Raw genomic sequence first — 288,358 nt, 5'->3', positions numbered from 1 at the left:
AAGAGAGAGAGAGAGAGAGAGAGAATCCCAAGCAGGTTTCACTTTGCCAGCACAGAGCCCAACGTGAGGCTCGATGCCATGAACCATGAGATAATTACCTGAGCCAAAATCAAGAGTTGGGTGCTTAACCGCCTGAGCCACCAAGGCACCCCAAAGTTTGGAGTTTTAAAAGTTTTAAAAGTCAAAAGACTTGCCTGAGATAAGGGTCAAAGTGCACCACACTGCCCCAGACAGGAAAGCAACCTGGAGAGACAGCATGAAAATAACAATCTGAAAAATGCCTGGGACACACAAAGGGAAATTATTCACTTTTTTGGGAGTACTTCCCTGAGAAAGCAGCAAGCACAGAGACCCCTCTCCAGGAACAAAGGAGCTGGCTGGTGCCATTTCTCTCCCCTGCCCCTTAGCATAAACCAACTTCAGGAAACAACACAGCACCAACAGTAACGACCAACCCCCCCCCCCCATACTCTGCTAGTACTGCTTTTGTTGAGAAAGTGTGTCTAAAGCCCAGTGAAACAGGCCCTTTCTCCAGAAGGCCAGCAGAAATCCACACACAAACCACATCTACCCACCAGATAGTTCCACAAGGCTTCAGTTCTAGTGGAAGTAGCATCTGTTCTTAACAAGCAGACCAGAGCACACCTATTTAAAACTCACCACACTTTGTCCAAGGACCAAACACTGCCCACCACAAGCAAAGAAAGCCTCTGCAGGTGACTTGCCTGAAAGGATAGAGCAGCCAAAACACAACAGCAGAGTGCACGCAGCACACATCAGAGACCTTCCCTGAAGTGCTAGGCCCTGGACAATACGACCTCTTCTTCATAAACCATTACTCTAAAGAGCAGGAAACATAACAGACATTTCTTTTTTTTTCCTTTTTTTAAAAAAATTGATTTATTTTGAAAGAGAGAACATGATCAGGAGGGGGCAGAGAGAGAGGGAGACAGAGAATCCCAAGCAGATTCCACATTGTCAGTGCAGGGCCCAACATGGGGCTTGAATCCACGAACTGTGAGATCATGACCTGAGCTGAAATCAAGAGTCAGACGCTAGGGGCGCCTGGGTGGCTCAGTCGGTTAAGCGTCCGACTTTGGCTCAGGTCATGATCTCGCAGTCCGTGAATTTGAGCCCTGCGCTGGGCTCTGTGCTGACAGCTCAGAGCCTGGAGCCTGTTTCAGATTATGTGTGTCTCTCTCTCTGCTCCTCCCCTATTCATGCTCTGTCTCTCTGTCTCAAAAATAAATAAACATTAAAAAAAAATTTTTTTTAAAAAGAGACGCTTAACCAATTGAACCACCCAGGTGTCCCAACAGACTTTTCTAACACAGAGAAAAAGACATGGAAGAAAAAGAAAAGCTCATGGCCAGAGCCAAATAAAAGTATAGGTAATATGACTAATGGAGAATTCAAAGCAACAATTATAAAAAAATTCTCACTGGGCTTGAGAAAAGCATGGAAGACATCAGGGACACCCTTACAGCACAGAAAAAAGGTTTAAAAAATCAGTAAGAATTCAAAAATGCAATAATTGAGATTTGAGACAGACTGGATATATTAATGACCACAAGGATGGAAGGTGCAGAGGAGTGAATGAGTGATATAGAAGATAGAATAATGGAAAATATGAAGCTGCAGAAAAGAAAGAAGAATTATAGATCACAAGAATAGATTTAAGGAACTCAGTGGCTACATCAAACATGACATTCATATCATAGGAGTCCCAGAAGAAGAAGAGAGGGAAAGGGGGGCAGAAGGTTTATTTGAGCAAATTATAGCTGAAAACTTCCCTAATCTGGGGAAGGAAACAGATGTCCAAATCCAGGAACCCTAGAGAATTTCCATCAAAATCTACAAAAGCAGACCAACAACAAGACATATTGTGGTTAAATTTGCAAAATATAGAGATAAAGAAAAAAAATCCTATAAGCAGCAAGATAAAAGAAGTCCCTAACTTACAAGAGAAGACAAATAAGGTTAGCAGCAGATCTCTCCACAGAAATGTGGCAAGCCAGAAGGGAGAGGCATGATAGATTCAACGTGTTGAATGGAAAAAATATGCAGCCAAGAATACTCTAGCCTGCAAGGCTATCATTCAGAATAGAAGGAGAGATAAACAAAAAGTAAAGGAGTTCATGATAACTGAACAAGTCTTGCAAGAAATATTTAAGGGGACTCTTTGAGTGGGAAAGAAAGATCAAAAGTGACACAAACTAGAAAGGAACAGAGGAAATCTCCAGAATCAATGACAAAACAAGTAATAAAATGGCACTAAATACATATCTATCAATAATTACTCTGAATGTAAACGGACTAAATGTTCCAATCAAAAGGCATAGGTATCAGAATGGATTTAAAAAAAGACCCAGCTATACGCTACCTACAAAACACTCATTTTTGACCTAAAGACACTTGCATATTGAAAACAAGGGGAAGGAGAACAATATCATGAAAACGGACGTAAAAAAAAAAAAAGCTGGAGCAGTGATACTTCTATCAGACAACCTAGATTTTATTTCTTTTATTTTTTTGCCAATTACAGAAAGTACTTTATTTATTTTATTTTATTTTTTTATTTTTAAAATTTTACATCCAAATTAGTTAGCATATAGTGCAACAATGATTTCAGGAGTAGATTCCTTAGTGCCCCTTACCCATTTAGCCCATCCCCCTCCCACAACCCCTCAAATAACTCTCAGTTTGTTCTCCAGGAGGTCAAACTTTCACTCTTCACAGACAACCTAGATTTTAAACCAAAGACTGTAACAAAATATGAAGAAGGGCATTATATCATAATAAAGGGACCTATCCAACAAGAAGATCTATCTATCTATGGGAGAACCCACACATATAAAACAATTAATAAGAACCATAAAGGAACTCATGGATAATAAAGAGGGGACTTAATACCACATTTACATCAACGTACAAATCATTTAAGCAGAAAATCAACAAGGAAACACTGTTTTTGAATGACACACTGGACCAGATAGACTTGACAGATATATTCAGAACATTTCATCCTAAAAGACAAGAATACACATTTTTTCAAGGGCACATGGGACATTCTCCAGAAAAGATCACATAGTTGGTCACAAATCAGTCCTCAACAAGTTCAAAAAGACTGAGATCATACCATGCATATATTCAGACCTCAGTGCTATGAAACTTGAAGTCAACCTCAAGAAAAAAAATTGGAAAGACCAGACATACATAGAGGTTAAAGAACATCCTAATAAAGAATAAATGGGTCAATTGGGAAATTAAAGAAGAAATTTTTAAAAATACATGGAAACAAATGATAATGAAAACATAATGCTCCAAAATCTTTGAGATGCAGCAAAAGCAGTCATAAGAGGGAAATATATAGCAATAAAGGCCTAACTCAAAAATCAAGAAAAATCTCAAATATGCAACCTAAACTTACACCTGAAGGAGTTAGAAAAATGAAAACAAATTAAGGTTAAAGCCATCAGAAAAGGGACATAAAAAAATTAGAACATGGGGCACCTGAATGGCTCAGTCGGTTCAGTGTCTCAACTCTTGATTTCGACTGAGGTCATGATCCCAGGGTCAGAGGATTGAGCCTTGCATTGGGCTCCACACTGAGTGTGGACCTGCTTAAAGATTCTCTCTCACTCACCCTCTGCCCCTCTCCCCTGCTTGCACTCTTTCTCTCTCTTTAAAAAAAAAATTTTAATAAAGATAAGAGCAGAAATAAATGATATAGAAAAACCACAGTAGAATAAATCAATAAAACCAGGAGGTGTCTTTTTGAAAACATAAATAAAATTGATAACCCCCTAGCCAGACTTAACAAAAAGAGAAAGGACTCAAATAAATAAAATCACGAGTGAGAGAGAAGACATCACAACCAACACCAGAGAAATAAAAACAATTATAAGAGAATATTATGAAAAAGTATATGCCAAAAATTGGGCAATCTTAAAAAAATTTATAAATTCCTAGAAACATATGAACTACCCAAACCGAAACAGGAAGAATAATAAAACTTGTGCAGAACAAAAACCAGCAAAATATTTGAATGAGTAATCAAACATCTCCTGACAAACAAAAGTCCAGAGCCAGATGGCTTCCCAGGGGCATTCTACCAAACATTTAAAGAAAACTAAATTCTTCCCACACTGTTCCAAAAAATGGAGGAAAATTTCCAAATACATTCTACAAGACCAGCATTACCTTGATTCTTAAACCAGAGAAAGACCCAACTAAAAAAGAGAATTACAGGCCAATATCCTTGATAAACATGGATGCAAAAATTCTCAACAAGATACTAGCAAATTGAATCTAATGGCACATTAAAAGAATCATTCACTACAATCAACTGGGATTTAATCCTGGGCTACAAGTGTGGTTCAAATGTTCACAAATCAATCAATGTGATACACCACATTAATAAAAGAAAGGAAAATAACCATATGATCCTCTCAATAGGTTCAGAAAAAACATTTGACAAAGCACAGTATCCATTCTTTTTTTTTTTTTTCAACGTTTATTTATTTTTGGGACAGAGAGAGACAGAGCATGAACGGGCGAGGGGCAGAGAGAGAGGGAGACACAGAATCAGAAACAGGCTCCAGGCTCTGAGCCATCAGCCCAGAGCCTGACGCGGGGCTCGAACTCACGGAACGCGAGATCGTGACCTGGCTGAAGTCGGACGCTTAACCGACTGCGCCACCCAGGCGCCCCAGTATCCATTCTTAATAACAACCCTCAACAAAGTAGGGATAAAGGGAACATACCTCAACATCATAAGGCCATATATGAAAGATCCACAGGTAATATCCTCAATGGGGAAAAACTTACAGCTTTTCCTCTATGGTCAAGAACAAGACAGCGATGTCCACTTTCACCACAGTTATTTAACACACTTGGAAGTCCTAGCCTCAGTAATCAGACAACGAAAAGAAATAAAAGGCATCCAAATCCGCAAGGAAGAAGTCAAACTTTCACTATTTGCAGATGACATCATACTTTTGTAGAAAACCTGAAAGCAAAAAATTGCTAGAACAGATACACAAATTCAGCAAAGTTGCAGGATAAAAAATCAAAATACAGAGATCTGTTGCATTTCTATACACTAATAAAGAAACAGCAGAAAGAGAAATCAAGGAATTGATCCCATTTACAATTGTACCAAAAACCATAAGATACCTGGGAATAAACCTAGCCAATGCGGCCAAAGATCTATACTCCAAAAACTAAAAATACTGATGAAAAAAATTGAAGATGACACAAAGAAATGGAAAAACATTCTATGCCCATGAACTGGAAGAACAAATATTGTTAAAATGTCTATATTACCCAAAGCAATCTACACATTTAATGCAAGCCCTATCAAAATACCACCAGCAGTTTTCACAGAGCTAGAACAAACAATCCTAAAATTTGTATGGAAAAACAAAAGACCCCAAATAGCCAAATAAATCTTGAAAGAAAAAAAAAAGCAAAGCTGGAGGCATTACAATTCTGGACTTCAAGTTATATTACAAAGCTGTAGTCATCAAGTCAGTATGGAACTGGCACAAAAAATACATGTAGATCAATGTAACAGAATAGAAAATGCAGAAATGTACCCACAACTACATGGTCAACTTATCTTTGACAAAGCTGGAAAGAATATCCAATGGAAAAAAAGATAGTCTCTTCAACAAATGGTGTTGGGAAAACTGGACAGCAAAATGCAAAAGAATGAAACTCATAAGAGACTCTTAAATACTGAGAACAAACTGAGGGTTGATGAGGAGTGGGGGAGAGGGGAAAGTGGGTGATGGGCATTGAGGAGGGCACTTGTTGGGATGAGCACTGTGTGTTGTATGGAAACCAATTTGACAATAAATTATATTTTAAAAAACTCAACCATTTATACCATACACAATAATAAATTCAAAATCGATGAAAGACCTACATGTGAGACATAAAACTATCAAAATCCTAGAGGAGAACACAGGCAGTAACCTCTTTGACAACAGCCACAGCAACTTCTTACTTGATGTATTTCCTGGGGCAAGGGAAATAAAAGCAAAAATAAACTATTCGGATTTCATCAAGATAAAAACTTCTGTAAAGTGAAGGTGACAATCAACAAAACTAAAAGGCATCCTACAGAATGGGAGATGATATTTCCAAATGACATATCTGATAGAGGGTTCATATCCAAAATCTATATAGAACTTAACAAACTCAATACCCAGAAAACAAATAATCCATTTAAAAAACGGAAAGAAGGCATGAACAGGCATTTTTCCACAGAAGACATCCAGGTGACTAACAGACACATAAAATGATGCCCAACATCAGTGGTCATCTGGGAAATGTAAATCAAAACTACAATGAGATATTGCCTCACCTGTCAGAATGGCTAAAATCATCAACACAAGAAACAACAGGTTTTGGTGAGGATGGGGAGAAAGGAGGACTCTCTGACACTGCTAGTGGGAATGCTAGCTGATGTAACCACTCTGGATAATAGTATGGAGGTTCCTCAAAAAAATAAAATTAGAACTATCTTACAATTCAGCAATTGCCCTCGGGGCATTTACCTAAAGGATACAAAAACACTGATTCAAAGGGATACATGTGCTCAGATGTATAGCAGTATTATCAACAATAGCCAATTTATGGAAAGAGCCCAAATGTCCATCAAATTATGAACTGATGAAGAAGTTGTGGTGTGTGTGTGTGTGTGTGTGTGTGTGTGTATACCCTCCCCACGTTAATTGGAGACCAAAAATATGCACTGTCAGAATAAGAGCAAACCAAAACTAAACTTCTTTCCTCAACCCCAGGGGGTGTAGAGAAAGCCATATAAGTTTCTCAACCTATAATTAGATGCTGAACTCCCTCTCATTCAAGAACAAAGGCAAACAAGAGTCAAACACCGGGAAATCAGGAAGATGGCGGCGTAGGAGGATCCTGGGCTCACTGCGTCCTGCTGATCGCTTAGATTCCACCCACATCTGCCTAATTTACCCTGATAACAAGCAGAAGACTAGCAAAATGGACTCTCCGGAGCCAAGCAAAGACAAGAGGCCCTTGGAGGAGGGTAGGAAGGGTGGAGAGGCGGTGTGCGCTACACGGACTGGTGGAAGGAAGCCAGGGCAGTAGAGGGGCAGCCCGTCTGGCAAGGCAGAGCCCCCGAGTATGGCTTGCAAAAGCAGAGGGGCCAGACAGAGTGTGTTCTGACAGCCAGTGGGACTTAACATCTGGAATGTTATAAGTCAACAGTTCTGCTCAGAGAGCGGGAGGGAGAGTTGTTGACCCCAGAGGACAGAGCTCAGCTTGGCGGGGAACAAAGGCACTGGGAAGCACCTTCTCCCTCTCCCATTCCCCGGCCAAAATCCCAAAGGGAGCCAGTTCCCCTCACAGAAATTGCTTGCACTGCGCAAACACACAACGCTGTGCTTCTGTGGATCCATCCCTCCAACGGGTCTGCCTCCCTCCCAGTGCCACAGGGCCCCTTCCAAAGTGGACTACCAAAGGCAAAGCCAGCTGAGCCTGCCCCATGCACCTTGCGGATCCACCCCAGCTAATATGCCAGATCCCATCGAAGCAGTACCACAAGACTGGCAGTGTGCAACTAGCCCAAAGGCCACACCACTCCACAGTGAGTCCTGACCCTGGGAGAGGGGAAGACAAGGTACACACGAGTTTGACTGTGGCCCCAGCGGTGGGCTGGGGGCAGACATCAGGTCTCACTGCGGCCCCACCCACCAATGCAAGTTACTCCAGACAGCACAGAGGAAGAGCCCTGCAGTTCCGCGCCACTCTAGGCACTATCCAAAATGACGAAATGGATGAATTCTCCTCAAAAGAAACTCCAGGAAGTAGCGACAGCTAACGATCTAATCAAAAACGATTTAAGCAATATAGCAGAAAATGAATTTAAAATAATAATCATAAAATTAATCACTGGGCTTGAAAAAAGTATAGAGAACAGCAGAGAATCTATTACTACAGAGATCAAGGGACTAAGAAACAGTCAGGAGGAACTAAAACAAATGCTATAAATGAGCTGCAAAATAAAAAGGAGGCGACTACAGCTCGGATTGAAAAGGCAGAGGAGAGAATAGGTGAATTAGAAGGTAAAATTATGGAAAAAGAAGAAGCTGAGAAAAAGAGAGGTAAAAAAATCCAGGAGTATGAGGGGAGACTTAGAGAACTAAGTGACATAAGTAAACGAAATAATGTACGCATAATTCGGATTCCAGAGGAGGAAGAGAGAGGGAAACGTGCTGAAAGTGTACTGGAAGAAATCATAGCTGAGAACTTCCCTGAACTGGGGAAGGAAAAAGGCATTGAAATCCAAGAGGCACAGAGAACTCCCTTCAGACGTAACTTGAATCCATCTTCTACATGACATATCATAGTGAAATGGCAAAATATAGGGATAAAGAGATAATTCTGAAAGCAGCTAGGGATAAACACGCTCTAACTTATAAGGGGAGACCCATAAGACTGGTGGCAGATCTATCTACTGAAACTTGGCAGGCCAGAAAGGAACCGCAGGAAATCTTCAATGTGACAAACAGAAAAAATGTGCAGCCAAGAATACTTTATCCAGCAAGTCTGTCATTTAGAATAGAAGGAGAGATAAAGGTCTTCCCAAACAAACACAAACTGAAGGAATTTGTCACCACTAAACCAGCCCTACAAGAGATCCTAAGGGGGATCCTGTGAGACAAAGTACCAGAGACATCGCTACAAGCATGAAACCTACGGACATCACAATGACTCTAAACCCATATCTTTCTGTAATAACACTGAATGTAAATGGCCTAAATGCGCCAACCAAAAGACATAGGGTATCAGAATGGATAAAAAAAAAAAACAAGACCCATCTATTTGCTGTCTACAAGAGACTAATTTTAGACCTGAGGACACCTTCAGATTGAGAGTGAGGGGATGGAGAACTATTTTTCATGCTACTGGAAGTCAAAAGATAACTGGAGTAGCCACACTTATATCAGACAAACTAGACTTTAAATTAAAGGCTGTAACAAGAGATGAAGAGGGCATTATATAATAATTACAGGGTCTATCCATCAGGAAGACTAACAATTATAAATGTCTATGCACCGAATACAGGAGCCCCCAAATATATAAAAGAATTACAAACATAAGCAACCTTATTGATAAGAATGTGGTATTGCAGGGGACTTTAATACTCCACTTACAACATGGGATAGATCATCTAGACACGGGATCAATAAAGATACAAAGGCCCTGAATGATACACTGCCTCAGATGGACTTGACAGATCTATTTAGAACTCTGCATCCCAAAGAAAGAGAACATACTTTCCTCTCGAGTACACATGGAACCTACTCCAAGATAGATCACATACTGGGTCACAAGACAGCCCTTCATAAGTATACAAGAATTGAGATCATGCCATGCATACTTTCAGACCACAATGTGATGAAGCTTGAAATCAACCACAAGTAAAACTCTGGAAAACTGAAAACAAAAGCATGGAGGTTTAAGAACACCCTACTAAAGAATGACTGGGTCAACCAGGCAATTTGAGAAGAAATTAAAAAATATATGGAAACAAATGAAGATGAAAATACAACAATCCAAACGCTTTGGGATGCAGTGAAGGCAGTCCTGAGAGGAAAATACATTGCAATCCAGGCCTATCTCAAGAAACAAGAAAAATCCCAAATACAAAATCTAACAGCACACCTAAAGGAACTAGAAGCAGAACAGCAAAGACACCCCAAATCCAGTAGAAGAAGAGAAATAATAAAGAACAGAGCAGAAATAAACAATATAGAATCTAAAAAAACTGTAGAGCAAATCAATGAAACCAACAGTTGGTTTTTTGAAAAAATAAACAAAATTGATAAACCTCTAGCCAGGCTTCTCAAAAAGAAAAGGGAGATGACCCAAATAGATAAAATCTTGAATGAAAATGGAATTATAACAACCAATCCCTCAGAAATACAAGCCATTATCAGGGAATACAATGAAAAATTATATGCCAACAAACTGGACAACCTGGAAGAAATGGACAAATTCCTAAACTCCCACACACTTCCAAAATTCAAACAGGAAGAAAGAATTATTCACCATGATCAAGTGGGATTCATTCCTGGGCTGCAGGGCTGGTTCCACATTCACAAATCAATCAGTGTGATACATCACATTAATAAAAGAAAAGATAAGAATCATATGATCCTGTCAATCGATGCAGAAAAAAGCATTTGACAAAATTCAGCATCGTTTCTCAATAAAAACCCTAGAGAAAGTCGGGATAGAAAGAACATATTTAAACATGATAAAAGCCATTTATGAAAAGCCCACAGCTAATATCATCCTCAATGGGGAGAAACTGAGAGCTTTCTCCCTGATCAGGAACATGACAGGGATGTCCACCCTCACCGCTGTTGTTTAACATAGTGTTGGAAGTGCTAGCATCAGCAATCAGACAACAAAAGGAAATCAAAGGCATCAAAATTGGCAAAGATGAAGTCAAGCTTTTGCTTTTTGCAGATGACATGATATTATACATGGAAAATCCGATAGACTCCACCAGAAGTCTGCTAGAACTGATACATGAATTCAGCAAAGTTGCAGGATACAAAATCAATGTACAGAAATCAGTTGCATTCTTATACACTAATAATGAAGCAACAGAAAGACAAATAAAGAAACTGATCCCATTCACAATTGCACCAAGAAGCATAAAATACCTAGGAATAAATCTAACCAAAGATGTAAAAGATCTGTATGCTGAAAACTATAGAAAGCTTAGGAAGGATATTGCAGAAGATATAAAGAAATGGAAAAACATTCCGTGCTCATGGATTGGAAGAATAAATATTGTCAAAATGTCAATACTACCCAAAGCTATCTACACATTCAATGCAATCCCAATCAAAATTGTACCAGCATTCTTCTCGAAACTAGAACAAGGAATCCTAAAATTCATATGGAACCACAAAAGGCCCCGAATAGCCAAAGGAATTTTGAAGAAGACCAAAGCAGGAGGCATCACAATCCCAGACTTTAGCCTCCACTACAAAGCTGTAATCATCAAGACAGCATGGTATTGGCACAAAAACAGACATATAGACCAATGGAATAGAATAGAAACCCCAGAACTAGACCCACAAAAGTATGGCCAGCTAACCTTTGACAAAGCAGGAAAGAATATCCAATGGAAAAAAGACAGTCTCTTTAACAAATGGTGCTGGGAGAACTGGACAGCAACAAGTAGAAGGATGAAATTAGACCACTTTCTTACACCATTCACAAAAACAAACTCAAAATGGATAAAGAACCTGAATGTGAGACAAGAAACCATCAAAACCCTAGAGGAGAAAGCAGGGGAAAACCTCTCTGACCTCAGCCACAGCAATTTCTTCCTTGACACATCCCGAAAGGCAAGGGAATTAAAAGCACAAATGAACTATTGGGACCTCATCAAGATAAAAAGCTTCTGCACAGCAAAGGAAACAACCAACAAAACTAAAAGGCAACCAACGGAATGGGAAAAGATATTTGCAAATGACATATCAGACAAAGGGCTAGTATCCAAAATCTATAAAGAGCTCACCAAACTCCACACCAAAAAAAAAAAAAATCCAGTGAAGAAATGGGCAGAAAACATGAATAGACACTTCTCTAAAGAAGACATGCAGATGGCCAACAGGCACATGAAAAGATGCTCAACGTCGCTCCTCATCAGGGAAATACAAATCAAAACCACACTCAGATACCACCTCATGCCAGTCAGAGTGGCTAAAATGAATAAAACAGGAGACTATAGATGCTGGAGAGGATGTGGAGAAACGGGAACCCTCTTGCACTGTTGGTGGGAATGCAAACTGGTGCAGCTGCTCTGGAAAACAGTGTGGAGGTTCCTCAAAAAATTAACAATAGACCTACCCTATGACCCAGCAGTAGCACTGCTAGGAATTTACCCAAGGGATATAGGAGTACTGATGCATAGGGGAACATGTACCCCAATGTTTATAGCAGCACTTTCAATAATAGCCAAATTATGAAAGGAGCCTAAATTCCATCAACTGACGAATGGATAAAGAAATTGTGGTTTATATACACAATGGAATACTACGTGGCAATGAGAAAGAATGAAATATGGCCTTTTGTAGCAACCTGGATGGAACTGGAGAGTGTGATGCTAAGTGAAATAAGTCATACAGAGAAGGGCAGATTCCATATGTTTTCGCTCCTTTGTGGATCCTGAGAAACTTAGCAGAAGACCATGGGGGAAGTGGAGAAAAAAAGTGGTTAGCGAGGGAGGGAGCCAAAACATAAGAGACTTTTAAAATCTGAGAACAAACTGAGGGTTTATGGGGGTTGGGAAGGAGGGGTGGGTGGGTGATGGGTATTGAGGAGGGCACCTGTTGGGATGAACACTGGGTGTTGTATGGAAACCAGTGTGACAATAAATTTCATAATAAAAAAAAGAACAAAGGCAAACAAAGACATGTTCTTAGAAACAATAAACTTTGAAAGTTTATCACCATCATACTCTGACTAAGGAAGATCCTATAGGATGTACTTCTGGAAGAAAGAAAGTGATCCCAAATGGAAGGTCTGAAATGCAAGAAGGAATAAAAAACAAAGAAAGTGGTAAATATGTGGGCAAATGTAAGTAAACATTGGCCACATTAGGCAGTAATAATAATGTCTAGAAGGATTAAATAAAGTCCACGACAATACATTTGCTCCTCTTCATCCCCAGTTTTGCCTTCAATTGAGCTAGAATCTGCTTCTAGATAACATTTACCTCTTGCAAAGCACACCCCATACAATAGGCCTTAAAGATCTGCAATTCTGGAATCTTCAGGAAGCACCTGGGACCTCAATTCCATAGAAGTGTGCTTCAGTTTGCCTGAATACCTTCCAATTCCATCAGCTTTCCTTCATCTTTTCTGAAAAGCTCTTGGAAGGAAGTTTCCTTTGCCATTGTCCCTCTCATAATCTGACCACAATAATAAATAAACAAACAAATAAATAAATAAATACATACATACATACATACATACCAGACAATAGCATCTAGTTTGGGAGGGAACAAAGCAAGTTATCTAGGATGAGGGTAAAGTTTTAATGAACTTTAGACTTTGATCAGAGGCAGGGTAACCAGTAAAATAATAGAAATCAAGGATGTAACTTCCAAACCAGTAGAGAGGAAATAAATGGCATGATAAAAATATTCAATCAAAATTGATTAAAAAGCAAGATGTGAGAGAAAAGGAAATAGAATCTGTATCTGAAGAGAATGGACAAAATAAGATATAAGATTTAAACCATAATATATCAGTAACCATTTTAAAGGAAACTAGATTTAAATGCTCCAGTTAGGAGATAAAGATTATCACAGTGGATAAAAAAAAAAAAAAGCAAAACACAAAACAAAAAAGTCTTTAACTTGATGAATAATGTCTATAAAAAAACATATGGTAAACATCAAATTAGTGGAGAATTAATAGAACCATTCCATTAAAGTCAATAACAAGATAAGATTTCTTATATCTTCTGTCACGATATTGTACTAAAGGTCTTGACCTATGCAAAAATGGAGAATAAGACTATAGGAGTATAAGACTTTAAGAGTATAAAGAATATGAGTATAAGACTCAGAAAATGAAAGACAAAATTGTCATTATTAAATATGGTTGTCCACATAGAAAATCCAAGAAAATCTACACATCATTAGATCTAATAAGAAATTTCATTAGGATTTCTGGATAAAGATCAACATATAAAAATAGCACCCCTTGGGGCGCCTGGGCGGCTCAGTCGGTCAAGCGTACGACTTCGGCTCAAGTCACGATCTCGTGGTTTGTGGGTTCAAGCCCCACGTGGGGCTCTGTGCTGACAGCTTGGAGCCTGGAGCCTGGAGCCTGTGTCTCCGCTCTCTGCCCATCCCCCGCTTGTGCTCTTTCTCTGTCTCTCAAAAATAAATAAACAAATGTAAAAAAAAAATAGCACCCCTTGCCTAAGTGGTTCAGTCAGTTAAGCATAAGACTCTTAATCTCAGCTCAAATCTTGATCTCAGGGTCATGAGTTCAAGCCCCATGTTGGGCTCTGCACTGGATGTGAAGCCTACTTAAAAAAAAATAGCACCCCTATAACCAGTAATAACTATTCTAAAATGAAATTTTAAAAAGAACTCATTCACAGTGACAAGGAAACAAACCCATTCACAGTAATAAGGGGGGATAAAATGATATACCTGATGTATATGCTTTTTAATCCTGCATAATAAGTTAAAATAAATTTAGAGGCTTAAAACAGCACACACTTATTTTCTCACAGTTTCTGTGGATCAGGAGTCTGGGCACAGCTGAGATGGATCCTATGTTCAGGGTCTCACCAGAATGGAGTCAAGGTGTTGGCAGAGTCTATGGTCTCATCGCGGGCTCAGGGTCCTTTTCTAAGCTTACATGGTTATTAGCAGAATTCAATTCCTTGCTATTGTAGAGCTGAGGGCTCTAATTTCTTGCTATCACCTGAGGCCTTGCTCTCATTTCCTAAAAGCCATCCTCAGGTACTAGCTCTGATGCCTCCTTTTTATAGCATAGCAGCTTGCTTCTTTCTTCAAAGCCAGCAGGAGAATCTCATTTCAGTCTGCTATAATGGAGTCTTACATAATGTAATGTAATCATAGGAGTGACTATTCCATCACTTTTGTCACATAATGTCATCTAATCAAGGGAGCAACTATCCTATCATACTCATATCCACGTGCAAGGGAAGGTGATTATACAGGATATGCATACCAGGAGGTGGAAATCTTGGGGGCCATCTTAGAATCGTACCTACTCACTTAAGAATAAATATAACAAAAATTGTGGTAAATATATTTGAGAAATATATGAAACATAGGCCATCAAAAAGAACCTACTTGAATAAGTGGAGAACTATCACAAATTTTGTGTGGTAACTCTGTATCATAAAGCTATGAACTTTCCCTAATTAATCTCTAAATTAAGTTAAATTCTAATCCAACAGGATTTTTATGGAATTTTTCAAACTGATTCTAAAATTCATAAGGAGAATTCGGAAGAAGATGGTGGCGTAGGAGGACGCTGGGCTCACCTCGCGTCCTGCTGATCACTTAGATTCCACCTACACCTGCCTAAATAACCCAGAAAACCGCCAGAGGATTAGCAGAACGGAGTCTCCAGAGCCAAGCGCAGACCAGAGGCCCACGGAAGAGGGTAGGAAGGGCGGCGAGGTGGTACGCGCTCCACGGACTGGCGGGAGGGAGCCGGGGCGGAGGGGCGGCTCGCCAGCCAGGCAGAGCCCCCAAGTCTGGCTTGCAAAAGCTGAGGGGCCTGACTGACAGAGTGTGTTCCCACAGCAAGCGCGACTTAGCCTCTGGGAGGTCATAAGTTAACAGCTCTGCTCAGAAAGCGGGAAGGCTGGAGGACAAAGGGAGGGAGAGCTGCTGAGCCCCCGGACGACAGAGCTCAGTTTGGTGGGGAACAAAGGAGCTTGCAAACGCCATCTCCCCCGCCCACCCCACAGCCAAAATCCCAAAGGGAACCAGTTCCTGCCAGGGAACTTGCTCGCTCCACGCAAACACCCAACACTGTGCTTCTGCAGAGCCAAACTTCCGGCAGCGGATCTGACTCCCTCACGCTGCCACAGGGCCCGTCCTGAAGTGGATCACCTAAGGAGAAGAGAGCTAAGCCTGCCCCTCCTGCCCCCGTGCACCTTGCCTACCCACCCCAGCTAATACGCCAGATCCCCAGCACCACAAGCCTGGCAGTGTGCAAGTAGCCCAGACGGGCCACGCAACCCCACAGTGAATCCTGCCCCTAGGAGAGGGGAAGAGAAGGCACACACCAGTCTAACTGTGGCCCCAGCGGTGGGCTGGGGGCAGACATCAGGACTGACTGCGGCCCCGCCCACCAACTCCAGTTATACACCACAGCACAGGGGAAGTGCCCTGCAGGTCCTCACCACTTCAGGGACTATCCAAAATGACCAAGCGGAAGAATTCCCCTCAGAAGAATCTCCAGGAAATAACAACAGCTAATGAACTGATCAAAAAGGATTTAAATGATATAACAGAAAGTGAATTTAGAATAATAGTCATAAAATTAATCGCTGGGCTGGAAAACAGTATAGAGGACAGCAGAGAATCTCTTGCTACAGAGATCAAGGGACTAAGGAACAGTCACGAGGAGCTGAAAAGCGCTTTAAACGAAACGCAAAACAAAATGGAAACGACGAAAGCTCGGATTGAAGAGGCAGAGGAGAGAATAGGTGAACTAGAAGATAAAGTTATGGAAAAAGAGGAAGCTGAGAGAAAGAGAGATAAAAAAATCCAGGAGTATGAGGGGAAAATTAGAGAACTAAGTGATACACTAAAAAGAAATAATATACGCATAATTGGTATCCCAGAGGAGGAAGAGAGAGGGAAAGGTGCTGAAGGGGTACTTGAAGAAATTATAGCTGAGAACGTCCCTGAACTGGGGAAGGAAAAAGGCATTGAAATCCAAGAGGCACAGAGAACTCCCTTCAGACGTAACTTGAATCGATCTTCTGCATGACATATCATAGTGAAACTGACAAACTACAAGGATAAAGAGAAAATTCTGAAAGCAGCAAGGGATAAACATGCCCTCACATATAAAGGGAGACCTATAAGACTCGTGACTGATCTCTCTTTTGAAACTTGGCAGGCCAGAAAGGATTGGCACGAGATCTTCAGTGTGCTAAACAGGAAAAATATGCAGCCGAGAATCCTTTATCCAGCAAGTCTGTCATTTAGAATAGAAGGAGAGATAAAGGTCTTCCCAAACAAACACAAACTGGAGGAATTTGTCACCACTGAACCAGCCCTACAAGAGATCCTAAGGGGGATCCTGTGAGACAAAGTATAAGAGACATCACTACAAGCATAAAACATACAGACATCACAATGACTCTAAACCCGTATCTTTCAATAATAACACTGAATGTAAATGGACTAAATGCGCCAACCAAAAGACATAGGGTATCAGAATGGATAAAAAAACAAGACCCATCTATTTGCTGTCTACAGGAGACTCATTTCAGATCTGAGGACACCTTTAGATTGAGAGTGAGGGGATGGAGAACTATTTATCATGCTACTGGAAGCCAAAAGAAAGCTGGAGTAGCCATACTTCTATCAGACAAAGTAGACTTTAAATTAAAGGCTGTAACAAGAGATGAAGAAGGACATTATATAATAGTTACAGGGTCTATCCATCAGGAAGAGCTAACAATTATAAATGTCTATGCGCCGAATACCGGAGCCCCCAAATATACAAAACAATTACTCATAAACATAAGCAACCTTATTGATAAGAATGTGGTAATTTCACGGGATTTTAACACTTCACTTACAGAAATGGAAAGATCATCTAGACACACGGTCAATAAAGAAACAAGGGCCCTGAATGATACATTGGATCAGATGGACTTGACAGATCTATTTAGAACTCTGCATCCCAAAGCAACAGAATATACTTTCTTCTCGAGTGCACATGGAACGTTCTCCAAGATAGATCATATACTGGGTCACAAAACAGCCCTTCATAAGTTTACAAGAATTGAAATTATACCATGCATACTTTCAGACAACAATGCTATGAAGCTTGAAATCAACCACAGGAAAGAGTCTCGAAAACCTCCAAAAGCATGGAGGTTAAAGAACACCCTACTAACGAATGAGTGGGTCAACCAGGCAATTAGAGAAGAAATTAAAAAATATATGGAAACAAACGAAAATGAAAAGACAACAATCCAAACGCTTTGGGACGCAGCGAAGGCAGTCCTGAGAGGAAAATACATTGCAATCCAGGCCTATCTCAAGAAACAAGAAAAATCCCAAATACAAAATCTAACAACACACCTAAAGGAAATAGAAGCAGAACAGCAAAGGCAGCCTAAACCCAGCAGAAGAAGAGAAATGATAAAGATCAGAGCAGAAATAAACAATATAGAATCTAAAAAAACCGTAGAGCAGATCAACGAAACCAAGAGTTGGTTTTTTGAGAAAATAAACAAAATTGACAAACCTCTAGCCAGGCTTCTCAAAAAGAAAAGGGAGATGACCCAAATAGATAAAATCATGAATGAAAATGGAATGATTACAACCAATCCCTCAGAGATACAAACAATTATCAGGGAATACTATGAAAAACTATATGCCAACAAATTGGACAACCTGGAAGAAATGGACAAATATCTAAACACCCACACTCTTCCAAAACTCAATCAGGAGGAAAGAGAAAGCTTGAACAGACCCATAACCAGTGAAGAAATTGAATCGGTTATCAAAAATCTCCCAACAAATAAGAGTCCAGGACCAGATGGCTTCCCAGGGGAGTTCTACCAGACGTTTAAAGCAGAGATAATACCTATCCTTCTCAAGCTATTCCAAGATAGAAAGGGAAGGAAAACTTCCAGACTCATTCTATGAAGCCAGTATTACTTTGATTCCTAAACCAGACAGAGACCCAGTAAGAAAAGAGAACTACAGGCCAATATCCCTGATGAACATGGATGCAAAAATTCTCAATAAGATACTAGCAAATAGAATTCAATGGCATATAAAAAGAATTATTCACCATGATCAAGTGGGATTCATTCCTGGGATGCAGGGCTGGTTCAACATTCGCAAATCAATCAACGTGATACATCACATTAACAAAAAAAAAGAAGAACCATATGATCCTGTCAATCGATGCAGAAAAGGCCTTTGACAAAATCCAGCACCCTTTCTTAATAAAAACCCTTGAGAAAGTCGGGATAGAAGGAACATACTTAAACATCATAAAAGCCATTTATGAAAAGCCCACAGCTAACATCATCCTCAACGGGGAAAAACTGAGAGCTTTTTCCCTGAGATCAGGAACACGACAGGGATGCCCACTCTCACCGCTGTTGTTTAACATAGTGCTGGAAGTTCTAGCATCAGCAATCAGACAACAAAAGGAAATCAAAGGCATCAAAATTGGCAAAGATGAAGTCAAGCTTTCGCTTTTTGCAGATGACATGATATTATACATGGAAAATCCGATAGACTCCACCCAAAGTCTGCTAGAACTGATACATGAATTCAGCAAAGTTGCAGGATACAAAATCAATGTACAGAAATCAGTTGCATTCTTATACACTAACAATGAAGCAACAGAAAGACAAATAAAGAAACTGATCCCATTCACAATTGCACCAAGAAGCATAAAATACCTAGGAATAAATCTAACCAAAGATGTAAAGGATCTGTATGCTGAAAACTATAGAAAGCTTATGAAGGTAATTGAAGAAGATACAAAGAAATGGAAAGACATTCCCTGCTCATGGATTGGAAGAATAAATATTGTCAAAATGTCAATACTACCCAAAGCTATCTACACATTCAATGCAATCCCAATCAAAATTGCACCAGCATTCTTCTCGAAACTAGAACAAGCAATCCTAAAATTCATATGGAACCACAAAAGGCCCTGAATAGCCAAAGGAATTTTGAAGAAGAAGACCAAAGCAGGAGGCATCACAATCCCAGACTTTAGCCTCTACTACAAAGCTGTCATCATCAAGACAGCATGGTATTGGCACAAGAACAGACACGTAGACCAATGGAATAGAATAGAAACCCCAGAACTAGACCCACAAACGTATGGCCAACTCATCTTTGACAAACCAGGAAAGAACATCCAATGGAAAAAACACAGTCTCTTTAACAAATGGTGCTGGGAGAACTGGACAGCAACATGCAGAAGGTTGAAACTAGACCACTTTCTCACACCATTTACAAAAATAAACTCAAAATGGATAAAGGACCTAAATGTGAGACAGGAAACCATCAAAACCTTAGAGGAGAAAGCAGGAAAAGATCTCTCTGACCTCAGCCGTAGCAATCTCTTACTCGACACATCCCCAAAGGCAAGGGAATTAAAAGCAAAAGTGAATTACTGGGACCTTATGAAGATAAAAAGCTTCTGCACAGCAAAGGAAACAACCAACAAAACTAAAAGGCAACCAACGGAATGGGAAAAGATATTTGCAAATGACATATCAGACAAAGGGCTAGTATCTAAAATCTATAAAGAGCTCACCAAACTCCACACCCGAAAAACAAATAACCCAGTGAAGAAATGGGCAGAAAACATGAATAGACACTTCTCTAAAGAAGACATCCAGATGGCCAACAGGCACATGAAAAGATGTTCAGCGTCGCTCCTTATCAGGGAAATACAAATCAAAACCACACTCAGGTATCACCTCACGCCAGTCAGAGTGGCCAAAATGAACACATCAGGAGACTATAGATGCTGGAGAGGATGTGGAGAAACGGGAACCCTCTTGCACTGTTGGTGGGAATGCAAATTGGTGCAGCCGCTCTGGAAAGCCGTGTGGAGGTTCCTCAGAAAATTAACAATAGACCTACCCTATGACCCAGCAATAGCACTGTTAGGAATTTATCCAAGGGATACAGGAGTACTGATGCATAGGGGCACTTGTACCCCAATGTTCATAGCAGCACTCTCAACAATAGCCAAATTATGGAAAGAGCCTAAATGTCCATCAACTGATGAATGGATAAAGAAATTGTGGTATATATACACAATGGAGTACCATGTGGCAATGAAAAAAAATGAAATATGGCCCTTTGTAGCAACGTGGATGGAACTGGAGAGTGTAATGCTAAGTGAAATAAGCCATACAAAGAAAGACAGATACCATATGGTTTCACTCTCATGTGGATCCTGAGAAACTTAACAGGAACCCATGGGGGAGGGGAAGGAAAAAAAAAAAGAGGTTAGAGTGGGAGAGAGCCAAAGCATAAGAGACTGTTAAAAACTGAGAACAAACTGAGGGTTGATGGGGGGTGGGAGGGAGGGGCGGGTGGGTGATGGGTATTGAGGAGGGCACCTTTTGGGATGAGCACTGGGTGTTGTATGGAAACCAATTTGTCAATAAATTTCATAAAAAAAAATAAAAAAAAAATAAAAAGCCAGTACAAATAAAGAAAAAAAAATGGATAAAGGACCTGAATGTGAGACAGGAAACCATCAAAACCCTAGAGGAGAAAGCAGGAAAAGACCTCAGCCGTAGCAATCTCTTACTCGACACATCCCCAAAGGCAAGGGAGTTAAAAGCAAAAGTGAATTACTGGGACCTTATGAAGATAAAAGCTTCTGCACAGCAAAGGAAACAACCAACAAAACTAAAAGGCAACCAACGGAATGGGAAAAGATATTTGCAAATGACATATCAGACAAAGGGCTAGTATTCAAAATCTATAAAGAGCTCACCAAACTCCACACCTGAAAAACAAACAACCCAGTGAAGAAATGGGCAGAAGACATGAAAAGACACTTCTCTAAAGAAGACATCCGGATGGCCAACAGGCACATGAAAAGATGTTCAGCGTCGCTCCTTATCAGGGAAATACAAATCAAAACCACACTCAGGTATCACCTCACGCCAGTCAGAGTGGCCAAAATGAACACATCAGGAGACTATAGATGCTGGAGAGGATGTGGAGAAACGGGAACCCTCTTGCACTGTTGGTGGGAATGCAAATTGGTGCAGCCGCTCTGGAAAGCCGTGTGGAGGTTCCTCAGAAAATTAACAATAGACCTACCCTATGACCCAGCAATAGCACTGTTAGGAATTTATCCAAGGGATACAGGAGTACTGATGCATAGGGGCACTTGTACCCCAATGTTCATAGCAGCACTCTCAACAATAGCCAAATTATGGAAAGAGCCTAAATGTCCATCAACTGATGAATGGATAAAGAAATTGTGGTATATATACACAATGGAGTACCATGTGGCAATGAAAAAAAATGAAATATGGCCCTTTGTAGCAACGTGGATGGAACTGGAGAGTGTAATGCTAAGTGAAATAAGCCATACAAAGAAAGACAGATACCATATGGTTTCACTCTCATGTGGATCCTGAGAAACTTAACAGGAACCCATGGGGGAGGGGAAGGAAAAAAAAAAAAGAGGTTAGAGTGGGAGAGAGCCAAAGCATAAGAGACTGTTAAAAACTGAGAACAAACTGAGGGTTGATGGGGGGTGGGAGGGAGGGGAGGGTGGGTGATGGGTATTGAGGAGGGCACCTTTTGGGATGAGCACTGGGTGTTGTATGGAAACCAATTTGTCAATAAATTTCATAAAAAAAAAATAAAAAAAAAATAAAAAGCCAGTACAAATAAAGAAAAAAAAATGGATAAAGGACCTGAATGTGAGACAGGAAACCATCAAAACCCTAGAGGAGAAAGCAGGAAAAGACCTCAGCCGTAGCAATCTCTTACTCGACACATCCCCAAAGGCAAGGGAGTTAAAAGCAAAAGTGAATTACTGGGACCTTATGAAGATAAAAGCTTCTGCACAGCAAAGGAAACAACCAACAAAACTAAAAGGCAACCAACGGAATGGGAAAAGATATTTGCAAATGACATATCAGACAAAGGGCTAGTATTCAAAATCTATAAAGAGCTCACCAAACTCCACACCTGAAAAACAAACAACCCAGTGAAGAAATGGGCAGAAGACATGAAAAGACACTTCTCTAAAGAAGACATCCGGATGGCCAACAGGCACATGAAAAGATGTTCAGCGTCGCTCCTTATCAGGGAAATACAAATCAGAACCACACTCAGGTATCACCTCACGCCAGTCAGAGTGGCCAAAATGAACAAATCAGGAGACTATAGATGCTGGCGAGGATGTGGAGAAACGGGAACCCTCTTGCACTGTTGGTGGGAATGCAAATTGGTGCAGCCGCTCTGGAAAGCAGTGTGGAGGTTCCTCAGAAAATTAAAAATAGACCTACCCTATGACCCAGCAATAGCGCTGCTAGGAATTTATCCAAGGGATACAGGAGTACTGATGCATAGGGGCACTTGTACCCCAATGTTCATAGCAGCACTCTCAACAATAGCCAAATTATGGAAAGAACCTAAATGTCCATCAACTGATGAATGGATAAAGAAATTGTGGTTTATATACACAATGGAATACTACGTGGCAATGAGAAAAAAATGAAATATGGCCTTTTGTAGCAACGTGGATGGAACTGAAGAGTGTGATGCTAAGTGAAATAAGCCGTACTGAGAAAGACAGATATCATATGGTTTCACTCTTATGTGGATCCTGAGAAACTTAACAGAAACCCATGGGGGAAGGGAAGGAAAAAAAAAAAAGAGGTTAGAGTGGGAGAGAGCCAAAACATAAGAGACTGTTAAAAACTGAGAACAAATTGAGGGTTGATGGGGGGTGGGAGGGAGGGGAGGGTGGGTGATGGGTATTGAGGAGGGCACCTTTTGGGATGAGCACTGGGTGTTGTATGGAAACCAATTTGACAATAAATTTCATATATTGAAAAAAAAATAAAATAAAATAAAAATAAAAATATTAAGAGTTGATTATATAAAAAAATAAAAAAATAATATGAAAAGCAAACTTTTAAACCTATTAGAAGAAAATATCTGAAAATATAATATGACCTTGGAGTAGGAAAGTTTTCCTTAACCAAGTTATAAAAAGCCCAAACTATAGACAAAAAGAATTATTTTTACTTTATTAAAATTAAACCTTCTATAAAATAAAAGCATATAAATAAAATATTAAGATGGGTGCCAGTTTGTGGCGCCTGGGTGGCTCAGTTGGTTAAGCGTCCAACTTCGGCTCAGGTCATGATCTCGAAGTTCGTGGGTTTGAGCCCCACGTCGGGCTCTGGGCTGACAGCTCAGAGCCTGGAGCCTGCTTCGGATTCTACGTCTCCTTCTCTCTCTGCCCCTCCCCCACTTGTGCTCTGTCACTGTCTCTCAAAAATAGATAAATGTAAAAAAAATTTTTTTTAAAGATGGGTGCCAGTTTGGGAAAAGATATTTGCAACACACATAACAGACAAAAATTAAAAACTGGTATAAAGAATTCCCACAGCACAATAAGAAAAAGATGAACAAAACTCAACAGATAAAGAAACACTATATTAAAAGTCTATTACAGAAAAGGAAAATAAAATGAAAAGATACTCAACCTCACTAAATATCAAGAAAATATTAAATAAAACAATGAAAAACTATTTCATATCCACCACACTGGCAAAAAGTTTATCTTCTGATACAGAATAGGTGAAACAGCAGAAATCCTCATGTTCTGCTATTGGAAGTGTAAATGGAGACAACTACTTTGGAAAGAATTTTGACACTATTTAATGATACACAAGGTATGTTTACCATACTACCCAGTAACTTCACTTCTAGCTAATTTCCCTAGAGAAATTCCCCAACATGTGGACAAGGAGAATGTACTAAGATGCCCATCACAGCATTGTAATAGTGTAAAACTGGATAATGTGTAAATGTCCTTCAATAAATAAATGGGTAAATAAAATGTGATACAATCTTACAGTCAAATGCTACACAACAGCCAAAAGAAATTAACTGGATCTATGTATTATCAACACTTGACTGAAAAGAAGCAAGTTGCAATGTAATACACATCATTAACATATTATGCAATAATATATATTAAATATGTATGTATAGTCTGAAGCTTTTTTTGTAAAGTTAAAAATGCACAATACCATACTTTACTGCCTATAGAGATATACATTTATGTAAATATTATTAAATTTAATGTTTATTTATTAAATAATATTAAATTTGATACTATGAACACCAAATTCACAATAGCATTTTTATCTGGGTAGGAATAGAGGAAGAGGATTGAGGATGGGTGGACAAAGCACACTTCAACTTAATTGCTTAATTGCTTTTTTTTTTGTTTGTTTAAGTTTTATTTTTATTTTTTTTTATTTTTTTTTTAATTTTATATATGAAATTTATTGTCAAATTGGTTTCCATACAACACCCAGTGCTCATCCCAAAAGGTGCCCTCCTCAATACCCATATACCACCCTCCCCTCCCTCCCACCCCCCATCAACCCTCAGTTTGTTCTCAGTTTTTAACAGTCTCTTATGCTTTGGCTCTCTCCCATTCTAACCTCTTTTTTTTTGTTCCTTCCCCTCCCCCATGGGTTCCTGTTAAGTTTCTCAGGATCCACATAAGAGTGAAACCATATGGTATCTCTCTTTCTCTGTATGGCTTATTTCACTTAGCATCACACTCTCCAGTTCCATCCACGTTGCTACAAAAGGCCATATTTCATTTTTTCTCATTGCCACGTAGTATTCCATTGTGTATATAAACCACAATTTCTTTATCCATTCATCAGTTGATGGACATTTAGGCTCTTTCCATAATTTAGCTATTGTTGAGAGTGCTGCTATGAACATTGGGGTACAAGTGCCCCTATGCATCAGTACTCCTGTATCCCTTGGGTAAATTCCTAGCAGTGCTATTGCTGGGTCATAGGGTAGGTCTATTTTTAATTTTTTGAGGAACCTCCACACTGCTTTCCAGAGTGGCTGCACCAATTTGCATTCCCACCAACAGTGCAAGAGGGTTCCCGTTTCTCCACATCCTCTCCAGCATCTATAGTCTCCTGATTTGTTCATTTTGGCCACTCTGACTGGCGTGAGGTGATACCTGAGTGTGGTTTTGATTTGTATTTCCCTGATAAGGAGCGACGCTGAACATCTTTTCATGTGCCTGTTGGCCATCCGGATGTCTTCTTTAGAGAAGTGTCTATTCATGTCTTCTGCCCATTTCTTCACTGGGTTATTTGTTTTTCGGGTGTGGAGTTTGGTGAGCTCTTTATAGATTTTGGATACTAGCCCTTTGTCCGATATGTCATTTGCAAATATCTTTTCCCATTCCGTTGGTTGCCTTTTAGTTTTGTTGGTTGTTTCCTTTGCTGTGCAGAAGCTTTTTATCTTCATAAGGTCCCTCCCAGTAATTCACTTTTGCTTTTAATTCCCTTGCCTTTGGGGATGTGTCGAGTAAGAGATTGCTACGGCTGAGGTCAGAGAGGTCTTTTCCTGCTTTCTCCTCTAAGGTTTTGATGGTTTCCTGTCTCACATACAGGTCCTTTATCCATTTTGAGTTTATTTTTGTGAATGGTGTGAGAAAGTGGTCTAGTTTCAACCTTCTGCATGTTGCTGTCCAGTTCTCCCAGCACCATTTGTTAAAGAGACTGTCTTTTTTCCATTGGATGTTCTTTCCTGCTTTGTCAAAGATGAGTTGGCCATACGTTTGTGGGTCTAGTTCTGGGGTTTCTATTCTATTCCATTGGTCTATGTGTCTGTTTTTGTGCCAATACCATGCTGTCTTGATGATGACAGCTTTGTAGTAGAGGCTAAAGTCTGGGATTGTGATGCCTCCTGCTTTGGTCTTCTTCTTCAAAATTCCTTTGGCTATTCGGGGCCTTTTGTGGTTCCAGATGAATTTTAGGATTGCTTGTTCTAGTTTCGAGAAGAATGCTGGTGCAATTTTGCTTAATTGCTTTTATCACTTTTAAAAGCATAGATTTGAAGTAGATGTGATAAAATGTTAACAATGAAGAATCCTGGGTGTATGGTTGTTTGTTATATTATTCTTTGTACTTTTCTGAATTTTTAAATTATAAAATAAAATATACCATTGAAGGAAAAATTGGAAATTCTTCCCAAATTATGCTGGCAGACAGGATCACATTTAGGAGCCAATTCCGGGATGTCTGTGCTAAGCAGCAACCAAAAAGGTAAAGGGAATGAAAGGAAAAGGAGCTGGTATGCCCATCACCATACAGTTCCCATGCTATTCAAGTGTTCTTGTCTATTTGTAAATCTTATTAGTCCTCCCAAAGCTCAAAAAATATATAAGATGACTAATACATCATTAATATTCCTATGTGTTCTATGAAAACAAAACTGTAAGGCTCTGGGCAGCAACTTCATAAAATGTCAAATTTTATAGGAAAATAAAGTATATATGTACCGAATTATTGAAAACTTGTTGGGTTGAGCACTGGTTGTTGTATGTAAGTGATAAATCAATGGGTTCTACTCCTGAAACCAATAATACACTGTATGTTAACTAACTTGAGTTTAAATAAATAAATCATGTACTCTAAGAAAACCTTGCATATTAAAACAAGATTCTCAAAGAAGGATCTGGTAGAATAGAAGCTCTTTTATCTGATGCAATTATAACTGTAGTCAATCAGCAAATGGGAAAAGTCAGTAAAGCAGAGAATCACATACATGATATATTCATATATTAAAATTTTACTTTAAGTTAAAACATATAAATGTACATTCATTCACCAATCTTTATTTAAGATCAAGGACTTTTCTTTGTGTATGTTCCCACTAATTGGCCTTCTTCTTCATTTTTCCTACAGAAACCATAGTTGGTGCATTATCAGTGAGTGACAGTTTTGGTTTCTTCAAAGTGGAGCAAGAACTTGAAGAGGATTCTAATGCAATGCTTTCAGAATTTTAAGAGGGGCTAATAATGTTGAATGTGCTTTCATATCCTCATTTGCCATCCCTTTTCTTGCAAAAAGAAATCTCTTCATGTGTGTTTCCATTTAACACCCCGTTTAATACATATTGTTGGTTCATTATCATTGAACTCACAGCCAACAGCACTATAACTCACGCCCAAATGAAGCTTACCTAACATGTGTAATTCCTTTATATAAGATATATCACAGCCTTCTTTTGCTGAGAAACACTAGACAGCATTTAAGCATTAAGCTTGGAGGCCATTTTAAACAGTAAGCCACCAACAAAAGTCACAAAAATGTGAAAAACATGGCACTAAATATACCAGAAAGAGGACACTAGTTTACAGTATGAGAATCCAAACAAAAAGTCAGAACATCATCTTGTTTGACCTCAACTAGTCACATGTACATTAGGCAACCCAAATTTTTTGCCACTGTGCTCATCCACATGTCTGCAAATAACTATGAGAGTATTGCAAGTATTGATTTCAGGGCTACATATTAATTTTAGAGAGTAAGTGAATTCACAAATATATGATTCATGAATAATGAGAATTGACTGAATATCCAAGATCACTCCATAGGAAGTCTAATAAGGATGCCACTCCTGGCATGCCACCACTGTCAAAGGTCACTTCATGCTACTGTCAGTTCTGAGAATAATTTTTCAACATTGTCTGTGCATCTGTTTCTCTTAAGTTTCAATGATGTAACGGAAGCATATTGTGAGAAAAACCCAGGGCCCTGTCTCTTATCAAGACTCATAATAGGGGGTTGCCTGGATGGCTCAGTCAGTTAAGCATCTGACTTCAGCCCAGGTCATGATTTCATGGTTCGTGAGTTTGAACCCTGCATCGGGCTGTATGCTGACAGCTCAGAGCCTGGAGCCTGCTTCAGATTCTGCGTCTCCCTCTTTCCCTGCCCTTCCGTCACTTGCACTCTCTCTCGCCCTCTCTCTCTCTCCCTCAAAAATAAATAGACATTAAAAAATATATATATTTAAATTTAAAAAAATTTTAAAGACTCATAATGGGAAATGATTTTTGCATACAAAGGGTGTTCTGATGTTAGATAGTACCCACAATGATAAATACTCAGTAAAGTTTATTACTTTGCTCAAAGTCTGCATACACCATACTTTCCATGTTTACAGTTTGTGTTTCAAATTGTTCCCACCTAAAATAATGCAGCTAAAGTTCCAACAACTGAAAATAGGCTCGTTCTCTCCCTAAAATGAGGGGCATCTCAAAGTCTTATCACTTATTATATCCGGCTCCAGTTCCAGAATATCTGTGTAATGTTCATCCCTCCTCCAGCTCTGATGCAATACTATCACAATATTCTGAGACTATGCTGTGAAAGCTGAAGTTCACTCTCACTACCAGCATTCCCCACATGAAGTAATGGTCAAAAAGAAGAAGAAGAAGATGGCGGCGTAGGAGGACGCTGGGCTCACCGCGCGTCCTGCTGATCACTTAGATTCCACCTACACCTGCCTAAATAACCCAGAAAACCGCCAGAGGATTAGCAGAACGGAGTCACCGGACCCAAGTGCAGACGAGAGGCCCACGGAAGAGGGTAGGAAGGGCGGCGAGGCGGTGCGCGCTCCACGGACTGGCGGGAGGGAGCCGGGGCGGAGGGGCGGCTCGCCAGCCAAGCAGAGCCCCCGAGTCAGGCTTGCAAAAGCTGAGGGGCCTGACGGACTGTGTTCCGACAGCAAGCGCGACTTAGCGTCTGGGAGGTCATAAGTTAACAGCTCTGCTCCGAAAGCGGGAAGGCTGGAGGACAAAGGGAGGGTGAGCTGCGGAGCCCCCGGACGACAGAGCTCAGTTTGGCGGGGAACAAAGGCGCTAGCCAGCGCCATCTCCCCCGCCCATCCCCCAGCCAAAATCCCAAAGGGAACCGGTTCCGGCCAGGGAAATTGCTCGCTCCGCGCAAACACCCAACTCTGTGCTTCTGCGGAGCCAAACCTCCGGCAGCGGATCTGACTCCCTCCGGCTGCCACAGGGCCCCTCCTGAAGTGGATCACCTAAGGAGAAGCGAGCTAAGCCTGCCCCCCCTCCCGCCGTGCACCTTGCCTTCCCACCCCAGCTAATACGCCAGATCCCCAGCATCACAAGCCTGGCAGTGTGCAAGTAGCCCAGACGGGCCACGCCACCCCACAGTGAATCCCACCCCTAGGAGAGGGGAAGAGAAGGCACACACCAGTCTGACTGTGGCCCCAGCGGTGGGCTGGGGGCAGACATCAGGACTGACTGCGGCCCCGCCCACCAACTCCAGTTATACACCACAGCACAGGGGAAGTGCCCTGCAGGTCCTCACCACACCAGGGACTATCCAAAATGACCAAGCGGAAGAATTCCCCTCAGAAGAATCTCCAGGAAATAACAACAGCTAATGAGCTGATCAAAAAGGATTTAAATAATATAACAGAAAGTGAATTTAGAATAATAGTCATAAAATTAATCGCTGGGCTGGAAAACAGTATACAGGACAGCAGAGAATCTCTTGCTACAGAGATCAAGGGACTCAGGAACAGTCACGAGGAGCTGAAAAACGCTTTAAATGAAATGCAAAACAAAATGCAAACCACCACAACTCGGATGGAAGAGGCAGAGGAGAGAATAGGTGAACTAGAAGATAAAGTTATGGAAAAAGAGGAAGCTGAGAAAAAGAGAGATAAAAAAATCCAGGAGTATGAGGGGAAAATTAGAGAACTAAGTGATACACTAAAAAGAAATAATATACGCATAATTGGTATTCCAGAGGAGGAAGAGAGAGGGAAAGGTGCTGAAGGGGTACTTGAAGAAATAATAGCTGAGAACTTCCCTGAACTGGGGAAGGAAAAAGGCATTGAAATCCAAGAGGCACAGAGAACTCCCTTCAGACGTAACTTGAATCGATCTTCTACACGACATATCATAGTGAAACTGGCAAAATACAAGGATAAAGAGAAAATTCTGAAAGCAGCAAGGGGTAAACGTGCCCTCACATATAAAGGGAGACCTATAAGATTCGTGACTGATCTCTCTTTTGAAACTTGGCAGGCCAGAAAGAATTGGCACGAGATTTTCAGGGTGCTAGACAGCAAAAATATGCAGCCGAGAATCCTTTATCCAGCAAGTCTGTCATTTAGAATAGAAGGAGAGATAAAGGTCTTCCCAAACAAACAAAAACTGAAGGAATTTGTCACCACTAAACCAGCCCTACAAGAGATCCTAAGGGGGATCCTGTGAGACAAAGTACCAGAGACATCACTACAAGCATAAAACATACAGACAGCACAATGACTCTAAACCCGTATCTTTCAATAATAACACTGAATGTAAACGGATTAAATGCGCCAACCAAAAGACATAGGGTATCAGAATGGATAAAAAAACAAGACCCATCTATTTGCTGTCTACAAGAGACTCATTTTAGACCTGAGGACACCTTTAGATTCAGAGTGAGGGGATGGAGAACTATTTATCATGCTACTGGAAGCCAAAAGAAAGCTGGAGTAGCCATACTTATATCAGACAAACTAGACTTTAAATTAAAGGCTGTAACAAGAGATGAAGTAGGACATTATATAATAGTTACAGGGTCTATCCATCAGGAAGAGCTAACAATTATAAATGTCTATGCGCCGAATACCGGAGCCCCCAAGTATATAAAACAATTACTCATAAACAGAAGCAACCTTATTGATAAGAATGTGGTAATTGCAGGGGACTTTAACACCCCACTTACAGAAATGGATAGATCATCTAGACACACAGTCAATAAAGAAACAAGGGCCCTGAATGAGACATTGGATCAGATGGACTTGACAGATATATTTAGAACTCTGCATCCCAAAGCAACAGAATATACTTTCTTCTCGAGTGCACATGGAACATTCTCCAAGATAGATCATATACTGGGTCACAAAACAGCCCTTCATAAGTTTACAAGAATTGAAATTATACCATGCATACTTTCAGACCACAATGCTATGAAGCTTGAAATCAACCACAGGAAAAAGTCTGGAAAACCTCCAAAAGCGTGGAGGTTAAAGAACACCCTACTAACGAATGAGTGGGTCAACCAGGCAATTAGAGAAGAAATCAAAAAATATATGGAAACAAACGAAAATGAAAAGACAACAATCCAAACGCTTTGGGACGCAGCGAAGGCAGTCCTGAGAGGAAAATACATTGCAATCCAGGCCTATCTCAAGAAACAAGAAAAATCCCAAATACAAAATCTAACAACACACCTAAAGGAAATAGAAGCAGAACAGCAAAGGCAGCCTAAACCCAGCAGCAGAAGAGAAATAATAAAGATCAGAGCAGAAATAAACAATATAGAATCTAAAAAAACTGTAGAGCAGATCAACAAAACCAAGAGTTGGTTTTTTGAAAAAATAAACAAAATTGACAAACCTCTAGCCAGGCTTCTCAAAAAGAAAAGGGAGATGACCCAAATAGATAAAATCATGAATGAAAATGGAATTATTACAACCAATCCCTCAGAGATACAAACAATTATCAGGGAATACTATGAAAAATTATATGCCAACAAATTGGACAACCTGGAAGAAATGGACACATTCCTGAACACCCACACTCTTCCAAAACTCAATCAGGAGGAAATAGAAAGCTTGAACAGACCCATAACCAGCGAAGAAATGGAATCGGTTATCAAAAATCTCCCAACAAATAAGAGTCCAGGACCAGATGGCTTCCCAGGGGAGTTCTACCAGACGTTTAAAGCAGAGATAATACCTATCCTTCTCAAGCTATTCCAAGAAATAGAAAGGGAAGGAAACCTTCCAGACTCATTCTGTGAAGCCACTATTACTTTGATTCCTAAACCAGACAGAGACCCAGTAAAAAAAGAGAACTACAGGCCAATATCCCTGATGAATATGGATGCAAAAATTCTCAATAAGATACTAGCAAATCGAATTCAACTGCATATAAAAAGAATTATTCACCATGATCAAGTGGGATTCATTCCTGGGCTGCAGGGCTGGTTCAACATTCGCAAATCAATCAACGTGATACATCACATTAACAAAAAAAAAGAGAAGAACCATATGATCCTGTCAATCGATGCAGAAAAGGCCTTTGACAAAATCCAGCACCCTTTCTTAATAAATACCCTTGAGAAAGTCGGGATTGAGGGAGCATACTTAAAGATCATAAAAGCCATTTATGAAAAGCCCACAGCTAACATCATCCTCAACGGGGAAAAACTGAGAGCTTTTTCCCTGAGATCAGGAACACGACAGAGATGCCCACTCTCACCGCTGTTGTTTAACATAGTGCTGGAAGTTCTAGCATCAGCAATCAGACAACAAAAGGAAATCAAAGGCATCAAAATTGGCAAAGATGAAGTCAACCTTTCGCTTTTTGCAGACGACATGATATTATACATGGAAAATCCGATAGACTCCACCAAAAGTCTGCTAGAACTGATACATGAATTCAGCAAAGTTGCAGGATACAAAATCAATGTCCAGAAATCAGTTGCATTCTTATACACTAACAATGAAGCAACAGAAAGACAAATCAAGAAAATGATCCCATTCACAATTGCACCAAGAAGCATAAAATACCTAGGAATAAATCTAACCAAAGATGTAAAGGATCTGTATGCTGAAAACTATAGAAAGCTTATGAAGGTAATTGAAGAAGATTTAAAGAAATGGAAAGACATTCCCTGCTCATGGATTGGAAAAATAAATATTGTCAAAATGTCAATACTACCCAAAGCTATCTACACATTCAATGCAATCCCAATCAAAATTGCACCAGCATTCTTCTCGAAACTAGAACAAGCAATCCTAAAATTCATATGGAACCACAAAAGGCCCCGAATAGCCAAAGGAATTTTGAAGAAGAAGACCAAAGCAGGAGGCATCACAATCCCAGACTTTAGCCTCTACTACAAAGCTGTCATCATCAAGACAGCATGGTATTGGCACAAAAACAGACACACAGACCAATGTAATAGAATAGAAACCCCAGAACTAGACCCACAAACGTATGGCCAACTCATCTTTGACAAAGCAGGAAAGAACATCCAATGGAAAAAAGACAGCCTCTTTAACAAATGGTGCTGGGAGAACTGGACAGCAACATGCAGAAGGTTGAAACTAGACCACTTTCTCACACCATTTACAAAAATAAACTCAAAATGGATAAAGGACCTAAATGTGAGACAGGAAACCATCAGAACCTTAGAGGAGAAAGCAGGAAAAGATCTCTCTGACCTCAGCCGTAGCAATCTCTTACTCGACACATCCCCAAAGGCAAGGGAATTAAAAGCAAAAGTGAATTACTGGGACCTTATGAAGATAAAAAGCTTCTGCACAGCAAAGGAAACAACCAACAAAACTAAAAGGCAACCAACGGAATGGGAAAAGATATTTGCAAATGACATATCGGACAAAGGGCTAGTATCTAAAATCTATAAAGAGCTCACCAAACTCCACACCCGAAAAACAAATAACCCAGTGAAGAAATGGGCAGAAAACATGAATAGACACTTCTCTAAAGAAGACATCCAGATGGCCAACAGGCACATGAAAAGATGTTCAGCGTCGCTCCTTATCAGGGAAATACAAATCAAAACCACACTCAGGTATCACCTCACGCCAGTCAGAGTGGCCAAAATGAACAAATCAGGAGACTATAGATGCTGGAGAGGATGTGGAGAAACGGGAACCCTCTTGCACTGTTGGTGGGAATGCAAATTGGTGCAGCCGCTCTGGAAAGCAGTGTGGAGGTTCCTCAGAAAATTAAAAATAGACCTACCCTATGACCCAGCAATAGCACTGCTAGGAATTTATCCAAGGGATACAGGAGTACTGATGCATAGGGGCACTTGTACCCCAATGTTCATAGCAGCACTCTCAACAATAGCCAAATTATGGAAAGAGCCTAAATGTCCATCAACTGATGAATGGATAAAGAAATTGTGGTTTATATACACAATGGAATACTATGTGGCAATGAGAAAAAATGAAATATGGCCCTTTGTAGCAACGTGGATGGAACTGGAGAGTGTAATGCTAAGTGAAATAAGCCATACAGAGAAAGACAGATACCATATGGTTTCACTCTTATGTGGATCCTGAGAAACTTAACAGGAACCCATGGGGGAGGGGAAGGAAAAAAAAAAAAGAGGTTAGAATGGGAGAGAGCCAAAGCATAAGAGACTGTTAAAAACTGAGAACAAACTGAGGGTTGATGGGGGGTGGGAGGGAGGGGAGGGTGGGTGATGGGTATTGAGGAGGGCACCTTTTGGGATGAGCACTGGGTGTTGTATGGAAACCAATTTGTCAATAAATTTCATAAAAAAAAAATTTAAAAAAAATTAAAAAAATAAAAAAAAAAAAAAAGAAAAGAAGAAGAAGAAGAAGAAGAAGAAGAAGAAGAAGAAGAAAAGAAAGAAAAGGGAGATTTGTTAAAATAGATTAAAACATACGTGGCATAATAAAAAATAAGTTCAGGTGGAGTCTATAATTCTTGGTTTTATACTTGGTAAAGATGTAATTTGTACAAAAATAATGATACAAAGGAGAAGGGGAAACAGGAGTATATTAGTGCACAGCCTAGTTGAAATTAGGCTGGAATCAATGCAAAGTCTATTGTTTAAAATACAGGTGTTAATTGTAACTCCCAGAACAATTACTTAGAAAATACCTCAAAAATGTAGTAAAGATGGCTCTGGTCCAAGATTGTGATTTAGGAAGACCCTAAATTCTCCTCCTCCATGGAACACACCAAATTACACCTATTTATAGAATAACGCCTCCTGAAGAACAACAGAGGGGCAACTGAACAGCTTCTGCACAACATAAGATAGAGAGAATGGCAAAAGAGAACAGCAAGGGAGATACAGACAGGGGTGCCCACTGTATGGAATGTCCCAGGACCCCTAGATCACACTAGCCACAGATCCAGCCAGGGAACAAAAGTCATCAATCACACACAGTCTACATAGGGGAGAATCATACACAAGATCATTCCTTCAAGTTAAGGAGAAGCAGCTGTTTCATCTAATCCATAGAAAGAAACACAGAAAGTCAAGCAAAATGAGGAGACAAAGGAATATGCCTCAAAGAAAACAACACAAAACCTCAGAAAAAGAACTAAATGGAACAGAAATAAGCAATATACCTGATAAAGAATTAGGGGTGCCTGAGTGGTCAGTTGCTTGAACATCCAACTCTTGATTTTGGCTCAGGTCATGATCCCAGAATCCCTGCATTGGGCTCCACACTGAGCATGGAGCCTACTTAAGGTTATCTCTCTCCCTCTGCCTCTCTCCTCCACTCATGCTCTCTGTCTCTCTAAAATAAAAAAAAATTAAATAATGCTCATAAAGATACTCACTGAACTGTAGAGAAGAGTGGAAGAACTCAGTGAGACCTTCAATAAAGAGATAGAAATATTTAAAAAGAATCAATTAGAGTTGATAAATGCACTAGAAATAAAAAAACAAAACAAAACAAAACACTAGAGGGAATCAGCAGTAGATTCATGGATGCAGAAGAACATATCAGCAATCTGGAAGATAGGGTAATGGAAAGCACCCAAGTTGAACAGCAAAAAGAGAAAAGAAATTTTTTTTTTTTATTTTGGGGACAGAGAGAGACAGAGCATGAACGGGGGAGGGGCAGAGAGAGAGGGAGACACAGAATCGGAAACAGGCTCCAGGCTCTGAGCCATCAGCCCAGAGCCTGACGCGGGGCTCGAACTCCCGGACCGCGAGATCGTGACCTGGCTGAAGTCGGACGCTTAACCGACTGCGCCACCCAGGCGCCCCAGAAAAGAAATTTTTTTAATGAGGATAGGTTAACAGATTTTTTAGACAAAATCAAGCAAACAAACATTTGCGTTATAGAGATCCCAGAAGGAGAAGAGAGAGAGAAAGTGATAGAAAACTTATTTGAAGAGATAATAGCTGAAAACTCCACTAACCTAAGGAAAGAAATAGATATCCAGACTGAGGAAGCACTGAAGTCCAAACAAGGTGAACCCAAAAAGATCCACACCATCACACATAATTATTAAAATGCCAAACGTTCAACATAGAGACTTTTAAAAGCAGCAAGGGAGAAGCAAAAAGTTACCTACAAGGAAAAACCTATAAGGTTATCAGCTGACTTTTCAGCAGGAATTTTGCAAGCCAGAGGGAATGGCATAATATATTCAAAGTGTTGAAAGGAAAAATCGCATCAACAAGAATATTCTAGTTGATAAAATTATCACTCAGATTCGAAGAATGTATAGTTTCCCAAACAAAAGATAAAGTTTATCACCATCAAACTAGCCTTGCACAAAATACTAAAGGTAATTTATTAAGTGCAAAAGAAATGGCCATAAATAGATCTAAGAAATTCATGAATAAAAATGTGTAAAATATGATAGCATATACACAAAACATGGTGGAGGGAGTAAAAAAATAGAAAGAAGTGTTTTTTAGAACACTTACGTTTTTGAACGTAAATAACCATCATATTAATATAGACTGCTATATACTTAAGGTGCTACGTAATAACCTCATGGTAACCACAAATCCCAAACCTATAATGGATACATAAAAAAATAAAGAGGAAGAAAGCCAAACATAACACTATAGAAACTCATCAATCACAAAGAAAAAGAATGTGAGAAAAATAAAAGGAACAGAGAACTACAAAAGCAATGAAAAAAACAAATAACAAAATATCAATACATTACTTATTGATTTAAATGAAATGGCCTACATTCTTCAATTGAAAGGAATAGGGTGGAAGAATGGATAAATAAACAAGACCATCTATATGTTGCCTACAAGAGACTCACCTTAGACCTAAAGGCACATGCAGACTGAAAGTGAAGAGATGGAAAAATATTTACCATGAAAATGGAAGCAAAAAAAGAGCCATCATAGCAATATTTATATCAGACAAAATAAAACTTGAAGAATGTAATAAGACAAAGAAGGGCATTGAATAATGATAAAAAAAACAATCCAACAAGAGGATGTAATCATTGTAAATATCTACACACCCAACACTGGAGAATCTAAGTACATAAGGCAAATATTAACAGATATAAAAAGAAAAAATGATAGTAATAGAATAATAGTAGGGGACTTTAACACCTCACTTACATCAGTGAATAGATCATCCAGAAAGAAAATCAACAAGGAAAGAGTGTTTTAGAAATATGCATTAGACCAAATGGCCATAACATATACAGAACAGTCCATTCAAAAACAGCAGAATGTACATTATTTTCAAGTGCACATGGTACATTCTCTATAATAGATCACACGTTAGGCCACAAAACAAGCCTCAATAAATTTAAGAAAATTGAAATCATACCATGCATCTTTTCTGACTACAACAGTATGAACCTAGAAAGAAATCACAAGAAAAAAAAAAACTAGAAGAAACACAGTCATGTGGAGGCTAAACAAAATGATATTAAACCACCAATGGTGTCAAGAGAGGAATTAAGATGGTGGGGTAGTAGGGGGGGCCTACACTTGCCTCTTCATCCCTCAAACACAGCTAGATAAATATTAAATCATTCTGAACACATGAGAAATTGATCGGAGGACTAAAGAACAAACTGCACAACCAGAGGGAAAAAAGAGGCCACATTGTGGAAGGTAGGAAGTGCATAGACGTAATTTGGTAGAAAAAATAGACACAAGTGCTACAGAGGGGAGGGAGCACTCTCATGAAGGGAGGGGAGAGAGAGAGAGAGAGGGCGCTGTGTGCAGGAGATTGCACAAGAAAAACACTTCCCCCAAACCATTGACTGGTAAAAGGAGAGGGGCTGATTATCACAAGTTTTTATAAGCATCAGAGCTCAAAGTCTGAAGTTTTAGAAGCCTGTGCCATCACCAGGGTGGAGCCTGGCAGGCATAGTGGTACTCCTGTCGAGAAGGAGGGCAGAGGTCTGGGAGCAGACAGTGTGGTCTCAGGATCCCCTGGGTCACACTGGGATATACAGTTCCCCTTCTTGGAGTGCATTTCAGAGAGGTGGTGTTGTCTCTAAGGGGACAAAAAATGCTGGTGGTCACTACTGAGCTGCCCCATATATTAGCATAGCATCAGAGGCACCTACTGAGGGCGGCTAACCTGGACACCAACTTTTTGCTGCACTTTACCACAAACTCCAAGCCCCTGAGCATTCATGCAACTGCCCTCCAGGGACAAAACAGCACCAGCTGCAGCTCAGTGAGACCCTCCTACAGAGGATCAGTGAGGGTCCATGCTGCACCCGGTCCCTAAAATTTGGCATTTAAAAACACAGCCAGTGTGTCTGAGATTAAAAAAAAAAAAAAGGAGTAATGCACCGCTGTTGTGTGGGCAGACAGCTCCAACACAGACAAGGTGAAGGCAGGGATCTGAGGGATCCTTGGGAAACATGAGGGGAGATTGTTCACTTTTCTGTGAGGGCTTCCTGAACAATGGCAGGTGCAAATTCCCCTCTCCTGGGATGAATGAGTGGGTTGATGCCATTTTTACCCCCCATCCATTATCTGGGACAGACTTCAGTGAGTAGAACTGCACCTACAGTGGAGGTTTGAGCTGCTTACACTTATTCCCACCCCCTGCCTTCTGCAGGCAGTTTTTTACAGGGCAAGTGTGCATGAAAGCAAGAGAAGCAGCAAGCCCTTCTCCCAGAAGACCAGCAGAAACCCCCACACACACACACACACACATGCACCAAGTCTACTGGCCATAGAATGTTACAAAACTTCAGCTCTAGTGGAAATAGGATCTAGCCTCTTTTAACAAGCAGACCAAAACACACCTAGTTAAAACTTGCCACACACTTTACAAGGTCCAAATACTCCTCAATGCGGGCAAGGAGAAATTCTGGAAAGGACAGACCTGAGGGAAAGAGCAGCCAAAACACAACAGCAGAGTGCACACAGCATATAAACCAGACACACTTCCTGAAGCATCAGGCCCTGGTCAGTATATGACATCTTTTTAATATAGTCATTACTCTCATGAGCAGGAAACATAACAGGCTTTCTTAACATGCAGAAGACAGAGTTGTAGGCAAAATACCAAGATGGAAGATTTCATCCTAAAAGAAAGAACAAGAAAAAGTCATGGCCAGCGATCTAATTGAAACAGATATAATTAATTTGCCTGATCAAGAATTTAAAGGAGCAATCATAAGGATACTATCTGGGCTTGAGAAAAGCATAGAAGACACCAGGGAGTCCCTTACCATACAGATAAAAAACCTAAAAACTAGTCAGACCACAATAAAAAATGCTATAAATGAGATGCAAAACCAACTGGATGTAATGACCACAGAATGGAAGAAGCAGATGAAGGAATACGTGATATAGAAGATCAAATTATGGAAAATAATGAAGCTGAAAAGAGGAAGGAAAGAAAAATATTGGATAACAAATGCAGACTAGGGAACTCAGAGACTCCATAAAGCATAATAAAATCTGTATCATAGGAGTACCAGAAGAAGAAGAGATGGAAAAAGAAGCAGAAGGTTTATTTGAGCAAATTATAGCTGAAAATTTCCCTGATCTTGGAAAGAAAGCACACATCCAAATCCAAGAGGCACAGAGAGATCCCATCAAAAGCAACAAAAGTAGTCCAACACCAAGATATATCATACAAAAATTTGCAAAATACAGAGATAAGGAAAACATCTTTAGAGCAGCAAAAGAAAAGAAAACCATAACTTACAAGGGAAGACAAATAAAGTTAGCAGCAGACTTATCAACAGAAACCTGGCAGGCCAGAAGGGAATGGCATGATATATTTAATGTACTGAATGGGAAAAATATGCAGCCAAGAATACTCTAGGCAGCAAGGCTGTCATTCAGAACAGAAGGAGAGATTCCCAGGCAAACAAAAGCTAAGAGTTTGTGACCTCTAAACCAGCCCTGAAAGAAATATTAAAGGGGACTCTTTGAGTGGGAAAGTAAGACCAAAAGCAACAAAGACTAGAAAAGAACAGAGAAAATCTCCAGAAACAATGATTTATAGGTAATACAATGGCACTGAATTCATAACTATCAATAATCACTCTGAATGTTAATAGACTAAATGCTCCAATCAAAGGACATTGGGTATTAAAATGGATTAAAAAAACAAGACCCATATATGAGTCTGCCTACAAGAGACTCACTTTAGACCTAAAGACACATAGAGACTGAAAGTAAAGTGATAGAAAACCATTTATCATGCTAATGGATGTCAAAAGAAAAATCCAGAAAAACTGGATTTTTAAACCAAAGACTATAACAAAAGATAAAGAAGGGCACTTTATCATAATAAAGGAGTCTATCTTACAAGAAGATCTAACAATTTTAAATATTTATGCCCCCAAATTGAAAACACCCTGATATATAAAACAACTAATATGAGGGGCGCCTATAAGATACACTTAGCAGATATATTCAGAACATTTCATCCTAAAGCAACAGAATGCACATTATTTTCCAGTACACATGTGTGACATTCTCCAGAATAGATCACATACTGGGTTACAAATCAGGCTTCCAGAAGTACAAAAAGATTGAGATCATACCATGCATATTTTCTGACCACAATGATATGAAACTTGAAGCCAACCACAAGAACAAATTTGGAAAGACCACAAATACATGGAGACTAAAGAACACCCTACTAAAGAATGAATAGGTTGGCCAGGAAATTAAAGAAGACATAAAGAAATACATGGAAACAAAATGAAAACACAACAGTCCAAAACTTTTGAGATACAGCAAAAGTGGTCATAACAGAGAAGTATATAGCAATACAGGTCTACCTCAAGAAGCAAGAAAAGCTTCAAAAACATAACTTAACCTTTCACCTAAAGGAGCTAGAAAAGGAACAGCAAATGAAGCATAAAACCAGCAGAAAAAGAGAAATAATAAAGATTAGAGCAGAAATAAATAATACGGAAACAAACAAATAAACAAAAAACCACAGTACAGCAGATCAGTAAAAGTAGGAGCTTGTTTTTTGAAAGATTTAATAAAATTGATAAACCCCTAGCGAGATGTATCAATAACAAAAGAGAAAGGGCCCAAATAATTACAATCATGAATTAGAAGAGATCACAAACAATACCACAGAAATACAAATAATTATAAGAGAATATTATGAAAAATTATATGCAAACAAATTGGGCAATCTGGAAGAAACGCATAAATTTTTAGAAACATATAAACCAACAAAACTGAAACAGAAAGAAATAGAAACCTTGTGCAGGCCAAAAGCCAGCAAGGAAATTGAATCAGTAATCAAAACTCTCCCAACAAACAAAACTCCTGGGCCAGATGGCTTCACAGGGGAATTCTACCAAACATTTAAGGAAAAATTAATACCTATTCTTCTCAAACTGTTCCCAAAATGGAGGAAATGGAGGAAAACTTCCAATTCATTCTATGAGGCCAGCATTATCTTGATTCCCACAAGACAAAGACCCCAATAAAAAGGACAATTAGAAGCGAATATCCCTGATGAACATAGATGCAAAAATTCTCCACGAAATACTAGTAAATCATATCCAACAGTACATTAAAATAATCATTCACCATGATCAAAAGGGATTTATTCCAGGGCTGCAAGGGTGGTTCAATATTCACAAATCAATCAACGTGATACACAACATTAATAAAGGAAAGGAAAAGAACTATATGATCCTCTCATTAGACACAGAAAAAAAATTTTTGACAAAGTACAGCATCTATTCTTGAAAAAAAAAAAACTTTAACAAAGTAGGGATAGATGGAACATACTTCAATATAATAAAGACCATACACTAAAAACCCATAGCTAATATTATCCTCAATGGGAAAAAAACTGAGAGCTTTTCCTCTAAGGTTAGGAACAAGACAGGGATGCCCGCTCACAACATTGTTATTTAATATAGCACTAGAAGTCCTAACCTCGGCAATCAGAAAACCAAAAGAAATAAAAGGCTTCCAAACCAATAAAAAAGAAGTAAAACTTTCACTATTTGCAGACAACATAATACTCTATGTGGAAAATCTGAAAGACTCCACCAAACAATTGCTAGAACTGATACACAAAACCAGCAAAGTCCCAGGATACAAAATCAATGTACAGAAATTTGGCGCGTTTCTGTACACCAATAATGAAACAGCAGAAAGAGAAATCAAGAAATTGGTCTCATTTATAATTGCACCAAAATCCAGAAGATACCTGAGAATAAACCTAACTAAAGTGGCAAAAGATCTGTACTCTGAAAACTATAGAACACTTATGAACAAAATTGAAGATGATACAAAGAATTGGAAAAACATTCCATGCTTATGAATTGGAAGAACAAATATTGTTAAAATGTCTATACATCCCAAAGCAATATACATATTTAATGTAATCCCTATCAAAATATCACTAGCATTTTTTACAGAGCTAGAACAAACAATCCTAAAATTTGTATGGAACCACAGAAGACCCCAAATAGCCAAAGCAATCTTGAGAAAGCAAAGTAAAGCAAAGCTGGAGGCATCACAATTCCAAACTTGAAGCTCTGTTACAAAGCTATAGTGATCAAGACAGTATGGTACTGGCACAAAAACAGACACATAGATCAATGGAACAGAATAGAAAACCCAGAAATATACCCATAACTATATGGTCAACTAATCTTTGACAGAGTGAGAAGGAATATCCAATAGATAAAAGACAGTCTCTTCAACAAATGGTGTGGGGAAAACTGGAAAGCAACATGCAAAACAATGAAACTGGACAACTTTCTTACACCATACAAAAAAATAACTTCAAAATCGATGAAAGACCTAAATGTGAGATATAAACCATCAAAATCCTAGAGGACAACACAGGCAGCAATTTCTTTGGCATAGACCACAGCAACTTCTTACTAGACACATCTCCAGAGGCAAGGGAAAGAAAAGCAAAAATGAACTATTGGGACTTCATCAAGATGAAAAGCCTCTGCACAACAAAGGAAACAATCAACAAAACTAAAAGGCAACCCACGGAATGGGAAAATATATTTGCAAATGATATATCTGATAAAGGGTTAGTATACAAAATCTATAAAGAACTAATCAAATTCCACACCCAAAGAACAAATAATCCAGTGAAGAAATGGGCAGAAGACATGAATAGACTTTTTTCAAAGAAGACATCCATATGGCTAACAGACACATGAAAAGATGCTCAACATCACTCATTATCATGAAAATAGAAATCAAAACAATGAGATACCACCTCACACCTGTCAGAATGGTTAAAACTAACAACACAGTAAGCAACAGGTATTGGCGAGGATATGGAGAAAGGGGAACCTTTGGTGGGAATGCAAACTGGTACAGCCACTCTAGAAAATGTATGTAGGTTTCTCAAAAAGTTAAAACTAGGACCACCTTATGACTCAGCAATTACACTACTATGTATTTACCCAAGGAATGCAAAAATACTGATTCAAAGGGACACACACATCTGATGTTTATAGCATCATTATCAACAATAGTCAAATTATTGAAAGAGTCCAAATGTCCATTAACTGATGAATGGATAAAGAAGATATTGTGTTTATATATACAATGGAATATTACTCAGCCATTAGAAAGAATGAAATCTTGTGCACCTGGGTGGCTCAGTCGGTTAAGTGTCTGACTTTGGCTCAGGTCACGATCTTGTGGTTCGTGAGTACAAGCCCCACATATGGGTTCTCTGCTGTGAGTGCAGGGCCTGCTTCATATCCTATCTCCCTCTCTCTCTGCCCCTCTGCCCACTTGCTCTCTCTCTCTCCAAAATAAATAAATAAACATTAAAAAATTAAAAAGAAAAAAAAGAAAAGATGAAATCTTGCCTTTTGGAACAACATGGAAGGAGCTAGAGAGTATTATGCTACATGGAATTAGTCAGAGAAAGACAGATACCTATGATTTCATTCATATGTAGACTATAAGAAACAAAACAGATGAACATAGGAGAAAGAAAAAAAGGAGAGGAAGGCAAACCATAAGAGACCCTTAATGACAGAGAACAAACTGAAGGTTGCTGGAGAGGAGGTGGGTGGGACACAGGCTAAATTGTGATGGATATTAAAGAGGGCACTTGTGATGAACACTGTATATTATATGTAAGTGGTGAATCACTAAATTCTACTCCTGAAACCAGTATTACACTATATGTTAACTAAGTAGAATACAAATAAAAACTTGAAACAAGCAAACAAAAATAACCAACAACCAAATGGTCAATCAAGCAATCAAATAAGAAATTAAAAAATACATGGAAACAAATGAAAATGAAAACACAATAGTCAAAAATCTTTGGGACACAGTGAAAGTGGTTCTAGAAGGATAACATATAGTGATTCAGGCCTACTTCAAGAAACAAGGCTCAAACTGTCTAACCTTACACCTAAAGAAATTAGAAAAAGAAGAACAGACAAAGTCAAAGATGAGTAGAATGAAGGTAATAATAAAAATCAGAACAGAAATAAATGACAGAGACTAAAACAATTTTTTAAACAAAATCAATGAAACCAAGAGCTGGGTCTTTGAAAAGATAAACAAAATTGACAAACCCTTAGCCAGACTCATGAAGAACAAAATGAGAAAGAATCCAAATAAATAAAATCAGAAACAAAAGAGGGGCAACAACTAACACCACAGAAATACAAATAATTACAAGAAAATACTTTGAAAAATTATATGCCAACATATTGGACAACCTAGAAGAAATGGATAAATTCCTAGAAGCAATAAATAGAAAACATGGACAGGCCAATTGCTAGTAACAAAATGGAATTGTCTATTTTTAAAAACTACCAAAAAATAGAAGTTCAGGACCATATAGATACACAGGTGAATTCTACCAAACATTTAAAGAAAAAATACTATGTATTTTCCTCAAACTACTACAAAGAAAAAAAAAGAAGATAAAGGAAAGCTTCCAAATATATTCTATGAGGCCAGCATTACCCTGATACCAAAACCAGACAAAGATAACAAAAACAAAGAAAACTAAAGGCCAATATCCCCGATGAACATAGATACGAAAATACTCAACAAAGTATTAGCAAACTGCATTCAACAATATATTAAAAAGTTCATTCACCACAACTGAGTGGAATTTGTTCTGGGGATGCAAAGATGGTTCAATATTCACAAATCAATCAACATAATATACTACATCAACTAAACAAAGAATAAAAATCATATGATCAGGGGCGCCTGGGTGGCTCAGTCGGTTAAGCGTCCGACTTCAGCTCAGGTCATGATCTTGCGGTCACGAGTTTGATCACCGCATAGGGCTCTGTGCTGACAGCTGAGAGCCTGGAGCCTGCTTTGGATTCTGTGTCTCCCTCTCTCTATATGCCCCCCTCCCTCCCCACATGTTCGCTCTCGCTCTCTCTCTCAAAAATAAACAAGCATCAAAAAATTTTTAAAAAATCATATCATTGCAATAGCTACAGAAAAAGAATTTGACAAAATTCAACATGCATTCATGATACAAACTCTCAGCAAGGAGAGAACATACCCCAATATAATAAAGGCCATACATGAAGAATCCACAAGTAATATCTTACTCAATGGAGAAAAACTGAGAACTTGTTCTGTGTATTTAAGAGTCTCTTATGGTTTGCCTCCCTCTGTTTTTATTTTTCCTTCCCTTCCCCTATGGTCATCTGTTATGTTTCTTAAATTCCACATATGAGTGAAATCATATATTTGTCTTTCTCTGATTGACTTACTTCACTTAGCATAATACACTCTAGTTTCATCCATGCTGTTGCAAATGGCAAGATTTTATTCTTTTTGATCGCTGAGTAGTATTCCATTGTATATATCTACCACATCTTCTTTATCCATTCATCAGTTGATGGATATTTGAGCTCTTTCTATAATTTGGCTATTGTTGATAGCACTGCTATAAACATTGGGGTGCATGTGCCCCTTGAAATCAGCATTTGTGTATCCTTAGATAAATGCCTACTAGTGCAATTATTGGTTTACAAGGTGGTTCTATTTTTAATTTTGGGGCGGAACCTCCATACTGTTTTCTGGAGTGACTATGCCAGTCAACATTCCCACCAACAGTGCAAAAGGGTTCCCCTTTCTCCTCATTCTTGTCAACATCTGTTGTTTCTTGAGTTGTTAATTTTGGCCATTCTTGACAGGTGTGAGGTGGTACCTCACTGTGGTTTTGATATGTATTTCCCTGGTAATGAGTGGTGGTGAGCATCTTTTCACGTGTCTGTTAGCCTTCTGGATGTCTTACTCAGAAAAGTGTCTAGCCATGTCTTCTGCCCATTTCTTAACTGGGTTATTTGTTTTTTTGGGTGTTGGATTTGATAAGTTTTTAGATTGACATAGATTTATATGTCATTTAGATTTTGTATACTAACCCTTTATCAGATATGTAATTTACAAATATTTTCTCCCATTCCATTGGTTGCCTTTTAGTTTTGTTGATTGTTTTCATCACCGTGCAGAAACTTTTTATCTTGATGTGGTCCCAATAGTTCATTTCTGGAGGTAACATTTCTTATATGAGGCCTGATGCTAAAACCAATGACATCATTAGAAAAGAAAACTATAGACCGATATCCCTTAAGAATATAGATGCAAAAATACTCAACAAAATACTAGAAAACTGAATTTAGCAGCAAATAAAAAGGATTATACACCATGACCAAGTAGGATTTAGCCCAGGAAGGTAAGGTTGGTTTAATATACAAAAATCAAGCAATAAAGAACAAAAGTCGTATGGTCATCACAGTAGACACATAAGTTCATTTGACAAAATACAACACCCTTTCATAATAAAAACATGCAGCAGACTAGGAATAAAGTGGAACTTCTTGAACCTGATAAAGGTCATTATGAAAACCCTACCTCTAATACATACATAATGGTGAAGGACTGAGTGTTTACCCCTAAGATAAAGAAAAAGACAAGGATATCTACTCTTGCCATTTCTGTTCAACATTGTACTGAAGGTGCTAGCCAGTGTAATTAGGCAACCAAAGAAACAAAAAGCATCCAGATTGAAAAGGAAGAAGTTAAACCACATGTATCATAGATGATATGATCTTGTATATAGAAAATACTGAATAATCTATAATATCATTAGAACTAATAAGCAAGTTCACCAAGGTCACAGGATACAAGATCCATATATAAAAATCAATTGTTTTTCCATATACTGGCAATAAACAATTCAAAAATAAATTAAGACAATAATTCCAGTTTTGAAAGCATCAAAAAGTATAAAATACAAAAAACTTTAACAAAGAGTGCAAGAATTACATTCTGAAAGCTATATAACATCATCGAACGAGATTTTAAGACCTATATAAATGGAGGGGTGCCTGAATGGCTCAGTTGGTTAAGCATCCGACTTTGGCTCAGGTCATGTTCTCACGGTTTGTGAGTTCGAACCCTGTGTCGGGCTCTGTGCTGACAGCTCAGAGCCTCAAGCCTGCTTCAGATTCTGTGTGTGTGTGTGTGTGTGTGTGTGTGTGTCCACCTCCCCTCCCCATCTCTCTCTCAAAAATAAATAATTGTTAAAAAATTTTTTAATAAAATACAAAAATTTAAAAAGACCTACACAAACGGTAAGAATACTGTGAAAGATTTAATGAAGATGTCGATTTTCTTAAAATTAGGGTACATATTTAGTGAAATTCTTATCAAAATCCCAACAAGATTTTTTTGTACATATAAACAATATTACCCTAAAATTTATATAAGTAAAGGCAAAGGAACCACAATAGTTAAAACAACTTGGAAAAAATAATAAAATAGGAGGACCCACTCCACCTGATTTCAAGACATATTACATAGCTACAATTAGCAAGACTATGTGTTATTGGTGGAAGGATAGAAACATAGATCAATGGAACAGATAGAAAACCCAGAAACAGACCCACAAAAGTCCTGTCAACTTATTTTTGACAAAGATAAAAAATAAATTCAATGGAGGAAAGATAGCCTCTTCAACAAAAAGTGCTGAAGCAATAGGATATCCATAAGCAGATAGATGAACTTCTACCTAAACCTCAAACTTTATACAAAAATTAACTAAAATGGTTCATAGATTTAAATATAAAATGTAAAATTATAATCATTTTAGAATAAAATATTAAAGAAAATCTTCAGAATCTAGGGGTTGTTGAAGTGTTCTTAGACTTGACACAAAAAAACATGACCCATAAAAGAAAAATATCAACAAATTGGACTTTATCAAAACTTAAAACTTTTGTTCTACAAAAGAACTTGTTAAGAGGATAAAAAGACAAACTATAAACTAGGACAAATATTTTCAAACCACATATTTGATAAAGGACTTCTATCTAAAATTCATAAAGAAATCTCAAAACTCAGCAGTAAAAAATAGATAATCCAATTAGAAAATAAGCAAAATATATGAAGAGACATTTTACTAAAAATGATATATGGATGACACATAAGCAAAGGAAAATATATTGAACAGCATCAACCATTAGACAAATGCAAATTAAAATCATAAAGCGGTACCACTACTTACCTATTAAAACAACTAAAATAAAAAATAGTGACAAACCAAATGCTGGCAAGGATGTGGAAAACTGTATCTCTTATGCAATCCTGATAGAGCCACTCTCAAAATGGCAGAGCCACTCTCAAAAATAGTTTAACAGTTTATTATAAAACTAAACATGCAATTACTATGTGACTCAGGAATTGCACTCTTGGACATTTATCCCAGAAAAATGAAAACTTTTGTTCACATAAAAACCTGTACATAAACGTTCATAAGCACTTTATTCCTAATGGCAAAAGTACTGGCAACAATCCAAGTATCTTTCCATGAGTGAATGGCTGAACAAATTCTGATACAGCCATATAATGGTATAATGCTCAACAATTAAATTGACATATGCAAAATATTGATGCATGGATAATGAAACAAAGTCAATACCTAGGAGTCACACACTGTATGATTCTTTTTATATCATATTCTTCAAATTACAAAATTACAGAGATGGAGAACAGATTAATGGCTGCAAAGGATTAGGGATGGTAGGGGTAAGAAACAGATGGATGTATCTATAAAGGCATAGCATCAGGGGATTATTGTGGTTATGGAATAGTACTGTGTGTTGATTGCAATGGTGGCTACACATATCTACATACTTTATACTAATGTCATTTGGGGAAACTGAGTGAAGGGTACACTTAACCTCTTTGTACTACCTTTTTAACTTCCTATGAATCTAAATTGGTTCAAAATAAAAAGTTTCCTTAACAAACAAAAATGTTTGTTTATAAATCAGGCTGATCTTCCCTGTAACACTAAATGCCAGAAGACAATAGATCTATGTCTACAGTTTTGAATGGAAATGGCTGTGACTCCAAAATTTTATACTTAGCCAAATTGCCTTTCATATGTAAAGGAAATAGAAAGGCATGCTCAACTTCATTCATTTATTCCACAAGATATTTTGAGTTCAGGTAAGATATTCTGTACCAGGTAATATGCTAGGTGCTGGGGATAAAAAGGTAAAAATATAAATATGTTTCCTTCCCTCATGAAGCCCTCCAAAAGTATTGTGTGGTGCTTAGAATAAATTAGCACAGAAACAAATGTAGAAATACTTTAAAACTGAAATCATTTCCATAAAGAATAGAGTGCCATTATTTAGAATAATGTGGGAGAACCTAATTTAGAATGTGTAACCAGTACTATTGGTTTCCCATCCCAAATCATTCCCAGCCCCTTTCTTCTCATCACATAAACTGAGAGAGCTAAATGTTCACTTTGGCAGCCTTCTTCACAACTAAGGAGTAGGCATGGACCTGAGAAGTCTGTTCTGAGGCTTCTTGGAAAGATTTCCTTTCCTGATAGAAATGCAAAGAAAACTTCTTCTTTCCTATTTTTTGATGACTGAAGCTATGGCAGACCCCTGAAGGGAATAGGTTGATAACAAAAGCCAAAACGTTTTCTGGTGTTAGGCCATTATTTTCCTGGTCCTTTGGCTAGGGGAACAGGCTTTTCTTGAAGTTTTTTTGTCTGGGCCTGTTGGCAATTCAGAGTTGGAGGCTTCTGCAGTATTCTATCCAATCAGGACATAGGGGAGGCACTAAGGAAACAAAGGGACTCACTGCTGTGTTGTTCCTCAAGTCCCAAGGTCCCTAGGCAGTTTATCTCCTTTCCACCATTCAGAGTCTTCATATGCTTGTTTGTTGCATACATCCAGCGTTTATTAGTTGTAAGAGCGAAGACCTGGAAAGAATAAGCTATTCCATCTGGGAAAACTGGAAGTCCAGAAACTAGTTTAAATGTTCATTCTGGCTCTGTAGAGCCTGGCTTATATAGAGGCAAGGATAGAGCATGTACATTTATTAGGAAACTGTTGCATTGTTCCCAGACAGGTGATGGCAGTAGAATCAGATAGACACCAACAAATCTGAAATATATGTTAGAAATAGAATTAAATGGACTTGCTATTGGATTAGGAATGGGGGATAAGGAAAAGAAAGGAATCAAACAGAAATCATTTAATATCTGGCATTTTCAGAGATGGAGGAGACTGGGGCAGGGATGGCTTTCAAGGGGAGGGGAAAGGAAAGCAGCATTTTCATTTTGAACATGTTAAATTTGAAATGTCTGTTCCAAAAAACTAGCAGAGATGTCATGTAGACATCTAGAGCCTGGAAGAGTGGCCTAGGCTAGAGAATTTAAATTGGGAATCTTCAGATTAAAACCTTGGTACTAAAGAAAGTCACTTAAGGAGAACATATAGAAAGAGAAGAGAGCCAGGACCAAGTCCTGAGAAGCTCCAATATGTAGAGGCAGAAAAGTCATAAAAGAATTATAAGAAGAGGCTAGTGATGTAGGCAGCAAGCCTGCAAGTCTTCTGTGACTCTGGTGTCACAGAAGTTGAGAAAGGAAAACATTTCAAAAAGAAAGGAGTAGTAAATGGTGCCAAATCATGATGGAAACAGAAATTAGAAGTCAGCAAGGTAGCCACTGGATTTGGCAACATGGAATCCACTTGTCATATTGACAAAAGCAGTTTAAGTTGGATTATGAGTTTGGAAGCCAAATTTGAATGAACTGACGAATAAAGGGGAATCAAGAGGTGGTAACCATAAAGAAGAGCATAGACAACCATTTTTGGAGGGGTGGCTGTGAAGGAGAACAGGGATTTTCATTCATTCACTCTGCAAATAGTTACTGAATGATTAATATAGTCTGGGTATTGTTCTAGGCTCTGGGAATATATCTGTGAACAAAACACAGTGGGAAAGCCCTAATGTGGAAAATTATCCGGATAAAGACTCAAAGGAGGATTTTGAGGTTAGAAAAGCTAGAATATGTCAATAATCTACTTGAAAGAAAAATACCATTCTGCAGAATAGTGGATAACACAAGAAGAAAAGTCCTTGAAAAGGCAAAACATTAATCATAGGCTCAGAAAATATATATCACCAGTACCTTGTGAAAATTACTTGAAAATGATCTCCAAACAATGAGGCCAAGTTAAGTTTAAGAATCAACTTCTAGGGATGCCTGGGTGGCTCAGTTAATCGTCTGAATTCTGCTCAGGTCATGATCTCACAGTTTGTGAGTTCAAGCCCCGTGTAGGGCTCTGGGCTGACAGCTTTGAGCCTAGAGCCTGCTTCGGATTCTGTGTCTTCCTCTCTCTCTGCCCCTCCCCTGCTTGTGCTCTCTTTCTCTCAAAAATAAATAAATAAACATTTAAAAAGGAATCAACTTCTAGTTTGAAAATAATAAATTTTCAATATTTATTGTGTTTTTTCAAGCATACAGAAAAATTATAAGAATGATACATTGAACACTCATATATTCACCATCTAGATTCTATAATTAATATTTAGCTAAATTTGTTTTGTCACTATCTATAGCAACTCATATTACTTTTTAAAAATTTTTTTAACATTTATTTACTTTTGAGAGAGAGACAGAGCATGAGTGGGATCAGGGCAGAGAGAGAGGGAGACACATAATCTGAAGCAAGTTCCAGGTTCTGAGCTGTCAGCACAGAGCCTGATGCGGGGCTCGAACTCATGAACCATGAGATCATGACCTGAGCTGAAGTCGGACGATTAACTGACTGAGTCACCCAGGTATCCCTCATATTACTTTTTGATGCATTTCAAAGTGCTAGAGACATCAATACACTCATCTCCAAGCACTTCAGAGTGCATAAAAGGTAATGATTTCAGCACATATGTTTAAGTCCCTTCTTTTCATAATCCCATTGAAACAACCTAAGAACTATAAAGATAGGAAAAGCTCTTTATAGGTGAACAACGAACAGATTAGAAACTTTTAAAAGCATCTACAAGACTGTCAGATAAAAGCAGTGAGTAACCTAAATTCAACTCAAAACAAAGTAGAGGTTCATGTAAGAAGTAAGAGGACTGTTCTCTCAGAAGAGCTTTGGAAATGTCCAAAGTTAGCAGCTGAGACTGGAAACAGAGGCAGGCTACAAAATAGATACAAGGGAGAAAACCAAACAACTGGGGTAACTGTTTCAGCATCCCACATGTGGACCAACTGGCTCAAGTCTGACTCCAGCCTTCATTTGCTTCAGATGGTGAGGAAAGTGGGAGGCATTACCATAGGAAGATTCTAAAATAGGTAGGTGAACCAGTTAGAGAAGGTGTGATGTGCCCCCAATTAGCTGCAGGCTGTCACAATTATCATTGGCACATCAGGAACTTACTTGCACTGTGGGCTCCCTATTTTCCATGGGAAACTGCACTTAGGACCCAATACAAGAGCTCTAAATCTCAGACAGCAGGAGCCTGAGGCGAGAGTGGAATAAAAGATCACTCTAGGGGAAAATTCAAATCAAGAGAGACATTGGGTACCACCCACCATGTTGCTGGCACATAGAATAGCTGGGGGGAAAAACTAGTCATTTGACAAAATACTTAACCTCCTTGATATATGACTACATTTTGGTAGTTCATTCCATACTCTTCATGTCTTAATTGAATTCCCCCAATACAATAAAATAAAACTACAGAAAATACAAGCTTTCAATTTTCTTCTTTGTCTAGGATATCATCTCAGAGGGAATCTGTCTCAAATGTCAGGAAGAGACAAACATAGGCTCCCTCTTCAGAATTACCAGTCAGAGACCAGTAATGAACTTGTGAAAAAAATTCAAAAAATTTTAGAGAGAAGACCATTCCAAGGAAATGTTTACCTTTGAAATAGACTTGATGGGATGAATAGGTGATAACTTTAGAAAATTGTAAATTAGTATTCTCAATGAGCTTTGAGAGGACATTCCATTTCTACAGAGGGAACAATCGAAGCTTAATTTCAGATGAAAAACGTAATTGCTGAATTTGAAAACATAATGGTGATAGTGAACAGTACATTGGATATTGCAGCAAAAAGTCACTTACTTAGAATAAAAGCTAAAGAAATTCTTTTATAATCTAAAAATTTTAAAAAAGATGATGTTAATGAGTCAAAAGAAAAACCACATGAAAGAATTTCATGAGTAAGGAATGAAATCCTATAAGAATCCAGAAGGAAAAGAGTAGGTTAACCACAAATGGAAAAAAATTAGGCCACCATCAGATTTCTTTTCCACATCATAAAATGTGAGAACTGAGCAGTATCTATAGAGTTTAGGGGAAGCCAAAGTTGTGATCCAAGAACTCTATATCCCACCAAGTTATCACTCATGTATGAGGGTAGAAAAAAAGACATTCCCAGATAGTCAGGGACTCAGAAGGCATATACATTTATTTCCCCCATGCCCAATCCTGCTTTGTAGAAAAAATTTTCTGTGCACAGACCATGGAAAATGTCCCCAAACACCTGGCTCTATGGACCATGCCCCAAAACTGAACATATCAGGTTATTCAGAGAACTGGAAATGGGACCCTGAGAGACTGGTCAGGGAGAGAGCTCTGGGCATTTGAAGCAAAAGGTCATTTAGAGTCAAGGTGGGAATCACCATTATTGCAAACCTGCAAGTTCAAATTATGGTGGAGCAGTGAGGCTCTGAGGGAGAGGAAGAATCTGATTTGCAGAAAGAAGCAGGAGAATGGAGTGGATCCAGAGAGAGAGAAAAAAGAAAGACAATGACTTATTTTCCTGTCTTTGGTTATGTAAAGATGCTGTTGTTTTTGTTTTATAAAACCCCTTTTTGTCATTTTTCATGTTTTATTTCTGTATTGGTTAATGTTCTTGTAGTTGAAGTAACAGAAACAAACTAGAATTAGCTTATACAAGAAAGAGGATACTTTATAAAGATGTAAGAGTAGCTTGAGAAATCCAAAGGAAAAATGAAACCAGACCTCAGGAAACAAAGTCTTAAACACCCAGGAAGTAATCTCTTTCCATCGCTAATCTCTGCTTCTCAATATATATTTGTTTCATTCTTCTCTCTCTTGTTGCCAATTGATTCTCACTGCTTCCTAGTCTACCTGTTGGGAAATGATTACCAACAGCTCTAGAGTTTCCATCTCCTCCATTGTTTAAGAGAGCTTTCAGACTGAGATGGGAATCTCTTAGACTCAATTCCAAGGGCTGCAGGGAAACGGATTATTGGTTCTGTTTGGATCAGATGCCCACTCCCAGTCTAATCACATGTATCCAGGGTGATTCCCAAAGTATTCCTAAGAAGTGTCGACTATAGACTATCTTATTTTATTTTTCTTTAAAATTTTTAAATGTTTATTTATTTTTGAGAGAGAAAGACAGAGACAGAGCACAAGCGGGAAAGGGCAGAGAGAGAGAGGGAGACATAGAATCTGAAGCAGGCTCCAGGCTCTGAACTGTCAGCACAGAGCCTGATGCAGGTCTCGAACTCATGAGCCGTTGATCATGATCTGACCTGAGCCAAAGTCGGACGCTCAACCTACTAAGCCACCCAGGTGCCCTTAGACTATTTTAATTACAAATATGAATATGTTGGATGATAACAACTGTTGGCAAGGATGTGGAGAAATCAGAACCCTCATACATTGCTGGTGGGAATGGAAATGGTGCAACTGCTTTAAAAAACAGTTCAGCAACATCTTAAATGGTACAGCACAGAGTTACCATATGACCCAGAAATTCCACTCCTAGGCATATAGTCAAAAGAATTGAAAACATATGCCCACATTAACACTTATACACAAATGTTCATAGCAGCATTATTCATAATAGCCCCAAAGTGGAAAAAAAACAAATGTCCACCAATTGACAAACAGATAAACAAAATGTGATATACCTGTGGAATTTAACATGATTTAACCAGAAAAAAGAATGAAGTATTGGTATATGATATAACATGGATAAATCTTAAAAACATGCTAAGTAACAGAAGCCAACATAAAAGGCCACATGTTGTATGATTTCATTTATATATAATGTACAGAAAAGGCAAGTCTATAGAGACAAGAAGTGATTGCCAGGGTCTAGAGGAAGGAGAAGTGGGTAGTGAATGCTAAGTGGTATGGGGTTTCCTTATGGGATGAAGAAAATATTCTAGAACATTTAATACCCTGAATTAGTTATTGGTGATGGTTGCACAACCTTGCAAATACACCAAAAAATCATTAAATTGTACACTTTAAAAGGATGAATTTTTTGATATGTGAATATGTCTCAACAAAATAATTGTATGGGAAAAAATGAAAGAAACCTTTAAAAACAATGCTTATTCTTCTTTAAAAATCTGAACAATAAGGAACCCCATAAAGGAAAAAGGCAGTAGTTTTCTGATCACCTCTAAGGAGTAACCATTGTTAACAGGTTGTTGTATATTCTCCCAGACCTTTTGTTATACATATAAAATGTACGTATACTCTCCATAAGTAAGTTTAGTGAGGTTTTTTTTCTCTTTCACAAGGGTCAAATAGATAGAATCATACTATATGCTGTTTTAAAATTTTCTCTGCACCTTGCATGAGTTCTACATTGTGTTGACCAAAGCCTGCACTCAGTGTTGGGTGGGATGGATATGGTCCACATGCTGATGGACAGAGTGCACCCCTAGGTAGTCCTCTGGGGGTAGGAAAATTCCTTGCCTTCCAGGGGACATCAGTTGCCTGGGTACTACCTTATCTCTGCATCCCAAGGGCTTCAGCTCACACAGCTGCCCTCGTTTCATCCTTCACCCTTGACTCTCTTTTGCTATGTTTCTATTATATCTAAATTTGGAACACCCCCTTCTTCAAGATGCCTCCACCTTTTGCTTTATTAATTTTTAAAAATTTTTTAAAGTTTATTTATTTTGAGAGAGACAGAGACAACGTGAGCAGTGGAGGGACAGAGAGAGAGGGACAGGGAGAATCCCCAGCAGGCTCGGCACCATCAGAATAGAGCCTGATGCAGGGCCTGAACTCACGAAACCATGAGATCATGACCTGAGCCCAAACCGAGAGTCAGATGCTTAACAGATTGAGCCATCCAGGTGCCCCAAGATGCCTCCACCTTTTGTAGCATTTGTTGCCTGATTGTGTGATTCAAGTATTTGGTTTCCTTCATCTTTCCAATCACATTTGCCTTCTCTCTTTCACAGATTCCTCATAATTCTAGATCTTCTGGGAGTATCTATTTCAGTTTTCAAGCACCACATCTATTTATTTTAGAAATATGTAATTTCTGGGGCTCCTGGTGGCTCAGCCAGTTCAGTGTCCAACTCTTGATTTCACCTCAGGTCATGATCTCACAGTTCGTGAGACTGAGCCCTGCATCAGGCTCTGTGTTGACAGCAAGGAGCCTGCTTGGGATTCTCTCTCTGTCTCCCTCAAAACAAATAAATAAACTTAAAAATATATATATATCGGGGTGCCTGGGTGGCTCAGTCGGTTAAGCGTCCGACTTCGGCTCAGGTGATGATCTTACGGTCCGTGAGTTTGAGCCCCGCGTAGGGCTCTGTGCTGACAGCTCAGAGCCTGGAGCCCGTTTCAGATTCTGTGTCTCCCTCTCCCTCTGCCCCTCCCCTGTTCATGCTCTCTCTCTGTCCCAAAAATAAGTAAACGTTAAAAAAATTAAAAAATATATATATATATATAATTTCTATAATTTCCAAATAGTTAGAGTAGGAGGAAGATGCTGGATCATGTGCTTAGTCCTCCATCTTGATCTACTCTGCTTCATACTGCTTTATGACTTATCTTTTTCATTCAGCAATATATAATGATATATAATGGGGTATTGGTTAAGATCCCTTGATTACAAGCCACCAAACCCGATTTATTTTAACAAAATAAAAAAAAAAGGAATTTACTGAAAGAAGAATGAGATAGCTCACAGAATCAAAGAAAAGCTTAACAACTGAACCTGAGAAAAGACAAGAACCAGGACAACTTGTAGGACCTCGGTAATCAGTTCTAATGAACAGGATGTCACTGTTGAGAGAGGTTTGCTCCTATAATAATTTTCCTATTTTTGTGTGATTACACCCAAGATTCAAGTTCTTGAGAGAGTTTTATTGGCCTAAACTAGATCACATGCTCAGTCCTTCAGCATGGTAAATAAGAGGATTTAATGGGTAGTTTCATCAAGAGTTGGTGGGTTCTTGCCCCCATATCCAACTTTGTGCTGAACCACAGTGCTTCAATGGTTCTGTGTTGAACCACAGTCCTGTGTTGAACTACGGTTGGTGGTTTCAAGCCCCATATCCAGCTTTGTGCTGACAGTGTGGAGCCTGCTTCAGATTCTCTGTCTCCCTCACTCTCTGCCCCTCCCCAACTTGCTCTCTCTCTCTTTCTCTCTCAAAAATAAATAAACATTAAAAAAGAGTGATGTAATTTTTGGGATGGGATAGTTTTTCACATGAAAAAGGAGGAGTTATTACTAAAGGAAGTATACTATACAGACAAGAAACAATAGCTGCCCACCAAAGGCCCATCCTCATCTGCCCAATAACCACCTTCCTATACATGCAATTTCAAAAAATTCCCCCTTATATAATGCAACTGTTCCATGTACAATTGAAAGCACACTCAGCCCTTTCCCCTAGAGTCAACTGAAGTCTCATCAGTTACTACACCCAGATCCAAGTCTAGGATCTCTGCATGATAACTTTCTTTCCCCACTTCCATGCTGATCCGTTTTTTCTGTAATCCATGGACTAAATAATAGCATTCACTATCACATCCATCACTTCTACATAGAGCAATGGAGGAGAGTTTAAAAATATATTTAAATATATGTAAATATAGACATATGTATGTGTAAAACATGAAGTATAATATTTAAGTGAAAATGTAAATATTCATTTTTACAACTGGCCAGGAGGCTGTGGTTGGTATTTATGATTTCCCTTCCCCATTACCCATTCTAAATTTTGAGCTATTGGTGAGCCTGTCTACATGGAGTTGTTTTAGTCTTCCACTAGCTTTTACTTCTGGACACAGTAGTAGCAGAAAGTGCCCCAGAAGATTTGCTGGCAGGGGAGCAACCATACTCAACCATACCCCATTGGGTAGTAGCAATCCTGTTTCACCTTGATAGAGTCAGTCATTCCAACCTAATCGGTAAGTCCCTTCCTTTTTCTGGCTTGTCTTCCCAGCAGCATGAGAAGCTTGAAATGACAACGTGGCTGCTGTCAAATATACTTCAGGAGAAGCATTCCTTTCTTCAGTATTAAAACCTCTAAACTGATAGAGTTCAGAATTGCAGAAACAGGAAGCAACATTTTTACAAGTGATGCATTAAGTATAATAGTAAGAAGGATCACTCCTATTTACATCCCCTGGTTCCTTGGTCCCTGTGTTCTAACTATGAAATAAAAGCACCATATATTTATCAGTTACTATAGAATGGCATCCTGTCTTAACAAGATGCTGCCTACCAACTGAGGCACAACTATCCTTCCCATTCTATAAAGCTAGTTTGTTTTGGTTGATGGGAAATGTGGTAACACCAGTGCACATCAGTTCCTTGCTTGACTTTTTCTTCTGTAAGGTAAGTTTCTTGGTCAGTGACATCTTTCTATGTACCTGTCATAATGGATAAGGTATTCAATAAACCCATGGATAGTGAAATTTGCAGAAGCACAGTGAGCAAGGGAGGTAGATATGTTTCCAGAATAATTAGACATTACAGAGACAACAAATCACTGCCTGCTCCATGAGGGAAGGGGTCTAGCATAATCAACATGCCACTGTAGCTGGTTTGTCCTCTTGAACCATAATCCCTCATTGAAAGCTTATGACAAGCAATCTGGGTTAACAACATGGTCACTCAGCAAAGACCAATTCAGACTTAGGAGGGGGGAGTTGGACTTTTGTTCATGAGTCCATTTAGCAAGTGCTGGGTTGGCTGAGAAGGGAGGTTGACTGACGTTCATAGGATGGTGCATCTTGTCCACCTGCTTATTGAGAGCATCCTCTGTAGTTGGGCGCATTGGTGAGTATTCTAGGAGTATACAAACAGTCCCAAAATCTGGGACCATTTTGAGAGTTCTGTGTGCATGTTTCTTCCTTAGATCTCTATTTCCCTTTCATTATGGAATATTTGTGGGAACACCAATTTTATTGCTTGTTAGATCAGAAAAAAAATAATGACAAGCAGCTTAGGTTGTATGCCTAAGGATGTTGTACACCTAAGATCAGGTATTCAGTCTCCACCAGAGCAAACCATGATGTGCTACTAAAAAGGAGATCAGTGTTTGATGAGAGGGGCACAGATTTATTCCAAACTCTTAAACATCTCAGTTGTGATTTCCCTATCAGGGCTTTCCATAGAATCCCTTCCCATTGCACATTAAGCTGTTTGTTCCATAATGGAGATAGGGGAAAGAGTCTGAATGGATTTTGGATTTTGAAATGGTTGATGTTCCCTTCCTCCAGCCAGCACCAGAGGGAGAGAGAGAGATGTGTGCACTTTCTTTGGATTCTTCTCATTCTATATATAGAACCTGTGGTGGGGGAATTCCTGGATGAAAATGCAGCAATAATGCCCCTGTCACTCCCACGAGATCCATACTCTCATGCTGGCTCACACTCCAGCAATTGCCCCCAGCAATTCATCAAAACTTCTAGTTTAATGTTCTTACTTCTTGCCAGCTTTTTTCCTTTTTTAATATTTTATTTATTTATTTTGAGAGAGAGAGAGAGAGGAGCAGGGGAGGGGCAGAGGGAGAGAGAGGGAGAGAGAGAATCCCGAGCAGCCTTCATGCTCAGCACAGAGCCTGAAGTGGACCTGACCTCAAGAACCATGAGATCATGACCTAAGCCAAAATCAAGACTTGACGCTTAACCCAAATGAGCCACTCAGGTGCCTCCAGCTTTTTCTGATAAGGGTTAAGAGTAACATCTTTCTAGCTCTCAACATCTCCAAGTTGAAACTGGACATTCATTGGAGACTGAAATTTGAATTTCATGTGATTTTCATATGTCACAAACTTTATTCTTCCTTTGATTTTTTTCATCTCTTGAAAAATTTAAAACTACTGTTAGCTCACATCCTGTACAAAAGCAGGCAACAGGCTGGATTTGGCCCACTAGTGGTAGTTTACCAATCCTGATCTGAGGGATTTATGCTACCTTATGGTCATGTGATATGGGAAAAGGTCTACCGAGTATCTTCCAAGAAAGGTTTTGGATGTGTCCTTACTCTGAGAGGCACATAAAAAAGACAGTCCAGATTCTTCCTTTTGATGTTGCATGACTGAATGTGATACACAGAACTTGAGAAGCCACATTGCAACTATGAGGGGACTAGCCTCAGGAAGCTGAGGGTGGCAGAACAGAAAGATAACAAGATTCTCGGGTCCTTGATGACATTGTTGAGCAGTTAAATTAACAAACACTGGAGCCATCCTACCTCATAACATATTATATAATACAATTTATCTTTAATTATATCTTTAATTATTTAATTTATTATAATTATATCTTTAATATCTTTAATTATAGGTATTTTAAAGTTATATTTTCTGTTAGACATTCTAACTAAAACAATAAGTCAAAAGTTCATGTTTTTTAGAGAGAGACAAACAAAAGAAAGGCTCTTAACTATAGAGAACAAACTGATGGCTGCAAGAGTGGTGGGGTATGGGTGAAATAGATAAAGAGGATCAAGAGTACACTTACCTGGGAATGCAAGCTGGTGCAGACACTCTGGAAAACAGTATATAAAGTTTTCTCACAAAACTAAAAATAGAACTACTCTACAACCCAGCAATTGCACTACTAGGCATTTATCCACGGGATACAGGTGTGCTGTTTCAAAGAGACACATGCACCCCCATGTTTATAGCAGCACTATCAACAATAGCCAAAGTATGGAAAGAGTCCAAATGTCCATCGATGGATGAATGGATAAAGAAGATGTGGTATATATATATATATATATATATATATATATATATACAATAGAGTATTACTCGGCAATCAAAAAGAATGAAATCTTGCCATTTGCAACTACATGGATGGAACTGGAGGGTATTATGCTAAGTGAAATTAGTCAGAGAAAGACAAAAATCATATGGCTTCACTCATATGAGGACTTTAAGAGACAAAACAGATGAACATAAGGGAAGGGAAACAAAAATAATGTAAAAACAGGGAGGGGGACAAAACAGAAGAAACTCATAAATATGGAGAACAAACTGAGGATTACTGGAGGGGTTGTGGGAGGGGCGATGGGCTAAATAGGTAAAAGGCATTAAGTAATCTACTCCTGAAATCATTGTTGCACTATATGCTAACTAATTTGGATGTAAATTTTTTTAATATGAAATTTATTGTCAAATTGGTTTCCATACAACACCCAGTGCTCATCCCAACAGGTGCCCTCCTCCATACCCATCACCCACCCTCCCCTCCCTCCCACCCTCCATCAACCCTCAGTTTGTTCTCAGTTTTTAAGAGTCTCTTATGCTTGGATGTAAATTTTTAAAAATAAAACAAGTTAAAAATAAAGAAAAGAAAAGAAAAGAAAAGAAAAGAAAAGAAAAGAAAAGAAAAGAAAAGGAAAGAAAAAGAAAGTGATGTAAGGTGGTGGTTGCTGTATGAGTACAGAAGTCTTATGGAAGGTGAAGGTATTAAAAATTATATGCTTTCCTAGAATATACCAATGACTTTTCATGCTTGTCACTTTTACCATATTGTGAAACTTTTTAGGATAAATAAATGGATTAAGTAATATGAATAAAAAAGAGTACACTTACCAAAAAAAAAGTTCCATTATCATGATGAGCAATGAGTAATGTACAGAATTGTTAAATCACTATATTGTACACCTAAAACTAACATAACACTGTAAATATACCCGATATAAAAATAATAAATTTAAAAAAATTCTTTTACCCATCAAAATAATTATGTTCATTTGAAGAAATTATTTTTATTTAATTTTAATTCCACTTATTTAGCATACAGTATTATATTAGTTTCAGGTATACAATATAGTAATTCAATAGTTCCATACATCACCCTGTGCCCATCCTGACAAGTGCACTCCTTAATCCTGATCACGTATTTAACCCATTCCCCAACCCTCTCCCCTTTGGTAACCATCAGATTGTTCTCTACAATTAAGAGTCTGTTTCTTGCTTTGTCTCTCTCTCTCTCTCTCTCTCTCTCTCTCTCTCTCTCTCTTATTTTTTTCCCTTTGCTTTTTTCTTCAATTCCACATATGAGTAAAATCATATAGTATTTGTTTTTCTCTGACTGACTTATTTTACTTGGCATTTATCCTCTCTAGTTCCATCCATGTCTTTGCAAATGGCAATATTTCATTCTTGTTAATGGCTGGATCCTATCCCATAATATATATATATATATATCTCACATCTTCTTTATCCATTCATCAATCAGTGAAAACTGGGGCTACTTCCATATCTTGGCTACTGTAAGTAATGCTGCTATAAATATAGGGGTGCATGTATCCCTTTGAATTAGGGTTCTTGTATTCCTTGGGTAAATACCCAGTAGTGTGCTTGCTGGATCATAAGGTAGTTCTATTTGTAACACTTTGAGGAACCTCCATACTAATTGCCACAGCGGCTGCACAAGTTTGCATTCCCACCAACTGTGCACGAGTGTTTCTTTTTCTCTACATTCTCCCCAATGACTGTTGTTTCTTGTGTTGTTGATTTTGCCCATTCTGACAGGTGTGAGGTGATGTCTCATTGTAGTTTTGATTGGCATTTCCCTGATGATTAGTGATGTTGAGCCACTTTTCATGTGTCTGTTGGCCATCTGCATGTCTTCTTTGGAAAAGTATCTGTTCATGACTTCTGTCCATTTTTTATCTGGATTATTTGGTTTGTGTGTGTCAAGTTGTGTCAGTTCTTTATACATTTTGGATACTAACCCTTTATTGGATATGTCATGTGCAAAAATCTCCCATTTCCTAGGCTGCCTTTTAGTTTGTTGATTGTTTCCTTCACTGTGCAAAAGTTTTTATTTTCATCAAGTCCCAATAGTTTATTTTTGCTTTTGTTTCCCAGGCCTCAGGAGACATATCTTGAAAGAATTTGCTACAGATGATATCAGAGATTTACTGCCTATGTTCTCCTCTAAGATTTTTATGGTTTCAGGTCTCACATTTAGGTCTTTAATCCATTTTGAATTTGTTCTTATGTATGGGTGAAAGAAAGTGGTCCAGTTTCAGTATTTTGCATGTTGCTGTCCAGTTTTTCCAATAGTATTTTTTGAAGAGACTGTCCTTTTCCCATTGGATAGTCTTTCCTGCTTTGTCAAGATTAATTGACCACATAGTTGTGAGTTCACTTTTGGGTTTTCTGTTTTGTTACATTGATCTATGTGCCTATATTTGTACCAGTATCACACAGTTTTGATTACTACAACTTTTTAAAAACATTTTAAAAGTTTATTTATTTTTGAGAAAGAGAGAGAGAGAGAGAGAGAGAGAGAGAGAGAGAGAGAGAACCCGAAGCAGGCTTCAGGCTCCAAGCTGTCAGCACAGAGACCAATGCAGGGCTCAAACCCACGAACTGTGACATCATGACTTGAGTGGAAGTCGGACGCTTAACCAACTGAGCTACCCAGGTACCCCCAATTACTACAGCCTTAAAATATAAGTTGAAGTCTGGAATTGTGATGCCTCTAGCTTTGTTTTCCTTTTTCAATATTGCTTTGGCTATTCAGAGTCTTTAGTGGCTCCATACAAATTTTAGGATTGTTTATTACAGCTCTGTGAAAAATATTATTGTTATTTTGATAGGGGTTGTATTAAATGCTTAGATTGCTTTGGACAGTATAGACATTTAAACAACATTTGTTCTACCAAGCCATGAGCATTTCCATTTCTTTGTGTCATCTTCAATTTCTTTCAACAGTGTTTTATAGTTTACAGAGTACAGGTCTTTCACCTCTTTGGTTATGTGTATTCCTAGGAATCATATTATTTTTTGGTGTAATGGTAAATGGGATTGTTGTCGTCATTTTTCTTTCTGACGGTTCATTATTGGTGTATAGAAATGCAAGAGATTTCTGTACATTGATTTTGTGTCCTGTGACTACTGAATTTGTAGATCAGTTCTAGCAGTTTTTTGGTGGAGTCTTTTGGGTTTTCTATATAGAGTATCATGTCATTGCCAAATGCTTCTTCCTTACTGACTGAATGCCTTGTATTTCTTTTCAGTGTCTGATTGCTGTGGCTAAGACTTCCAGTATTATGTTGAATAAAAGTGGTAAGAGTAGGGGTGCCTGGGTGGCTCAGTTGGTTAAGCGTTTGACTCTTGATTTTGGCTCAGGTCAGGATCTCACAGTTCATGAGTTTGTGCTGACAGTGTGGAGCCTGCTTGGGATTCTCTCTCTCCCTCTCTCTGCCCCTCCTGTGCTCTCCCTCCGTAAAAAACAAAACAAAACAAAACAAAACAAAAACTTAAAAAAAACGTGGTAATCAGAGATACAAACAATTATCAGGGAATACTATGAAAAATTATATGCCAACAAATTGGACAACCTGGAAGAAATGGACACATTCCTGAACACCCACACTCTTCCAAAACTCAATCAGGAGGAAATAGAAAGCTTGAACAGACCCATAACCAGCGAAGAAATTGAATCGGTTATCAAAAATCTCCCAACAAATAAGAGTCCAGGACCAGATGGCTTCCCAGGGGAGTTCTACCAGACGTTTAAAGCAGAGATAATACCTATCCTTCTCAAGCTATTCCAAGAAATAGAAAGGGAAGGAAAACTTCCAGACTCATTCTATGAAGCCAGTATTACTTTGATTCCTAAACCAGACAGAGACCCAGTAAAAAAAGAGAACTACAGGCCAATATCCCTGATGAATATGGATGCAAAAATTCTCAATAAGATACTAGCAAATCGAATTCAACAGCATATAAAAAGAATTATTCACCATGATCAAGTGGGATTCATTCCTGGGATGCAGGGCTGGTTCAACATTCGCAAATCAATCAACGTGATACATCACATTAACAAAAAAAAAGAGAAGAACCATATGATCCTGTCAATCGATGCAGAAAAGGCCTTTGACAAAATCCAGCACCCTTTCTTAATAAAAACCCTTGAGAAAGTCGGGATAGAAGGAACATACTTAAAGATCATAAAAGCCATTTATGAAAAGCCCACAGCTAACATCATCCTCAACGGGGAAAAACTGAGAGCTTTTTCCCTGAGATCAGGAACACGACAGGGATGCCCACTCTCACCGCTGTTGTTTAACACAGTGCTGGAAGTTCTAGCATCAGCAATCAGACAACAAAAGGAAATCAAAGGCATCAAAATTGGCAAAGATGAAGTCAAGCTTTCGCTTTTTGCAGATGACATGATATTATACATGGAAAATCCGATAGACTCCACCAAAAGTCTGCTAGAACTGATACATGAATTCAGCAAAGTTGCAGGATACAAAATCAATGTCCAGAAATCAGTTGCATTCTTATACACTAACAATGAAGCAACAGAAAGACAAATAAAGAAAATGATCCCATTCACAATTGCACCAAGAAGCATAAAATACCTAGGAATAAATCTAACCAAAGATGTAAAGGATCTGTATGCTGAAAACTATAGAAAGCTTATGAAGGTAATTGAAGAAGACTTAAAGAAATGGAAAGACATTCCCTGCTCATGGATTGGAAAAATAAATATTGTCAAAATGTCAATACTACCCAAAGCTATCTACACATTCAATGCAATCCCAATCAAAATTACACCAGCATTCTTCTCGAAACTAGAACAAGCAATCCTAAAATTCATATGGAACCACAAAAGGCCCCGAATAGCCAAAGGAATTTTGAAGAAGAAGACCAAAGCAGGAGGCATCACAATCCCAGACTTTAGCCTCTACTACAAAGCTGTCATCATCAAGACAGCATGGTATTGGCACAAAAACAGACACACAGACCAATGGAATAGAATAGAAACCCCAGAACTAGACCCACAAACGTATGGCCAACTCATCTTTGACAAAGCAGGAAAGAACATCCAATGGAAAAAAGACAGCCTCTTTAACAAATGGTGCTGGGAGAACTGGACAGCAACATGCAGAAGGTTGAAACTAGACCACTTTCTCACACCATTTACAAAAATAAACTCAAAATGGATAAAGGACCTAAATGTGAGACAGGAAACCATCAGAACCTTAGAGGAGAAAGCAGGAAAAGACCTCTCTGACCTCAGCCGTAGCAATCTCTTACTCGACACATCCCCAAAGGCAAGGGAATTAAAAGCAAAAGTGAATTACTGGGACCTTATGAAGATAAAAAGCTTCTGCACAGCAAAGGAAACAACCAACAAAACTAAAAGGCAACCAACGGAATGGGAAAAGATATTTGCAAATGACATATCAGACAAAGGGCTAGTATCTAAAATCTATAAAGAGCTCACCAAACTCCACACCCGAAAAACAAATAACCCAGTGAAGAAATGGGCAGAAAACATGAATAGACACTTCTCTAAAGAAGACATCCAGATGGCCAACAGGCACATGAAAAGATGTTCAGCGTCGCTCCTTATCAGGGAAATACAAATCAAAACCACACTCAGGTATCACCTCACGCCAGTCAGAGTGGCCCAAATGAACACATCAGGAGACTATAGATGCTGGCGAGGATGTGGAGAAACGGGAACCCTCTTGCACTGTTGGTGGGAATGCAAATTGGTGCAGCCGCTCTGGAAAGCAGTGTGGAGGTTCCTCAGAAAATTAAAAATAGACCTACCCTATGACCCAGCAATAGCACTGCTAGGAATTTATCCAAGGGATACAGGAGTACTGATGCATAGGGGCACTTGTACCCCAATGTTCATAGCAGCACTCTCAACAATAGCCAAATTATGGAAAGAGCCTAAATGTCCATCAACTGATGAATGGATAAAGAAATTGTGGTATATATACACAATGGAGTACTATGTGGCAATGAGAAAAAATGAAATATGGCCCTTTGTAGCAACGTGGATGGAACTGGAGAGTGTAATGCTAAGTGAAATAAGCCATACAGAGAAAGACAGATACCATATGGTTTCACTCTTATGTGGATCCTGAGAAACTTAACAGGAACCCATGGGGGAGGGGAAGGAAAAAAAAAAAAAGAGGTTAGAGTGGGAGAGAGCCAAAGCATAAGAGACTGTTAAAAACTGAGAACAAACTGAGGGTTGATGGGGGGTGGGAGGGAGGGGCGGGTGGGTGATGGGTATTGAGGAGGGCACCTTTTGGGATGAGCACTGGGTGTTGTATGGAAACCAATTTGTCAATAAACTTCATATAAAAAAAAAAAAAAAGTAAAAAAAAAAGAAAAAAAAAAAAGGATGATGTTAATTGTGGGGTTTTCATATATGAACTTTATTATGTTGAGGTATGATCCCTATAAACCTATTTTGTTGGGGGTTTTTATCATGAATGGATGTTGTACTTTGTCAAATGCTTTTTTTGAGTCTATTGAAATGATCCTATGGTGCCTATCCTTTCTCTTATTGAGGTGATATATGACTTTGATTGACTTGCCTATATTGAACCACTCCTGCAACCCAGGAATAAATTCTACTTGATTGTGGTGAACAATTTTTTTAATGTATTGTTGAATTTGGTTTGATAGTATTTTATTAAGAATTTTTGCATCATGGGGCGCCTGGGTGGCTCAGTTGGTGGAGATCTGACTTCAGTTCAGGTCATGATCTCGTGGTCCATGAGTTTGAGCCCTGCGTTGGGCTCTGTGCTGACAACTTGGAGCCTGGACCCTGCTTCAGATTCTGTGTCTCCCTCTCTCTCTCTCTCTGCCCCTCCCCCACTCATGCTCTGTCTCTCATTCTCAAAAATGAATAAATGTGAAAAAATATTTTTAAAAAAGAATTTTGCATCTATTTTCATCAGGGATATTGGCCTGTAGTTCTCTTTTTTTACTGGTGTCTTTATCTGGTTTTGGTATTAGGGTACTGGCTTCATAGAATAAATTTGGAAGTTTTCCCTTTTTTCTATATTTTGGAATACTTTAAGAAGAACAAATATTAACTCTTGTTTAAAAGTTTGGTAGAATTTGCCTGTGAAGCCACCTGGTCCTGGACTTTTGTTTGTTGGGAGTTTTTTGATTACTGACTCAAATTCTTTGCTGGTTATCAGTATGTTCAAATGTTCTATTTCCTCCAGTTTCAGTTTTGGTAGTTTTAAATGTTTCTAAAAATTCATCCGTTTCTTCTATGCTATCCAATTTGTTGGCATATAGTTTTTCATAATATTCTCTTAAGATTATTTGTATTTCTGGGGCGCCTGGGTGGCTCAGCCGGTTAAGTGTCTGACTTCGGCTCAGGTCATGATCTTGAGGTTTGTGAGTTTGAGACCCGCGTCGGGCTCTGTGCTGACAGTTTGGAGCCTGGAACCTGCTTCGGATTCTGTGTCTCCTTCTTTCTCTGCCCCTCCCCCACTTGTGCTCTGTCTCTTTTTATCTATCAAAAATAAATAAATGTAAAAAATTTTTTTTAAGATTATTTATATTTCTGTGGTGTTGGTTATTATTTCTTCTGTCTCATTTGTCATTTTATTTATTTGAGTCCTTTCTCTTTTTTCCTTGATAAATCTGCTTGGAGGTTTATTGCATATGAGAGAGGAGAAATGGATAAATTCCTAGAAACATATAACTACCAAAACTGAATCAGGAAGAAATAGAAAACTAGAACAGGCCAATAACCAGCAAAGAAATTGAATCAGTAATCAAAACTTACCCAAAAAACAAAAGTCTAGGGCCAGGTGGCTTTCCAGGGGAATTCTCCCAAACTTTTAAAGAAGTGTTAATACCTACTCTTCTCAAACTATTGCAAAAATTAGAAATGGAAGGAAAGCTTCCAAATTCGTTCTATGAGGCCAGCATTACTACGATTCCAAAACCAAAGACGCCACTAAGACAGAGAACTACAGGGGTGCCTGGGTGTCTCAGATGGTTAAGCATTCAACTCTTGATTTTGACTCAGGTCGTGCTCTCATGGTTTGTGGGATCAAGCCCTGCATCAGGCTCTGCACTGACAGCAAGGAGCCTGCTTGGGATTCTCTCTCTCCCTCACTCTCTCTGTCTATCTCTCTCTCTGTCAAAATAAATAACATCTAAACAAACAAAAAAGAACTACAAGCCAATATCCCTGATGAACATGTATGCAAAAATTCTCAAGAAAATACTAGCTAATCAAATCCAACAGTACATTAAAAAAAAAAATTCACCATGATTAAGTAGGATTTATTCCTGGGCTGCAGGGGTGGTTAAACATTCACAAATCAATCAACATGATGTGCCACATTAATAAAAGAAAAGATAATAAAGAAGTTATCAAACTCAACACCCAAAAAACAAATAATCCAGTGAAGAAATGGGCAAAAGACATGAATAGACACTTCTCCAAAGAAAATCCAGATAGCCAACTGATACATGAAAAAATGCTCAACATCACTCATCATCAGGGAAATACAAATCAAAACCACAATGAGATATGACCTTACACCTGTCAGAATGGCTTTGGTTCAGGTCATGATCTCATAGTCTGTGGGTTTGAGTCCCACATCAGGCTCTGTGCTGACAGAATCGAGCCTGCTTGGAATTCTCTCTCTCTCTCTCCCTCTCTGTCTTCCCCTCCATCACTTGAGCATGCTCTCTCTCTCTCTCTCTCTCTCAATAAATAAATAATCTTTTAAAAAACTCAATAATAAAAAAAGCAATTAAATAAAAAACAGGCAAATGATTTGATCAGACACTTTACCACAGAAGATATATAGATGTCAATAAGCAAATAAAAAGATACTCAAGGTATCTTGATTGGGTATCTTGATTGGGTATCTATTGATTTTGGGTCAGATTATAAAACTGTAGTTCATGGGATCAGGCCCCTTGGCAGCCTCCATGCTGACAGCATGGAGCCTGCTAGGAATTCTTTCTCTCCCTCTCTCTCTCTCTCTGCCCCCACCCCGCTAGTGTGCGCTCTCTTCCTCTCTCTCAAAATCAATAAATAAACTTTAAAAAAAGAGACTTAAGATCATTAGCCACTAGGGAAGTGCAAATTAAAATTACAGTGTGATACCACTAGTCTCTTATTAGAATGGCTAAAGTTAAAAAGACTACTAAAACCAATTGTGGAATATGTGGAGGAACTGGAACTCTCACACAATGCTAGCAGAATTTAAAGTGGTACAGCCTCTTTGGAAAACAGTTCAGTAGTCTTTTGAAATGTTAAATATACATCTGCCATATGATTCAATCATTCTTCTCCTAGGAATTTACCCTCAAAAAAAAAGTATTTTCACACACGGACATGTAGAAGAGTGCTAGCCGCTTTATTTTTAACAGTCACCAACTAGAAATAGTCCAAAGGTCCATCAACAGGTAAATGGATGAACTAATTGTGGTACAACTATACAATGGAATTCTACTCAGCAATAAAAATGAATGAACTGGGGCGCCTGGGTGGCTCAGTCGGTTAAGTGTCCGACTTCAGCTCAGGTCACGATCTCGCGGTCTGTGAGTTCGAGCCCTGCGTCGGGCTCTGGGCTGATGGCTCAGAGCCTGGAGCCTGCTTCCGATTCTGTGTCTCCCTCTCTCTCTGTCCCTCCCCCATTCATGCTCTGTCTCTTTCTGTCTCAAAAATAAATAAACGTTAAAAAAATTTTTTTTTTAAAATGAATGAACTATAGGGGCGCCTGGGTGGCGCAGTCGGTTAAGCGTCCGGCTTCAGCCAGGTCACGATCTCGCGGTCCGTGAGTTCGAGCCCCGCGTCGGGCTCTGGGCTGATGGCTCGGAGCCTGGAGCCTGTTTCCGGTTCTGTGTCTCCGTCTCTTTCTGCCCCTCCCCCGTTCATGCTCTGTCTCTCTCTGTCCCAAAAATAAATAAACGTTGAAAAAAAAAATTAAAAAAAAAATAAAATGAATGAACTACTGATACAACAGCATGGATGAATCCCAAAATAAAGTGCACTGAGTAAAAGAAGCCAGACAAAAAAGACTACATACTGCATGACTCCATTCCTATAAAGGGCTAGAATATGAAAGCTAATCAAGCCATAAAAGGACATGGAAGAATCTTAAATTCACTCTGCTGAGTTAAAGAAGCCAGGCCACAGAATGTATGATTCCAAATATATGACAACCCTGAAAAAGCGAAACTATGGAGTGAACAGTAAAAAGATCAGTGGTTGCCAAGGGTTTGGGGAGAGGAAGTGAGGGATGAATAGGTAGAAAACCAGGGATTCTTAGGGCAGAGGAACCATTCTGTATGATACTGTAATGGTGGATGACATTACACATTTGTCAAAACCAAGAGAACTACACAACACAGAGTGAACCCAAATGTAAACTACGGTTTTAGCTAATAGTAATGTTATCAATATCAGTTCAATTGTAACAAATGTACTATGCTAATGCCAAATGTTATGAATAGGGGAGAATGGGGACATAGAGGAGAGGGGGTATATGGAAACTGTATTTTCTGCACAATGTTTGTGCATACATAAAACTGCTCTAAAAAATAAAGTTTATTAATTTACTTTAAAAAAAGATAAAGTTCAAGCTAATCTATAGTGACAGAAACAGAGCAGTGGTTGCTAGGAGTAGGGGTAGAGGGAGCCAGGGTAGGTAGGGGTGATTACAAAGGGGCTAGGGAAATTTTGGTGGTGATGGATATACTCATTATATAGATTGTGTTGATGGTTTCATTGGCATACACATATGTCAAAACTTATCAAATTGTGCACTCTAAATATGTGCAGTTTATTAAATCCATTAGTTCTCAATAAAACTCTTAAAAAACTCTTGGCTTACACAAGTTAAGATGGGTTTTCTATTGCTTTTAACAATTTTTAAAATTTATTTTAAATGTTGTATTTATTTTTGATAGAGAATGCGAGCAAGTGAGGGGGGGCAGAGAGAGAGGGAGACACAGAATCCAAAGCATGATCCAGGCTCTGAGCTATCAGCACAGAGCCTGATGCGGGGCTCCAACCCACGATCTGTGAGGTCATGACCTGAGCCGAAGTAGGGCCCTCAACCGACTGAGCCACTCAGGCACCCCAACGATTTTTAAATTTTTTAATGTTTTGGAGAGACAGAGAGAGAGCACAAACAGGGGAAGGGCAGAGAGAGTAAGACACAGAATCCAAAGCAGGCTCTAGGCTCTGAGATATCAGCACAGAGCCGGAGGCAGGGCTCAAACTCATGAGCCATGAGATCATTACCTGAGCTGAAGTCAGACACTTAACCAACTGAGCCACCGAGGTGCCCTGCTTTTTAACTAAAATGTTTGCCTGATACAATCATCATAGTTAAGCAAACTATGTCTAAATGATACATTTAACCAACCTTTAATGCACCCAGTTGCACAGTGGTAGAAGAAAAACTAAGTAGCTAAAATTAAAACTCGCATTTGAAGCAGAGAAAAGGAAATAGCACACAGCAGTTACTACTTGGCCAAAGTCCAGACTCTAGTGGGGGTAACACGGATTCCATTCCCTCGGTACAGTACATTCCTTGATCCACCAATCTGTCTGTTCCTACCTCTGGGTCTGTCTTGGGAGAATTACCCTGGCTTATTATCCCCCTTTGTCCCATTTGGGATTATTGGGAAGAAATCCTCTTCTTAAGGCTGTATCACTTTAATGGCACACTTTTTGTTGGCAGATTCAGTGTTTCTGAAAGTATGATACCTTATCCACCTTCACTAGAGTCCCCTGTTTAAAATGCAGGCTCACCTGGGTCTCACCTCTGACCTACTGAATCATAATCACTGGGAGTATGGCCTAGAAATCTACATTTTATCAATCATTCTAGGTGATTCTTAGGTATACTGTAGTTTAAAAACATTGGTTCAAGCCTTGAATTATCATTCTCATTCCATACAAAGGAAAGTTTAATTTAGGTTTCAATATTATTTATTCTCATATTGATAATCCCTTCTGAGAGTGTCCTAACATGGCTTCTCAAACTAGGGTCCGTGGCCTGGACTCCCCCCTTCCCAGGGGTTCAAAAGTGTATTCTCAGTCGTTCATAAATACTTCATTTTTAAAATTTTTCTTTTGATGATAACCTAATGCAATAATTATAATTCTAGATTTGGATGATCGCCTCATAGTAAAGTCCGGCTATATAATTTTGGTAGCCATGTTACCACTGATTTTGTTATAAAGTTGGTACTCAGGCATATTATTTCAGTTGTCAGGTGTATAACAGTGTCTGTGGCCCTCTGTCCCTAGCTAGTGATGTGCTCATATGTCCCATTCCTTGTCTCAAAGTGTAGATATAGGACTTCCTCTTTGACACAGTACAGTAGATGCCCAAGGTAACCTGAAAGCACCCCTTCAAGTGCTAGAGCTAACGGTCTTCACCCATTAGCTAGATGATAGTGATATAGGGTCTTGAGGCACAGACAGGATCTTGTTTCCATTCATGTCACAAGAGGGCAGTAAGAAGATGAGGTCCTGGGGTATAGGCAGGGCAACTGTTTTGTCATGAAGATGCCTAGGAGGCAAGATCTCAAAGAACAAAGTGATGTTTCATTCATGGGATGGATACCTTTGAGACTTAGCCCCTGGCCATGGTTTGGGTTTGGTTCCCTGGTCCAAATCAGTGTTTCTCATGACAATACTCCTCACCCATTGACAGGCCCTTCTCAGGCTATGTAACTATAGCCAGTGGCTGGTTTCCATTACCTTAAAGGATGAGTAAATGTTTTCATTTTTTCAAGATCTCAACCTAGCCTCAAGAAGGACTTCTTGCCACAATGTGTGTGTCACAATTGGAGCTCTCACAATTTACTATGCTATGCTCCCAGTAAAAATCTTTGTGTCTCCACAAGGAAAATTCATTCCCCATCCCAAGAGAAAAAGGAATGTGTCATTTTCTAAAACTGATTCAAAAATTCCCATGTGGTGGTTTCAGAGATGATTGAATTAACAACCAACACCATCAAAGGCACAGGGTCTTCCATTCTTCTTTCTGTCTTCCTCTACTGACAGCAGATCTTTCTTCCTGGTTGCAAGGTGGCTGCAGCAGTTCTAGCATTGCATGCAGACACAGAAACGTCCTGTTAAGAAGAGGGGAGTTTCCTTCTATACATCTCCTTTTATTAGTGAGGAAACCCATTCCTAAAAGTCCCCCAATAGACTTCCCCTCAGATCCTAGGACATGATCCCCTCAGATCCTAGATCACATGCCCATACCTAAACCGATCATGGACCGGGAGAATGAGCCCATTAATGATTGGCATTGACTATTCAAGATTTCACCATCACCTCAAAAGAGGGCTGGGGTAAGGCCCCTTCCCTAAGCACATGACCACTTCAGGACTATGCCAGCAAGGAAGAAGAGAAAGAAATGAATTTAGGCAATTAGCGTCGTCTACTTTACCTACCTACCTTCAGATTTCCCTCATATGGATTGGTCCAAAGGGTGCTGCACAGGATCCCCCAGAGGTGTAGATGGGTGGGCATCTTGATAACTGGCTGTCTCCATCTTCCCACTTGAATTCACCACCAAGCTCCCTCACACCTGATATTTTGGGTTCTGTTTCCCTCAATTTCATACACAGCTGAATCCCTCAAAGAATTTGTTCCTACCTTCTGTTACGGATGTGGCAAGATTGTTCCCTGTCTACATTGGGGTATGTGGAGGTAGTTTTTCTAATCAGTTCCTTTATAAGCAATAAGCTATTTTGGTAGATCACTTTATCTGGACTTGACTACATTTCTGACTACACTTGGTACACAGTAATGGTACCCAAGTTACCTTAACACGTGCTAGGAAGTAGCTGTCTAGTGATGGCTCACAGAGCAGCCCCAAATTTCACAGCAACATTCAGGCCCCTTATCCTGTCATTTCCCTTGCTTTTTCCTCTTCTTGCTTATGATGAGAGACAGTAGTAACTAGCTTACCAACCACTACTAAGGGTATTAAGGGTAGATGAACACTGAATGAAGTTACCTGTAGTCTTGCCTCCCTCACCTATTCCAAATCAGAGATCAGTGAGCAGCTAAGTATGTTATCCAAATACAAAAAAGCAGTGGCAAATCCTATGGCATTAATTCATCCTGGTGTATTTCAGATGTGTGCCAAGAATGCCTCATATTGGTTCTACTGCATTTTCTCATCAGGCCTGAGCATCCCAAATATATCTAATATAAGTCATTTAAACCCCTCTGGTTATGGGTCTCCCCAGGGATGGTAGGGCTCAGTCCTGAACTTCTGTACCCTAGCTATTCAAAGTATTGTCGTTGGCAAATGTAAATTTAGAGGATAGCTCCTATACTGAGAATTTTAGAACAGAAACTCCCTAAAGTTGTTATACATAGATTTCTTATCTTTGGCACCAAATGGCTGCTACCAGAAAATATACTCTGGTGCCTGATTTTGTCCCCAGGTGTGTTTGGGTGCATCCCATTGAGGGATCAAAGGCAATGACTTGCTGAGAAAAGTACTCTAAATTCTCTCCCTCCACCCACCACCACCACCTACTTGCTCCCAGATCACCCAGGTCATCATGCCAGGGCCTCTAAACAAGGAAGTTATATTCTAAGGCCAATACTAGTTGCTTTCTCTGCCTTGTATAGGGGACTGAAACTCCTGGTCCTGCCCCTGCTCCCAACCATTAGGCAGTTCTCATTCACTCCAATCTGGCAGCAAAATATTAAGGCCCTGAGGGAAATAGAACCCTTGTTCTTTTTTTTTTTTTTTTTTTTTTTTTTTTGGATCACTTTCCTCAGCTCAGGGTCAGCCCACTCTGCCTTCCTCTACTCTACCCCCAAATGAGGTAGCGATGACTAACTTGGTGCCACGTGACACCAGGCAGCCCCCCCCCCCCAACCATCAGCCTGTACTCTGTCTCTTGCTACTCTTTTTGCGTGTACATTTGAACCCACTTCCTCTGGTTAGGGACTTCCCCATCTTATGATTCTTGGAAGGAGGCAGGCTCTGACTGCCTCCACGGACTTAAGAATGCCACATTTACTCTCCCTTGCAGCTAGGGTGTTGGCACATAACCTAGACCAATCACCCTAGACTTTGTCTTAAAAGTTAGAGACTCGGAGACTGAGTCTCTCTCTCAGGCAGCACTAGGATTCACGGCCACACAGAGCTTCCTGCAGGGAAACAGTGGTGAAAGCTACAGACTGGAGTGCTCAGAGGTGCTGCAGTGGGCTCCTCACCAGACCAGTTCTGCAACGTGGTTTGAGTGTTGTTCCTGCCTGCAAACCTACTTCTCCAGCCTGCCTGCTCGTTCTGGGAGCTGCCCAATATCCTTTTTTTCTAATATGAAATTTATTGTCAAATCGGTTTCCATACAACACCCAGTGCTCATCCCAAAAGGTGCCCTCCTCAATACCCATCACCCACCCACCACTCCCTCCCACCCCCCATCAACCCTCAGTTTATTCTCAGTCTTTAAGAGTCTCTTATGGTTTGCCTCCTTCCCTCTCTGTAACTTTTTTTTCCTCTTCCCCTCCCCCATGGTATTCTGTTAAGTTTCTCAGGATCCCCATAAGAGTGAAAACATATGGTATCTGTCTTTCTCTGTATGGCTTATTTCACTTAGCATTACACTCTCCAGTTCCATCCATGTTGCTACAAAAGGCCATATTTCATTCTTTCTCATTGCCAAGTAGTATTCCATTGTGTATATAAACCACAACTTCTTTATCCATTCATCGATTGATGGACATTTAGGCTCTTTCCATAATTTGGCTATTGTTGAAAGTGCTGCTATAAACATTGGGGTACAAGTGCCCCTATGCATCAGCACTCCTGTATCCCTTGGGTAAATTTCTAGCAGTGCTATTGCTGGGTCATAGGGTAGGCCTATTTTTAATTTTTTGAGGAACCTCCACACTGTTTTCCAGAGTGGCTGCACCAGTTTGCATTCCCACCAACAGTACAAGAGGGTTCCTGTTTCTCCACATCCTCTCCAGCATCTATAGTCAATATCTTTTTAATGAATTCTTTTTCTACCTAAATCAGCCAGAGTCCAATTCTGTTGCTTGCAATCAAGGATCTGTGCTGTTACACAGCTGCCTCTCCTTCAGGAATTTGTCCTAGTTCCAAGAAGGCCCCAAAGGCTTTCTTTGTCCCCAGGGAGAGTTGAAGGGGATTCTTCATAGATTTCCATTTTGTTATACATACTAAAATTATAAACAGTAAAGCTACCCACTATTGTCCCATGGTATCTAGTTTACTATCAGTGAACACATATGTTCTGAGCAATGCCAGAAAGCCCCTTTTAAAGAGATTTTGTCCTGGCAAAAGACCTTATAATGCTTCTTGAAATAATTACTTTCATGATGTCCTGTACATAGTAGACCTGATCTTTGTGAACACATTATCTTGAAATGGGGATTTAAAATGTACTTTGGCAGGAAATAAATATTCAAATGTAATGAGTAAAATTGATTGTGTTTCTTTTGAGATGACGCAATAGCTGCCTGGTATTGAGCCTGCTTCTCCAGTGTGTGCTGGCAGGAAGGTTTTCAAAGTTTACCTTGGTACCTTTGAAACCTAGTAAGCGACTAGTTCCCTTTCTAAGCTCTGGGGCAGAATCTAGCCCTAAATGATAAGGCACTAACAATGTCCTCAAACCTGACCAAAATAGGGCCACACCTTGCTGGAAATTGGAATTTTAGCCATGTCAGTCTGTCTGGGAAGACAGTGGGGCCAGCCCTTCTGTCATGACTGCCAGGATCCACCTTTCCCATTTATTTCCACCTGCTGTGCCCACTTTAGGAGGGTCAAATGTGGCTGCATTGGATGTTGTACCAAAGCTGTCCCTACAGGCACTAAGCACCTGGGGCTTGAGGGGATGGATGCAAGGTTTCTGCAAGTCAAGAATATATGAGCTGGTACAGGAATTTGGGGGAATGATAGAACTGTTATATATCTTGATTATGGTGGTGGTTGTATGACTGACTCTAGGCTCTGTCTAAACTTGTAGAACTATACACTAATAAGAGTAAATTTTATTGTATATAAGTTATAGAGAAATTCAGGGTTTTTTTTTCTTTAAAGAATAAGAGTGCTGGAACATCTATTTTCCATATGTAAATTGTGGCTGTGCAGTAGCACAGCAAGCAGGCACATGACCACCATAAAGGACAGTGCCTCCAGCTAATCTGAAAGCACTATGTGACTGTCAGTTCACACTTAAATAGCCATCTCAAACATGAACTTCTAACACTTGTGACTGACTGCACAATTTAGGGAAAGGAATTTAAATTTGTGAGGAGTGTATTGGGCATCTTTCTTTCAGGCTCCTGCTGGAAGCTGAAAGAATCTGTTCCCCTTTGTCTTGATATAGAACTATTTATTCCTAGACCCAAAAAGCTGACACCTATGTGCATAATGAAAGGCTTTGTAGGACCACCTAATGCTGAGAAAGCAATTTTCACTGAACAGCCCATAAGACCCAAATTCCCAGTAATAGGACCAACTTTCCCTAAAAGTTTTATGGAGTGGCTGGATTCCCACTATTCTGCTACTTAGTTGGTAAAGCCCAGGTCCCAATCACCTTCAGGTGCTGTGTCACACAACTCTTGGTTGACCTCCTATCCCAGTAGTTCTCAGCCTTGGCTGCAGTTTAGAATCACTTGATACCCAGACTACCACTCAGAGCAGTTAGGTAAGAATCTCTGGGGTGTGGGACGTAACATCAGTGCTATTTTTTAAAAATACCTCAGGTGATGTCTCTACTTTGGAAAGGGGACATGCTAGTGGTGCCTGGGTGGCTCAGTCAGTTGAGCATCTGACTCTTGATTTCGGCTCAGGTCATGATCTCACAGTTCTTGTGTTTGAGCCCGGCGTCAGGCTCAGTGCTGACGGCATGGAGCCTGCTTGGACTTCTCTCACACCGTCTCTGTCTGCCCCTCCCCTGCTTGTGCTCTCTCTCTCTCTCTCTCAAAATAAATAGATGAAAATGGAAAGGGGGCATCCTTCCATTTCATGGACTGGCAGAAACACAGGAAAAGGAATGTATTAGTCTGCTCAGGCCACCATAACAAAATATCTCAGACTGGGTGGCTTACACCACAGAAATTTATTTTCTCACAGTTCTAGAGGCTAGAAGTCCAAGATCAAGGTGCCATCAAGGTTGGTTTCCCCTGAGCTCTCTTTTTGGCTTGTACATGGACACCCTCTTGCTGCCTCTTCACGAAGTGATCTCTCTGTGTCATGCGCCCTGGCATCTCTTTGTGTGTCCTCATCTCCTCTACTTATAAGGACACCAGTCAGATTAGATTAGAGTCCACCCTAATGGCCTCATTTAAAAATTTGTTTTTATTTTTTTATTTTAATGTTTATTTTTGAGAGCAAGAGAGAGACAGAGCAGGGGAGGGGCAGAGAGGCGTCCCCCTAGTGGCCTCATTTTAACTTAATTTCCTTTTTGAGGCACTGGGTGGCTCAGTAGGTTAAGTGTCCCACTACGGCTCAGGTCATGATCTCGCACTCCGTGAGTTTGGGCCCCTCATCGGGCTCTGTGCTGACAGCTCGGAGCCTGGAGCCTGCTTCGAATTCTGGGTCTCCCTCTCTCTGCCCTTTCCTCACTCATGCTCTCTCTCTCTCTCTCTTTCTCTCTGTCAAATACAAATAAACATTAAAAAAATTAAAGGCTCTATCTCCAAATACAGTAATGTTCTGAGGTACTGAAGGTTAGGGCTTTATATGAGATGGGGCTGGGGGACATAATTCAGCCTATAACAAAGGAGATCATGGTTCCTGGTAATACTCCTTAACTTTTTTAGCTTAACCTGTTGGGTTTAATAGACAAACTCATGGTCCTTTGAGAGTGTGGTTGCCTGAATCAAGGGTAGGAGACTAGAATTCAACAGGCCAGTCCAGTTTCTATCTTCACAAGACAATTCTTTCAATACCAACCACTGTTTCTCTTAGGACCAATGTTGGGCACTTCTGCTTTGTCTCCAGAAGTCTCTGAGGTGGATAAGCATAGGACATTAATCAAATTAACTTCAAATTCCTTGCTGCACCCTAAGCTGTAAAGTCTGTCCCTGTCATATCTCCCTACCAGATTATACCCACATTGTCTAAAACAGTTCACCAGAAGTTACATGTTCAGCCCAAATGGTAGTATTAAAATGTCACAAATAATGTATCAATGTCCAAATTCTGAACAATGTGAAATTTCTCCTCTCCTGAAATTCTTAAGAGGAAAGTAAATTTCAAAATTCCGAGGAAATTTAGGTCCAAAATTATTTCCTTCCCTTTTACTATTTCTGCTCACTCTCAGCTAGAAGGGTTTCACTCTGCGGTGGGAAGAGAATGGAGGTTCCTTTGACAACTTAAACCTGGGCTGCCATCCACTGGAATAGGTGAAGTTCACTCAGGATCCCCTAAAAAGAATTAATCCAACTCCAAGATTCTCATAAATCCCATTGTGTAAGAGTTAAAAAAATTACTTAGACACATAAGATTTTCCCATCTCCGATGCCACATGTACAACTTCAGAAGAACATAATGCAAAGAAGCAACCAGACAAAAAAATTCTGCAGAACCATCAGCCTGGTATCCTCAGCAAATCAGTATTATTAAAGATGGTCTGTGATCGATTAAAAGAGACTTAAGGGACATAAGAGCAAAATGTAATGCATGGTCTGGATTGGGTACTGCTTTGGATGAAGCAACTGCAAGGGACATTTTTAGGTCATTTGGGGAAATATAAATATGATCTTGGTGTTAAGTCAGTTGAAATTTTACTGAAATAGCAAAACAGAGGTTGATAACTAAAAAAAAAACCAGGGTAATACAACAGTATATGTAGTAAGATCTCAGTTTGTTGATAAAACAAAAGCACGTATAGACACACACATGCTTATGCGCACACACACACACACACACACAGAGAGAGAGAGAAAGGAGAGATCCTGAAAGCAATGCACCAGGGTCTTAGAGTGGTGATTGCTGGGTAGTAGAAATTTTACTTACGTAATTATTTATCATATTTCTGCTTGTCTATATAGTCTCATTTCCTATAATGCATTGGGACTGACTGCTTCTGTATTAATAAAATATTATTTAAAAAATTCTTAGTCACAAGCAAATCTCAGCCACTGAAGCAGTTGTCCCAAGCAAAATTATGATGCTAGAAAGTAGTATATAATACAGTCCAGACCCACACCGCCGTCAGAAAGCAAAGCATATGTCTATCAGAGACAGCAATATCTGGAAGAAAGAAGAGTAACCACAGAAAACGTGAGAGAAAGAGGAAATTGTCTTGCTTTCAGTCTCAACAGGAGGCAACTTACATCGTGCTATTTGTCTAAGGTCCACAACCTTTCACTTTGAACTCTGCTGGGATTTATCAAGAGATTAACAGTAACACTCAGTTTACCCTATGGTAGAGGATGAAGTTCCATGCATGTTTGCTGTTACCTCTCTCAGAGAGTGGCATTTGAGACAATCCTGTCTTCTTGAAAAGTTAAAAGATATTTTGCGGTGGCACCCTAGTCCTTAGGTCATCTTTGTGGCTCCTTTCCTCAACCTCTACTCTATTTGAAACCACTTAATTCCCCATTTTGAACCCTGTGCTCCTGGCATCCCGCATTCCCCTAAGGATGGGCTTTGTGTGGTGACCCAGCCTCCACACTGTGAGTAGTTACAAGTAGTAAGCATGGCTCTGAGCATGGTTCAGAACCTTACTGCAGGAATTTTCTATTGCTGCGGAAACAAATTACCACAAACTTAGTGGCTTAAAACACACATGCATTCTCTTACAGTTCCAGTGGTCAGACATCCCACATAAGTCTCACTGGCTGAAAATCAAGTGTTACCGGCCCCATTCCCTGTCTGCAGGCTCCAGAGGAGAATCCATTTTGTGCTCATTTGAACTGTTGGCAGAATTCAGGTTTTTTAAAAAATTTTTCAATGTTTATTTTATTTTTGAGAGAGAGAGACAGAGCTGAGCAAGGGAGGGCAGAGAGAGAGTGAGACACAGAATCTGAAGCAGGCTCCAAGCTGCCAGCACAGAACCTGACACAGGGCTCAAACCCACGAACCGTGAGATCGTGATCTAAGCCAAAGTCAGACGATTAACTGACTGAGCCACCCGGGTGCCCCAGAGTTCAGGGTTTTTTTTGAAGTTGTTGAACAGAGGTTCCCATTTTCTTGCTAGCTACAAACTAAAGCTGACTACATTCCTTGGTTTGCGGCCCCTCCTCCACCTTCAAACTCAGCAACACTGAATCTCTCAGACCCACTCTTCCTCCACTTTTAAAGACTGGTGTGTTTAGACTGGGCTATCTGTTTCTGAGCCCTGGAGAGCTCCTTTTTTATAGTTTTCAAGCTCAGCCATCCATTTTTTTAACTTTAAAAATATTTTATAAAACTGTGGGACAACTGTTTCAAATTTAAAGAGACATACGATGCAATGCATGAAACTCGACTGGATACTGGTTTTTAAGAAAGCTATGAAAATTATAATAAGATATTTGTGATAAAGGATAAAGAATTTCCCAAATGGAAAGCTAAAGGACAGTTTCAAATAAGTCCCAACAGCTATATATGTCTCTGGACTACCTCATTGTCCTTGCTGACTAACAGTATAGAGATTTTATAAGATGCTGTGTGTTTTTAGGCTTGTGTATTATTTAGTGTTCATTTGGAGAGAAGCTTGCTTTCTTTTTCTCCTTCAATCAGTAAGTGACCAAGTGATACTGACACTTGGTATCATGAAGCCCTGAATATTTCAGAATGTTCTGGGTGCTTGATAAAAGAGTCAGAAAGTTCAACATTAATGGAGATTGTTAAATGGGGGGGGCGGAATATAACTTTAATTGACTGTTTTTATGACAGCATTTAGAATAGTGTATCAGGGTTAGAGAAAATAGGTTAAGTATATTAATAAGATCTCATGAAAACCAGGTAATAATTTTATGGGATTGGAACTATCTGCTTGAACACATGCCTTATTCTTATCTTCTTATGTTATTTTTTGAGATGACTCTTGTTATACGTTTAATTAGCTTCTTTCCTAATGTTATTACCCATGAATTCAGTAGTAATGAGAAGCTGTATACTCTGCTCCAACAATAATCCTGATATGATATTGAAAATGGCTTTCTAACTAAAAGGATTCGACAGTCCTTGATACTTTATATAGTACAGAAGAATTCAAGATGATCATGTGATCTCTTGCTATTATCAGAAATCAAGGACACACTGAGAGGTATCAAGATATCCTTAAAAACAACAATATGGCCATCATCTACAGAGAACTGATATAGTGACAATTTGAGCATCCAAAAGGAAATGATAATGAAAGCTAAGTGCATCTACTTTGGTGTGTGTAAAGTAATAAAGTATGATGCTTTAAAGAACACCCAAATATAAATTGTACTAGAAATAATCCTATATGCCCAATTCTCACTGTAAATATGTGGGACAAATCACTCAAATGATAAATTTGCAGTGTTTTAAGTTGTAAAACCAATACAATATCTTTCTTACATGAGGAAGTTTAAATAGACATTATGGTGAAGTGGTAATATATTTATTTTGTTTTCTTCCTACAATACACGAAGTGGTAAATTTTAGAAACATTCCCCAGTATAAATGGGTTTGTTTCATTTTATCTTTATTTATTTATTTATAAAACTATTTATTTATTTATGTAATTTATTGTCAAATTGGCTTCCATACAACACCCAGTGCTCATCCTAACAAGTGCCCTCATTTTGTCTTTATTTATATAGTCACTTAGATTTCAACTTTCTCAGTTACAATTGTTCAGCTGCTTTCCACCTTTAAAATTTTTGTTGATGTCTACTACTGACCTTATTTACTTCTCCTTTTCCTTAATTGTAATTTTTTTATTTGAGAGAGAAAGAGAATTAACAGGAGAGGGGCAGAGGGAGAAAGAGAGGGAGAGAGAGAGAGAGAGAGAGAGAGAGAGAGAGAGAGAGAGAGAATCCTAAGCAGGCTCCACGCTAAGCACAGAGCCGGATTCAGAGTTCAATCCCACCACCCTGGGATCAGGACCTGAGCCAATATCAAGAGTTGGATGCTCAGCCAATGGAACCACCCAGGCGCCCCTCCTTAATTGTATTTTTGGTAGAGTTGGAATGAGAAATAACAATGTAAGTGAATATCCATTTAATTATGTTTAGTGTGTAAGTAAGAGGGGTTTTTTAGAAATAAAGTATTTCAATTATAAATAAAAACAGAAGCTATTAAAGACATTTTGGGGACAACCAGGGAAATCTTAATATGGCCTAGATGATATTATTAGATATTAAAATATTATTGTGAGAATACTATTGTTAATTTCCTTCGCTACGACAAAGGTTTTGTGATTATATAGGAGAATATTCTTTCAAGATGCACACTGAAGTTTTTAGGAATAATGTAAGTCAACTCACTTTCAGATGTTTCAAAAAATTAGATATATGATGATAGATAAAGCAAATATGGCATAATGTTAACAACTGAAACTGAGTGGTGAGCGTAATGATATTCACTGTATTAATTTGGATTTTTCTATGCATTTGAGATTTTTCACAATTAAAAACTGGGAACATTTTACAGTAGCTTTCTAGGTATTTGAAACAGGGCTGAGGGGAGGTGTTAGCAAATGCCCAAGTCACCATCTTGATCCAGAAGCTCAGCTAAATTTTTCATATTTTAATCTGCTTCTTAGGTTGGTTACCTCTCCTTCTCTAAAGTGTACATGGCTATATTCACTAGGATATAGGTTCAGTTTCTTGTAACAGACATACAAATTGACAGAGGCATAAATAAAGCAGAAATTTATTTCCCTTGGATGTAACAGACCAGAAGAAGACAGTTCAGGACTAGTGTGGTAGCTGTTCTATAAGATTTTTCAGAGATTCAATCATCAGAATCGTGCTCCTAACCATATGATACAAAATGGCTCACATTTCAGCCAGTAGGATGAAGAAAGGAAGAGCTCTTACATTAAGGTCTCTATCCGAAAGTTGTACACATCATTTCCAGTCACATCCCATCCGCTAATATTTAGCCACACCTAGCTGCAATGGAGAATAGGAAATGCAATCTTTAGCTGGGCAGGTATGTGCATACTTAAAAAGATAATTACCTTGAAAGAAGGTGAGAACAGATATTGAAGGACAATTAGCAATGTCTGACGCATTAGTTACTACTTTTTGAATCACAGTGCATTCCTTCCTTTTTCTTTAATTTTGGATTCAGACTCAGCCACTTGGTTTTCCTAACAAACTCCTCTATCTTTTGTCTTGTGAAATTCATCATAGTGAAAGACAAGTACTTGAGAAATTGTGGTTAACTAAACCTATTGTGGCAATCATTTTACAATATATACATATATCAAATTATTATCATGTATGCCTTAAAGTAATAAGATGTTATATGTCCATTATATCTCAATAAAACTTGGAGGGGGAGAAATTCTGGAGCTGGCAAAAGTATCTACAGTTCAACAATTCTTGTCTACCTTCACCTTCCAGAATTGGATAATTCCACCAGAAGATATTCTCCCATTAAAATCAACATCTATTCCAGACTTAACTCAATCCATTATTTTCTTGCCTGATTTCCCTTTTGTATGTCATCTTCCCCATTTCTTTCTCTTGGAGTCCTAACCCTACACAGGTTCTAAGCTTGTGCCCTCAAGGACATGTCATACTTGTTCTCCCACCCATATTTGTGTTGCCTTGAAACTCATCTAAAATGCTTGAAGTATTTTACAATGATCCTTAGTCTCTCTTTCATAAATCTGTCCAAATTTTTATACTCACTTAATGTTGCGGTTTATAGTAGTTTTCTATTACCACAAACTTCCAGGCTTAACAATACAAATTTATTATCTCATTATTCTGTATATCAGCAGTCCAGATTGGCCCAACTGGTTTCTCTGCTCCAGATTTCACAAGGCCAGAATCAAGGTATCGGCCAGCTGGGCTCTTACTGAGAGGCTCTGGAAGTAATCTGCTTCCAAAGCTCATTCAGGCTGTTGTCAAAATCTAGTTTTTTGCACTGACAGACCTGAGGACCGAGTTTTCTTGTTGGCAGTCAGATGGGAGTGGCCCTTAGTTTAAAGGCCTTTTTCCAGTCCTTGCGCGTTGATCCTTACATCTTACACTTGGAATCTTTCTGATTTCTCCTTCTGCCATATCTCTCTTGCTGCCAGCAGTAGGTTCTTTGATTTTAAGGGCTATCATATTGGGTCTACCTGGAAAATCCAGGATAATCTCCCTGTCTTAAAGTCTGTACCCTTAATTATGTCTGCAAAATCCCTTTTGTCATGTAATACATCATATTCACAGTTTCTCAGGATTAGAGTGTAAACATCCTGGGGGAGGGGGCAGTGTGCCTACTAAGCTGAGGTCTCTAAGGTCAGCTTTCAGAGAACACCTTTATATGCAAATACTTGCCCATAGCATTGTAGATCTGGACTCTCACTGGTAGAGTAATTCCAGTGTGTTTTTCTTCTCTACCTCTTTTTGGTTTCTTTGGGACTCAGAAAAGCTCTCTGACCTAGTAACAATTAAAATATCTCCCTGTTGTCTAGTTACATCTTTAAAAGCTTTTAGATCTGAGTATCTCTTTTTCCCTTTCATCTCTGTTTAGCTCATTATCCAGTTTTCCTAAGATCACATTTTTCAAGACAATCCCTCTCTTTCTCCAGCTTAAATAGCATAACATTTTGTATCTTTTTCTTTCATTCTCCTACTGCTCTTGTTCTGACAGTAATGCTTATTTTTATTTTTCTAACGTTTTATTATGAGAAATTTCAAACATACACAAAATTAGAGAGATACTATAATGAACCCCTAAGAATAGTATAATGAATCACTCAGCTTCAATAATTATCGACACTTCGCCAATTTTATTTTTTTTAAGTTTTTAAAAGTTTATTTATTTATTTTGAGAGAAAGAGACAGAGCGCAAGCAGGGGAGGGGCAGAGAAAGGGAGAAACAGAATCCCAAGCAGGCTCTGTCAGCAGGACTCGAACGCACAAACTGTGAGATAATGACCGGAGTGGACATCAAGAGTCATACGCTTAACCAACTGAGCCACCCAGGCACCCTGGCACTTTGCCAATTTTAATTCATCTATTCATACTGTTTTTTAATATTTCAAAGCAAATCTCAGAAATGTCATATCACTCACACATAAATTAGAATAAAGCATTATTTTGAAGGAAATCCAGTGCCTCCTTGATTTCGCAAGCAAACCCTATTCCTAGAGATGGTGGTCTTTACATTTTTTTGGTTTAGTCTTTGGAACTTCAATAATTTTAAGACTTGTTTCTTCACCTCAATACAAGAAGATGTTATAGCATAGCATATATATACTTTATATGGTAGGGGCTCCCATTTCTCTATCTATACCTTGATAAAAATCACCTGCCTTCCTAGGTTAAAACCAGAGTCTGGGTCTTTAAAATCCAAAGTCATAATCATGTTTCATGTAATTAATAAGTCTAATGCCAACCTGACACCAGGCGGAGGTGGTGGTGGTGTTGGGGGGAAAGGGGATGAGTCTAGGAGTCTGTGGACATGCCACAAAAATTCAAGAAGGCAGCTCCTCCATATTTTTTCCTTGCCTCTGTAACAAGATGCAATTCAAATCAAGATAGAGGGATGGTACTGATAGAATGTCACCTACTAAATGCAAAATATATAATGTCACTCTTTAGTACTTTGTGGTTCACATGGAATTTAGCTACTTTTGCAGTTAAAAGCCTCAGCCTATAGTTCTGAGAAATAGGGAAAAAAAAGGAGCAAAAATGTTTCAGCCCTCTGATTGTTAAAGCTGTTTTCAACACTGTAATTAATGTAACATTGTGTGTCAATTATACTTCAAAAAACTGTTTTGAGGTGAACCTAACCAAGGCCAAAATATTCTTTTCCTGATACTCTAATCCCTTTCTCAGCCACAAAAGCATGCACAGTCTGTTCTTACTAGGGTTCACTTGGTTCCACCTGCTTTTAGACACCTGCCACAGTTGTAAGGTCAAAGACCTCTAGGGCCTGTGATTTCTAAAGCTGCTGTCTATTAAAAGCAGTGGCATGTCTGCAGACACCAATCATAATGTAAACTGCTACAAACTCCCAAAGTCAATGATGAGCATGGCCAGTGCTTTCCAAGGCTTGACCTTATGGCAAAAACAAAGAAAGAAGAAAGAAAGAAAGAAAGAAAGAAAGAAAGAAAGAAAGAAAGAAAGAAAGAAAAAGAAAACCAGCTGCAACACATGTGCACACCGGCCACCACACTCCCACAAAGAGAACTGCTTCCCTCAAATGTTATTCTAGATCTCAAATGCCAGTCATTGCATTTGTTTCTTGAGGTTTCTCAACCCAGACACCATGGGGGTACCTCTAAAGGTCCCATCTATAATCATATCACTTTCTCCCCTGAATTCCAAACTAGTTATGAAATAGACACAAGAGGGGTGCCTCGGTGGCTCAATCGGTTAAGTGTTCGACTTCGGCTCAGGTCATGATCTCGCCATTCGGAGAGTTCGGAACCCCACATTGGGCTCTGTGCTGACAGCTCGGAACCTGGAGCCTGCTTCAGATTCTATGTCTCCCTATCTCTCTGCCCCTCCCCTGCTCTCTCTCTCTCTCTCTTTCTCTCTCTCTCAAAAATAAATAGAACATTAAAAAAATAAACTGACACAAGGGTCAAAGAGGGATCTGAATATTGAGATTTATTGTTGATAAGACTGATTTGGAGAATGGATCCGTGGCCTGCAGCCTGAATCGGGTTTTCAACTTTTTTATCCCAAACCTAGATTTTTGTGCCTTCCTGAGGGAATAGATGTGTCTGTGCAGCGGAGCCTTACCCCGCTAAGCTGGCCTTAGTAAGGCTTGGCCACATGGAGGGGCAGATAGGAGGACATAGCATGCTATATAGACAAGGGAGCTCTGAAAAACATGGCAGGGAGCTCAGCAGGGGCTGAGCAATAAGCCCTCAATTAAATTTTGGAATCTCACCAATCAGTCACTGTGGGGAGGAGGTGGTGAGTGAAAGAGGTGGTGTGACACATAGTGGGGACTGGAAAGCTCTCATCCCAACACTTCTGAAAGGGCAGAAATTTCTAGTTCATGTACAGATGGAAATACTAGAAAGGGAAACATCACATAACTATTAAATATGGTCAAAGGGGAAGAAGCAAGAGAAGGGCTCCTTCCCCACAAGGCCAGGGCTTTCTCCAGTGGCCAGCCTTACATACTCACTGCATGACTGGAACAAACCAGAATGCAGTAATATGTAGAAATGGGTACTCCAGTGCCCAGTAGAAACACTGGAACATACTGGTTTCGCTCCATGAACATCTCTTAAGAGTCTTGCCTGATTACTGTGGCCATATGGGAGGGAGAGAACTTTAGAGCTAATTTAAGCCCAGTTATTGGTGGTTTGTGTTTTTTTTTTTTTTTTTTGCCCCAGATGGCAGAAGACAATCAAGTCCAAATGCAAGACAGAGAATAAAAGAGAGCTTAAAACAGAGCTTGCAAAATGGTAGCCTGCTGAACAGATCCAGCCCATAGATGTGCTTGAATTGGCCTGTAAGATTTTAAAGATCTTTTTAAGTTTATTTATTTATTTTGAGAGAGAGCGTGTGTGCACACGCGCATGAGCGGGTGAGGGGCAGAGAGAGAAGGAGAGAGGGAATCCCAAGCAGACTCCACACTGACAGTGCAGAGCCCGATGCAGGGTTCAAACTCACAAACCGTGAGATCAAGCCCTAAACTGAAATCAAGAGTCGGATGCTTAACTGACTGAGCCACCCAGGCACCCCTAAAAAGATATTTTTCAAATTAATTGTCAGCACCTAAAAATTGGTAGAGCTCATATAAAAACCCGGATTTTATGGCCTCTCTGGAAAAGTTGGAAGATTCTGGCCATGCCAATGTGCATTTCTGTATGGCAAAATCAGCTGGACAGAGTAGCCACTGCTTCTTTTAGGAAGGGGCACAGTCCCCACCTAGGCTTTTGTGTGACTTGCCTACATTTGGGTTTGTGATCTCTGATTTAAATTGACTGCATTAGCGATTGTTTGTGATCTGAAAGAAATGCAAATCACCCATCTCTGGGAGTGTTTAATCATGTCAGAGTGAGTATTTGGCAATGTAGAGAGTGCCAAGGAGGTGTGTGCCAAGAATCTGACCATCCATCAGCAAGGGGAGGGATGAGAAGACATCTGTCTATGTAACGAGGATGAAGAAATTGTTATGAGAGGCAGGAGAAAAGGGGGCCACAGCCCGCAGTGTGGAGAAGCAGGCTAGGCTGGAGCAGGTGACAGCAGGAGTCAATTACAGCCAAGTGTTGCTAGGGCAACTCAGTCTCCATGAACAGCCTGGAGGGCCTCTGGCCCTCTCACTGCTAAGGCAGCTGATTTAGGAGGCTAGAGCTCTGAGGTCAGGGAAGCTTATGGGGGAAAAGCTAAGGCTGCTGAAGCATTGTCCTGGGTTAGGGCTCCAGTCTTGGTAACAGGTACAGAGGGAGCCACAACATCCCACACAAGAGTTACTGGTGGCTACTCTAAAGGCCTCTGGAATTTAGAACCATTACGTCTCCACCCTTCAGGCCACTTCTTTCCAAACTGCAGGTTGTAACTCATTGGTGGGCTATGCAATTAATTTCGTAGGACAAGATCAGCATTTAAAATTTTTTTAATGTTTATTTATTTTTGAGAGAGAGAGAGAGAGAGTGCGAGCAGGGGAGGGGCAGAGGGAAAGAGAGAGAGAGAGAGAGAGAGAGAATCTAAAGCAGGCCCCAGGTTCGAGCTGAGCTGTCAGCACAGAGCCCGACGCGAGGCTGGAACCCATGAACCACGAGATCATGACCTGAGTCGAAGTTGACGCTTAACCGACTGAGCCACCCAGGCACCCCCGATCGGCATTTTTAAAAACAAAACAAATGAATACAATATTTTATAATTTTCTAATTTTTTTTGCTTAAAAATACTTAAATTCTATTTGTTTGTTTATTTATAATTTACATCCAAGTTAGTTAGCATATAGTGTAATAATAATTTCAGGGGTAGATTCCTTAATGCCCCTTACCTATTTAGCCCATCCTCCCTCCCACAACCCCTCCAGTAACCCTCTGTTCTCCATATAAAATGTTTATTTTTGAGAGAGAGAGAGAGAGAGAGAGAGAGAGAGAGAGAGGAAGTGGGGGAGGGGCAGAGAGTGAGGGGGACAGAGGATCTGAAGCAGGCTCTTGGCTGACAGCAGAGAGCCCAATGCGGGGCTCGAACTCAAGAATCGTGAGATCGTGATCTGAGCTGAAGTCCCACTCTTAACTGACTGAGCCACCCAGGCACCCCTAAATACAAAATTTAAACAACAGAGTGCATTACACACAGTAAATACTGTTTTGTGAAACAGTGGTTTCAGATGTCTCTGAGTGTACGTGTGCATGCATGTACTGAATTGTGATGTCAAATATGTTTCTTATTCTGTAAATTGAGCACAAAGAAGTTTGAAAGCCTCTGTCACAGGCTACAGTCAGTCACCGTGGCTAGCTGATTGGATGTGCCTCATTTGGCATGTCTAGTGGAGCTTTTTGCTCTTTTGTTTTTGTTGTTGTGAGCAAGAATGGCAGATGTAGGCCAATTATAACCTTCTAAGGAGGACTCTCTGGTATCAGAAAAAATACAGGTTATGTTGGGCCAGCTGGGAAACAGGTTTTGAGGTGTGGCTTCTCAGAAGAAGTGCAACTCCACCTGACTGCTCGAGACTCTACCCACTAGGAGTGGGAGCACTGCAGGTGATTGTGCAGGTGAAGCCAAAAGGAGAGCCTGCTCCACAGTAGTGGACCCAAATTATGCTTTTGTCGGGAATTTTCCAGGTTTTTTGCCTCAAATTTTTATTTAAATTCCAGTTAGTTAATATATAGTGTAATATTAGTTTCAGGTGTAGAATTTAGTGATTCAATACTTCCATACAACACCCGGTGCTCATCACAACAAGTCCCCTCCTTAATGTCCATCACCTATTTCACCCATCCCCCACCCACCTCCCTTCTGGTAACCATCAGTTTATTCTCTATAGTTGAGAGTCTGTTTCTTGGTTTTCCTCTCTTCCCCTCACCACGTTCGTTTGTTTTGTTTCTTAAATTCCACATATGAGTGAAACCATATATTTGTCTTTCTCTGACTGACTTATTTCACTTAGCATAATACTCTGTAGCTCCACCCACGTCATTGCAAATGGCAAGATTCCATTCTTTTTTATGGGTGAGTAAAATTCCATTGTGTGTGTGTGTGTGTGTGTGTGGGTGTGTGGGTGTGTGTGTGTGGGTGTGTGTGTGTATTTATGTGTGTGTGTGTGTGTGTATATATATATACATACCACCTCTTCTTTATCCATTCATCAGTCAATGGACATTTGGGTTCTTTCCATAATTTGGCTACTATAGATAATGCTGTAAACATCAGGGTGCACGTATCCCTTCAAATTAGTATTTTTGTGGTTTTGGGGTAACTACCTAGTAGTGCTATTGCTGGATCACAGAGTAGTTCTATTGTTAACTTTTTGAGGAACCTCCATACTGTTTTCCAGAGTAGCTGTACCAGTTTGCATTCCCACTAACTGTGTAAAAGGGTTCCCCTTTCTCCATATCCTTGCCAACACCTGTTGTTTCTTGTGTTAATTTTAGCCATTCTGACTGGTGTGAGGTGATATTTCATTGTAGTTTTCATTTGTGTTTCCTTGATGATGAGTGATGCTGAACATCTTTTCACGTGTCTGTTAGCCATCTATATGTCTTCTTTGGAAAAATGTCTATGTCTTCTGCCCATTTTTTGAATGGATTATTTGTTTTTTGGGTGTTGAGTTGTGTAAGTTCTTTATATATTTTGTATTCTAACCCTTTATCAGGTATGTCATTTGCAAATATTTTCTCCCATTCTCTGGGTTGCCTTTTAGTTTTATTGATTGTTTCCTTTGCTGTGCAGAAGCTTTTTATCTTGATGAAGTCCAAATGATTTATTTTTGCTTTTGTTTCCCTTGCCTCCAGAGACAAGAAGTAAGAAGTTGCTAGAAGTAAGAAGTTGCTACAACTGACGTAAAAGAGGTTGCTATGTTCTCTAGAATTCTGATGGTTTCCAATCTCACATTAAAGATTTTCATCCATTTTGAATTTATTTTTCTGTATGGTGTAAGAAAGTGGTCCAGTTTCATTCTTTTGCATATTGCTGTCCAGTTTTCCCAACACCATTTGTTGAAGAGACTTTCTCCCATTGCATATTCTTTTCTACTTTGTTGAAGATTAATTGACCATATAGTTGTGGGTTCATTTCTGGGTTTTTTATTCTGTTCCACTGACATATGTGTCTGTTTTTGTGCCAGTACCATATAGTCTTGATCACTACAACTTTGTAATATAACTTGAAGTCTGAAATCATGATGCCTCCAGCTTTTCTTTTCTTTTTCAAGATTGCTTCGACTATTCAGGGTCTTTCGTGGTTCCATACAAATGTTAGGACTGTTTGTTTTAGCTCTGTGAAAAATGCTGGTGATTAATAGGGATTACATTAAATGTGTAGATTGCTTTGGGTAATACAGACATTTTAACAATATTCTTTATTTCAATCCATAAGCACGGAATGTCTTTCCATTTCTTTTTGTCAACTTCAATTTCTTTCATCAGTGCTTTATAGTTTTCAGATTACAGGTCTTTCACTTCTTTGATTAGGTTTATTCCAACATATGCTTTGGTTTTTGGTGCAATTGTAAGTGGGACTGATTCCTTAATTTCTCTTTCTGCTAGTTCATTATTGGTGTATAGAAATGCAACAGATTTCTGTACCTTGATTTTGTATTATGCAACTTTACTGAATTCGTGCATCAGTTTTAGCAATTTTTTGGTGCAGTCTTTGGGGTTTTCTATATAGAGTATCATGTCATCTGTAAGCAGTAGAAGTTTGACCTCTTCCTGTCTGATTTGGATGACTTTCATCTCTTTGTGTTGTCTGCTGTGGCTAGGACTTTCCAGAACCATGTTAAATAACAATGGTGACAATGGACATCCCTGTCTTGTTCCTAACTTTAGAGGAAAAGCTCTGTTTTCCCCCCACTAAGGATGATATTAGCTGTGCATTTTTCATATATGGTCTTTATAAGGCCTTTCATATATGGCCTTTATTTCATATATGGCCATATATGGCATTATTTCATATATGGCCTTTATGCATATATGAAATATGCATATTTCATATATGGCCATTATGGCCATATTATATATGTCCATTTTCATATATGGCCATTATTATTCATATATGGCCTCCCTCTATCACTACTTTGTTGAGGTTTTCTATCATGAATGAACGTTGTAGTTTTTCTTTTTTTTTTTTTTTATGAAATTTAGAGACAAATTGGTTTCCATACAACACCCAGTGCTCATCCCAAAAGGTGCCCTCCTCAATACCCATCACCCACCCTCCCCTCCCTCCCACCCCCCATCAACCCTCAGTTTGTTCTCAGTTTTTAACAGTCTCTTATGTTTTGGCTCTCTCCCACTCTAGCATCTTTTTTTTTTTCCTTCCCTTCCCCCATGGGTTTCTGTTAACTTTCTTAGGATCCACATAAGAGTGAAACCATATGGTATCTGTCTTTCTCTGTATGGCTTATTTCACTTAGCATCACACTCTCCAGTTCCATCCACGTTGCTACAAAAGGCCATATTTCATTCTTTCTCATTGCCAAGTAGTATTCCATTGTGTATATAAACCACAATTTCTTTATCCATTCATCAGTTGACAGACATTTAGGCTCTTTCCATAATCTGGCTATTGTTGAGAGTGCTGCTATAAACATTGGGGTACAAGTGCCCCTATGCATCAGTACTCCTGTATCCCTTGGATAAATTCCTAGCAGCACTATTGCTGGCTCATAGGGTAGCTCTATTTTTAATTTTATGAGGAACCTCCACACTGCTTTCCAGAGCGGCTGCACCAATTTGCATTCCCACCGACAGTGCAAGAGGGTTCCCGTTTCTCCACATCCTCTCCAGCATCTATAGTCTCCTGATTTGTTCATTTTGGCCACTCTGACTGGCGTGAGGTGATACTGAGTGTGGTTTTGATTTGTATTTCCCTGATAAGGAGCGACGTTGAGCATCTTTTCATGTGCCTGTTGGCCATCCGGATGTCTTCTTTAGAGAAGTGTCTTTTCATGTTTTCTGCCCATTTCTTCACTGGGTTATTTGTTTTTCGGGTGTGGAGTTTGGTGAGCTCTTTATAGATTTTGGATACTAGCCCTTTGTCCGATATGTCATTTGCAAATATCTTTTCCCATTCCGTTGGTTGCCTTTTAGTTTTGTTGGTTGTTTCCTTTGCTGTGCAGAAGCTTTTTATATTCATAAGGTCCCTCCCAGTAATTCACTTTTGCTTTTAATTCCCTTGCCTTTGGGGATGTGTCGAGTAAGAGATTGCTACGGCTGAGGTCAGAGAGGTCTTTTCCTGCTTTCTCCCCTAAGGTTTTGATGGTTTCCTGTCTCACATTCAGGTCCTTTATCCATTTTGAGTTTATTTTTGTGAATGGTGTGAGAAAGTGGTCTAGTTTCAACCTTCTGCATGTTGCTGTCCAGTTCTCCCAGCACCATTTGTTAAAGAGACTGTCTTTTTTCCATTGGATGTTCTTTCCTGCTTTGTCAAAGATGAGTTGGCCATACGTTTGTGGGTCTAGTTCTGGGGTTTCTATTCTATTCCATTGGTCTATGTGTCTGTTTTTGTGCCAATACCATGCTGTCTTGATGATGACAGCTTTGTAGTAGAGGCTAAAGTCTGGGATTGTGATGCCTCCTGCTTTGGTCTTCTTCTTCAAAATTACTTTGGCTATTCGGGGCCTTTTGTGGTTCCATATGAATTTTAGGATTGCTTGTTCTAGTTTCGAGAAGAATGCTGGTGCAATTTTGATTGGGATTGCATTGAATGTGTAGATAGCTTTGGGTAGTATTGACATTTTGACAATATTTATTCTTCCAATCCATGAGCAGGGAATGTCTTTCCATTTCTTTATATCTTCTTCAACTACCTTCCTAAGCTTTCTATAGTTTTCAGCATACAGATCTTTTACATCTTTGGTTAGATTTATTTCTAGGTATTTTATGCTTCTTGGTGCAATGGTGAATGGGATCAGTTTCTTTATTTGTCTTTCCGTTGCTTCATTGTTAGTGTATAAGAATGCAACTGATTTCTGTACATTGATTTTGTATCCTGCAACTTTGCTGAATTCATGTATCAGTTCTAGCAGACTTTGGGTGGAGTCTATCGGATTTTCCATGTATAATATCATGTCATCTGCAAAAAGCAAAAGCTTGACTTCATCTTTGCCAATTCTGATGCCTTTGATTTCCTTTTGTTGTCTGATTGCTGATGCTAGAACTTCCAGCACTATGTTAAACAACAGCGGTGAGAGTGGGCATCCCTGTCGTGTTCCTGATCTCAGGGAAAAAGCTCTCAGTTTTTCCCCGTTGAGGATGATGTTAGCTGTGGGCTTTTCATAAATGGCTTTTATGATTTGTAAGTATGTTCCTTCTATCCCGACTTTCTCAAGGGTTTTTATTAAGAAAGGGTGCTGGGGGCGCCTGGGTGGCGCAGTCGGTTAAGCGTCCGACTTCAGCCAGGTCACGATCTCGCGGTCCGGGAGTTCGAGCCCCGCATCAGGCTCTGGGCTGATGGCTCAGAGCCTGGAGCCTGTTTCCGATTCTGTGTCTCCCTCTCTCTCTGCCCCTCCCCCGTTCATGCTCTGTCTCTCTCTGTCCCAAAAATAAATAAACGTTGAAAAAAAAAATTTTTTTAAATAAAAATAAAAAATGTATAAAAAAAAAAAGAAAGGGTGCTGGATTTTGTCAAAGGCCTTTTCTGCATCGATTGACAGGATCATATGGTTCTTCTCTTTTTTTTGTTAATGTGATGTATCACGTTGATTGATTTGCGAATGTTGAACCAGCCTGCATCCCAGGAATGAATCCCACTTGATCATGGTGAATAATTCTTTTTATATGCCGTTGAATTCTATTTGCTAGTATCTTATTGAGAATTTTTGCATCCATATTCATCAGGGATATTGGCCTGTCGTTCTCTTTTTTTACTGGGTCTCTGTCTGGTTTAGGAATCAAAGTAATACTGGCTTCATAGAATGAGTCTGGAAGTTTTCCTTCCCTTTCTATTTCTTGGAATAGCTTGAGAAGGATAGGTATTATCTCTGCTTTAAACGTCTGGTAGAACTCCCCTGGGAAGCCATCTGGTCCTGGACTCTTATTTGTTGGGAGATTTTTGATAACCGATTCAATTTCTTCACTGGTTATGGGTCTGTTCAAGCTTTCTCTTTCCTCCTGATTGAGTTTTGGAAGAGTGTGGGTGTTTAGGAATTTGTCCATTTCTTCCAGGTTGTCCAATTTGTTGGCATATAATTTTTCATAGTATTCCCTGATAATTGTTTGTATCTCTGAGGGATTGGTTGTAATAATTCCATTTTCATTCATGATTTTATCTATTTGGGTCATCTCCCTTTTCTTTTTGAGAAGCCTGGCTAGAGGTTTGTCAATTTTGTTAATTTTTTCAAAAAACCAACTCTTGGTTTTGTTGATCTGCTCTACAGTTTTTTTAGATTCTATATTGTTTATTTCTGCTCTGATCTTTATTATTTCTCTTCTGCTGCTGGGTTTAGGCTGCCTTTGCTGTTCTGCTTCTATTTCCTTTAGGTGTGTTGTTAGATTTTGTATTTGGGATTTTTCTTGTTTCTTGAGATAGGCCTGGATTGCAATGTATTTTCCTCTCAGGACTGCCTTCGCTGCGTCCCAAAGCGTTTGGATTGTTGTATTTTCATTTTCGTTTGTTTCCATATATTTTTTAATTTCTTCTCTAATTGCCTGGCTGACCCACTCATTCGTTAGTAGGGTGTTCTTTAACCTCCATGCTTTTGGAGGTTTTCCAGACTTTTTCCTGTGGTTGATTTCAAGCTTCATAGCATTGTGGTCTGAAAGTATGCATGGTATAATTTCAATTCTTGTAAACTTATGAAGGGCTGTTTTGTGACCCAGTATATGATCTATCTTGGAGAAGGTTCCATGTGCACTCGAGAAGAAAGTATATTCTGTTGCTTTGGGATGCAGAGTTCTAAATATATCTGTCAAGTCCATCTGATCCAATGTCTCATTCAGGGCCCTTGTTTCTTTATTGACCGTGTGTCTAGATGATCTATCCATTTCTGTAAGTGGGGTGTTAAAGTCCCCTGCAATGACCACATTCTTATCAATAAGGTTGCTTATGTTTGTGAGTAATTGTTTTATATATTTGGGGGCTCCGGTATTCGGCGCATAGACATTTATAATTGTTAGCTCTTCCTGATGGATAGACCCTGTAATTATTATATAATGCCCTTCTTCATCTCTTGTTACAGCCTTTAATTTAAGGTCTAGTTTGTCTGATATAAGTATGGCTACTCCAGCTTTCTTTTGGCTTCCAGTAGCATGATAAATAGTTCTCCATCCCCTCACTCTCAACCTGAAGGTGTCCTCAGATCTAAAATGAGTCTCTTGTAGACAGCAAGTAGATGGGTCTTGTTTTTTTATCCATTCTGATACCCTATGTCTTTTGGTTGCCGCATTTAATCCATTTACATTCAGTGTTATTATAGAAAGATACGGGTTTAGAGTCATTGTGATGTCTGTATGTTTTATGCTTGTAGTGATGTCTCTTAACTCTTCTTTAAATGTTTGGTAGAATTTCCCTGTGAAGCCATCTGGCCTTGGACTTTTGTTTTTTGGGAGATTTTTGATTACCAATTCAATTTCTTTGCTGGTTATCAGTCTGTTCAAGTTTTCTATTTCTTCCTGTTTCAGTTTTGGTAGTTTGTATGTGTCTAGGAATTTGTCCATTTCTCACAGGCTGTCTGATTTGTTGGCATATAGAATTTCATAATATTATAACTGTTTGTATTTCTGTGGTGTTAGTTCTTTTTTTTGTAGTTTTTTTTTATATATGAAATTTATTGACAAATTGGTTTCCATACAACACCCAGTGCTCATCCCAAAAGGTGCCCTCCTCAATACCCATCACCCACCCTCTCCTCCCTCCCACCCCCCATCAACCCTCAGTTTGTTCTCAGTTTTTAACAGTCTCTTATGCTTTGGCTCTCTCCCACTCTAACCTTTTTTTTTTTTTCCTTCCCCTCCCGCATGGGTTCCTGTTAAGTTTCTCAGGATCCACATAAGAGTGAAACCATATGGTATCTGTCTTTCTCTGTATGGCTTATTTCACTTAGCATAACACTCTCCAGTTCCATCCACGTTGCTACAAAAGACCATATTTCATTCTTTCTCATTGCCAAGTAGTATTCCATTGTGTATATAAATCTGTGGTGTTAGTTCTTATTTCTCCTCTTTCGTTTGTGATTTTATTTATTTGGGTCCCTTCTTTTTTGTTTTTGATAAGTCTGACTAGGGGTTTATCAATTTTATTAATTTTTTCAAAGACCAGCTCCTGGTTCCATTGATCTGTTCTAATTTTTTTTTAGTTTCGGTATCATTTATTTCTGCTCTTATCTTTATCATTTCCCTTCTTCTGCTGGCTTAGGCTTCATTTGTTGTTCTATTTCTAGCTCCTTTAGATGTAAGATTAGATTATTTATTTGAGATTGTTCTTTCTTCTTGAGGTAGGTCTGTATTGCAATATACTATGGAATTTTCCAGGGTTTTTCGGAGTCACATCATTCGCATCATTGATTTTTCATGTCCCACATTGTTGGTACCCTACCCAATGGCCATCCTTCGGTTTCTCCCTCCCTGATACACCCCCATTTCTGTTGATATTTAGGGAAATCCTAGACTTCACGGGAGCTGGGATCTCAAATGAAGACCCACAAAATGTCAGCCCCCAATTTTTATTACATTCAAAAAACATCACAATTACTTAGTCAGCTTGTTATAAAAGTTTCTACATGTGTAATCTCAATTTCTGCACTTAGTTTGTCTTGGACTAGTAACCAACCGTTTGTAGATTAGCACCAGTCCAGGGGCCGGACTATGAGTGGCACTGGTCTGAGCTAACTAATCATGGTAATTCTAATTCCCTCACCAAATGATTGGTTTGGGCATGGACAAAAAACATGGACAAGAGGTTATGTTTACTGGGGATGCCTAGGAAAATTTCTCTTGGTCTTAATAAGGGACACATGACATTTATAATCTTTCTTCCAGCCTTTTGATGTTAGTGTATGACCATGTGATGCCTGAGTAGCTACAGCTATCCTGGCATCATAAGGTGAAGGACCAACAGGCAGAGGATAGTGGAACAAGATGGCAAGGATGAAAAATGGTTGAACAAAGCTGCAATTGTGTACTGATTCACCAGACATACCAGGGGTCATTCTAAATCTAGCTTCATTTTTTTTGTATTTTAATTTTTTTTCAAGCTTCCATTCACTTTATTTTTCTTGTGAGGTGACCACAGCCAGAGCCTGGGTCCTCTGCACGGAGACTCTGGGTTGGGTCTTTACAAGACCCAGTGAATTCCTGATAGGGAGACTTGGTGAACACAGTCTCTTTCCAAAGGTCAGGCATGAGATAGCTGTAGGTCTTGGAAATGGCATCAAAAGTAGCTTTGGTGAAGTTGCCCAGGGTGGCAGTGCACCCCCTGGCTGAGGTGTAGCAGTCAATACCAGCCAGCAGCAGCAGCTTCTTGGGCACAGGGACTGAGACAATGCCAGTGCCTCTCGGGGGCAGGGATGAGGTGCACCAGCACAGAGCCACAGCAACCTGTCACTTTGCATGGGAAAGTGTGGGGCTTGCAGATCTTGTTCCCCCAGTAGCCTCGCCACACGGGAACCATGGAAAGCTTGGACAGGATGATAGCCCCACGGATGGCAGTGGCTACCTCTTTGGAGCACTTAATACCCAGACCGACGTGTCCATTGTAATCTCCGATGGCAACAAATGCCTTGAACCTGGTTCGCTGGCCAACGTGGGTCTGCTTTCGCAAAGGTATAATCTTTGAAACCTCGTCCTTGAGGGACACCCCCAGGAAAAAGTCAATGATCTCAGATTCCTTGATGGGCAGGGAGAAGAGAGAGATCTCCTCCAGGTATTTGATCTTCATGTCCTTGACCAGGTGGCCCAGCTTGGTGATGGGGATCCACTCCTCGTTCTCAGCCTTGCCTCCATGAGCTCCGCTGCCCCGGCCCCGGCCCGGGATGCCGCTGCCTGCCGAAGCCTCCGCGGAAGCCGCCAAAGCCTCCCATTCCAGGGCCTCGGGGCCCTCCTGGCCCTCCAGCAGGACCGGTGTCATCCGCCATTTGGTGTTTTCCCAGAAAAGCAACTGTATTTTAATTTTAAATTAATATACAGTAAATTTGATTTTTTGTGTGTACAGTTCCATGAATTTTAACACATACAGAGATTCATGTAACCACCAACATAATCAGGATACCGAATAGTTCCATCATCCCATAAAACTCCATCATGCTATTGCTTTGAAGTCACACCCTCTCTCCACTCCTAACCACTGATCTGTTCTCCATCGCTATATTTTTGTCCTTTCAAAAATGTCATATAAATGGAAGCAAACAGTACATAACATTTTGAAGTCATCTTTCACTCAGTACAATGCTTCTGAGATTCATTCAAGTTCTTGCATATTCATTCCTTTTTATTGATAAGTAGTATTCCATTGGATGGACATATCACAGTTTATCCATTCATCACTTAAAGGGTATTTGGGTTGTTTCCAACTTTTGGTGATTATGAATAGAACACTTCTAAAGATTTTATGTACAGGTTTTGTGTGAACACAGGTTTTTATTTCTCTAGGGCAAATAACTAGGCTTGGCATTGCTGGGTTATACAGTAAGTATATATTTAACTTTATAAGCTGCCTGTTTTCCAGGGTGTCTATAGCATTTGCATCCTCACCAGCAATATAAGAAAGTTTCAGATGTTTCCCTATATTTTCCTTTAAAAATCTTATAGTTTTATGATTTACATTCAGATCTGTGATCCATTCTGAGGTAATTTTGGTATTAAGTATGAGGTTTTAGTCAAAGTTCATTTCTTATATATGGATGTCCAATTGTTCTAATATCATTTGTTGAAAAGACTGTCATTTCCCCCATTGAATTCTTTGTACCTTTGTCACAAATCAATTGACCATATTTGTGTGGGTCTATTTCTGAATTCCCTATTCTGTTGCATTGTTCTATATGTCTGTCCCTTCACCAACACCACACTGTCTTGATTGCTGTAGCTATTTGGTAAGTCTTAAATTCAGGTGGTGTGACTCCTCCAAGTTTATTAATCTTTTCAAAATCATTTTGGTTATTCTACTTCCTTTACCATTCTATATGAATTTTAAAGTTTTTTTTTCAACGTTTTTCATTTATTTTTGGGACAGAGAGAGACAGAGCATGAACGGGGGAGGGGCAGAGAGAGAGGGAAACACAGAATCGGAAACAGGCTCCAGGCTCCGAGCCATCAGCCCAGAGCCTGACGCGGGGCTCGAACTCACGGACCGCGAGATCGTGACCTGGCTGAAGTCGGACGCTTAACCGACTGCGCCACCCAGGCACCCCTCTATATGAATTTTAGACTCAACCCAACTCTATTTTACAAAAAATCTTGAGATTTTTATAGGAACTGCATTAAATCTATAGACCAACTTAGGGAGAACTGACATCTTTAATATTTTGAGTGTTCCAGTCCATAAAAATGGTATGTTTCTCCAGTTATTTAGGTCTTTGGAAATTTCTTTCATCAGAATTTTATAGGTTTAAGCATATAGATCCTGTATATGTTTTTTTCTTTTTCAAAAATTTTTTTATTTTTGAGAGAGAGAGACAGAGCACAAGCAGGGGAGGGGCAGAGAGAGAGAGAGGGAGACACGGAATATGAAGCAGGCTACAGGCTCTGAGCTGTCAGCACAGAGCCCAATGTGGGGCTTGAACCCACGAGCCATGAGATCATGACCTGAGCCAAAGTCGGATACTTAACCGATTGAGCCACCTAGGCGCCCCAAGATCCTATACATGTTAGATTTTTCCCTAAGTATTTCATTTTCTAGAGCTACTATAAATAGTACTGTTTATTGCTAGTATACAGAAATGTGATTGATATCTGTGTGTTGATCTTGTATTCTGCAACCTTGCTAAATTTACTTATTAGTTCTAGGTGTGTGTGTGTGTGTGTGTGTGTGTGTGTATGTGTGTGTTATTTTGGGTTGTCATCTGTAAATAGGGATGGTTTTATTCATCCCCTCTCCTTTCTTCTCCTCTCCATCCCTAACTGCCTACAGTTGAGCTGCCTAATTCAGATGAAATATAAGAGTGGAGGATAAATAGAGTTGTTATAGGTCATCTGCAAATTATTCAAGTTGCTTTGAAGTCATTCTACAGCAAGGTGACAAAAATATTACATGCAAATGATGTGATCATGTACTATGAAAAATGGTAAAGCAATAATAAAAATTTTACAATAATAAATATTACAAAAATACCAGTACTTATGTGCCAGGGACTGTTCCTATTATTGTACATAAACAAACTTTTGTAATCACAACCCTATGATGTGGGTACTATTATCCCCATCTTACAGATGTGTAAACTATAAATGGCAGAGGTGGGCACAAACCCAGGTACTCTGGCTCCATTGCTTACACCCTTAATCATTACCCATTGGAACAGAAGTTTCTAGAAATGGACTCTACAATATCTGAGATATTAGTATGATTTCAAATGAGTAAAACATTGACTATTCAACAATTATATAGAAATAACTGGATAGCTATCGGGAAAAATTAAAGTTGGAAACCTACATTTATACTACACATCAAAATAAAACCTATATGGAACATGCATTTAAAGGTGAAAATTAAAACCATAAAGGTGCTAAAAGAAAACATAGAGAAAGAATTTTATAATCTTAAGGTGGGGAAAGGTTTTCAAAGTACAGCACATAAGCCATCTATTATACATGAAATAATCAGGGGTGCCTGGGTGGCTCAGTCGGTTAAGTGAACAGCTCAGAGCCTGGAGCCTGCTTCAGATTCTGTGTCTCCCTCTCTCTCTGCCCCTTCCCCACTTGCGTTCTCTCTCTCTCTTAAAAAGAAATAAACATTAAAAAAAGAAATAATCAGTAATTTGATTATATAAAATATTTTAAATTTGTATATTCTAAGAAATTTACAAGTTAAAAGACAAACTGAGGAAAGTATCTGTGACAGGAAGCCAAAGTGTTATTATCCACAATATAAACAAAACTATTCCAAATCAATAAGAAAATACTAAATTCAATAAAAACCTGGGCAAGCAACGCAAACAGGCTACATATTTGAAAAAAGAAGAATACAAATGGCTAAGAAACAAATTAAGAGGTGTTCAATTTCACCAAAACATCAAAAACATGAAAATGAAAGCAATGACATATCACCTTGTATCAGATTAGCAATGATAAAATAAGGGAAAATACACAGCTTTGGTAAGGGTATGGGGAAAAAAACATTCTCATACTCTGGTACTAGGAATATAAAGGTGTATAATATCTTTGGGAGGGAGAACTGGCAATATCTATCCAGTTGCAAAATGTGCATATCCATTGCAGCAATTTCATTTCCAGGCATTTGTCTTACAGAAGTACATACATATACAAAGCTATTTACAAGGATGTTCATTTTAGCACTCTATAATGATGAAAGCTCAGTAACAATCCAAAGAAGCATCTACCCTATGCAAATAATTAAAAACCAGTATATACCTTTAAATATTGACATATTAAGAAACTCATAACTGAGTGTTATCTATTTATTTCTGAGGATTCTCAAGGGATTTCATATAGGGTGACTAAAATGGGCATAATCATAATGCTTGCCTTATAGGGTTTTTTATTCATTCAATCTTTCAAAAAATATTTATTGAAAAGATACAATTGTCAGGCACTATGATAGGTGCTGGGGTACAAATATAAACAAAAATGACATGGACCCTGCTCTCAAGAAGATCACTGTTTAGTGTAGGGTGTATGTGGGGTGTGTGTGGGGGGGGCAGGGAGAAGGAACAGACCTTAATCACACAACTGTACAGTTGTCTTGGGTGCCTAGGAAGGCAAATAGCAGAATATTATGAAATATTACAGGGTGCCCTGATCCAGTTTTGGGGGGTCAGGGAAGGCTTCTCTGAAGTGGTATTTGAATTAAAAAGAAAGATAGTGATAGGCCAAGCACTTGTATAAATGCCAGCTCCAGAGATTAGTTTAAAATAATACACACACACGCACACACACACACACACACACACACTGACATAGAAAGAATGTCAAGAATACACCAAGTCATTCATCAGTCAATTGACATTTGGGCTCCTTCCATAATTTGGCTATTGCTGACAATGCTGCTGTAAACATTGGGGTGCATGTGTCCCTTGGAATTAGTATTTTTGTGATCTTTGGTAACTACCTGGTAGTGCAATTGCTGGACCATAGGATAGTTCTTATTTTAACTTTCTGAGGAACCTCCATACTGTTTTCTAGAGTGACTGCACCAGTTTTCATTCCCACCAACAATGTAACAGAGGGGAGGTAGGTGGGAGGATGGGTTAAATATATAATGGGACTTAAGGAGCGCACTTGTGATGAGCACCAGGTATTGTATGTTAAGTATTGAATCTCTAAATGTACACCTGAAACTAACATTACACTTTATGTTAACTAACTGGAATTTAAATTAGAACTTAAAAAATACATTAAGTCAATAAAGCAGGTTGTAAAGCATATATGGCATGATTCTCCCCCTTTTTATGGTTTAAAAAGTCCTATATTATAATACACATATGTATCAATATATAGATAGAATACAATCTGGAAGAATATAAACCATACTAACGGTTGTTAACTCTATTTGAATAGTTTATGAGTTTGACATTCTGTAATCAGAAAAACCAATAAAGATATATATGAGGAGTGATAGCATCAACACTAGAAATATTAGTATTCAAGGCAAAATGTTTTAAAAAGGGTAAAGAGAGATACGGATAAAAGAAACTATCTACCAAGAATATCTTCTATCATAAACATACATACCGAACAATATTACATAAAAATATATGAAAACAGAAAATCAGATAAGTTATACCTTATAATGTGTATTTTTTAAACAATGCCTATACAACACTTGCAAAAATTATCATATACTGAGTCACAAAAGAAAGCACAATACATTTCCAATAGTAGAAACCATAAAAGTCACATTATTGGACCACAGTGCAATACAACTAACTTATAACCACAAAAACAGAAAAAAAAAGTTGAGTCACTTCAAATATCAAATAACACTTCTAAATAACTCATGGTCAAAGAATAAATCAAAACCAAAATTATAGACTAGAAATTAATAAGAATGAAAGCACTACATATTAAGGTCAAACACAGAAAAAGGTTATAACTTTAGATGCTTTTAGAAATAAATGACTGAAAATGAATAAACCACATGTTTCATGTAAGCCATTACAAAGAAAGCAGCAAAATACACTTGAGAGAACTAGAGGAATATATTAATAAGTATAAAAGCTGAAAATAATTATTTCTCGAGTAGAGAGTGGGGAAAATGGTACAATAGGAAAATAAATCCAAGAAATGGTCCTTTGTAAATATCAACAAAGCAGAAAAACCTCTACGGTCTAGTTAAAAGAGAAAGAAAGAAATGCATCAAAAAATAAGACTGTTTAATTCATGGATAGATGATAGCTATGTGATAAAGCAAGTGTATTAAAACATTAATGGTAAAATGTATGTTTGTGGGTATGCAGGTATTTACCATAAGATTCTTTCAACTTTTCTATATGTTTGAAAACGTTCATAATAAAATATATGAAAATCTATTATCATCCAGAACATAAGTTTTGGGAACATTGCATTAGAAGTTTCATTAAAACCAGGGAAGAGACAAAGATGCCCACTGTTACCTCTATATTTAACATTTTTCTAGAAATTCAATAAAATGTAATATGTCAAGTCATTGCACATAGGAATTATAACCATGAAACGGAGGGGAAATCATTATTTGCAGATGATATCATGATCTACCTCTTAAACTAAAGAGAGTGAATATAAAAACCATTAGAACTGATAAAGAAGGTAGGTAGGGTGACCAGTTACAAAAAGATGTCCCATTATGCACAAAAAATATAAAGGCTACTTCCAAATAGAGGTTGTAGCGCGAAGAGATGTGTGAAAGGTGTCTTTCATGTTTTGCTCCATGTTCAGTACTTCTGTGATATTTGAATCTTTTATAACCAGAATGATTCACGTAGTTGTTTGAAAAAGGGAAAATAAATCTATGGTAGGCAGAATCCTAAAATGCTCCCTTCCTCAGATTTTCAGACTGTGAATATGATAATACCTGTGATTATGTTATATTACCTGCCAAAAGGGATTTTGCAGATGTAATTAAAGTTCCCCTTAAAATGGGGAAATTATTCTGGATTATCCCAATGGCCTTAATCTAATTGCATAAGCCTTTTAAAAGCAGAAAGCTTTCTCAGGTTAGTGGCAGAGGAGAAAGGCAGAGAGATCCTAAGCAAAAGAAGGATTCAGCATGCCACTGCTGGCTTGAAGATGGAAAGAGGTAAGTAAGGAAAAGAAAGTGTGGGTGACCTCTAGAAGGTGGGAGCATGGGGATCTCAGTCCTACAATGGCAAGGAACTAAATATTGACAACAGCTTGAATGAAGTTGGAAATGGATTCTTCCCCAGAGCCTCCAGATAAAAGCCAAGTCTGGAGACACCTTGATTTTGGCAATTGTTTGATCCAAAACAAAGAACTCAGACAAGCTCACCAAGACTTCTCACATACAGAACTGTGAGACAATAAGGTATTATTTTAAACTGCTAAATACGTAGTGATTTGTTATGCAAAAATAGAAAACAAATACAAAATACTTTCCATGTGCAAAACAATGAAATATGTAGCCTATCAAATTTTCAAAGGTTTAAAACCCTTTAATGACCCAGTCATGCAAGCAGGATAGGGAAATGACTCACCTACATGCCCCAAGGGAATGTAAATTGGTAAAATCTTTCCCAAAGTACACTGGGCCCCTAAAATGTGGATATGTTTTGCTTTGTTGAAATTTATTGTAGTTGAATAAACATAGTGGTGAGCAAAGATTTTTCTGAATATCCTTTACAGAACTACTTATAACAGTGGACAATTACAAACAACATGAGTGGGACACCTGGGTGGCTCACTCGGTTGAGCGTCTGACTCTTGGTTTTGGCTCAGGTTATAATTTCACGGTTCGTGGGTTCGAGCCCCATGTCAGGCTCTGTGCTGGTCATTCGGAGCCTGCTTGGGATTCCCTGTTCTCCCTCTCTCTCTGCCCCTCCCCTGCTCGCTCTCGCTCTCTCTCTCTCTCTCAAAATAAATGAATAAACGTTAAAAAAAAAGAAAAGAAACGGGCACCTGCGTGGGTGGCTCAGTTGGTTAAGTGTTCGACTTCAGCTCAGGTCATGATCTCAAAGGTTGTGGATTCTAGCCCAGCATTGGGCTCTGTGTTGACAGCTCTGAGCCTGGAGCCTGCCTCAGATTCTGTGTCTCCCTCTCTCTCTGCTCCTCCCCCACTCACACGCTATCTCTCTCTTTCTCAAAAATAAATAAACATTAAAAAAAAGAAAATAGGGGCGCCTGGGTGGCGCAGTCGGTTAAGCGTCCGACTTCAGCCAGGTCACGATCTCGCGGTCCGTGAGTTCGAGCCCCGCGTCGGGCTCTGGGCTGGTGGCTCAGAGCCTGGAGACTGTTTCCGATTCTGTGTCTCCCTCTCTCTCTGCCCCTCCCCCGTTCATGCTCTGTCTCTCTCTGTCCCAAAAATAAATAAAAAACCTTGAAAAAAAAATTTAAAAAAAAAAAAAAGAAAATATGATTATACAGCAATAGAAGACTGGTTTGTCAAATGTAATATCCTACAACCATTTGATGAAGTAAACTTATGCAAATAGAAGGCTGATAGGAATTCTTGTAGAACTCTACAAGCTAATTTTAGAATTCATCTGGGAAAGAAAATGCACAAGAAAAGTCAAGAAATTCGTGGGAAAAAAAGAGAGGGGCTTGCCCTAGCAGATATGAAATCATAATTTAAAGCTCAAGTGCTTAAAAAATGTGTGGTATTGATGCTCGTATGGATTTTAGGACTATTGAACTGATGATTTACATTAAAACCTATGTCTATACTTAGGAATTTGGTTTTTGATAAGGGGAAAAGAATGATCTGTTCAATAAATGTTTAGGGTCTAATGAAAAATACTAATAAGTAATTAGTATTACAAAGGAATAATAGTCACGTATTAAGCATAATATTGTTAGAATGTTTAATGACTTAGAAAAATGTTTACCAGAAAAATTCCAGATAATTAAAGAGCTAAACATAAAAAAATCTAAAATATTACAAGGAAATACAGAACAATGTTTCTAATCTTGGAGTAGAAAGGCCTTCTTACGCAAGATTCAAAATGCAAAAGCCATAAAAGAAATGACTGATAAATCTGAATACACCAACTTTAAAAACATCTATGCCCAAAAAGACCCCACGAGCAAAATTTAAAAATAAGCAGAGGTCTGCGAAACATTTCCCACACATGTAACAAAGATTTATATCCAGACTACATAATTCAATAACAAGAAGCCAAATAATGCAACTGGAAAACAGATAAAAGATATGAACAGGCAAGTCACAAACCAACACAAGCAAGTAGCCCACCAACATATGAAACTATCCCTTAACCTCACTAACAGTCAGCAAAATGCAAATAATAAGACATTTTTCACCCATCACATTGGCAAAATATTCAAACAATTGGTTAATATTGAGTGTGGATAAAAATTTAGGGGAATGGTTATTCTTATTCACTGCTGGTGGAGGTATAAACTGAGTCATTCTGCATGGCAATTTGTCATTAAATATTAAAATTTCAAAATGTGCTGTCTTTGAGCTATCTATTTCACTTTTCCATATTTGTCTTACAGAAATATTTTAGCATATGCACAAAAAATGTACAAGGATTTTCACTGCAGCACTGTCAATAGTAAGAAAAAATAACACTCTAATAGTAAAAAATTGAAAACAATATATATTTATCAATGGGTGACTATATCAATAGTTAACTATAGTACACTCACTCAATGGAATACTATGCAGTACATAAAATAATTGAGGTAGATTTATATACACTGACATGGAAAGATCTTCAAGCCACAGAAAGTGAATACAGCAATGAACAGAACAATACATAAAATAGGATGTCATTTATATCTTCAAAAAGGAAAAAACACAAAACAAAGCTATGTATTTCTATATGTGTATATGAATCTAAGAGGAACTTTAAATTTATCTGTGTTAAGTGTTTTGCAATAATGTATTCATTCATGTGTAATTAGGAAAACCTTTGTAAAATGAAAAAAGGACAAAAAGCTAAAGAATGTTTCATGTCATTAAAATGATGTTATAAAATAAAATAAAATAAAATAAAATAAAATAAAATAAAATAAAATGTTATAGACAAATATTTAATTGTATGGAAAATATTTACTAGGTTATTAAATAACAGCATGCCATACTTTTGTTTAAAACTATAGGGGCGCCTGGGTGGCTCAGTTGGTTAAGCATCCAACTTCAGCCCAGGTCATGATCTCGCAGTCTGTGAGTTCGAGCCCCGCGTCGGGCTCTGTGCTGACAGCTCAGAGCCTGGAGCCTGCTTCTGATTCTGTGTCTCCCTCTCTTTCTGCCCCTCCCCTACTCATGCTCTGTCTCTCTCTGTCTCAGAAGTAAACAAACATTAAAAAAAACTATAAATACATATATAATGCATAGTAAAAGGCAAGGAGGACAAAACTAAAGCATTAATAGTGGTCTTCTCTAGGTGGTGAGATTACAAGTTTTTTATCTTTTGGTATTTTCTTTATGCTTCATATATTTTCTGAATATTCTACAATAAGAAAAATAGAAGTGTGTGTGTGTGTGTGTGTGTGTGTGTGTGTGTGTGTAAGGGGATGCTGGTTGGAATTAAGACTATAAAAGGAGTGCAATTGCCAAGAGAACTAAAGGATGCTACAGATTGAAATGATAACGAGGATTGTGGAGGTAAGTGGGATTTTAGAATTAGGAGTTGGAAAACTAGACTTTATGGGGCCTAGGAATTAACAGTAGAAATGTAGGGGTTAGAATTAGGCATAGAGCCCATGGATTATTAGAATTAATGCAGTTGCTGTGAGAGATTGGAATTAGAGTCAAAAGCCTTACTAAATTAAAAGATTTTTTGAAGACTATAAGCACTATTGATGAGGATATTGGAATATCCAAATAAATTGGAATTCTCACATATTTCTGGTGGGACCGTATATTGTTAAAATTGTTCGGAAAAGCCTGTCATGTGCTTTTGGGAGGAGTGACCTTTTGACCCTATCTATTCCACTTCTACAAATTTCTCCTCGAGAAAAATCTTAGAAATATGCACATATTTAGTTATATCAAAGTTCATGTCTGTATTTCTTTTAATTAAAAAAAACCTAAAAATAGAATCCTGGTTAAATAATTAACATTACAATGGAATAACATTCACCCATTAAATATTTAATGGATCAATCTCTCTGAAAAGGGGCCTCCATAAAGCAGAGATCATACACAAAATTTTATGTATAAATATTTATTTGGCAGGCAGTGGATCCATTCATCAGATTCTCAATTCGAGGCATGAACCACTGTTCTGGAGGGCTAGAATTAGAACTGGAAGGTATAATTATAGTTTTTATTTCCTCTATGTCTCGAGTACTTTGGATATTGCCTTTTGTCTTTATGCTTTAAAATACTAAGTTAATACATGCTTTAAAAAAACTCAAACCGGGGCGCCTGGGTGGCGCAGTCGGTTAAGCGTCCGACTTCAGCCAGGTCACGATCTCGCGGTCCGTGAGTTCGAGCCCCGCGTCGGGCTCTGGGCTGACGGCTCAGAGCCTGGAGCCTGTTTCCGATTCTGTGTCTCCCTCTCTCTCTGCCCCTCCCCCGTTCATGCTCTGTCTCTCTCTGTCCTAAAAAAAAAAAAAAAAAAAAAAAAAAAAAAAAAAAAACCTCAAACCTTATCGAAGTATCTAAAGTTGCGATTCAAAATTCCCCTCTCTTTTCACTTTCTAATCTCATTCTGCAACCCAGATGAAGCGCGATTAATAGGGGTATCTCCTACCAGATCCTTTTTATTCCTATGCATTCACAGGTGCAGATCCTCTATAAATTCTGCCAATCGCACTACCACCCCAAATAATACCAAGGAGAACAATAAAGAGGATGTTTATTGAGAGCTTACTACGTGCCTGAAGTACGTGTTCTAAGGGTTTGCCGCGGGGGGGGGGGGGGATTCACTGTGGTCAGCGTCCCCGTCGTCTCCAGCCCTCCACACCGTGTCCCCGCTTGCCCTCTTGCCCCCCATTCTTCACAAGGCGGCCGGAGAGATTGTTAATTTTTAAACGTAAATCAAATCAAATCAAATCACGTCACCCTTCAGCGGCTCACATCGTGCCTCGAATCAGATCCCAATTCCTTAGCGACCCTACTATCCTCTACTGTTGGATATGCTGGACAGGGAATAAATAGCTCAGGCGCAGTCCGCTATAGGGGACTCTACTCCACCGCGGAGGGAGTGCTCTCTAGAGGGGCAGGGGCGGGGCTTCTCAAGCGGGGGGGTGGAGCCTCAGATCGGGTGTGAGGAGAGCCAGAGGGGTAGGTTTTCCGCGGAGGGCGAGCGAAGGGAGCAGGGCCGAAGCAGGGCCGCGGACCGGGCACGCTCTCGCGGGCCCCGCGGAGCTACTGCCACCGAGGTAAGCGTCTTTTCCCCGGGTCGGGGGGCGGCCTTTGCTCGCGAGGCCGTCCTCGGCTCCTCGCGGAGGGTTGTTCCCACGGGACCCTGCGCAGAGTCGCGGAGGTGGCGGCCTTGGGGAGCCAGCAGGGGAGGCTGGTGAAGGGGCCCGGCGGCCTGCCCCAGCCCTCCCTCAACCCCGCCTTCTCTCCCCTCCCCCAGGCCTTGGCAAGCGCCAGCCCAAAGCTAGCCGCATCTTCTGGGGCAGCAGGGCAGCGGCAGGCAGCGCGGCGGGAGAGCGGCTGACAGTGGGGATGCGAGGTACCGGCATTAGCTGTGGCCAAGTGGCCCTAGAGAGGGAGTAGAGGCCAGGCCTTCAGCGTTTATCTCACGGGTTCTCGGAAGGCGGCCTCAGAGGAGGGGGAAGGTGAGGGGCCGATAGGCAGGCTTCGCGGGTAACTACTAGGCGTTGTATATGTATGTTTTGGTATCTAAATGGTACTACACACACACACGCAAAAACATTCGTTTCGGCTAATTGCTTTTTAAAAACTTAATATATCTTGTAGATCTTCATATATCAGGGACTCTAAATTTATCTCATTTATAAACAGCTGCATTGTATGATTGTACTACAGTTTATTTAACCATTTCCCGATTGGTGTACATTAGCTGGTTTCCCTTTGGCGGGGGGAAGGGGGCTATTACAAGCAATGCTATAATGAATGGGTTTGTATATATACGTTTCATGCACATGTATGAGTATTTCCGTAGGACAAATTCTTAGAAGAGTAATCGCTACTCAGTGTATATGCATTTTGAATTTTGATAGATTTGTCCAAATTGCCTTACCAAAAGGCTATACTGATTTACACTCTTCCAATGTTGTGCAATATTGCCCATTTTTCCACAGTTGTGCCAACATGAATTATTATCAATCTTTGTTATTTGGGCCAATTTGAAGCGCAAAAAATGGTATGTCATTGTTTTCATTTGCATTTCTCTGATTACCAGTGAAATTGAACATATTTTTTATTTGGCCGATTATAAAAGTAAGTAGGCAAATATAAAATATCTATAAGCAATAAGCATTTCGAAAATTTAATATTAAAAACCCCATTCGCAGTAGCAAGAAAAACGAAAAAAATACCTAGAAGTAAACTACAAAACTTTATTGAGGTATATAATAAAAGAACGTTTGCATACATGGAGAAGGGATACCATGCTTCTCGGTAGGAAGGCTCAATTTTGTAGTGATGGTAATTTTTCCTATGTTGAGTTATACAATTGATGGAATTTCAATAAATATGCTAAGTTTTTGGAACTTAATATTATTCTAAAGTTCATCCAGAAAAAAAGATGGCTAAGAAAAACCGAGAAAATATTTTAAAAGATAAGTAAAGATGGGGGTATTTGTATTACCAGCTATTAAAATGTACTCTAAAGGAACAGTATTTAAATTAGAATGGACAGAACAATGCATTAGAATAGAAAAGCCCACAAATCGAGCCAGATTGGATCCAAGATTTATTGGAGAAACATTGTTGGCTAGACGTGGAAAAACTGCCATATTAAAAACTGCAAGCACGCACCCCCCATCCCCCGCTTGAATTTTCCTTTGAGGGCAGACTCCTTTGTTTGGAGAAAACCACTTTATTGGATCTTTTGGTTATGCCAAGGTAAAGCGTCAGGAGTTAAAAATTAGTGGCTTTAGAGCTAGAACTAACGATATGAGCCTTTCGTTACATTAAGATGGATTCAGGTTAGCCTGCAGTGCGGCGATGGAAGGAGTGTGGTTATTAGGTCTTAAAATTTTTTCCCCGATCTAATGGGCAAAAAATGTTATGTCATTGTTTTCATTTGCATTTGTGAGCTTATTGTGAGACTGAACGTCTTTCATGTGTTAGTCCAGGATAATATGTGACTACTGGAGGCAGGTAACAATGGGGGACCCATTGCTCCTCTTCCAGAACGCAGTTTGGTTAATTGGTACAGCTCTGTACGGGAGCGTGAGAATAAACAGGTTGACTTTTTAAATTTTCCTCAAGCACTAGGCTCTAGACACCTTAGATCGGGGGCGGAGGCAGTTTTCAGGACATGGCCGAGATTTGGCGCTGAGCTGTGTCATCGCGAGGTTTGGCAGCCAGCTCCGCAGTGGGTCGGAAACCTCGTGGTAGGCGAGATCCCTGCAGGACGGGAGGTTCCTCCCTTCCCCCCGAAAAACTCCCAGTCATTTTCATGAAGCTCCGCCTTTCTCCTTTTTAGGAGCGTGCATTAGGTCTCGCGAGATCTCGTGTTTCCTAAAGGCGAGGCGCGGGCGGCATCCTGCAGTGAATTCGAAGGTCTCGCAGAAACTAAAACGTAATATCGCGATAGTTCTCTTGGCGCATGCGGGAGCCGGCGGCAGCGGCAGATTGGCTCCGCCCCTCGGTGCTTAGTGAGGTTGTGCGTCATTTGCTCTTCGCTTCGCGTAGGGTGAGAGCGGAACCGTAAAGACTTCGGCTTTGGTGGGAGGAGGGGTCTGGGAAGGGCTGGGCTCAGGCTTTTCCCGTCCGGTAGGAGGTTCTCGCGGGATCGCGCGGAGGCGGCCGCGGTTAGTGTACGGACTGCAGCAGCCGCGGAGGCGGCGGTAGCGTCTTCGGCTCGTGCTGTTCTTATCCGGTGAGTTCTCGCGCGAGCGGGGTTACGTCCTCGTGGGATCCGTTGGCGGTGGCGGAGGTAGCTTGGGGGAGGGGGGCAGTGACTAGGGTCGGTCCGCTTGCTGTTAAGATGGCGGCGGGAGATGATGTCTGTCCGGCCAGGACCCGAGACTGAAGTGTTGGCTGTCCGCGTTTATGACGCTTCTCAGGCACCCGACGTTAAGAAGGTGAAGGTTGGGGAAACAGTGAGGTGCCGGTAAGCCAAACCTGAGGCGAAAACCACGCCGTCTCTGTTCGGTTGAGGCGACACCATTTCCCGGGCCTCAGTCGCGTGTGGGCCCGCCTTTGCCCCACCAATCGGTTGTCGCCACTGCAGTGGGCGGGTTGGGAAGGGTGGGGGGCGGGAGACCTGGAGTTAGTTAGGGACTGGGGTTGGGGTTAGATTGGGCGGTGGGGGGAAGGGGACCAACCTACGACGGCTGGTTCCCTTTCCACTACCTTTTATCGGGCCTGCCTCTGTTCTCCGCCCCTTCAGCGGCCCAGATGAATCCCCTGGTTTTTCTTGAGTTGAGGTGGGTTCTACTTCCCCAACTGCCTTGGTGTTTGAACTAAGATTTAGGGGTCTAGTTTTGGTGTCTCTGACGTACTCCTCCTCCTTTTCCCCTAATTCTGTCCTCATCCACATGGATATTTGAGGATTGTATTTAAGAGGAGCTTTTCCCTGTCACCCCCACCCCAGCCCTATTAAGGAAAAGCTTAGCCAAGTTCTCTAACCTGTCCTGTCTCCCTCTTCCATTGGTCCTCTTGACGCAAGTGTTGAGTAGAGCCTTTCCCCTTTCTTGCATTTATTCCATCTTTGTGGATGGAACTGTACAGTAGCCTTCCGTTTCCTCAGGTCTTCAGATTTGTATGACCCTGATTCGAGTACACGACACTGATTTCTGCAACTTTGCAGGCTGCTCGACCACTTTTAACTCTTAGATGGAACAATGAATGGATTGGTGGTTGGATGATTGCAAATCATCTGTTCTTGGGGCTGTTAGCCTTTCCTTCCTCCTTACGCTCCCCGACACCCCCGGCCCCCCGCCAGAACCCTAGAGGAAAAGCTGTGGAGGATAATCTTCCAATAAACCAACTTTTTGTCCTTCTCTATACCCTGCAGTCTTTCTTTGCAAGCTTGGAAACTGCCCCTTTTCCCTGCCTTCCTCTGAGTTCCTGAGTCCTCTTGGTTTGTGGACCTCTATCTTTGCTTCTGATCACCTCCTAACATGCTTCTCAGTTCTTTTATACCCCTCCCCGTGTTCTTTTTTCAGGACTTCCATCCCTTAGAGAGAAGATACCCTCCTGTCAGGCTCCACTACATTTTCCCCTCCTCCATGTGGTAGAAAATAAAATAGCTTTGATTATCCTCTGACCCTCAATCATTGCCCTGTTCTACTTTTTTCTCTGCCTTTCCCCCATTCCACCATTACTGTAGACAATTCCCTATCATTTGTTTTCTTTATAGATTACATATTCACCATTGTTTTCTCTTAGGCTCCCTTAGCCTTGCATACATTGAGGAGACACCAACATTCTCCAGTCAAGGGAGGCACTGGTATGGTGGAAATAACTGTATGCTTTGGATTCACATGGGAGTTTGTGACCTTGGGTATATGACTTCAGATTCTCAGTTTTTTCATCTGTGTAATAGGAATAGTAGCGCTTTATAGGTGCTAGAATTAGTTTGTAAAGTGTCTGGCTTATGGTAGACACACAATAAATTGTAGTTAGTTTTTATTGGTGTAAGAATAGATTGGAAGATGTATCTGTGTCATAGGGTAGTTTTATGACCTGAGAAAGAAGAGATTTTTATTCCTCTAAGTTTTTAGTATATTTCTAGGCTTGTCCTATCGTTTTTGTAGTTTTTTCCTCCTTTTGGATCACACTATTTTATCTCCTTTGGTTCATGATGTTTGATTGGAATTCCCACCTGTGTTAACCTACTAGTCTAGGAATTTTAGTGCAAAATCACTATCTTGAAATGACCACTGGCCATGAGATTCCTGTCAAGAGCCACATCCAAACCAAAAGGTGTTTGCCTTTTAGAAGGGATGCCTCATCCCTTGCCTACTCCCTTCCACTGCTTCAAAGAGAGTCCTGTTGTTCACCCAAAGATGAAATTTGTTACCATGCTTTACACAGTAAGCAAGGGAACTTCTGCCAGTTAGTTTTCAAGGGTTCATACTGCTTTTCTCCCACCTCCTTTCTTTGTTTGGTTCCTCAGATTAGTGTGGGGATCTGCTATTTGGCTTTACCTGCACAAGGCAATTCCTATCTGAGAGAATTTAGGAAAGTTGTTTGGAATACCAAGATACTTTCCCATAGTGAGTTACTGCTAGTTTTTTTAATATACTACTCCTTGTTGTATTTTACCATGTTATATTTTCCAACATTCTTATTAAATAGAAGTGAATGTATTCAATTTGAAGGTAGTTTTTCCTACTGTTAATATTTTGATTAGACCAATATTAAACTCAACACTTTTGTCTATTACCTTGGCCGGGTGATGAGGTTTGAAATAGGAATATGATGAGGTGAAAAGTTTACCTAGGAGTAAAGATACCATAGGTAACCATCTGGTAATTAACTACGTGGGCACTAGTTTTGAGCTTTCAGGTTTGCTTTGTTCAGTTTAAAGTGCTTTGGAGGTAATAGAGTTTTCCCCCTATTCATTGGAGGACAGGAGATCACTTTCTGTTTTGTGATATTGCCTTGGTGTTTTTTTACAGTGGGTCAAGTAATGAATCAGAAATTAACTAAACCTCAATTTGATTCTTGTTCAGAACTAGAATAAATCTGGGAATGATAATCTAGGTGTGACCTAAAAGGTTTAATTTATTCTAGGTAGATCTCAGAGAAGTGAGGAAGGAGTGGCAATACCAGTTAAAAGCTTTGTGTAAGGTTCAGTGGCACAGTTCAACCTGAGTTTCCCAGGTGTTTATCAGTTGTCTCCCAGTATGCCCAAAAAGATGTGTGAAGTTGTAAAGTAGTGTGTGGTTCTTTTCACAAAAAAATAATAAATTTAACATTGCCTTAGTATCAGTTTACAGTGAGTATATAAACTTTTCTATAAAGTAATTACTGTCCCCTATAATTTCGTTTGGGTTGAGGACTGAGTTGAATTTTCAGGGGGTGTTGTCTGAATGTCAGAATGGAAGAATTGGCTTGGCTTTTGGTTTTGAATTCTTATTACTGTCTAAAGCGGGTCCTTAAAAATGCAAATTGATACGTGAGGGCTATTACTTAAATAATAATTGAGTATGTTTGAACATTTATATAATGGTTAACTCCCCCACACCCTAATAAATGTGTATCTCTCTCTCCCCACCCTTTTTTTTTGTAGGTCCTCCAGTAGTCTGATCTGAGTGGGTTAGCACTCCGGAGGAACCAGCAGACCAAGACCAACTTGGTCAGGAAGGTTCAGGAGGCTGTAGAAGTGTTGGGATTTCCCACCAGGATGAGTATGATTGGCTGTGATTTTAGGTTAGTTTTTGTAGATCTTTGGGTAGTATTTGTATTTTACTTCCTGGAATGGAGGTGGTGGTGGGAGTATATGTATTTCCATTCTGTAATTGAGCTACTTTGGTTTTTTTCATTATTTGGATCTGATGTGGCATTGGTTGCATATCATGTTATTGTTTAAATGAATTCTGTGTGCACATGATTTTTAAATCACCCTAAGCACCATTCAGAAAATAAAATTACAAGATACTATGTCTAATTAGTTATTTCTCAAAGAGTTATGAAAAATATCAAACATACAGAAACTGGATAGTGTAATAATCCCCCTGTGTACCCATAACCAGCTTAACAGTTGCCAACTTGTAGCGGTTCTTCTTCATCTGTACTTCTACCTACTATCCCCACCCATTATTTTGAAATAAACCCCTGCTGTCATATTTTTATTTGTAAAATATTTGTATCTCTAAAAGAAAAGGGCTCTTTAAACATAATCTCAAAACCATTATCACAACTCAAAACATTAACAATGATTTTTGAAGATCTCAAATATGAAACTAATGTTTAAATTTTAGTTTGTATTAGGGTCCAAAGAAAGTCCATTTGTCACAAAGGTGGATTGATGTTTATTTCTTAAATCTGTTTTAATCTGCAGGTTCCCTCTCTCTTTTTCTGATTTATGTGTTGAAGAAATTGTTCTGCAGTTTCCCTCACATTTGGTGATTACATCCCAGCAGTGGTATCTAGCTCATTCTTACTAAGTTAAAGACCTTGGAGGACCCCCATTATAATGGGACAATGGCAGTAATCTCCTGTATCCCAGTTGGAGTTGATAGTGCTGGCCTAGGCACTATCCTGAAATAACTAGTCATGGATTCCCCTTACTGTGGTAGAGTCTGATTTAATTGATACCTGATCTCAGTTCCATGTCTTGGCCCTGCTTGCTGCTCCACATGAAAAGTAGGCCTCCTTATGGAAGAAGCTAATGTTTTCTAGATAATGACCTGACTGTGCCTTTGGGATTTTTCATGGTTTCAATTTCCTAGGTGGCTTAGTTATTTTTATACTATCTTAAAATGTTGCTTTTTATTCTTTTGATGTTGGTATCTCAGCTGCTCTGACTCATAACTTCTAAGCTATTAAGACTTAGTGGTGAGTTCTTCTGGCTAGAATAAAGTTTTTGAAATGGCAATACTAAACAATTTTTGAGAACTTTCACTTTCCTCTTGATTTTCAGCTATTAATATACAACCATGGTTTTTCTGTTGTTATTTCTCATTTTATTTCTTTTGGAAATAATGTTCTACAGCATAAAGTCGTTTAAACTGTTCATTTCTTTCCTTGTGCAGAATTGGTTATCTTGGGATCTACTGTATGTCCCTTCCATGGTCAAACCTGGGAATGGAAGTTGGCACATAAAGGCTCCAGCCAGCCTTTGACTTAAGCACAAATGTGGGCAGAACAAGGCCACTTGTGCCTACTTTTGAAATGAGAGTCATTCCAAGTTGTAGAGGCAGAGAGGATAGAGGTCATGAATGAAAGTTTTTGAGGTACTTAGATGAAATATGATTTTGAATCACCAGTGCTACGGATCAGGAGTTCAGGCTTTTCAGTTCTTCGTTCATTAATGGAGAAATCAGATCACTAGTTGAAAAGTGACCACGTAAAGAGGTAATTTCTTGGGAATTACAGCGAAGTCCATTTATTCGGCAAAAAAATTTTGAGCATGTTGGTTGTAGTGGTTAGGTATTTACTCCTGTCTTGAGTTTTCTGTAGTTACTAGGAAGTTTGAACAAGGTCACTTAAACCTTCTAATCCAGAGTTTTGAAACTGGGATAACTAGATTTTTGGAACAGAACTTTACACAGTAGGCATTGCAATGTTTGAATTGTTTCCAGAGTTCTTAACAGCTACAAGTCTTTAATGGAAGAGCTGTTGGTTTTTTCTCTTGTTGTGTGTTTTCAACCATGGGTTCAGAGTATTGAAATGCCAAACTTGGTTGCTTTGAAAATATTTGCCCTTCATGTTCCATGTTACCTTTCCTGCAGTTAGATTAAATTGTTAAAATCTCATGTGTAGCTGTAACCATATTAAGCTGCTTTACAATGATCTCACCATCTATAAGGTTGATAGTCAAAGTACTTGGGCTCTGGGTGTTTGCTGTATTGTTCTCCAACTTGTTTCCTCAATGACTGGTTACCAGATGTTTATATGTTAATGTCAGGGATAATTCAGCTCTGAAGATTCTTTGGAAGCCTTCTCATTTGATGTGTCATAGGGGTTGAGTTCCTAAAACTTGATGTACTTGTTGATCAGCTTAGTCTTCTGGTTATAGAAATGTTTTCAAGTAGTGAAAGAGTAGCTCTCTATGAGTAGAACAACTCTGGGTTTCATTTGGACTGTTAATACTGAGCATTTTCACATTTTAGTGCCCTTAAAAAGTTTTTAATTGTTTGGCTTTAAAACTTACAGTGGTGACATGGATTGATCCCAGAATGTGATTTTACAAAAGTTGGAATTTCTTTTAGCTTCTTATGAATATTGAATGGAAATTGGTATTATACATGGATTCAGTCTGGGTTGTGCATTGTACTTGAGAAGTGTGAAAGTTCTTTTTCAAACCCTAGATTCTGATTGTATAGTGACTAAAAGGGACAAGGAGTAGGGAGGTTCAAATTATTCTGGAATGATCTTTTAGTATAATCATTTAGATTTTAAAGATTGGTAAATGTGAACATACTGCCATGAATTTATGTACCATCTTTAGCATAACCCAGATTTTAAGTCCTTATAATTAGATATCAGAGATAATTGCTTTGGAAATATTGGGATATATTAACATTTGGGGGCTGCTTATGTTCTGGAATGCTTTTGGAAGATTGCTTTTTTAATGATAACATTATTTGCCTGATGATTTTCTTATTCACCTGTCTTTATAGTGAAGTGTATTTCTCCTGGTCTTTGCATTTTTTTTATCTGCTAATTCTTTATTATTGCATTCTGCCAATTGAGTTCTTATAGGTGGAAAGATCTTTCAGCATAGTGATTAAAAACATGGACTTTGGAGCCAGACTCCCTGGGTTCAAGTTCTGGCTCCATTTTTTACTAGTTGTCATCTTGTGCAAATTATTTTTTTTTTAATTTTTTTTAAGGTTTATTCATTTTTGAGACAGAGAGAGAGACAGAGCATGAATGGGGGAAGGTCAGAGAGAGAGGGAGACACAGAATCTGAAACAGGCTCCAGGCTCTGAGCTGTCAGCACAGAGCCCGATGTGGGGCTCGAACTCACGGACCGCGAGATCCTGACCTGAGCCAAAGTCGGACGCCCAACCGACTGAGCCACCCAGGCACCCCTTGTGCAAATTATTTAACCTCTGTGCCACAGTTCTTAATCTGTAAAATGCTGATAATGTTACCTATTTCATAAGGTTTTGGAAAAGTATAGCTGAGTTAATGCATTTAAAATGCTTAGAATAGTAGTTTTGAAACTTCAGGGAACATCAGATTCACCTAGAGGGCTTGCTGAAGTAGATGGCTGGGTTCCAACTCCAGAGGTTCTGATCCTGTAGGTCTGGGAGGGGCCTGAGACTTTGCATTTCCAGCAGGTTCCCAGGAGTTGCTGATGTTTATGGTCATGGAATCAAGGGAATAGAACAATGCTTGGCATAGTGTTAACTTTTTTCTGGACTGATTTCTCAGTCCCTGAGTAAAACACTTTACTTTCCAGTGCTGTTTAGTACTGCTTTGAGCTGGAAGTGTTTTTAAAATCCTCTGTTGCAGTGGTTCTCAAAATGTGGTCATTCAAAATGTGTGCAACAGCAGCAGCATCTGGGAGCTTGTCAGAAATGGAAATTTTTGGGCTGTATCCCAGTCTTTATTTTAAAAGTGTGTCTTGGCTTAACTGGGGTGTCTTAGACTTTTTTTTAAAACAGTTTTGTTGAGACATAATTCCCATACCATAGAACTTGCCCATTTAAAGCGTACGGTGGTCTTCAGTGTTTTCATGGTTGTAGAGCCACTACACACCAATTTTAAAACATTTTCATCCCTAGAGGAAACCCAGTACCACCACTCATTATTTTATGTTTCTATAATTTGCCTAGTCTAGGCATATCATAGAAATAGAATCATATCATATGTAAGCAGCATTAATGTGATTAAAGTGTTTTTCTTTTATCGTAACTAATAATATACAAATAGGAAAAACCACCCCAAAACAAATTTATAGTGTAATAAATTATTTTAGGGCAAACACTTTTGTAACCATAACTCAAGAAATAGAACCTTGCCTGTTACCCTGTTAAGTCCATCCACCTGCCCATCCCAACCACAGAATCCAGAAAGTATCTCTCTGGAAAGTATCTACTGTTCTGAGTTTATAGTAATCACTTGCATTCTGTTCTGTCTTTATTATCCAAGTGTATATCCCTGGACAGTTAATTTGCTTTGTCCATTTATTTAAAACTTGATGTATTTTAAATACTTGTAACTTCCCTTTCTTTCTTTTCCTTATGCTATATCTGTTGAAGAACTCAGGCCATTTGACCTGTGGAGTTTCCCACAGACTGGATTTTGCTTATTGCCTACTCAGTACAGTTCTTACATATTCCTCTGTCCTCTATATTTCATGCAAATTGACAGTGGATCCAGAGGATTTTATAAATTTAGGTTCATTCCCTTTGGCAAGAATATTGGTGGTGTGTTCACAGCATTCATTAAGTTGTAATGATGTCTTGTGTTTTTTTTTTATATTAACAGCGATTTCTGAACATTAGTCATTGGGAATGTCAAAATGCTGATGTTCTAACTCTGTCATTTTGTTTTCATATATTAAGTCGAATAATTATAAGGTTACTCAGTGATACAGTTTGTAGGAGAAGGATAGGATTAATGATGAATTAAAAAAAATTTTTTTCTGGCCACGTATTAGTTTTGTCATGTTGGACACATTAACGTATCTTTTGCCTCATCTGGGGAAAATACATTATTTGTGGGGTTATTGGGCTTAAATGGGAAAATGTAAGTTGTTAGTACACTCTATGTGGTCAGTAGATGGTTATTTCTTTAACATACTATTTCACTTAACCCCTCCAACAGCTCAGAGATGGGCAGTCACGGTGGTGAAGTGATGGCCAGTTAGCAAAGCCTGTCTGGACCCTTCAGGTCTGTGTTGGGATCATCAGTGGTGGGGAGGAAAGGGTTGTTCTTTGGTCATTTTTGGGCTGACTCTGGCCAGTGATAACTGGGTGTTAACCAGAGTAGTTTTTTCACTTTGCCACGCATCAGGAATCACATTCATATCCTCTGAAGGGTCTTATCCAGTTCTGTGGTGATGTGTAATAATACATTGGTTGTCTTTATCTCCCTATATCTACACAGCCCCCTGTGGCTCAACTTTGTTCTGTTCATGATTCTGCTGTAACCTTAGTAACCCATAATGAGTCTTCGTAATGGTCATCAGTATCACCACTGTTAACATACTTCAGTAGCACCATACACAGATTAGAAAAGAGGTAAATATTATCCCTTTTAACATTTTATATATTCTCTGAAGTACAGCACATGGCATATAGTAAGTGTTCAGTAAATTGGAAGCCATTGTTTTTTAAATTAATGTATGTTTTTTCTTCATGTCTTAACCTCTTTTTAGTTCAGTAAGCATTTACTGAGTGTTTTTAAGTACAAGGATCTAGGGACATAAAATGAATGGTAGTTGTTCTCTTCACTGAAGAAACTCAGTTCATTTAAGGACTGGGATGATGTTTAAAGGTCCTTAGCCTTTTCCTTTATGTTAACATTTTTTCCCTGCTTTGTCCATGCATGATATAACCTATTATTTTTTAAAGCTCTCCCTAACTCTTTATCCCCAGCCTTTGAGACTGCTGATATGTGAGAAAGCCTGCAGTTGTCTTCTATGAATACTGGGTAATACCAAGAAAAACCTTTGGGTTTCAAAATGGCACATGTGATTAACACTGTGATACCAGTTTATAGTCTTCAGGTGGACCTTTAACTGGTTTCCAGTCTCCATCCTATTGCTTTGACTGTCTTCTGCTCTCTCCCTCCTCTCCCCTCCCTTCCCCTATCATTCTGCAAGATGTTTGCTGCATAAAGGTATCTGTTTTTAGAGGTATTGGGTATTGGCTCCTATACCCAATTAGTGATTTATAAAGTATGTAAAGAGACCACTGTGCTTCATATAAACTAGAATTGGAGTGTGCCTCAGGTTTCATTCTCAATTATGAAATGGTAATCAAAAAGCCTACTTCATAAGTTGCTATGAGCATTAAAGTGAGATGATGTATTATTTCAAATGTTTAAATTTTACAGTATACTACAAAGGTAAGGCCATAGTAATTTATGTAAAATAAATACTTAATAGCTATGTTACTTGGGCAAATTACTTCATCACTGAAACAGTTTCATCATCCTTTAAATGAGGGTGATGAGATATCAGTCACTCAACAAATATTTGAGGACATACCCAATAATGCTAGATACTGGGGATATAGAGGCAAGCAACTGGAGGAGGGAGGGCAGCATGGTGTACCAGGGGAGAGAGACTTGTAAATCACAGTCAAAATGATCATTACAATGAGGAGGAGTGAACAAAATGTGCTATAGCAGTTTATGGGAGGGCATCAGAAAATGTCACAAAAAAATTTATTCGAGTTAAACAAGATTTGTGAAAAGTACATCATGAACTCAAAGAAATGCTGTACAAAAATGAAGTTAGTTAAATGTATCCCAAATGAATCAGTAGCCACAACCATTATTTGATTTCTTCACAAGACTTGTGCTTTAGTTGTGTTTATTTCCTTAAGCTAGATTTTATGAGCTCCTCTAGGGTGGTGTTGTGTGCTCCTATAATAGGTATCCTGAAAGTACTAAGTAAAACGTTGGTTTGCGAGCATAATTTGTTCCGGAAACATGCTTGTAATCCAAAGCACTCATATATCAAAGTGAATTTCAAGAACCATTGACTAAGTTGGGATCATGTGACATTTGGTGTCACTTACATTGCAAGACATCGCTTGTTATTAAGTTAAAATTTATTGGAAAGGTGTGCTCGTCTTGCGGAACGCTCACAGGAAAAGTTACTCGAAATCCAAGGTTTTACTGTACTTGCATCTAAAAGGATCTTTTTCATTCACTTATATCATTTTCTACTTTCTGTTACTGAATTAATTTAGGAAAAACTAGGAAATGTGTTATTTTGGGAAAAGATTCCTACTCCCACAAAAATATTCAGTCATCATTAATATTTTGTTTGGTGTGTTCCCATCTTAATAAGAGTAACGGTTTAAAAGTAAGAGGAGCAGAAAATTAGGGATAGACTTTACCCAGAATAGGAACTAAAACTGTCTGGTAACAAGAAAAGATACTCAAATACCAGAATTGCAAACTAAAATGAGATACTTTTTAACCATTAGATTGGCAAAAAATAGTTAGATACTACCAGGTCATGGCAAAAATACAGGTGAGAGTATGGTCTTAGAATACTGCCACAAGTGGTATAAATTAATACAGCTATTTATACGGAGATAATTTTGGCAAGTTGCAAGATAGCATGTACTATATGGCGCTATTTATATATTTTTTAAAAACTAGGGTAAACTGATTATTTGGAAGGAGTAGCCAAGGCAAACTTTAGCTTTTTCTGTAATTATTCTGTAATTATTGCATTTCTTTTTCTGAGAAATTCAAAATATACTGAAGAATACAGAGAATAATATAACAAAAACCCTTTCCTTACCCACCTCTCCTGAGCTGATGATCATCTTTAACATTTATTTTTACCTTAGATCTTTTAATGGGGAGGTTTGATAAAAGGGGAAATATTTAAGAACTTTCTCCCAGCATTCCCCTCCCTACTGCTATCTTTACCACGAATTGCTTGAATTATTATATTGTGAGAATGGTATAAATTACTTATGTAAGTAGAAATTTAAAAACTATGTGATGTTCACACTATTACTTATGTAATATTGTTTGCATACTTGTTAAAAGTTTATAAAACCATTTAATAAGAGTACTTTGGGAATGGGATGTTATTTAGTCATTTGTTCATTTTATTGTAATTCTTGTTTGAAAATGCTTTCCTGACTTTAAGTAATGTTCCCCACGATTATAGAAGTATACATGGCTTACTATTGAAATAATACAGATAAGCACAGAAAATTCTTGCCATTCAGATGAATACTATTAGTATGTTGGTACGTAATATATTCTTCCAATGCTTTTCTTTATGTTTGAGTAGCATAAGCACACTTTTTTTCAAAAATTTACTCTTTGCAAAAATGTAATTCATAACCTTCCCTCCAACTTTTTATTGTGAAAATTTTCAAACATAAAAATGTTGAAAGACTAGCAAAATGAGCATCTATATCACCAACAGTTGTTAAAATTTGCCATATTTGATTTATATGTACACATGGGCATTTAATTTTTCTGAAGCATATGAAGTTAGAGTGACAGTTCATCCTTAAATCCTTTGGCAGGCATGTCTTAATCAGGACCTACAATGCCATTTATCACACCTAGGAAATTCGTTCTTTTTGTTAATATTATCTAGTATCCTGTCCATATTTACATTTCCTTGGTTATCCCCAAATTGTCTTTTTTTTTTTAGCTGTTCCCCAAACCAATATAGAAATGGTGTTTTGAAATTTGTTGTTCCCACTTAATATATTGATCTCTGTTCTGTCATAATATATACTTCTATAACATTTTTAATGGCTGGATTATATTGTGTACATGATTTATAGTTTATTAACCAACTCCCTATGTTCAAACCTTTTTAAGTCCTAGTCTTCCATGATCTTTAACAATGCTTCCTAGCACACAGTAGTCCATTTGGTAAATAAGTGCTGAGTAAAGGAAAGAAACTCAAGAGCATCCAAATGAGAAGTCTTTGTGACATTATGTTTATTTCCTTAAGAAATTTCTAGAACTGGAATGCAAAACTGTAAGACTTTTGATACTTCTCAAATTGCCCTTCAGAAATATTATCCTGCATTATTCACTGTGGTATGTTTAGCATATAATCCATGTTGACTTAGAGTATGACAGCACCTCAGGGTAAGCCCTGATACATTAGTATTAGAGAAGAGCATAAATCCGGATAGATTCAGTATCCTTGCTATAGGTGGCTCTTTCCTTACATTTATACCTACTTCCATGTTTTGTGGGGGCTAGCTTGACTCCTCCAGCCTAGAGTACCTTGCAGTCCTTTGACCTAATCTGGGTATCCATTTCCAGGCTCCTCAAATTTCCTAACTGTCTTTGCAAGGCCATCCTTAAGAGGCAGTATAGTCTGGAGAGATGCAGGTATCACTTGACAACCTTTCACATGGAGCATTTTGGTTTTTTATATTTTTATTTTTTAATTTTAGAGTGGGAGCGGGGATGAGGGGCAGAGAGAGAGAATCTCAAGCAGACTCTGCTCAGTGTGGAGCCTGATGTAGGGCTCTGTCTCACAACGGTGAGATCATGACCTGAGCCAAAGTCGGGACGCTTAACCAACTGAGCCACCCAGGTGCCCCACCAGTGACTTTAAAATGGTAGTCTTCTGGGGTGCCTGGGTGGTTCAGTCGGTTAAGTGTCCAACTTCGGCTCGGGTCATGATCTCACAGTTTGTGAGTTTGAGCCCCGCGTCAGGCTCTGTGCTGACAGCTCAGAGCTTGGAGCCTGCTTCGGATTCTGTGTCTCCCTCTCTCTCTGCCCCTCCCCTGCTTATGCTCTGTCTCAAAAATAAATAAAACATTAAAAAAAAATTTAAAAATGGTAGTCTTCTCCAGGTCTAACAGAAGAGCTGAGAAAGAACCTGTATTTGATATTATCCATATCAAACTCATTTTTTTAAAGTTTATTTAATATTGAGAGAGAGAGAGACAGCACAAGTGGGGGAGGGGCAGAGAGAGAGGGAAACAGAGAATCCCAAGCAGGCTCTCTGCATTGTCAGCACACAGCCTGATGCAGGGCTTGAACTCATGAAACCGTGAGATCATGATCTGAGCCAAAACCAAGAGTAGGATGCTTAACTGACTGGCGCCTCATCAGACTCCTTATTTTTTAGGCTCAGGTTAGGGGAAGTGATTTGTCCAAGATAACAAATGTTGCTGATTAGTTGTGGAGTTGGGTGTCAAACCCAGGTGAACCTATTTTCACTGTGCTCTATCTTTTCTTGAAACTGAACTGAATCAGTTTCTAAATATTCCAGCAGATACCATCCATAGAAGTGCAGAATAAGTGGCCCCTTCCTATAAGAAAGTTACCCCTCATAATCGGGAAATTTTAGGGAAGTAGAAAGGTAAATGAGAAAAAGCAAAGAAAGCTCAGTTTCTTTGTCCTTTTGACTGTGGTGGCTACTTTTCAACACGGGGATCAATTTTGAGCTCTTTCATGGGACAATTCAATTTGGCTATGTGTGTTACCATGCATATTTATGGATGCCATAAGCCTGTAGATAGGACTGGATTTCCTATTTGTAAAACTTTCAAATTAATGTTTTCTAAGCTCATCTTTTTTCCCTTTTCAAACATTTTAAATTATAAAAGTAACGTGTTTACTGTTAAAAGATTCAAACAAAATATTTTATTTAAAAATTAGTGTCCCTGTCCTTCCCCAAATGATAGTCTTGTTTTATTCATACCACATTTCAAAAATCTTCTGACAATTTGTGTATATTCTTTTATACCTTTTAGCATCTACATACTGTGCTTATCTATTTATGTGCTATGTGTATTTTTATGTTAAAACATACAGCTCAACTCCATTCTTTTTAATGGTTGCGTTGAATTTCAGAGCATGGATCTAGTATAATTTAATCACTCCCTACTGTTGAGCCTTAGAAGTAGAATCATTCTGGGTCAGAGTGGTACCATTTAAATTTTTTATCAGTACTGCCAAAATGACCTCCAGAAAGGCTATACTGAATTACCATTCTGAACAGCAGTGTCTTTCAGTGCCCTTTTCTCCACATATATCTGCCAAAACAAGATACTGTTGATCTTTTTATTTTTAATTTTAACCAGTCTGATAAATGAGAAATAGCACCTTCTTGGTTTGGTTAGAATTTTTGTAAGGATTAGGATGAGCAAATGTTACATCCTCTGTAAATTGCAAGTTTTTGCCCTTTTTATCTTATTTTAATGTTTTATGTATTTTGAGAGAGAGCAAGAGTACAAGTGGGGGGGGCAGAGAAGGGGAGAGAGAATCCCAAGCAGGCTCCGCTCTGTCAGCAAAGAGCCTAATGCAGGGCTCCATCCCATGAACCATGAGATCATGACCTGAGCCGAAATCAAGAGTCAGATGCTTAACCAACTGAGCCACCCAGGTGCCCCAAATTTGTGCTCTTTTACTTTCAGTCAGATTATCTTACTATGTTTTGGGAGTTCTTTGTATATTAGAAATAAATTTTTTGCCAAGATTAAAAGAATATTTACATGCATTATCTTCTAATACATTTACAGTTTAGCTTTTTGTGTTTAAGTAATAATGTGAAGTAGGTGTGTGCTTTTATTTTTGTCCAAATGGTTAACGGGTAGTTCCTATTTTATCTTGGGAAAGACTATTTGGTTTTTGAATATATGTTCAGCTTAAAACTGAATTATTTGGGAAAGTGTAGTTTGTTAAAACATAAAAGTTGGAACTTGTGCCAAATAGAAAACTGGCTTGGTTACTTTTTGGTCTTTAGTTTTTGAGAATAATTCAAATTGTTCATGTTTAATATTTAACATTTGTCTTGAACTGGAAATAGTGCTTTAAGAGATTGTAATTACTTTATTTTCATTTTATATGTTTGAGGCCCAGATTATCCTAAGGTCACAAAGTTAGTTGGTGGCAGGGAATTAGAGTACCTTTGCATATTATTCATTCGTTTTCAGCAAACATCTTTCGTGTTATAGACATAAATGTTTTAAAGCAGCAGATTGTTCACATTATTTGGCTTAATTAAAGGACATTGGAAATGAGTGTATGCCAGTCTGTGTATCGTGCCATTAAATTTACTCAGCCAGTTTTGTCTATATGCTGGGACATAATTTTTTTTTTCTAAAAGTGTTGTTTTAAGTTTTCTTGTCAATGAACTAATTTCAGCCTCATAAAAATCCTATGAGGTTGGAGTTATTTTATACTGAGAGGAGTTTGCTGCCCTGTTGATAATTGCTCTAATTATTGTTCTTTTAAATCATATAAAAGAATCTTGGTCTCTCTTCCTTCTAAATTCATTTGAACCAGCTCAAAATAATTGAGATACACTTAAAATCTCTGATTCTTAAGTTGTATGGCCCAGACAGTAGTTAGTAGACTGTTTAATCTTTGGAGAACTTATAACTAACTTGAGAACGAGATCCAGAGCTGCTCGGTCTCATCAAAGTTGAGTTTAATTTTTTGGTTCATGTCAGTACTTTAATATTCTAGAGATTGATATATGCCTAATATTCTCTTTCATGTTCAGATAACATGTAGAAGGGTTGAAAAGACCAGCTCTTCCTTGCTTTTGATTCTTTCTGTTTGTAATATCTGTCATAAGATTGTTACCCTTAGGGGCGCCTGGGTGGCTTAGTTGGTTAAGCGCCTGGCTTTGGCTCAGGTCATTATCTCGCAGTTTGTGGGTTCAAGCCCTGTGTCAGGCTCTGTGCTGACAGCTCAGAGCCTGGAGCTTGTTTCAGATTTTGTGTCTCCCTCTCTCTGCCCCTCCCCTGCTTGATCTCTGTCGCTCGCTCTCTCAAAAATAAACATTAAAGAAAAGATTGTTGCCCTGAGATTAATCTGGAACTACAAGAACTAGAACAGGGGCGCCTGGGTGGCTCAGTTGGTTAAGCGTCTGACTCTTGGTTTCAGCTCAGGTCATGATCTCACAGTTTCATGAGTTTGAGCCCTGCATCAGGCACTGTGCTGACAGTGTGCAGCCTGCTTGGGATTCTCTCTCTCCTCTCTCTGCCCCTCCCCTGCTCTGTCTCTCTCTCAAAATAAATTTAAAAATTTTTTAAATACAGGGGCGCCTGGGTGGCGCAGTCGGTTAAGCGTCCGACTTCAGCCAGGTCACGATCTCGCGGTCCGTGAGTTCGAGCCCCGCGTCAGGCTCTGGGCTGATGGCTCGGAGCCTGGAGCCTGTTTCCGATTCTGTGTCTCCCTCTCTCTCTGCCCCTCCCCCATTCATGCTCTGTCTCTCTCTGTCCCAAAAGTAAATAAAAAACGTTGAAAAAAAAAATTAAAAAAAAAATTTTTTTTAAATACAAATAAAAGAACTAGAGCAAAAAATAATATGGCTTATTCATTGCCAGATACAGTCCTTTGAGATGGACTATGTTGTTTATTTTACAGAGGTTACCCATTCATAGAGGTATAGGAACTTGTGTAAGATCATACAGCTAGTAAATGGAATTTAAGCCCAGTCCCATTCAACTCCCAGGCCTTTGTACTGTGCTGTTGTCCTCTACTTCATTTTGACTTTTCTTCCAGTAGTATTCCTCAATTTCTACCTTTAAAGTTAAATAATCCACAATGTACGGTAGCAAGTAAATATGTTACTGAGGTCTCTTCTCTCCCCATACAGATACATCTTTTGTTAGACTATTTTTAGGCATTAAACTTAGCTTTTATTTAGAAATATACTTAATCTAGCCTTTTATTTTTTTAATTTTTTATGTTTATTTATTTTTGAAAGATAGAGACACCGCACAAGCAGGGGTGGGGCAGAGAGAGGAGAGAGAGAATCCCAAGCAGGTGTACCTGTTACCCCCTCTCTAGGGGGACACAGAATCTGAAGCAGGCTCCAGGCTCTGAGCTGTCAGCACAGAGCTCGACACGGGGCTCAAACTCATGAACTGCGAGATCGTGACCTGAGCCAAAGTCGGATGCTCAACTGACTGAGCCACCCAGGCGCCCCTAATCTAGCCTTTTAACAGGTTTGTGCCTCTTCTACCTTTCTTCAGGATATGGGACTAGAGGATTTTATCCAGGAATACAGAATTCCCTCTTACACAGAGGAGGTTTAATCTTGAGAGATGCTGTATATTTCTTTGTAAATCCAGGGATATGAGACAGTTGGAGCTGAATAATGCAAAAGGGTTGGAATTCTGTTCTTCGGTTTCCTGTACTTTTTGTATTTGACAGTAGCCTATTGTGGCTTTAGAGGCAAAAACCATATGCCTGTGTTTCATTAAGTGAAAGTGAAAACAATGTAGTCATTAAGCAGGCTATGTCTTGGAGATCTTTTCTGTGGGGTGATGGTTCCTAATGTTTCAGGTCATAGATCTCTTTAAGAAGCCAGTGAAAGCTATAAACTGTGTTCTCAGAAAAATACCAACATATGCAGAAACTTTCCATAGAACTTCAGAATTATTGTGGGGATCCCTTGGTATAGGACAAGAGGAAATGTTTTGATTATGTCCAAATTGCTGTGTTGTTTGTTTTTATATTTTCGTGTATATGTTGATCCAGATATAAAGCACTATGCCCGCAAAGTGATACTGGGCTAATTGTTTCACTTTTGCCGAAGCTGTACTCTGCTTTATGCAACGTGAATCTCTAAAAATCCAAATTTTTAAAAAATCAAGAGAATTGTGGTTGGTGTTATATAAGGATTTATTTTATGTATTCTGTTGCTCTCTTGTAATTGTGTTTCTGGCTTTGCTTTGGCCACCAGGAAGTTGTAATTTCATTGTGCATTTTCATGTACTTTTTGTTGCTTTTATGTGATCATTGCTTCTAGTTTTCCTTTTTCTCTGATTTACATTTCTGAACACCTGGCTATCTCCTAACACCTATTGCAATGCCCTGTGTGTAGTGCATTCATACCTATATGTTGAATAGAATATATGCAGAATAAATGAATCATAAATTGGTTTCCTCAGTTGAAAATTTCACCAAGAGTGTGACTTGGATTTTTAGCTTCCTTAAACATTTACTGGATAGTCCTTCATGTATTATTCTAATAAGTGACGGTTCCTATTCTGGTGACAGTAAAGATAAATAGACACAGTCCCACTCATGCAGAACCTACCCTAGTGGGGAGACTGATATGTAAATACAGAGGTGTGTTGATTGAGGATATATGCAGTACACAGTGGGGGCACAAAGGAGGGAGTGATCAATTTTACTCTGGGGAAGAGGGTATCTGAAAAGCTTCATAGAAGTGACATTTAAGCTGAGCTCTAGGGGATATGCAGAGAGCAGCCATTTTAGCAGAAAGCACAATCTGAATCAAGGTATTAAAAGTCTTGTATGTTAGGGGAACTATAAAAAGCTTCGCATGGTTAAAGCACTGGGGAGCCAAGGGTAGTAATATGTAATGTTGTGGCCCTGGTAAGAGAGGTGAGCAGGGACCAGGTCTTGGATGCTGGGTTAGGTAAGGAGTTAGCACTTGATGATGTAGGTAGATTTTGAGTTTGAGGAGATTGCTCTGGTAGTGATGTGGAAGATAGAATGGAGGGACCTGGCAGGATAAAGTCTTAATTTAAATTTAATTTATGAGATTTTCAAACATGTACAAAAGTTAGAGAATAACATAATGAACCTGGGTGTACCTGTTACCCAGCTTCAGCAGTTATCAACACATGGCTATTCTTGCTTTATTTATACCCCATTCTTTTAAAGAAAATTCCTAAATCAGTTACAAATAGGCAAAGCACAATTAATACTATCTAACAAAGCAGCTCTTACATCTGGCTGTGCAACTAGATCACCTATGTAGCTTGAGAAAAAAGTTCCCACCTCCTATTTACTGAGTCAGATACTTGTGTGGCCTGACATTTTTAGTTCTTAAAATGAGTCTCAGATGATTTTGTACAGCCAGGGTTGAGAACTCTGGATTTAATTTTTAAGTAAATTGTTTTTAAGATAATTTTTAAGCAGCTTAATTTCTGGCAGATGTTTTTTCTGAACTCAACTGAATGTTGCCTGTGGCCCTTCTGGGTGAAGTTCACCTATTAGAAAGTGGCACACTTTTTTTACGGTTAAGTTCTTAATATTAGTTTGAATAGAGAGTATTAGTTTAAAGGCTGATGTCTTAATTTTCGGTAGATGTGGGCAAGACTGAAAGAAAACGCATTTGCATCTTTGAAATTGGATATGATGAAAAGGAAATAACCATTGTTACAATTGATCTCTTACACCAAATCCAGCCACAAGTAAGGAAGGGGATGTGAGACAGATCAGTCTTAGTGTACTAGGATTATTCCAGAGCACTAGTTGAAAATGCATAGACAAGGAATCTCTTCCTGTCTTCCTTAATTTACATAATTTTCATGCTGGCATTACTCTTTGTTTTTTTTTTTTTTTGTTTGTTTGTTTTTTGGTCATTGTTGGGAATGCTAAGAAGGGGCTGCTTGGCATGCTGCCATTTCCTTTCTTCTGGCGAAACTGATCTGTGACTTTGGTGAGCCCTGTTTTGTTGCCTGATTTTTCTGATGCCAGTTTGTCTCTATTAAGTAATTGGGAGTAATGACCAAAAGGATAACTCTTAGATCTGCAGCTTCCCAGGGCTGTAGGGTAGAGCAAATGTAGGGGATGCATTCTCAGACACCATTCTTTTCTTTTTAATTTTTTAAAATGTTTACTTATTTTTGAGAGAGACAGAGCATGAACGGAGGAAGGGGCAGAGAGAGAGGGAGACACAGAATCCAAAGCAGGCTCTAGGCTCTGAGCTATTAGCACAGAGCCCAATGCGAGGCTTGAACCCACGAACCATGAGATCATGACCTGAGCTGAAGTTAGACCCTTCACTGACTGAGCCAACCCAGGTGACCCTCTCACACACCATTCTTACCTCCAGAGTCGGTATTGGAGGTTTCAGATTCCTCATCCTTGGTATCCCTGCAAGAGATTTTTTTGAGTATACTGCAGAGCAAAGATATACACTTACTTGAGGTATATAGTGTTTACAGATTTTGAAGGAGAATCAACCAGGGTAATTTCCAGATTTGTCTTGAGTGAATAAAAGCTATTTTTTGGTTGCTTTATTACTACATTTTACTATCAGTGTCCAATAAAATCTAGGTCAGCAATCCTCAGGGTCATGTTTTATTTATATGGCCAAGGATAGGGTTATTGGTGTCTATAGGAGGGTTTTGGCAGGATGGGCTATGTATATAGACATTTTGTGTACTATAGAGTTGTGGAGCAGATTTGGTTTTAATCCAGCTCTACCACTTACTGAGTATGTGGCTACTCTTGGCCTTAGTAAACTGGGAACAGTCTTCAAGTTGTTACAGCTTCATACAAGGATTAGAGATAACGCATAGTTAGGTGGTCAGTAAATATTAGCTGATGTTATTATGATGACACATGGGTTCTGTGATTATTTGTTGGATGGATATTAATGTAAATAATCAGAAACTAGACTGGATGGAAATGTGCCCCCTTTAAGAAATCAGTTAATGTGCTGTCTGTGCCTTCCTAATCAAACAGTGTATAGCAGGCTGGATTTCAAAATTCACTTCACTGCTTCCTGAGATAATGGATGGTCCAGGCAGTTCTCACCTGAATTTTCTTTCAGAGACTCTTAGAGGCAAAGGCTTTTGCTTTGTGGTACATTGGAGGTTAGGGTTCTCTAAAGCATTTTTTGTTTACAAACGGCCATAATGCTTTTCCATGATTTCAAGGGGAATTTTAGGCTGACTCAGATTCAACCATACTCCCATACATGTTTGAAGCATTTCTTAACCTACCAATACTAAATCAATAAATATTGAGTGCTTGCTGTGTGCTAAACTCCAGGATTAAACAGCAGAGTGTATAGGAAAGAAGCTCCAAGAGCAGGCAGCAGCCACTCCAGGGCATTTGTTTAGATGATATTGTTCTTAATTTGATTCATGCCATTTGGAATAGGGGCCACTCTTTTCAACCTTAAGAAAAATTGTACAAAAGGAAAATTCTTACTATAAATGGATGCATGATTATAGAAAGGTTGGAAGGACCTGGAAAGCGTGAAGCATAAATAAATAAAAACCGTGTTATCATGCCACCTAGAGGCAACCACTGATAATGTATTTTTTTTTTTAATCTTGCTCCCAGGTTTGTGGGGTTTTGTGTGTATGCTTGTTTTAAACTTCCTCACCCTTGTGGCAAACATTTTGTCATTAATAGGGACGTGATAGGTACAGGGTACAATGTAAGCACATACAGAGATAGTCAAGTATTAAGAGATTGGGGAGAGGATTGTCATAATTCTCGTTAGTACTTGTGCTTTCAAAATCCAGATAAAGTGTTCATTATGTTAAGGTGAAATAGTGAGAGGTTTAAGGGTCCCCTACCCTCAACTTTCTTAGGGATTTTCTTTCTGTTACCTCCTCTTGCCCTCTACCTTTCAGTGACCCCATAATTCTCTGCTTGCATTTACAGCCACCTTTTCAGAAGAGTTTTCTACACGTTCCATCTGTATTGCCTCGCTTTCCATTGGTTCCCTGACTCACTCCAGTCTGGCTTCCCTTCCCACCATCCCCCTGAAACTATTGTTGGTCAAGTTATCTCTACCCCCAATTTCAACATACATTTTTCGGGACATACCTCATTTCGACATTGGACACAATAGATCAGTCTGGCCATCTTTTGTCTTTCATGATAGCATAATGAACTAGTTTTGCTTCTACCTCACCAACCTCGCCTTTTCTGGTAGATTGGGGTGCCTGGGTAGCTCAGTCAGTTAAGCGTCTGACTCTTGATCTCGGCTCAGGTTATTATCTTGCCATTCGTGAGATCGAGCCTCGCGCCAGGCTCCACACTGAGAGTGTGGAGCCTGCTTGGGATTCTCTCTCCCTTTCTGCTTTCCCCCTTCCCTGCTTGTACGTGAGCGCTCGCGCTCTCTCTCTCTCTCTCTCTCTCTCAAAATAAACATTAAAAAAAACTGTTGTATCAAGTAGGAACTTAGTTCTGGGCCTCTTTCCTTCCTTCTTTTTAAGTCATCATCTCCAGACCCATGACTTCAAATACTGTCTATATGCTGACAGTCACAGATTTTTATTCTCAGTGTGTACTTCTTTCATGAACTTCATTCTGTAAATATTTGTCTACCTATCATGTGGAAGATGCTGTGCTACATGCCAAGAGCTTAATACTGTAGAAAGTCAGACTAGTTATATTGATACTTGCTATGAGAGAAACAAGCAAGGTAGTGTAATTGAAAAATAACAGACCAGCTTTAGGTGGGTTGCCATGGGAAGCCACTTTGGGTCTTAAAGTCACTCCTTAAAAGGAACTAGCTGAGGGAAGAATAGGTGTGTTGGAGCAGAAGCATTCCAGTGGAATAGCAGTTGTAAAGGTCTAGAGGCCAGAAGGAACTTAAAGCATTCTAGAAACTAAATGGAAAGACCAAAGTGGTAGTGCAAAAAGGAGATTGGAGAGAATTGCAGGAACTAAATCATGCCAGAGCCCTGAGACTCATGGTTAGAGTTGGGATATAATTTTAGGGAAACTGTTGAAAGGTTTTAAGCAAGGAAGTAACATGAGCTGACTTATGTTTTAAGATTATTTTTGCTGCTCTCTGGAGAATGGATTGGATGAAAGTGAGTATGGAAGTGAGATCAGTTATCCCTGTTTCACAGTTGAGGAAACAGAAGTGCACAGAGGCTGATTGTCCACGCTCATACAGTGAGTAAGTGATACAGCAGGGATTCTAACCTGGGTTTCCTGATTTTGAGCCTGTTTTCTGATCTGGTGCTTCTCAAACTTTAAATATATTAATCACCTGAAGATCTCATTAAAATACAGGTTGATTCTTCAGCTCTGGGTGAGATTCTGCATTTTTAATAATTCTCAGATGATGTCAGTGCTGCTGATCCTTCAGCCATACTTTGAATTGTAAGGCTAACCTGCCACTGTACTCAACTGCTATTGAGCCAGCTTGGAAATTACTCCTCTGCTTTTAAGCTAATTCAGTATTGAAAGTCATTCTAAATTTTATCACCTGGAGGTGGTTACACAGAGTGAGTTGCCCTTTAAAGAGTGACTTCTCCTCAGTATATATTAAGTGAACACCCTTGCCTTGATGTAAACAAACCCTGTAAAACCAAGATTAGAAACCTCAAAGGTAAATGAAGTTTGGGGGAAAGGAGGAAGGGAAAAAAGAAATGGTTAATTAAATAGAAGTGTTAAGTAATGTATAGCTGTGGATGGTGGTTCATAATTCATTAATTTCCTTAAAGTTGATCTTTAAACCTTATTTTAGGAAGAAATCTTTAATTACCTGTAAAGATTGCTTGGTGCTCAGAGTTCTGGTCTGAACCAACAAAGGCAATAGGCCATTTCCAGAGATTTGTTTAGAACTAATTTCTTTTTGTTAGAGGCTTTTTTATGTAATAGGATTTTAACTTGTTTAACTTCTAAGCATTAGGTAGAACTCATTCCCTGGTCATTAGTATGATTTGACGGTATCTCAGCTTCTCACATTGTGCCCCAGCTTCCTGTCTTGCAGTAATTTTCTGAATAGGATCTAACAGTGTAGAAGAATCTGTCACAAATACATGTTTTCATCTGCAGGAATTTATTGTAATAAAACTAGTAAAGTGGGGCGCCTGGGTGGCTCAGTTGGTTAAGCATCCGACTTTGGTTCAGATCATGATCTCACTGTCTGTGAGTTCGAGCCCTGCATTGGGCTCTCCACTGAGCGCTCAGAGCCTGGAGCCTGCTTCGGATTCTGTCTCTCTCCTTCTCTCTGCCCCTCCCCTGCTCTCTCTCTTTTAAATAAATAAACATTAAAAAAATAAATAAAACTAGTAAAGCGAACAGCATGTTACTAAAGCATGGACTTGGGAGCCAAAAAGGCCTAGATTTAAATCTTGGTGCCAACTAGCTAGACAAGCCACTTAATTTCTCTGAGCCTTTGTTTTTCTATCTGTAAATGGGACAAAACTTGGTTTGAGTGGTGAGGATTGTATGAAAGACTATTATATGAAGACTCTAGGCAGCATGTCTCAAAGTTTGTTCTTTGGGATACTTACATTCATGGACTTCGAGTAGATAACACTTGAAAAAATTGTTCTGTGGCCTAATAAGTTTCCTTTACCCAAGGTTTCTTGGAGCCATTAGTAACGTAAGTCAGCCACCTAACTATTCTAAAGGAAAATGCCTTTTGTACTTCCATTTGTAACATTTCGCAAGTTACTAAAACCTTGTCTTCCTTCATGGAGCAAAATGATCTAAAATGCTTTAGGAAACACCAACCTGAGTATTGTCTGGCTTATAGTGAGTGCTCAAAAAATACTTTCCCTTCCCACTGTGAAACTAGCTTAGAATAACTAGGGGGAAAAAACTTTTGAAATTTTCTTAATTGATGTCTCATGGACCGTGATACCTTTCTTTTTCAAACTATAGGTGTTTCTTGCAACAAAATTATATAAACAGGTTAACATTGCACTTGTTTGGGGGAACATGTGTGTTCATTCATTTGTTTTGGACTGGTTATTTGATTGGGTGCCTATCATCTGAATCTGTTTATGAAAAGTTTGGAGCCCAAACACTGGAAACTGAAAAAATACTTGCTCTCCCTGAACCTTGACAATTATGGCCTGGACTTACCCCTGTACTTTACCAATCAGATGCTCACACTTGGAACTTTTGGTGTCTAGAGCCATTGATGCAAATAACCTGAGACTGTTCAGAAATCATTCTACCACCGGGGTAGCTTCTAGGTCTCCAGAGTCTGGTGTTGACAGTAGAGGCACCCCCAGCTAAGCTGTGCCTGTGGGAGGTCCCTTGGCTGTAGTCCTAGACTGCATAGCTTCCTTGGTTCCTCCCCATTTTCTGAATGTGGATCGGTAAGCCTTCCTGATGATTCCCTGAGCTGTCTGTTATCCTTCCATTAAATCAGTTTTCTGCTTTAGTTAGCCAGAGTCTATTCTCAACCCAGGCCCTTGACTGGTACAGAATCCTAAGTCAAAACAGCTGTAGTTAAAGTGAGATATGTGTGTGAAGATTTGCCCATGACCTCATCTACATTTTCTTAAGCCATTAAAATACTTGGAGCTAAAAAAAAAAAAAAAATAGTTGCAGCTACAAGCTAATCCTGCTTTTGTTTTGGAGGGTTGTTTGGGTTTTTGTTGAATTTTGAGAGTTCTTTGTGTATTCTAGATATTATATATAGTTTTGAAAATATTTTCTCCCAGTGAGTTCTATAGTTTAAGTCTGTGATCCGTTTTTTTACTTTGCAGTCTTAAATTGAGATAATCAACATACAACATTATAATGGTTTCAGGTGTACAACATAGTGATTTGATTGTATATGTATATATAATGATCACAGTAAGTCTAGTTATAATTTTTTCTTGCATTGAAAAGTTTTAAGATCTGCTCTCATCAGTTTTCAAATATATAATACAGTATTAACTATAGTCACCATGCTATACATTACATCTTCATGACCTATTTGTTTTATAACCAGAAGTTCATACCTTTTGACCACTTTCACTCATTTCACTCACTCCTGCCTCTGGCATCTAACAGTCTGTTCTCTGTGAGTTTAGTGTTTTGGGAGTTTTTTGTTTCTTGATACTCTGCATGTAAGTGAGACCATACCATATTTGTCTCCTCTGACTTATTTCACTTAGCATAATGCCTTCAAGGTCTAGCCATTTGTCACAAATGTCAAGATTTCCTTCTTTTTTATGGCTGAATAATATTCGTGTGTATCCACTCATCCATCAATGGACAGTTAGGTTGTTTCCATGTCTTGGCTGTTGTGAATAATGCAGTAAACATGGGGATGCATATGTCTTTTTAAGTTAGTGTTTTAATTTCCTTTAGCTAAATACTCAGAAGTGGATTGATGGATATTTTTAATGTTTTGAGGACCCTCCATACTGTTTTCCCATATTGGCTGCACCAGTTTACATTCCCACCAACAGTACACAAGGGTTTGCTTTTCTCCACAATCATCACATGTTTCATTTTGAGTTAATTTTTTTTTTTTAACTCCCACTTGCTTGTGCTATCTCTTCCTTCTGTTAATCCAGAGCATCTTTTTTTTTTTCTTCAACGTTTATTTATTTTTGGGACAGAGACAGAGCATGAACGGGGGAGGGGCAGAGAGAGAGGGAGACACAGAATCGGAAACAGGCTCCAGGCTCTGAGCCATCAGCCCAGAGCCTGACGCGGGGCTCGAACTCACGGACCGCGAGATCGTGACCTGGCTGAAGTCGGACGCTTAACCGACTGCGCCACCCAGGCGCCCCGAGTTAATTTTTATGTAAAGTATGTGACTGAGGTCAAAGTTCATCTTTTTGCCTATAGATGGCTACTTGCTCTGGTACCATTTGGTGATGAAACTATCCTTTGATTGAATTGCCTTTTTAAGCGTCAAAAATCAGTTGGGCATATTTGTATGAGTCTATTTCTATTCTTACTGGTATATGTGTCTGTCCCACCTCCAGTACTACATATATTGTCTTGATTATTACAGGGTGGTATACATATGAATGTCATAAAATCAGAGAGAGGGATTCCTACTTTTTCAAAATTATTTTAGCTATCATAGTTCCTTTCAGCTATTGTAGTTCCTTTGTCTTTCCATATACATTTTATAATAATCTCAGTTTATTTAAAAAAAAAAGAATCTTGCTGGGATTTAGATAGGATCTGCGTTAAACCTGCATGTCAGTTTGAGGGGAATTGCCATCTTTACTATGTTGACCCATCTTAATCTATGAGGATGGTATATCTCTCCATATATATAGATCTTTGATTTAAAAAAAATTTTTTTAACGTTTACTTATTATCAAGAGACAGAGTGTGAGCATGGGAGGGGCAGAGAGAGAGAGGGAGACACAGAATCCGAAGCAGGCTCCAGGCTCTGAGCTGTCAGCACAGAGCCCGACGTGGGGCTCGAACCCACAAATGGCGAGATCATGGCCTGAGCTGAAGTCAGATGCTCAACCGACTGAGCCACCCAGGCGCCCCCTTCTTTGATTTTTTTTAAATCAACATTTTATGGTTTTCAACATACAAGTCCTGTACATGCTTCGTTAGATTTACACCTAAGTATTTCAAGTTTTGTTTTGAGCAATTGTGAGTGGTAGTGTATGTGTCTATTGCCAGTATATAGAAATAGATTGATTTGTGGATGTTTATCTTATATCCTGCAACTTTACTGAGATCATTTATTCTGGGAGAGGTGTTTTTGTACGTTTGGGGGATTTTATACTTAAATAATCCTTTGTCATCTGCACATAGGGAGTTTGTCTCCTCCTTTCTGATCTGTGTACCTCTAATTTCCTTTTCTTATTGCAGTGGCTAGAACTTCCAACACTGTGTTGAATAAAAGTGGTGAGAATGGACATCTTTACTTTGTTCCTAATTTTGAAGGGAAGGCATTCAGTGATTTGGGTTGTATGGTGTTGGGGCTGGCTGCTACTTCCTGCAGCAGAGTTAGTCTTATAGCCTCCCAGCAAATGACTGCAGCCACAATAATGTGATAGCCACTTGCTTTAGGTAATGAGTATGAGAAGTTTTGTGAGGAAAATCAAAACTGAGTATAAGTAGCTCACTTACAGTTTTTACTACATGGATCGGATTGTTGCCAGAATCCTATTGGCCTCATTTTAGATATTTTGGAAGTTGTTGGCAGCTGGCACTTGGTTCACTTTTTTTAAGATGCTGAGGTAATTTTTTAAAAAGTAATTTGGAATCCCATATCTTAAAATGTGAACCTTAGAGGGAAAACATTTTTTTTCTTCCAGGAATGCATTTTAGAATATACTCTGGATGTTTGATCAGTTCTTCCTGAATGCCCTTTGGTTGAAGAGATACCGACCATGTAGGCAAATAACACTTTATTTCCACACTACTGAGTATGTTGGACTAAATCTAGGCCAGAAGCTGCCTGAATTTTATACCTGTGCTTGGTCAGCTTTATATTATGACCGCCTTCTTGGGGAAGGGACACTCACCTTCAGTTACTGCTATGTAGCAAATACATTATTATCAGGAGAATCTTTGGTATATAAAGAGCTTTCAGTTCACCTCTACCTCTGTCCATGTGTCCTGGTTGCTAATGGGAGAATCCTTTATTTCTTCTTGTGCCTTGGTCAGAGTATCTTGAGGGACCTGTCTACCATGAAAGATCACCTAGGTTTATACGAGGGGTTACCCACTTTTGTGCCTTCCAAACTGAAAGATCTTAGTAAAATGATTGTGTTCTGTGCTCAGAAAATTTCTAGTGGGAGTCTTCTATCTCATTTTCTAATTAACAAAGTATTATGCTGCCTTTGTTCTTATAACACAACTAATATATTTTTATTGGTTAAAACAATAAAAGATACAAAGATGCATCTACATAATCCTTTTGGTCAGCAGTGAGTTAACATTTTGATGCATACCCCTTCTAAGTGGTTTAGATAGGTTTATACTATTTGTTTTGTAATTTTTATTTCACCGTGAACATCTTTCTGTTACATAATTGTGTGCAGTGTTTATAACAATTGTGAAATATTTCATTTTAAACCAATCCTTTTTGGGCGTGTGTTCTTTTCCAATTTTTCACTATTACATATGGTCATGGAGTATAGGTTTTTATGGTTAAATATTTTGTGCATCCTTATGATTTTCTTTGGCTAAATTCCCAGAAGTAGAATTGCTAAGTTTTCCAGAAAACTGCAAGGATATGGTGAATTTTTCCATCCTGAGGTGTGTTAAAAACATTGTGATCTTTTATTTTCAATTATGAGTTTGAGAGGTTTGTTTTTAAAAAGCGCTTTAATTTTGGCTTAAATTGATTAGTCTTATGCAACATATGGATGTGGGCCAGTTTTATCTGGAGATATTCCTTATCCTTCCCTACCTCATAGCTGTGCTTGTGAATTCGCGTAGCATCATCATAACTCCAGAGTTTTTGCTTTAAGCATTTTGCATGCTCTTCATTCTATCTTATGTAGAGCTCAAGATTGCAACTTTAAATTCTCACTTTTTTGGGGAATTTCTTTTCAGATCATAAAACAGAAAATCGAAAACATGAAAGTAGACAGGACTAAACTGAAAAAGACACCTACTGAGGCTGTAAGTATCCAAAAGTATGGTCTTATTTTTTTCATTTTAGAAAAAGTTCTTGTAGACAGTTCACCATACTGACCTTCCAAATACATCATCATTTATATATACAAAGTGCAATAAAACAGCAAGTTGTCTTGAAAAAGTCAAATTTGCTTTTGAACTTCCCTTGTTTAAAAAGGCAAATAAGCAAAAGAGAGGGAAATAAACCATTAAAAGACTCTTTAACTATAGAGAATAAACTGAGGATTTATGGAGGGGAGGTGGGTGGGGGATGGGCTATAAATGCGTGATGGGCTTTAAGGAGGGTGATTGGCATGTTGAGCACTGGGTGTTATATGTAAGTAGTGAATCACTAAATTCTACTCCTGAAACCTATATTACACTGTATGATAACTAACTAGAATTTAAATAAAACTTTGGAAAAAAGTGAATAAGCTAGTCGCCAGTGGAAAGTAAGCACTAAACTGTTGTAGTTGTATGTACCTGAAGCAGGCTCTCTGGCTGCTTTTCTTATGCACTGAAAGGCAGTATGGTATAATGGAAAGAGCAGGTGTGGATTCAAATTCTGTCTGTACTTGTGTGGTCTTTCTCAATTTTGTTTTCGAGAAAATTAAAGTAGTAACATGTTTCTTAACTAGATTTCTTGTGGGGCCAGTGGTGTAGCTTTTTTAAATCATGGATTCTTAATCATACAGTTTAGTTTAACCTGTATTAATCTGTGTGTTGGGTGACCATGTCCTAGCAGCAGAAATCCTAGCTTCAGTCCGGTATTCCATCAGCTGTCTTAAACTGCGTTTTGAGGTTAAGAAAGTATTGCCTTCTTACGACTCTCCTGTCGACCCCGTTGTTCAAGGAGCACAAGCTTTGGAATTAGACATGAGTTTGAATCTTACTAGTTTTTGTGGCTAAGCATTTATTTTCTCACCTGGTTTTCACAGTGGTAAAACAGGGTTGATAATTCTTCCCTCCTTGGTATGAGGCAGATGCTTAGCAAAGGATTTGGCACATAATCAGTTTATTTGCTAAATACAGGTCACTTGGTTTTTAAAAACTAACTACCTGGCAAGTAACACTATGGATATCGCTATTAACAGTTTGCTATATTTCTTCTAGTCTTTAAAAGATTATTGCATGGACATTCTCTGCCCTTTTTTGTTAAGTATTACACTGATGAGTGCGAGAAATGCTGTCTTCCCATACCCTCTTCTAGCATTACAGATTATCTTTTAAATTTTTGTTAATAAGGGGGGAAAATATTACATGGTTATAATCTGCATGCCTTAATTAAATATATTTTCAAGTTTATTGACCTTATATTGGTTGTCTGCACATGCTGTACATTTTTGTGTTTGCCATTGAAATGTCAGGTTGTTTCTTGAATGCCGTACATAATGAGTATATTCACTTTCATAGCTGTTGCAGATACATTTGATTTTGGTTTTGATGTGTTTTGGCATCTTGGACTTTTAAGTATATTTTTAATGTTTATTTTGAGTGAGAGTGCAAGGAGGAGAGGGACAAAGAGGGAGAAAGAATCCCAAGCAGGGTCCACACTGTCAGCAGAGAGCCCAATGTGGGACTCGAACCCATGAACTGCAAGACCATGACCTGAGCCAAAATCAAGAGTTAGATGCTCAACTGACTGAGTCACTCAGGCCCCCCCACTTTTAAATATATTTTTTTAATGGGCATCTTGAATTTTTGACATTTATGTACTCAAATTATTTTGGAAACTAAAGAGCAAATAGAAACCTTGTCTTAAGAAGTGACACAAATTAAAACAGTAACATCAGTGTAAGAAAATAACCTAGAAAAGGATCCTAGTATTCATGTGCATAAGAACTTAACATATGATAATTGTAGGAATTATTGGTTGTTAGGGAAAGGCAATATCAGTTAAGAAATGGTTTCAGGACAATTGTTTGACTTTTGAGGGGTGGGGACTATTATACTGAAATAAATTCTAGATAAAAGTCAAATATTTTTAAAAGAAATTCACACCTAGATTATAGGTGTAAAATATAGATGGATATTTACCTAGTCTTGGATGGAGATGTCCCTTCCAAGCATTAAAGCAAAGGAGAAAAAATAATGGGAGCATAAAGTAGTATATCCAAAGTAAAAAGGCACATGACAAGCTGGGGGAAATATTTGTAACCCAGTATACAGTTGACCCTTGAGCAACCCGGTTTTGAACTGCATAGGTCTACTGATATGTGGACTTTTTCCAATAAATACAGTACTGTAAATGTATATTTCTTATGATTTTCTTAAAAATTATAGCACTTTATTTTTTCTAGCTTTATTGTAGGAATATAGTATACAATATACACACCAAAAGAAATATGTGTTAATTGTGTATGTTATCAGTAAGGCTTCTAGTCAACAGTAGGCTATTGGTAGTTAAGGTTTTGGGGAGTCAAAAGATACCCGTGGATTTTCTACTGCATGGGGGTTTGTCAGCACCCTTAACTCCCATGTTGTTCAGTGAACTGTAGTTAATATCTTTAGTAGCTACATCAGTAGGAGAGATGAATATCCCAATGACAAAATGGGCATAGATCATTTCAGAAAAGAACAGATTCAGTAAACTTCTAGAATAATTTAATGTTGTAGATAATCAAAGAAATGCAAATTAAAAAAAATTTTTTTCTTTTATTACCTAATGGATTGTTAGGGATTTGTTCTTGGGGTGACACCTATATACAAATTTCTGGCTCACAACATTTGATAGCTACTAATTAATTACTTAGGACGAACTCCTGGAATTGGAATGTTTAGATCATAGACCATACATTTTTAAGGCTTAAAGATGCCTAGTTTCCTTGAGCAACATACTCAATTCTCTGTACTGTGGTTAATACTAGATATTATTTTTAAGAAGGATATTTATTTATTTGTGCATGCATGCATGCCTTTTGATCCCTTTACCCATTTTCCTCTCCTGGCCACCTCTGGCAACCACCAGTCTATTGAGCTTGGGTTTTTATTTTGTTTTTTTGTTTTTTGAATTCTGTGTATAAGTGAGATCATAGGGTATTTGTCTTTAACTTACTTCACTTAGCTTAATGCCCTCGGGGTCCATCCATGTTGTCACAAATGGCAAGATTCTGTTCTTTTTTATGGATGAATGGTATTCCACTGTATATGTATACTACATCTTCATCCATTCATTTAAGATGGACACTTAGATTGTTTCATATCTTGGCTATTGTAAATAATGTTGCAGTCAACCTGGGGCTGCATATATCCTTTCAAATTATTGTTTTATTTTCTTGAGATAAATACCCAGAAGTGGAACTGCTAGATCTTATGGTAGTTCTATTTTTAATTTTTTTGAGGAATCTCCACACTGTTTTCCATAGTGTCTGCACACGAAAGACATTTATTGATCACTTTGTATATTAGCAGCTGTGCAAAGGATTTTCCCCCTAGATTTGATATCTTTATTGGAGCAAATCAAAGTGAACCTTGGCAATTAGTACACAGCCATTGAATTGGCAAATGCTTTCTTTTGTATTGCCAGAAGGAAAATAATAATCAGTTTGTATTACTGCATTTATTGCATTTATGCAGCAGGAACAAGATGGTAAAGATACGCTTTTGTCCCTGGTGCATTCTGCAAACTATGGACCTTGATACAGCTGATAAAACAGAACATTGTGCTGGCACATGACATTGATGCCATTAGGCTGACTGAATCTTGTGAGCAGAAAACACAAGTACCTTAGATGCCTTAGGCATTTGTGTACCAGAGAGTGCCCTTTGAAGCTTGAGGGCCTCCCACATCAGGAAAGTTTCTAGGGGTCCAGAGGTCTGGGAAATGTCAAGATTTCCCTTCTAAAGTAGAGATAAATTGCTGCACCTTGTACCATGCACCATGAAGACAGAGGAACAACGTATGAGGTTCTCTTTGGATTTTGGAAACACCATGTATCAAATATGGGCTTGGTGTTCTGATTCATTTGCTGGATAACCACTAAAGTGATAGTGAGGTCTGGATCTAGAAAAGATTCTGCAAAAGGTTCAGGCTATGATGCAAGCTGCCCTACTATGCGGACATTTTGACCTAGTAGATCCAGATGTCTGATTTAGGTGTCAGCCAAAGATGCCTCTGGCAAGCCCTGATAGGGGAAGTGCAGCTAAGATTCCTAGAATTTGGCAATACTATTACCTGCCAACAAGTATTCTGACATTCAGAAAAGCAGTTTCAGGCTTGCTACTGGAACTTGATAAAAACTGAATGCCTGATTATGAGATACCAAGTGACTATAGTATTCAAATGTTCATCATGAATTGGGTGTAATCTAACCCACAAAATCATAAAATTGGTTCTGCATAGCTGCAGATTAGATTTGAAGTGGTATATTTGATACTAAACTTCAGTAGGTTCAGAAAGCACAAGTGAACTACATGAGTAGATGGTTTAGACTCCCATGTTATGTTTATCCTGCTTCATCACCTCTCCCTCAACCTATATGACTTCAAGGAGAGGAGAGAAAAGTGCAGGCCTGGTTTATGGAAGGATTTTATGCCAAGAATTTTACATGCATTTAATCACCACAAAAATTTGAGGTAGCTCTTAATAACGCTTACTTCAGAGGGAGAAACCCCTGTTATTCCATGTTTGTTTTGGGTACTGAAGGTACCTCTAGTTTAAATCTCATGACGACATTGCTGGGTAAATAGGTGATGTTAGTTTATTTTGCAGAAGAGGATACGGAGATTCAAAGAGGTAGCTTACCAACTGTCTAATTCCAAAGCTCATACTCTTTGAAGTAGTATGCTGTGTCTCAATATTTAAACTCCTATTATGTGAAATAAGTGCTTTATGTATGTTGCAAACATTTGAGCTTCACATTACCAAGGTAGTTATTAAGTGTGTTTTCCTGGTAAGAAAACTGGCTGAGAGATTGGAGTAGCTCATGATCAAACAGCTTAGTAAACATCAAGCTAAGAACTGAACCCAGGTTTGTTTGGTTGCAAATCTAGGCCCATTTTCAGGATGCCATGCAAGTGTAGTCATTTCCAGCTGCCATCCATAATGGAAGACTTCTATGTCCCATTCCCTATCCTTCCTCCTCTGCTTTAAGAAACTTTACTAAACTGTCAATCCACACCTTGTTACCTGACAAACAGGCCTTTCATCAGTTAAAGAGAGCAGGAATGTATGGCAATGGGAACCCCGTAAGAATGAAGTCCCGGTGTTCAGAAGCTCTTGGCCCTCCTACAGTTAAGAGGATTTAATAGTTGTAGGAAAATATAGCCACCTTTAACTTCACCTTTAACTGTGAATTCACTAGGGCTTTCCAGTGTTCCTCTGATTTCAAGATTTCTTATCAGGTATTCTAGTTAACTTTCAGACTGTGGTACAGATTCCTTCGTTTTTTTTTTTTTTTATGTCTAGCTTGTTTCCTTTATTTCTATTGTACAAGTTTATCCAAGTTAAAAATGCACAGATGGGGGCACCTAGGTGGCTCAGTCAGTTAAGCGTCTGACTTCAGTTCAGGTCATGATCTCATGGTCTGTGAGTTTGAGCCCTGTGTCATGCTCTGTGCTGACAGCTCAGAGCCTGGATCCTGCTTCAGATTCTGTCTTCCTTTCTCTCTGCCCCTCCCCCCACTCATGCTCTGTATCTCTCTCAAAAAAAAAATAAACATTAAAAAAATGAAAATGAACAGATGGATGGTTTTATTATTATAAGATTTCCATTTAATCCCAAGTGATTGTCTGGCAAATTTCCAGTTTTCTAAATTGCTGAGTGTGTTGGCTTAAAGATTCCTTTACTCCAAAAAACCTTTTGTGAATACCTGTTTTTCTCAGCCTGCAGACTGCAGAGCCTTAATAGACAAACTCAAAGTTTGTAATGATGAGCAACTACTCTTGGAACTGCAGCAAATCAAAACATGGAACATTGGAAAGGTATGTGAACCCACACTCCCAAAAGGCAGGGCTCCCTGGACTAGTACATCATTTTGTTTATGTTCTGATATGGAAAGAGAAACCACAATGAGGTAGCATCATTCATCAATTAGTATCTGATAAGCTGTATGTCTACAGTTATAAGCTGTATTATCTAAGCTGTATGTCTAGTATAGCTCTAGGTCAGTAGCTTTTAGCTTATGAATAGTTACCAAGGAAATTTTGAAAGAAAATGTGAAAGGAAAAGTTTGCTAGCTGAGGGTGAGGAACATTTACACGGGTGATGATAAAGAATCTCAACCACAGAATTCCTTTAGTTTGACTGACAGTATGAGTTTGAGATAGTTAAAAGAATTTTCTTTAGATAACTCTAAAAGTGAACATTTTTGATAAAATGGATTCTGGCAGGGAGAGTCATTGTTTTGTAGACCTCAGAAGGTAGCCAGAATTCTCCCTTTAAAGACCTAGTTAGGGTGTCTACTGGTGTTTGTACATAATGTACTTTGGTGGATATAACAATGATCACAGGTTTATGTGGCTCAGAGTATGATCTTTGTCATATGGATTTCTGTACTGGTAGGGGAATTGAAGAGAAGCAAAGGTGGGAAGTGAACTTGTCTAGGTGTCCTGCTCAGCAGTCCATTGTAGCAAAGTACCCACATAGTACTTCGACCTTATTCTTACATGTTCCTCTTTCTCTTCCTCTCTCCAGTGTGAGTTATATCACTGGGTGGATCTGTTGGACCGCTTTGATGGAATTCTGGCAGATGCTGGACAAACAGTGGAGAATATGTCATGGATGCTCGTGTGTGATAGGCCGGAGAGAGAACAACTAAAAATGCTTCTCTTGGCTGTGTTGAACTTCACTGCCTTGCTCATTGAGTACAGCTTTTCCCGGCATCTGTACAGTTCCATAGAGGTATGAGAGGTTCAAGCCTATGTGATCTGTTCTTAACTAGAATCGCTCATATCTAGAAATAAATTGCTATTTCTCTCTGATAATTCTTTCCTTTTCATTTTGGAGCTCTGGGGTTTTCAGTGTCAAAGACAATGATAAAATTGAGAATGTAATACATATATTGAAGTATTCCTGGGAATTTGTGGGAATTGATCTTTGTTCCGCATTCATTATTAGAGCAGCCCCAAACCACTTAAACTATTGGAAATAGTTTTATTTCCTTGACACATTACTCATTGCCTAAGTGCCCTGTTGTTAGTGTTAATTTTTCTAATTCTTTGGTAAACAGAATTGAAAGGAAATGGTTTGGGAAAAGAAGTGGAATAACTGAACTAAAGTATAGCACCCAGAGTTTTAAGTGAGGAACAGATAAGCAGTCTGTTAAAGATAAAATACATTAGTTGCAAAAGGAAGACCATGGCCTTCAGGATTATCAGCAACCAGAAATACTTAGGTTTATTGCCATCTAAATGACATACTGATTTTAACACTGACTAGATGCTTAAATATATTGATAGACTTCGATTTTATTAAAAAATCAAAGGAGTCACTCTTGGGTTAATGTTGCATACACTATACTGTAACAGTCATAAGTGCCACCAGCTGTTTTTTGTTTTTGTTTAATTTTTTTTAATGTTTACTTTTGACAGAGAGAGAGAGACAGAGCATGAGCGGGGGAGGGGCAGAGAGAGAGGGAGACACAGAATCCGAAGCAGGCTCCAGGCTCTGAGCTGTCAGCACAGAGCCCGATGCAGGTCTCAAACCCACGAACTGCAAGATCATGACCTGAGCTGAAGTCAGACACTCAGCCGACTGAGCCACCCAGGCGCCCCATCACCAGCTGTTGTTGATATCTTTAGCTTCCATATGGAGAACCCTACACTTTAATTCATTCTATATCTCAAAGAATACAGGAGCATAAAATTATCTTTCTTTCACAGTTCTTTTAGTCTAGCTGGAGACTTAATGTTCTTGAGTTCCACTATGTATTAAAATATCACATTTGTCTCTTTTGTAATTTCTTTTTCTTGTGGGGACACCTGTGCAGTTTTGAGCTGCTGCTCATGTGTTTTTGTTTTTGTTTTTCTTTTACTTTTATTGGACTTTGTGGCTTGCTGCCAGATTATAAGTTGCTTGGGAACAAGGTTGCATGTTGTAGGTGCTCAAATATTTATAAATTTTTTTGTATTGTTAAACTTATTAATAGCTTTGTATATATTGACAAATCTATTACTACATTGGTATTTTAAGTTTTCAAGGCCTAATGTGCCTAATACCATGAACTTGCCCTTTTTTGTTCCCTGTAGCATTTGACAACTTTATTGGCTTCCTCTGATATGCAAGTGGTGCTGGCAGTCCTTAATCTTCTGTATGTATTTAGCAAAAGATCAAACTATATCACACGCCTTGGATCTGACAAGAGAACCCCACTGCTAACCCGGCTGCAACACTTGGCAGAGGTGAGTCATGGGTAAAGAGTGGAAGGGCACAAAATTGGACCATATAGTTCGTTTCCACAGGTGTTTTTTGCATTGTCAAAATGGATAGTAATCCCTAAGTTTACTGGCCTAATTAAATGGAATTATGGGGGCCCCATTAGCGAAGTTCCCCCTAAACCTAAGAAGTATTCTCAATTGTTACGAAGTAATTGTGAGAGATTTCATGAATCTCTACTCACAAAGTAGAATCTCCCTTTTTTCAAAAATGACAACTTCGTTCTGGAAAGTTCAGAATCAGATTCTACTCACGAGGGAGGTATAGTGCAATGAAAGATCTGGATTGGAGTCTTGTCTTGTCCCTGCTTATTAGCTCTGATACCAGTTTTTTCATTTGGGAATTTAGTATATCTACCTTCAGAGTAGTTTCAGAATAAAATACAAGGTATTTTGCGCTGTGCTCAGTAATTGGCTTGTGATGGTAGTAATTGTAATTGAAGGCAAAAAGAACTCTCATGTAAAAGTTCAACTCCACCAAACTATTGTCCAATGTTTCTAGACACAAAAGGATGATACGTACTTAGGTTTGAAAGAGGTAGCCATTGCTAGAACGTTTTGTTAGAAGAAATTGGTAAGTCTGACTTTTTAAAAGCCAATTGAATGGTTAACTCAAATAATGTAACTCAAGTTTCAGGCTATTTTTAGGTACATGATTCCTTAAAAATCATTTTTGTAGGATAGTGAATGCAACATGTATTGTGAAAATTCTAGGACATACAGAAAAGTGTAAAGAGAATATTAATCACCTGTATATAACTTACCCAGATGCAGCTTCCTTCAAAATTTGAGCATATTTTCTTAGATTTGCAAATATGCATATAGAGACATGCAGCCTGTTTTCTTTAACATAAGTAATTTTCTCATGTTATTAAAAAAATGTAAGATAGTTCAACATTGGCTACCCAAATAACAGTAAAAGGGAAAAGAAGCCGTATCTCAAGTAGATGATGCTTCAAAAAAGCATTTGATAAAAATTCAGCACATTAATAAAAACTAATATAAACTCTTAGAAATAGGAAAACAAACTTTAAATTTATGAATCATCTACTCATCATAAATTTATGAGTCATAATGGGAAAGCTGAAGCATTTCCATTGAATTCTAAAGTCAGACAAGATGCTACCTACTACTTTTGCCACTGGAATTTGTAGTAGAGGTCCTAACAAATACAAGAGAAAAGAAAGAAATGAACGATACATACTAAAAGAGAAAACTTGTTACTATATGAAGGTGATAGGTTTGAGGCTTTTGGGTTTTTTGGGGAGATAGCATAAAATTACTAGAACTAATAAAAGTACAGTGAGACAACCAAGTCAACAATCAGTGTATAGAAACAAATATCTCCTCTGTACAGTAGTAATAAACAACTAGATGATTAGAATAAAGACCTCAAGTATAGTTAAACCGTATTGGGCAAAACCATACATTTAAGAGAAGATAATGTAGAAGGTTATATTTTGATATACTGGTAGGGAAGGAACTCTTAAAAACTTTAAAGCGTAAATCTTACTGTAAAAATTTGAATTTTATAATACAAAATTAAGACTTCCTTTTCAATGGAAAACATCATAATTCACTGCTATGCTAGCACTTAACTGGAGTGTAAATCAGCACACTGCTTCCTTGAATGAGAAAAACACTAGTTGACCTAAACAGTGCACCTACTGATGTGGCTAACAACATTCTGGTGCCAATTCATTTTGTCATGGACCAATCAATACCACATTCAAACAGTTGGTGGAATAACAGCTGGTCTGTGGACAATATTAAGCAGCACTGCCAAAGATAAAACTTAGTAGTGATAGATTGAGAAGTGTTTAGCCATGTTTTAAAACTGTCAAGGGACTGTCCCTGTAGTATATTTAAGGAACTCCTCCAAATTAACGTGGATAAACAAAAGTATGGATAGATAATTCACAGAAAACTCAGCACATTAATGATGCTCCAGACTCATTAGTAATTAGAGAAATACAACTAAAGCAAGATACAGCCTTTTAAACTGTCAGATCAGCAAAAATTAGAAAACTGTGTAATGGTAAGTGCTAATAGGCATGTGAGGCTATAGGAACCTTGACTGGTACTCCTGGTATATATCCCAAAGATATCACATTATTCCGTCAGGTAACATGTGGGAGAATATTGCATCATTGTGGCAGTAGATTGGATAAGCAAAATGGAGTTTATGCATATTATGGACTGTGTAGCAGTTAGAAGCAGGGGACCAAATAATGCACGTAGCAACATCAGTAGCTTTTGAAAATAATGCTGAGTGAGAGGGAGTTAAAAATGTTTATTGGTAGTACCATTTCTGAAGCTTAAAGATGTGCACCCAAAACAACATACAGTTTTGAAAAAACAGAAATTAAAGGATATAGGAAGTGGTGAAAAGTGTTGTCTTTGGCAAGGAGAAAGTAATGTGTATGGGCAGTAATTGGATGGACAGATGGTGTATATAAATAAGTAAAAGAAAATAAACCTAACCAGCAGTATTTAAGATCTGTTAGAACAAAACAACCCTTACTTACAGATTTAAAAAATGATCTAAATTTGTTAGCAAAGACAGATGATGCCATTTTTTGCATGAGAAGACTCAATGTAGTAGAAGCCCTCTTAGATCAAATTAAGGTTAATAGTTGGTAGGTTAATTATTGTTAAAATGTTGTTAAAGCAGAACTTTTTTTAAGTTTATTTATTTTGAGAGAAAACGTGCATGCACACGAGCAGGGGAGTGGCAGGAAAAGAGAGAATCCCAAGTGAGCTCTGCACCAGTAGCATGGTTTGTAAAGGAACTTGAATACAGAATTAGAAATTTCTATAATTTACCCCTGAATCTCTTTCCCCTAACTTGACACTATTTTTATATTTTTTTATTTTATTTTTTTTAATGTTTATTTATTTTTGAGAGACAGCACAAGCAGAGGGGGTGGGCAGAGAGAGAGGTAGACACAGTACAAAGTAGGCTCCAGGCTCCGAGCTGTCAGCACAGAGCCCAATGCAGGGCGTAAACCCACAAACTGCAAGATCATGACCTGAAGTCAGACACTCAACTGAGTCACCCAGGCACCCTGACACTACTTTTAGCATCTTGCCTTTTAGTCTTTGCCAAATATTCAGATTAGTTTTTATTTTAAGAAGATAGTTCCTTTTTCAGTTTAAATCATTGTTTTATATGGTATTTTATTTATATAAATATTTTTTGAGAGAGAGCATGCACATGTGCATGAGTCGGGGAGGGGCACAGAAAGAGAGAGAATCTTAAGCAGGCTCCATGCTTAGTGCAAAGCCCAACATGGGGTTCCATCTCATGACTGTGAGGTCATGACCTGAGCCAAAATCAAGAGTCACATGCTTAACTGACTGAGCCACCCAGGTGGCCTTGTATAGTATTTTTTTTTTTAATGTTTATTTATTTTTGAGACAGAGCATGAACGGGAGAGGGTCAGAGAGAGAGGGAGACACAGAATCTGAAACAGGCTCCGGGCTCTGAGCTGTCAGCACACAGCCCGACGTGGAGTTCGAACTCACGGACTGTGAGATCATGACCTGAGCTGAAGTCGGACGCTAAACCGACTGAGCCACCCAGGCTCCCCTAGTATTTTAACATCCTTCTATATTCAGGTTCCTTTAGAAACTAAAATCTTGACACCATTAATTGCTCTACAGACAGCTGACATAAATGAGTTTGAAGACCAACACCTGGCTTGGTACACTTACCGATAACTGGTGGGAGCAAAAGAGTGACTGCAGCAAGATTGCATTAGTCAATATATTTTACAGAAGGCATGGAGAATACAGTTAATCTGTCAAATTGGTTAAGTAGAGGCCCTGTTAATAGCATTTACTGGAAAGCAGAAGGCACAAAAATATCTAAGAAAATACTGATAAAGAATCAGGGTCAGTTGCTGTAACAGATAACAAAATATAAAGCCATAGTAGTTTTAATTTTTTTAATTGGCATAGAAATAGACATATCTGCAGAATAAAATAGTAAGCCTCATTTATAAAGAAAAGTACAGTTGGCTGTTTGAGGGAAAAATGTGTTGTAGGTCGTTTCTTCACCCTATTCACATAAATCCTAGAAACATATTTAGGAGTAAATATAGGCAACTCCTGAACATCTTTCATGAGGAAGGATTTCCTAAGTCAAGAAACCTATAAGCCCTTTTTTAAAGTTGACAGATTTTATGTGAAAATATTAAAACTTGTGTGTAAGAATTAAAAGGCAGATGACTTCTTAAGCTGGGAAAAAATATTTGTACTGTATACAACAAAGGAATAATGTTATATAAATAGCATCTATAAATTATTAAAAATGTAGTAAGTAATCCAGTAGAAAAACATGCAAAAGTATATGAACAGACAGTTCACAGAGGAATATTAAATATTTTTAAGGAATTGGTCAAGAAAACATGAAAAGTTTACACTAGGAATAATGGGGAAATGCATATTATGTGAGGTCATTTTTAACCACTAGATTGGCAATAGTATATAGTATTGACTAGGTTGTAGGGAAACAGTACTTACAGGTACATATAAACTATTGGTGTCAAAATGTCCTTTTGTAGGGTTTGGCCACATCTTTCATTTAAAAATGTATACATTTTAGGGGTGCCTGGGTGTCCCAGTTAGTTGAGCGTCCAACTCTTGATTTCAGCTCAGGTCATGATGCTAGGATTGTAGGATTGAGCTCTCTATTGGTCTCCACTCTGAGTGTGGAGCTTGCTTAAGATTCTCTGTCTCTCTCTCTCTAAGAAAATAAAAATGTATATATTTTATTTCATCCAATAGTTCTATTTTAAAGAAATGTTAGAAACATATTCAGATGTGTGCAAAAGTTATATTGAAGTATTCTTATTGCACCATTGTTTGAGAAAAATTTTTGAAATGTCATAATTAACATGGCATCAACCGATGTATGACACTAAAAAAGCTCCTCAATGAAAGGATCTCTTAGCAAGAAAACTTAGTTGAAGATCCCGTCTATGGTTTTTTAAAAGTCCAAAAGTAAAACTATTAGTAAAGTCCAGAAAGTTACATATCTAATTGTAAGCTCTGAAAGGGAATTGTAGGGAATGATGGTGGGTGAGTTTCACTTTTTATATTCTCTACTTTGAATGTTTTATAGCCATTGTGTATTATGTATTATTTTTATAATTGAGAATTTGTAATGACTTTGTAGATATATTTTTAATGGCTATTATATTCCATTGTGCTATAGTTGTTAACCTGACTTAGTACCTATTATATGTAATCCTCTTAATACTCTGAAGCTAGGAATTCTTATCCTCATTTTACATATGAAGAGTATGAGGTGTTAAGCAAGGTGAAGTGATTGCTTATAATTCCCACAACCAGGCATTGATGGAACTGGGGTTTGAAACCTGATCTATTTGCTTATATGTGCCATCCCCTTTCCAAGAGCTATACTATGTTGACTGGTTTTCAGATTTCAAAACAAGCTTTACGTTTAAAGATGGAAGAACATTCTAGTTAATTTGGTATTTTGTGTAGAGCCATAACACACCTACCAGAGTTAATATCTTGCCAGATATTAATTTAGAAAGTAAAAATTAAGATATATACTGTACTCTTACATGGCACGCATATGCAAAGTGTGGAAGTGTAGGATTTTCTTTTTTTCTTTCTTTTTTTTTTTTTTTTTTTTGCTGTTGTTTTTGGATAGTTCAGGATTATCAGGTTCATTTCTTCCCTTGGACCATTCTATTACCAGGAAGGATTGCTTAAATGATTGCTATTACAGTATTCTCCCTGCCCCCTCACCTTATCCATGGGGGATATATTCCAAGACTCGCACTGGATGCCTGAAACTGCAGACAGTACTGACCCTATATATACTGTTTTTTTTTTTTCCTGTACATACCTATGATAAAGCTTAGTTTATAAATTAGGCACAGTAAGAGATTAACAATAACTAATAATAAAATAGAATAATTATAAGAATATACTGTAATAAAAGTTACATGAATATGGTTTCTCTGAAAATAACTTACTGTACTGTATTCAGTCTTCATCTTGTCATGATATGAGATGATAAAATGCCTATGTGATGAGGTGAAGTGAGGTGAATGACTAGGCAATGTGACATAGTCATCATAATGTAGCCTTAGGCTACTGTTGACTATCTGATAGTACCTCAGAAGAAGGATCATCTTTCAGATTGTTCTTGTCTGTGGGTACCAAAAACCATGGAGAATGAAACTGCAGATACTGGGTGACTGCTGTATGTTCTTTTGTGTTTTGGACTCCTTTTACCTTTGACAGATATGCTTCCTTTTTCCTCTGAATTGGGATAACATAGAGACTGTAGATTGAAGGCTGATTTTTAAGTCCCAAACAATTCAGAATCTTGATGGGTGCAATACATTGCAGCTTTTGTTAATACATAGTGTGTGATGCTTTGTTATTACAAATAAGAGAATCTTGCAGGTTTTTGAGGGGTTAGACATAATATGCTAGGTGTTAAGTAATAATAACTATCATTACTTACACTCCCTATTAAAATTTTAAAACTTCATTTTTCTCAAATGTAAAATTCTCTAAAAATGTAACTTGTTGACATGGTTTGCTTTCTCCTACATCTTCCTTTTGAAATGTAACAGTTTTTGTAACAGTGGTCTTCATAGACATTTTGGTTCATGTCTCTTCAGTTTTTAGACTGCTTTTTGAATCAATTCTTTTGTTATCCACGCCTGTGCAACAAATACATGTATTCACTTGCATGTGGTTAAGAACCTGGATTTAGAGGACCTAGAGCTCTTAACAGATCAAATTAATCTCAGTTTATGGATCTGTAAATTGGGGATTATGATCATCTACCTCCTAGATTTCAGGTATAAACTAACAGGTCATGAAACATTTAGGTTGAATGCTGATCATGTTGCAAGTACGTAATGGAAGCTATTTTTGAAGATGGTTGTCAGCGCATAACTACATGATATTCCCTTTTATATTTGCTTTCTCTTAAGACCATATATACATTATTTTGCACAAACATATACATACTGTCACACAGTTTTTTTGTGCATTCTTCTTTCTCTTGGGTCATCTTCCTACAGTCTTCCTACAATCCTGTATGTATTTTATCGTCATATTATATTGACATATTGGGGGTATTTTTTTAATATGAAATTTATTATCAAATTGGTTTCTATACAACACCCAGTGCTCATCCCAAAAGGTGCCCTCCTCAATACCTATCACCCACCCCCCATCAGCCCTCAGTTCTCAGTTTTTAAGAGTCTCTTATGCTTTGGCTCTCTCCCTCTCTAACCTCATAGAGGGTATTTTTAAGGGTACTTTTGTCACAAAGGCAGGACACTTTTGCATCTAAATTTTCTTATTCAATATTTTGTTAAAATTCGCTAAATCGCTGTATAGCTATGTCATTCTTTTAAAGGTTACACAGTATTCCATAGTTTGTATGTTCTGTAATTTATACAACTATTTCCCTATTAATGCATACTCTTTTTTTTTTCCTGTTAACAGTGATTGGTACATTAAGCAATCTTGTACTTTTACCCTTACTTACTGATAGTTTTGATTCTGTGAAAGAGTCCCAGTAATAATCCATGTTACTTTAATTGGCCCTTACTTTATGAGTAGTGAATTTGAGCATCTTTTTTGGGCTATTAGGATTTGCTCTTGTGAATTGTCTGTTCGTTTGCCTATTTTTTTCTTAGTTTAGTGTTTTTCTGCTATAAAAGCTCTGTTGGAGATAATAGCCCTTTGTCATCTGTTAATTTTTTTCCAAATCTTCATGTTGTTTTGTTTATTGTGTTTACGTACATACTTGTTTTCAGAAATGGTTCAGAAAAAGTGTGGAACAGCTTTTAGGAAAAGTGTTGAATATCATGTTTTGGTCTTTATGAAAAATGACTGTGTATGTGGTATCTTTTCTCATGATAGGTTTTTAGTGACTCAGTTAATCCAATGATGTGGGCCAGTTGTAAATATGAACAGTGGCTAGTGAACTGCAAATGTAGGGGAAGTTCTCCAAGAAGGCTTATTGAATTGTTAAAAGCCAGTTGGTTTGGTGAAGGTCTAGTACACTGGTTCTCAAACTTGACCATGTAGCAGAGTCACTTTATTAAAACATAGATTGGTCTCTGTCCCCTGCTCACACTCCTTTACCTCTTTCCCCCTCCAGTTTTTGATTCAGTAGACCTAGGACAGGGCCCGGTAATGTGCATTGTTAACAAATTTCTGGGTGATACTAAGGCTGCTGATCCAGGGACCACACTTTGAAAACCACTGGTCTAGTCTGTCCTATTGAGTAAAGCTACAAAATCTTACTGAATTCTTATAGTTTCATCTCAAAGAACATCAAGCTTTTTCCTGATGTCTGAATACTTATTCTTTAGCAAATCCCATCCAGTGACGTGGTGTCAAATATGCCTTTATGGCATGGTTGATACAATAGTTATTTATTGGGTGTCTGCTTAATTGCTAGGATCATATGATAACACTATAGCATAGATGAGGATAATGACATTCAGAAGTTATATTATTTTCGGGAAAAGCCTATAGGCTCTTAGTCCCTGATAAAGTGTGAAATGCATTATTTGCTGTTACTGTCTTAGGTGTTTGGGGTTGTTATAGCATGGTTTTTATTCCAAACCTGGGTGTTGGCCTGAGACCTGGCTCTTTTACGTTTATTTATTTTTGGGACAGAGAGAGACAGAGCATGAACGGGGGAGGGGCAGAGAGAGAGGGAGACACAGAATCGGAAACAGGCTCCAGGCTCTGAGCCATCAGCCCAGAGCCCGACGCGGGGCTCGAACTCACGGACCGCGAGATCGTGACCTGGCTGAAGTCGGACGCTTAACCGACTGCGCCACCCAGGCGCCCCGAGACCTGGCTCTTGAATCCACACCCAAACCTTCCTGTTGACACCATTCAAAAACTACATAACCAGCCCTGTGCTGGATAAAACATGTTCTGTTCCTTATAAAGGTCACGTAGTAATTGAAAAAGCAGGTATATGTGTATAATAAAAAGGACAAAGAACTAGTTGCTCTGAGTAGTACTAATAAGTACCCTAGAATTTCAAACATTCCATAGATTTACCTTGTTGGCTGCAAAAGAAACTTCCTCATAATAAAATATATATGCTTGATTTTTTTTTAATATATGAAATTTATTGTCAAATTGGTTTCCATACAACACCCAGTGCTCATCCCAAAAGGTGCCCTCCTCAATACCCATCACCTACCGTCCCCTCCCTCCCACCCCCCATCAACCCTCAGTTTGTTCTCAGTTTTTAACAGTCTTTTATGTTTTGGCTCTCTCCCACTCTAACTTTTTTTTTTTTCCCCTTCCCTTCCCCCATGGGTTTCTGTTAACTTTCTTAGGATGCACATAAGAGTGAAACCATATGGTATCTGTCTTTCTCTGTATGGCTTATTTCACTTAGCATCACACTCTCCAGTTCCATCCACGTTGCTACAAAAGGCCATATGTCATTCTTTCTCATTGCCACGTAGTACTCCATTGTGTATATAAACCACAATTTCTTTATCCATTCATCAGTTGATGGACATTTAGGCTCTTTCCATAATTTGGCTATTGTTGAGAGTGCTGCTATAAACATTGGGGTACAAGTGCCCCTATGCATCAGTACTCCTGTATCCCTTGGATAAATTCCTAGCAGCACTATTGCTGGCTCATAGGGTAGGTCTATTTTTAATTTTCTGAGGAACCTCCACACTGCTGTCCAGAGCGGCTGCACCAATTTGAATTCCCACCAACAGTGCAAGAGGGTTCCCGTTTCTCCACATCCTCTCCAGCATCTATAGTCTCCTGATTTGTTCATTTTGGCCACTCTGACTGGCGTGAGGTAATATCTGAGTGTGGTTTTGATCTGTATTTCCCTGATGAGGAGCGACGTTGAACATCTTTTCATGTGCCTGTTGGCCATCCGGATGTCTTCTTCAGAGAAGTGTCTATTCATGTTTTCTGCCCATTTCTTCACTGGGTTATTTGTTTTTCGGGTGTGGAGTTTGGTGAGCTCTTTATAGATTTTGGATACTAGCCCTTTGTCCGATATGTCATTTGCAAATATCTTTTCCCATTCCGTTGGTTGCCTTTTCGTTTTGTTGGTTGTTTCCTTTGCTGTGCAGAAGCTTTTTATCTTCATAAGGTCCCTCCCAGTAATTCACTTTTGCTTTTAATTCCCTGGCCTTTGGGGATGTGTCAAGTAAGAAATTGCTACGGCTGAGGTCAGAGAGGTCTTTTCCTGCTTTCTCCTCTAGGGCTTTGATGGTTTCCTGTCTCACATTCAGGTCCTTTATCCATTTTGAGTTTATTTTTGTGAATGGTGTGAGAAAGTGGTCTAGTTTCAACCTTCTGCATGTTGCTGTCCAGTTCTCCCAGCACCATTTGTTAAAGAGATTGTCTTTTTTCCATTGGATGTTCTTTCCTGCTTTGTCAAAGATGAGTTGGCCATACGTTTGTGGGTCTAGTTCTGGGGTTTCTATTCTATTCCATTGGTCTATGTGTCTGTTTTTGTGCCAATACCATGCTGTCTTGATGACAGCTTTGTGGTAGAGGCTAAAGTCTGGGATTGTGATGCCTCCTGCTTTGGTCTTCTTCTTCAAAATTACTTTGGCTATTCAGGGCCTTTTGTGGTTCCATATGAATTTTAGGATTGCTTGTTCTAGTTTCGAGAAGAATGCTGGTGCAATTTTGATTGGGATTGCATTGAATGTGTAGATAGCTTTGGGTAGTATTGACATTTTGACAATATTCTTCAATCCATGAGCAGGGAATGTCTTTCCATTTCTTTATATCTTCTTCAATTACCTTCCTAAGCTTTCTATAGTTTTCAGCATACCGATCTTTTACATATTTGGTTACATTTATTCCTAGGTATTTTATGCTTCTTGGTGCAATTGTGAATGGGATCAGTTTCTTTATTTGTCTTTCCGTTGCTTCATTGTTAGTGTATAAGAATGCAACTGATTTCTGTACATTGATTTTGTATCCTGCAACTTTGCTGAATTCATGTATCAGTTCTAGCAGACTTTGGGTGGAGTCTATCGGATTTTCCATGTATAATATCATGTCATCTGCAAAAAGCAAAAGCTTGACTTCATCTTTGCCAATTTTGATGCCTTTGATTTCCTTTTGTTGTCTGATTGCTGATGCTAGAACTTCCAGAGTGGGCATCCCTGTCGTGTTCCTGATCTCAGGGAAAAAGCTCTCAGTTTTTCCCCGTTGAGGATGATGTTAGCTGTGGGCTTTTCATAAATGGCTTTTATGATGTGTAAGTATGTTCCTTCTATCCCGACTTTCTCAAGGGTTATTATTAAGAAAGGGTGCTGTTATGATCTTTAAGTATGTTCCTTCTATCCCGACTTTCTCAAGGGTTTTTATTAAGAAAGGGTGCTGGATTTTGTCAAAGGCCTTTTCTGCATCGATTGACAGGATCATATGGTTCTTCTCTTTTTTTTGTTAATGTGATGTATCACGTTGATTGATTTGCGAATGTTGAACCAGCCCTGCATCCCAGGAATGAATCCCACTTGATCATGGTGAATAATTCTTTTTATATGCCGTTGAATTCTATTTGCTAGTATCTTATTGAGAATTTTTGCATCCATATTCATCAGGGATATTGGCCTGTCGTTCTCTTTTTTTACTGGGTCTCTGTCTGGTTTAGGAATCAAAGTAATACTGGCTTCATAGAATGAGTCTGGAAGTTTTCCTTCCCTTTCTATTTCTTGGAATAGCTTGAGAAGGATAGGTATTATCTCTGCTTTAAACGTCTGGGAGAACTCCCTTGGGAAGCCATCTGGTCCTGGACTCTTATTTGTTGGGAGATTTTTGATAACCGATTCAATTTCTTCACTGGTTATGGGTCTGTTCAAGCTTTCTCTTTCCTCCTGATTGAGTTTTGGAAGAGTGTGGGTGTTTAGGAATTTGTCCATTTCTTCCAGGTTATCCAATTTGTTGGCATATAGTTTTTCATAGTATTCCCTGATAATTGTTTGTATCTCTGAGGGATTGGTTGTAATAATTCCATTTTCATTCATGATTTTATCTATTTGGGTCATCTCCCTTTTCTTTTTGAGAAGCCTGGCTAGAGGTTTGTCAATTTTGTTAATTTTTTCAAAAAACCAACTCTTGGTTTTGTTGATCTGCTCTACACGTTTTTTAGATTCTATATTGTTTATTTCTGCTCTGATCTTTATTATTTCTCTTCTTCTGCTGGGTTTAGGCTGCCTTTGCTGTTCTGCTTCTATTTCCTTTAGGTGTGCTGTTAGATTTTGTATTTGGGATTTTTCTTGTTTCTTGAGATAGGCCTGGATTGCAATGTATTTTCCTCTCAGGACTGCCTTCGCTGCGTCCCAAAGCGTTTGGATTGTTGTATTTTCATTTTCGTTTGTTTCCATATATTTTTTAATTCTTCTCTAATTGCCTGGTTGACCCACTCATTCGTTAGTAGGGTGTTCTTTAACCTCCATGCTTTTGGAGGTTTTCCAGACTTTTTCCTGTGGTTGATTTCAAGCTTCATAGCATTGTGGTCTGAAAGTATGCATGGTATAATTTCAATTCTTGTAAACTTATGAAGGGCTGTTTTGTGACCCAGTATATGATCTATCTTGGAGAAGGTTCCACGTGCACTCGAGAAGAAAGTATATTCTGTTGCTTTGGGATGCAGAGTTCTAAATAGATCTGTCAAGTCCATCTGATCCAATGTCTCATTCAGGGCCCTTGTTTCTTTATTGACCGTGTGTCTAGATGATCTATCCATTTCTGTAAGTGGGGTGTTAAAGTCCCCTGCAATGACCACATTCTTATCAATAAGGTTGCTTATGTTTGTGAGTAATTGTTTTATATATTTGGGGGCTCCGGTATTCGGCGCATAGACATTTATAATTGTTAGCTCTTCCTGATGGATAGATCCTGTAATTATTATATAATGCCCTTCTTCATCTCTTGTTACAGCCTTAAATTTAAAGTCTAGTTTGTCTGATATAAGTATGGCTACTCCAGCTTTCTTTTGGCTTCCAGTAGCATGATAAATAGTTCTCCATCCCCTCACTCTCAATCTAAAGGTGTCCTCAGGTCTAAAATGAGTCTCTTGTAGACACCAAATAGATGGGTCTTGTTTTTTTTATCCATTCTGATACCCTATGTCTTTTGGTTGCCGCATTTAATCCATTTACATTCAGTGTTATTATAGAAAGATACGGGTTTAGAGTCATTGTGATGTCTGTATGTTTTATGCTTGTAGTGATGTCTCTTGTACTTTGTCTCACAGGATCCCCCTTAGGATCTCTTGTAGGGCTGGTTCAGTGGTGACAAATTCCTCCAGTTTGTGTTTGTTTGGGAAGACCTTTATCTCTCCTTCTATTCTAAATGACAGACTTGCTGGATAAAGGATTCTCGGCTGCATATTTTTCCTGTTTAGCACACTGAAGATATCGTGCCAATCCTTTCTGGCCTGCCAAGTTTCAAAAGAGAGATCAGTCACGAGTCTTATAGGTCTCCCTTTATATGTGAGGGCACATTTATCCCTTGCTCCTTTCAGAATTTTCTCTCTATCCTTGTATTTTGCCAGTTTCACCATGATATGTCATGCAGAAGATGGATTCAAGTTACGTCTGAAGGGAGTTCTCTGTGCCTCTTGGATTTCAATGCCTTTTTCCTTCCCCAGTTCAGGGAAGTTCTCAGCTATAATTTCTTCAAGTACCCCTTCAGCACCTTTCCCTCTCTCTTCCTCCTCTGGGATACCAATTATGCGTATATTATTTCTTTTTAGTGTATCACTTAGTTCTCTAATTTTCCCCTCATACTCCTGGATTTTTTTATCTCTCTTTCTCTCAGCTTCCTCTTTTTCCATAACTTTATCTTCTAGTTCACCTATTCTCTCCTCTGCCTCTTCAATCCGAGCTGTCGTCGTTTCCATTTTGTTTTGCATTTCGTTTAAAGCGCTTTTCAGCTCCTCGTGACCGTTCCTTAGTCCCTTGATCTCTGTAGCAAGAGATTCTCTGCTGTCCTCTATACTGTTTTCAAGCCCAGCGATTAATTTTATGACTATTATTCTAAATTCACTTTCTGTTATATCATTTAAATCCTTTTTGATCAGTTCATTAGCTGTTGTTATTTCCTGGAGATTCTTCTGAGGGGAATTCTTCCGCTTGGTCATTTTGGATAGTCCCTGTTGTGGTGCGGACCTGCAGGGCACTTCCCCTGTGCTGTGGTGTATAACTGGAGTTGGTGGGCGGGGCCGCAGTCAGTCCTGATGTCTGCCCCCAGCCCACCGCTGGGGCCACAGCCAGACTGGTGTGTGCCTTCTCTTCCCCTCTCCTAGGGGCGGGATTCACTGTGGGGTGGCGTGGCCCGTCTGGGCTACTTGCACATTGCCAGGCTTGTGGTGCTGGGGATCTGGCGTATTAGCTGGGGTGGGTAGGCAAGGTGCACGGGGGCAGGAGGGGCAGGCTTAGCTAGCTTCTCCTTAGGTGATCCACTTCAGGAGGGGCCCTGTGGCAGCGGGAGGGAGTCAGATCCGCTGCCGGAGGTTTGGCTCCGCAGAAGCACAGAGTTGGGTGTTTGCATGGAGCGAGCAAGTTCCCTGGCAGGAACTGGTTCCCTTTGGGATTTTGGCTGGGGGATGGGTGGGGGAGGTGGCGCTTGCAAGCTCCTTTGTTCCCCACCAAACTGAGCTCTGTCATCCGGGGGCTCAGCAGCTCTCCCTCCCTTTGTCCTCCAGCCTTCCCGCTTTCCGAGCAGAGCTGTTAACTTATGACCTCCCAGACGCTAAGTCGCGCTTGCTGTGGGAACACACTCTGTCAGTCAGGCCCCTCTGCTTTTGCAAGCCAGACTCGGGGGCTCTGCTTGGTTGGCGAGCCGCCTCTCCGCCCCGGCTCCCTCCCGCCAGTCCGTGGAGCGCGCACCTCCTCGCCGCCCTTCCTACCCTCTTCCGTGGGCCTCTGGTCTGCGCTTGGCTCCAAAGACTCCGTTCTGCTAATCCTCTGGCGGTTTTCTGGGTTATTTAGGCAGGTGTAGGTGGAATCTAAGTGATCAGCAGGACGCGCGGTGAGCCCAGTGTCCTCCTATGCCGCCGTCTTCTTCCCCTCTATGCTTGATATTTTTAAAAAATTCAGAAATCTACAAAAGATAATTTATGATGATCATGTATCCTTAGTATTTTGGTAGATTTTCTTGGACTTTATTTTATACATATTTCTTTACATAGCTGAACACATGGTATATATAATTTTATAACTTCATTTAATATACTAGCATTGGTGTTTTCCCTTGTTAATTTTGCATAATTTTGTAAGAAATGTGTCTTTGTGTTTAATATAATGGTAATATGAATGTCACATTATCACAGACTTTCAGGAATCAGATTTGACTTGGCACATGGTGTTTTAAGGATTCCAGCTTATTAGGCCAAGTCACTGGTGCTTGATTTTTTTTAATTACAAAACATGGGAAGAAAGATTCTGTGATGACATGAATAGTGGAAGTAATACTAAAACAATTGTGACAACAGAAGAAACAAAAGGAAAATAATTGTGAAGGTGTACAGCTTTTCAAGCTTATTCTGCCTTGCAGAATAATTCCTTCAAGCCAATAATTCCTTGGCTTGAATCTCAGTCTCTTCTATGTGGCATCAAATGAAGATGTATTAAAAAGTTGAGTGTTGAAAGTATGAAGGTAAAAGCATTCAGGGAAGGTATAACTCCATCTTCTTTTGTTGTTTGGGTGGGCAAGGTCTTTTTGGGGATGAAACTAATACCATCAGAGAAAAAACTGATATTAAGGTACAGTTTTATATCTTCTGTAAGTGAATACTTTAAATACTGGGAAGTTATGCCATCATACGATTCTCTCCGTTTACATAACATTGCTCTTATTTGTTTGGGTTATTTTCAATATTTTTCTATTGTAAATAATGCCACAGTGAATATCTTTAATGCATCAGTATGTGGTAACAGATGCTTTTATTAAGTTCTTAATGTTGGACTTTCTAATTTACACATTCTTGCCTCATTTAATCTTGAGAAAGATGCTACAAGCATCATTTTCTCAATTCTTTTTAACAGGAATGGTTCATTTTTTTACTGTATATTTTAATGTTTATTTTTGAGAGGGGGGAGGGGCAGAGAGAGAGGGAGACAGATGATCTGAAGTGGGCTCTGAGCTGACAGCAGAGAGGCTGATGCAGGACTCAAACTCAAACTGCAAGATCACAACCTCAGCCAAAGTCAGATGCTCAACCAACTGAACCACCCAGGCGTGCTGCATCATTTTCTCAATTTTATACATAGATTGAGGTAAAGATCAGAAAAATCTAGTAACTTGTTCTGTCGAAGATGAACATCATAATAGCCAGCTGCCTTAAATCTCTCCCTTTTCACTAGTTCCTGGTATCTATATGTACCTTTGAAAAAGAAAGCAAGAGAAAGCAAGAACTTCTATTTTCTGGGGGGTGGGGGGGGGGTCAGTCTAGCTAAAGGCATGTCTATTTTTGTTGATTTTTTTTTTCAAAGAACCAAATTTGGTTTACTTATATTTTCTGTTTCATTTATCGCTGCTCTAAGTTTTACTATTCTTTCTGTTTGCTGTGGGTCTAGTTCACTCTTTTTTTCCCTAGTTCCTTAAGGTGAAAGGTTAGTAATTTTAGATATTTTTTTTAATGTAGGCAATTATAGCTGTGAATTTCCTTGTAAGCACTGCTTTCAGTGTATCCTATAAGTTTTAGTATGTCATGTTTTTATTTTCATTCATTTTGGGGAATTTTCTAATTTCTTTCCATTGTTCTGGAGAAGATACCTTTATATGATTTTATTCTTTCTAAATTTCTTGAAGCTTGTTTTGTGGTCTATCTGGGAGAATGTTTTACTTGTACGTCAGAAGAAATGTGTGTTCTGTTGTTGGGTGGATTATTATATCTGTTAGGTCTAGTTTGTCTTCTATTTTCTTGTTTATCTTTTGTCTAGTTATAAATGTTTGCCTTGTGGGTTAGGCTAACATCTTGATTTTTGAGAAGTTAGTTTGAATTAATACCAACTTAGTTTTGGGGAGCCTGGGTGGTTCAGTCAGTTAAGCGTCTCTTGGTTTCGGCTCAGGTTATGATCTCACTGTCTGAGAGATCGAGCCCAGTGTTGACAGCTTGGAACCTGCTTGGGATCCTCTGTCTCCCGCTCTCTCTGCCCCTTCCCCACTTGCACTCTTTCCCTCAAAATAAACATTTTTTTAAATACTTAGGTTTTTTTTTTTGTTTTTTTTGTTTTTTTTTTAATTTTTTTTTTAACGTTTATTTATTTTTGAGACAGAGAGAGACAGAGCATGAACGGGGGAGGGCCAGAGAGAGAGGGAGACACAGAATCCGAAACAGGCTCCAGGCTCTGAGCCATCAGCCCAGAGCCCGACGCGGGGCTCGAACTCACGGACCGCAAGATCGTGACCTGAGCTGAAGTCGGTCGCTTAACCGACTGAGCCACCCAGGCGCCCCATTAAATACTTAGTTTTTTTTTTTTTTTTTTTTTTTTTTTTTTTAATTTTTTTTTCAACGTTTATTTATTTTGGGACAGAGAGAGACAGAGCATGAACGGGGGAGGGGCAGAGAGAGAGGGAGACACAGAATCGGAAACAGGCTCCAGGCTCTGAGCCATCAGCCCAGAGCCCGACGCGGGGCTCGAACTCACAGACCGCGAGATCGTGACCTGGCTGAAGTCGGACGCTTAACCGACTGCGCCACCCAGGCGCCCCTAAATACTTAGTTTTAATAGCACACAAAAACTTTGCTCCTGTGTAGCTGTTTCCCCCACTTTGTATTGTTGTTGCCACAAATTACATCTATACGTTGTGTGCCTATCAACATAAATGTATAATTACTCTTTTATATAGTTGTCTTTTCAAGCACACGAAACAAGAGGAGTTATAAAACTAAAAATACATCAGTGCTTTTATAATTTACCTATGTAGTTACCTTATTGGTGTCTTTTATTTCTTCATAGGGAGTCAAGTTACTGTCCTACGCCCTTTCATTTCAACCTGAAGGACTCCAGTTAGCATTTCTTGAATCACGTGTGCCAGCAACAAGCTCCCTCAGCTTTTATCTGGGAATGTCTTAATTTCTCCTACATTTTTTAAGGATAATTGTGCCAGGTCCAGAATTCTTGACTGGCAGTTCTTCTCTTCTAGGACTTTGACTATGTCTTCCCACTGTACTCTGACATCCGTGGTTTCTGATGAAAAATTAGCTATTGATCTTATGGAGGATGCCTGGTACTTGACAAGTCCTTATTCTCTTGAATTGGGATTTATAGGTCAAGTCTTTGGTCAAATATGGTATGATTTTGGCCATTATTTCTTTAATTTCTCAGCTCCTCTTTCTCCTTTCATTCTGGGACTCTCATTATGCATATGTTGGTACACTTGATGGAGTCCCCACATAACTCTTAGACTATACTTTTAATTTTCTTTCTTTCCACTCTTTCAACTGGGTAATGCAATTGACCTAGCTTCAGATTTATTGATTTTTTTTTCACCTTCCAGAATTTATTTTTCAAATCTATTTGTCTCAGAATTTTTACAAAAGTAATACATGTTTAGTGTTAAAAATTAAGAAAACACAGAAAATTGTAAAGAAGAAAATAACAAATAATCCTCACCATCATGTAGAAAAAATAACTGATAACGTTGTGTTTCATATGCTGCTTTTCCCCCACATAACCCATGGTATTTTCCCACACGAATTAAATATTCTTTGAAAATGTAATTTTTAAAATAGAACTACCGTATGATCCAGTAATCACACTATTGGGTATTTATCGAAAGAATATGAAAACACTTAATTTGAAAGGATATATATACACCTTTATGCTTATTGCAGCATTATTTACAACAGCCTAATGATGGAAGTAGCATGTGTCCATCAAGAGATGAATAAATAAAGGTAGGTGTGTGTGTGTGTATAATGGAATAATACTCAGCCGTAAAAAAATGAAATCTTGCCATTTGCAACAACATGGATGGAGCTACAGTGTATAATGCTAAGTGAAATAAATCAGAGAAAGACAAATACCATATGATTTCACTCATTTGGAATTTAAGAAACAAAACAGATGAGCAAAGGGAAAACCAAAGAACAGATGGTTGCTGGGGCAGGGGCGAAGGGATGGGTGAAATAGCTGAAGGAGATTACACTCCTTGATGAGCACAGAGTAATATATGGAATTATTGAATCTGTATTGTGTACTTGAAAGTAATTTGACAATTATGTATGTCAACTATACTAGAAGTAAAATAAAAATGCATAAATAAAATATGTGTTGGCTTAAAGATTAAAAAAATAATAAAGTTAATTTCATTTCAATATTTGACTGGACATTATTCTTGGCTTCTAAACTGCCCTCCTTGTCCTCTTGAGTTTTCCATAACTGCCCTTCTATGTCTGCTTGGCCGGTACCTCCTCCTGTGCTCAGCCTCTGTCACCTGCTGTAGTTACCATTTTTTGTGGTGAGAACATTTAATATTTACTCTTAGCAACTGACAAGTACATTGTCAACTATATCGACAAGTATATTGTCGGTATTGTTAACTATAGTTACCATGCTGTACATTAGATCCCCAGATCTTCTTATCATATATAACTGGAAGTTTATACTCTTTGACCAACATCTTCCCATTTGCCCCAGGCCCCAGCCCCTGGCAACTACCATTCTGTTTCTAGGAGTTCAGCTTTTTTAGATTCCACATATAAGTGATAGGATACAGTAATTATCTTTCTCTGTCTTATTTCAATTACTAAAATACCCTCAAGGTCCATCCATGTTGTCAAAAAGGCAGGATTTCCTTTCTCCTGGCTGAATATTAGTCCTGTGTGTGTGTGTGTGTGTGTGTGTGTGTGTGTGTGTGTGTGTGAGACATCTTTATCCATTCATCCATAGATGAACACTTAGTTTGTCACCATAGGTTGGCTGGTGTGAATGTTGCAGTTAATATGAGAGGGAAGATATCTCTTTGATGTCCTAATACCATCTCTTTTGGATATATGCCCAGAATTGGGATTGCTGGATCATATAGTAGTTCTATCTTTAATTTTTTGAGGATAGCATTTCACTAGAAACTGTACCAACAGTGCATGAGGGTCTCCTTTTCTCCAAATCTTAGCCAATACTTATTTCTTAACTGTATTTTGATTCTAACAGGCATGAAGCAGTATTTCATTATGGTTGTGATTTGCATTTCCCTGATGATTAGCAGTATTGAGCACCATTTCAAATACCTGTTGGCCATTTGTATGTCTTCTTTGGGAAAATGTCTATTTAACTCCTGTGCCCATTTTAAAATCTTTTTTATGTGTGTTACTGAGTTGTATGAATTATTTTAGTGTTGTGTCACTTCATTTTGCTTTTGTTGCTTATGCTTTTTGGTATCCTATCCAAAAAAACTAATAATTATTACCAAGACCAGTGTCAAGGAGCTTTTCCTCTATGTTTTCTTTTTTTTTCCTAATTTTTTTTTTACATTTTGTTTATTTTTGATATACAGAGAGAGAGACAGAGCACAAGTGGGGGAGAGGCAGAGAGAGAGAGGGAGACACAGAATCTGAACCAGGCTCCAGGCTCTGAGCTGTCCACACAGAGCCCGATGTGGGGCTCAAACTCCCAAACGGTGAGATCATGACCTGAGCCGACGTCAGATGCCTAACTGACTGAGCCACCCAGGCGCCCCTCCTGTATGTTTTCTTTTAGGAGTTTCATGGTTTCAGGTCTCATGTTGAAGTCTTTAATCCATTTCAAGTTCATTTTTTTGGGTGGTATAAGAAAGGAATCTATTTTCTTTTTTCTGCATTTTGTTACCCAGTTTTCCCAGCACCACTTATCAAAGAGTCTATTTTTTCCCCATTGATTATTCTTGGCTCCCTTTCAAATATTAGTTGACCATATATGTGAGGGTTTATTTCTGGGCTCTTGATTCTGTTTTGTTGGTGTATTTGTCTGTGTTTATGTCAATATCATACTGGGTCTTCTTTATTGCTATAGCTTTGTAATAATGTTTGAAATCAGGAAGTGTGATACCTCTAGCTTTACAGTTCTTTCTTCTGATTGCTTTAGCTATTTGGGGTCTTTTGTGGTTCCATATAAATTTGAGGATTTTTTTTTTCTATTTCTCTGAAAAATGTCATTGGACTTTTGATAGCAATTACATTGAATCTACAGGTGGCTTTGGATTGTATGGATTTTTTTTTTCAATTATTTTTTTTAGTGTTTATTTTTGAGACACAGAGCAAGAGACAGAGTGCAAGTGGGGGAGGGGCAGACAGAGGGAGACACAGACTCTGAAGCAAGCTCCAGGCTCTAAGCTATCAGCACAGAGCTTGACATGGGGCTCAAACTCAGGAACCATGAGATCATGACCTGAGCTAAAAAGTCAGACGCTTAACCAACTGAGCCACCCAGGCGCCCCAGATTGTATGGATGTTTTAACAGTGTTCTTGGGATTCATGAACACAGGATATCTTTCTATTTGTGTCTTTAATTTCTTTCGTTAGTGTTTTAGTTTTCAGTGTACAGGTCTTTCATCTTCCTTAAATTTATTTTTTTTAATGTTTATTTTTGAGAGAGAGAGTGAGCGGTGGAGGGGGAGGGCCAGCGAGAGGGGGGCAGAGACACAGAATCCGAAGCCAGCTCCAGACTCCAAGCTAGCTGTCCCCACAGAGCCCAACATGGGGCTGGAACTCACTAACCACAAGATCATGACCTGAGCCGAAGTTGGACACCCAACCAACTGAGCCACAGACGCCCTCATTAAATCTATTTCTAAATATTTTACTGTTTCTGGTGCTGCCTGTTTACTTCTTTTTCATATAGTTCATTAATGTTTAGAAATGTGACTGATTTCTATATGTTTATATTCTGCAGCTTTACTGAATTTATTCTAACAGTTTTTTGGTGGGATTTTTTGGCTTTTTGTATACATAAGATCACATCATTTGCAAATGGAGACCGTTTTATTTCTTGCTTTCCAAATTGGTTGCCTTTTATTTCTTTAATTGCCTAATTGCTCTGCTAGGACTTTTAGTACTGTATTGAATAGGAGTGTTAAGAGTGGGGATCCTTACTGTGTTCAGGATCTTGGAGAGCTTTCATCCTTTTACCATTTGTTTTGACGGTCATGATCTCACCGTTTGTGAGTTTGAGCCCCACATCGGGCTCTGTGTGGACAGCTCAGAGCCTGGAGCCTGGTTCAGATTCTGTGTCTCCCTCTCTCTCTCTGCCTCTCCCCCACTTGTGCTCTGTCTCTCTCTCTGTATATCAAAAATAAACAGGTCTCATAGCCTTTATTATGTTGAGCTGTGTTCCTTTTATATCCCTTTTTTTTAGTTTTTATCATGAAAGGGCATTGAATTTTTGTTAAATGTTTTTTTCAGCATCTGTTGACATAATCGTATGATTTTTGTCTTTTATTCTGTTATTATGGTGTATCATATTTGTTGACTTGTTTTTGTTGAACTACCCTTGCATCCCAAGGATAAATCCTACTTGAAAATGGTGTATGATCGTTTTGATGTGCTGTGCAATTTGGTTTGCTAGTATTTTGATGACAGTTTTGTGTCTTTGTCCATCAGAGATGGTGGCCTGTAGTTTTCTTCTAGTGTCCTGTTAGGGTAATTCTGGCCTCTTAAAATGAGTTGGAAGTCTGGCCTCTGCAAATTTTTGGTAAGAATTTGAGAAGAATTGGTATTAATTCTTTTAAATGTTTGATGAATGTATTAGGGAAACCCATCTGATCCTAGGCTTTTCTGTGTTTTGATTACTGATTTAATATTCCTGCTCATTATTAGTCTGCTTAGATTTTCTATTTCTTCATTTACCCTTGGTAAGTTCTCTGTTTCTAGGAATTTACCCAGTTCTTAGAGGTTATCCAATTTGGCAATGTGTTCATAAGTAGTCTCTATTTTTATTATGTTTTTAAATATTCCAGTATAGTTAACATACAATGTTCTATTAGTTTAATGTGTACAGTATAGTGATTCAACAATTCTTTACATTCTCCGTGCTCATTATCAGTGTACTCTTAACCCCCACCACCTATTTCACCCATCTCCCCACCCACCTCCCCTCTGGTAACCATCTGTTTGTTCCCTGTAGTGAAGAGTCTGTTTGTTGGTTTTTCTCTCTCTTTGTATTTTTCCTTTTCTTTGTTTTGTTTCTTAAATTCCATATATTAGAGAAATCATAGGTAGTCTCTTAATAATCCTTTCTATCTCTGTGGTATCCATTGTAATGTGTCTTTCATTTCTGATTTTATTTAAATCTTCACTCATTTTCTTAGTCTAGCTAAAGTTTTGTCTATTTTGTTTATCTTCCCCCCACTCCAAAAAACACACCTCTTATTTTTATTGAGCTTTTGTATTGTTGGCTCTTTTTTTGGTCTCTATTTCATTTATATCTGCTGTGATCATTGTTATTTCCTTCCTTCTACTAACTTTGGGCTTAGTTTGTTCTTTTTCTAGTTATAAAGTTAGGTTGTATTTGAGATCTTTCTTGTTTCTTACTGTAGTCATTTATCCCTGTAAATTTCCTCTTGTAGCTTTTTTTGGTTCATCCCATAAGTTTTGATATGTTGTGTTTGCATTTTATTTTTTGTCTCAAGATATTTTTTAATTTCCCTTTTGATTTCTTTTTTTGACTCCTTGATTTTTCAGGAGTGTATGGTTTAATTTCCACATACTGTGAATTTTTCAGTTTTCCTCCTATTGATTTCTAGTTTCGTACCATTGTGGTTAGGAAAGATACTTGGTATAATTTCAGTCTTCTTAAATTTGCTAAGACTTGTTTCGTGACCTGTCATATAATCTATCTGGGAGAATGTTCTATGTGTGTTTGAGAAAAGTGTATATTCTGCTGCTGTTCAGTGAAATGTTCTGTATAGTCCTGGTAGGTCCATTGATCTAAAAAGTATAGTTCAGTAACTCAAAGGGATACATGCACCCAATGTTCCCCAATGTTTATAGCAGCATTATTTACAATAGCCAGATTATTGGCAACAGTCAAGTGTCCATCAACTGATGAATGAATAAAGATGTACGTGTGTACACACACACACACACACACACACACACACACACACAGGAATATTACCCAGCCATATAAAAGAGGAAGTCTTGCCATTTGCAACAACATGGATAGAGCTAGAGAGTATTATGCTAAGCGAAATAAGTCAGAGAAAGACAAATACCATATGATTTCACTTATATGTAGAATTTAAGAAACAAACAAACAAGCAAATGGGAAAAATAGGCAAACCAAGAAACAGACTCCTAACTATAGAGAAAAACTCCCAGAAGGGAGGTGAGTTCGGGGTGGGTTAAATAGGTGATATGGATTAAGGAGTGTACTTGTTGTGATGAGCCACCAGGTGTTGTATGGAAGTGTTGAATCACTATATCATACACCTGAAATTAATATCATACTGTATATTTACTTGAGTTTAAATAAAAAGAAAAAAATGTACAATTCAAGTCTAACATTTCCTTATATTCTGTCAGGGCGATCTATTCCTCATTGAAAGTAGCGTGTACCATTGTTGAAAGTACCAGTCTACCATTATGTATTGTTATCTGTTTCTCCCTTTAGATGTTAGTATTTGCTTAATATATTTAGGTGTTCGAGTATTGTATGTATATAATTTACAATTGTTATATGCTCTTTGAATTGACCACTTTATAAATAATGACCTTCTTTGTCTCTTGTTACAGGTTTTGAGTAAAAGTCTATTTTGTCTGAAATAAGTATAGCTTACCCATTGGCTCTCCTTTGGTTTCTGTTGCATAGAATATCTTTTTCCAACCCTTCACTTTGAGTCTGCATGTACCCTTAAAGGTGAAGTGAGTCTTTTGGAAGCTGCTGGGTCTTGTTTTTTTTTTTTTTATCCATCTAAGTATTCCATCTGTGCCTTTTGATTGGAAAATCAGTACACCTACATTTAGAGTAATTATTAATGGGCAAAGGCGATGCCATATTAATGTTTTCAGGCTGTTTTGTATTTTCCTCGTCCTTTCTTCCTCTCTTGCTAACTTCCTTTGTGAATTGGTTTTCCATAATAATATCCTTTGATTCTTTCTGTTGATCTTTTTTGTATCTAACTAGGTTTTTGTTTCTGGCTACAATGAGTCTTATGTAAACATCTTATAGATATAAAAGTGTATTTTAAGCTGATAACAACTTTGTATACAAATATTCCACCCTTTTACTTCCTCCAAATTCATTTTATGTTTTTAATGTTCAGTTTACCTCTTTTTGTAGTGTATATTCTTTAACAAATTATTTTAGCTTTTAATATTTTTAATACTTTTATCCTTTAACTTTTATCATCTGTGGATGATTCTTTAAGACCGTGTTCTTCTGGGGCTCCTTAGACTGGCTGCAGCTGGTTCACAGGCTACTGCAGGGTCTATAGCTGAGACCAAGGTCTGTAGGTCTATTACCCAACAGGTGGGTGAGACTCCTCCCCCATCCCTTGGCTTATGGGGCTAGGTTTCCCAACTCCAACAGAGGCACTTATGTCCATGGATGGATGCCAAATTGTTGTTGCATGGTGGCAGTGAGGTCTTATTTGGCCTTATTTGGATGCTGACATCACTGCTCATGTTCATGTTGCTGTAACTTTTTTTTCCCCTTTATGTGTTTCACAGTGTCTCATTTCTTTGCACACCTCATAGTTTTTTTGTTGAATAATGGATATTATTTTTTAATATTTATAATTTTTTATATTTTTAATATATAATTTTTAAAATATTTTAATATTAATATTTTAATATTATATTCATATTGTTTAATGTTAATATTTTTAAATTATTTTAATATTTTAAAAATATTTTTAATATTATAATGTGGCTGCTCTGGAAATCAAATTCTCTTTCCTAGGGCTTGTTATGGTTTGTTGTTGTTTAGTTAGACTTTTCTGAAGTGATTTCATAACTGTTTTTGTGTGGTCATTGAAGTCTGTTCTCTTAGTTTAGTGGTCAGCTAGTGGTTTGCCTTAAACTCCTGGAACAAAAAAATACATATTTTTCCCAGTCTTTGTAGTAGGTGGGTTCTCTGTGTACGTTGGTATCTTTAGTGCCAATACTCCATATCTTCAGTACTTAACCAGGATGTTTATAACTCTGCCTTAGCCTTTACTTCTGACTTGCACAGAGCCTGATGCTCATCCAGAGGTGTGGAACTTAGGGCCTTCTCAGGCATTTTCTACGAATGTGCTTAGTTAGCCTCAGGCACACACATGGCCTTCTAGATTCCCAGGAATCTGTGGAACTTTTCCAAGTCCTTATTCTCCAAAGCATCTCATTCCCCAGCCTTTTTCCCCAAGCTTTTCACTTTGTCTGTTGTTTAATCCAATTGTACTGTATGCCTTGTCCCAGGAAGTGAGGACTAATGCATTTGCCTTTGAAGGATTTCAATAAATGCTCACCCCACCCTTGATAGCATCCGAATCAGACTAAAATAAAAATGTTTGATATCAAACACATTGAAAATGCAAGCTAGTTTATTAAGCAAGACTATATGGTCAGAGGTTTGGATTTGAAAGCCAATAATAGTGTACAATTTAGTCATTCTCCCCCAGTACCTTAGGGGCTAGTACTTGATGAGTTTTTAGACTTTGTGGAGGCAGAGTATATTTGGAGTAAGCAACATACAGTCTTCTGCTTTGCAACTTGGCAACCATGTCAAAAAGGAACTGTAGAGGGGCTCCTGGGTGGCTCAGTAGATTGAGTGTTCGACTCTTGATTTCAGCTCAGGTCATGATCTCATGGTTTGCAAGATGGAGTCCCATCCTGGAGCCTCCTTGGGATTCTCTTTCTGCACCACCGCACCCCCGGCTCAAAATAAATAAACTTTAAAAAAAAAAGGAGATATAGAGCATGTGATTCCTCAGTCTAGTGAGGGAGGTGAAAATGTATTTGGAAAGCAGAATACTGAAGGCCTGATGAGATAAGACTTACCTGTCAGCAAGTATGACTGCAAACATGCACAGTTCGATTATTTGCAATAGTTGCTTATGTTCTTCCCAGTCGCATCCTCACAGTGAACAGCTATTTGATCTCATTGGAGAAATTACCTTTAGGCAGATCATCTTGCCTTGAGTCTTTTTTTTAATATTTATTTATTTTTGAGAGGAAGAGCACAAGCAGGGGAGGGGCAGAGAGAGAAAGGAGAGACACAGAATCTGAAGCAGGCTCCAGGCTCTGAGCTGTCAGCACAGAGCCCGACGCAGGGCTCAAACTCAGAAACTGAGATTAAGACCTGAGCTAAGGTCAGTCAGACCTTAACCTGACTGAGCCACCCAGGCGCCCCTTGCCTTGAGTCTTTAGTCCTTGCTTCTATTTCTTCCTTCTCTTTGTTGGACTTTAATATTGGCTGTCTCCTTGACGCTGTGTTTCAAGCAGCCACATACTTTTTTTAAGTATTTTATATACAAGGCTACCTTAAACACTATTTTAACACTGTCTTTTTCCTTTTTTAAGAGCTGGGGTGGAAAGGAGAATGGCTTTGGACTTGCAGAATGTTGCAGAGACTTGCATATGATGGTAAGTAATTCTTGGATATGGGTATCTTGGCAGAGCTATTATTTTGAGCCTTACTTTACAATGAATATATGGAATATTAAGTTGCCACTTCAGATCAAGATATTTGAGGAACCTGACATCAGTTAAGACAGAACACACCTTATCTAGGTGTTTGGGCCCTCATTGTGTTGGCATTTGGAAGAATTTCAGAAACACAGTGTATGTTCATACCCAGGTCTTAAGTAGAACGCTGCATTTGGTGAATCAGTTTGAAAGTGATGAGAAATCCTAGAAAGTGCATTTGCTTGCATTCTTTCACTGTAACTGTTGGAACTCTGGGCAGTGTGGTGCAGTTTTTAAGAATGGATGCTTGAGGGGCGCCTGGATGGCTCAGTCAGTTAAACATCTGACTTCAGCTCAGGTCATGATATCATGGTTTGGAGTCCGAGCCCCGCATCGGGCTATCTGTTTTCAGCATAGAGCCTGCTTTGGATCCTCTGTCCCTCTTTCTCCGCCCCTCCCATTTGCTTACTTGTGTGTGCTCACACGCTCTCTTGCTCTCTCACTCTCTCTCAAAATAAAATGAACTTTAAAAAATTTTAAACACACAGACAAAAAAAAGAATGGACACTGGGAACAGTTCTGCCATGAGAGTTATTGGGACCTTTACAATGTTACATGTGCTTTCCAAGTTTACCACTCATGCCCTGTCCTACCTTTTTATCTGTGCTTAGATTACAAGCTTAGGCCATCCTCCTTTCTGCTTTGATATGTTGCTTTGTGATCCCAATTTGGGATCACAATTGGGTATGTGAAAACAATTCTATGTCAAGAAGCAACTATATTTTTTAGCAGATGTTGCTGCCTTTGTCAGATTGTCGTGTATAGGACAAATAGCTGTGATGAAATGTAGTGATTTTATTTTAGCAAGCCTTTTTCCCCTGGAGGAATGGTTCTTTTTCTGATCAAAGAAAACTACAAATTAGAACAAATTACTTTCCCATCTTAGTTGGTATATTTTCTTTAGTGTGCATTATAGGAATGAATATTGGGTAGTATGGGAAATAAGTGTTACCTAATGAGCAAAGCTACATAAATCTTAAAGAGTATTCAGTTTGGAATTCTAATTCTGAGAAAATAACATTTCATCTTTAAGTTGGTTAATTCTGAGCCTCCATTTGTGTATCAAGCTTGTTCTTTACCCCTTGGGCAAAATAGTATGATATACTCTACTAGGTTTGTATGATGCCTGTTTTGGGCCCAGCCTTTGTTAAGAAATCACACACATCCTTCTATTTATTGATATTTGGTGTATCAGTGAGACTTTGAAAAGTATGATGTGTACTTTCAAAGGAATTAACATATATATATACATGTTTTAAAAACTTCTAAGAATTATTGTATACAATAATTCTCCATTTCCAGAGACAACCACTGCGATTGTTTATTTGTTTTTTTTTTTTAACATTTATTCATGTTTTAAGAGAGCACAAGCAGGGGAGGGGCTGAGAGAGAACAAGACACAGAATCCAAAGCAGGCTCCAGGCTCTGAGCTTTCAGCACAGAGCCTGATGCAGGGTTTGAATTCATGAACTGCAAGATCATGACCTAAGCTAAAGTCAGACACTTAACCAACTGAGCCACCAGGTGTCCCATACTGCTACTGGTTTCTTTTAAGGATTCATTCTAATGTACATTCTGTTGTGGTCTTAATTTTGTTTTTGCTTTTTTAGAGTTAAAGAGGATTTGTTGCCAGGGTCTGGTTCATAGTGACTTGGTATTTACCTGTGCAGAAAGCATTTTGATATCATAGGAAGTGGTGTAGAATGATATGAAAGGGACTATTTGAAGAATTAAGAAGGTACACCAGTGAGGCATAGTTTGAATAAAATATTTCCAGAGGTGATGATGTACACTAAAATTTCCAAGAGAATGTTCTTTTCCCTTCTCGAGCTGGTACCTAGACTCTTATATTTGTTCTCCATCCTTTCTTGGATTCTTATTCATTATTGGTTGGTGGACTTGCCTCTCTTTTCCCTCTTAAGAATAGCTGCAGCCAGAATTGATCTCTTGAAAGAAAGGGCAACTGATAACTTATCCTCTCTTTTCCCTCTTAAGAATAGCTGCAGCCAGAATTGATCTCTTGAAAGAAAGGGCAACTGATAACTTATAAGTAAGAAATATGAAGGCATTTGGAGCCTTGGGCTTCATCCTCCTGATTGTGTGTGTGTGTGTGTGTGTGCACGCGCGCGCGTGTGTGTGTTTAATGTTTATTTATTTTGAGAGAGAGTGTGCACGTGAGCTGTGGAGGGAAGGAGAGAGAGAATCCCAAGCAGTCTTCTTGCTATTAGCATAGAGCCTGATGTGTGGCTCGATCTCACAAACTGAGATCGTGACTTGCACCGAACTCAAGAGTCACTTAACCAGTTGATCCACCCAGGTGCCCCTGATTCTGTGTCTTATAAGACATCTGAACTCTGCTAAGAAAGGAGTAAAGGCAGTGTAGCTGCTGTGACTATACTGCTTATTCTGCTGCTACAATGATTTGGACAAGTGGTTAGGACTTGGAAGGAAGAGTGGGGGAGAAGATGGTATCTAATTCTTTCATGTGCTTTATACACAGAAATACCCACCCAGTGCAACTACACTACACTTTGAATTCTATGCAGACCCTGGGACCGAGGTCAAAATCGAGAAAAGGGTAAGTCTCATGATAGACTTGTTCTGATAGAGTCTATCATGTACTGTAACTGGGGTTGACTTTTTCTAGGACTCCTCAGTTAAATGAGGGAATGGTTTTGAGCTACATTGCTGCCCTCCCAATTTAAATACATCTACCAGTTTCTCAGGAATAAGTGTTCATTGTATGCCCTGCTCTGGTAGGTTTGGATCTTACTTATGTTGGAGCTGCCGAAAGATAGGACTCCTCTATGGTGTGTTGCCATGACGTGCATTTTTCTTCATTTCAGTTGGGAATTTCAACATGCGGTTTAAGTCTGGATAGTGATCACTCAACTTTCTCTACTTAAGCCAGTTTGCAAGAAGTCTATATATTGCTTACAGGGTACTGCTTCAATTATGTGATCATTCCATATTCTTTGAGGAAATACTAAAATTATTTTTGTTTAGAAGTAGCTTAATGAATAAGATCTTCTTTTTGATCTATAGCATAATGAATAATCCTTATAGATTAATGACTCCTTGAAAACAGTTGTAATGCATATTTGGAGAGTGAAGCCATTTTCATGGATTTTGTCTTTGCTATGAATACATGATCTGTAGGATAAGGAAGAGAAAAAGACAAAAAAATAGACAAATACAGAAAACACTGGTGGTTGCCAGAGTGGAGGTGAGTGGAAGGGTAGGTGAAGTAAATAAAGGAGATAAAGAGTACTGTGATCAGCACTAAGTGATGTGTAGAAATGCTAAATCCTTATACTGAACACTTGAAACACTGTATGTAAATTATACTTCAATTTAAAAGTGACAAACTTTTTTTTAAGGAATGAGGAAGAATATGAAATGTGTCTGTGCATTATATTTTGATACTATTATCTTCAAAGAAGCTTTCTTGAAAATATTCTGTATATAAAATGGATATTTTGGGGCATTCTAAAGTTGCTTTGACTTTAAGAGTATTCAGTTAGGCTTCAGCCTAGGGTGGCATCTTGGTTTTCAGACCACTCTCTTGCAGTCTTATGGCAGGGCAAGCTGAGGTATTACAGTGACTCCTAATAACTCTCCTATCTTAAATTTCAGACGACTAGTAACACACTACATTATATTCACATAGAACAACTTGACAAGGTAAGAGGAATTTTTTACTATTGGCTAGTTTTCTAACATTCAGTTTACTTTTTGTTCCTAACCATTTTTTTTTCTAATGTAGATTTCAGAAAGCCCTTCTGAAATCATGGAATCTCTTACCAAAATGTACAGCATTCCTAAGGATAAACAGGTATGGTAGGTCCTAATAATTATCTAAAGGGTGTGGTTGTTATCCAAATAGATTAATGATGTGTGCTGGGCTGGGAGACAGCATATCAGAAAGGATCATGGGTAAATTAGCCTCAGTGAGCCTTAGTTTCCTCATCTTTTATGAGGCCGACACCTACTAACTTCCTAGGTCCTTATGAGAGTTTGAGTAAAACATAAGCTGCCTTACCCACCATGTGAATCTAATAAGTGTTAGTAGCTTAACACTTTGCATGCCAAAGAAGAAAACATTTAGTTGTGTTATTTTTTTCTGTTCATTGTTATAGTAATAAAATATTTGATTTGATTAATTACAATCTGAACTCTTGCCAAATGTCTTCAGTTTGTTTCCTGTCAGTATAGTGATAGTTCTTGGCTTATGTTAGGATATTAGGAGTCTCTGAGCCTGTGTTTTGTGGCACTCATTTTGTCAGCTAGCCTCAGAGTGGAATTGTTCTGTTTGACACCTTAACAAACAGCAACAATAAACCATTTAACAAGTATCCCAAGAGGTAAGATTTAACCTTCAGAAAGTATAGTCCCCTTTTTCATTGATTGCTAATTTAGGTCTTGTATCTTTACAGATGCTGTTATTTACACACATACGGCTGGCCCATGGTTTTTCTAATCACAGGAAGCGATTACAAGCTGTTCAAGCCAGGTTGCATGCTATATCTATATTAGGTAAGAGAATAGCACTGTAATTAATAGGCAATTTAGAGATAAATTCCTTTGAGCTTCATCTGTCCTTGATGCTGTGAGGCTTATTGTAGTTACTTTAAGTGGCAAGTTAAATTGTAAAATTGCCAGCATTTCTAATGTTCACCATATTCATCATTCTTCAGCTCCTTAATGTTGTATTAGAAAAAGGATATAATACTTACAGACATATCACATGGGTTTAGTCTTGATTTTTGCCCTTTTCTTGTTTTGATGGGTGTTCAGGTAGCCCTCTCCCCTGGCCCCTAGTCTTCCTCTTGCCATTTCATCTTCCTCTTCTGTCCCTTCAGTGGTATAATTTTAAGTCAGAAGGTATTTGTTAAGAAGTCAATACTGTGCATTTTACTTTTACTGTAGAGTGGTAGAGTGGAAAGGACACTGGTTTTGGAATCAGTCCTGGGCTCTCATCCAGATTCTGCAAATGATTAGCTTATGGGTTATGCTTTTGGCCTCAGTTTCTTCATTTAATACTGGGACAACACTTCCCTTATAGGCTGATATAAGGATGAAATGAAAACCTATAAAGCACTTAGCATGCCAGACACATAGAAGGTATAAAATGATAGCTGCTGTTAATATTACCAGCCTTAGTATGTTATTGTCTGCTCTTTTAAACTATGAGTTCCTTGAAGTGAAATTTCTGCTTTTCACTTTGTATTCAACACCTAGCATAACTTCTGGCACATTGGTGGGTATGTTTTTGGTAAACTAAATGAATTATGTTCTAATCCCATTAGTTTGCACTTTAGGAGACTATGTCTACTGTTACTTCTGTGAGGGATTCTTTGAAAGTGGATTATAGATATTCTCAGCTTTTATTCCACAGTGACATACAAGTTTCTGACTTAGTCTGTAGTTGTCCAAAATTCTTTTCTTTACAGCCTATAAAGTGTTGCCAGTGAAAAACAGAAGCACATGAAGAGACTAAAATGGAAGTCTATCTCCAGTGTACAGTAGTTGTTATATCAAGTAGTGATGTTCTAAAAAACATTAACTCTTCACATTCTTTTCATACTTCCATTTCCCCACAATCCTTGCTCATGACAACCGATGCTAATAATAGGAGAATCTGTCACTTTGGAGGGTATTTAGGGCTTATCACTATATTTGATCAGTCCTCTAGAATTCAGTGATTCTGTCCTCCAGTGCTGGTTGGAAGGGAATCTTTTCCTAGAACCAGTAGGTGCCAAAAGGTTTGTCATTGGGCAGTGGCTTGACCACTGCCTTCTTGCCTAAAGTGTTTATTTCTCCTTTTGCAGTGTATTCCAATGCCTTGCAGGAGTCCGCAAACAGTATCTTGTATAATGGGTTGATAGAGGAGTTGGTAGATGTCCTTCAGATAACAGATAAGCAGCTTATGGTAAGTATTAATATTCTCCTGTGTGTGTCAGGCTTGTGTGTATTTATTTTCCTTTTGGTTTTTCCCAGGGGTTGAGAATGAACCCCAAGAGGGAAGCTTGGCTCTTTTACTTCTTCTTCTTTGGATATTTACCTACAGAGTTAACAAGTGCTGGATTTTCAGTGTTCTCAGCAGACCTCCATCTCCCCTAAACAGTCAACAGTAGAATGAGTTAAATTTTGGAATATTGTGTATTAGCACCTTGGCTCACATCCAATGTTTAACACATCCCATGTTTGCCTTCTACTTTCTTAGGAGATTAAAGCCGCGTCTTTACGAACGTTAACATCAATTGTCCATTTGGAGAGAACTCCCAAACTCAGCAGTATTATTGACTGTACTGGAACTGCCTCTTACCATGGATTTTTGCCTGTACTTGTGCGAAACTGCATCCAGGCCATGATTGGTAAGTTTTGATGATTGTTATTTTTAGGCAGCAAGAACTTTACCCTTTTGCTCGTGAGTCTTTGTTTAACATCTTGCCAGCTTAACATCACATTCTCAGCTTGCTCTTTTTCTGTCTCTCCCAACTTCCCTTATAGATCCTTCCATGGATCCATACCCTCACCAGTTTGCCACTGCTCTCTTCTCTTTTTTATACCATCTGGCCAGCTATGATGCAGGTGGTGAAGCCTTGGTCTCCTGTGGAATGATGGAAGCCTTATTGAAGGTGCTCTACTTTTTTTAAAAAATAACATTTGTGGGGAAATGAATTAAGCAAGTATAGAATTACAAGTTTGGAATGGTTCACAGTGAGAGCAAACAGCATAAGAAAGCTTACCCAGAAAACGTTATCCTTAATTTTTCTAGTTTGGCATTCTAGTTATCTGTCTCATTAATAACTTTTAAGAGCAGCCATCTCCATTATTAAGAATTGATCAAAGTCCAGCATGGTGTGATAGTCAGAAGACCCCAGGTACGAGTCAAGACTAGCTACATCTTCTGATGACCTTAGGCTGTCACCCTAAAGAAAATGTATGTAAAGGTACTTTGTAAATTGTGCTATTAAGGTAATAGGCTTTAGTGTGTGCTGGGCACTAGACACCAGCTTTTTTTCTCCCTGAATATTTTATTTAATCCTGAAAGGTAATTTAGGTCCGCATTATCTCTGAAGGATGAGTCCCAGAAGTGATAGACTTGACGAACACCTGTTTTTTTCTCCCACACCTCCCCGAGACCCTAGACTGCATGTTTCTAAAAGTATATTCACAGTTTTGTGTTTTTTTCAGTTGATTAGCTTTGCCTCCTTTTCTCCTCGATAGGTCATAAAGTTTCTTGGCGATGAACAGGATCAGATAACGTTTGTCACCAGAGCTGTCAGAGTGGTTGACCTCATCACCAACCTGGACATGGCAGCTTTTCAATCCCATAGTGGACTTTCTATCTTCATTTATAGACTTGAGGTATTATTATATAAGGAGCACTTAACATAGACCCTACCCAGTAAGATTTGAGCCTAGGAAATATCTAAATAACCCCCAAACAGCCATCTTAGCCCTTTTCTGTTTTTAGAAACCAATTTTGTAATCTGCCTTTGACATTCTTTCATTATAATTATTTTTAATCTCTGATATATATGTAGGATTTTCTTACTACTTTTCCCTTGATTGTAGCATGAAGTAGATTTGTGCCGAAAAGAATGTCCATTTGTGATCAAGCCAAAGATCCAGAGACCTAGTACTACACAAGAAGGAGAAGAAATGGAAACAGATATGGATGGTAATCAACACTTATTAAGTCAGTATATTTGTGCTTGGCATTTTCCTATCATCCAACCCTAATTTTCATTCTGCTTTCTTATAAATTCTAAAGTGCACAACTGATTTGATTATGTATTTGTATAAATACAAAACACTATTTTTCTATATAAGTGATTTGTATGTTGTTTTTCATGAGGATAATTGTAAATGGGGGAGGCACAAGTTGTTGGGAATAGAGATGGAAGGTGAAGCAGATGGTAGAGCAGCAGTAGAGCCCCTCTGTTTTATTTCAAGACTTTAATAGGTGTCTTCTAAGTATTGATTCATTATCTTCTTATTCCTGCTAAAATGTAAGTTCCATGAGATCAGGGTACTGTTTTGTTCACTGCTCTATTCTTCAGCAGTGCCTGATATATCGTAGGTGTTAAAAATGTGTTTGGGGAAAATAAGGAGAACGTAGACTCTAAAATGGGCTCTTTTGAAACTATCAGGTTATTTTGAGAAGGATGAGGAGAGGTGAAAAATTTGTTGAATAGGGAACATGTTTTAAATCATAAAGTCAAAAAGATAGGTGGCCCAGTAGTCTTAATCTTTGGGTTCATCATCATGTGTGTGCTTTTTTTTTTAAAACCTCCCTACCCTCTCCATGCATAGTGAATGATAATAGTAATAAAAACAAAGAACTTCTCCAAAACAGCTTTCTTAGAATTTAAATTGTTATCAACCAATCCAGGTGATTCTGATGTGTTTGTAGAGAAAATTTCCTATTCAACAAAAAAAGGGTTACAAAATCATGAGTTGTGCTTCCTTGTATATAAGTAGGCACAAATGGGAATGTTTATGTATAAAAAGATTGGAAGAGGGGCGCCTGGGTGGCTCAGTCGGTTAAGCATCCGACTTCGGCTCAGGTCATGATCTCACAGTCCGTGAGTTCGAGCCCCACGTCGGGCTCTGTGCTGACAGCTCGGAGCCTGGAACCTGCTTCAGATTCTGTGTCTCCCTCTCTCTCTGACCCTCCCCCATTCATGCTCTGTCTCTCTCTGTCTCAAAACTAAATAAACATTAAAAATTTAAAAAAAAATAAAAAGATTGGAAGAGTATTTAAAAATGTAAACTGATTTATTGCTAGTGGAGCTTTATTATATTGTACAAGTTGTAAGAAGTAATTTTGTATCATGTACTTCATTAAAATTCCAAAAAGCTCTGCCTGCTGTCTGCTACCCACCAGTAGTATATGAAATTCCATGTTTTACTTACCACTCTTTTTCCTCCCACCACATTTGGTGGGTAAGAAATATTGAAAGGGATTTCTTTTGAAGAATTGTTTTTAATTTGCATATCTTAACCCATGACGTTAAATACTTTTCTATTTGTGAAAAGTTTACATTTTTATTTTGGGTCTCAATATTCTAATCTAGTCTCCATTTTTATATCATTCATCTCACCTTAATGGGAAAAAATTTCTCAAACAATCGTTCTTTTGGTGGTGCCTTTATTCTAACTAGTTTCTTTATCATAACTTTTACTCTAGTTGCAGATGTGACTATGGAAAGTAGTCCGGGCTTATCCATCTCTATGGAGCACCGGCTAGATGTTGACTTAAGGGCGTCAAGTTCCAGCAGCAGCACTAGCATCTCCTCTGGCTCTGGACCTGGCCCCCGTCCTGGTGTGTAGACAAGTAGATACATAGTCTTTCACACTGAATTACTAAACTAGTAAAGAAGGTGCTTTGGGAATAGCTTTAGTGGTATATTTTGAGGATTGCTTCTTAGGACTGTGCATGTTACTGTGCCATTCTGGTGTCCATTTTCTTATATTAACATGTATTTCATACTTCTCCAACTATTCACACATTGATTATTTTATCAAAGCAGCCATATCAGAACACAGATAATATCTAAAACAGGAACTGAGGATCAAAAAGTTAATCTTTTTACTTTGTGGTTTTACTTTAGGCTTTTAATTTTAGCATTAGTTTTGTGTAGGCCTCAGTGATTTACTTTCCCAATTTCAAAGCTTAGTAAGTATTCTTCCCACCATTCAGAGATGTCACTTTGAATGCTAGTGTTGATATAGTGTATATGCGTCTCTTAAAAATTTGTTCTATGTGCCAGTTCAATCTGGTCTCATGGTGAACTCAACATAATCCTCCATCTTTCTCCCTTGCCAGGAGTTCAGTGTATTCCACAAAGAGCAGCACTTCTCAAATCCATGTTAAATTTCCTCAAGAAGGCCATTCAAGACCCTGCTTTCTCAGACGGCATACGACATGGTATTTGATTTTAGATACTTTCTTGAAGGATGTTTGACTTTCTCAGAGATTAGTGATTTTGATACTTTCTGATGTTACTCTTTTTTTGTAAGACAGGCTTAAGAAAAGGCCTGCCATTTTGAATAGCCTTTAGTCATTTAGTGTCACTTTTCCTAGACCTAAGGATTCTAGCCATTTTCATAATGATTCACCTATGTTTTTCCTTTTTCAGCTTTTGACTCTGTGCTCACTTCTGGCCTGCTACTTCACTTTGTCTGTGTCTGTATTCTTTTATTCTTTGATCCACTGTTAAGAGGCTATTTCATGGACAAGGAATAAATAATAGAATGTGAGGAGGAGACAAGTAGAAACCATTAGACTGGAATCAGCACAAGAGTTTGTTTACCACAGTGGTGGTACACATAATATATTGCTCCATCAACCCTACCCATCAAACTACTCCTGGACTAATCATATTCTCCTTGATGTTCACTTTTCTTTTCTCTTAGTGATGGATGGTTCTCTCCCTACCTCCCTGAAGCACATCATCAGCAATGCAGAATACTATGGCCCATCACTTTTCCTCCTAGGTAAGTGGTGTTAATAATTGGTTATACCAAGCTGGAATGACCTGCCAGTTCTCTGTGTATTTTACATTCTTACAGGGTTTTATTGTCCACATTTGTCCACTGTGTGATTATGTATCTTTCTAGTTAGTGATGAAATAAAGATCAGAATTCAGTTTCAAATATCCATTTCTGGAATGCCAAACATAAAGTATATAAGCAATACGTTATAAACCATGTGTGATAAGTACTGTTGTACATTTGTGCCATACTTACTGCTGCAAGTGTGACTTTTTCAATGGTTAGTCCTTAATCTTGGTCCAGAAAATTCAGTCAGCATGGTTTCCATTCTTAGAATTGAATGTCAGACCCCACAAACTACAGTATAGAAAATCATTTCTCACTGTAGAAAATGCAATTTCAGAAGCTGTGGATACTTTGTAAAAACATCTTTGCAATTTTATGTTGGCAATACTTTGAGTATTGCTGTTGTTAAAACCTCATTTTTGTTAACTGGCATTTATTGAGTGCCACATATTTAGGACAGTGTTTGAGATATTTAGCTTCTAGAATTCTCCTTAAACCTAAAGGAATGGGGATGCCTGGGTGCCTCAGTCATGTAAGCATCCGACTCTTGATTTCCACACAGGTCATGACCCCAGGGTCCTGGGAACAAGCCCCATGTCGGGCTCTGTGCTAAGTATGGAGCCCGCTTAGGATTCTCATATTCTCTCTCCCCCCCCCCCCACCCAACCCTCTCACCTCGTCTCTCTCCCTCCCCCTTTTCCTCCTCCTCCTTTTCCTCCTCCTCCTTTCTCTCCCCTTCTGCCCCTCTCTCCTCATCCGCAGTCTTTTCTCTAAAATACAAATGAAAGAAACTAATGGAATGTAATGGGAAGTGTAGAAATAAAGGAAACCTCCTTGTACCAGTAACACATGTTTTTTTGATACTTTGGGATGTCTGGAGGGAGTAGTTTTGGCTACTTCAACTTGGTACTTACTCCCCTGCTGAAGCAAATTAGGATTTTTAAATTTAAAGTTTATGTCCTATGACCTTGCTAGATTCACTTTGTAGTTTATAGTTACTTTGTTTTTATTTTTAAAGATTTTTTTCAAGTTTATTTATTTTGAGAAGAGAGCACATGGGTGATGGGGGGAGGGGCAGAGAGAGGGAGGGAGAGAACCCCAAGCAGGCTCCATGCTCATCACAGAGCCCACACCCTGGGATCATGACTTGAGCTGAAATCAAGAGTTGGACACTTAACCGAGCCACGCAGGCACACCCCCATAATTGCTTTGTTAATTTCTTAAGCTATTCTATAGTTTTGTCATCTACAAATAGTTCTTTTTTTTAATATTTTTTTTTTTTTTTGCTTTTTATGTCTTCGTGCATTGGCAAAGATTTCCAATACAGTGCTAAATAGAGGTGGTGAGAATGGGCCTTTTTGCTTTGTTCATGAACTCAAGGGAAAAGCATTCAGTATTTCACCATTAAGTTTGAGGTTAGCAGAAGGTTTTGTTCCTCTTTGTCAGGTTGAGGAAGTGTTTTTTTGTATTATAGCACCTCCATCTTGACATAGACTCCCTCCCAAGGTTAGGTTCATATGACAGAACTCATGATAGCAGCCTTTTGGTATGATTGAAGATTTGTTACACAGGTAGAGAAGTCCCAAGTCAAGATGCAGAGAAGGATGGCTCTTTCTGGGAGGAAACCCCAGAACAGAGAAAAGCCAGGTGCACAGGCATCTTATAAAGGGGAAGTTTAAAGGAGGCAGCAAGAGGACACATGTGGGGTGTGGGCGGGGAGCAAGTGAGGCCTCTCAGAATGACGCAGGAAGCCAGAAATGAGACTTAGAACACTAAAGCAAACATTAGTGGAGGGCAGAATTCCTTCTCTAGAGTCCTGATTCATCCCTGATGTTTGAATTAACATAGCAACCTTCCTGGATTCCTATAAATAAACTTGTACTTGAGAGGGACCAGATTTGCAAAGCCAATTTAAAATAATTAGTCCAACAATTACTGTTTTAGCTCCATAAGTGATACTACAGCCTTTCACCCCAGGCAGAAGGAGAGAGCCAGGAAACAAAATTAATGGGGTTTTGAGAATCTCTTGGCACATTTTTATAATATAGTTGGATGTTTAGTTCTTTTATTTTGTTTAAGTATTCTGGATACTTGAACCTGTATATTAGCCCACATGCAGCAGGAAGTCCCATTTAAGGCACAAACACCACCTTAAAATAACAGTAGGTAGTTAAATGCCAATCTTTTTACCAACTATCATAGCTGCTAGACTCCTTTTTCCCTCATTCCCTTAGAAGGGCTTCTAAGGCTTGAGGTGTTTGGTTTATATGGTCGGCCAGTTGTGCCATTGTTGAGATAGTCTCTATAAAAGGTATCTGTGTTACAGAATTAAAAACACCTAAGGTGCAGCTCAATATAATAGATAAAAAGATGGCCCAGTGCTCCCTTTTATGGCAAAACTTGATGAAAGAGCTAGACATTCTGGTTGAAACTAGGGTACCTGGGTACTAAATGTTCATAGGACACAGGTCATCGTATGGGTTAGAAGGGAGCAGTTGATGGAGTAGAATGTATGACTTTCTGTACAGGAGTTGTGTCATAGATCCAGTAGCCTAAGGTGGTTGGAGGGTGGAGTTTCTAGTGGCCAAATTATATCAGGGAAGACATGCAAGGGCAAAATAGTCTCAACGTGGTGGAGGGTATCATTGTGTAGACTGGATTGGTGGGGGAAGCTGGAAGGGCATGAAGGAAGTCAGTGAAGAAGCATCTGGTGAGGTTGTGAAGTCTTGTTCAACAACTATGTGCTGAAACCAACCAAATAAAGATTCTGACTCCTCCCAAATTCAGCCTCTGGCCCTTTTACCCCACTTTTATACCCAACTGTATCCCTTTTAACTTTTCTAACTGCCTTTTCTTCTCTCTCACCGTCTGTCTTAGTGCTGCCACATTTTAACGTGTTCATGTCTGCTTGTGCTCTATTCCTAGCTTAGCTGATGCCAACACTATGATGTTTATTATGGACTGCTTAACCGGAGAGGGTGGTAGGTAGTCAATATCAATACTGAAGACCTTCAAGGGGACAAGAGTTACTTATATAACTGATTGCCTGGGCTTGGGCACCTGTTAACATTGCTAGAGTTTTAGTGCTCACGTTACGTTCTCTGTTAATATTACATAAATATTGTCTGTCAGGTTGAGGAAGATGGGAAATGTTGGTACAGTTATGGTGGAGTAATGGAAAGTGAAGTGTGGGACTGTCAGATAATGGGGCTCTTGGAATGGTGACAAGTGATGTGGCCACCCATTACAGGTGCAGTTAATATTTGGGGGTGTCACCACTGAGCCTGGGACTACCAGTTGTACTGAAATCATCATCTAGGATGCTGGGTTGATAGGAGTCCTGGCCTAGCCCAAAACCTTTAACGGAAGGCTTTATACATTTGAGAAATAATTACAAAAGTGACTGAATGTCAGTATGACATTGTGTCTAGGAGTTATAGAGTAATTTCTTACAGGGAACTGTGGACTGATTGAATATCCCCAAATAATTGAGGTCATAGCATGGGCATAGAGGAGACCAAAGAGTGTGGCATTGATTGAGTTGGAATGGTAGATTCCTAGACCCAGGCCATGAGCCAAATCAGGTATTGCCAGGCCAACCAGAACCAGAATGTTCCATAATATTTTCAGATCTGTTGTGGTCTATAGGTCTTGGTGTGGTGGAGGTGCCCATTTATTATGGAAGTCACAGGTATTGTTAACCCAGATTGTATAGTGGTTTGCTGTTCGTTACCTCTCTAATAGGGTGGATCAAGAGCTAGTCCTGTTTGAGAAGGTTAGTACTGGGAACTAATCTAAGATCTTCCTTTCCTCTTTAGAAGAACCATAAAATTATAGGTGTGGGAACAGGCAGGCACCAAGACCTACATTTCCTACCAAGAGGGACCTCCAGTTAACCAACCTTTGAAACTATTATATTGGGAAAGGTCTTCAGCAAAGACCTTCTTTTTGTGGCATACAGAGTAGTCTGAGAGGGTGAAGGCCTTCAGTTTTCAGTGGATTCCTTTGTTACCTAACTCTCAATACAGGCACCAATCTAGCATAGGTTGCACCAGGATAAAAAAGTCTTTAAGTGAGGAGGGATTGATTCTATTTAGGTATTATAGATTCATACGTGGAAATTGTCCCTTTTGTGGCTAGAGAAGGAATAGAGAGGTCCTTGTTGAGGATTTTGTTAGGATGTCCTATGACTTAAAATGTTGACAGTTTAGGATAAGAAAAAAGTGGGCAAATAGAGACCAATTCAGTAGACCATTGTCCATTTCATAAATTTAAGAGCATGTCTGTAAGTAGATTATTAGGTTTTTGTATTAGGTCTGCTGTCTGCAGGTGATAAGTTGGAAGTCCCAGGTGGTGCCTTGTTTGTACTGCCCATGCTCAGACTGAATGGATAAAATGTGTACCCACATCAGAGTCAGTGTTATCTGGATGCTAAAAGGAAACTAACATTTAATGTGGCCTATATTAAGTGTTGGTAGTAGCATGGCAGGAAGGGTAAACCAAGAACAGGCTTGTATAACACTGAATCTTTGTGAGGGCATAGTACTTGAACCAGCAGATAGGGACAGTGGCTCGATAAAATGAATTTCCCAGTCAGAGAAGGGGTGTTCACCCCTTTGTATGTATTCCCGTTGACTATGACACCAATGGCAGGACGTTGTGCAAAGATCACATTGGGAGGCTGGAGCTTGGGCCAAGGCCAGTAGCATTGGATGCTGTGGCATTTAGCCCAAATTTTAAACGTTCCGGGACTGCGATGGCTGGAGGTCTCATAGGACCTGTTGAGCCATGGGCAAGGAATAATATCTGAACTTATTTGAAAAGTATGAACAAGTCAGTTAGCTATGGCATAAGTATGAGCTTCCTCTGTGGCAGTCTTGGCATGAGTGGAGACATCAGACTTCAATTCTAATATGCAAAGTTTGAGCAGAAATATATTCCCAGTGTAGAAAGCCCTTTGAGCACCATCCTGAATGTGGTAACTTTTGAGCCCATTGACCAAAAAACCAATAAGGCCATTAGCTATCATCCAGGTGTCTATAAAAATGTGAACAATGGTCATACCTTTATTGAGGTGTGTCCTCCAGTACTAGAATGACTGCAGTCAGCTGTCTAGTTGGGCTGACTCTTGAGCCCCATCCTTTATCAGAAGTGACCTGGTCATGAGTTAGAAAGCGACAACTTTTCCAGCAGGCTCCATCACATGTAATTGGTGTTATTGCCATCTGTAACATAAATAGACTCCCTTTCTACTGGATTTCCTACTCAATAAAGGTTATGTCCCTGTGCGTTTAAGACAAAAGCCTGAGGCTGTAAGTTCACACTTTGACTTATTTTGGACCTTTTAACTATAATTTACTTTGTCTGCTCTTCACATTTTAAAAGATGTTTCAAGTATTCAATCCACCCTTTAGTTGTTTTCGGCAGAATGATTTATTCATACAACTATTGTGCCTTTTTTATCTTGAAGAATTTTGTATGTTGACGAATTTTTTGTGACTGCCAATGTTTTTCTTTTTTCTCAAGTCTTGTGTCTTCTGTTAATTTTTTTTTCATATTCTGAGTCTTAATTTTCTTACTCCTTTTTTTGTAATAGTTATTCCTATATTGTTTTATTGACATCTAAACTTTAAAAATTTCTCAGTTTGTCTTCTGCCAAGCTGAATAAAATAAGACCTTCAACCTGCCTTCACCCCTTTCTCATCATTTTCTTTGTCTTCTTTTTTTAGTAACTCTTGATTTTTCCTTTCTGATTCATTTTAATTTTGTTGGAGTGCATCTTTGGGTAATTTTTAAAGTGTTAATACTTCTTTTACTTTCAGAATTTTTTAGACCTTTCTCCATTGTCTTCTAATGTTACGTAGTGTAGATAACCATGATGTTAAACTGGTTCTTGTTCCTTTGTAGGTAACTTCATTTTCTCTATTCTTAGAGTTCACATATTTCACCAGGATGTATTTCGTTCTGTTTCTTTTCAGTATTCTCTCATAGCACTTGGTTAGGCCCTTTATAATATCTGAATATTTTTTTTGCTTCAGGAAAATTCCTGAATTTGGTTCCTCTTACTTATTCTCTCCAGGAAGCCCTATTATATAGCTAGTAAGCCTACCACATTGATCGCATGTCACTTCCTGAGAGAATTTCTCTCTATAATTTTTCAAGATGCCTACTGAATTATCAAACTTCTTATTTGTTACAAACTTTTAAATTTTCTATTTCCTTATTCTTTTAAATTTTTATAATGTTTATTTTTGAGCGAGAGAACTAGCAGGAGTGGGTAAGGGGCAGAAAGAGAGGGAGATACAGAATCTGAAGCAGGCTCCAGGATCTGAGCTGTCAACACAGAGCCTGACATGGGGCTCGAACCCACGAACCGCAAGATCATGACCTGAGCCAAAGTTGGACACTTTACCAACTGAGCTAGCCAGGCGCCCCTCTGTTTCCTTATTCTTAAGGGACCCTTTGTCTTAACACACCATTGCTGTTTTATGGGTTTTGTAGATTCTAGTTTCAATTTAATCATTAATTTTTTGAGAGTTGTCTTTCATTATTTAACTCTTAGGAGTCAGTTGCTAGGTCCCATATGGAGCCAGTTGGATTTTGTGTGTTTCCTTTTTTAAATTCTAATATTTGGTCATCTGTTAATTTTAAAAGAGGGATTAAACTGTCAGATTGCATTAGTAGCATTATGGCATAGCCTTTTAGTTAGACCTCTGGAAAATAAAAATTAGATGTCCTAGTAACCTCTAGTAGAACATTAGTTTTAGTTTATGAATACTAAATTTTAGTGACCCCTTGGAATTAAGACATTTGTTAAAAAAAAAAAAAAGAAGAAGAAGAAGATCTACAGAAGGGTGTATTATATACCAGTAGGAACCCGCAAAAGGACTTAACTTTTCCATAAGTTTATAGCCCATCACAAATCTCAAAGACCATTGACAGCTGTTGGTCCCCAGTAATTGTCATGTATTTGCCATTTCAATGACATTTGGAATAGATGAGAGGTGCTCTATTCACCATCTTAAACTGATAAAATCCTTTGGTATCACTTAGATATCAGGTATCAGCATTACAAGTTTGTTTTACACATGGTTTATTAATATTGTATGTGTGTGCACCTCTTTGTCAGGTTTTAAAATAAAAAATTTTAAATCTCTTAAAATGAGCTGGCAAGCCTTGTCTTAATGGCTCTTAGAAGGTTTAATAACACTCCCATCTAAAACTTTTGGTTCAGTGCCTTTCTGTTACTTGGTATTTTTACTTCTAAAAATTCTTGTGGTTATTGGTGTAGTCTCTTTTGCTATCATATCTTGGGAATCAATTTTTATGACATTTTCTTACAAAAGCATTGCATTTCACTCGTTATTAACATACAGTTTGTAAAAGAACTTTATTGTTCTGAACCCGGTTAGATCCTTTGTTTCATTGCTGACATATTGCTTGCTTTTCTTAGATTACCCGTAAGTCTGTAAGCTTTTTCAGTCTTTTCAAATGGCTAGTTATTGGTTTTAATTATTCATGCTATTTGCTTGCAGTTTCACTAAATTTTGTGTTTTTTCAATTATTTCTAGCTTCACTTTTGATTACCTTTTAATGTTAATTTCTTCTTGACATTGATATTAGTCTTTATAGCACTTTTTTTAACATTTATTTATTTTAAGAGAGACTGAACACAAGCAAGGGAGGGACAGAGAGACGGTAGGGACAGAGGGTCCAGAGTGGGCCCTGGGCTGACAGCAGAGAGCCCAAGGCAGGGCTCAAACTCATGAACCATGAGATCATGACCTGAGCCGAAGTCGGACACTTAACTGACTGAGCCACCCAAGTGCCCCGACAGCACATTTAAAATATATTGTCAAAAATTGGTCAGAATAATACCTAAGAACTCTTAATAATGCTAATGGTATTTTAAAATTGGTGAAAGGCTTTTTAGAAGACATTTTGTCTATTCCATCAGTTACGTTTATATTTACCTCAACCCAGCAAACCCCTCTCCCCAATTTTAGATATTTTTTCTGCTTAAACAAAAAAGGATATGCTTTTAGGTTTATCAGTTCTCACAGTTGTGGACTAGTTTATATCCACAGAGGTTCGTGTATTTAGGGGAATGGTATGCAGCCAGTCAAATTGAATGAACTACAGTGACTGGGAAAAATAAAGGAGTATGTATGATACGTATTATAATTTAGAAGAAATAGGTTATACAGCAGTATAACCTCATCGTTATAAAAATATGCTCATTAAATCAATGTTTTTGTTTTTCATTTATATATTTAATAAAACTACATACTTTTAAGATGAAGAACATGATCTGGTGGTATACATAGCAAAGTGATTTCTATAATCAACCTAATTAACAAGGCAATCCACATAGTTACCTTTTTTTTTTTTTATGTTATGACAGTACCTGAAATCTCTCTTGGTATATTTTTCAGTATTCAGTATGGTATTCATAATTATTTTTATGCCTGTACATCGCCCATAAAAATCTTGAAGGTTTGTCACCAAATTCTTTTTTTTTTTTTTTTTTTAATTTTTTTTTTTTTTCAACGTTTATTTTTTTGGGGACAGAGAGAGACAGAGCATGAACGGGGGAGGGGCAGAGAGAGAGGGAGACACAGTATCGGAAACAGGCTCCAGGCTCTGAGCCATCAGCCCAGAGCCTGACGCGGGGCTCGAACTCACGGACCGCGAGATCGTGACCTGGCTGAAGTCAGACGCTTTAACCGACTGCGCCACCCAGGCGCCCCTGTCACCAAATTCTTAATTGTGATCTTTTGATGAGCAGTGAAGTTTCGTTTCAGAGGCATTTCATTTGTTGTATATATTGAGTTGGTTTTTTTAAGCCTTTGGAGTTTTGTTAATACCTGTAAAGAATCTCCCACTTTCTCATATTTCTTGTCTTTTTTAGCTACTGAAGTGGTGACTGTGTTTGTATTTCAAGAACCATCACTGCTCTCCTCACTCCAGGACAATGGATTAACAGATGTCATGCTTCATGCACTACTTATCAAAGATGTGAGTCCTTTTCTGCTTTTGTGTGAAGATTGCTCTGTACGTACCCCTCCCCACAGAGGATGATACAGAGACATACACCCTACTATCTCTGTGCAGTACCCTGGTCAAAGTTTCCTGGCATCTACATCTGAATTATTTTAGATGTCTTCAAACTCACTTTATCTTCTCTCTAGGTTCCTGCTACCCGTGAAGTCCTTGGCTCCCTCCCAAATGTATTTAGTGCACTCTGCTTGAATGCCCGAGGTCTTCAGTCATTTGTACAGTGTCAGCCTTTTGAACGTCTTTTCAAAGTTCTTCTGTCTCCAGATTACCTACCAGCCATGCGAAGGAGGAGGAGCTCTGATCCTCTTGGTAAGTCACCAGGATTTATCTCATAATTGGTGCCAATATTTTAATTCTTTTTATTTATTTATTTGTTTATTATTATTATTTTTTTAATATATGAAATTTATTGTCAAATTGGTTTCCATACAACACCCAGTGCTCATCCCAAAAGGTGCCCTCTTGAATACCCATCACCTACCCTCCCCTCCCTCCCACCCCCCATCAACCCTCAGTTTGTTCTCAGTTTTTAAGAGTCTCTTCTGCTTGGGCTCTCTCCCACTCTAACCTCTTTTTTTTTTCCCTTCCCCTCCCCCATGGGTTTCTGTCAAGTTTTTCAGGATCCACATACGAGTGAAACCATATGGTATCTGTCTTTCTCTGTATGGCTTATTTCACTTAGCATCACACTCTCCAGTTCCATCCACATTGCTACAAAGGGCCATGTTTCATTCTTTCTCATTGCCACGTAGTATTCCATTGTGTATATAAACCACAATTTCTTTATCCATTCATCAGTTGATGGATATTTAGGCTTTTTCCACAATTTGGCTATTGTTGAGAGTGCTGCTATAAACATTGGGGTATAAGTGCCCCTATGCATCAGTATTCCTGTATCCCTTGGGTAAATTCTTAGCAGTGCTACTGCTGGGTCATAGGGTAGGTCTATTTTTAATTTTTTCAGGAACCTCCACACTGTTTTCCAGAGCAGCTGTACCAGTTTGCATTCCCACCAACAGTGCAAGAGGGTTCCCATTTCTCCACATCCTCTCCAGCATCTATAGTCTCCTGATTTGTTCATTTTGGCCACTCTGACTGGCGTGAGGTGATATCTGAGTGTGGTTTTGATTTGTATTTCCCTGATGAGGAGCAACGTTGAGCATCTTTTCATGTGCCTGTTGGCCATCTGGATGTCTTCTTTAGAGAAGTGTCTATTCATGTTTTCTGCCCATTTCTTCACTGGATTATTTGTTTTTTGGGTGTGGAGTTTGGTGAGCTCTTTATAGATTTTGGATACCAGCCTTTTGTCCGATATGTCATTTGCAAATATCTTTTCCCATTCCGTTGGTTGCCTTTTAGTTTTGTGGATTGTTTACTGTGCAGAAGCTTTTTATCTTGATGAGGTCCCAATAGTTCATTTGTGCTTTTAATTCCCTTGCCTTTGGGGATGTGTCAAGTAAGAAATTGCTGCAGCTGAGGTCAGAGAGGTTTTTCCCTGCTTTCTCCTCTAGGGTTCTAGTGGTTTCCTGTCTCACATTCAGGTCCTTTATCCATTTTGAGTTTATTTTTGTGAATGGTGTGAGAAAGTGGTCTAGTTTCAACCTTCTGCATGTTGCTGTCCAGTTCTCCCAGCACCATGTGTTAAAGAGACTGTCTTCTTTCCATTGGATGTTCTTTCCTGGTTTGTCAAAGATGAGTTGGCCATACGTTTGTGGGTCTAGTTCTGGGGTTTCTATTCTATTCCATTGGTCTATGTGTCTGTTTTTGTGCCAATACCATGCTGTCTTGATGATGACAGCTTTGTAGTAGAGGCTAAAGTCTGGGATTGTGATGCCTCCTGCTTTGGTCTTCTTCTTCAAAATTACTTTGGCTATTCGGGGCCTTTTGTGGTTCCCTATGAATTTTAGGATTGCTTGTTCTAGTTTCTTTTTTTTTTTTTTTTTTTTTAATTTTTTTTTCAACGTTTTTTATTTATTTTGGGGACAGAGAGAAACAGAGCATGAGAGAGGGAGACACAGAATCGGAAACAGGCTCCAGGCTCCGAGCCATCAGCCCAGAGCCTGACGCGGGGCTCGAACTCACAGACCGCGAGATCGTGACCTGGCTGAAGTCGGACGCTTAACCGACTGCGCCACCCAGGCGCCCCGGTTGTTCTAGTTTCGAGAAGAATGCTGGTGCAATTTTGATTGGGATTGCATTGAATGTGTAGATAGCTTTGGGTAGTATTGACATTTTGACAATATTTATTCTTCCAATCCATGAGCAGGGAATGTCTTTCCATTTCTTTATATCTTCTTCAATTACCTTCATAAGCTTTCTATAGTTTTCAGCATACAGATCTTTTACATCTTTGGTTACATTTATTCCTAGGTATTTTATGCTTCTTGGTGCAATTGTGAATGGGATCAGTTTCTTTATTTGTCTTTCTGTTGCTTCATTATTAGTGTATAAGAATGCAACTGATTTCTGTACATTGATTTTGTATCCTGCAACTTTGCTGAATTCATGTATCAGTTCTAGCAGACTTTTGGTGGAGTCTGTCGGATTTTCCATGTATAATATCATGTCATCTGCAAAAAGTGAAAGCTTGATTTCATCTTGGCCAACTTTGATGCCTTTGATTTCCTTTTGTTGTCTGATTGCTGATGCTAGCACTTCCAACACTATGTTAAACAACAGCGGTGAGAGTGGACATCCCTGTCGTGTTCCTGATCTCAGGGGGAAAGCTCTCAGTTTTTCCCCATTGAGGATGATATTAGCTGTGGGCTTTTAATAAATGGCTTTTTTGATGTTTAAGTATGTTCCTTCTATCCCGAAGTTCATGAGGGTTTTTATTAAGAAAGGATGCTGAATTTTGTCTAATGCTTTTTCTGCATAGGTTGACAGGATCACATGGTTCTTTTCTTTTATTAATGTGATGTATCACGTTGATTGATTTGCGAATGTTGAACCAGCCCTGCATCCCAGGAATGAATCCCACTTGATCATGGTGAATAATTCTTGTTATAAGCTGTTGAATTCGATTTGCTAGTATCTTACTGAGAATTTTTGCATCCATATTCGTCAGGGATAATTGGCCTGTAGTTCTCTTTTTTTACTGGGTCTCTGTCTGGTTTAGGAATCAGTAATACTGGCTTCATAGAATGAGTCTGGAAGTTTTCCTTCCCTTTCTATTTTTTGGAATAGGTTGAGTAGGATAGGTATTATCTCTGCTTTAAATGTCGGGTAGAATTCCCCAGGGAAGCCATGTGGTCCTGGACTCTTATTTGTTGGGAGATTTTTGATAACCGATTCAATTTCTTCACTGGTTATGGGTCTGTTCAAGCTTTCTGTTTCCTCTTGTTTGAGTTTTGCAAGTGTGTGGGTGTTTAGAAATTTGTCCATTTCTTCCAGGTTGTCCAGTTTGTTGGCATATAATTTTTCATCGTATTCCCTGATAATTGCTTGTATCTCTGAGGGATTGGTTGTAATAATTCCATTTTCATTCATGATTTTATCTATTTGGGTCATCTCCCTTTTCTTTTTGAGAAGCCTGGCTAGAGGTTTGTTAATTTTTTCAAAAAACCAACTCTTGGTTTCATTGATCTGCTCTACACTTTTTTTAGATTCTCTTGTTTGTTTCTGCTCTGATCTTTATTATTTCTCGTCTTCTGCTGAGTTAGGGGTGTTTTTGCTGCTCACCTTCTATTTCCTTTAGGTGTGCTGTTAGATTTTGTATTTGGGATTTTTCTTGTTTCTTGAGATAGGCCTGGATTGCAATGTATTTTCCTCTCAGGACTGCCTTTGCTGTATCCCAAAGCGTTTGGATTGTTGTATTTTCATTTTCGTTTGTTTCCATATATTTTTTTAATTTCTCCTCTAATTGCTTGGTTCACCCACTCATTCTTTAGTAGGGTGTTCTTTAACCTCCATGCTTTTGGAGGTTTTCCAGACTTTTTCTTGTGGTTGATTTCAAACTTCATAGCATTGTGGTCTGAAAGTATGCATGGTATGATCTCACTTCTTGTATACTTATGAAGGGCTGTTTTGTGACCCCGTATGTGATCTATTTTGGAGAATGTTCCATGTGCACTCGAGAAGAAAGTATATTCTGTTGCTTTGGGGTGCAGAGTTCTAAATATATCTGTCAAATCCATCTGATCCAGTGTATCATTCAGGGCCCTTGTTTCTTTATTGACCGTGTTGTCTAGATGATCTTTTCATTTTGTAAGTGGGGTGTTAAAGTCCCCTGCAATTACCACATTCTTATCAATAAGGTTGCTTATTTTTGTGAGTAAATCTTTTATATATTTGGGGGCTCCTGTATTCGGCGCATAGATATTTATAATCGTTAGCTCTTCCTGATGGATAGTCCCTGTAATTAGTATATAATGCCCTTCTTCATCTCTTGTTACAGCCTTTAATTTGAAGTCTAGTTTGTCTGATATAAGTATGGCTACTCCAGCTTTCTTTTGAGTTACAGTAGCATGATAAATAGTTCTCCATCCCCTCACTTTCGATCTGAAGGTGTCCTCAGGTCTAAAATGAGTCTCTGGTACACAGCAAATAGATGGGTCTTGTTTTTTTATCCATTCTGATACCCTATGTCTTTTGGTTGGAGAATTTAGTCCATTTATATTCAGTGTTATTATAGAAAGATTTGGGTTTAGAGTCATTGTGATGTCTGTATGTTTTATGCTTGTAGCGATGTCTCTGGTACTTTGTCTCACAGGATTCCCCTTAGGATCTCTTGTAGGGCTGGTTTAGTGGTAACGAATTCCTTCAGTTTTTGTTTGTTTGGGAAGACCTTTATCTCTCCTTCTATTCTAAATGACAGACTTGCTGGATAAAGGATTCTCGGCTGCATATTTTCTGTTCATCACATTGAAGATCTCCTGCCATTCCTTTCTGGCCTACCAAGTTTCAATAGAGAGATCGGTCACGAGGCTTATAGGTCTCCCTCTATATGTGAGGGCACGTTTACCCCTTGCTGCTTTCAGAATTTTCTCTTTATCCTTGTATTTTGCCAGTTTCACTATGATATGTCGTGCAGAAGATCGATTCAAGTTACGTCTGAAGGGAGTTCTTTGTGCCTCTTGGATTTCAATGCCTTTTTCCTTCCCCAGATCAGGGAAGTTCTCAGCTATTATTTCTTCAAGTACCCCTTCGCACCTTTCCCTCTCTCTTCCTCCTGTGAAATACTAATTATGCGTAGATTATTTCTCTTTAGTGCATCACTTAGTTCTCTCATTTTCCCCTCATACTCCTGGATTTTTTTATCTCTTTTTCTCAGCTTCTTCTTTTTCCATAATTTTATCTTCTAGTTCACCTATTCTCTCCTCTGCTTCTTCATTCTGAGCTGTGTTCGTCTCCATTTTATTTTGCAGCACATTAATAGCATTTCTTACCCCCTCTGGCTGTTCCTTAGTCCCTTGATCTCTGTAGCAATAGATTCTCTGCCGTCCCTTATATTGTTTTCAAGTCCAGCGATTAATTTTATGACTATTCTAAATTCACTTTCTGTTATATTGTTTAAATCGTTTTTAATCAGTTCGTTAGTTGTCGTTATTTCCTGGAGGTTTTTTTGAGGGGAATTCTTCCATTTCATCATTTTGGATATTCCCGGAGTGGTGAGGACCTGCAGGGCACTTCCCCTGTGCTGTCTTGAATAACTTGCGTTGGTGGGCAGGGCCGCATTCAGACCTGATGTCTGCCCCCAGCCCCCCGCTGGGGCCACAGTCAGACTGGTGTGTACCTTCTCTTCCCCTTCTCCTAGGGGCGGGATTCACTGTTGGGTGGCATGGCCCGCCCAGGCTACTTGCACACTGCCAGGCTTGTGGTGCTGGGGATCTGGTGTATTAGCTGGGGTGGATTGGCAAGGTGCACAGGGGCGGGAGGGGCAGGCTCAGCTCACTTTTCCTTCGCTTCAGGAGGGGCCCTCTGGCACCAGGAGGGAGTCAGACCCACCAGAGGGATGGATCCGCAGAAGCACAGCGTTGGGTGTTTGCGTGGTGCAAGGAAGTTCCCTGACAGGAACCTGGTGCCAAGATTTTAGATGTTAGATGGTTATCAAGCCACCAATTGGCAAGGAAGTCCTTTCTTGAACTCACGTTGTTTCTCTGGCTAGATTTGCTAAGCTTAATGGGAATTATCACTGTAATTATCGTTGTATCACTATTTACGTTGTATTGCAGGTAGAAAAGAAGACTTCATCCTTATCCTCTGCTCATATTTTCATGGTTCTCAACAGTTCAGTGTGTGTGTATGTGTATGTATAAGTTCAGGGTTTTAATCTGAATTGGGACAAGTGTTGGGAAAACCAAACTTCGGCCATAGAAACTTTTTCCTTCCTAGGCCACCAAGGGGACCAGATCATGTCCCCAGGTGCCCCTGAGTGGCTCCAGGTCTCTGGGTGTGCCTCCGGACCATATCCTCAAGCTCCAGTTGGCTGCAGGGTTTGGGCTGGTCAGAAGCTAAACTGTAGGGGCGCCTGGGTGGCGCAGTCGGTTAAGCGTCCGACTTCAGCCAGGTCACGATCTCGTGGTCCGTGAGTTCGAGCCCCGCGTCAGGCTCAGGGCTAATGGCTCGGGAGCCTGGAGCCTGTTTCCGATTCTGTGTCTCCCTCTCTCTCTGCCCCTCCCCCGTTCATGCTCTGTCTCTCTCTGTCCCAAAAAGAAATAAACGTTGAAAAAAAAAATAAAAAAAAAAAAAAAAAAAGAAGCTAAACTGTAGTAGAGTGACTTGCAGAGACTACACCCCCTCCTCTTGGGTCAGGGCAGGAGAGTCAGTCCCAGATTCCCCTATGGGCTCCCGGGTAGCAAGGCCTATACTGTGCTTCTACCACAATGGGAGAACCTGGGGGAGCAAGAATTATCCAGTGAAGATCTTGGGGGCGAGGTCACTTAAGGCATGGGGTCTGACAGAGGCGGCAAAACAGAGAGAAGGAGGGTCTCCTTGGGAGTCCACATTTCCACCTGTCATCACTCTGTGCCACTGAGACACCTCAGTGACCAGAGCTTGAAAGATGCTGACGACTCTTTTCCGGTGACCTTTTAGATGTCAGCAACAAAAGAGTGGTGTTCCTCAGACTATCAACCATTCGTTATTAAATGTACGGTTATGGTGCTAGTGAGAAATGGGTATTAGGGGCAGTAGATTTCCAGGCCCACCATCTAATCTGTTACAACAGGAGATACAAAGTCCCAGGGTGTTGCTCCTCGTGATCTTCTATTCTAATGTTCAAATCCCTACGATACTAAGAAATTAATAGATTTTCTTCTCAGTGTATTTGAGGCCAGATTATTACAGAATAATGAGAAAGTAGGGCTCCGGAATCTAGTTTTCACAAATGTGCTTTGTGCTTTCAGCCACCACTGTAGCATTCTAGCCAATATCGTTCTTAATTGGGGTAGCCAGTGTGTTAATGGTTTTATGCTCCTCTCTCTCCCTCCCTCCTAGTTCAGACCTTGGCATTAGAGATTGCCAGAGTAGAATGTAGAATATGTGGTTATTTTAAAATGTTTTCACTAGGACCACCTGGGTGGCACAGTCGGTTGGATATCCCACTCTTGATCTCAGCTCGGGTCATGATCTCATGGTTTGTGGGTTCAAGCCTCACAATGGGCTCTACACTGATGGTGTGGAACCTGCTTGGGATTCTGTCTCTGCTTCTCTCTGTCCCTCCCCCACTTGTGTGCTCGCTCTGTCTCGCAAAATAAGTTAAAAAAAATTTTTTTAATGTTTTCGCTAGACTGATAAAGTTCCTTTTTCCTCCCCAGTGATTTGCTTTCAGAGGTTGGTGTGAATTCATTTGAGAAAGCATGGCATTAGAAAATCACAACAACCTTCTCAGTTTCTTCTTTCCTCCTCATATTGGCAGAGAAAATAGCTCAAGCTCTATTTTCTTCAGTCTTTCTAACAGTTCATTTTTTGCTTTAAGGGGATACCGCATCTAACCTGGGGAGTGCTGTTGATGAGCTCATGAGACATCAGCCCACCCTCAAAACAGATGCAACAACTGCAATCATTAAGGTATGAAGTGATAAGGCTGACCGTGGGCATGAGAGAGCAGTTAAGGGGGAGTTTTTAAGAAAAAGCTTGGCCTACTGGAGGTCATTGGGATTCTTGGCCTATGCCTAGAAGATGATTATGCCTACCTTATTTTCTCCTTATCCTTGGGTTGGTCCTTGCTCCCCCCCCCCACCCCCAGAAAGTCACTTAAGTATTATTTTCTTCTATTGGGTATTAACAAGTTGCCAGAATTTAGCTTCTATTTGTAAAAGCATATTAGTTTTTCTAACCTTTGTTTCTTGATATTTTTTTTCACATTTAGTAGCCCTGCCAGTCACAGTATAGTATATGCCTGGTGCTTATGAATTAGGACATGGAGTCAGGTTAGTCACTTAACAGCTATGTGATCCTGAACAAGTTACTTCATGAAACTTCAGTTACCTTGTGTGTAAAATAGGATCGATGACTATATTCCAGGAGTGATGTATGTTACATACATATGTCAAGATAAAGTGTTTTGTGTCAGCACTTCTGTGTACAACACATAGAAAATGCTCCAAAAATGTGTTAGTTGTCCCATTTCTTATTTACTAATAAATAATATTTCCTGTGTCTTTCAGTTACTTGAAGAAATTTGTAACCTTGGAAGAGATCCTAAATACATCTGTCAGAAGCCATCAATCCAGAAGGCAGATGGCACTGCCACTGCTCCTCCTCCAAGGTCTAATCATGCTGCAGAAGAGGCCTCTAGTGAGGATGAGGAGGAGGAAGAAGTACAGGCCATGCAGAGCTTTAATTCTGCCCAACAGAATGAAACTGAGCCTAATCAGCAGTAAGTGTTTGCAAGACAGGTCCCCTAGCCTTGTGACCATGTCATTTTCATCCATAAAAGCTAGGGAGTTGGATTAGATCATTATAAGGTTCTTCAAGCCCTAGGAGTCTTGTTTTTCTTTCTTTGACCATTGTGTATCATTTATCCTTTCATATTTAATTGTATTGGTTGCCTTCGGAAGGTGTCCTTCTTAAAAAGTTCATGAAATTGAATCAGTTCACTATATCAAGTTGATGGGCTTCTCTCAGAGAACTTATGTTCCCATTGTTGGTATAGTATTCGTATCATTGCTTAATTGTTTACATAAGTGAGCACATATGAAACATACTTTTGAAGCCTGTCTCCTAAGAAGTCCTTAAGAATTACAGGGATTTGTTGTGGGTCTTTGTTTTTTGTTTGATTACTATCTGTTCATTCCAGATAAATCAGAAGTCTTTGGAATGTACTGTATGGTTGTAACCAGGCACTGTAGATTTTCCTTCTTATTTCTATTGAAGGTTTGTTTTATATTAAAATTGACTACCTAGATGGTGAAATGGGGATGGGGGTGGGTTTAAAGACTGCTGGCTGATAGTGACTCTTTGAAGCTTATATTGTTCACATGCTAGGAATGAAATGTAACTATTGTAGTTATAACTCTTAGGGGTGTGATCCCTCTGGACTGTCATGCATTTATTCATTTAATAAGTGCTCTTTTGGTTTATAAATAACTAGTTCTGAGAAAAGCAGGAATGTTTTAGGTGTGGATATGAATGGGTTTAGGCTAGTGTTGAAGGATTGCTGGGAACTTAAGAGAAAATTATGGTCGAGTAGATAGAAGGAGTGAAGGCCTAGACTCCAAAATCGGTGCCTTTTTACAACTCTAGGAAGTAATGAGCCTGTTGGTATGAGTTTTTGTTTTCTTTTTGAGGAGAGGCATTAACCACTAAGTACTGTAAATTGCTTTGTTGAGCAGATGTCTTACCCTTGTCTGAGAAGGCAACTTTACCTTCATTCTAACAGCATCTTCTATTTTGATTAAAATGTTCTCTTTCTGGAAGAGGAGGACACCTGAAAGAAAGCAAGACTTCACATGCAAAGGAGTCAGAATCAGTGCTTCCTTGCCACATCCTTGATTGTCTGCCACCCTGCTGGGATATGATTTCCTTTCCTGGCTACAAAACAAGAGAAGGATTTCTTAAACTTGAGAGGTGGGAGGGTGGTTTTGAGTGAAGCTGGGCATGTTCATCTGCATATAATGTTTTCTCTGCCTGGACATCTTACACCTTAGATCTAACATGCCCAGATTTCAAGCTGTCATAGTAAATTGACATTTTCTCATGGCCTCATGTTTTTTCACTCCATGCTTTTCTTAGGATATGTGTCACCGTGTTATAGCCATATTTATCCCCATCCGCAGATTATCTTATCTCCTTCTTTTCTATCTACCAAATTCCTGCAAAGCCAGCTCAGATGTCTCATTCTTAAAGGAGCTTTTCTTTTTTTTACCTCCAAAGGGGGAGTTGATCATGTTTACTATTCTTGCATGACGTTTTCAGCCTGGAAGCCAAAAGATGAAGATAGTGAAAAAAAGTGGTTACCAGTTTGCTCCTAGATGTGGATTAAGAACCATTATTGGTTTGTTTTCTCTCTCATTCTCCTCCCTAACTTCCATCTAGCAAATGAGGGAAGTACCTGGGTCCCATTTCATAATATTACTTTGGCTCTTTGCCATTACCGTTGTTTTTTTTACAAAGGGACAGGTGTTTCATCTGGGCTAGAACCACACCTGCACTCCTTAGCTGTAGAGATGGATCTCTAGGTTCTTTCCCAGGAGGTACGGTCAGGCTGGGGTGGATGATTACTGTAAGTAGGGATTGCTGTAGTGGTTGAGGAGGAACTTTATAGTCAAGGAAAAGTTGCAGTCTTCCCATGGAATCATTTCACTCCTGGCTTATAGACACCTCCCCCCCCCCCTTTGTAGTAAGTTCTTCCCTGTATTCTTCAAATATCCTTGTCAAACTCTAGCTCTAGGTATGTCATCACTGAAGCCACTGTCTAGTCTGCATTTTGATGCCTGGTAAATCTTTATTTACATCTTGAGGACTATTAACTTCTTGCCAGTTTTCTTGCCCTCTCTCTCCCTCCACCTCTCCCTTCTTTTATTTCTGCCCTTTACCCAAATGTCTTCAAGGGCCTATATCCAGAATGCTCCCTATTCGACTGAAGTTTTGACCCTTCCTAGGGTTCATCTTTGAGGTAAATTGTGTTTCATTTTAATAGATATTGTGGGTTTCCCCCCTTTTGTTTCTTGCAAAAGCCAAGATTGGGCTTAAAGGCTTCGTTTCCTGCAGCTATGGCATTACTGCAGCCGCCTTGTCTGTGGTGCAGCATTTAAGTATTTGAAGCAAAAGACCTGATCACAGGTTTTGGATATTTCAGGGACTGTTGTGATACAAGTATAAATAGTTAGGGAAGGAGGGCTTGGGTGTTGGCTTCATCTTTGATTAACTGTTCTGAATGGTTTGTCAATCTAAGCATGGAATTTTGAACAAAATTAAATTCCATTTCCTGTCGTCTATTGTAACTTTAAACCTGATGCAAGAACATGGTAAGATGTTGTATTTGTTTCTTTGCCTAGCTCCTATCTTTAAGCAAATGTGTCAGTCTCAATCGAACTTACTGTTTTCATACCGATGAATTCCTCCTATGATAGTTTGCCTAAGATAGGATAGTTTCTATGTGCAAATGCTGAGTTTGTTAAGGCCTGGTTTTTTCTTTTGTGCTCTCAACCTAGGCAGGCTAGAAAAGCTAGCTTCAGATTTGATTTCAGTTTTTTCTTTTTCCTTGTGCTGTACTAAAGACTAACTTAAAGAAAGAACCTAGAATTTCGTGCTGTTTCCCTTTCCTTTGTTTTCTTGCACTAGTATTGCAAATTTGTGTAACTCACTCTTTTCTCCCTTAACAGGGTTGTTGGTACAGAAGAACGTATTCCTATTCCCCTCATGGATTACATCCTTAATGTGGTAAGATTCATGGTAGGGCAAACTGAGTAAAGGAGTGTGTTATTCTGGAAAACGTGTGGGATTACCAAATAGTCCAGTGATTTTTGCATTTATTTTCACTGGAGCCTTTACAGTGCAGAACAGTGGGCAAATATGTGCAAACCTTGTTCTGTGAGACTGGTTTGCCAAAAATGGACAACACTCTTCCCCTTTTTTAGATACTCCCAATTTTCTGTTCATTGCTACTATTCCCAATTGGAATCCAAGCAGAAGAGTGGGATTTGTTAGGCCAGTCCAGTATTATATTCTATGAATATGTCCAACATATATTTTTTCCCCATTATTTGCTAGATTTCCCATTAATTTCTCTTTTGTATAAAAAAATAGTAATGTGACGTTTCGTTTTAACTTCCCGTGTGTCTCAAGAAAAAAGTAAAGAGTTTGAATTTTCCCAGAATTATTTCTCTATAAGGGGAAGCCCACTTAGCAATTATTCTAACCCACTAAGCACTTCCAAGACTTCCAGAGATGGTATCTTTTGTGCCTGTGTGTTTGTTGCCCACATTTTACTTTGTTACCCTTAAAAAATGCTTTGTTTAGTCCAAACCACTCTTCCAGAGTTCTAGTTTTCATTTGTATTATGGGCACATTGAGGGAAAGTATCCATTTTTGCTTCCAGGGGAGAGGTAATGCACTGTCACACTAGGAGCAAATTAAGAGAATTAGATCTGATTTTGCCACTAATTCATGGGTGTGGCTCTGAGCAAGTCATTTATCCTCTCTATGCTCTCAAATTATATAACTTTAGGTAGCCAAAAAGGTAGATTGGGGAGAAGTAATCATTCGTATTTGTGGTGTTTGTTTTTTGTTTTTTGTGGGTGTTTTTGGCAGATGTTTAGGGTCCATATCATCTCTATACTTACTTACCTGAGGTTTTGGTATCTTAGAAAATACTGATTACATGAATACAAGGCTACCCCTGTTCTTACTCCAAGCTGGCCTTTTAGTTCCAGGTGTTAGTCTCTAACATTTTCTTTTTCATTTTCATTACCTAGATGAAATTTGTGGAATCTATTCTGAGCAACAATACAACAGATGACCACTGCCAGGAATTTGTGACGCAGAAAGGACTCTTGCCTTTGGTCACCATTTTGGGTCTTCCCAATCTGCCCATTGATTTTCCTACATCTGCGGCCTGTCAGGCTGTTGCAGGTGTCTGCAAATCCATATTGGTAAGAGCATCTGGCTAAATATTTTCATTTCTTTTTAGAAATCAATTTTGCAGTACTTCTGTATACATGTTTTTATTGTGGTCTCCCTTTACCTACAACCAAAAAATAATGAAGAAATTTGTGGTTATGTGCTACAGGTGAATTTTGTGCCTAATAAATAGTGTGTCACATCATTTCTCATTGAAAAGTTGAAGTTGTTTATTGTTCCTAGGTTTGGTACATGGTTCTAACATTTGAGTTTATTGGAAGAGAAAGTATATCTTCAAGAATGTTTTGGAGCTGGGTTTTATTATGTCATCCTTTCTCATAGATGCTTTTAACACAATCTGGTATTGTTTAGTTAATGTAGTTTTTTTTTCCTTTTTCAAGATTGTTCAAGTTTTGCCAAGAAATTAAGTGCTTTATTTTTTTTAAATAGTGGTAAAATACACAGCACATGATATTTACCACTTTAACCATTTTTAACTGTATGGTTCAGTAGTGTTAAGTACATTCACATTGTTGCAAACCAATCTCCAGAAGTTTTTTATCTTGCAAAACTGAAATTCTGTACTCATTAAATTACAACTCTGCATTCCCCTTGCCCTCCCAGCCCATGGTAAATTTGTTCTACTTTCTGTCACTCTGAATTTGACTGTTCTAGGTACCTCATGTAATTCATAAGCTGTTTGTCTTTCTGTGGTTGGGTTATTTTGCATAGCATAATGTCTTCAAGATTCACCCATGTTGTAGCATATGTCAGAATTTCCTTTCTTTTTTTGGCTCTATTATATGTGTAAGCCACATTTTGTTTAACCATTCATTCACTGATAAACATTTGGGCTACTTCCACCTTTTGGCTATTTTGAATACTGCTGAAATGAACACGGGTGTGCCTGTATTTCTTCAAGACTGTGTGTGTGGGGGGCAGTGAGAACAATTAAGATCTATTCTCTGCAAATTTCAAGTACATAATATAGTATTAACTATAGACACCATGCTTATATTAAATCTCCAGAACTTATTCATAACTGAAAATTTGCCCTTTGACCAACATCTCCACATTTCCCCCCAGCCCCTGGCAACCATCATTCTGCTCTCTGGTTCTTTGAATTTAACTTGTTTAGATCCCACATAAAAGTGTGATCATACTCAAGACTCCTTTCAGTTCTTTTGGTTATACACTCAGAAGTAGGATTGGTGGACTATATGGTAGTTCAATTTTTAATTTTTCAAGGAACCACCATACTGTTTTTCATAGCTCCACCATTTCACATTCTGACCAACAATGCACAGGGGTTCCAGTTTCTCTGCATCCTCACCAACACTTGTTAATTTTCTTTTTCTTTGTTTTTCCTTGATAGTAGCCAACCTAGTAGGTATAAGTGCAACCTCATGGTTTCAGTGTGCATCTTTCTAATGATTAGTGATGTTGAGTATCTTTTTATGTGCTTATTGGTCATTTGTGTATCTTTGGAGAGATGTCTACTCAAGTCCTTTGCCCATTTTTTAGTGGGGTTTGATTCTTGTTGTTGAGTTGTAGGAGTTCTTTATATATTCTGGTTACTCCTTATCAGATAAATGATTCGCAATATTTTCTCCCACTCTATGGGTTGCCTTTTACCTCTGTTAATAGTGTACTTTGATGCACAAAAGCTTTCAATTCTGATGAAATCCATTTTATCTTTTTTTCCTGCCATTGCTGTGCTTTTGATGTCAAATCTAAAAAACCATTGCCAAATCCAGTGTCACACAGCTTTTACACTATGGCTCCTTTTAGGTGTTTTTATATTTTTAGCTGCTACCTTCAGGTCTTTGATCTATTTTGAGTAATTTTTTCATATGGTGTAAAGTAAGGCCCAACTTCATTCTTTTGCATGTAGATACCCAGTTTTCCCACCACTATTTGTTGAAAAGCCTGTTCTTTCTCTTGCACCTTTGTCTTGAAATCCTTATCAAAAATCATTTGACTGTAGATGTAAGGGTTTATTTTGGGGCGTTATTCTGTTCTGTTGGTCTTAAAGTCTGTCTTTATGCCAGAACCACATTTTTATTACTGTAGCTTTGTGATAAGTTTGGAAATCAGGAAGTTTGAGATCTACAACTTTGTTCTTTTTCAAGATAGTTATATCTATTTGGGGTCCCTTGAGATTCTTCTTAAGGATTTTAAGAGAGATTTCTATTTCTTACCCCCACCCAAAGGCCATTGACCTTTTCATAGGGACTGCATTAAATCTATGAAGTTCCTTTATTAGCTGGATTGTGCAATGGCAAGTAATTGCTGCTAAAAATCAGTAATCCAGTTGCTTATGGACTTGGAAGGGTCCATAATTGTGACATAGCTGTAATTAATGTTTTATTTTGCTTTACTCTTTGCAATATTTAATTAAGTGCTATTCGTAAGAGAGAGAGGAGAAGAGGCTGTGATCCATCTTTATCCTACCTCTAAGGTACTGTGTGAGAATGGATAGATGTGTTTAAAGCCACAGGAAAGACACTTAAGTTCTCCTGTCATTGGATGACAGAATTTTCTGTGGACTCAAAAAGCAAATTACAAGGGCCATATAATCTTGAGTCGTCTCATAAAAAAGGAGATTGCCTAGCTGATACCTATTCTAGAATCACCTCTTATTTTAGGAAAAGAACAGTTGTAATACCGGTTTACTTCCATGCTTTGGAACCTTGCCTAATATTGCTCCCTATTGAGAAAAATTTGTAATTAATCACATAGTGTGGAGTCCTTCCTGTAACAGTATTTCAGTTTGGCCATCACAAGCTTTTAAATATGATTGGCTTACCACATTTGAAAGCCTCTCATTTGAGAGAAGTAAAATGTTTCTCTAGGAGGCATTTAGGTATGTCCTACCTGCATTCATATTTTGGCTCTGCCATTTACCCTGATGGGAGACCATGAGAGAAGTAAAATGTTTCTCTAGGAGGCATTTAGGTATGTCCTACCTGCATTCATATTTTGGCTCTGCCATTTACCCAGATGGGAGACCATGGCCAGGTTTGAAATTTGTGAGACTTGTCTTGCACTTCTTCCGTTGTGACTATTAAAGACATGATGCATATGAAATTCATTGTACATTAATGATTTAATTATTATTCTTGTTTCAGACACTGTCACATGAACCCAAAGTTCTTCAGGAGGGTCTCCTTCAGTTGGACTCCATCCTTTCATCCTTGGAGCCGTTACACCGCCCAATTGAATCCCCTGGGGGCTCAGTGTTATTGCGAGAACTGGCTTGTGCTGGCAATGTTGCTGATGCTACCCTCTCAGCTCAGGCCACACCTCTACTGCATGCACTTACTGCTGCCCACGCCTACATCATGATGTTTGTTCATACTTGCAGAGTTGGGCAGGTAAGAACTAGGGGTGAGCAAGTTGGTTTAAAGCTGGTAAAATACCTGTGGCATATACTGAGCATCTTACTGTGCTTAGAAGCAGTTCTACCTGGGCTAGCTGCTAAAAGAACAGATTTTTTTTCAGTGAGTAATATAGGTTTATGTTTCAGGTTGCTGTCTAGTTTCGCTTTGCCTTAGTATTTTTTTTTTCATTAGAATTTGGGTTACCATATAATTTGTTTTCTGAATTGGACTTTGTTGAGAGGAAAAGAGGTTGCTATAAATAATGGGCAGCTATATAGGCCAACTGGGATATATAGTCACCTCTTTTAGTAGGCAAGCCTCAATTGGGTGCTTATCTGGCCTTATTGTTTCCCAATCTTTCTACAAATGCATGTAGGCCTAATAATGGGATGGCAAGAAAGAAATTTGACCACAGAACATTTAAGTCAGTGGTAATTAACAGATTAATAAAGATTACTTAAATATCAAACCCTATGCCTGCCATCCATGTGAGGTTCCTCTTGTGGTTCCAGAAACACAGGGTGTTTTTGTGTGCTCACAGTTTTACAGCCTTTAGTTCTCAAGTATTCAGTTCTAAAGATTAATGATGTAATGTTTCAGCACCCCTGTTCTATGCCTTTGAGCAGGAGTATATTCTTTGGATCAAATCAAATGAAAAGCACAGGTATAAACTATTTAGAAAACAATTCAATTGCATTACAAAGCTTAGGGATTTATTTTCATGACTTTTTATTAAATTAAATAAAATTCATGTGAAATGTTCCCTTCAAGAAATTAAATCAAACGTTTATTGAAATTAAGAAATAAGAGGAAAATAACAAGCTCCCTACCACCTAAAAAAAATTAGAAGGCTGTCAATCTACAGAACTGTTTCTTTAGAAAGTTGCACATGACTGTTGTCTTTCACTTTCCAATAAAGCAATGAGAAGAAAATGAGAAGGGATGTTAGACACAGACAAATGTTGAGGAGGGCATCCCAAAGATCAGCTTCTGTTTACTTTGATTGCAGAGTGAAATTCGTTCCATCTCCGTAAACCAGTGGGGTTCTCAGTTGGGTCTGAGTGTTCTGAGCAAGCTGAGCCAGTTATACTGTTCCCTGGTGTGGGAAAGCACTGTTCTTCTCTCCCTGTGTACCCCAAACAGGTAAGGGAATGGTCATCTCTTTATTATCTTTGTCTTTCCTAACAGAGAAACTAAGTTCAATTATCCTGGAAGATTGTTTTGGTCAAGGATAGAAGGCTATTTATTAGTAAAGAATTCAGAGGGTTCCTTATCTGTCTTAGTGCATTCAGGCTGCTGTAACATAATGCCACAGACTGGATCCTTATAAACAGCAGAATTTTATTGTTTGTTCATAGTTCTGGAAACTGGAAGTCTGAGGCTGTGGTACTGGCATGGTTGAGTGAGGGTCCTTTTCTGGGTTGTAGACTTTTAATTGTTTTTATCTTCACATGGCAGAAGGGACTAGGAATCTTTCTAGAGCGTCTTTTATGCTTGGTCCCATTAATTTTATGCTTATTTATTTATTTATTTATTTATTTAATGCTTAGTCCCATTCATGAGGGTTCTCCCTCAAGATGTAAGAACTTCCCAAAGGCCTTACCGACTAATACCATCACATTGGGCATTAGGATTTTAACATACGATTTTGAGGGGACACAAATGTTCAGTCCATAGTATTGTCCTTCCCATTTACCAGCCTGGGGGCTTGCTTATAAATGTATTATCTTCTACATCTTTGATCTTATGTCCTTATTATGCAGTGTCAGCATGATAGGTATTTTAAATTTGTTACCCAAATCCAAAGAGTTGATTTCAACACCTTGTTGAGTGCTACCTCAGGAACTTGATCATTGCAGACACCCTATTAGGTTAACTTACCTGTTACAGGGAGGATAGTGTCAGTCAAGCAGATTAGAAACCAAGCATAACTTTAAAAATGAGCTATGACAGTTCTTTTTACTCATGGTTTGTCTTGTTGCAGCCTACCATCTGGGTGTGAATTTGGCCAGGCGGACATGCAGAAACTGGTTCCAAAGGATGAGAAGGCAGGTACGACCCAGGGCGGAAAAAGATCAGGTAACCAAGAAACCAAAATCTTAGCCATTAATTCTCCTGAATTCTGTCTCTGTGTCTTTATAGGTGACTGTGTGTGTGTGTGTGTGTGTGTGTGTGTGTGTGTGTGTGTGTGTGTGTGTGTGAAAATTTAGTTACCTCTGTTTTCCTTAGTCCTCAATTTTTTTTCCTTTCATTTTTATTTTAAAATTATTTTCACTCATTTTCTCTATAAAATGTATATACACATAATGGTAAAAATTATGGGATATAGTAGAAAGAACAATCACTCATACTTGTATCACAAATAATATTTTGGAAGTATCTACCTGATCTTTCCCCTTGAGGATACATTTTATTAACATAGTTGAGATTATCTTAGAGGTAATATTTTAGATCTCTTTTCACTTGACATTAAGTGCCATGTAAAGAAAGGGTTTGTGAAGTAACCATTCCCTGTTAAGTTTCTAATGGACTATTTTTAAAAATGAGTATCTTTTTATATAGTTTTCTGTAAAGGGAAGATTAATTCCTAGAAGTTACTGAATCAAAGCGTATGGTGAGACTCTAATTTGTGTATGCATACTTATCAGAAGCTTAATTTCCCTGCTTAAAGATGGCAAATGATTGTCTTAAGTGACTGTGGAACACTTTAGAACCACACTGCTCAATATGGTAGCCACTAGCCATGTGTGGAATATTGAACACTCATAAGGTAGCCAGTACAGCTAAAAAATTGAATTTTTTTCTTCCTCTTTTGCTCTCCCTCCCTGTTTTTTTAAATGTTTATTTTTGAAAGAGAGAGCATGAGGGGAGGACAGAGGATCTGAAGCAGGCTCCGCATTGACCACAGGGAGCCTGATGCAGGGCTCAAGCTCAACAAACCATGAGATGTTGACCTGAGCCACCCAGGTGTCCCCCCCCCAATCTTTCTTCTTCCCCTTTCTATCTTCCCTCTTGCTCTTTTTTTTTCTTTATTTCCTCTTACAAGGGGAGGGTATTATGTTTTGAATTGTGTCTCCCCATCCCACCTACACAAAAAAACTATGTTGAAGCACTAAACCCCCAGCACCTCAAAATGTGACTTTATTTGGAAATAGGGTTGCTAAACATGTAGTTGAGATTATATAGATTGGATGGAGAAAACTGAATTCTTAATTTTTGTTAGTTTCAATATAACAACTATTACTGTGTTCAGTTGTTAGAAGGCTTCTAAGTATGTTTAGAACAACTTTGGTATGTGAATGTATTTTTTTTTTTCAACTAAATTCTGTGAAAGCGGTACCTGGGTGGTTCAGTCAGTTAAGTGTCCGGCTCTTGATCTCAGCTCAGCTCTTGATCTCAGGGTCATGACTTTAAGCCCCAGGGTGGGCTCCACGCTGGGCATGCATCCTACGTGTGTGTGTGTGTGTGTGTGTGTGTGTGTGTGTGTGTACATATATATATATACATATATGTGTGTGTGTGTGTTTATGTGTGTATATATGTATATATACATACACATACACACATATATTCATACATGCATAAAATGTATGAAATAAACGTAGATCAGCTATTTCTATGAAAATATAATGTCCAAATTGAGATGTACTCTAAACATATTTATAGATACCTGGTTTTTAAAAATTACTGAGTATAAAAGTGTAAAAACTTAACAATTTTTATATATGATTATATGTTGAAAAATAAAAATTGAATAAATTGGGTTAAACAGTATATTAAAAATTATCTGTTTGGGGCGCCTGGATGGCTCAGTCAGTTAAGCATCCGACTTCGGCTCAGGTCATGATCTTACAATTCGTGAGTTTGAGCCTTGCACTGGGTTCTGTGCTGACAGCTCAGAACCTGGAGCCTGCTTCAGATTCTGTGTCTCCCTCTCTCTCTGCTTTTCTCTCTCTTTCTCTCTCTCTCAAAAATGAATATTAAAAAATTTTTAAATTTTTTTTAATGTTTTTATTTATTTTTGAGACTGAGAGAGACAGCATGAGCAGGGGAGGGGCAGAGAGAGAGGGAGACACGGAATCTGAAGCAGGCTCCAGGCTCTGAGCTGTCAACACAGAGCCCGACGCAGTGCTCGAACCCACGGACCGTGAGATCATGACCTGAGCTGAAGGTGGATGCTTAACCGACTGAGCCACCCAGGCGCCCCAACATTAAAAAAATTTTTTTAAATTATGTTTTTAATTTTTAATGTGGCTACTAGAAAATTTAAAATTATATGTGGCTCACACATATATGGACAGGGCTATTTTGTTTTTTGATTCCATGTTATATATTTAAAATTTTTCTTTTATATTTGTTAAAATTTTTTATTTTAATTCCAGTAGGTTAACATGAAGTGTTATATTAGCTTCAGTTCTATAGTATAGTGATTCAACAATTCCATACATCACCTGGACAAGCTCATCAGGACAAGTACACTCCTTAATCCCCATTGCCTATATAACCCCTTCCCCAACCCCTCCCCTCTGGTAATGATCAGAAACAATGTATAATTGTTTCTTGGTTTGTCTCACTCTCTTTTTTCCCCTTTTGCTCATTTGTTCTGTTTCTTAAATTCCACATAGGAGTGAAATCATACAGTGTTTGTCTTTGACTTGTTTTGCTTAGCATTATACTAAGTCCATCCACATCCTTGCAAATGGCAAGATTTCATTCTTTTTTATGGTTGAAGAACATTCCATTTTCATATGTGCCACTTTTTCTTTATCCATTTATCAGTCAGTGAACACTTGGTCTGTTTCCATATCTTGGCTATTGTAAATAATGCTAATATAAACATAGGGGTGCATGTATCCCTTTGAATTAGTGTTTTTGCATTCTTTGGATAACTACCTAGTAGCGCAATTGCTGAATTGTAGGGTAGTTCTATTTTTAACTTTCTGAGGAACCTCCATACTATTTTCCAAAGTGACTGCACCAATTTCCATTCCCACCAGCAGTGAAAATGGGTTCCTTTTTTTCTACATCCTCACCAACACCTTTTGTTTCTTGTGGCTTTGATTTTAGCCATTCTGACAGGTGTGAGGTGATAGCTCAATGTAGTTTTGATTTGCATTTCCCTGATGGTGAGTGATGATGAACATCCTGTGTCTTTTTGCCATCTCTATACTTTCTTTGGAAAAATATCTGTTCATGTCTTCTGCCCATTTTTTGGTTGGATTATATGTTTTTTGGGTGTTGAGTTGTGGAAGTAAGTTGTTTGTATATTTTGGATAGTAACGCTTTATCGGATACGTCATTTGCAAATACTTTCTCACGTACTGTAGGCTACTTTTTAATTTTGTTGTTTTCCTTTACTGTGCAGAAGATTTTTATTTTGATTTAGTCCCAATAGTATATTTTTGCTTTTGTTTCCCTTGCCTTAGGAGACATATCTAGAAAATGTTACTATGGCTGATGTCATAGAGGTTACAGCCTGTGTTCTCTTCTAGGGCTTTTATAGATACAGGTCTCACATTTAGGTCTTTGACCCATTTTGAATTTATTTTTGTGTATGGTGTAAGAAAGTGGTCCAGTTTCATTCTTTTACATCTTGTCCATTTTTCCTTACAGCATTTGTTGAAGAGACCATCTTATTCCTATTGTATATTCTTTCCTGCTTTGACAAAATGAGTTGACCATATAGTTGTGTCTATTTCTGGGTTTTCTTTTCTGTTCCGTTGATCTGTGTGTCTGGTTTTTTTTTTGCCAGTACCATACAGTTTTCGATAACTGCAGCTTTATATTATAACTTGAAGTCTGAAAACGTGATGCCTCCAGCTTTGTTTGTTTTTTTTTTTTTCAAGGTTTCTTTGGCTATTGAGGGTCTTTTGTGTTTCCATACAAATTTTAGGATTGTTTGTTGTGGTTCTGTAAAAATTCCTGCTGGTATTTTGATAGGATTGCATTAAGTGTGTAGGTTGCTTTGGGAAGTATAGACATTTTAACAATATTTGTTCTTCCAATCCATGAGCACGGAATGTCTTTCCATTTCTTTGTGTTCTCAATTTCTTTCATCAGTGTTTTAGAGTACCACTGTGGTTCAGTTTATTCCTAGAGTATGTTATTTTTGGTGCATTTGTGAATGGGATTGTTCTTAATTTCTCTTTCTCTTCATTATTGGTGTATAGAAATGCACCAGATTTCTGTATGTTGATTTTGTGTCCTGTGTCTTTACTAAATATGTATATCCGTTCTAGCATTTTTTAGTGGAGTCTTTAGGGTTTTCTATATATAGTATTATGTCATCTAGAAATAGGGAAAATTTCACTTCTTCCTTACTTTTGGATGTCTTTTATTTCTTTTTCTTGTCTGATTCCTGTGGCTAAGACTTCGAGTGATGTGATGAATAAAAGTGATAAGAGTGGGCATCCTTGTCTTATTCTTGATCTTAAAAGAAAAGCTCTCAGTTTTCCCCATTCAGGATGATGTGAGCTTTGTTTTTCATATGTGGCCTTTATTATGTTTAGGTATATTCCCTCTAAACCTACTTTGTTGGTTTTTTTTTTTTTTTATCATGAATAGATACTGTTCTTTGTCGTACTTTTTCTGCATCTTCTTGAAATTATCTTATGATTCTTATCCTTTCTCTTACTGATTTGATATATCACACGGATCGATTTGCAAATATTGAACCACCCTTACAACCCGGGAATAAATCCTACTTGATCATGGTGAATGTTTTTTTAATATACTGTTGAATTTGGTTTGCTAGGCGTTTATTGAGGGCTTTTGCATCTGTGTTCATCAGGGATAATGACTTGTAGTTCTCTCGTTCAGTGGTGTCTTTATCTGGTATTGGTATCAGGGTAATGCTGGCCTCATAAAAAGAATTTAGAAGTTTTCTTTCCTTTTATATTTTTTGGAATAGTTTGAGATGAATAGGAATTAAGTCTTCTTTGATTTAATGTTTGGTAGAATTCGCCTGTGAAGCCATCCAGTCCTGGACTTCTGTTTGCTGGGAGTTTATTGATTACTGACTCCGTTTCTTTGCTGGTTATCAGTCTGTTCAAATTTTCTATTTCCTCCTGTTTCAGTTTTGGTAGTTTATGTGTTTCTAAGTATTTGTCCATTTCTTCTGGGTTGTCCAGTTAGCATATGGTTTTTCATAACATTCTCATGATTTTTTGTATTTCTGTGGTGTTGGTTGTTATTTCTCCTCTCTCATTGGTGATTTTATTTTTGTCCTTTCTCTTTACTGAGGATTAAAGAACCAGCTGCAGTTATCATTCATCTGTTCTGTTGTGTTTTTTTTAGTTCTAGATCATTTCTACTCTAATCTTTATTATTTCCTTCCTTCTGCTGGCTTTAGGTTTTGGTTGTTTTTCCAGCTCTTTTTGCTGTAGGTTGTTTGAGATTTCTTGCTTGTTGAGGTAGGCCTATATTGCTAAATATTTCCCTCTTAGAACTGTCTTTGCTGCATCCCAGAGATTTTGGACCATTGTGTTTTTCATTTGTTTCCACGTACTTTTCAAATTTCTTCTTTGATTTCATGGTTGGCCCATTCGTTGTTTAGTAGCATGTTGTTTAACCTCCACGTATTTGTGGTCTTTCCAGATTTTTAAAAAATGTTTACTTATTTTGAGACAGCACATGCAAGCGAGGGAGAGATAGACAGAATCCCAAGCAGGCTCCGTGCTGTCAGCACAGATGTGGGGGCTCCATCTCACAAACCCTGAGATCATGACCTGAGCTGAAATCAAGAGTTGGACACTTAAACCAACTGACCCACTCAGGCACCCCTCAGATTTTTTCTTGTGGTTGACTTCTGTTGTCATAGCATTGTGGTCAGAAAAGATGCATAGTATGACTTCAATCTTGAATTTGTTGAAGCTAGTTTTCTGGACTAATGTGTGATCTATTCTGTAGACTGTTGCATGTACAATTGAAAAGAATGTGTATGTGTTATTTTGCTATTTTGTTTCAGGATGGAATGTTTTGAATATATCTGTTAAATCCATGTGGTCCAGTGTGTCATTCAAAGTCCTTGTTACCTTGTTGATTCCCTGTTTAGATGATCAGTCCATTAATGTAAGTGGGTGTGTTAAAGTCCCCTACTATTATTGTATTACTATCAATTAGTTCCTTTATGTTTGTTATCAACTGTATTGTGTATTTGGGTGCTCCTTTGTGAGTGCATATTCACAATTGTTATAGTTTTTTGTTGGATTGTCCCTTTTATTATTATATAGTGTCCTCCTTTGTCTCACAGTCTTTGTTTTAAAGCCTATTTTGTCCAGTATAAGTGTTGCTATTCTGACTTTCTTTTGACAACCATTTGCATGATAGATGATTCTCCAGCCCCTCGAATTCCACTTGCAGGTGTCTTTAGGTCTAACATGAGTCTCTTTTAGGCAGGATGGGTCTTGCTTTTTTATCCATATTGTCACTGTGTGTCTTTTGATTGCAGTGTTTAGTCCATTTACATTCAAAGTAATTATTGATAGATATGTAATGCCATTTTGTTACTTGTTTTGTGGTTGTTTCTGAAATTTTCTGATCCTTTCTTATCTTTCATGGTTTGCTATTTTCTTTAGTGATCTATTTGGGTTTCTTTCTCTTTATTCTTTGAATATTTTTAGTGGTTTTTGATAGATGGTTACCATGATGTTCGTATATAACTTCTTTTGCATATAGCAGTCTATATTAGTTGGTTGTGGTTTAAGTTTGAACCCATTCTTCTTTCCCCATGTTTTAGGTATTTGTTGTTACATTTTATATCCTTTTTTGTGAGTTCCTTGATATTGTCACTTTTTTTAATTAAAAATTTTTTAATGTTTGCTTTTTGAGAGAGAGACAGAGCGAGCAGGGGAGGGGCAGAGAGAGAGAGAGGGAGACACAGAATCTGATGCAGGCTCCAGGCTCTGAGCACTCATTGCAAAGCCTAATGCAGGGCTTGAACTCACAAACCACAAGATCATGACCTGAGCCAAAGTCAGACACTTAACTGACTGAGCCACCCAGGTACTATTTCTTACAGGGCTGCTTTAGTGTTTGTGAACTCCTTTAGTTTTTGTCTGGGAAACTCTTTATCTCTACTTCTGTTCTGAATTATAACCTTGCTGAATAAACTGTTCCTGGCCACAGATTTTTTTCCCATTCAACACTTTGAATATTTCATGCCATGCCCTTCTGGCTTACCAAGTTTCTGCTGAAAAATCTGCTTGCCTTCTGGGTTTTCCCTCATAGGTTACCAACTTTTTTTGTCTTGCTGCTTATTGATTCTTCTCTTTATCACTATATTTTGCACATTTATTTCTTTTTTTCTTCCTGCTTTTCAGTTTTTTTCTTTATCATTGTATTTTGCAAAATTAATCACAGTGTCTTTGTGTTCATCTGCTTTTGTTGATTCTGTTGGGGGTTCTCTGTGCCTCATGAATCTGCATATCTGTTTCCTTCCCCAGATGAGGGAAGTTTCCAGCTATTATTTCTTCAAATAAATTTTCTACCCCCCTTTCTCTCTCTTCTGGGTCTCCTTGTAGTAATGAATGTTATGTTTTGTGGACTCAGTGAGTTCGATGGGTCTATTTTCATGTGCATATTTCCCAGCTCGCATGCGCTAGCTGGGAGAGGGGAAGAGGGAAAGAGAATCTTAAGCAGACTCTTGCTCAGCGAGGAGCCCAATGCAGCTTGATCCTATGAGCCTGGGATCATGACCTGAGCTGAAATCAAGAGTTGAACACTCAGCTGACTGAGCCACATTAGGTGCCCACAGTCCCTCTGGTTTTTAAAGCCAAACGTTATGGGAATTAATCTCCTCTTGTGAGTTTCCTGGTGCGAGTGCCTGTTCCCTACCCTCTCTGCACCCTACTCCCTCCCTTCTGTGGGCAGCCTCCCTCAGCCTTTCTGACCTTCCTAACCTCTCAGATGCAGCTGCTTCTCTATATTTAGTTGTGGAGTTTGTTCTGCTGGTCTTCGAATTGCTCTTCAGTTTATTGACTTGGATGTGGATGATATCTAGTTGTAAATGTGGGAGTAGATGATTTCAGGGCCGTCCTACTCTGCCATCTTTTAGGCTCCTTTGTACAGTGGTATTTTTATTTAAGTAATCTCTACATCCAGTGTGGGCCTTGAACTCACAACCCTGAGATCAAGAGTTGCATGCTCTTCCAACCAAGCCAGCCAACCAAGCACCCCTGTACAATGGTATTTTAGAGAATAGCTTTTATGTTATATCACAATAAAAGTTCCAAATTGCAATAAGCATAAATTATACACAATTTTCAGATTCTAATGCAACAAACCTAAAATTAATAAAAGCGACTTTTGGGGCACCTGGATGGCTCAGTTGGTTAAGCATCCGGCTTCAGCTTGGGTCATGATCTCTCAGTTTGTGGGTTCCAGCCCCGTGTTGGGCTCCGTACTGACAGCTCAGAGCCTGGAGCCTGCTTCAGATTCTGTCTCTCCTTCTCTCTGCCCCTCCCCCACTCGTGCTCTGTCTCTCAAAGATCAAGAAACCTTAAAATTTTTTAATTAAAAAAAATAAAGGCAACTTTCTGGAAAGTTTTTTTTTTAATTTTTTTAATGTTTATTTACTTTTGAGATAGAGACAGAGTGTGAGTTCGTGGAACTCGAACTCATGGACTGCGAGATTATGACCTGAGCTGAAGTCGGACGCTTAACCGACTGAGCCACTCAGGTGCCCCTGGAAACTTTTTTCCCCTATATTCTGCAACAGGGAAGAAATTAATTTGGTGGACTATTAAGAAAACAGTGAAGACAGTTCCATATATAAAAACCCATAAGATATGCTTACAAATTGTACTGAGTTTAACTAAACGTAGGGAAAATGCTTAAGGAATAAAGGCATAACTTAACCAAATAAGGAGTTACACGATAGCTAGTTATTATGGGGGAGGGGAGAGCACTAATAAAACAAACACAAACCTTTGGCCCATTTAAATTTGGAGAGGGACGCCTGGGTGGCTCAGTAGGTGAAGCATCCAACTCTTGATTTTGGCTCAGGTCATGATCTCACAGTTAGATTGAGCCCCGCTTTGGGCTCCATGTTGAAAATGCTTAGGATAATCTCACTCTCTTTCTGCCCCTCTCCCCTACTCGCTGACTCTCTAAAATAAAAAAATAATAAAGTATTAATAAATTCGGAGAAAGAGGACCAAACCAAAAATTAGAACCTCGAATTTAGTCAAATACACCAAATTTTGACTCAAAGAAACTATAAAATAATTTACTAGGAAGGATATATGAACAAAATTAGACTCTGTCAAAGAATTGCTTCACCTAACAATCTGGATATGTTTTTTTTCTAACAATTTCTTTTACATATTTAACAAAGATGACTCCCATTTCCACAGGGTTTCTTAGAACATTACAAAAAAAACTTGGTGATGTGTTTTATTAACGTTTGTCTAAAGCTGATTATTAGATCTAAGAGCACACATATCCCCACCAAAAAAGAAAAAGATTACACCTCACATTCATATGCAAAAATCTTATATACTAGAAAATGTATTTCTCCAGTGGTAATTTATGATATTTAATTTGAGTTTATTAGCAAGCCATGAAATTCAAACAGGGTATTCACCTTGACAGCATTGGTTGGGGCGGGGAGGGTGCACCACTCATATTGTAGTCTGTGTGAATGGTGCCCCTGTGTCATACAGTACCTAGTCTTAGAAGGTAGCCCTGTTTTAAGACAGTTCATATGCTCTCACTGGAAAATGTCAATATTAGCTACTTAGAAGGGCTTCAAGGAGAGGAGCATGTTAGTACAGTTTTGTTTTGTTTTTCTTTTTCTATTTCAGATTTAGGAAGCTATGGAAACTTAAAGTGTAACAAGCACCATGGGTAGCTATTTCTTGTGACTTCAGAACAAGGAACCAGGTAAGTGACAACTCAACATGGTCTTACTGCTTTCCTCTGTATCTACAGATGGGGAACAGGATGGAACAGCTGCAAGTATGGATGCTTCTACCCAGGGCTTATTAGAAGGCATTGGGCTTGATGGTGATACATTGGCTCCCATGGAGACAGATGAACCTACTGCTTCAGATTCTAAGGGCAAATCTAAAATCACACCTGCTATGGCTGCCAGAATCAAGCAAATCAAGCCTTTATTGTCAGGTGAGGGTTTTTTTTTTTCTTTCTACTCCCTTTTCTGGGTTTCAGAGCTTTAACCAGTTCTCAGACAAATTCAGTTGATATGGCTGCGTTGTTTCCTTTAAGGAACTTTTCAACTTTGGTGACTTATTTTCAGGTGTACTTAATACAATATCTGCTATATGTGATAGACTCTGTACTAAGTGCTAGGGATTCAGGCATAAGAGACTCGCTTCTTGAAAGCTATGTCTACCCCTCCTTGTCTTTAATTCTTTCCTACCTATTCATCAACTACTGCAAATGGCTTCTACTCCTACCATTCCACTGAAATGTCTCATTAGTAACCTATTGCTAAGTCCATTGGATACTCTTCAGCTCCTTTCTCACTTTTTTGCAGGATGATAGTTGGCCCACCACCTCAAAATACTCTTTTCTTGGCTTCTGTGGTATGAAACTGTCCTGTTTTCCTGTTACTTGTGTGGCTACTCCACCCAGTCTCCTTTTCCTTTCTCTGTCCCTTAAACATAGCTGGCAAGTGACATGGTTGATTCATGTTTTAATAATGTAAATTTGGCAGCTCTGTGGAGACCACATTAACATGATACAATACTGCATTAAAGATGTGCACAGATCTTTGTCTTCTTTTGCCTCTTAATGTCAGTGTTTAAGGAACCTATTTTGTATGTTCCTCAATATTTACCTCTTTCTGACACCTTAATGTAGAGGAAAGTGAAGACATAACTCCTGGGAATCTGGAGCTGTGCCCCAAAACAAGCAGAAAATGGACTTTGGTTATTCTGTTTATTATTTTTAACTCCCTTGAATTTTACATTCTGTTCTAATTTGTTTACTTGTACTCGTTTTAATTTGAAAATCTACCACCACAAACCCCATATTGAAGGTAAATTGACCAAGACGGTGCTCATGGTTTACCTCTACTTTCTTTGCTAGACCTTTTGGACAACTCTGACCTTAGAAAAATCTGGGGTTTATTTGTGGGCCCGGCCCATGCTTTTAATGTCTATTTATCTGTGGCTACTGGCCTTTTATCTTCTTTTCTTATCCTTGCTAACAACCTTTGAGCCACTTTGCTGTTTGTTCACCTGAAGGTGAAACAGTGCAGTCTTAGGTTTGAATGCATTGGTTTTTCAGAGTCTGGGCGTACCCAGCATCCAGCCAAGCAGTGCAAGTATCTGTACCGCTTAATATTAGGAAATCCTAATTCGGATGGATTAAGAAGAAGAAAGGCATATTCCTTTTTTCTTAGGCTGTTTAACTCTGCTTACTAAGTTTTGGGTATGATATGTACTGTCAGCTCTAGTAGAGCCTATTTTTCAGAGTGCATTGTTGTACACAAGAGATTTTTTTTTTTTCAACGTTTATTTATTTTTGGGACAGAGAGAGACAGAGCATGAACGGGCAAGGGGCAGAGAGAGAGGGAGACACAGAATCGGAAACAGGCTCCAGGCTCTGAGCCATCAGCCCAGAGCCCGACGCGGGGCTCGAACTCACGGACCGCGAGATCGTGACCTGGCTGAAGTCGGACGCTTAACCGACTGCGCCACCCAGGCGCCCCTGTACACAAGAGATTTTACTTTGACTCAGATCTAACCTTTCTTAACTCTGGATCATGATGAAATGTTTGTTTTAGAAATTCTGTAGCAGTATTTTCATTTATGATTTTGAGTAATACTGTAGAACAAAAATACAGAGAAATGGTTTAAGAAAAGCAAAGAAACACCCAAATAGAATATGTTTGGCCATGTTTCCTTTCCCGTTTTCTATTTTCAAACATGAGTTTGGATTCTACTCTTTGGTTCAACAACGTATACCAAAAAGCATCCTACAAGGATGAAAATTTGAAATACTTACAATCTACCTAACACCTTAAGAAAGGCATTTATAAAATTGTTAAGCTTTTCATAGCAGTCTTTTTTCCTTTGGGGATCATACATTTAATATTGTGATCAGACAATATATAGTATATCTGATGTTCTTTCCTGGTCCAAATTGTTAACGGTTTTGCTATGTTTAAAGTTCTGTAGGCATTTTAAGTGATTCCATAACCCAGTAGATGTATTCATTTACTTAACTGGTTCATATTGCTGTGTTGCTTTTTCTACAAAGACGGTTTCCATTAATACCTACTTTAACAATGTGTTTATCTTGTCTTTCACATATATAATGAGTGCCAACATACTTCTCTGTTGCCTTCAAAAGAGGCATTTATTCTCTGGAACTTCCTTTTTGGATTGTCAGATGTAGAAACAAATCCAGGTGTTTGTGTGGGAGGAAGTGGTCGATCATAAAAAATATATCGTCAGTAATGTCAGTTATAATGAAACCATTCTGAGAGTACTCTCATGCCTTATTTTGACTTTTGGGTTCCAGCTTCCTCCAGATTAGGCCGAGCACTTGCTGAACTATTTGGACTCCTTGTTAAACTTTGCGTGGGGTCTCCTGTCCGCCAGAGAAGGAGCCATCATGCTGCCAGCACCACCACAGCACCGACACCTGCTGCTCGATCCACAGCTTCAGCCCTCACTAAGCTCCTCACAAAGGGCTTATCTTGGCAACCTCCACCATATACACCTACTCCCCGCTTCAGGTGAGATTCTGCTTGAGATACAGAATCAAATTCATTGCTTTTCTACTTAAATGGAGAGTGAACCACTGAACTAGAGGACTTGAAAGGTCCCCTGTTAACTATAGATGCGTAGCCTACATGCAGTTTAATGTACTGTCTTGGTTTTTCTTAGTCTAGAATATAGAGATTTTTCAAGTATTTATAATCAAACTATATTTCAGTAACCTTGTATTTTTTCCTAGGTGTAAAAATCATCACCTTTTTTGCTTTAGAAATTTTAACAACCAGACTAGCCACCCACCTGAATTCCAGTCAGTCTCTCAGTCACTTCAGTACAATGTTAAATTTTACTCTAGGCTTCTACATGAATTTTCCTACTGCTTCTGTGACTGCTTCAGAGAAGTCTAAAATTTTTTTTTCCCTCTTTCAGGCTGACATTCTTCATCTGTTCCGTTGGTTTTACATCTCCAATGCTGTTTGATGAGAGGAAATATCCTTACCACCTCATGCTGCAGAAATTTCTCTGCTCTGGAGGCCACAATGCTCTTTTTGAGTAAGAATCGAGTTGTTTCACAGAGAAGCATTTTTTGGAGTTTGGTCTTTCTGTGTGCCTTAGCACACAACTTTCTACATCACCTGTCCTGTGACTGTGAGATACATAGAGACAGCCATTAGTTACACCCTTTTACATTCTGGGAACTAGACATATTTGTCTGTCTTCTTGGAGGTTGGGATTCACCCTGTCTTAGAGGTGTTCATAAGGGTCTCTGCTTTTTCTCATTTGGTTTTTAGTGCTTGGTACATATTTTTCTAATAGACTTGTCTTTTTCTATTGTTTCTCTGACTGATAATTTTTCTCCTTCTCTTAGTCTGAAGATTCTAAGCTGAATTTCACTTTTTTATCGAAGTATAGTTGACATATAGTTTTCTATTTGTTTCAGGTGTACAACATTATGATTTGACGGTTTTGTGCATTATGCAGTTTTCATCCCAATAAGTGTAGTTACCGTCTGTCACCATACAAAGTTATTATAATGTTATTAGCTTCATTCCCTATGCCGCAGTTTTCATTTCTGTGAAGTGCTTGTGTTTTATAACTAAGTTTGTACTCCTTAATCCCCTTCACCTATTTTACCCATTCCCCTACTCCCTTCCCTTCTGGTAACCACTTTTGTTTTTTTGTTTGTTCAGTTTGGCTTTGAAAAGTAAAGCTAAAAGTGGTAATCATTTTGCAGTCTGTATGTATATCAAATCATCACATTGTATACCTTGAACTTACATATGTTATATGTCAGTAATACCCCAATAAATCTGGAGTAAACCCTCCTCCCCAAAAAGATAAAGCTAATAAATATTGGATAGATTAGCAGCTGTAGCTCTAAGAGGAGGGACGTGTAGTACCAGTGTAGATACTGGGAACCTTCTGAATGCCCCCCCCATCTACAATACTAATATTCTCTGTATATACTTTTTCTTTTTTGAATTTAGAACTTTCAACTGGGCTCTGTCCATGGGAGGCAAAGTTCCTGTTGCTGAGGGATTAGAACATTCAGATTTACCTGATGGCACAGGAGAATTCCTAGATGCCTGGCTAATGCTAGTGGAGAAGATGGTGAATCCCACCACGGTGCTTGAATCTCCACATTCACTGCCTGCCAAATTGCCTGGAGGCGTCCAGAACTTTCCACAATTCAGTGCCCTCCGCTTCCTTGTGGTAACTCAGAAAGTGAGTATTGAGCATTCTGAAACCAAGGCAAATTTCTCATGCTGATTAGGTAGCTCTCCTTCTTTTTGGTCCTTAATGAAATAACTTGATTGTTGGAGAACCATTGGATCCTACTCCCAGATAAGGGCTGCCTTACAGAAGAGGGGGATAGAGACCATTGGAGAATATGCTATGGTGTAAATATTTGAACTGTAAACTTGAGATTGGTTCTTTAGATTGGGTTCAATGCTCCTTCTGTGTGCTTCTTCATGCCCCCTCAGTACTGACCAAGGATTTTGTTGTTGGCACTGACCTTTTGTGGAAAGACTTTCCCGTAAGTTCTTGACTTACTCCTCCAGTAGCTTTGAATTGAGATAGAATGATCACGCAGCTTTTCAAATGATTTCTAGGCAGCCTTTACTTGCATCAAGAACCTTTGGAACCGGAAACCCCTGAAGGTATATGGTGGGCGAATGGCTGAGTCCATGCTGGCCATCCTATGCCACATTCTCCGAGGAGAACCTGTGATTCGAGAGAGACTAAGCAAAGAGAAGGAGGGGTCTCGAGGAGAAGAGGACACAGGGCAAGAAGAAGGTGGCTCTCGCCGGGAACCTCAAGTCAACCAGCAGCAACTGCAACAGGTAGGGTCCTAGCCTCCCACTCCAGGGCCTAGGCTTTGCACCTGATAGAGTATACTGCTTGTGGGTTTTCTAAGTTTACATGCCACTGAGTGCCTGGTCCTCTTAGCTAGGAGATATGTTTAAATTTGTTCCCTCTTAGCATTTCTTTTTTCTCCTGAGAAAGCTGGAGTGTAATTTTCATGCCCCTAACAGGTAAAAGATTTGTGTCCTCCCAAGCATGTTGTTAAGTATTAAAACTTTTTTACAGTATTCTCAATAGGCTGTGGCTGCTATGTTCTTTGGACACAAACTGTTCTCAGCTACTTTCTCATTAATCTGTAGAGGGAAAGGGTAAGGGGTATCGTGACCCAAATTTATTCTCCAACAGAGCTCTCTGAAACCTTATCTACAAAACTTTTGTTTGTTGTCTTTAAGTAAATATGTAAACCACATTTTGAAAATTGGAGGCTAGAAGCAGACTGAGGAGGCTCTACAATCCTGACAATTCAGTATCACAGAGCATTTAGCTATTCCTCTGGGAATTTATGTGTGTATGTGTGCTCTCTTTATGTCTAGAGTCCTTTTTAAATACAAATATGTCTTTTAAATATACATATATAACTATTAAATGCTCACTTTAAGAAATTTGGAAATATAACAAAATATTTTTAAAGGCATTCATAATGTCAACAGAAAAGATGGGTTTTCATCACTTGATTTTGTGTCTAACATCATACAGTATGTAGAATTGTACTGCTGTCATTAAGAAAATGGGTGATTTTTTAGCTTCCTGTCATTCTTTTATTACTGGATGTTAATCCTCTTATTTGATTTTGTAAATCAGTGGTGTATAGTTTCTTTTTGTACATATCTTTCTGTACATCTCATGATTATTTCCTAGTAATAAAATGTCTGGGTCAGTTTCTCAGGCTCTTGTTCTGTTGCCAGTTTGTTTTCCAGAAGAGTGGGGATCCATTTTTGCTTCTGTGTATGAATCTCAATCTGTGAATTAGAGTGATCCTGTTCATGGTGATAAACATCTAGCCCCGTTTTCTTAGAGGATAGAATTGAGAATCACCTTGGCTCCCTGCCCCAATGTGTAGCTCTGATGTTTGAATGCTGTGGAAGCACCAAATGGAAAGGATTGTTTATTTACTTAACTGCCTTAGCTTATTACTGTTCTCAGTTCATATGAAGTTAGAAAACCTTGTTTTCATCTTGGAGGGGTTTCTACCTTTTAAAAATGTATTTGAATTTCTCTTTTATTGTGGTTCTGAGATCCTGCATTGTTTTTGTAGCTCATGGACATGGGCTTCACAAGGGAACATGCCATGGAGGCCCTCTTGAACACCAGTACCATGGAGCAGGCCACAGAGTACCTTCTAACCCACCCTCCCCCAATCATGGGAGGAGTTGTTCGAGTAAGTTGGCTTAGCAGTTGTAATTTTCTAGGGCATTGGTTTGGCTGCTGCTATGTTTTTTCTTCTGTAGTGTTTCCATCATTGGTCTTCCCTTCTATAAACTACTTGTCAAAAAAAATAAATAAATAAAAAAATAAACTACTTGTCATTTTCAGACTTCTGCATGCCAGTATTTTTGTTTTGTGATAACACTGTTCTAGAATGTAATAAGCAGAAGCTTCCTATCTCCCAGCCATGCAAATTACTGGACTTTTTTTGCAGAAGAACTCTTAGTATCCACAGTCAGGAAGCAATAGAAGAAATGCTTTTCTGAAATGCAGACTAGGTAGTCACATTGAAGTCCCCTTCCTATGCTTAATTTCATTGTGATTTCCCCTCTTTGTTTTTGTAGCAACCAGGTAAGCCTAGGATTTGAATTTAGAGAGCAGCATTCAGGGCACCTTCTCTTTTTCTCTAAAGCTTGAGCACAGGATGTCTGATTTCTTGTGAGTTGTTATGTGTTTTGTTGCTGGATTTTCTGTTTCTTCTCTGTAGGATCTGAGTATGTCGGAAGAGGACCAGATGATGAGAGCAATTGCCATGTCTCTAGGACAGGATATCCCAATGGATCAAAGAGCGGAATCACCTGAGGTAACTAGGACATAGGACATCCAAAAGGGTCTGACAACATTAATCTTTACTGTTTTTATGAACATTCTGCTACTACTGCAATGTAATTGGTGGAATTAATGTCTAAAGAAAAGTCGTGAGAGTATTCATTCATCCCAACCTTGCCATCACTGATCTACATTGTACTGACCTGAAGCTAAATGAGGCAGATGAAATGTTAACCTTTACTGTCAAATAAGAGACCCAAAATATACCTGGTAATTAGGCCAATCTTGGCTTCTCTGGTCTTAAATAACAATTGCTTCAGTTTACTTAGACTGGCAGAGAATGCAGGACCATTTCTCCAGGTGATTTTCTTGGGAGGGTGTGATACAGGATGCTGCAAATAAATTTGCAATGCTTTGGGAGTTAAAAGTGTCTTTCTCTGCTTTTCCTGTCTTGCCTTAGCCTTTGTGGCTGCCCTCATGAATAATTGCCACGCCTAAGAACATATCTCCTGCTTGAGGAGAAAGGTAGTAGGTATTCAGTATGGTAGGGCCAGTACATTTTTAGAGTATTCTCTGTCTTCGCCTCTCCCATATGCCATCATTCTTCCTTCCCCACCTCCAGGAAGTTGCTTGTCGGAAGGAGGAGGAGGAACGGAAAGCTCGGGAAAAGCAGGAGGAGGAAGAAGCTAAATGTCTAGAGAAGTTCCAGGATGCTGATCCATTGGAACAAGATGAGCTCCACACTTTCACAGATACCATGTTGCCAGGCTGCTTTCACCTTCTTGATGAGCTGCCGGACACAGTATACCGGGTGTGTGATCTGATCATGACCGCAATCAAACGTAATGGAGCTGACTATCGAGACATGATTCTGAAGCAAGTAGTCAATCAGGTGAGCTCTCCAGGAGCCAGAAGAAAGGAGTGTGTGAAGTGGTTTTTCTGCCATCCATCAAAATCTGATTTATTATTATTTTTTTAAATAAAACTGTTGGCTTGGGGCTTGGAGGGTTTTGTTTTGTTTTTGCATTTTGCCTGATATGGATATATTCTCTTTGAATTCTTTAGATCTGGTAATCTTGCTCTTTCTTGAGTGTTCCCTGCAAAAAGTGAATAAACTACTTAACAAAAAAAATACCTTTTCAAGGAAAAAACAAAGCTTTCTTTTTCTAGGCATCTCCTCTGAAATTCATCCAAAACATCCCAAATGTGTCTCACTCTTGAGCCAAGTTAGTCCCCTTGGACTAACCGTGAATAAATGTTTTATTTTCCCTCTCCTATGCAACCACTTTGACAAGTCCCCATCCTAATTAATAGTTGTGACCTGATATTTGTCTTCTTTTAAAGTGTTTTTCTTTATTGTGAAATTAACGTGTACTAGTTACATGAAAAGGATAAGAAATAACCCTGAATCCCCACACAAAGAGATAGTTAATATCTTAGTCCTATTTACCTTTTTTTTTTACTGTTCATGTTTTTAAATCATTGGAATCTTCTTTTGTTTATTTTTTTAAGTCAAGAGAGCAGAGGAAGAAATCAAAAAGTGATTTATGTGGGGCGCCTGGGTGGCTCAGTCAGTTAGGCATTTGACTTCAGCTCAGGTCATGATCTCATGGTGTGTGGGTTCAAGCCCCGTGTCAGGCTCTGTGCTGACAGCTCAGAGCCTGTAGCCTGCTTCAGATTCTGTGTCTCCCTCTCTCTCTGTCCCTCCCCGCCTCATGTTCTGTCTCTCTCTGTCTCTGAAAAATGAATAAACCTTAAAAAAATTTTTTTTAAGTGATATATGTAAACATAATAATTTTAGTGTATGGAGATAGCACAAAAGTAAAAGGAGAACTAGGTAAACCTTTTTTCCCAAGATAGGATCTAGGTTTAGTTATCTTTTATATTAAGAGCTTATAGAAATGGTTTTAAGAAAACTAAAACCTAGAAAACAGCAATTATGTCAAATTTGTAAGAAATTGAACATGCAGACTAAAGACCAACATTTCTAACATTCTGGTTTATTTTTGTTTTTAATGGTAATTCTGGGGCAATTGTAGTAAAAGATTGTTGGTGGAAATGTAAGTTGGAGAACCTTTGGGGTTGACTTACATGCACTAGAAATTAAAAATGTTTTTAATTTTTTTTGTTTATTTTTGAGAGAGAGACTATGCCTGAGTGGGGAAGGACAGAGAGGGAGGGAGAGACAGAATCCAAAGCAGGCTCCAGGCTCCACGCTGTCAATGCAAAGCCGAACACGGGACTCGAACTCAGTGAACCATGAGATCAGGACCTGAGCTGAAGTCAGATGCTTAACCAACTGAGTCACCCAGGCACCCCTAGATTTTTTTTTATGTTTATTTTTGAGAGAGACAGAGTGCAAGCGGGGAAGGGGCAGAGAGAGAGAGGGAGACAAAGAATCTGAAACAGGCTCCAGGCTCTGAGATATTCACACAGAGCCTGACGCAGGGCTCTAACTCAGGGACCATGAGATCATGACTTGAGCCAAAGTTGGACACTTAACTTAGTGAGCCACCCAGGCACCCAGAAATTTTTTAAATATTCATTTCCTTTAAGTTAAAATTGAGGCTTGTAATCTAGCCTAAGAAACTTCTCTTTTTAGAGGCATTCCTTTCGTAGCATGCATCTTTTGATACACTAAATCCCTTTAGTTAACGTTTTATTATTCACTCATCCTTTTTCAGCAAATGTGTTGGGAGTGGAGGGAGTGTTTTATAAGGTTAAGGATGTTTTGACAAACCTTATCATACTCTATCTACAGTTACCTGACTTGGCCACTTCTCTGCTTTTCTAGGTGTGGGAAGCTGCTGATGTATTGATCAAAGCTGCTCTTCCCCTGACAACGAGTGACACAAAAACTGTGTCAGAGTGGATCAGTCAGATGGCCACCCTGCCCCAAGCCTCCAATTTAGCTACTAGAATCTTGCTTTTAACACTGCTTTTTGAGGTAAGATTTAGATCTTTTGGTTCCTGTAATTCATCATTAAAGAACTATAAAACACCTACCATTTGAGACCTTTAAGAAGGTAGAATTGTAAGACATGATCTCTTCATTTCATGAGCCCACAGTGTCCGATAGGCTATAAGACATATAATTAAGTACAGTATGCAGTGTTCTGTGCCACATGAATAGTATAAAGAATTTTCTCTGAATTCAGGAGGAGGGCAAATGTATCACTTCTGGCTAATGAGGGAAGAGCTTCTCAGAACAAGTGTTAATTAATTGAATCATGTCTTAGAGGATTTGGGGGGTGGTAGTTATAAGGTTTTTAGAATGACTATCCCAGTACAGTTGTGGGATAGTTTGGCCTCTCTGAGGAAACCTAACTGGTAGACAAAAGGTGGGGTCAAATGTGGAAATTGGATGATGGGCATCAGATAGAATCTGATTCTTCCTTCATACTTGGTCAATCAACAGATTATTTTAAGCAAGAGAATGGCCAGGACATGTTCTTGTTTCATCCTACATAGGAATTAGGAGGCAACTGACCTTGAACAAGTGACTCTTCATTTGTAGGTCAGGCTTAACAGTAAAACCTGAACTTAACGGAGTAAACCCTTTACAAGAACTCAGGAGATTAAGTCCAGTGTATGTGTCAAATTGTGTGTTTACAGTCTTGGGGTTTTCCTTTTTTGATGGACGTGGTAATTCTTATTATAGCACTTGTGAATAAATAACTTTTGGGAAGGATTGCAAAGTAGTACTGAATGCAGGGTCCCCAATAACATTATAATGCAGACGTAAATCACTCATGAATCTCCCCCCCCCCTTTTAAAAATCACAAGTAATAGTCTTTAATTTTTTTCTAGTCCTTTTTTATGCATTTAAAATAATTAGGATCAGACCATTTTAAAAAAGAAAATTTGTATTTTGTTCTCTCAGTATTATGAATATTTTCCATGTCATGTATACATTCCATCTTTTGGATGTCTCCTAGTTTAAGTAATTGCCTATTGGACATTTAAATTACTTCCAGTGCAGCCCCTATAAAGGAACTACTTTATAGTGTAGCACCTGTAGGGGAACTACTAACTAACTGTTGCTATGTTTAATTATTCCATCTTCCTGGAAAGAATATAAAGGTTTTCTGTAAATCAGAAGCTTTTCAACTTCAACATAATTAAGATTATATTTCCTAGATGGTAATCCTTAATGATAATGATATTAATGATCCTAATAACAGCTTCTGTATAAGTACATACTAATGTGCCAGGCAATGCGTTGGGCATTAGGGTGAACGAGTATACACACACACACTTCATTTAATCCCCACAGTTAACATTCGAAGTAGAAATTATTACTTCCTATGATCCCTGAGGGTCTAAACACTGAAGGCCTAGAGAATTTAAGTAACATATCAGATCACACAGCTAGTAGGTGGTAGAGGTGGAATTTTAATTCAGCAGTTCTCTTAGTGTTCAGCTTTGTGTTTTTCTATACTGTGCCAATCCTTAATGGTGAATAGAAGTTGTATTTATTTATTTTTCTTTGGCCAATTAGGAGTTGAAGCTACCTTGTGCCTGGGTCGTTGAATCTAGTGGCATCCTTAATGTCCTAATCAAACTCTTGGAAGTGGTTCAACCCTGCCTACAGGCCGCCAAGGAGCAAAAAGAGGTCCAGACCCCGAAGTGAGTGATCTTGTATCTCACCTGGTTTCATTTCTGTTCCTCTCAAACTTGGGCCCTATAGCTCAGGCCCTAAATCAAGCACTTTTCTAGAGCATGTATGGGGCAAATCTTGTGTACCTTTTGTGGTTTGAAAATAGATGAGGTGCCTAATAAAATCACGATAAGTTTTCCCATATTGTACAGGTTTTCTGGCTTGCCCAAAGTAAATCATTTCTTTCTTTTTTAGGTGGATCACCCCCGTGTTGCTCCTGATAGATTTCTATGAGAAGACAGCCATCTCTTCAAAAAGGAGAGCCCAAATGACTAAGGTATATAATACATAGTTGACAAAACTGCTTAGCCTCTTGAGGTAAGAATAGACCAGAAGAGAATATGGTAGAGTAGTAAAGAATGAATGGAAAGCTGCCTGATCAAGACCTAAATCTCTTGAGGGATCTCAGTAGCTATATTTTTCTTCTGAATGGCGAGTTAGAATTATTTTTTTATGGAGCTTCTGGGTGAAGGACCCTAGAACTTACCTGGAAGAAAATGTTAAAGGAGTGTGCTATCTCCAGAGGAGAGAGTGGCTTCTATATGAAGGACTGAGTGTGCAGCAATTCCTACAAAAGCCAAGTGCTTTTTATACAAAAATTATATAGGCCACATTATCTTAGTGCCTTCTCAGAAACAGAAATTTGGTTCCTGCACATTTGAACTAGTGTTTCCTATTTGTGGAAAACAGTTGGAAACAAAAGAAAAGCAGAGGATTGCAGGACAAGGGTGTAGAGGTCTTTATGCTTATGGAAGGGATCAGGAATGTGAGAATTAATGTATACAAAAAACTTCTCTTGGTAATGTATACAAAAAACTTCTCTTGGTTCTCAAAATTTTACTAAATGTTCACAGTATTCTTTCTTTTTCCTGGTTAGCTTTAGTAGTGAACAGTTACTGTTTCTTCTAACAACCAAACTTGTAGGAAATACAAAGAAATTTTTTGTTTTTGTATTTAGTATCTACAGTCCAACAACAACAACTGGCGCTGGTTTGATGACCGCTCTGGGCGTTGGTGTAGTTACAGTGCAAGCAACAATAGCACTATTGATTCTGCCTGGAAATCTGGAGAGACGAGTGTGCGTTTCACTGCAGGCCGAAGAAGATACACTGTCCAGTTCACTACAATGGTGCAGGTACGTGCTCACTCGGTGCTGTAAACTTCTTTGAAAAGAGGGAAGATGCTGAGTATGCCTTTTGGTTTGCTTCTTCCTGAACCAGACGTCCTGACATGTGTTATAAGAAGCGCTATTACCACTACTAAATTTGGTATAGCTGACAGAGAATGGAGTCTTCCTAAAGTCATTAGTTAGACCGTGAGTCTGTTGTTTGTGGCAATTTGATACTGTTCCAACCAGAAATGATTTTAAGTGTTAGGGATGGTATATACTCTATTGGAAAGTTTCCAGTTTGTTATAGGGCCTTGTGTATGCTGCTTTACTTTGGGGGACCTTCAGGCTTTCTCTCTGTAGGTGATAAGGATGGGAAAAGTTGCCAGGGTTCCTTCCTATTGCAGCATTTTACCTGGGAGTTCCAGCCCCTCTTATAGTTTCCTTTTCTTTTGTAGAGCTGTTTTTTGTCTTCTTGAATTTCTAGGTTAATGAGGAAACAGGGAATCGGCGCCCTGTGATGCTGACTCTCCTGAGGGTACCACGGCTGAATAAAAACTCAAAAAATAGCAATGGACAGGAACTAGAGAAGACGCTGGAAGAAAGCAAAGAAATGGATATCAAACGTAAAGAAAATAAACCCAGTGGTATGGACCTTCAGTTTTGAATCTTTCAAGGAGTGTTACATAAAGCTTCATGTGCCTTTATGGCTTAAGTTTTGGCCAATTTTATCATGAGTGATTTCTTACCCATCATATTGCTTGGTGACTTAAAGATACACAGTCCCTTTTATATGTCCTTTTATCTGGTCCTAGAATTGGTGTTTGGTATATTTTTTAATAGAAACAAACCCAAGTGCTTGACCTAGCTATGCGGGAGAGATATGGAAGGAAATGTCAAATTAAACTTCTGAACTCTTACTTTCTCATTTGTAGATACTCCTTTGGCCCTAGAGAGTACAAATACTGAAAAGGAGACGAGCCTGGAAGAAACAAAAATTGGGGAGATCCTGATCCAGGGCCTGACAGAGGATATGGTGACTGTTTTAATCCGGGCCTGTGTGAGCATGCTAGGAGTCCCTGTAGACCCAGACACTTTGCATGCCACCCTTCGTCTCTGCCTGAGGCTCACCCGAGACCACAAATACGCCATGATGTTTGCAGAGCTAAAGAGTACCCGCATGATCTTGAATTTGACCCAGAGTTCAGGCTTCAATGGGTTTACCCCCCTGGTCACCCTTCTTTTAAGACATATCATTGAGGATCCCTGCACCCTCCGTCATACCATGGAAAAGGTGAGTCTTTTTGATGTCAGAAGCTGGTTTAGCTTTATATCATACCTTTGTTCTCCTTGATCTCAGATACACTTCTGGTTTTTCATAGGGTATATAACTGGATACGTAGACTATATGTTTTGTCCAGCAAACTTTCCCAGCTGTGTGCTCAAGTGCTTGCTTACATATGGAAGATTGTCCCATTGAATGATTTTTTTTAACTAGAAAATAACATTTTCTGTCCTTAACATTTACTACAGTAATAAATCTTACCTATAAAGTCTTTGGCAGTATAGGTTTTTTGAACCAAAAACTGTTAATGAGGAACTGGGATACCTTTCACCAAGTATATGTCTTAAAGTTGATTCCCTTATAGGAGTATTTCTCATGTATTCACCTGTGAGCACATTTTCCAAACATTGTATTTTGGAGTTGTAAAAGTAGTAAAGTTTTGGGAATATTATAATAGGCCAGACACTTTAATAAGCATTTGCAGATACCCGTTGTGCAGATTGGAAAATTAAGATGTTTATATGTTTATTTTAGGAAACACAAAGCAGTGGAAAAAATGACAAAGTAATTAGAAAAGAGAAAAATGTTTATGGGGCACATGGGTGGCTCAGGTCATGATCTTGCAGTTCGTAAGTTCCAGCCCTGCATCAGGCTGCCTGCTGTCAGCACAGAGCCTGCTTCACATCCTCTGTCCCCTTTTCTCTCTTCCCTTTCCCCACTCAACGCACATTCTCTCTCAAAAATAAATTTTTAAAAACATGAAAAAAATTTTGTAACATCAACATAAGACCTCAAAGGGGAGAAGTAGGGAGGACAAATGTCTTATTTCCTCCTATTAATTCTTTGTCAACAGTCATCACGTGAATGTTATTGGACTTCCATTTTCCTCTCTTGGGACACTGTTTCCCACATTTATAATTAGTGTTGCAGTTTGCATTTTTGTGCATGGTTTTGTCATGTTTAAGATTTTTCTCAGAGATTCCTAGAAATTGGATGAAAACGTATGAGTATTTTTTAACTTGCTTGCCAAAAGGTGGAACCACTTTATACTTCTGTGTGTATGAGTATACATCTTGCATTCATTCACCCAGCCTATTTGATTTCATCTGACATGAGCAAAATCAAAAGAAGGAGCACTATTAAAAACAGCATATATACTGATCCAGGGCAAGAGACAGCCCAACAGGGAAGAAACAGCTACATACAGATAGAATTCTGACTTAAAAACAAAATACTTAAAACGTTTAACGTTTATACAACTTAAAAAATGCTAGGAAGGGACACTGGGGTTGGCTCGCATCTGACTCTTGATTTCCGCTCAGGTCATGATCTTATGGTTTGTGATTTAAAGCCCTGCATTGGGCTCTGTGCTGACAGTGTGGAGCCTGCTTGGGGTTCTCTCTTTCTCCCTCTCTTTGCCTCTCCCCTGCTCAGTCTCTCTCTCTCAAAATAAATAAAACTTCAATTTTTTTTAAATGCTAAGGGGGCGCCCAGGTGACTAAGTCGGTTAAGCGTCTAACTCTTGATTTCAGCGCAGGTCATGATCTCATGGTTTGTGGGTTTAGGCGCCACGTCAGGCTCTGTGCTAGCAGTTGTGGAGCCTGCTTGGGATTCTGTCTGTCTCTCTCTCTCTCTCTCTCTCTGCCCCTCCCCTGCTCACTCGCTCTCACAATAAATTAATAAACATTTTTAAAAAATTTAATGCCTGGAAAATACAGGTTCTTGTTGGATAAGAGCTTTCTAAGCTTAATTGTATTTAGGATTATGAGGAGCAAAGGAAGATCAGTGGCACTTTTAATGTATCAAGTTGGCAAAATGTAAATGCTTGATAATATCCATTGAAGGTATGGGTATGGACAACCAGGCATACTCTTACTTTTTTGGTAGGAGTGGAAATTGGTGCAGCCACATTGGAGGGCAATTTGGTACTGTCAGTTTGAGATATTCTTTGACCTAGAAATTCTATGACTAGGAATTTATTTGATAATTAAAGTCAAGTATGCCAAGGTACATATACAAAAATGTTCACTATAGAAGAAACTGGAGATCTAATGTCCAGCAGAGGACTGGATAACTAAATTACAGCACATTCTTTATAGTGAAATTAGACTTTTCAGTATTTAAAAAATGAGAGTTTAGGATTATAGCTTTACAGGCAAGATATTGGGGTTAATATGTTCAACTAAAGAGATGACTGATTTGGTAAGGAAAGCATTAAGGTTCCAAAAGATGTTTGTGAACATAGTTCACAAAGGAATGATAATGGAAAATACGGTAGTTATTTTCTTTATACCTTCTTGTATTTTCTATTGATTAATGAGTCCTTTTGTGAAGACCAAAAGCATAATGTCTAAGCCCTATAGTTTCAGAGCAAGCCATCTGTAAATAGTTCAGTATTTCCTGTGTCTAAGACTGATGATTGACTTTGAGGCATAAAGAAACGTTTAATTTCGTTCTTAAACACTGAGTGGATATTGGTATTGCATATTTTTAGAGTTTGAACCATTCTGGTTTAAAATTGGGACAGCATTTGGGAAGGCTAGGAGCTGGCACTTACATGTGAGGGCTATAATTTAGATGATCAGTGGTCTAGATACATTTCCCAGTTTCTATAAAGATAACATGCCATCTGTTATAATAATTGATAGTTTTGGGATGTGCTGAATCCTGTAACTTTTTATAAGCCACATATTTTGAATCAGGAAGGAATGGGACTTAAAAGACCCAAGTGCATCTTTTCCCAAAAACCTAAAACTATCATCCAGTGTCTTGAGGCAGAGTTTGGATAGTATTTTAATCCTTGGTAACTCTTCCTTGAATGCAATTGGAGTTTTAGAAAGTGGTCATTAATCCACATTGCTTCTTCCTTTCTTTACTAGGTGGTTCGCTCAGCAGCTACAAGTGGAGCTGGTAGCACTACCTCTGGTGTTGTATCTGGCAGCCTTGGTTCTCGGGAGATCAATTATATCCTTCGTGTCCTGGGGCCAGCTGCATGCCGCAATCCAGACATTTTCACTGAAGTAGCCAACTGCTGTATCCGCATTGCCCTTCCAGCCCCTCGAGGCTCAGGAACTGGTGAGTTTCTCCCCTTCTTCTGGCCTTTGAGACATTGAAGTCTATGGCCTAGTATAACCCCAGAGATAATTTGGAAAGCTTCCTTAAGCAAGTGTTGGGACATGTGGGCCAGTTCAGAGGTACTTCAGTATTTCTTGTGTCTATCTGTCTATCTTACTTGCCCTGTGGTAATCCCTGCCAGAAACACCAAGGACTCATTTGGTCTAGTCCTTGCCCTCAAAGAATTTGTCTTAGTGTGACAACAGAGTGTGAATGGTTTACAGATAAAGTGGTAATTGAGGGACAAGTGGACATGTGACTCACATGGTACAGTAGGAAGTACACTGTATCATCAGTGTGTTCTTGCCCAAAATGTTTGGCCCATGTATAATTATGAGGAAGCAATTAAATGCAAATTTTGAGACATTCTATAAGACAGCTCACCTGCACTCTACAAAAATATTAATGTCATAAAGGGAAAAAAATTCAAGGTTCTCCTAGATGATGAAACTAGAAAGAACTACCAACCATGATGGGACTCTGGACCCAGGTAAAGAGATTTGGAGAAATTTGAATACTGTATATTAGATTATTATATCTGTTAAATGCCTTGGGTGTTAATAATGGTATTATGGTTATGTAGAAAAATATCTTTGATTTTAGGATCTAGATGAAAAGCGTATGGGTGCTTTACTAACCTTTCAACTTTTCTGTAGGGTTGTGGAGGGAGAGTTGTGTTTTGTTTTGTTTTGTTTTGTTTTTTAATAAAATGTTGGGAAGGGAGCTAATTATTTTTGGAAGCCCCCAGATACGTGCCTGACCTCCTGTGCTGGGCATGTCTCCTGTATGATCTCATTTAATCCTCAAATTTTAGGAATGAAAAAAGAATAATTTTAGGAGTGAGAAAATTAAGGTTTGTTGAAGTAATCTGGCCAATGATCCTGTAACAGAACCGGATTTCAAAACCAAGTCTCCCCCAACTGCAAAGCCTATACTCTTTTTACTATTTGGTACTGCTGTAATAAATTCTGTGGGATTTAGGGAAAGTAAAAGCTAGATTTCCTAGTAGGCTACTTGAACGTTGTTTGGAAATGGCCTTTGTCCCAAGCATGTGTGTTTATACAAACCCCCTTCTGAGTCTTTATTAGTAATCAAGTATAGGTACTGGTTATGAGTCTTTATCAGTAATCAAGTATAGGTACTGGTTCACTGTTGACTGATTTTTCTCTGTCTGACCTTGGCTTAGCTTCAGATGATGAATTTGAGAATCTTAGAATTAAAGGTCCTAATGCTGTACAGCTAGTGAAGACGACCCCTTTGAAGCCCTCACCTCTGCCTGTCATTCCTGATACCATCAAGGAAGTGATCTATGATATGCTGAATGCCCTGGCTGCATACCATGCTCCAGAGGAAGGTATGTATCTAGTCTACCTCAGGAGGCCGGGCACTTTGCCTGGATCTCTCAACCAACTTACGGCATAGTGAGCACTCCTTGTGTGCCCATGTGCACTTCTCTGAAAAAACCAATGGTCATACATTATGACAGATGGCAAGGTAGGGGTGAGTCTTAAAGCAAGGCATCTGACCTTGTGGGGGTGACCTATAGGAAGGTTTCTTAGAACAAGTAGTTTCTGAAATAAGTCTTGAATGATAAGAATGAGAATGCTGACATATGAGAGTCTATCCCATACAGGGGGAAGAATGAACAAAGATTAAAGAGATAATGGCATCTTGTGGGCAGGAAAATTTATACCAAAAAGTCTCTAATGTTTTCATTCTCTTTGTTGCTAAAACATCTTTGTTTCCAAAAAAACTGGAATCAGTATTAGAAGGTGTGATTAGGCTTCCTGACCTTTGAGACCACCATCTCAATCTACCTTTATTCCTAGTTAAGGTGCTGCTTGTAAGTACTGGTAAAGTCATGAGTGAATTAAATGGAACTTAAGATTGCATTCCAGTCATATCCTTCAGGATTTTATTTAGGACATACTTAATTGATAGGTCCCACAGAATTGCCAAAAATTGGTGAATATAATCTTTAATTAAGTCAAAATATGAGTCTTTGGTGCTTTTCATCTATTGAGCACTTTGATCCATATAGAGCTTCTTGCTTCTACAACCATAGAACCTTTATTCTACCTCACATATCAGCCCCACCCCCCAAAATAATTTAGCTTATATAGCTAGGGTAACCATTTATTGATCTCTGTTGCACTAGGTATAATACCAAGTATGTTCATTTAAGCTTAGTTGTGAAGCTGAGGAAAGTGAGAAAAATAAGTAAATTGCTTGTGGTCACAAAACTAGTTAGTAAAAGAATGAGGCTTTCAACCATGCTCTCTTGGTCATAACTACGTTTCTCCTCTTAAGTGAAAGTCTAGCCACATCACTATGTAAATAGTCATAGTAAGTGAAGTGAAATTGACCAAGCTGCCAAATAGGCATTAGCATTGCATAGTTATTAATGAGTTTTGTTTTGTTTTTGTTTTTCTAGCAGAGAAATCTGATCCTAAACCTGGGGGTATGACCCAAGAGGTTGGCCAGCTCCTGCAAGACATGGGTGATGATGTATACCAGCAGTACCGGTCACTTACTCGTCAGGGCAGTGACTTTGATGCACAGTCAGGTTTTTCCATTAATGTAAGTCAACTCCAACCTCCTGTCTTCCTTCTCGCTTTCTGATACCTATGTGTTCTCCATGTTTAAGGTTATGCCAGGGAAATTTCAAAGGTATTAATTTTGATGTATCTGTAAATTATCTGTTGCCTAAGAATGAAGATAAATTTGGGGTATCCCTGGGATTTTTCTCTCTTTGGATTGGAAATATGAAATTCATTTTTCATTCTCATTGTCTCTTGTATGTGCCCCCAATCTTCCAGTCACTGTTTATAATGATAGCTTCCCACAGATTATAGTATGTACAGAGTGAAGATGGTTAAAAGATCAGCCAAAGAGAGTCTGTAGCATTCGTAATGAGTACCCTGGGAAGGGTTCCTACCATTTAGAGACAACTGTCTCTGAAATTAATAATGGCTCAGGGGTATTCTTCCTCCATAGAGTCAGGTCTTTGCTGCAGATGGTACCTCCACTGAGACTTCCACATCTGGGACATCCCAAGGAGAAGGTAATGGTTTACTTTTCTCCCTCTTTTGTTCTTACTTCCTTGAGAGAACAAAGAAACTGGGTGTCCTGGGCAGGGGATATGGGAATACAGGCATAATTGTCACATTTACTTGTCTAAGTGAACTTTTCTCAAGGGTGAGCTCCATGTTCTGTAAGTAAAGGATTTCTCTATGCTAAAATTAGTAGAACTGTGACTTACCTAACAAAGTAATGGTTGCTGTGGTGAGATCTTTTAGATCTACTCTTTAAACCACCACATATATTTCTTATGGTGGGTTTTATGCTGGCGTATAGAGCTTTGGTGCCAGTGACACAATTCTAGCCATAAACCTTGCATGGTGGATTCTAGCAGTGTTACCAGAGCCCATTGGCTACTTAGTCAACAATTAGAGAAATGTCACACGGAAACAATTCTAAGGATACCTTCCAAGAGCTGCTGCTTCTTGGATAGGAAAGATCTTTGAGATCTAACCAAGGAGATACCATACTTAATATAACTGCTGGAATGGAGGCATGCTGGGATAAGGTACAGTGGGCACATGTACCCGCTATGTCTCTGTATTCCTGGATGAGACAGGAAAGTATTTATGGAGGAGATCAGAATTTGAATTAAGTTAGATAAGTAAATGTGTGCCAGGGAGACATGTGGGAAGGAAAGGTAAAAGGGGGTACATAAGGCGTCTTTGGAGAACTCTTAGTACAGTATTTCTGGAGTGCAAAATTATGTATAAAAGAAGGGAAATGGCAGAAGATATGTGAACAGTTGGGCAAAGCCTCCCTGCTGCACCATATCTACAGATTATATCTGAGACCTGTCATCCTATGTGTCCTTCCACTGCATTATGAGGAGGACATTCCATTTGTATCAGTGACCTAAAGTGGAATAGAAGTAGTATTCTCTTTCCACATAAGGCTTGATGTTTGCCAGTATTTCAGTGTGAAATTGAACCAGTGTTTGACTCTTTCTCAACAGCATCAACTCCAGAAGAGTCTCGTGATGGGAAGAAAGATAAAGAAGGGGACCGAGCCTCTGAGGAAGGCAAGCAGAAGGGCAAGGGCAGCAAACCTTTAATGCCCACCTCCACTATTCTTCGTCTTCTGGCAGAGTTGGTGAGGTCCTATGTTGGTATCGCTACCCTGATTGCCAACTACAGCTACACTGTGGGCCAGTCTGAGCTGATTAAAGAGGTAATATTTCTAGTCTGTTTAAGATTTGATACTGTCATCATTTGGATACAAATGTGTCAGACAGTTTGCTAGGAACCTGCACATGTTAGCCCAATGTTGAGAGGCAGAGGCCTCTTAGACAACGTTAAAGAAGCTAGGCTTTTCCCCATGATGCAGAGCTATCGGGCTCATTACAGGGAGTGAGTTTATGCCATTTGTTAATTTGTTTGCAGAAAATCACTTGTTCTGCAGTGTAAAGACTGCAAAACGCAAGATTTGGAGTCAGACCAATTAGGAATCGATGTAGATAGCAATCTAGGTAATACAGGATATTGGTGAAGTTGTTGGGGAAAAAAATGGGTGAGTTGAAGAGATTTTTTAAAGGTAGAAATGGATCTTTGGAAAATAAAAACAAAATCAAGGATTCCGATGTTTCTTGTTTTATGTTTTTCTATTCCTTTTATGTTAGAAGAAATGGCTTGAAGAGAAAATGTGTAATTTGAAAGGTATCTGTGGTTTGTCTACATAAGGGTGTCTAGGGGACAGTAGAATAAGCCAAATAGACAAAATGGCTGTTGATCTTCCAGATATACTCACACCTGTGCAAAGACACCTGCTATGGTAATAGTATTGGTAACATAGAACATAAGGAAAGCCTAAATGTTTATCAGACTGTGGGAAAGAAATGTCTTGATATGGAATTATCTTCAGGTTAGATTTTTCAAATGAGAGGGCACTTTAAGAAACTAGATCATGTTCCCATATACATAAAAGGGGTGCCCAAGGAGATTTTTTTCAAAAAGGGAACCTTGTTTGGGAGGTTATATTTTAATTTCATGGTTAGTAAGCAGTAAATGGTCTGAGAGTAGAGTAGGGGCATTAATGTTGCAGGCAAAGAATATGAAATCAGCTGCCATTTTTAAGCTAGTTTTACTGTAATCTGAGTTTTTTAAAATACATACAAAAATATGCAATTCCTGAATGAGCCGTTAGTTTTTCTTGGGTGACTATTACCCAAATTAAAACATTAAAAACTCCACAAAAGCTTACCCCTTCATGCCTTTCTACAGCTCCCCCTCCCTTTTAAACTTCCATAATGTCAACCATTATCTTGAGTTCTGTTGTCATAGATTGGTTTTGCACTTTATATAAATAGAATCATACAGTGTATATTCCTTTGTTTGCAATATCCATTTTTGTGTGTGGTAGTAGTTTATTTGCTGTATAAGATTCCATTGTGTGAATGTAACACAGTCTTGTCCATTCTAGTGCTAATAGACAATTGGGTAGTTTTCCATTTTACAGGTATTGAAAGTAGTGTTGCTACAGTCCATTCTTATATATGTCTTGGTGAACGTATACAGTTGACTCTCGAACAACGCAGGGATATTAAGGGTGCTGACACCTCCTTCCCCTCTCCTCACGTATGTAGTTGAAAATCTGCATAAACTGTTGACTCCCCCAAATATTTTACTAATATCCTCCTGTTGACCAGAAACTTTACCAATATCATAAACACTCCATTAACACATATTTTGTATGGTTACATATATTAGAGGGAGAAAAATGTTATTACCCCTGAGAAAAAATAAAATTGTAATTTCTGCTTGGATCACTAATTCTTAGATTGTTGCAACTTTGAGCTGAAACTCTTAAATACAAATTTGCTTGTTCACAATTTTTTTTAATTAAATAGAAAAAAACAATCAAAACTATTTAATTCCAAGTGAACAGGCAGTAAGGGAAATAAAGACTTGCTAATGGTTTCAGTAAAAAAAAATTGTAAGGTAGAGAAAATGTATTTACAGTATGGCACCAATATATTGAAAAAAAATCTGCATATAAGTGGACCCACACAGTTCAAATCCGTGTTATTCAAAGATAAACTGGATTAAGTGTTTCTGTTAGGTGTTAACATGCCTAAGGAGTAGAATTGCTGGTCTCTTCAGCTTTAGCAAATGGCACCAAAAGTTTTCCAGAGTGGTTGTGTCCATTTATATTATTACCAAGCACAGCATATGGTATGCTTGCCATACCTCCTTGCCAACACTTGGTATTTTCTTATTTTTCATTTTAGCTGTTCTAGTGGATTACTACAAATCCACTAGATTTTGCATTATGGTTAAAATATCCTTTTCTGTATTGGCTATTTGGATATTCTCCTGTGAGGTGTCCAAGTCTTATATTCTTGTTCTCTACTGAATTTTTTACATATTCTACATACAAGTCCTTTGTGGAGTTATGTATACTAAATATATATTAAGCTTTTATTTCAAAGCTTTTACTCATTATGCCAGTTGTAGTTAATATAAGCATTCCTTGTGGAATAAGACATTTAATTGCAAATTTATTAAGTATCTATTATGTGTCACATGACCTTGTGGTACTGGGTACTCCTAGGTGATTTACAAATACTGTTGATTAATCCTTACCTCAGCACTAGAAGGTTGTTGGTATTGCTCCCCTTAATAGAGAAGTAGAGAAGGCTCAGAAAGGTTAGTAACTTGTTCAAGGCCAAACTGCAGAGTAACAGGATTAGAATTGGAATCCAGGTCTCTGGTTATAAATGCAAGTCTTTTACTACATCACCCTGCTTTCCCAAATTGCAAAAAAGCTTTTTTTCCAGTTTTTACTAATAATGTTACATAACATATTTACACAATTTTGTATTTTATTCAGTACTGGGGAATTTTTATTTCTAATAGTTCCATCTTAACCTAGCCACCATATCTAATTTTCCAGACTCTAGAATTCTTCAATGCAGTTTTTATTGAGGCAAAATTTACATAAAATCAAGCATTTTAAAGTGTGCCATTGAGTGGCATTTGGTACATTCAGTGTTATACAGCCATCCTTTCTAATTAACTCCAAAATTTTGATCCAATATCTGCTTAAATGACAATAGAACTAAGTTTCTTTCTAATATAAAGAATTATCAGGACAGAAGTCCTTGTTAGAAGGAACAAGTCTCACGTAATTTCTTTCCCTTGTTGGGCCTTTTTTTGCTATTTACTTTGCTTTAAATATTTTTGCATATCTATCTGTGGCTGTGCTGTTTCTCTTTTAAATGCCTATTTTTAGCCTAGGGTCCTTAGCACATTATAGGTATCAGTAAACATTACAACTTAATTGAATACATGAAGGCATTATAGCACTTAATTATGAACAAGATTTGAATCCTTGCCATTGGTTAAGTTCTTTGCACAGGCCCTGTTTCTTTGGGCCTCATATTACCCATCTGTCAGAATGGGAAAATACTGAACTTGCCTTAACTGTTCTATAGGTTTACTGTGAACAGTTCTTTTAAATACCACACATAAAAATGTTTTGAGAAATATCAAGTGACCTGTAAATGAAAATGTGTAAACTAGTGAGAAATGAGTGGAGTTTAAAAGCATAAAATCTGGATTTGCTCACTTAGTTTGTACTTTCAAACCTTGGTTTTCTCATCTATAAAGTGGACCTAATAATCACTGACTGGGTGACTTGAAGGATCAACTTTGTGTATGTGTACCTTGTTGATGTGCAAACAATATGGCATAATTATGCTTGTGAGTAAATGTCCGAATTAATGATTTTTCAGGACTGCAGTGTGCTAGCCTTTGTTCTGGACCACCTCCTCCCACATACCCAGAATGCAGAAGACAAGGACACACCTGCCCTGGCCCGCCTATTCCTCGCAAGCCTAGCTGCTGCAGGGAGTGGCACAGATGCCCAAGTAGCCCTTGTGAATGAAGTAAAAGCAGCTCTGGGACGGGCACTGGCTATGGCTGAGAGTACAGAGAAACATGCCAGGTAAAACCCATGCCTGACCTAGTGCTGATAATCAGTAGCATCTCCTTACTCCATTCTTGGCCTGTGGGATTCCTAGTACTTGAACAAGAGTTCTGGTCACACTGGCACTGTATATTCTCTGGTCCTCTCAAATAGTTCTAGTGCCTCAAAATACCTAGAGAACTGATTACATTTGGAGGAGGGTAAACAACTTAGAACAAAGGGATGTTGTCATTATAGTTCTGATATCTTCAAGAAATTGAGCAGATTATTCAGTCTTATTTTTTAAATTATGTGTAAAGAAAATTAAGAATGCTACCACTCAGGGAGTGAGCTCTCACCTGTTTAAATGTTACTTCCAGAAGGAAACACAGGGCACCAGGAGGGTTATCTGAGGCCGGTTAGTTTAAGACTCCTAAGAATGGGCAGTATTCATATGATAGAGGTGTCAAACTTCTCTCCCAGGCTTCAAGCAGTGATGTGTATCATCAGTACTATCATGGAGTCCTGCCCCTCAACGTCCAGCTTCTACAGCAGTGCCACAGCCAAGACCCAGCACAATGGCATGAACAACATTATTCGACTCTTCCTGAAGAAAGGACTGGTTAATGACCTGGCAAGAGTGCCTCATAGCCTGGACCTGTCCAGGTAAAATTATTCCTGAACTCCAGCTGCAGGCTTTTGCCCTCTCTTTAATCATGCTGCTTTTATTTCTTCATTTGCATGTGTTTCATGTATCCTCACCAGAATCAGTAGTGAGCCACTGGTGTGATAGGAAAAGTTTGGGTATAGGTGGGAACCTGACTTCTTAGTATTGTGGTTTTTAAGCAAGGCACTTGCCTTTCTTTAGACCTTAGTTTTCTCATTTGCTTCAAACTCAAGAGTTGGACTGTATCAGTAATTTCTTCCCCAAGATTCCCCCATCTTAATTAAAAGTAACCTTTTATTATAAGATTATATGTATGTCATGAAAAATGCAGATGAGCAAAAGTAGATACTGGGTTTCTACCACCAGATATCACTGTTACTTTATTACATTCTTCAATGGTTTTTTCATATACATACAAAATGTATTTTTTACTAAAATGATATTATATATGCTGTTGTATAACCTAGGTTGGATTAGGGTTTTTTGTTTTTCCAGTTATAAATCTCTACCTTGCTTTTGTAAGTAAATTTTCATCATGTATAACACCCAAATCCATATTCAGGAATTTTTGTCTGAACCAGAATCTAGTTACAGACCTTGCATTACATCTAGCTATATCCTCTGAATCTGTTATTCTAACACAGAATCTTAATTAATTTTTTAATTTTCATTTTATTTCTGCTAATGACACTAACTTGTTAAGGTGACCAGGCCTGCTGTCGTGCTGAATGTTTTGCCTTCTAGATTTGGTCCATTTGGTTCCTTGCAGTGTCATTTAACTTGTTCCTTTACTCCCTGTTTTCTGTTAACTTCTAATTAGAGCTAGAGGCTTAATGGAGCAATTTGAAATTATTGGTTAGGATATATCATAAATGAGGTGTATCTCATATTCCATCATGGGGAGACACATCTCTTTGAACTGTCATTAATAATCATGATAAAATTGACTTACTCTATAGTAGAGTACTGTTAAATTTCCCCCCTTCTTACTAGAAAGTAGCCTATATTACTGTTTTGGTGCTATATAAATGTCTGGTTTCCTATCAGCCGTATACCTAATTAATGATCTTAACACCAACTGATAATCCTTTCCTGTGTCAGTTTTTTTGGGGATTATCAATGACTTTTCTAATTTCTGTCATTCCTTTGACATTATTAGCTGGCATTTTTCTGTGACAGCCCCAGTTCAAGGGGGAGAGTCTGGTTACCCTGAAATACAGTTCCTACTTAAGAGGCAGGATAAAAACTTAATTTTTTTCCTTAAGTCACTAATTTTTAGAGTAAAGTCAAAACAGATTTAATCACCACCTCAAATGCAACTTTTCTCTGGTTTTTCTATTTTTATTGATTTTTTTTAAGCCAGTGATTGAATTATTTGGATCTCTGCAGTCATTATTCTTTTCCATTACACCTTTGGCCCATGGGGCCTCTTCAAGTTGATTTTTGTCCTCTTGATACAAACTCATTAATTTTTTTTTTTCCACGTTTATTTATTTTTGGGACAGCAAGAGACAGAGCATGAACGGGGGAGGGGCAGAGAGAGAGGGAGACACAGAATCGGAAACAGGCTCCAGGCTCTGAGCCATCAGCCCAGAGCCTGACGCGGGGCTCGAACTCACGGACCGCGAGATCGTGACCTGGCTGAAGTCGGACGCTTAACCGACTGCGCCACCCAGGCGCCCCGAAACTCATTAATTTTTTTAAAACATTTAAAAATTTTAGACTCACAGTGTAATGAGCACCATATGTTTCATGTAAATTAACCAGTGGTTATCATTCTGTCCTATTTGCTTTAGTTCCTCCTCTCCTTCCCCCTTTTAGGAGCAAAGTCATTTGAAGTTCGTTGCAGACAACATGATGCTTAACCTCTGAATACTTTAGCATGTGTCTCCTAAGAATAAACATTCCTATACGTGGCTAGAATATCGTCACATCTAAGAAATTTTACCATTACATAATAGGATTCAACATGTAGTTCATATTCCAATATCCCCACTTATTCCAAGTATGTCTTTATAGCTTGGGAGAGAGCGTTTTAATCCAGCATCCAGTGAGCATCACTAATTGCATCTGATGTCATGTGTATCTTGTTTTTTTATGACAGTTGACTATTTTGAAGAATCTGGAAGGCACCAAATGTCTCATAGAATATTCCATAACCTGGATTTGTCTAATTGCTTCCTTATGGCTAGGTTCAGGTTAAACTTCTGGCATGAATACTACATGGGTGATATTCGCCCTTGGTGCATCACATCAGGAGACACATAATGCTAATTTGTCCCATTATTGGTGATGCTAAGTTTGATCATATAAGCATTAGCTTTCCCTTTTGTACTTAATAAATGTTTTATGGGTGATGCTTTGAGTTCATATGAAGATTATATGAATATCTTATGCCCTGAAGATTTTTAACTCAGTAGGTTAGCATTTATTGGTGATCCCTGCCTGGATTGCTTACATTGCTGTTCGAAAAGTGAGGATTTCTGATTTTCTCATTCCTATTTATTAGCAGGCATTCTTTTATAATGAAGATTTCCTTCTGCTTATGTTTGTATCCCTGTGGCTGCAATTTCTTTTTATATTTAATATGGTATAATCCACTACCGTCATTATTTTTTATTCTCAGATTTGGCCTGTGGTAATGACCCCATCAATTTTTTAAAGCCTTCTGGCACAACAAGATGTTCCAGGCTCACCTTGTACCCTCCATGCCCCATCCCCTGGAATCAGTTGTTACTCTGATAAGCCTTGGTTCCTTTTAGTGCAGGTTTCTGTGCTAAGTCCGTCTCTGTATCTTTACCTCAGTCCAAACATGGCCAACACAGTCAATGCTGCTTTGAAGCCTTTGGAAACACTTTCCCGGATTGTGAACCAGCCTAGTAGCCTTTTTGGCAGCAAGAGTGCTTCTAGCAAGAGCAAGTCTGAGCAGGATGCCCAAGGAGCTGCTCAGGACTCCAATAGCAACCAGCAGGACCCAGGTAGGGAATTAGAGCCAATGGACTGGAGAGCAGGCTGGGTGGGCATAGTTACTTTATGGGCATGACATCACAACTCTTCTGGCTTGGTATTGTTTCCCTGGGAAATTGCTGGCCTTCTAGAGATCTGTCATAGTGGCGTGGGAATCTGCCCCACAAAGAATTCCTTAAAATTGCAGCCTTATTTGGCTATCCTCACACGTAGCCTTGTCTTTTCCTTTGTCACCCATTCATTTTTTCTCTGAGAACTTGTAAACTTGCCCAGGGAAGGGATCTTACTGTCTTCCATGCTTGCCTCATGGTGCCCTGCATATAGGCACCCTTTGATTATTTTGCTGGTTGGTTGATTGTTTCAGGCGAGCCTGGGGAAGCAGAAGTGCAGGAGGAGGATCATGATGTCACTCAGACAGAGGTGGCAGATGGGGATATCATGGATGGGGAGGCTGAAACCGACTCAGTGGTGATTGCTGGGCAGCCTGAGGTGCTCAGTTCACAAGAGATGCAGGTAGGGAGGCAGATCACCCAGCATACCCCTTTTGCGGCGCTAAACAGAATCCCCAAGTGGTGTGGGTGGGTGAGTACCTTAGATCCTTGCCTCAGTGCTGTCTGCTTTGCACAGGAGCACAGATGATATGCTTAGTAGATGTTCAGTAAATGTGTTTGAGTTGTATTAAATGAGAGGTGGGGATAAGGCCAGGATGCCATCCATGTACTATAAAATGGAATGGATCCCAGCAGGAATCCCAGACTTAGGCACAGGTGAAATGTGGATGTAGAAAACTGGCCTGAGCCCTTTGGGCCCAAGGTCTTTGATTTATTTGGCGCTGGTCATTAATGGAAACTCCTTAATATCACTGTTGTGCCTATAGCACCAGGTCTCACTGGAGCATTCAAACAACTATTTTCTAAAGACCCTAAAGAAAGCATTGTAATTTCTGGAGCTGGTAGCAGTTGTAAGAAATGGGGCGTACAGTCCTAAGCTGCTAGCTCTGAGGAGATCTGCATGTATTTCTGGATAGTATAAAGACTCGCCTGGTCTGAGATAACTGGGATGAACCCATTTGAAGGACAGTCTGAGTGTGGATTGACAGCACATGGTAGTTTCTGTGCTCTTAGCACCAAATGTGTGGTGTTTATGCAACATTCTCTGTCACACGTTATCCTGGAAATATGTACTCCCTTGCTGGCTTTTTTTAGGGTTTCCGTGCTAGCGCAATGATAGACTTGTGTACATCCATATATATGTTCTATTTCTCTCCAGGTTGAGAATGAGCTGGAGGACCTGATAGATGAGTTGCTTGAGAGGGATGGCGGATCTGGGAACAGTACAATTATAGGTGAGAGCCCCAGAACTGAGTATAGCCTTTACCTTTGCCTCAGTCTCTCTTGGGAGGACCCTTTTTCTCATCATCTGCTTGCTCAGCTCTGCCTAAGGGCTCATAGCCAGCCTAGATTGCTGCTTGTCTTGATGTTAACGATCTTACAGATGAGAAATTCACAAACCATCTACAGACCTGTGGCGGATCTGAAGTGTTGCCTATGTGGGGGAGGTGGAGGGGGTGGCCATCAGTATAAATGATACATCAGGCACATCAAGAGTGTTTTTTATTCATGTTATCCTAGAGGAGGCTGTAGAGCCTGTAGGGTGAGAAAGTGCTTTCCTTGCAGTTCTTTAGCAAAATCCAGGGGCTTTCCGCCTCTGAGTCTCAGTAGTGTAAAAAGTGTGATCATTCCCTAAGGGTGGCCCGTTTTTACAACTCAAACGGAAAACGGCAAAGGTACCCTACTGTCACCTGGCTCCAAGGGTCTATGTGTTACTTGTTTTTATTTTATTGATGAAGGAAATCAAAGGATAAACGGAAGTAGACATGTATTCTTAAATTTGACAAGACTTTTCACACCCATTATCCTCTGTGGTTTCACAATTAGTGGGATTGGCAGAGCAGATGTGATCATCCCATTTTACAGATGAGGAAACTGAGACTCAGACAGGTAAAGTGACTGGCCAAGCTCACTTAGCTAGTCGACAGCAGAGAACTTAGGTCTTCTCCCTCATCCAAAAAAAAAAAAGTGGATATCTGCTGGGTGTACATAGCTACTTTAGACGCACCCAATCTGGAAAGGGAAGTCCTCTGTTGTTCAGTGAAGGCTCTGCTCTGTAACCTTCAGTGAGCAGAAGTGGAGAGGATGAATCACAAGAGGACGTGCTGATGGATGAAGCTCCTTCCAACCTCAGCCAAGCTTCCACCTTGCAGGCCAACCGAGAAGGTGAGAGTGCCGAGGCCAGAAAGGCCTCCCTTCTTGCCCTGCACGTCTGACAGACACTACACTAGGGTTTTCCTGGAGGCAGCTGCCCACATGTGCAGAATAAGGAAGCATCTGTCTGCATGCGCTGACATATATCATCCACTTTATACTCAGCCAGTTTTTCAAATAACATGTTACTGCTTACCCAAAAGTTTGTCACTTCTTACTTGGTTCGCTTTCTTCTCACCCACCTGCTATCATCGCTCCAGATTCCCTCTTACCAACAGGATGCAGTCAATAGCAAAGTAGAGCTGGAAAGGCAAGGGGGCACCAGCAGACTTGGCCAAGTCCTAGACCATGGCTCCTGAAGCACCACCCTATAGCCAGCCTCCACATTCAGCCACCCTGCTCAGCGTGTTGATGCATTGATTGGCACTCTCAGGAAATCAGGGCTGGCTCACTAAGTCTGTACATCACCCCAGATCTGGTTCTTCCTCTCCTAGAGTCAGATACCCCATCGCCTTCCCACTCAATCTGCCGGCCTGCCACAGTAGCCTGTTTGCTAGCTGCTCAGTATAGTCCTCCAATGTGCTCCCTTTGTTTTAGATTCCATGAATATCCTGGACCCTGAGGATGAGGAGGAGCACACTCAGGAAGAGGACAGCAGTGGCAGTAACGAGGATGAGGATGATAGTCAGGATGAAGAGGAGGAGGAGGAGGAAGATGAGGAAGATGATCAGGTGAGGGGGGACTGTGTTTGGGTTGGTTCAGACAACCTCTTCCATGGGAACACAGAGCTGGAGAAAACCAACAGCCTGGGTTGCTAGCCTCAGCGCCTCCCTCCCTCATGTGCAAATGTGGCCATGACATCAGACTTCAGAAAACCCTTACCTCCAGCAATTCTCCATCTCCTATTTTCCCCTTAAGGAGGATGATGAAGGTGAAGAGGGAGATGAAGACGATGACGACGATGGCTCTGAAATGGAATTGGATGAGGATTACCCTGATATGAACGCTTCTCCCTTGGTCCGATTTGAGCGCTTTGACCGGGAGGATGATCTCATCATTGAGTTTGACAACATGTTCTCCAGTGCTAGTAAGATACAGGGGCTCAGCTGGGTTTTATCTCTTGATTCTTATACCCTTCTTTAGGGTAAACCAAGCAGTGAACCAGAGCAGCTATCAATCTGATACAGACAGCACTTCTTTTCCTATGCTGACTTCCTGGGGCAAGGGATATCTGAATCCATCTCTCTCAATAAATGTATACTTAGAAGAAAGAATTGTGAGAGGCTGCTTTTTGTTCTCTCCACCTCAGTAAACAGGCAGCCATTTTAGAGCCTGGACAACTTGATGATTTGCTTGAATTTTTTTTTTTTAAGTGAGACCAAGGCTGACTGCATCACGCACCCATGTGCACACTACAGTGACAGGGCAATCAATTCTTATGTCTGTAACACTGGATCTTGAGAGTTTGAATGAACACCTTTGAGCTTGGCATTGGGGAGTAGATTTGAGCACATTCACTCTGTTCATCAAGGACGCATCTTTTCGGAGGAGAGAGTGAATCTCTTTCCTTCTCTATCAACGTCAAAGTTCACTTTTAGCATCTAGTTCTTAAAATCAAGCTGTCTTGAGAAGGCAGGTCTTGACCCCAAATCACAAGCATGGTATAGCAGAAAATACTGAACTGTGCTGGTCTGTTGTCTTGGCCAAGTAGTCTCTTACCTCTTTGAGCCTCAGTTTGTCACCTGTAAATGAAAAGGTTTTTTTTGAAAATGGGTTGTATTACATAATTTTCAAGGTGCCTTCTATTCTGTGATTTTTTTTTTTTTTTACATTTTTGTGATTTCTGTCAGTCTTCCTTACGTTGAGCCTCCCTTCATTTAGTAAATCAAATTGAACAAATGTTTGAGGATGCCTACTATTTCCTAGGTACTAAGAATACAGCAGTGAAAAAGAAAATGGTCCCTTTCCCTCAAAGGAGCTTATGGTCTATTAGGAATCATAAGTAAGCAGGCATTACACTGTAGTATGGTAAGAAAGCCCAGAGTAAACAATAGCCAATCTGTAGAATCTGAGCAAGTGACATCTGGGTCAAAAACAAAAGAGCAAGTATAAAGAAGGGGGAGAGGATTGGAGTCTTCAAGGTGGAGGGAGTAGCATGTTTCTGAGGGGTCTAAAAGCATCACTGTGGCTGTAGTGTGGAAAATGGATTGGGAGAAGGTACTAGTTAGGAGACTGTTGCAATATCTAGGTAAGAGATGGTGGCATAAGCTATGGTAGTGTCAGTGATTATACATGAGGTATGGGAATGAGGGAGAAAGGACAAAGCTCAGGTTTCCGTGTGAGGAAGTAAGGCCCAGGAGACATGGCTCTGGTTGAACAACCTTGGAAGAAATTTCTTTTTGACACTGACCCCTTTACATATTGTCCTTGCAGCAGACATCCCCCCATCCCCAGGAAATATCCCTACCACTCACCCACTGATGGTACGCCATGCAGACCACAGTTCTCTGACGCTGGGCAGTGGCTCCTCCACAACACGTCTCACCCAGGGCATCGGGCGCAGTCAGAGAACCCTAAGGCAGCTGACAGCCAATACAGGCCACACCATTCATGTTCATTACCCTGGGAATCGCCAGCCCAACCCTCCTCTTATACTCCAGAGGTGAGTTACATTTGTCTCATTTCTTTTTGGGTTATATTTGCAGCCTTCTGGAGAATACCAGATTGTATCTTTTTGCTTCAGTGTCCTATGTATGCATTCAACAGTCAATGAATCATTTCATATGCCAAGCACTTTAAATATAGACATGATGGGATTTCTGCCTTCAGGTTTAGAGTGTAGTGAGAAGAAAAGACATAATAATCCATGTATAGGCAACAGTGGGTATACAAGAGAGATATTCTATCCTAACACAATTCCTGGAGTTATCAGTGACACTCACTGTACAAGGAACTATGGAATAATATGTGACCTCAACCCAAATAAAGTTCACAGACAGATGGAATGGTTAGAAAACTAAGATTTATGCTTAGTGGGGCACCTGGCTGGCTCAGGCGGAGGAGCATTCGACTCTTGATCTCAGGGTCTTGAGTTAGAGCCCTGCATTGGGTGTGGAGATTTACCTAAATAAATAAGACTTTAAAAAAAAAAAGATTTATGCTTAAGTATGATCAAGTCTATAATAGCATTAAGCATTTCCTAGAGGTTACAGAAAGGATCACAACAACAGTTGCAAGACCCCTATGGATTACAGTGACCATGGCACTCCACCATCACCCTACAGGTTGCTTGGTCCTTCTGCTGCTGCTGACATCCTTCAGCTGAGCAGCAGCCTTCCCCTACAAAGCCGAGGCCGAGCCCGCCTCCTGGTGGGCAACGATGATGTCCACATTATTGCCAGATCTGATGATGAGCTGCTGGATGACTTTTTCCATGACCAGAGCACAGCTACCAGTCAAGCAGGCAAGTTTGGTGAAAAGGGAGGATACATAGAGTTTTTCGCCTTCTACTTTTTCCCTGCTGAGGGAAAGGAGAGCATTATCTGCCCTGCCTAGAGAAACCACATATTATAGGGGCAGAACCACTTGATAATTTAGCCAAGGTCAAAACTTTTACTATCTCTGGATACCTGTGATGTGCCAAACCTTGTGATAAGACATTGGGTCTTGTTAGAAAAATAAGGCAATTTTTGCATCAGATGACATGTGACCAGGCCAGGAATCTCATTCTCTTTTGTTCCCTCACAGGGACCCTGTCCAGCATCCCCACAGCCCTAACCCGCTGGACAGAGGAATGCAAAGTTCTTGATGCTGAGAGCATGCATGACTGTGTTTCAGGTATGTGGTAGCTTGGTTATCTGAGCAGTAGTGAGCCTTCCACAGCTAGGATGAGTGCATGGGAGAATGTTGCCCTCATTCTCTGGCCACAAGCTCTGCCTCTTGGTTTCCTTCCTCACCTCCCCTGAGTAACCTCTGATCTTTGTTTCTGTGATCCAGTTGTTAAAGTGCCCATTGTCAATCACCTGGAATTCCTGAGGGATGAGGAGCTGGAAGAAAGGCGGGAGAAACGGAGGAAACAGTTGGCTGAGGAAGAAACAAAGATAACTGACAAAGGCAAAGAAGATAAGGAGAACAGAGATCAGAGTGCACAGGTGATTTGCAAGGGCTGGGAGGATTCATCTTTGGTTATGTCTGCCTTTACTTTCATGTGGTTTTGGCATACACATAGCACCAGTCATTGAAGAATCCTGGGATGTTCACATTGAACTTGAGAAATGATTCATTCCAAATTCACCATACATTCACATGTTTTTTAGGAAAAAGAATTCAAACCCAGAGGGAAAATTATTTCTCCATTGTCTCTCACTGGGGAAAACTGGAGAAAGAACCAGAGTGTCTCCTGACTTACCAGTCACACTGTGTAATCTTTACCTTCAGTGACTGCAGCTAGATTAGAAGAATGAATTTGATTATGCCCATGCTCTTGGGGGTTCAATTCCACTTCACTCTCTGAGGACTGACTTAACAAGTGTGGGGGCAACCTTACCAAGATGGCCCCATTCCATCATTTAAATAAGTTAGGCTTACGTTTCGGCTTCAGATCAGGAAATGTTCCTTCCCTGAACCCCATAACCACATGTCATTTCTAAGGCTTGATTTTTCATTTTGATTTAGAAAGAAGCTACTGGTTTAGAAGTTTTGGGGACTTTAAACAATATTAGCTTTAAAATATATGAAGTAAAAGCTAACAGAAATACAAAGAAATTAAAAGACTTGAGTTGAAAGACTATTATGTCCCATTCAGCAGTTAAGGTATTAGGTTAAGGATATCAAAATGTTCAGTTAGGATAACAAGCTTGATCTAACAAATAACTTTGTATGGAAGTTTTGCTTGATATAAACAATAACATTGTTTCAAACATGTGAAAAGGGATAGAAAATCAGTAAGCCTGGTATATGATTTAAGAAGCTGGAGTAGACAAAATGAGCCCAAGGAAGGGAAATAAAGAGAGGTGAAACTTTAAGAAATTCTTGCTGGCCTCACAATTGTGTTTAGGTCATGTCCTATGCCAAGCCCAGCTCACTCTTCAGTCAGCCCTCTGGAAGTCCCCCCTGTCCCCAAGCCATCCTTGAACACAAGTATGTATTAGAGAAATTGGAGATACATTTGCTCACTAAAGTGCTCATCTTCATCCAGGTCATTGAACTCCTAGGTGGCTTATGTTGGAACTGGTGGCTATTATAGTTGACCCCTATCTTAATGTGCTTGCAAAGTCCCACATGGGTCTGTCTCTTCTCTTTCCAGTGTACTGCATCTAAGACCAGTGACTCCACCGAACAGAACCTCTCAGGTAACTCTACCTGCCTTTTTACCTTCTTGCTAATTGGTTGGCTCTTTTTCCTGACCCAAGTAGCTGGCCCAGGTGGGCTGAAGATGAATGAACACTGGTGCTCTGTGGGATGAGGTAGTAGATTGTATAGTTTTAGGGTCATACCCCATCTTGGAGATAACTATACAGTCTACTGTCTTTCCCACGGTGGTACACTTCCCCTCCGACGTGCTCTGTTCAGGTTCTCGCTCTGATCTTGCTGTGCTGCATTCTGGCATGTATAGCAAGGCCATGTGTCCTGCCCCCTTTGGTGACCACCATGGTGTGGTGCTTCATGAGAATACCTGATGGCGGTAGTTCCCAAATGCCAGTCCTTAGTGGAAATGAATAAAGTAAAGAGGGATTGGGGCGCCTCAGTCGGTTAAGTGTCCAACTTCTGCTCAGGTCGTGATCTCATGGTCTGTGGGTTCGAGCCCTGTGTCAGGCTCTGTGCTGATAGCCTGGAGTGTGCTTCGGATTCTGTGTCTCCCTCTCTCTTTGATCCTCCCCTAACTCATGCTCTCTCTTTCTCTCTCTCAAAAATAAACATTAAAAAAAAATTCAGGGGTGCCTAGGTGGCTCAGTCAATTAAGCGTCTGACTTTGGCTCAGGTCATGATCTTGCAGTTCACGAGTTCAAGCCATACATCAGGCTCTGTGCTGACAGCTCAGAGCCCGGAGCCAGCTTCCAATTCTTTCTCTCTCTCTCTCTGCCCCTTCCCTGCTTGCTTTCTGTCTCTCTCTGTCTCAAAAATAAATAAACATTTAAAAATTTTTTTTTAAATTTAAAAAGTAAGGAAGCTTTATTTAAAAAAAAACTAAAGAGGGATTAATGAGTTTTTCAGAAAGCTAAATTTATTCGATTTAAAGAAATTATGTCCTTTCTAGGTCTTTGGTATCAAAATATTTTTATTAAGTGATATTGACGGGATTCTTTTTTATTTGGCTAAACTAAAAGTTGGTAATCCTATGTTAGTCTCTTCTTATTTTTTCCTTTTTGTATAAACTTTGTGGGTCTGGAATCTAAAAGTCTAATACAGATATTATCTTGAGCAATCTGCTTTTGGGGAAGGTAGCTCTGTGGGTTAAATGGTATTACTGCTGTACGTTTTGTATTCCTCCTTCTAATCTTAATGTCAGTAGCTATTTCATGATTCTAGTAACTGGTCCGTGTGGTATTAGGTCTCCCCCACCCCATCTCCTCAGAATTTTCCTCTGCTTTCCTATACCTTCTGTCTCCTTTGGCATTTGAGTTGCAAAATGATTATACTAAAGACTATTGTATTTTTTTTAAAGCAGTGAAAGTGGGTGGTAGGTGTCCTGGTCCCTTTAATGAAAGAAAGGTCTTTGAAAAGGTCTGTCATCAGGAAAAATGGCCTTTTGCCTGCTGCCCTTGCTAGAGGATTCTGCTCATGCCGGGGTGAGGTAGTAAGTTGTATTGTTGTGGGGTAGGGATTTTAGGCCCCAATTAGAAGATAACTATACAACTTACTACTTTCCCTGGTGTGTGGCATATTCATACTTAGTCTTGGCACTGTTGCCTCCATCAGAGTTGTAGATATTCCTTGGATAATCAGGACCGGGGGAAAAAAAGGGAGGTGGAAGGGAATAGGTGATATTTAGGGTGAGGCAAACATCATTATAAAGTGACTTGAACTCTTTCCCCTTCCACCCAGGACACAGAAAGATTTAATTCTTAGGATCTACAAAGATTCAGATCTCCATTTCTGAGAGACTAAGATAGCACTGTGCCTTAGCCCTCATCCTGGGTATACCAGACCAGCCACAAGCTGTTCCTAGGAACGGTCATAGCCCGGGGGTGGGCAGGGGTACTTGTCAGGCCACTTGTGCTGATTAAGTGGTTCCCTGGGTTCTTGGCTGATTGCCCCTTAACACCCCCATTGTCATTCTTTCCGAGAAAGATGGGACTCCTATGCCTGACAGCTACCCAACAACCCCATCTTCAACCGATGCAGCAACATCTGAGTCCAAGGAGACCCTTGTCGCTCTGCAGCCCTCACAACAACAAACACTCCCACCCCCACCAGCCTTGGGAGACATTCCTCAAGAGCTGCAATCCCCAGCTGGTGAAGGGGCAAGCTCTACACAGCTATTGATGCCCGTAGAGCCAGAGGAACTAGGTCCCACAAGGCCAAGTGGAGAAGCAGAAACGACTCAGATGGAGTTGTCCCCAGCTCCCACTATAAGTGAGTAGAATTTCAAGGTTTTGCCGGGGGGGGGGGGGGGGGGGCAGGAGGTTATAGGGGTGGAGAATGGGCATCTTTGTAGTTTCTCTTTACTTTTCTTAGAGAAATAATAGAAGCTCAAATTCTCAAAGAGTATGTTCTCACCTTGCACATTAGCTTTCCTAAAGTTGAGGTTTCTTCTCTGTGTCTTCAAGTGATAATATATCTGAGTGTCTAATGATACAAGTGATGATGCCAGCAGTTTATTGAGGTAATCAAACAACCCTCCTGGGACACCTGGGTGGCTCAGTCAGAAGAGCATGTAGAAACAACCCTCTAAAGTAGGCAGTGTTATTTCCATGAATAAACTGAAACTCACATGAAATATTAGCCCAAGATCACTCATTAAGTGGTTGAGCTGAGATTAAAATCCAGATCTGGGTGATTTTAAAGCTTGCTCTGCTTCAGTATCCTTCAGGGATGGCAAGCATCTGACCCCACACACATATAGCTCTCCCATCCTGGCAGACACCATTTATATCATGGCACTGTTTCCCACTGGTTTAAAATGGGGCCTCAAAGTTCTTCTCGGCAGTGTTCCAACAGGATGAATTGAAACCTAATTACTATTCCTGCTGTATACCATGCTGCCTATGATGTGCTCTGGAAAAGTCTTAAGGTGTAGGAGTTTTTTCCTTCAAGGAACATTGTTTATTTAGATAAACAGTACCAACACGCATGTATAAATGTTGCCTGCAGGGAATCTGAAAGTGACAGGCTCCCTTAATCTGGCTGCATCTTAATTCAGCCCCCTCTTCTAGGCAGAGATCTAACCTCTCCATGTGACTTCCTCCTAGCCTCTCTTTCCCCAGAGAGAGCTGAAGATTCTGATGCACTGACAGCTGTAAGCAGTCAACTGGAAGGCTCTCCCATGGACACCAGTAGCCTGGCTTCCTGTACCCTAGAGGAAGCTGTGGGTGACACCTCAGCAGCTGGCAGTTCTGAGCAGCCCACAGTAGGCAGCTCCACTCCTGGGGATGCCCCACCAGTTGTCACAGAAGTGCAAGGCAGGGGTGATGGGTCAGGGGAACCTGCCCCACCCCCTGAGGACAGGTAAGTATTGTGTACAGAGCAAGAAGAGGGCAGGATGTGATGGCGGGTCTTTCAAGCCACATGTAGACTTGTTAGCTACTGCATACACTTGGTGCACTAGGGAGGTCAACATAGCTTCTATGAGAAAGGGATATTGTAGGCGTGTTTTCTAAATAGGAAAGCATTAATACAAAAAACAACCTGAAATTTATTTTTTTCAGCTCTCCCCCTGCATCCTCTGAGAGTTCTTCCACCAGAGATTCTGCTGTGGCCATTTCTGGAGCAGATTCCCGGGGAATCCTAGAAGAGCCACTGCCTTCAACAAGCAGTGAAGAAGAAGATCCCCTTGCAGGTGAGCTCCATGTGTGCTCAGGCCACCCAGGGGTTGTTTAGGCTTCTTGTAGCCTTTGGCATGGAAATGGCCCACCAGTCAAACGGTTCCATTTGGAAGGTGGCATACACATGGGAGGAGGACTTAGCGGTAAGGGTGTGTTAATGCCGCATGATAGGATGAGCCCAGGCTTTGGAGTCAAACAGATCTTAGCTCAGGTTCCTCCCTCTGCAGCGACCTACCTTCAGAACCTGGGGGCATCACTTAACTTCTCTGATTCTCATTGATAATGAGGCAGTAATAATAGTTACATTGTAGGGTCTTTATAAAGATTAAGTGACAGTGTACACACAGAATCTGGCATATAACAAGTGCTATTCTGAGCCTAGGGAAGGTGAGTGGGCCTTCTGTGTGTCCTCTGTCTTTTGTGTGCAGTGAGGACAAACAAAGCTCATTTCCCACAAGTAAGGCCCTGAGTTTCTTTACTCAAGTGCATCTTAAGCATCGGTAGAGGTGTGAGTTCCTTCACATCTTGCACCTCCCCTCAGGTATCAGTCTACCCGAAGGTGTGGACCCCTCTTTCCTGGCTGCTCTGCCTGATGACATTCGCCGGGAAGTCCTGCAGAACCAGCTGGGCATTCGTCCACCAACTCGGACTGCCCCTTCAGCAAATAACTCAGCTCCTGCAGTGGTGGGGAATCCTGGTGTGACTGAAGTGAGCCCTGAGTTCTTGGCCGCCCTGCCTCCAGCTATCCAAGAGGAAGTATGTGAGCAGGGAGCTGGTGGGACCAGGCTGCCTGGTTGTGGGTGTGCCCCATTGACATCTTCTGCTCTATAGGTGTTGGCACAGCAAAGAGCTGAGCAACAGCGACGGGAACTGGCACAGAATGCTAGTTCAGACACCCCCATGGACCCTGTGACCTTCATCCAGACCCTACCCTCAGACCTGCGCCGTAGTGTCCTAGAGGACATGGAGGATAGCGTGTTGGCTGTGATGCCACCTGACATTGCAGCTGAGGCTCAAGCCCTGAGGCGAGAACAAGAAGCCCGGCAGCGACAACTCATGCATGAGCGGCTCTTTGGCCACAGTAGCACCTCTGCACTCTCTGCCATTCTCCGAAGCCCGGGTACAGAGGGAGGCAAGTGGGAGGGCTCTGAAATGTTTGAATTTGTATACACAAGGCTCTGTTGTTGCCCTTTGTGTTACTCGGACCCGGCATACTACCCGCCTCCCTAGTTTCAGTTTCCTATTTCTTTTCTTCCAGCTTTCACCAGTCGCCTCAGTGGCAACCGTGGAGTTCAGTACACTCGCCTTGCTGTGCAGAGGGGCGGCACCTTTCAAATGGGGGGTAGCAGCAGCCATAACAGGTACCTTTGTCTTTTTTCACCTTGCCATATCATCTCTCCCATATACTGCCAGTCCAACGTCCTTAATTTACAGATAGAGAGACTCGGTGACCTCTCTAGCTGTTGCCTTGAATGAGTGGGGAGCCAAATCTTTGGACTCGCCTTCAGAAAGCCACACTTTGGGGTTGGTATAGCTACTGTAAACCATAATCACAAAGTAAGGCAGGCTGGCAGCAGGTTGTGGTATAAGGAAAGCCATTTGCCTAGAGATTATAATATCTAGGCCACAGAAGAAGAGGAGTTCATTACTACCCAGGCTGAAGCAGACTGTACCCAACATGCCAAAATGTAAAGGGAGTGATCAGTCTCTATGAGGCAGGCAGGCAACCCCCTAGTAGTCTAGAGAAGGCAGAAATAAACATTATTTTTAAGACTTCAAGTGCAATCCAATTTTACCAATTGATGATACAGACATCGTGTGATGTAAGCAAGTCACTTAACCTATTTGAGCCTCTTGTTCATCACCTCAAAAATGGGCAATTCTTTAGTTTTCTCAGCAGCCCCGTACCAGCTGGTATGGACATTGTAGAGTGCTTGGTACCCAGTGGGCACACAAGAGGGCAGCTCTTATTATTAAGAGCCCTTAGACTTAGGCACTTCTTCTTATGCCTCCTTGGAGGTATGCAGCTCATCCCCCTTACCCAGGCCTTTTACCTAATCCCAGCATTCTAGCTACGTGTTACCCAGAAACTATGCTCTGTTCTAGGCCTTCTGGCAGTAATGTAGACACTCTCCTCCGCCTCCGAGGACGACTCCTCCTGGACCACGAAGCCCTATCCTGTCTCCTGGTCCTACTTTTCGTGGATGAGCCAAAGCTTAATACAAGCCGTCTACACCGAGTACTGAGAAATCTCTGCTACCATGCCCAGACTCGCCACTGGGTCATCCGCAGCCTGCTGTCCATTTTGCAGCGTAGCAGTGAGAGTGAGCTGTGCATTGAAACACCCAAGCTCTCCTCAAGTGAGGAGAAGGGCAAAAAGTCAAGCAAGAGCTGTGGGTCAAGCAGCCATGAACACCGGCCCCTGGACCTCCTACACAAGATGGAGTCTAAGAGCTCCAACCAGCTTTCCTGGCTCTCAGTATCTATGGACGCAGCCCTAGGCTGCAGGACTAATATATTCCAGATTCAACGTTCAGGGGGTCGCAAACATACCGAGAAACATGCAAGCAGTGGCTCCACTGTCCACATCCACCCCCAGGCTGCTCCTGTTGTCTGCAGACATGTTCTGGACACGCTCATTCAGTTGGCCAAGGTGAGGAGCTTGAACCCAACCAACTCTTGGGGATGGAAGAGGGATGGCAGTCACAGCCTAGATGAAATCTGAACTCTGAGCAAGTAGGTCTTTCTTCACCGTTAGTGCTGAGGCCTGTATTGTTTCTGAGAGTTGTCAAGTGAATAATTTTGTGGGGTTCTTTTTACTTTTTGCAATTTTTGTGCATTATTTTGTTATCAAAACAACTTTCGGTAATCTGTATGATTCCCATTTTACACATGAAGAAGCTGGGGTACAGAAATTTTTAGTGGCTTTGTCACGTGGCTAGTAAGTGATGGAGCTGGACCTAGAACTTAGTTCAGTTTTCTTTTTAATAATCATTGATGCCATTTGTTGAAGGCCTGCCTTGTGCCAGGCACTGTGCAGAAATACATTATCTCCTTTTATCTCAACAATTTCTCAATGCAGCATAGGTGTGCTCCCCATTTCATAAATACACAGACTGACGCTCAGAAGTTAGCTAATCATCTCCCTTCAAAGCCCTTGTTTGTTTCTCTGGGCCACTTCACCATCAGTTAGATAAAACTCCTGTATGACATCTCTCCCATGTTACCAAAGCTATCCAAAGGAGTAGAGAGTCTAGGAACCAGTTGTCTTTCCTTGTCAAGAAGACATATTTTCTCTGTGCACCCCCTAGATCAAGCATGTCCTTCTCTTGCCGGCAGGTATTTCCCAGCCACTTTACACAGCAGCGGACCAAAGAAACAAACTGTGAGAGCGATCGGGAGAGGGGCAGTAAGCAGGCCTGCAGCCCATGCTCTTCACAGTCCACCAGCAGTGGCATTTGCACAGACTTCTGGGACTTATTGGTAAAACTGGACAACATGAATGTCAGCCGGAAAGGCAAGAACTCCGTGAAGTCAGTGCCAGTGAGCGCTGGTGGTGAGGGGGAAACCTCCCCATACAGCCTCGAGGCCTCTCCCCTGGGGCAGCTCATGAACATGTTGTCACACCCAGTCATCCGCCGGAGCTCTCTCTTAACTGAGAAACTCCTCAGACTCCTTTCTCTCATCTCAATTGCTCTCCCAGAAAACAAAGTATCGGAAGCACAGGCTAATTCTGGCAGCAGTGCTTCCTCCACCACTGTTGCCACCTCAACCACATCTACCACCACTACCACTGCCGCCTCCAGCACGCCCACTCCCCCTGCTGCAACCACCCCTGTCACTTCTGCTCCAGCTCTGGTTATTGCCACGGCTATATCCACCATTGCCGTAGCTGCTTCGACCACGGTGACTACCCCCACGACTGCTACCACTACTGTTTCAAGTAAGTGTGGATATAGGCTGGAAGCCTGGGGTGTGTACACCCACCTCACCCCTCACTCCCCCATCCAGGTATTACTCCCTAAATGATAGCAGTCAGCTTGGTTTGTGTTTGTGAGAGCCAGAGGCATTCATTCTTGACCTCATCAGTCCCAATTCACTCTCTCCATCCTTTTCCTCCCCACACCCATCCATCCACCCACACAGACACTCATAAAGACCAGCAGGCATTCACTGAATGTGGCTTCCCTAGGCTAAGCACCAAAAGGAGGGTAGAGAGAGAAAGTCCCTATTTTCAAAGAACTCCCAACCTTTCCATCCTGGTTGAAGGAGCCAGTTCTCAGGAAAGAGTTCAAGAACAGGCAGGACACCATGTGAATCAGGGTAGACTAGCCAAGCTGTCCTAGGAAGTAAAGGGAATGAGCCCTACAGCAGACTAGTAAGAATTATTTGAAGAAGATTTTGAGGAAGGGGCTCAATGGTAGGGAAACAGTTGAGAAATGTTTGGGATTATCGCTTTAGAAGGTACAGTCCTGAGACTCCTTGACAAACTGAGTCATTGGGATTTGGCTTTGGTGGGTGGCTTTTCTTTTTCACTACTTTCCCGTATTGAAGCCCTGGATGATTTCGTGATTTCTTGGTTCTGGCCTGTGAGTTTTAGAGGCTTACAGTATTTCATCTGTTTCCTCAAAGCTTCTACAACTACTAAGGCCAGCAAATCTCCAGCAAAGGTGGGTGATGGGGGCAGCAGCAGTGCAGACTTTAAGATGGTATCCTCTGGCCTCACGGAAAACCAGCTACAGCTCTCTGTGGAGGTGAGTCCAGGCTCTTCTGAATTCCCAAGACTGGGGGAGAAAAGGTAAATGGGAGTAGATAAAGTTTTAATTCTTAAGTTGAGGCTCACCCCTTCTCTTTTCTTTTTCCCAGGTGTTGACGTCACACTCTTGTTCTGAAGAAGGTCTGGAAGATGCAGCAAATGTGTTACTACAGCTCTCTCGGGGGGACCCTGCAACCCGGGACACTGTTCTCAAGCTGCTACTGAATGGAGCTCGCCATCTGGGCTATACTCTTTGTAAACAGATAGGTAATAACAGGAGTAAAACGACTTGTCTTTCTGAAACCTTCCACTGAGGTGTCCCCTCTTTATGGAAGCCTTCCCCGAATCCCCAGGTTGAATCAAACTCCTTCCGCTTGTGTAGCATAGCCCCCTGTACTCTTCGTCTATTGCAACAGTGATAATACTGGGTTGTCATCTGTTTTCCTCTGCTCAGTTGTTCATGGAGAGCAAGGCTGGGCTTTTCTCTATATTGCCAGTGCCCGGCACGTGGCATGTAATCCATGCTTATTAGTAAAGGAAAACAATCATGTATAGGACCAGCAGTGCTCTTTCTTCCACTTCTACATTCTGGGCACTTGTAGGAGTCCTATGATGAACCTGCCTAGGCAACTTCACCACCTCAGAGATGCACCTGCACTTAGGTTAGGCCCAAGAATTGAGAGTCCAAATGGTACCCTCTGCCTTTGTGTACTTGTGAGGGTACAAAAGTTCTAAGAACACTTGGAAGTTGTCTCGTTTCAATCTTCCTTCCTGTTGTTACCAAGAGAAAACTAAAACCCAGGTTGATGAAGCAATTGAATTGACGAGTAGAGCCAGGTTTTCTTTCAGCATAGAGAGCCTGTTTGCTCTCTCCCACTCCCATCCCAATCATGGCTCTCCCTAGATTTTGGTTACCTGGTTAGTTCTCTCCTCACAAATGTGCCCGGGGCTTAGGTGATATGGGTGTTAATTAAACTGTTATGACCCAGGACGTTATGTTCTTTGCTACATGAGAACTATAAGGTTCTTCCGGGAGGAATTTGGCCACAGTCTGACCTTTCTTGACTGCTACCATTCAACACCCATGGGCCAGGCAGTGTCCTAGGCACTCTCCTGCAGTTCTTTCCTTATCCTCAAAATAGCCTTGTGAGATTAGTCTCATTATTAAGATGGATAAGTAAACTGGGAGAAGGAGCTAAGCAGTTTGCCTGAGATCACCACAAAAACCTCAGAAGTTCAAAATGTATACAGGCTCCCAAACCGATACTTTTTGTTCTCTGTACTGATCTGCATTTCATGTAGATTGTACAGATTCTTGAGGCAGGGTAAATTGGTAGTCTCTGGATGGTTGATCCATGAACACACATAGGTGAACAGCAAAATTCTGCTCACTCCAGATTCTCTGCAGCTGAGCAAAGACAATAGCCTGGTAGGTTTCTTGCAAAGGTTTGGCTTTCAGCTGCTTCACTAGGGAAGTCTGAACACTTGCTGGCTCCTCTACTTGACCCAGGTACCCTTCTGGCTGAGTTACGGGAATATAACCTAGAACAGCAGCGGCGAGCCCAGTGTGAGACCCTCTCTCCTGATGGCCTACCTGAGGAGCAGCCACAGACCACCAAGCTGAAAGGCAAAATGCAGAGCAGGTGGGTGGTAGCCACTCATTTGGCTATGGGGCCAAAATCTGGGATATTCTAAAAGGTGGCTCTTGCTGGTTTCCTGGTTTGTTTGGTTTTTTTTTCCCCCCCTCTCTGTCCTATACATACCTGACCCTATTTTTTCCCCACTGTGGGATTTCCTTTGGAGATTCTTTAACCCTCTAGTCAACACCAAAAAGCCCTGCTCACTCTGGATGTTTGTGCTTTGATGCTGTCAATATACGCAAGCCACCTCTACACTGTCCAGGTTTGACATGGCTGAGAATGTGGTAATTGTGGCATCTCAGAAGCGACCTCTGGGTGGCCGGGAGCTCCAGCTGCCTTCTATGTCCATGTTGACATCCAAGACATCTACCCAGAAGTTCTTCTTGAGGGTACTGCAGGTCATCATCCAGCTCCGAGACGACACACGCCGAGCTAACAAGAAAGCCAAGCAGACAGGCAGGCTAGGTATGGAACTGGAGTGTCCAGTTGAGGGTCAGGGTTGGTGGTGGTGAACTCAGAGTCCCTGGAAGGCAGGACCTAATGTCATGTCTCCATCCTGCATGAACTTTCCAAAAAAGGAAATGATGATACTTTGCTAGAATGTTGATGGCTGCATTCTGTATCTCACTCAAGCTGTCTGCATAGGAAATTCATTAGGGCAAGTGAGAATTAAAGGGGAGTGGAAATCTGGCAAAGAAATTGGGGGCAGATCTTTCGCTGAATAAGGTTTAAGTCACCGTGTCTCCATTCTGCTTCTTGGCTCACTCCTGACTAAAACTTTGCAGCCATGTTGCCTCAGCCATGGCCTGCCAAATCCTACCTTTCTTCCTGTCCCACAGAACCTTCTCTACCTGCTACTATCCATCTGTGTACCACCATGTCCCCTGCCCTTACTTGTAATGGTAGCTCTTAGTGCCTGGTGATGAGCACTGTGTAGCTGCCTGAGCTAAATAAAGCTCAGAGACTTCAGCAGGATGCCCTGTGGCAGCCCAGGCGATGGGAGAGAGAATATTGGGCATTCTCTCTTTCTACATTTTATATCTTGCCTTTCTTTTTCTTTCTCCCAGGTTCCTCCGGTTTAGGCTCAGCTAGCAGCATCCAGGCAGCTGTTCGGCAGCTGGAGGCTGAGGCTGATGCCATTATACAAATGGTACGTGAGGGTCAAAGGGCGCGGAGACAGCAACAAGCAGCAACGGTTAGCATGATGCCTGTGGCCCCTCATTCATTTGTCTCTCTTCCCTCCCCACCACATCGTCAGTGGGGTTTCACTGCCCTTACCTTGTATGCTTTTGCATTAAGTTTGCTGTATGAATGCTTCTGGACAACAGGGTTACTTTCTGTTGGTGTTTTCTCTACTGTTTGTTCATTGTTTTGTTGGTTTGGTTTGGATTGATATGATTTAAAGCTTGGCCATCATACCCCACTCCCAGCTATCCAGTCAATAGTGGCGCTTTTGCATACTGCATAATGCTAAGTGTCTGGGTTCTGAGGGGCTGTGGAATAAAGATTTTTCAGTCTCCTGGAATAATGCAAATACATCAGGAATCCAGCCCATGAAATTCTCCCAAGCTTGGTCTACGTCCCACAGCCTCTTCTAGGCTATGGCTGGTCCATCTACCCTGGCCTCTGCTTCTGTTTTCCATACTCTCTTGGTACCTTGGCACCTAGGCACTCAGTCACTTTTGGGAAGAAACCCTCAGGTTTCTAGATAGCCAACTCATTGTTGGGATCCCAGCACAGAGTGGCTGCGGGAAAAGCCTGGCATCATGTATGTATGCTGTGGCACTCTCATTGTTTTCCTGTTCTTGAAACATGCAAGTCACCTTCCCAAGATCCAGGAAATAAAGGTATCCTGAGGCTTGGTTTTTCTTTACGTATAATTACTATTCTACAGTATGATTTCATTGAGCATGCTGGGAACGTCCTAGAATTTGCGGGCTGTGACTCCCAACGAGAAAGGGAAAACAGCTATTATTCTGAAGTACTTTTTTCTGCCCCGTCTTTCCCACACCCGATAGGGTAGATGTTGGCTTTGTGAATAATGCCACCCATCAAAGGCTTTCCCTTATTATTTCCCCTTTTCTGAGCAAACAGAAACAGAGAGCCAAACCTACAGTCTGTTCACTTGAGTTTTATATGTAGATGCGCATATATGTAATCTGTCCCCAGAAGAAGTCTTCCAAGTCTGTATCCAGAAGGCTGGTGTCTGACTAGATATAGGTGAAGAGTAGAGTGGAGGCAATGCAGGAATCTAAGGAGCTTTTCGGAAAAGCTTGCTAGCTCAGGGTGGAGGACAGCAAAGGAGGTGGGAAGGCCATTCTTTTGTTCTGGAAAGCCACAGGGTTTTCTGACCAAACATATAGGAAACCTCTTTCCAAACTTAGTATGTGTGAGAATGGGTAGAAACAGCCTCTAGCCTCTCCCTGAGGAAAGCAGAGTTGCATTGCACCCTTTATGTGACTTTGTCTCCCTTTTATCCAGTCGGAGTCAAGCCAGTCAGAGGCCTCTGTCCGGAGGGAGGAGTCACCCATGGATGTGGACCAGCCATCTCCCGGTGCTCAGGATACTCCGTCCATCGGTCAGTACTACTTCCTGTTTCCAGTGCACCAAAAGAGCCAGTCTTCATGAAGTGTCTGCTGGGTCCCCTGCTCTCTACATATATAAGCTCTGTTTTCCAGTTTGTTCCACTGAACGCTGGTTTATGTAAACGTTAATAAGCTTTTACCAACGAAGATCAATATCACCATCTCACGCCCTTATTAGAGATTCGTAGCATACACTATAATTCCTGGAGTTAAGAAACTGTGATGTGATGTTAGATGTGGAGACAGCATGTGTTTCAGTTGTGGCTCCCCCATTTAGGGACTGGTACCTGAAGCAAATCTCTCTTGGCTTCAGTTTCCTTGAATGTGGCTCTTGCAAGTGAGAAACCAAATTTTTTATTGTATTAATTTTATTTAAATTTAAATTTCATCCAGTGTAGGATTAGAGCTTACTTCCAGATGTCACTCAGTATTACTTAGTAGCCAGTGAGCCAGTCTACTTGATCTAATGGCCTGCACAGCTGGTCTGGGAAAAAGCTAAATGAAGGAAATACCTCAAAGGCTTTCTGTCTCTCTTCTGTGTGGCCTATAGGCTCAGATGGAACCTCACAAGGGGAGAAGGAGAAGGAGGAGAGGCCACCTGAGTTACCCCTGCTCAGTGAGCAGCTGAGCTTGGACGAGCTATGGGACATGCTGGGAGAGTGTCTAAAGGAACTGGAGGAATCCCATGACCAGCATGCGGTGCTAGGTGAGTTGTGGCCTTTGGGCCAAGGTCCCAACCCACTGATCTGCTCTGGGCCCTTTCTTCGAGCTTAACTTTCTTCCTTCCAGATCACCCCCTCACTGTCTCTGAAATGAGAATTCAAAGGAGAATTCAAATTCTGTCACTTTAGTATCAGAAAAAAAAGATTTGCCTTTTCTTTTAGTAGCTGGTACCTTTCACTTTTTAGACCAGGGGAATCTTTATAACTGGTAGCCTATTCCATTTTTTTTTTTTAATTTTTTTTAACGTTTATTTATTTTTGAGACAGAGAGAGACCTAGCACAAACAGGGGAGGGTCAGAGAGAGAGGGAGACACAGAATCTGTAACAGGCTCCAGGCTCTGAGCTGCCAGCACAGAGCCCGACGTGGGGCTCTAACTCACGGACCGCGAGATCATGACCTGAGCCGAAGTCGGACACGTAACCAACTGAGCCACCCAGGCGCCCCTCCATTTTTCTTTAGTTTCAAGGAGGCTCAGACTTCCTCCGTGGCTTCATTTTTCTTTGTTACCATTGTATTTCTCCTGCAGGTTTTCAGTATTTCTTCCATACTGTACTTCTGTAATTTGATCATGAAGGAAAAGAGGTTTGTATGTTGAAGTTTCAAAACTTCCCTATCATTCCTACCCCCAGTGCTACAGCCAGCTGTCGAGGCCTTCTTCCTGGTCCATGCCACAGAGCGAGAGAGCAAGCCTCCTGTCCGAGACACCCGTGAGAGCCAGCTGGCACACATCAAGGACGAGCCTCCTCCACTCTCCCCTGCCCCCTTAACCCCAGCCACTCCTTCCTCCCTTGACCCATTCTTCTCCAGGGAGCCCTCGTCTATGCACATCTCCTCAAGCCTGCCCCCTGACACGCAGAAGTTCCTTCGCTTTGCAGGTACAGGGAACTCTTAGGCCTCCAGCGTAGAAGGATTCATTTTTTTTACAGGGTCATTTCATACATTTTATTCTTAGCTGTTTCATGGGGGAGAGGGATGGGACTGAGTGAGAGAGAGAGAGGGTGGGGGGGAGGGGTGGCTGGGTGGGTAGGGGGAGAAAGAGAATGAAGCTAGTGAGGGTAGGGACCGGATCTGAAAGCCCTTTTGTGCCACACTTTTTTCTCTGAAATAAGAAAGTTGCTGGTTGGTTGGCTATCATGTAGTCTTCTGGGAACCAGGACGTGCTGATTCCTGCTGTCCCTTTCTCCCCACAGAGACTCACCGCACTGTGTTAAACCAGATCCTACGGCAGTCCACCACCCACCTCGCTGATGGACCTTTTGCTGTCCTGGTAGACTACATTCGTGTCCTCGACTTTGATGTCAAGCGCAAGTATGTGCCCTGGAGGCTGTGGGGATGGGAACTTTTCAAATGCTATCTTCTCTCCGAGAAAGGAGCCAAAATTCCTCCCGAAGGAGTGTTTTCAGAGAAAGAAGTTTCCATGGGTGGCAGCCATTGGAAATGGTGCTGGGTGGGAGGGAAGAGATTCATCTGTGTCTCTGACAGTCATTATACCTAAATACTCCCTGGTCTTCTCCATCCTTCCTCAGAGAAGTGCAGAACCTTTATTTAATCACATGACTCCTAAAGTTCCATTCCATCCTTTGGGGTAATACAGGAGGTGCAGGTAGCCATAGCATACTTACAGCATGGCTCAGCAGAAATTCTCTGCCACAGACTCTGTGGGCCTTTATTCGGTGGAGATGGGAAAAATTTAGAGTTGGTAATGAATAACCTGCCTCTCCAAACTACTGGGCACTTCCCCAGGGGAACATGTGGGGAGCAAGGATCAAAGTGTTGGGAGGATGGGAGGACCATCACTGTGGGTCTTCATCCTAATCAAGATCAAGCAAACAGAAGTTTGCTCTGCCACCCCCAATCCTATTTTCCTTTTCTACCTCCCAAGATATTTCCGCCAAGAGCTAGAACGTTTGGATGAGGGGCTTCGGAAAGAAGACATGGCTGTGCACGTCCGCCGTGATCATGTGTTTGAAGATTCCTATCGTGAACTGCACCGGAAATCCCCTGAAGAAATGAAGAATCGATTGTAAGAGCCCATAAGAGAGAAAAGAGGATGGGAGGGTGGAGCAACTTCCTACATGGTAGTGAAGGCTTACTTAAGCACCAGATGTGCCCAGGAACTGAGGGAGGTGCTGCCCTCCCCAGCAGGAATTCCAAATAGGAACCTGGTATAGATAGTCTCACTGAGCTGTCTTCTGTCTTCTCGGTCTGGTCTCAGAAGACTGGTCTAATGCTGGCTAGGCTGCCCTTTGGGATGAGCTACGCAGCAAATCCCAGAGCGAAGAGTCTTTGGCATTTATAAGGATAAACCTGATGGCTTCACAGAGAGCTTTCTCTGTTGTTACATTAGGAATGGGAAGACTGCTGAGCAGATGGTATCCTGGCTTCAGGGAGACCACACTTGCATGAGTGGCTCCTCACCAAATTGGTAATTGTTCACTGGTGATTCTGAAGCTACCTAGAAGAGATCAGCAGTTTAATGCCAGTGAGATGAAAGACCCGTTGGAGTAGTTTGACGCTCCTGAGCTCAGGAACTTGATTCCTCCTCTCCCTCGTGGCATGGGTTCCCCATCCATGTAATCATATAGGAAGTTAGAGACACTTCTGAGACAGACTGGGCCCTGCTCCTCCACCACCAAATCCTTAACAGATATCAGCCTGATCAGCCCTCTCTGACACCACTGGATTCCTCCTCTCCCTGCTTTCCCTAAGTGAGGCCCTCATTTAAGCCTCTATACCTTTCCTGTTGATGAACCTTTACTGATAATGCAGGACTTCTTTTCTGTCGATGCATTTTGTTTTGTCCCAGATCCCTACCCTTGGGCTTTCCTGGCACTCTGTATTCACTTCTGTTCTCTGATCCTGTACTCCCCAGCCATTGCTTCACTCACTCACTCGGGTCATACTACATAAATGAATGGATTTGTCCTGGGCTTTCTGCACATCTGTTTCTGGTCTCTTACGCAGGTATATAGTGTTTGAAGGAGAAGAAGGGCAGGATGCTGGAGGGCTCCTACGGGAGTGGTATATGATCATCTCTCGGGAGATGTTTAATCCTATGTATGCCTTGTTCCGTACCTCACCCGGTGACCGGGTCACCTACACCATCAACCCATCTTCCCACTGCAACCCCAACCACCTCAGCTACTTCAAGTTTGTTGGACGCATTGTGGCCAAAGCTGTATATGACAACCGCCTCCTGGAGTGCTATTTTACTCGGTCCTTCTACAAACACATCTTGGGCAAGTCTGTCAGGTGAGGATGTGGCAAAGGATCCACATTCTCTTTTGACAGGTTCTTTTCTTGTATCCCACCCCCATGCTTCTCTCCTGCACTAACCCATGGTGACCCTGATCGTGTTTTTCTAGATATACGGATATGGAGAGTGAAGATTACCACTTCTACCAGGGCCTGGTTTATCTGCTGGAAAATGATGTCTCCACACTAGGTTATGACCTCACCTTCAGCACTGAGGTAGGTCAAGAAATTGTCACCACAGCACATTCTAGCTAGTCCAGGAAACCCATTATGGGGCCACCCTTGAACTGGGATTGGATAATCTCTTATGCTTCTAAGGAAGCATCTCAACTTTTAAGTCCCATGCTCCATTCCCCATCCAGCAGTGAGCAGTGCAGTGAGCAGTGGGTATTTATATGAGACATCACAAACAGAAAAACCAGGATTTGTAAAACAATTCAAGTTCCTAGTTTCCTCTTTATTTATATACATATGTATATATGTATATATGTATTTAAAGCCTCCAATTCCATATGCTTCATTTCCAGAAGTAGTTCATTGTAGAAAAATTGTATAAATAAATATCAAAGTTAGTCTTCCTCCAAATTGTTTTTCATACAGATTGTACCGTATCATATTACACATGTTAATCATGCCTTTTCCCTTTTCCATTGACAATTTCCTTATTTTCAGCCTCTATGTGTTTTGAGGCCAAACCCTTGGCTTTTCTCTATTACAAAGTTATGAGCTCCTGAGAAAAGATACTTTTCTATGACCTTGTTTCATCTCTCTGCCCAGGACATGGCAAAGATTTTACATATTCCCAGGTAGCTATATAAATCCCATCCTGGACCAAGCCTGGTATGAATGATTGGTGTTTTGGGTGTTCCAGGTCCAAGAGTTTGGAGTCTGTGAAGTTCGTGACCTCAAACCTAATGGGGCCAACATCTTGGTAACAGAAGAGAATAAGAAGGAGTATGTACACCTGGTGTGCCAGATGAGAATGACAGGTAGGGGAAATGTCCCTTATACTCCTTGTTGCTCGTATGGGAAGAGGTCAGGCCTCACTCATTTCACAGATACTGTTTTTTCTCTTCCCCTGTGCCAGCCACAAATCCCAGCCAGAGTCCAAACACCTGACCAAAAAATATTTCCCTTAATTCACCCTATACAGGGGCCCAGAAACAGTGTTAGGTGAGGCAGGTATACCATTCACAATCCTAGTTGCAGCTGGAGCCAGATTGAGGACCTCTGACCTCTAACAGTTGTGTGAGTTTAGATGCCGTATGGCTTGTTGGTTCTCTCCCCAGGAGCCATCCGTAAACAGCTGGCAGCTTTCTTAGAAGGCTTCTATGAGATCATTCCAAAGCGCCTCATTTCTATCTTCACTGAGCAGGAGTTAGAGCTACTCATATCAGGACTGCCCACAATTGACATTGATGATTTGAAATCCAACACTGAATACCACAAGTACCAGTCCAACTCTATTCAGGTGAGCTGCTACTGGCATCTTTCTCCTATCCCTAAGTAGTGCTAGTTTGTATGACACCACATAAACCAGTACTCTTTGGGGGCATGAAGGGGGTATAGGTGACAGCTTACTTACACCTAACTCTTCATCCTTCTAGAACATGTTTTCAGGTAATGTTTTTGCTCATCTTATGAATGGAGGAACTGAAGCCCATTTCACGGAAGGGACTTGCCTAAGATTTCAAATCCTATCCCCCCCTCTTTCCAAGAGCTCTCTACCTAACACTGGCTTCTTGTGTCCTTTCCCACAGATCCAGTGGTTCTGGAGAGCATTGCGTTCTTTCGACCAAGCTGACCGTGCCAAGTTCCTCCAGTTTGTCACGGGTACTTCCAAAGTGCCCTTGCAAGGCTTTGCTGCCCTTGAAGGTATGAATGGCATTCAGAAGTTTCAGATCCATCGAGATGACAGGTCCACAGATCGCCTGCCTTCAGCTCACACATGGTAAGAGGAAGGATTTGTTCCCTGTTTTAAGCATTCATGATTGAGCTTGCATATTTGCTGCTTCTAGGCCCCTACCCAAGGGCAGGAACCCAAATCTGGCCCCAGCAATGCTAGACCTTGGGGTAGCTCACAGTTTGGTAGTTTTGTGGAAAAGGTGATGTTTGAGATGAGAAGCTGGCCCAGATTCACAGTAGGTTGGGGAGACATTGCAGGTCAACACTGCCACATGAGAGCACAGTGTACTCCAGGGCTCAGTTGGAGCAAGAGGTTGCAGGCAACAGAAGGCTGAATAACTCAGCAGAGGTTGGATCACCAGTGACCCCAAAGGCATCCTTGGAGCTTGCACATTAGCCCATAGGCAAGGCTGTGGTGTTTAAGGAGTGACAGGGTCAGATTTACATTTTAGGTGCCTCATGGCCAGTATTGGGGCCACATTAGAAAAGGGCAGAGCAGGCTAGGATAAGACTGCAAGTCTTCAAGAAGTGAGGAGTAGGTTCCCTTAGGGAGGACAGGTCAGTGGGCACCATGGGAACACAGGGATTTGGTTATCTTTTGTCACAAACTGATTTTTCTTCTTTCCCTAGTTTTAATCAGCTGGACCTGCCTGCCTATGAGAGCTTTGAGAAGCTCCGCCACATGCTACTATTGGCCATCCAGGAGTGCTCTGAAGGCTTTGGGCTGGCCTAATAAGGCTCTGCCCACCACTGTGGGGTTTTTCTATCATTGTTGGACCTGGGAATGGGGGGAAATGAAAACAAAAAAGAACCCGAAAGAAAATGTCAAAAACCAATAAATGAAATCCATCAACTCACCATGTGTGTGTCCCAGCTTCCCCAGCGCATACCCGTTGCCCCTCTCCTGCTCATTTTCTCTCCCTCTCCCTTTTCCTCACCTCCTCCTCCCTGTTCCATGCCGTCCATGATCCCCAGCCCATGTGTTAAAAAGGCATTAGCCTTTGCAGGGACCTGTTTGTCCCAACTGTTTGAACAGTGTGCTCCTCAGATTCTGTGTTCAGAAGGATTTGCTGCATTGAGACTTGAAACCTTTGGATAGGGGAAAAAATTATATATATATATATTTTTTTGTTCTGTTTGCATTTCTTAATTTGTGCTTGGAATGTGTTGATGTGCACAGCTAATGATTCAATGCGAGACAAGATTGGCGTCTGTGTTGTGGAGGTTTCAAATAAAGAGCACTCTTCATAACTCACTTTTCACAATGGAGTTTTTTTCAAACTTAAAAGAAACAACTCTTGAGCACATGCTAGACATCTGGAGAAAAGATGCAAATGGACTCCAGAAAACCATCTCTGCCACCACTACTGGTGCATCTTCCTTCTTCAAAGGCGGTTTCCCAGTTATCAGGAGAGATCAGCAGCCACCAGGAATTGAGGGAAGCATGTTTTTTAGAATGGGACCTGCACTTGAGGGCGGTGATGGTGTTACAGATTGCAGCCAAGGACAAAGCATCACCTTGCTTGAGGGGAACAAACCAGGTTTTAAGAAACATTCTGAGAACTCAACCCAACCGACAGTTCTGTTTGGTGAGCCTTTATAACAGCCTCAAGTCTAGAGCTCAGTTTAAAATTTTGATTTCATTTAATAGTTTATTTCTAACAAATTTCAATAAGCAAGTAATTTGACTAGCTTTCCAGAAGAACAGTCTTCCCATCCTTTTTGGTTTTGTTTCGTCATCTGCCAGTCTGTTAACAGATCACCCAATAGTCTCTTGTGGTTTTTACTCCATCCAGCAGTTACAGCTGATCGAAGGACTTTGGTTCCAGCCTTCAAAGAAAAAAATAATAAAGGTTTAGTTAGAAAAACAACCCCGAGTAATGCTTGCTTTGTGTGGTTTTTCTCATTCTCTGGAGGTCCTATTTCATAAAGATTTTCCCCTTAAGCTGCTCCCCCTTGGCCCTGATGCAAATGGCTGCTAGATATTTTCTCCCTTTTTTAAATTGACACTTAACCTTTGCCTCATCTGGCTGACACCTGAGAAGACAGATGAATTGGCCCTGTCCCTGCTACTGAGATTCTAGTCCAAGGAGAAGTAGACTGAGTAGTTCTGTGACAGATGTAGGAAGGGGTCCCCAGGTTCCCAGAGAAGTACCTGACCTAGCCTGGAAGATCAGGGAAGGCTTTCCATTGTCAGCCACTCGACTTGAATCCCAAGGCTGGGAGTCAAGATTAAGAAGGCGAGATTAATCTAGGTCAAGGCAGTAGGAGTCCAATTGACACAACTTAAGCAAAGGATGGTGGTGGCCTAAGATGAGGCTGGCAGTCCAGCAGGGCTTTGAAATGAAAAGAATAAGCAGAAATATGGTAGAATTGATAAATAAGCTTAAAAACTGATTCTTGGAGCACCTGGGTGGCTCAGTCAGTTTAAGTGTCCGACTTCAGCTCAGGTCATGATCTCACAGTTCTTGAGTTCAAGCCCTGTGCCAGGCTCTGTGCCAATAGCTTGGAGCCTGGAGCTGCTTCGGATTCTGTGTCTCCCTCTCTCTGCCACACCCCCACTCTCACTCTCTCTCAAAAATAAACATTAAAAAATTTTGTTAAAAACTGATTCTTGGAAAAAAATCAAAGAATAAACCTCTAACATTTAAATTGGAGAGGTGCAAGGTTTGGGAGTTGGGTATGGAGGCTGGGAGTACAGATGGAATAACCCTGAAAAACAAAAACATCTAATTCAGTGGCATACTACAGAAACCTAATGGGACCCCAAGTATGATTTGCCTTTGGGATATGTGTGTGGTGTACTATTTATCACCTCAATGTCAGTCAAATAAAAAAATCCTGTCAATTGATGCAAGGCATTTGCTAAAAATTATTACTGGTAACTTAAAAGTAAAGACAGTACCTTGATGAGGTTGCCTTAGACCAACAGCCAACATCACGCTGGAAGCATAATGTGGCCAATCACCACTATCAACACTTAACACCAGTTCTAACCAGTTCAATAAAGCAGAAAATGAGGTATAACTGTTGAGAAACTTCACTAAACAAAGAGAACCACAAGTTGTTAGAACCTAAAATTGACTCCCAACAAGAGGACTACTTAACAATGAACAAAGCATTCACCGTGTAAACATTTATTGTCCAACACGCATGAGTAGGTAATAAATTCATACAGTGGAATTCTGTGTAGCAGTAAAAATATCCATTGAATTTATCAACATGCACAATCTTGACAAGTATGAGACCTGTTTAAAAGTCACAAAACTACATGGCATACATACCAAGAGCGTGAAAAACTACATCTGTATACGTAAAGAGTATGAAAATCCATGCAGAAGTATGACAAAGTACTGCACAGTGTTCAGGATAAGTTATGGGGGACAAGGAGATGCAGTTTGGGACGGATAATTACACAGCCTCAACTATGTTGGTGATGTTTTATTTCTTAGGCTGGGTGGTGCTAGACAACGTGGGTGTTCCTTACAATGCTATCTATTATAATACTTTATAACATCTGAAATATTTTGTAGTTTTTTGAGATAGACAATTTATTATATTTCACGAATTTGAGTTAGGCAGCAGGGGAGTCTGTAACGCCTAATTCTACATGAAGGCTAATTAATAGATGCTTTCTTG

The 288,358-nt window shown here is 39.5% G+C and overlaps 2 protein-coding genes and 1 long non-coding RNA gene across 12 annotated transcripts; 1 reads left to right on the top strand and 2 right to left on the bottom strand.

Moving 5' to 3' along the window:
* Positions 1-3,935: 3,935 nt before the first annotated feature.
* Positions 3,936-18,301, bottom strand: LOC115507831. Its single transcript, XR_003966815.1, has 3 exons — positions 18,287-18,301; positions 9,184-9,190; positions 3,936-4,015 (listed from the first exon to the last, which is right to left on the bottom strand). It is a non-coding gene; the product is annotated as an uncharacterized LOC115507831 (long non-coding RNA).
* An 82,899-nt stretch (positions 18,302-101,200) lies between these two features.
* On the bottom strand, positions 101,201-102,083 carry LOC115506776 (40S ribosomal protein S2-like). Its single transcript, XM_032592057.1, is given in 4 exon segments — positions 101,201-101,276; positions 101,278-101,492; positions 101,494-101,967; positions 101,969-102,083. Coding segments are annotated over 4 exon segments (864 nt in total). The 5' UTR covers positions 102,068-102,083.
* Positions 102,084-113,516: 11,433 nt separating this feature from the next.
* HUWE1 (HECT, UBA and WWE domain containing E3 ubiquitin protein ligase 1) lies at positions 113,517-285,974 on the top strand. 10 transcript variants are annotated; one of them, XM_030306191.1, is made up of 85 exons: positions 113,517-113,609; positions 113,810-113,908; positions 119,612-119,751; positions 145,648-145,716; positions 151,534-151,632; positions 152,345-152,551; positions 153,898-154,050; positions 181,604-181,666; positions 184,269-184,346; positions 185,405-185,452; positions 185,535-185,603; positions 186,205-186,304; positions 187,579-187,700; positions 187,995-188,145; positions 188,282-188,409; positions 189,002-189,142; positions 189,353-189,458; positions 190,971-191,105; positions 191,610-191,711; positions 192,200-192,280; positions 201,255-201,361; positions 201,535-201,712; positions 209,322-209,413; positions 210,013-210,224; positions 213,172-213,229; positions 214,264-214,440; positions 217,540-217,785; positions 218,801-218,934; positions 219,776-219,870; positions 229,723-229,914; positions 232,282-232,498; positions 232,908-233,030; positions 233,966-234,203; positions 234,593-234,823; positions 236,101-236,223; positions 236,758-236,853; positions 237,442-237,711; positions 239,614-239,766; positions 241,321-241,448; positions 241,675-241,756; positions 242,438-242,614; positions 243,075-243,234; positions 243,523-243,881; positions 246,752-246,947; positions 248,173-248,340; positions 249,421-249,566; positions 249,984-250,050; positions 251,023-251,237; positions 254,800-255,011; positions 255,456-255,638; positions 258,445-258,617; positions 258,971-259,119; positions 259,876-259,951; positions 260,784-260,882; positions 261,468-261,601; positions 261,789-261,957; positions 263,304-263,532; positions 264,155-264,333; positions 264,618-264,707; positions 264,867-265,021; positions 266,176-266,221; positions 268,161-268,445; positions 269,282-269,537; positions 269,738-269,868; positions 270,396-270,610; positions 270,686-270,974; positions 271,113-271,215; positions 271,961-272,507; positions 273,194-273,797; positions 274,487-274,608; positions 274,721-274,877; positions 276,121-276,253; positions 276,513-276,715; positions 277,318-277,445; positions 278,732-278,828; positions 279,386-279,541; positions 280,189-280,434; positions 280,750-280,867; positions 281,442-281,582; positions 282,524-282,811; positions 282,925-283,030; positions 283,686-283,803; positions 284,104-284,285; positions 284,575-284,765; positions 285,350-285,974. In XM_030306191.1, exons 4-85 carry the CDS (start codon positions 145,672-145,674, stop codon positions 285,450-285,452), a joined length of 13,281 nt encoding a protein of 4,426 aa, XP_030162051.1. In that variant the 5' UTR covers positions 113,517-113,609; positions 113,810-113,908; positions 119,612-119,751; positions 145,648-145,671; the 3' UTR covers positions 285,453-285,974. The 10 variants fall into 10 exon arrangements, with proteins under 10 accessions (XP_030162051.1, XP_030162052.1, XP_030162053.1 ...); XM_030306193.1 differs by lacking the exons at positions 113,517-113,609; positions 113,810-113,908 and adding exons at positions 116,068-116,248; positions 124,825-124,890; XM_030306192.1 differs by lacking the exon at positions 113,810-113,908 and having other exon boundaries at positions 113,530-113,609.
* The last annotated feature ends 2,384 nt before the right edge of the window (positions 285,975-288,358 follow it).

The sequence above is a fragment of the Lynx canadensis genome, chromosome X (genome assembly GCF_007474595.2).
Source record: "Lynx canadensis isolate LIC74 chromosome X, mLynCan4.pri.v2, whole genome shotgun sequence".
Lineage (NCBI taxonomy): Eukaryota > Metazoa > Chordata > Mammalia > Carnivora > Felidae > Lynx > Lynx canadensis.
The sequence above is the reverse complement of the archived record's forward strand: the minus strand, read 5'-3'. Positions and strand labels throughout refer to the sequence as shown.

What these genes read in the sequence shown, in the direction of transcription:
- HUWE1 (XM_030306191.1), top strand. Translation starts at nt 145,672, where the DNA reads ATGAAAGTAGACAGGACTAAACTGAAAAAGACACCTACTGAGGCT. An exon ending in TGCCATTCTCCGAAGCCCGG is followed by an intron (nt 270,975 to 271,112) that starts GTACAGAGGGAG and finishes CTTTTCTTCCAG; the next exon opens with CTTTCACCAGTCGCCTCAGT. An exon ending in ATCTTGGGCAAGTCTGTCAG is followed by an intron (nt 282,812 to 282,924) that starts GTGAGGATGTGG and finishes GTGTTTTTCTAG; the next exon opens with ATATACGGATATGGAGAGTG.